Source organism: Sinohyriopsis cumingii, unplaced genomic scaffold, assembly GCF_028554795.1.
Source record: "Sinohyriopsis cumingii isolate HCF-2022 unplaced genomic scaffold, ASM2855479v2 utg000160l, whole genome shotgun sequence".
In the NCBI taxonomy this organism is placed as follows: Eukaryota; Metazoa; Mollusca; class Bivalvia; order Unionida; family Unionidae; genus Sinohyriopsis; species Sinohyriopsis cumingii.
This window is the reverse complement of record NW_028315873.1, coordinates 848,862-1,057,500: the sequence shown is the minus strand read 5'-3', so window position 1 is coordinate 1,057,500 and position 208,639 is coordinate 848,862. Positions and strand designations below refer to the sequence as shown.

General features: G+C 34.4%; 2 protein-coding genes across 2 annotated transcripts in view; both read left to right on the top strand.

The window, feature by feature from the left end:
* The window catches only part of LOC149774623 (chymotrypsinogen A-like), a 19,402-nt gene extending 1,976 nt beyond the window's left edge, over positions 1 to 17,426 (top strand). The window contains exons 2-6 of the mRNA XM_089944951.1: positions 1,434 to 1,674; positions 7,392 to 7,507; positions 10,627 to 10,791; positions 15,207 to 15,383; positions 17,305 to 17,426. Of these exons, the coding sequence (XP_089801077.1) occupies positions 1,434 to 1,674; positions 7,392 to 7,507; positions 10,627 to 10,791; positions 15,207 to 15,383; positions 17,305 to 17,426 (821 nt within the window). The remainder of the gene's footprint in view (positions 1 to 1,433; positions 1,675 to 7,391; positions 7,508 to 10,626; positions 10,792 to 15,206; positions 15,384 to 17,304) is intronic.
* Positions 17,427 to 66,117: 48,691 nt separating this feature from the next.
* Positions 66,118 to 184,415, top strand: LOC149774622 (transmembrane protease serine 9-like). The gene is made up of 11 exons (XM_089944950.1): positions 66,118 to 66,229; positions 69,565 to 69,805; positions 75,522 to 75,637; positions 78,757 to 78,921; positions 83,372 to 83,548; positions 127,387 to 127,479; positions 152,738 to 152,978; positions 159,482 to 159,597; positions 162,719 to 162,883; positions 182,110 to 182,286; positions 184,294 to 184,415. Exons 1-11 carry the CDS (start codon positions 66,118 to 66,120, stop codon positions 184,413 to 184,415), a joined length of 1,725 nt encoding a protein of 574 aa, XP_089801076.1.
* The last annotated feature ends 24,224 nt before the right edge of the window (positions 184,416 to 208,639 follow it).

Sequence of the window (208,639 nt, the reverse complement as noted above, 5' to 3'; positions counted from 1 at the left end):
TGACGATATCAAATGAGGGACAGACATTTCATCTGCAATAATTCACATGCTATATTCGTAACTGTCGTAAACAATAGTAGAAAGAAATATGATAGGAACATCGCCTAATGGTAGCATTGTTGCTACAATACATTAAGCACACGGACAGCATTTAAAATGCATTTTTGATACAATACATTCAGCTCAGGTATATCACCTAAAATGCAAAGTAGCTACAGGACAGTTAGCACAGAGATAACAGCTAAAATTCATTGCTGCTACAACACATGAAGCACACGGATTGCTCATAAAATGCAGTGTTGCTACAACACGTTAAGCACAGGTATAGCACCTAAAATGCATTGTAGGGACAACACATAATGCACAGAGATATGCACCTCAGCTACATTGTAGGTACAACACTTTAAGCACAGGTATATGCACCTAAAATGCATTTTTGTTGCAACACATTAAGCACACGGATAGCTAATAAAATGCATAGTTGCTACAACACAGTGAGCACAGGTATAGCACCTTAAATACATTACAGGGACAAAACATAAAGCACCGAGATATGCACCTAAGCTACATTGTAGATACAACACTTTAAGCACAGGTATATGCACATAACATGCATAGTTGCTACAACACATTAGGAGTAGCTATTAAAATGTATTGTAGATTGAAAACAGTGAGCACAGCCATAGGACCTGAAAGGAATTTTTGCTACAACATATTAAGCACACGGATAGCACCCAATATGCATTGTAGCTACGACAAATTAGGCACAGGAATAACAGGTAAACTGAAATGTAGATACATCACAGTGAAAACAGGGATAGCACATACAAATGCAGTGTAGAAACATCACCTTACCTCAGGGATATGCACCTTAAAAGTATTGTACACAGTATTGGTAGGCCAGTCAGTATATACCGACACACACACAGTGACATATATATATATATATATATATATATATATATATATATATATATATATATATATATGGGGGGTGTGGATAAAATAACCAGTTTTAACATAGACAACTGGGGTAGCCAAAGCAATGTAAGCGGATATAACAGACTCATTGTTTGACCAGGAGAAGACGATCTTGTTAGTAGCACCTAAAATACTATTATGAGATTCATCTGACCCATCTGTCAACATTTATGTTGGGATAAGGGTCAGTCTCAATCGCCTTTCAAACAGTTTGAATTTTTCACAAACACAAACGTCTAGACATACTACATGCCTTATGTTGATCTGATATACGAATGGATATAGGTGGTTATTTATTGTCGAAATGCTTTGTATTTTGAATTATTAGTATGAATCACATTCACTTACTGTGTTAAGAGACACATTTTTCTCCAGTCATCACTTAATACAAGCGCACGAATTTCTATTTAGGCAGGGATGTCACCAATTGTAATATAATCCATCTCCTTCAGGACCTGTAACCTGTGGGAAAAGGCCATTGATGGAGCGCGGCAAGCGGGATGTGACTGAGGAGAAGCAAGTAGCTCCAAGACCAAAACTTGAGAAGATAATTGGAGGAAAGAATGCAGTCCAAGGAGCAAACCCATGGCAGGTTGGGATCAGACGTCTTGTAGGCACCATGTATGATAGCCACTTCTGTGGTGGTACTATTCTCAGCGAATACTGGATCCTGAGTGCTGCTCATTGCTTTCAGTGAGTAATGGTCTGTCTGTTGTTTTCCTTACATAAGTGTATAGTTTGGCATAAGTATATGTTATATATTTGCAACATTGCTTCAATTTTCCGTATTGCCAACATACGATATTTATGAATTGTTATCAGAGTGACATCTTCATTGGAAAACATTCTATCACAAAATATAGGCATTTAGGTAAAAGATCATTTCAATACATCACATCACTGCTGTTTATGATATAGATGTAATCTGTTGAATCGGATTTTCACTCTCCAGATTTGAGGCCGTTGATTTCATTTAACACTTTCTCGTGTCTTAAGCATTTCAATTATGAATACGATGACTTCAATAAGTCGGATATATAATAGTCATATTGGTGAAAGCTACACTGATTTTTTTAATGTATCAAATTCGGACGACTTAGTGATACCGAGGTAGAAGTTGAGAAAGCTCAGCCACGGTTGGTGTCATAAATTGATCGACTTGATTGTGAATTAGTTATTTCAAGATTTTAAAACATATAACATTTTTTTTTTTTAATTTGAAATAACGTCTCTAGATTTTTTCATCTTACCTCCAAATTTATACTCGGTTTTTCTCTTAGGAAAGAGAGGATTTCCTTAGCATCAGTAGATTTATGTGATACAATTACCAGAATTTATTAAAAATTGCACTAAACTGTGTCCATTCTTCCTCTCTAGTCTGTATATATGGACATGAGACTAACATATGTCGTACATGAAGATTGGGTCACTGTACCCCACTGTCCAGAATTTGATAAAAATTACCTGAAAATTGTACCAACGATGTCAATACTAACACCTTACCACTGTGATCAAACTTATAATGTGAGTGCAACTGCAGATGGGCAGGATTTAAAGCAAAGATTGGTCCTTGTCACCTACTTCTCAGATTGTATTCTAGATTGCAAAAAGCAATAATTACGTGCATCGTCGATGTATTAAGACGAAATGTACACATTTGTATTTCATGGGTTGAAAATGTGTCACGCATCAACATTATGACCTACCTTTTAGTATTTAAGATAAAGTGGAGACTATTAGCGTTGGCTCTAATTTCAAAACACCAACAGTTGCTATATAAAATGTGATTAAGAATGAAAAGTTTTCACACCTACAGATGGATCACTTGCACTTATTTAACGGTGTATTCTGCAAATAGTTGGCAAGGCTTTACGACACTGATCCATTGCACATATTAATTTGGTAACAGCTCAAATTTTCTAGATTAAAACATATAGATAACCAGCTAATGCGCAAGCCGGTTCAATTTCTCCTCTACAATTTAAATAAATTTAATTTATAAAAGGTGGAAAAAACATTGGAACAATATAGAAGATTCTATCACATTTCAAATCCAATCTGAGTAATCGATGATCCAGATTTTCTGCATCTTTTGATCCAGGTTTCACCATGTATGTAAATTGTAAGAACGCTTTAATATATCGAGAAAATGAAAAAAAAAAAATGAACAATATTCAGTCATTTGATGCATTTAAAAATTGAAGAAACATTAAAAATCGTTATGTCTATCGATATTCATTTTAATAGTCCTTGTTTACAAACGTAGGTTACATTTTCCTCTCATTTTGCAAGCATATTCTAAAGCCAAATAAATTGATGGGAAACATAACACATTGATGAAAAAGATAACCTATTGATGGGATGCAAATCACATTGATGGGAAGCATAACACATTGATGGGAAACAATAGAAATTGATGGAAAGCAGATTACTGCAATGGGAAGCATAACAGATTGAGGTGAAGCAGTTGCCTTGTTCACTTTATGTGCTCAGTTAGTCATTTACCAGAGGAGTTATTCAATGCCATTTAGTCAAACGTCCATCTGTCATTCATCATGAGCCTGTCTGGGATTCAAATATATTAGCAAAAATATAGTATCACCTTTAAACTAATGGGACGATTGCCATTACACTGTACACTATTCTTCTTGAAGGTCGTGCAATGAAACGGTGCCCTTCATGCATCCAATATAGTGAATGTCTTGGTATCAGTACCATCCCAAATAGATGGTAATATCAAGATGTACGTTTCATGAAAAAACTCAAATAGAAACATATTTGGTCCTAAATGACGTTGGAGTTGATGTGAGAACTAATGAATCCTCTTTAGCGACCATTGGAACATCTGATCACTATTGTACTGAACAGATGGTGATATCAATATATGATTTTCACTGAGAGTCTTATAATGATGTTGATTGGGTTCTACAATAAAACGGTAACACTTGTATATCCAATATGAAAACCACAGTGGCGATTTTGGAAAGTAGTATTGTTTCTAATCTTTCTGAATTGATTGTCATAAAATTAACAGAATGGGATTTTCTATAAGAGACTATGTATAATGTTTAGTTGGTTCTAAATGAAAACAGGACTGATCTGACACACATTATGTCTATCACAATGGAAAAGTTGAACGTTTTTCATCACAACTCTTTCTGAGCAGATGGTCTTGTTGATATCTTCTCCTTCAAATACGTTACCCATTTCCACTAACGCTAGCTGCATAAGTCCTACTATCTAACAAAATCCAGCCCTCTCAAAGGCAATAGCTTTGTATATAGACAAAGGGCAATATATCCCGCCTAGTACTGCTAGTTTTAAGGTCCCACTAGTGAAGTGAAATTAGTATTCACTTTGACTTTCAAAATCCATGCCCATCTATTGAAATATTTTGTTACTTTTCAGATTTATTATGGAATTTTCAGCATATTGTATGCATTGTTTTCTGTATAGGTTATGTGTTATTTGATTGCATACCTACACAAGGCCACATATTAATAGAACATGTTTAGTTTCATGATCATACAGGCAATATTTTTCTTTATCATCCTGAATTTAGCGGAGATATTTTTGGCATTTTTTTAATGTAGTTAACTCTATGAAAATCCTTTGTTTCTAATTTCTTACCGTGTCATTTTAATAACAAGGTATGCTGAATGCAAACATTCAAAGCTAGCAAGTAATATCATGTCTCATATATCGCATATATGAAGAGTACTATATCCATCAGCTCTAACTCATCTCAAATGATCAAAATATGGATTTCTTATATATCGTAATCACTTACGTATTCACAATCATCTGAATTGTCATTCTCAAGTAATCCATTTCCTACATATAGTGGATCATAACGAGGGAGTTTCTCCTCAGACTGTATAATGCTGCAGCAGATCTTATCCTACTGGATCACCTCTACATGTGACCTTTGCAGATGGCCTTGCTATCTCAACGATGCAAATCGTCCTACTGTATCACTTAAACGTGTGCCATTTGCAGCTCACACGTGTACTCACATTCCATGCCACTCGATTACAATATCAGCATAACGAGCAAAATAGTATCATTCCTGGATGAATGGTGCAACCAAGTTTTGCGAACAACATAAATATCATTAAATCTGCCACTAAAAAGGATGTGACTGTGTATAGAAATGCAAGTTTCATTGTATGCAAAGCCCATCTGTTACCAAACTTCGACACTGTCAGTAACCAGTACTACACAGGCCTTCATGTCAGTATCTTGGGGATGAACGTTATCATGAACGTCTTCATTTTTAGAGCAACTGTTTTCAGAACAAGTTTGTTATTATGGCTGTGTAGTAAATTAAGCAACTGAAAAAGAGAAGTCAAACATTTATGTAAAATTCAGCGAATAATTTATTTGCTTAAGACACCATATGGAAATTTAAAAGTAACTTAGATTAGTCTTCTCTAAATCCCAAAGAATCCTAAAAGTTATATCAGAAGTCAAAAGGTATAGAGCATACAGAATGGATTCCAGTGGTATTCTGAATGAATTACAAATCTTGAATATGCTGATGTATCAAAAGCCTTTAATGAGCCCCTCTTACATTGTTTCCATGGACTGGTTACGAGTAAAAATAACACAATTTCCATTTGAGTGCGTCTGTCACATTGGTAGCCGTCATTTATTCTTATAATTCTATGACAAAATGTTGGCTAACATTCTATCATGTTGGAACATCCTTCGATCATTGTGGCTATGATGATCTTGGTCATAGCAAAGACCTCTCTGACTTTTCATTCTTTGGCCTTCGTATACCTTAATCATTCACACTGTTTTCCAAAGTGGAAAATATCATTTGTTATGTTAAGCCTGAATTTCAAAACTTCAAGCTTTCAACACTGACTTTGCTGAAGCGGAAACTTCTTTAAAACAAAACCTTTCTCCTGATCACATCTACCTTGGCATGCAATTAATTCCATGGACTCTCTATTGAGCCAGTCAGCCTTCCGTTTCGATGAAATGGATCAGCAATCCTTATGATGCAATCCAGTTTCGTCATCAAGAATCGTTTGCCATCATTGTGCAATAGAAAAGGAGACCTATGACTTCACTCTTGTATTAACACAATCCAGAAGGCCTTCAAAGAGGAACTATTATGTAAGATCAAGTGCTATCTAAATTAGACTGGGCATATTGTGGAACTCAAACATGCCTCTTTCTTGCATATATACCTGAGAAATAGCACATAACTCCTCAGGACTTATCATTGTGATTAGCACGCACATTCAAGCACAGCTCCAAAGCAGCAAGCCCTGGATCTGGTAGGTCCAGTCTCATTTGCACAAGCAACAATCAGACAAGGATGAGATCAGCACAACCTCCATATGAACACACTGTACATCTTGAAATGGATTCACCCATAATTTGTATGCGATAAGATGATTTCCTTTGTTTTTTCTTCCCACACATAAACCCTGTCAACTCTAGTTGTGCAGCTTGAACTCAAAAATCAGTAGAGAGGGTTTACCTTCAATATGTTGCACTCAGAAATTACCAAAGAAATACGTTGGGACATTCCGTCTACCTATTACCTATTCTCCAAATGAAATGTGATATGGGAACGTATTTGAAGCTGACACCCAGTGTTTTGCAGTATGTTTTGTTTCTGCCAGGATGCTTCAAGAATGTTCACCAGTCGTATTACTTTAATACACACCAATCCTCCCCAAAATGCAAGCAACGATTCACACGATTAGCGGGACATGTAGGTGGAATGGAGCGGTAATGTGCAGAGTTGTTGCCCTTGTCTACATAACATGGACATAAAAGCAGCCAAATTTCCATAATTGAGCGGGCAGTTATGAGGAGATAGTAGGCATATATATTTGATTTTAATGTAATCAGGTACGTATTCTAGGAGAAAAATATTTTATTGGAAACTGTACTTGCAATAAAGGACCTATGATATTTAGTTTGTCATAAGTAGTGCAGATTGTACATTCACTATGGCTTGAAAATGTTCTTGGATTACTTCTTATAATGTCCAGTTAGAGTTATTATTAATTGTTCTAATCTCACAATCAATATGGCTAACATAATGGCCATCGTGACAGCCTTGTTAATGCCTCTTCCCTTAAATTGACTGTCATACTGACATGGTGTTTTCAAAATAAGACTTTTATATGATGTCTGACTGTACCACTTATTGGTCATCAAGAAATGCATGCTACGCCAGACATACGGGTTGGTATTTTGAATTTTTTCAAACATATTAGTGAGTTTTTAAGAAGAACAGAAAAGTAAAATACGCTGACTTCTCTTGGATTGCTTCAACTGTTTTGGACATTAATTTTAGGTTTCCCATTCCCATTCTTTCTGTCATGAAGACGATGTCTACTTGTATAAATAGCATGTGCAATTTTATGTTTCTGTTTCCATAGAGGTCTCAGGAGTGATGAAATCGTTGTGAGAACAGGTGACCACGATAACACGGGTTATGATAGCCATGAGAAGGAGTTTAGGATTGCTTCTTTCTTCACCCATGAGCGATATAATGGTAACCGCGGATGTCTATCTCACACTTCGCTGTATCGCATTATAATATAGATTGGATGCTGTACCTGCTTTGGGATAAACATGTTATAGCACGTAACCAGACATATTACAAGAATATTTCCTACATTGATTCAAAAGGATTAAAATATTCATTATAGTTTAAATATACTGGTATATACGTTTGATAGTTTTCTATCAGTTACATAGATAATAGTTTTTGTAAGACCATTTCTAATCATGATCCATATTAGAGACATATGCAGTTAGCTGGCTATACAAAGCTTAAAAAAGGCATATATTATGGAAGTTGACGAGGAATACGTCGCTAAAGGCATATTCTATAATATAAAAGACCAATTCAAAATTGATAATATAAAAACATGTCTTATGAAAGAATAGAACAATTCAATATGAATAACGTAAAAGCATGTCATATGATTGAAAAGAGCAACTCAAAATGAATAATATGAAAACAGTTCCAATGATGGAAAAGATCAATTCAAAATTAAAGATAAAAATCATGTGTGAATAGAAATCAAGGCAACACTTGCAATATGATTTTCATTTTGTTGTATTTAATGTCATCACAATCATCTGTAACATGAAATGTAAATTAAAAGAATGAGTTCTACAGTTTGCTGTATTACGATTTATAAGGGGAATATTATCATGGTCATTTTATGTCTAGACTTAAAAAAAATGATTTAATTTAATGGACGTTTCATGTCTTCATCAAGTTTATTCATCATTCATCAGAGATACAGATATTCAAAAAACATTACTAGGTCATTTATTTAGAGTTGTGTGTAAGAGGGGTATTTTTCTGAACAAATGCACTCATACTCTGCTCAGAAATCTTCAGTGAAAATAACATCACATAACTAGTATGACCAAAAATGATCATATTTCTACAGCTATGTGTACATCTGTGTTTTTAATTTGATGGAATGAATTTAACTGAGTAAAAGGTAAAGACTGCATAGGGATTTAGGAGATGAATGAACTAATCTTGAAGCAGGAATAAATACATATAACAATTAATCTTTGTGAAATTATAATGCTTCTTTTCAATTAATTCTTATGACAAAACCATTGCCAATTAATTAGTATAACTGAGTGATATGTTCTCCCTCATTAAATATACGTTTACCAGTATTTATTTTACATTATTTGCAGATGTTCTCATTTTTCATGATGTATGATTATCGAAAACATGTGTGTGCATGTTTTGCACATTCCTGTGTGTGCATGATTATTCCATGTGTGTGTGTATGATTAGTGCATTAATGTGTGTGCATGATTATTGCATTTATGTATGTGCATAACTAGAACATGCATGCGTTTCCATGATTAGTTCATGTATGTGTTTGCAGTATTAGTGCATTCATGGGTGCGTACGATTAGTACATGCATGTGTTTGCATGAATAATGCGTGCATGTGTGTCCATAAATAGATAACTAGAGGGCCCCGTGTGACCGAGATGTATAAAGCTCTCTCCGTTACGGATCTCTACCATCTCTGCATGATTAGTGAATGCATGTGTGTCAACGATTAGTACATACATGTGTGTGGATGATTGGTATGAGCATGTGCGTGCATGATTAGTGTTTTCTTGGGTGTACATCATTAAGCACATTTCCATGATTAGCACATACATATGTGTGACCTGATTAGTGCATATATGTGTATGCACGATTAGTGCATTCATGGGTGCGCACGACTAGTACATGCATATGTTTGAATTATTAGTACATGCATATGTGTGCATATCTAGAAGAAAAATGCTTTTCCATGATTAGTGTATGCATGTTTGTACATAACTAATGCACTCATGTGTGTGCATGATTATTGGATGCATGTCTATGCACGAATATTAAATGCATGTGTGTGCATGATTGGTGCATGTATCTTTGTGCATGATTATTACAAGCATATGTGTGCATGCTTATTGAATGTATGTAAGGCATATCTAGAACAAGCATGCTTTTCCATGATTAGTGAATGCATGTGTGTGCATGATAAGTTCATGTATTTGTGTGCATGATTAGTGCATTCATGGGTGCGTACGATTAGTACATTCATGTGTTTGCATGATCAATGCGTGAATGGGTGTCCATAACTAGATAACTAGAGAGCCCCGTGTGGCCCAGTGGTCTAAAGCGCTCTCAGTTAGGATCATTGATATCTCACCTGTGTCTGCGTAGGATCGAGTCTAGGATTCGGCCAATGTGGGTATGTGAGAAAGCTTGCCAGTAGCTTCTCGTGGGTCGGTGGTTCTTCCTGGGTTTTTCCCGGGTTCGTTCTTCAACATTAATACTGGCCGCGTTAAACCCATCAACAACAACAACAACCATAACTAGAAAAAGCATCAGCTTTCATTATTAGTGCATGAATGTGTTAGTATGAAGTACATACATTGGAACAGTATAATTATTATGATAGAAACATGGCAAGTTAAGCAAGTAAAATATTTTATTTTTGAAACGCATTTATGTTTCATTTCGTTGATTATGATGGGCAAAATAGGTTGATTTGTTATACATTTTGGACATTATGGCAGTTGTTAAGTCTTTTATAGTATTACCTTTTAATGATCTTTCTGAATTGTATTATTTTACCCTGCCATTATTCGGATTGAATTTTAAAAATATTTCCTTGGATATGCTGAAGCACATGACACCATAAGTCCAATGATTAAGTCTTTTAATTGCAAAAAATACCGTCTTTGAGGCTGGAAGCAATGTAGATCAAATGTGTCAAAGTGCCATATATTTACTAATGTTACTGTCAGCTACCAAATGTATTTGTTTGAATGTTTATTTCCTCTTTCATATATGACTCTTGGAAGAGATGCATTATAATCAAACTATATATTGCAACGGGACTGATTTTAGTGTGATGCATCAGTAGTATATTATTAGTGTATCAAACAGCTCTCTGCGGTGCTGCACATTGGACCTATATTTGCAGTAAATTTTAGTTGAAAAACACTTCCACATTCTATTTAAGATGGTCAGTACAAAAGATATGAAGTATTTTCAATTGATAAGAAATGTACAACGGGTTTCATCCTGTGTTTGAGTCCAGAATGTATTGATACTAATTTTCATTAATTATAGATGTAAATCATGATTATGACCTGGCACTTCTTAAGATTCGACCCAAGGATGGGCGAGGCATTGTGTTCAATGACTATGTACAGCCAGCATGCCTCCCACAAAGTAACACTGAGTACACAGCGGGAATGCAGTGCCACATTACAGGATGGGGGAAAACGTCTATGAGTAAGTAAAAGCTTGCTGGTGCTCAAAACATTTGCTGCTTACATTTCTGTTGAAATGTAGGTACGATATATTGATAGTTCTAACATAGTTACCTCGAATTCTCAAATCCATAAGGCATTGTCCCGATTATTTTTGTGTGTTTCATCCCCACGCAATCGACATTTACGGGATAAGGTGTATTGTGGTTTTTTTTTTTTGCTAATTCTTGCGTTTGTTTTTTCGTTATGCCCGTTGTATATTGGAACCTTTTCTACCTACACATATGACATTTGTATTGATGTATCTCATCAAGAGTAACTAATAAAGAACTTAGTGTGACCTGATTTCTGAACCTGCCGTTAGGTAACATGTAAGTTGTCATCCATTGTTTCAATACACTCTTAATACCCTTTATTCTATTACACTTGTGCTCATAAATAATTGGTATGTGGATACATATTAACATAAAAAACGTAACTATATACAATTATAGCCCTCTATACAATCAACCTTTCATTTGTTAGACCGTCAACAATTACACATATAAAATAAGAATCAACCGTTTTTTGTAGTCTTAGTTTTTTATGTAAATCTTCTTTACTGGACAATTACGCAGTGTTACATTAACACCTGAGCAGAATCACGTTTTTGTAATATTGTTGTGCAGAATGATGATTTGAGCAAATTTATTTCATTCAAATGATTCTGTATTGGAAATAAAAAGTGCTTTAAATTAATATCCCTGGACTTAGAGGTTTGGATTTATAATGAAGTTCAAATAAGGATATATGTTTTGATTATACTTTTTTGTGATTCCGTAAAAGACTACTCGCACATTGTCACAACACAAACTTTTTTAGATTTTTAGAATTTTAGAATACCGTTAAAGTTTATTTAGACTGTTTTCATTAGGACTTGTGTTAAAAATTCTAGAATAGTCACAGTAAGTCATTTTTTTATTGTCACATTTTATTCTAGGAAAATAAATTATTTGTTGAATGATACAAAGCTTGTTGCTTTTGAATATTTTTAGTACTTATTATAATGCCTTAGGTTTGTAATAAGCAGTCGCCTATATACAATGACCCGTTTGACTTTTCCCCATTGGTGGCTGATATCACATGTTTGACTGTGTTGTGTAAAACCTGGATGAAGTAGGCATTTACCCAGTGGCGAGACATACACAAATGTTAAGTGCTACCCACTAATCTGAGACTTAGTCATTTACCATGACACACAACCATTGGATTAAATCCTATCCAAGCCAATCGGAAATAACGGTCTCGGCTTTACCTTTAGAACATTCTTAACTCCATTGCATGGCATCAAGGTTTCCATCAGCAGGTGCACTGTCAGGTACTCCAAATGAGCTTTAGCCGTGTAGGGATCCATGTTTACACGTAAACACATAGCCGTATTTTAATTAAATATATGCATCACTGAAATTGATCATATCCATCATTACAATTAATCATATCCATCAGTTGAAGCTTTTACATTAATTTAGATATTGTGATAATGTATGCTATTATTATATCATGAGAAAGGATGAACGACAATACAGGTTTCAGATGCTGCATCCCTAGGTTAAACAGGAGGTCAAAGTTTACAATTTCATATGTAATAAGGACGCTTCCCTGTAACCTGAAATCCAGATGCAATAACTGAGGGATAGTGATCATAGTTAATGCTATGTTTCACAAATAGAATATATAGCAACATGGATTTGAAACATATTTGCCAACACGGGGGTTCGTGATGATGTGAGTTGACGTTGACACTTCAGAAACAAGTTTTCAATATTTGTAATAGGCTGTATCTGTATTGTTCTGCTTCTCCTAAAATGTTACTAATATTTCATTTGTATTATTTGTTGACCTTTTTAATGTTGTTTTGTAATATATATAAACATATATATATATATATATATATATATATATATATATATATATATATATATATATATATATATATATATATATATACATAATGCTTAATTGACCTTAGGCTAAAGTCAAGTTCAATAATAATATATAGTTAACATGTTTTGTGCAATTGCGGACTAAATATCCCAATCATGATCAATGTAACCATGTTTGACATAATTTGAGTTAAAATATTCAGTTTTGACTCTGACGCTAGACACTTCTAGAATGGAAGTTTCCATAAATGCCAGAGTATCTCCAGAAAATGGTGATTATGACGTAGGGCAAGAAGAGGGGTATATAATTTTGTTCATCTGAACATGATTCATTCTTTTCTTAACATCTTGAAGAAGAATTGGTTATATTGTTATATCGGGTTATTCATTTTTGTGGAATAATGTATTTAAATTACTATTTATAGGAAATGCAAATTGCTCGTCAATAATATTCTTGGACCGGAGTATTTGGAATTATCTTGAATTGAGACAAGGACATTTTGGATTTAGTATTGTGACAAATTCAAAGACTTAGCATATCAGGAAAATGTAAGTCATTGGAACACCACCATGTTCAAGAATTCAGGAACATGAACACATTCAACAATGGAATTTGTTCGGAATATCACTATAATTCAGTTAGATCTTTAACATGTGGATGTGTGATACAAAATAATTAATTAGTGTTATTTAATTTAGAATGATGTAAGTTCATTGTTTCATTTTGAATTATAATCTAGGAAACAATTCATTTGCTAAATTTTACAAATCTTATTGGTTTTCGCTATTAGTGTTCAAGAGTCACAACAAAACCACTAACTATATGACTTGATAAAACATCTTTGTAGTAGCCACTCAGCAACCACTGGCCATATGACTAAAAGACAGAGAAAGCTTTTATATAACATCTTTGAAATAGTCACCCAGCCATCACTTGGCTACCTGACTAATACAAGATAAATTCTTTATATAACATCTTTGTAACGGCAACTTTGCAGAACCTTATCATATTTTTAGACTAGTTTTCTTGCATCATTAAAGACGTTACATTGATATTAGATATAATAAACAGAGGTGGTCATGAGGCCAGAGGTCAAAGATTTAAAGTAGTAAAATCTTTCAAATGTATTGTATATCAATTATGCCAATCTGCCAACAAATATGGCTTCCATTACCATGAATAGTACATTATTGGAATGACTTGTCTGCTTGACTTAACCTGAAGAAATCATACATGTATCAACCCAGTGTCGGTATCTATCAGGTTTGTACCATGACGTTGATTTTCCAACTGCAGTGGCTACCAATAATTAAAATAGATAATTCTTGAAACTAATTATCGAAACTTACTTGAAAGAATTTTACCAGGTGTGGCTCATACATGTATATATTGATATTGGTATAGATATTGATATAATGAATACACTTTACCATCGATATATAGGTGTGGATATTGATGTACTGTATACATTTGCATATATATATATATATATATATATATATATATATATATATATATATATATATATATAGGTATAGTGACTGAATACAGTTTGCCATGAATATATATGCTAGAAAGATGCGATAAATTAAAATACCATGAATAAACTTTTATGGGTGTTGTATATATAATTGTATTTTTGAGTTACAAAGTCTTAAGATAATTTGACCTGTTTCAGTAGTTCACAAATTAATGAACCTTTTAGTGGCATCTAATCAGGAAATCCAAATAAGTTAATACTAAAAATGTTGTAGGTTATGATAATGATAGCAGAAAGCAAAAAATACCAAGAAAGGTATATTAGAGGTTTTTGTACCTTATTAAAGCTTGACTCCTATACCAGCATGTTTTCTGAAAATGTAAACTCAGAACTCTAGGAGAGTGACATATGACTATGATAGTCTATTACGTTTGGAAGAACATCCTCTTTGCAGTAAAATATGGGGATATGGGATTGCTAGAATATGAATGAATTTGCAAGACAATAGTCAAAATACCCAAATTAGATTCAATCTATCGAGTCTATACACTTATCTCAAAGCTGGGTGGATCATTATACTGAGAATATGATACTAGGTAATTTAGATTTAAAAACTGAATGATAATTAGATCTTATAGTTTTCATGGTGACAAAAGCTTTCCAAATAAACACAATGTGATATATATTTCACAGTGTGGACCAAATTAGCTGTTATTCTGAGCTTTAGATGTTCAACTGAAATAGGTTGCTTCCTTGGTCGGGATAATTCTTTAGTAATTTCTCATACTCAGAGCATAACTATCTTGAGAATTTAACAACGAAGTTCATCACGAAACAGGGATATGAGGACTGAATTACCACCTATCGACACAAGTCTCATTGTATAACGTGACCATTATATGATAAAAACATTGTTATTACCGATAAGTGCGAATTCTTAAGATAATTATGCTCTGAGTAATTGAATGTCTAATCATTCATGTAGTTGAGCAGTTTATAGGAAAATATATTATTAGGCTTTTATACTTTTCCAGGATCGCTTCCAGACATACTACAAGCTGCCGTAGTTCCCATCATCAGTGATAGTGAATGTAAGCGTGTATACAAAGATCGCATAACTCCACGGATGTTTTGTGCTGGTTACTTGTATACTGGAGGTGTGGATAGCTGTAGTGGAGACAGTGGGGGACCTTTTGTGTGTAACATAAACGGTAATAATGTATTGCTAATATATTCCGTTTTCATGTGGGAGTCTGCATTGGGGTCATCTACAGTTAGAGTAGTCAGTTCTTTGAGTGGCAGATCTGCTACCCGTTAGGATTTTCCTATAACAATTACAGAAGCAACCCTTAGGTGACAATCTTACAGAACAAAAGCGAGAAATACAAAAAGATATAATCAATGATTTAAAGTCCACATTTTGCCTTGCAAAGTTTTGTCTGGATCTTGGTTTTTATATTCGAGTCAGTGTAATAACACAAGTTTCGAGATGGCTCCTGTGATATACGAGCTGTATATATTTCATCCAGGATCAACAAGACAGCTAGCAAAGACTGCATTTGAAATCCTATAAAAATCTGACTCTTCATTTCGAAAGAGTTCAAATGTAAGGATTTCAATATGACTGTTGCTGTGGTTATGTTTCACATCAGATTGGCACTATTTTCATTTAAAACCAATTAAATAGAATATGCTGTCTTATGGTGTCAACCCTATGCATTTGTAATGCCAGTAGCTGGTAAAGGAAAGTAACATTTCCATTGGTCAGAATGTTACCTCGTGATCAAAATGAATTGCGTTTATTTCTATTCGAACTGAAAGGATTACTATATTTTTAAGAATACCACTTCTATAAATAGTCAATAGTACAGCATAAGACATACACTGTCAGTGAAGGCAGATACGAAGCATGTGTTAAAAGAAAATATCATTCTAACAATATTTTTAAAAAAATAAAGGAATACATTTGGCTTTCATTGGTTGAAGGACTGGTATTATGATGACCTTATTACGATAAATCAGGACAACCCAAAGTGCTATAAATAGCTACGTAACATTGAAATTAGTCTGTATAGTTGACTGCCATGGTGGCCAAATTGGATGTCAGAATGGTATCATATTTCTATTTTCATTTAGGATTGATTAGATAATAGAAGCCTTACATTTGAAAATTCCATGCTAACACAAATACACACGAAAAAGGTTTGAGCATAATCGTATAACATGATCATAAATCTATAGACGTTTACACTGTCCAGCATTAAAGGAAAAGAAACAGTAGTTATTAAAACATTAATTACTTTAAATTGCAATGGTTGCTACTGTGATGTAGCCACAATAACATTCTCAGTGAGGTACATCACAATAACATTCCCAATGAGGTACAGCACATAACATTCTCAATGAGGTACAGCACAAGTTTAAACTGAAAACAAAATCATATGGCTTACAGGCAAGTGGTGACAAGGGAGGGGGGGTAGGATTAATTAAGAAAATCCAGAGGCGGAGGAAGCATGTTCTGAAGGATATATATATCTATATATGTATATGTATATATATATATATATATATATATATATATATATATATATATATATATATATATATGCTTTTATGGACATAAGCAAATTCTTGACATATTTAGCATGGATAATTCAACTACTAAACGTACTCATGCATGCAGTTGCACGCAGTTAGTCAAGCATTTTATCAATGATCCCGTTCAGTCTGTTCCTACTAATGATTTGCTCCTCATGATGCAATTGTGAATTACCTTTCTTAATCAGGTGTGGATGTAATGGAGAACACCCATAACAATCACCTTTTTATGGCAGGCTTACAAAATTAATTTACGAGTTCAAGAATAGAACACCTATATGTCACAGAAAATCATTTTCTAAATTTGTGATCATTATCTTAGGAAAATGTAATATAGAGATGTCACATTCATTGCATTCCTGAGGTAGTATATTTAATAGACCAATTCCCAAAGTACCTTGAATAACTCATTGTATTACGATGTAATCTGCTTCATACATCATCTCCTGAGAGCTCAAAAATATCATTTAGTTCTTTATAGTTTTCAAAACAGACATTATATTGTTATTTTACAGTTGAAACTATTGTTTTCAGGTAAATACACAGTTATAGGAGCCACATCATGGGGGGATGGATGTGCCTTGGCTAATAAGCCCGGAGTCTATGCAAAGGTCACAAAGTTCCTGACATGGATACAAGCAAAAATGAAGCTATAATAAAATAAATGATGTCGGGTCTTACTTAAGCATGAAACAAATTGTTTGTACCGTTACTCATATCTGTATGAGATATACATAATTCTCAAAGGGATGTGGCCACATCGTCTTGAGGAACATCTATTGTAGATTTGTTATAAGATGAGAATAATGTAAGATAATAAAAACTATATTTCACTAATCTGAACTTTTTATAACTTCAGTCTGCATAATTGTTTTATCATAATGAATAAGTGTAATCAATAAATATCTCTACTTTGCAATATATTTGCTACATAATGGATACTAGTAATTCACAAATAAAGACAATTCAATTGCAATACAATTCAGATTTATTCCTTGAATGACTTCACTGCATTTCCCAAAACTTTTAGATTATCTAAAATGATTTGAGAAGCAGATTGTCAAGGGGCCTCGAATGGCATAGTGGTCGAAAGCTCTCAAAGTTAAAGATTACTGCATTTTCACCTCTGTCTGTGTGGGTTCGATTTTCAGCTGCGGCCAATGTTGATAGGAGATAAATCTTGCCAGTAGATTATAGTGGATCAGTGTTCTTTCCGGGATTTTCTCCGGGTTCCTCATATATTGTACTAAACATGGAGATAAACCCTATAACACCATCAGATAGTCCAGGAAAAAAACCGAGGTACAGTAATCAGTTAGAGATCGCTTCTTTTGTTGGAGGTGACGGCGACGAGCAGGACGTATTTCCATCAATTTACATCCGACATCCAAACGTATTTTCTGATACAGACCGAGCATTCTTCAGGACGAAGAATAGTGGGTAAAAATCATATTCAAGTTCACAAATGAATTGTAAACTTCGTTGGTCAGAAAAAGAAAAGAGTTCATTGTGTAACAGGATAGACATAAATGGATCCCTGGTTCGAATGACAACACAGCACAATGTAACGAAACATGATAATTTATATAAAATGAACTAATCTATATATATATATATATATATATATATATGTGTGTGTGTGTGTGTGTGTGTGTATGTGTGTGTGTGTGTTAGTGTGTGAGTGTGTATAAAAGTTGTAAAATTAGTTCACTGCCAAACCCCACAGCTCTCCAGAATTATTGGGTTGGCCCTCACTTGTGTAGACAGTACACACACTTCATGTATAGACCATGCACACAAGTTTACAAGCTAGCGGTTTCGTCTTCGTATGGTCTTGCATCATCTTCCATATCGACAAACAGACTGCCAGACAGATATATTGAGATACCCGCACGCATATGCACCGACAGCACAAACTTTTCCTATTATAGGTTGGCCAACTTTTGTTGGCTACACCCTCAGTTATTGGATCCACCATTCGCACAGACTCACGGATAGACATACGTGCAGAGCTATATACAGCCCTATGCATCTATTGACAGCTTCAGACAGCCCATAACAGCTACGATAAAACCAAACTGGTCATAAAACCTGTTCCGGAATTAATATCTTTATATGTATGCTACAAAATGAAACTAATAGCAACATGCAATTCAGAAGTTCACAACGATTCAAACCTCCCTGGTAATAAAAGCATCTTTTCACGATACGACATTAAAAAAAACGAATAGGCTTCACATTTCAAATACAATACAAATTGAACACGTACCCCTATGGCTGGAGAACACAAATGGATAGCGTCCACACAATTGACAAGCTCCATAGACCAGAGTGTCAGTTAGAAACGGAACATGCCATAAATCCACATGAAAATGAGTATTAGTTAGGTTAAAATAAACGTGCTTTCTGTGGTTTTAGTGAATCTTTCCGCAATCGTATCTACGACGAGATACATGTTAGTTCAGTTGGTTACCTATAAAACAAGTATTGACCCTAAGTAACGTTGTACGCATGTACGACGAAAATGTACATATTATTAGATTAAGTTGTTGGTTTTGTTGTCTCTCAAAGCATCTGAAGGAACATATTTGCATTTTGTGATCGTTTGTACGCTGTTGAATCTGAATTGTTTTAAGTACACTACTAATAAATATATTATCATATGTGCGAACCTGATGCATTTGCCAGCAGTTTAAAACATGTATGCATTGCTCCATGTACGGTATAAATATATGTATATTTTGTCGTTGAACAATGCTTGGTGGCTTCCGTACACTGATTTGTCAGCTGGACACCCTCGCGGAAGAAAGGCAGATCTCATGGGAGATGAAACTCTCATTAATCATTGTAATCGCTTTTTTAGGACAATATCGAAAATTCCTTGAGTTCATTACGGGAAAATCAAACGTATAGTTTGTAAATCTCTCTGTCTTCTGTGTATCTCTCTCTCCCTCTCTCAACATGAAGTCGTAAAAAAGCAAATCCATTCATTGACTAAGTTTGCAAATTATTCCATAGTAACTACATCGTATTCGAAACAAATGATATTTAGTTGCCAATCTCCATTTGTACCCTTATAACTTTAGGTAGGTTTGGAAGTATGATAATGTTGATTCCTGTTGAAAACAAAGACACAGTGGATAATGATATGCAAGTATCTAACGATCATATGCTATTCTAAACCCCCTTTCATACACCGCGATCTGTAAATCGTCAGAACTGCTATGTTTTGCATTGACTTGCCCTGTTCGTAGCTTAGGTGACCATATATAATACTTTGTTCTATCTTAATTGTTTTGAACGATACATGTTTGCATCCTGCATGAGTCACAACTTAAGAAGCTTATCACTTATGTGGAATATGGGGAGGTCGTTCAATACCATTCTACCCCCATTGCGTGCTAACGAATTTGCAGCATATCGTTTTACCTTTATATCACTGAAACTACATTATTACCGGTTTCAATCAGTATAATTGGGCTTCGCTTTGGAACTGTTTTATGTAAAGTTTCTTCATATTTAAAGATGCTCTGTGTGCATGTGATAAAATGATGTGTGGGATTACGGTATTTATCTTACGAAGCGATCTTCTTGTCCTGCTTGCCAGAATTGTGTATATATTTGTCGTACATTGACGTTTTTGTATGTGTTGTTATTTAATATGTCGCCTTCGTGGATGTCTTCTGAACGAACAACACTATTGGCCTCTAGAATTATTATGCTCAGTTCTAATCTGAATATAAAAATATAACAAATCTTCAACAAATTAGTTTTGATTGCTCTCAACAACTACAATTATAAGTCGAATACAACTGCAACCGACACGGCTTCAGATCTGCCGTCGGAAATGTGTTGGCAAGAATGGGTCTCTGCAGATATTTGGAGTAATGAGAAAAAGAATTAATGTTGAATATGCATTATACTACGGCACACCAGGATCTTTGTTGTTTGCAGTTTGAGACGATCATTAAGCGAGAATATCCGCATTACGGTGAGATATGTTCCCTATTTATGGTACTTTGGTTCTTATTATCTAGGAGATTACCAACCTTGGTGGTATTACCCTGATCGAGTAAATAATAAAATAAGATATGAAATAATGGATTAAATAACACGGATATGTTCTAGAACAGCACGAGCCCCCGTATACAAAATATAACAATTTAATAAATTGCATAAACAAAATAAAATTGAACATGACAAATATATGATAATTCTTCTTTTGGAAATAGAACTAAAAAAATCATACGAAATTGAATTAGCATTTCTGCTTTTCTAAAAAAAATACCAATTTCATCACATACTAAAGTGAATTAACAAACTCTTTAGCTCAGCATGCATGAATAACCTGGTTGCTTCCGGTTCTCACCAATTCAAAATTGATCACAAGTCAGAGTCGCCGTAGTGTTTTTCTTGTTTTCTCTTTATATGCTCATCCTCTTCGGGTCACCAACCGTGCTTTGACTGTATATCTTCTTTTCCCACCGTGTGATACACATATGGGGCTACTTTTATCTTCAAATAAATGAAATTTATCCTAAGTATTTGTCATTATTTTATTTTTGGCGTCGAACTTTATTTCCATTCCCGTTATGTCAGATGCCGTCTTATCGTAATTCATCAGAGTAAGGCCAATGCGATCCGTTCTCAGCCTATCAACTGATATACACATCATCTCCTCATTACCAAACATGGAATGTCTGTGGCAACTGCTAGAAACGTCTAGTTACACTATGACATCACTATTTTAGCAAACAAGATCGATATCATTTAAGACATATATTCAAGCAATCTCGGCATGAAACTTACTAAGAACGCATTCATATCAATATAATAGTGAATGACATTTTATAATACATGAGTTATATAACATTAAAGACGAATGAATACCATCTTACCATGGGAGCTCAATGAAAATTAAAGTATGAATTTTTAAACTAATGAATGCATCACATAATTACAGTCATTTTGATTAACGTTATCCTAGAGATTCCTAAGTAAAAAATAATAAATGCCATCAAACAGTGAGTGATTAAGCATTGCAATCTTCCGATATATTGCGAGCATAGCCCTTATGTCAATCTGTATTGTTACCTGTCAAGCTAACCACCACAAATCTGCTGCGATATAACATTTACAAATAGTTTACATCAAGACAATACGGTATCTAATAATTCGTTCAATTACTCAAGTGGGATTTTTATATTCTCGACAACAGTTTTTATTCCAGTATATTCACAAGTTTAAACTGAATATAGATATCGACAGAACTTTACCAATCAGTACTGTATCTCTCAAATGCACGTGCAATGTAACGTCATCTGAGTACTCATGACCGTAAAATGCGTGAACTGTCACTGGGAGTATGAAAATATATATTCAAAGGACAATCACGTATGCATATACACATATGTTTCACACAGGGGTAACCTTCGTACGACATTACATTAAGAAGTTTCGTTTATACATCATTAATACAGCTGGAGATATGCCAGTACGACTAAACGTTTACACTGTGTTAACCTGTAAATAATACAATAGTTGGAGTTAGAAGAGTTGGTCGATGTGTCATGAAGGGAATTTTCTCATTACTATTTATGAAATTATATTTTCTCATATACGTATTATGTTTCAAAACATTATTATCGGATGATGATTTATGGACATGTACTCTTCATCGTGACCAGACTTTGGTGGCGGACACAATCAGATCGATAGAAAGGTGACAATTTTACTCCTTTACGGTATTGTCACTCTATCGATGATATGATTTCACACCGCTGATGATACAGAGAGAGAGAGAGAGACAGAGAGAGAGAAGTTCGTGTGCGTATTGAAAAGAAAACGGTAACTATCATCATGAAGCCCAACGGAAAACTGTTTTATTGAAAATAAATAATGTTTGCAATAGAGAGTCACAGTCCGAGTATTGAAATGCATGTACATAATGTGTTACATTTTAGATTTTAAAAATATATATCATATCACAATTTTCCTTCAAGTGTACTAATTTCATGAAATTCACTAACGTATCTGATAGAATATAATATAACTGATACAATATTGAAAATATTAAGGATTTAGCATGATTGGATATTCAATATTTCTTGCCAAAACCACGATAATGTCTTTAGGGAAGCAGTTTACTTAATACTTGACCTGAAATACCAAAATACTATGTCATGGAACTTTTAAAAAAAGTTTATTTCAAAATTAGTTATTGCTAAGCATGCAGTTGTAAGGAATACAATCATCACTAAGCCCATCCACCAGGTTGGCGCACGACTTTAGTCGCTGCTTAAATATAATTCTTGAAATTGGAGAACATCACTCGCATCCAAAAAGGCCATCACATCGAGTGGTGAACTTAACATAAGCTTCATTGTTAAGTACAATTATGGGACACAATTAGTTTAATGTGAACTGCATGAAGAAACTTTACGAGGACGTACCACTCGATACAGCCATAAACGTTTAAAGTACATGCTGAAGGATGCGAGGAATTTTAGTCACGTTATAATGATATACATGTGTTACCTAATACGTTATTGTATACATATTGTACAGATATCTGATATGTTTACATTTTATGTATTATTGTTTTTGTAATTAAACTTTACATTTGTTTAGAATGATTTGTCTTCCATTATTGTGCAACTCATTTTATCATTTTCAAAACTTAAATTTTAGTTTGCACTATGTAGACTCTTTTGTGCTGAGGTGATGCAAACTAATACTACTACTACTACTTCTACTACACACACACACACACACAAACACACACAGACACACACACACACACACACACACACACACACACACACACACGCACGCCCACTGACAACGGGAGGCACCCGCTCGTATAGTTTTGAGAAGATCTTGGCATGAAACAGCCTGGGTTCGAACCCACGACCGTCAGAGTCCGCTGAAGGTGCTCTAACCACCAGGACACCAGATTGGTCTCATAGGGATATATAATGTATTATGACTGTATAGGGGCAAGGGGAATTTAAGATAGGGATAATGAATGGCAATGGAATATGACTGTCTAGCTACGAATGTAATTTAAGATGAGGAACAAAGGACCTTCACGTTGGGGACAATGTGTCATTAACATGGGAATATTGGGCCTGAATAGGACGAAAAATTATGTCGTGATAATTTTTGAAAGCAGAAATAAGATAGTATCTCTCTCTCTCTCTCTCTCTCTCTCTCTCTCTCTCTCTCTTTCACACACACACACACATACACACACACAAATTATCAGTCTTAATCTCTCTCTACGTCGTAATAAGTTCGATTAAAATGATAATGGTACTTGTTCCGTTTGAAAATGCCTATCTAAAAATGTGATCATAAGTTTCCAGAATTATGTGATCTTTTCTGTTTGTTTTGTATTTGCTTTAAAAAAAAAAAAAAAAACTTACACCCTTGCATACTACAAATCAATATGTCGTTGGCTAAAACAAATCTTGAGTTGACGAGCTTGTCCAATTCAGATATACTAGCTTTATCCTTTTTTCCCGCCCTTAGATTTTTGAAAACTATGCAAGATCATTTGCAGCGTGTGCTGCGAGAAACGTGACATCTCTCAAATCTGGCATACATTTACGCAAATTTAAGCAGTCAGTCTACAATAAATATCACACTACCATTGTATGAAATTGATGACTGAATGAAACCAATGCACATATTTCACATATAATGTATGTTTCTCCTAATTATATTTGTCCTGTAATATGGCAAAAAATAGCAGAACCAAAAATGGTCTGCATTGTTTCTGTGTTGCTTCTTTAACATTTTATCTTTGTATCTGATATGCATTGCCAAGTTTGTCTGCCAATCTCACAAAACACAAGACTCCAAAACTTACTGTAACTTAATACAGTAAGACTAGTGGGCCTTCAGACCTACGTAGTTATGCAACACAATATAAATCCATAGTAATTATTGTATATCTACAACATAAATATTGTTACTTTTTCAGCGACACAAAAGCAAGAGCCAGTCAAACATCATACAGCGCTACCAAATTATATCAGATCACTTATCATAGCCACATCTGGGCCTGGTAAGACGCAAGTATTACCTCATATGATATAGATGTCTACGATGGTATTAGTTCTATTTAGTGACACCATCCCTAGATGATCAACGATGTCACGATGTGCTTAAAGATTTACATAAATGCATAATGGTTGCACAAGGATGCTAATAATACTATTGATTTTAAGATCGATATTGATGAAGTCCCATCTGTAAATAATCTGAATGGATTTATTTATAATCTCGCAGCATGCGATAACGTGATGCTCGACAAGCAATACAGCTTGGATATTTTCTCCAAGCAGACACACAAACATTGATGTTATATACCTTACACAGCGAATTACACAAAAACACTAAACTAATTATAGATAACTGTCATATCATATTTGTGTTTAATGGAGGCGATACACATGCTCTACTACGAAACATTGATTATAATTGGTTATCCGGGAATATGGATATAATCAAGTTGAAAAGCTTCTTTTCACGTGCAATAGCAACCCCACATGGATTTATGACGATACATGTACCTGAATGTCGCTCCCAATATCGGTTAGGTATTGATACAAGTTTCAGTTGAGAGACAGCAGCAGGAAAGGTGAGTACAAATATTGGGTTAGCCGGTGTGTAAACAAAAACGAAAACACAAACTCCAAAAATGATCTAACGCAGTTAAAACATTCTCGGTAGGTTAGAGGCTTCGTTTTGGCGTAATTGAACATGCAATTTCATTTTCGTAGGAAGTTTTATTTTCGCGGATGGACCACCGACTCTTTGTAGGGTCCACCATTCCTGATGCCTCTTCAAATATAATAGCTCCATGTTAAAAAGAAAGCTTTATTATATTAATGTTTACTTTTGTTTATGGGGGATTGTTATGCATATGTAATATAATTTATATTTGATTTGATTTAATTGTTTGTACATTTTAAATTGTTTTTATTCTATTACATGATATTGTAATGTAACTTTATTTACTGGATTTGTCATTATCTAGATATTCAGTTCGATCTGACTGCATTTTCTTACAACAAGTAAAAAATGAAACTTTGTTTATAATGCTGACCTAGTTCCTGACTTTGATTCAGAACCAGCGATAGTTGTAGAAAACAACTTTTATTTTCGTCCTCGAGGTAACAGTCATAAAGTGAAATCGAGGCCATAATTGGAGTATGTGACAAATAACAATGCATCAATCAGGTATATGCAAAGGATTGACAAACATCCGTGCATCTGTTTTGCGATGTAACAATATTTGTTATTGGTGTTTTGTGAAAGAAGAGTCAGTAGTGTCATGGCACTTGTGAAGATAAAGAGTTGTATGTTGCAACCAGTTTTTGGACTCATTATTGTATCTTTCTTCAAATTATTCGAATTCCGAGAGAATCATTTTTTGTGGTCTCAACTGATTCTTGAAAAAGGACAGTTATCAAAATTTATATATAATTCAAAAGAAAGAATGCTATTTTATATGATTCAACAAGAGACTGTGCAGCACTTCACCGACGATTAATGACGTCATCGTCTTGCATTTTGGATTTCGTCAGGACTTCAACACATGCAATTTGATTAAAAGACATTTTTTTTTTTTTTTTATAACTCCGGGGCTATTTTTCGATTTGATCTTAAAACCGTATGTTCTTTTTATTTCGATTTTCTCTTCATATCATAGGGTAATAATTTTTTTCTTAAATTTTACAAAGCTTTTTGTTTTCACTTTCCGTATTAATCAGAATTGACTTCGAGAGTCTAATTTTATTTTGTAAAATGTTCCAGATTAATAACAATATTAGCCTTCAAATGAATTATATCGAAACAGTATCTCACTATAATTACGTTTTCAATGTTTAGATGTTGGCGTTTCGCAAGAAAAGCAATTTGGTTTGGTCTCTTGTTTAACGTATTTCCGATCTTTATGTTTTTATACTAAATGAAATTTTCTCCCGTCCTAAGGTTTACATTGATACAATTTGAGACGAGATTTCACATGCAATGAATTATATGGCCTGTCTAAGCCAGTCAGAACACCAATTGTTTCTACCAGTGTATTATTATTCGTCAAAAGGACGTTACGGGTATATTGGGTTCCGATTTCACCAACTAGTACGATCAAGAATGCATAGTTATATAGATAACCAATGGCATGGGATATCTCTAAACCACAGCAATTTGTATCAAGTTATATCAGTTAATATTTGTTAAATTCGATGATAATTAAACCATATCTAATAATAATAGCTTGTGTCATTAGGATGCAATGAGTCCTGGAGAGGATTGCATAAGTCATTCACAGAAAATTATTTCGCTACAGCTGAAATTTAAAATTGTCATCACTTCATCAATGTTTAAAATATAGACAAGCCTCACTTCATCGTGATGTCTTAAAGTATTAATATTGAAGCAATCACCCAGGAGATCTTACAAAAGAATCATCAAAAGCTATAGGATAATATTTTGATTATATGATGGTACTGAGTGTTTGCATAAACTAATGCTTCACTATATTATTGTGATTAAAAAGGCAAATAAATTAAGCGCTGCTATTATTATTATTATTTTCAGTAGTAGTAGGAATAGTAGTGGCATTATTTTACATGATGATTACGCTAGAAACGTTGAACGTCCGATACATGAAGAAAAATACCACAAACAAATTTCTAAACTCTAATTCAATCTTATTCAGGATCAGACTAGTCGACAGTGCATCTAAGAGTACATGCGGCTCTTCGCATAATCAAATAGCATATTTTGAACTATGCCATAAGGACCTCATCTAATAGCGTATTTTTAACTTTGCCATAAGGACATCGTCTAACAGTATCTTTACAACTATGCAGGATATCGTCATATAAGTAACAGTGTTCAAGAGTTGACTATATTGTATCCAGAAATAGCACTTTTTTCGAATTATTTCTTTCAACAATTTTAAAGGGTATGAATGTTTTTTTATCGTCTATTTACATTAAAATATATTGGTAAAAATCAGATTAAAATATTCATACTAATGTTCATTGCATAGGAATTTTGAATTTCCTTTCTTAAGTTATGAATGTCACTATTTATGCGCAAAAAAGGATTGAATCTGACCTTCGCTGCTTACGAAATGACCACATGGCAAATGTTGTCGAATAGACATTCTAAAACCTTGATTGATCACGTTGCGTCATAATGAGGTATTGAATTATCATTATAGATTTTACGTCGACGCAAGTCATCCTTATCAACAAGCAATACACTCGCAATCCTTCCAGTATATAAATGCAGCCATGTGGAACGCGTGCAACGTTACAAACTTACCAAATTAATACAAATCACGAAAATGAAGGAAAAAAATCATTTTTCGTAATAAAACTAAATTCAGAATCTAATTGGGATTCAGGAGTTGAATTCAGCATATCACAGGTACTATGCAGCCTTATCGACTCACGATGGAGTATATTCATTATTTGTTCATAATAACAACATTGTATTTTCATTATATGTTCAAAGGTCTTATCGTGGGCCATTTGCGAATGTTCTCCTGTGTTTTGTGAATATTGTCATTATAATATTATTATAAAGCATGTGCTATCTAATTATCATTCCTAAATCAAAGAAAATAGCATAGTAAGCAATATAAAATAATACTCACCTTGATGGAGGCATCCATAAATACTTTAATAGTTAAATTTGTAAGATGTATATTGATGGCCATATCAAAATAATATATAGTCGTATACTAAGGTGATGTACCAAGGTTGTTTTTTCCTTTAAAAATAAGGCAAATAATGCAGTAGAAAAAAACAAATTAATCATATCGAAATTTCCAGTTTTTTTTACACACACACACACACACACACACACACACACTTTTATCTCTCTCTACCTGCTATATTTTTTACAACAATCTGTATAATATGTGTATGCTTGAAACATCTTAATCTGTAAGTTTGCGCTTATATCCCTTTATTTGTTGGTTCCTGTCACTATAAACTGTATAGTACATGTTTGCTTACACTATCTTATATATGCATTTAATTTTTATTTCCCTTTTCAATATGTATTTTATTACTATAAACTTTATAATACATGTTTGTTTAAAACGTGTTAATCGAGATGATTTAAATTATCTCTTCTTTCCTGCTGTATTATATTACCATAATCGTTATAAGATGTGATTTCTTAGACATAATAATCTGGAAGATTACATTTATCTCCTTTTCCTGCTTTATTAAATGCTATGATGTGTTTTCTACCTTTTTGCTTAGAACATCTTAATCTAGAAATGTAATGTATCTCCCTTTTCTTACGTTAGCTTATTTCTATAAATTGTATAGAACGGGTTTTAATTGAACATCTTAATCATTAAGAATACATTTATATCCCATTTCCTGCTATAACTTATTACTAAAAACTGTACAATATTTGTTTCCTTAGAACATCTTAATCGAGAAGGTTAATTTGATTTTCCGATCCCTGCTCTATTTTCTTCCTATAAACCGTAATGTAAGTGTTTGCTTAAGACATCTTAATATGTAAGTCTACATGTATTTCCCTTTTCCTCTTGTATTTTCTAAATATAAACAGAAAAGTACGTCTTCGCTTAGAACATACGCTTAAATTAATAACTTTTTTATAGCTGTAATTTATTGCTATAAAATATATTTTTAAGTATTTTTTTTTTCTGCTGTATTGTATACGTATATAATGTATAGTAAATGTATGCTTAGGATAACTTAACCATTAATATTTAGGTTAACTCCATATTCCAACTGAAGTTTATAAGTATAATCTGTATATTACTTGTTTGTTTAGAAAATCTTAATCTATAATATTTACCGTATCTCCAAATTTCTCGAGTATCGTATTGTTATAGACTGTATAGTATGTATTTTCTTAGATCATCTTATGCGACATGTTAAATTGTTTCTCCCTTTCGCTCCGTATGTTATTGATATAAACTGTATATTACGTCTTTGCATAGAACGACTTGATATATATATATAAGATTCAGTTCCTTTCCTTTTCCATGATGTATGTTATTGATATAAAGTGTATAGTAAGTGTTTCCTTAGAACATTTTGACAAACACCATTACATATCTCTCCCATTTCCTGCTGTAACTTACTTCTATAGTCTGAATTGTACTTGTTTCCTTCGAACATATTAATCTATAATTTTAATTTAATTTCAATTTCCCTGCTGTATTCTATCGCTTTAAACTGAATAGCACGTGTTTGCTTCGACCATCGTATTATATGCGATTACACTTGTATCCATTTACTATAAACTGTATAGTACGTGTTTGTATAGAACATCTTACTCTATATAATTAAGTTTATGTCCCTTGTACTGATGTAGTTAGTTAATTAAGTGTATATTGTATGTGTTTGAGTAGAACACCTTAATCTATATCTTACATTTTTCTCCCTTTTACTGCATTAGATTAATGCTCAAAACTGTATAGTACGTTTTTATATTGAATATATGAACCGATAAAATTTCATTTATCTCCCTTTTCCTACTGTGTCATATTACATAAAAATATGTGTTAATTTAGAACATCGTGTTCAAGATGACTATGTAGGTTTCATTGTATGTGCCTTTCCCTGCTGTAGTTTATTCATAAAAATTGTATAGTACGTGATTCCTAAGATTCCTATTGTATTGCTATAAACTGAATGTGAAGTGTTTGCATAGAATATCCTAATATGCAAGGTTAATTTTTTCACCATTTTCCTGCTGTATGTTAGCACCGTGACCTGAATATTACGCCTTTGCTTAGAACATCTTCATATATACGATTAAGTTTGTCTCCTTTCCCAAGCTGTAGTTTGTTACAATAAACTGTAAAATACGTGTTTCTAAGAAATTTAATGTATGAGTTTAATGAATCTCCCTTTTCCTGCTATATTTTAGAAATATAAACTCTATAGTACCTGTTTCCATATAACATCTTAATCTATCGGTGTTTTTATCTATTTCACTGCTACATTGTATTGTTAGAATATGCAATTTATCTCCCATTTCCTGCCGTGACTTATTAGTATAGACTGTATAGCACGTGCTTTTATAGAACATGTTAATCTCAAAGATTATCTTTATCTCCCTTTTGCTGATGTATCTTATTACTATATAGTGTTTAGTTACGTGCTAATTTATAACAGCACAATCTTTATGTTAAAATTTATCTCCCTTTACATATTTTAAAAATAAATATATAAATTGTATAGTGCTTGTTTTATAAAACATCTTAATATATAAGATTTAGTTTGGCTTCCTTTTCCAAATGTAGCTTATAATTGTAAAATGTAAAGTACGTGTTTGATTAGAAAATCTTAATCTATAATATTAAATGTATATTTCATGCTGTAACTTATTGCAATAAACTCTATAGTCCGTGAGTCATTAGAACAACTTAATATATAAGTTTAATATTATCTCCCTTTCCCTGCCGTAGTTTATGGCTTGTATCTGTATCGTACCTGTTTGTTTAGAACGTTTTAATATATACGAATAAATTTATCTTCCTTCCCAGGCTATAATGTATTGATTTAAATTGAATAGTAAGTGTTTTCATAAAACATCATAATTAGTTAGTTTAATTCTATCTCCCATTTCATGCTGTATTTTATGACCATAAACTGTATATTACATGTTTCCCTAGAACGTATTAATCTATATTTATAATGTTGTCTTCTTTTTCTTCAGTCAGCTTTTTACTGTACAATGTGTAATACGTGTTTTACATAAAATCCCAATCAATAAGATATAATGTATGTGCGTTTTCCTACTTATTTTGTTTGTATGATCTATATAGTACGTGCTTGCATAAAACATTTTACCTATAATATCGAGTGTCTCTCCCATTTTCTGCTGCATCGTATTAAAAGAGTCTGTATGATTCGTGTTTTCTTCGACCATTTTAATCTACACTTTAATTTTTCTCTCCCTTTCCCTGTTGTATTTTTTGCTCTAAACTGTATATCACGTATTTGCATAGAACGACTTGATATATACGATTCATTTTATGTCCCTTCAAATTCGTTTCTGAATGAACTAAAACAGAATTTTCATGGACTGGCACATAACAGCTGCTTTGACACATTCCGCGTTGATACAATGTTTCGGATTTAGGCTAGCTACAGTATATAACAGACGCAAAATAAGGTCCTTACAAATAGCATACAAGTGACAAGTCATATAGTCTCTTCTTTATCTGGAGATAAGAATGCCAAAATAAAATATAATTACAGCTTTGCATCCTGAATTTCCTGAGAAAAAAAAAGTATTTTCTTAATTCTTAATATATAGGATTCAATTTATCTGCCTTTCATAACAGTAATGTACTGAAACAAATTATGTAGTAAGTATTTACTTAGAAAATCTTAATCTATGATATCATATTTTCTCCCTTTTCCTGCTTTATCTTATTAACATAGACTGTACAGTTCGTATCGTGGCTTTAATACCTTGTTGAAGAAGATGGATCTGGCTTGGAAAGGAAATATCGGAATTTTCAGTAAATATTTGCTGTAAAATTTGTAAGTTAGCTTGCGGAAGAGCATTTGCTGTGGATAAATATGATTTCTTTCTCGTCACTCATAGTTTTGATAAAGACAATACTCTTATCTTACTGACTGAGATTACGGAAACGTTGTCGTAATTAATATCAGTGACATTATGAGTTTATGATTTTAATATGGATCGGGGAGATAGCAACATGAGAGGCGGTGTTGATGGTGGTAAATCATAACGAATGCGACATCATTACACACTAGAAATGTTGGCAGAAATAATATGAATGCGCTGAAAGAAATTTCATTAAACTGCCGTGAAACCATTGAGCACCATTTACATAATGGCGACCAATACTCTTCCTCTATATTTATTACACACCTTCAAGATATTTAATGAACATAGCTTACTCTTCCGAGATATGGTGCTTCTTTTATACTCGTCCGGGATATACATACTATACGGAATACTCTTCCGATGTATCGGTACATCTATAATACTCTTCCTAGTTACCCAATATATATTGACTTCTCTTCTGAGATATACCGTATATCTGAAATGCTCTTACAAGAACATCGGTAATACTATTCCGAGTCATACGATACACATGGAAAAATATAGAGTACAAAAATGGAAATGATATATGCCCATAGTGCGTAACACATTTACAAAAACTATAAGGCACGTCGTATAATGGTGTTACATGGGTTATATAAATGCCCAGTATCCAAAATATGATGATGATTATTGTTGTTATTATTATTATTATTATTATTATTATTATTATTATTATTTTTATTGTTATCAATCCAATATGTGTATACGAAAAAAGGGTTGAATACGGACTCTTACCAAATGACTACACTTCATGTAGATTGATAAAGTATTAGATGGTTTATTCTTTGTCGGGTTCACATGTTATGTATCCAAGTATTAACAAGTAATTTGAACAGAAAATTTCCAATTATATGACACTAGTTTTATGAATCAAACATTGTAAGAAGAAAGGAAACGCTATGTTTGTTTAAAGCTACTCTAAAACCTTTCTTCGCTCAAAATAAAGGAATCCGAATTTATTGTAGATAATTAGGAACCATTCATATCGATATGTGTTTTGTCAACTGCTTATGATTCAGCCTAGAAAATCATTATCAAATTATATTAAAATAATACTAAACACATGAGTGTGCTACAGGTTGGTGTTTTTCTAGTATCAGTTGCTTTGCCATGTTCTGAGAAGTTTCTTCCAATAAAAGTACTTTTATTGAGAGAATAGAATGTGGCTTTATTAATATTCCTATCCATTGTGATAATTTGAAACCAGACTTAGTCGTTGTGTTTGCAGAAGAGGTGACTTCAAAGCCCAATAAGAATATTAATTTATGACTAGGTAAATATGAAGCAGGGGGCCTGTCTGTATCAAACAGTTGATCCAATTTAAGTTGAAATCACTGGTTCATGAACAGCTTGTGCAGTGACTAGGGCTGTAGCACAGACAGTTGGAGATAATGTTGTTAATCAGGAATGTTTTCATTTCGCTGACGCATTTATCGGTCCGACTCTTGATCATGTTTAGGGTATAAATCTAAGTCATCCTCTTTTTAGTACAATTTTAATAAGGTGATAAAAGATCGCTCACTGTGGAAGCAAAAGGATATCCTGAGATATCCTGAGATTTCATATTTGCTTCGCATGGATATTAACGACAAGTGTGAAATCATTTACATGGATCGAAAATGAAAGACAGCGTTTCTGCGCATTTGCATCTTAACACACATGTGAATGGTCTGGATAACCCATTTAAAAGATACCTAAAGCTATATGCAACCAATTACAACATTTGATAACCATTTATGAAAATGTGGTTAGACCGTATCGGTTCATTGCCTGTAACCAAAATCAGATGACAAGTACACGTTGTATATAATATGTTGTTCCGAAAGATTTCCATAGGCTATACATTTGTATGAATATTAAAACTGCAAATATTGTACATATTTATTTTTTTAAGTTGTTTTTAACAAATTTCTCTCTTTCTAAGCAGTATGATCATAGGTCTATTTCATATCCGGATATTCTTTGCAAGTTATGGATGATTTAGATAACCAACCGTTTAATTCTTCTTCCTATCAACCTCATTTTCAAGGGGGTTAGGTAACTGTACTTCAAATTTTGAAAATATATCTTAAGTATAAGATATTGTCTTGATGCCGGGAAGAAGTGGAACGAGGTTGTTTCTTGCTGTTTCATGTTAGTGAATCAGTTCCAAGATCTTAAGATTTTACTCAATTTCAACAAGTAATTTGACTTACTGTCCTTGACGTTTTTGAAGTTATTTAAATAGAAACGTGTTTCTGACTAAGTTTCAGAATCTAATATTATTGACTTTGTTGGAAATGAGGGATTTATATATGAATACAAAGAAAATGAGTTTTCTGCTGAGTGATATAATTTTGGCTCTCGTGTTCATACATTGGGTTAATCTTCATATTAAGTAGTATGGCCCTTATAAAGTTAAACATTTAACACTAATTCAGGCGAAACTAACACATCTTTTACATACAAATATGTTAATGGAGTATGAAGATAAAGGTAACACTTTTAATCCATCAATACATTTTGTGTACATATGCCACACGTAAAGATTTAGCGGTTGCGTGAAATCAGACCGTACTGATTATGGTCTAACCAATGCTCGGAACTCAGAAATATTAAACAATCTAGACCAGGATCTGTGGCAATCGAGACCACAAGAGGAGAGAGATCTAATTATTAAGTGAAAATGATCTATTGTTTCCAGATGTTACAACACAAGCAAGTGGCATATATAATAATAATAATAATATTTCAGATTCTTCACTTGTGAAACAAAAGTATTTAGACGATCCATGACGTCATCGTTAAACATATCAGATGGAACGATCATTGGGAACCATTCAGAAATTCTAAGACCGACTCAGTGATGAAATATAACAATCAAATTAGCATGAATTTAATTCTGCAGTGTTGTGTCACATTGTTGGACATCTGTTTTAATACGCTCGCCTCAACTATAAGGGAGTTAAGGTCAAGGCTGAATAAAGTTGCATCTTAGGGTATTTTATAAGTGGGGTTTACCTGAGTAATAGTTATTGATTTATTCATTATTAGTTCTAGCTGACTCACTTAATTGCGTTCTGTTTATTTATGGAAGTATTTTACCTGTTTACAGTTATAAGTTTTTCATAAATTAGAGGATTAAGAAACGTTTTTCTGTGAATTCATTTAATGGCATATTTTCCAAAGGTAACATACCTGATTTTGAAACAAATCTATGAGCTATTGCATGTATAGCAGTATACGGGGAATGGTTGGATGGATGAATCCATCTTTTGTTGTTTCTTTAAAATGATAATTTTCACCGTTGATTCTTTTCCAAAGCATAATCAATCGGTGTACACATATTTATATTATCATCTAACTGAATACAATGGTCAATTTAAAAAGAAGTTATTTAGCTTTTCTTTTGAACTTAAAGTTTGAAATTTGACAATGTCGAATCTGGGGACAGACCCAGTTCACGGTATCACATGAGCTGTCTCATATTTCCACTGAACAATACGGTGCAATTTACAGTAGTTCTTGTACGATTTGCTAATTGCATTAAGTAGTAAAAATGTACGAGAATCATTACATAAGTGTAGAAATTAAGAACTTTGCTTCACCCTGCACAAAACCCTTAATTCTTATTTAGTAGATTTTCATGGACATTTTAATCAATATCCTCATTAATTCGGATACGAGCTGAGATAGACACTAGGATGACCAGATGTAATTCTAACAAATGAAATTTGTTTTACCAGAAAAATATGACATTATTGGCGATGTTTAAAATACAATTAATGCATCGTTAGCTGTGATAATGTATAACGTGTTAACAAATAGTCATACTTTAGTTCTATATAGCTGAGACAAATTAATACAAGCAGATGTTATACGAAATTTGCAAAAATACTTGAAATATTTAGAGTTAATTAAAAGTTTTTCTATAAGTATTTGTTTTTCTATATTGTACAAACGTGCAATAGTATTATATTTGTAAACAAAACGCATTGGATATGCATGCAGACCATACAAATGATTAATTAGACTTAAGACTTTGCTTTACAAAATGAAAAAAATATATATATTCGTCAATCTCCGTAAACAATCAGTAGTTTCCGTGTAACAAAACCGGATATGACGTACATTTATCCCTTCTATTAAACCTAGCAATTCAAAAGCTTAATTTGCCCACGTGAATGTCTATGTGATATAGCGTACGATCGAGCTTTTGAGCAGCACATATGGTGCACAATTGTGTACGGATGTAACCAAAAGATTGATGATGGAAAAAATCGTTCTTTTTTTTCTCGAAAAAACATCTTTGCCGCAACAATTGTATATAATATTTGGGATCGAACAGGGGAGGGATGGAAAAATTGTATTATTTATGCCGGATTATAGTGAATATGGCCTAAAGACTATTCGGCCCAACTCGAAATACAATTCGGCTAAACTTAACAATTGTTTGTACGTTCTTCTTCTTCAACACAAAGGTAGATGCTATGTAAGAGAGGTTTTAGGGAGAAAAAACTAACTTTAAATCAACATTTTGATATTCGTAGAAAGAAAATGATCATAGTTCGTAATATAAATATTTATGAGAGAAGACAACAACTGACATATCGTGCTTGTTCTAATTATAATATGTATATACATTGTTTTGCTAACAAATATATGCATCTACACAACGACAATCACAAGTCTTCCGGTCAAATTATCAATAATCATTTATAAAATAAAAATCCGTGACAGATAACATTCTACATAATACGTATACATTTTTCCAATGGTAGTGTAGATTAGATATTTTAACAAATATACTTAATTTTAGGCTTCACGTTTTGACACAGCTGCACACAATACATACTAAATTACACATGAGAGATAGAGAGAGAATAGTGTTGAGCATTTTGTCAGTATTTAATTGCTGCAATATGAAGCTCTTACCAGTCAATTGTATTGTTTGTTTTTATTTTTCAAGTTGTGTCAGTGCTTGCGCTCGTAAATTCAAAGCTTGTCATTACTGGTCAATATCGTCAATACTATTTGCTCCATTATTCCGTACAAATTAGAAAGGAAATACTTTTGCGTTTAATTTGTGCCCGTCCCCCCCCACACAAGCAAACATACTCACTGTACAAAATACATTGTCCTCAATGAAAGTAAACTGAAAGAAATAACCTTGCATTGTTTTCATATATTCCTTCTTTTTTCATCATGCGCAAATTATTTTAAAAGAATATATATCCAAGAAATCCGTAACTGTAGTGGATGCCAGCTTTCGTATTCATCCTGGAGTGCGAATCGCTTATGTCAAATAACAAAATCGCAATTGATAGGAAATTATCACCCGATTGCTTGAAGGCACGTGCCATTTACGCATGATACGTTATGTATTGCACCCTGACCCAGATCGTATTGTATCAAGGTTAACTAGAAGTCGGTATCTCGAAAATAAAAAAATAAAGAATCATTATTTTAAAATACATTCCATGCGAGTGCACATGTTAATCGTTTTGCTAGCATGGGTTACAAAAGTATTATTAAAGCAAATTATTATTGTGGATATCATTTGCCCTTCAACCATCAATTATGAATGCATTTGGCAAACATATAGAAGCCTGGGTGATAAACACAACGGCATGAAACAATAAACTCAATTTTTAAACTTAGAGGCAGGATATCAAGTAGATAGATTATTTCATTACAATGCAATCCAGCCGCGAAAAATGTTGACTTTGACATCTTTTTAGAGTGCCGATTTTGTATCCTGAAGTCGGCAGACAAAATGGAAGTCAAGTTTGCTTCCTTTGGATTCTTTAAGTGTGACGATTTCTTTCATCTTTTTTTAATAAAGTCTGCCTACACAGGAAAGCCAGCATTGAGTTTTTTACCTGTGTTAACGGGAATTTTCAAAATAAATTGACATTGATATAGATTCCTTGAAGATGAAAATATTTTTTTGCAAACGAGTCTGATATTGAAGATTGTTCTTTGGTGTTCCTTCTTGTTCAGAAACTTTCCTGCTCTTCAGCAATAATCTTCTCTGCTTTAAGCTTTTGTGTGTTGGGAATTATTTTCAGCATGCGATTGATCAAACGGATGATTCTGTAATTTTGGCAAAGCTGTAGGGTTCTTTGTTTTGGTGAGCACTATGAATAAGGATTGAGTCCTTGTCTTGGACCATTCTCCTGTCAGCGAAATATTGTTGCAGATTGCTGTTTGGAATGTGACTATCTCATTTCCTCATGCTTCAAACTAGTTCTGCTAGTATGTTTTCAATGCCGGTTGACATTCCTTCTTTAGTGACCTAAATGCAACTTAAAATTTTTCACGAAGAATGGGGTTGACATCAATTCATTCTGTCTGAGGGCAATTTACTACTGCGGGATCTCCTTTGGTCTTATGATTGCACAGTTCTGAACAGTATTATGTCCATCGAATCAAGTTCTATATGTGGGCCATTTTTTCCGACTTGTCTTGGATGTTGGTAGTTTACCCTTATTAATGGGTTGTGAGATATTTTAATAGTTGATATGCCATTTTGTCTTCACGTCTACTCAGATTTCAATTCTGCAGCATTGCCTATATATGCCGGATTCCCTTGCCATGTTGATGCTTGTCCTGATCATGTTGTTTATCTCTCTGTACTTTATAGCTCTTTACTGATCTCTGTTTCCTTTTAGTTCAATCATTTTCTTTTGTCGCATAGTTCAAAGACATATGATGTGTCCCAATCTTTCTTTCTTCGACGATATTTGCCCATGATCTTGCTAGCTGTGCCAGTCACAACTATGTTGAATGTGGTTGTTAAGGACTCTCAGTCGGTATCTTGGCTGCCAAGAGTTATCATAGTTGCAAATTTACATCCTAACTTAGCTTGGAAGGCTACAACGAATTTTGGATCTTTCAGTCGTTCAAGTAAAAATCGGATTGTTTGTTGGTTAAGAATGTTGACCGTATTCAGGTGGAGGCGAAATGTTGTCATTAATACGTCAAGGTCACTTCCAATATTTGCTCATGGAAAGTGTCGTGTTAAGGCGAGAAACAGCCAACTGTAGAATTGTTTTATCTCCAAAATGTAATCAATCTGATTGTGACGTTTTCTCAGCGAACTTCGCCGAGATCAATAATGTTCCAGTTGTTCCTCTCCAATTAATGTCTAAGTTATTTCAACTTTCTCACAGCCTTCAGTGTTATAACGTTTCATGTACCCATGATAATGTTGTCTCTATCACGGATCTTGGTAGTGGATACACCAGTAACATACTTGTCACCTCCGTCATGGTGTGCAGTGGAAGGCGCGGTCACTATTGACCCGAGCTGCGACCGATCCGGTATGGAAGAAACGTTAATTGTCTTCATGTGGTATGTCAAGGGCACGACACAACCTGGGAGATGAACAAAAATGTGATCCACTGATATAAAGAGGAACGCCCTGGCCCTGATCACACGATCGTTTAGCTCATCTTGAATCCATTTGTCTGGAAGTTGACTTCATTGACTAAGTCAAAGTGCAGATGAGGAAACGCCTAATCACTACGAGGCACAAGCCAAAGTGGAGCAGGCTGTCACAAAGGGGGCGCCATATGAAACAACGTTGTTTGGGAGACTGCGTGGTGAGGACGTTTCCCCTACTTGTAAATAAATAAACAGCACCAGGAACACCCTCCCGGCGAACACTGTCTCGCAAAAAATGGTGGACAAACCATGAAATTCTAGATTTAATATAGCTGGCCATGTTAGTTGTGATGCTTTTATATTACGCCAAATGCTAAAACTAAGGCTGTGACCCACACAAAGAGAAACATGACGAAAGAAAAAAAATTAAATATCTTGCGATCACTTAAATAAGACACAGAAGTATCACCCTTGAACAGTGTCTCAGAAAATGATAAACGTCTCACATATATTGCGCTTGTACTGAAATCTATATTTATTGAAAATAGACCATGATGTTACGTTGTCCTGCTGCTTTCGTATTATGTTCATACAAAACACTTAGGCACGCTTACTAAAACATAATAATTCACGATGTTTATGCAAAAAGAAAGCTTTTTTTATATTTGCTTGTTTCACTGTACAATATGTGGTTGTAACTACTTATAATATGAGTGTGTAAAGTAATAGGTGTGTACATTTCATTTGTGTTATCATTGTTTCGTATAATCTACATCTAGAAACCTAGTAAACCTCTTACAAACACATTAAAGGAAATTATATATATATATATATATATATATATATATATATATATATATATATATATATATATATATATATATATATTGTGTGTGTGTATGTGTGTCCAGCATGAATGTGCTAAAGCAATACTATTAATTTATATACACTTTGTTTCCCATTCAGTTAGATTTTGTGTAAAATTTGTATAATTTTAAAGGAGATAGTCCTCATTAAGTACACAAGCTTTTACGCTACTTTCTCCATAATACATGCATTAAAGTATACTTCACGCCAAACTATTAACTATATATATATGTTATGATATATATCCATAATACATGCAATAAATTAAACTTCACGCCAAACTATTAACTGTATATATGTTTTGATATATTTCCATTATACATGCATTAAATTATACTTCACGCCAAACTATTGATTATATATATATATGTTGTGATATATTTCCATAATACATGCATTAAATTATACTTCACGCAAACTATTAACTATATATATATGTTTTGATACATTTCCATCATACATGCATTAAATTACACTTCACGCCAAACTATTAACTATATATATGTTGTGATATATTATCATAATACATGCATTAAATTATACTTCAAAGCCAAACTATTAACAATATATATCTTGTGATATATTTCCATAATACATGCATTAAATTATACTTCACGCCAAACTATTAACTATATAATGTTGTGATATATTTCCATAATACATGCATTAAATTAAACTTCACGCCAAACTATTAACTGTATATGTGTTTTGATATATTTCCATTATACATGCATTAAATTATACTTCACGCCAAACTATTGACTATATATATATATATATATATATATATATATATATATATATATATATATATATGTTGTGATATGTTTCCATAATACATGCATTAAATTATACTTCACGCAAAATATTAACTATATATATGTTTTGATATATTTCCATAATACATGCATTCAATTATACTTCACGCCAAACTATTAACTATATAATGTTGTGATATATTTCCATAATACATGCATTAAATTATACTTCACAGCTAAAATATTTGCAATATATATTTTGTGATATATTTCCATAATACGTGCATTAAATTATACTTCACGCCAAACTATTAACTATATAATGTTGTGATATATTTCCATGATACATGCATTAAATTATACTTCATGCCAAACTGTTAACTATAGATATGTTGTGATATATATTCCATAATAAATGCATTAAATTATACTTCACGCCAAACTATTAGCTATATATATGTTGGGATATATTTCCATAATACATGCATTAACTTATACTTCACGCCAAACTATTAACTATATATATATATGTTGTTATATATTTCCATAATACATGCATTGAATTATCCTTCACGCCAAACTATTAACTATATATATGTTGTGATTAAGGGACTGTATTATCCATGTAGTATAACTATATTAAACCAGAGCTGCTCTTTTCAACGCCATAACTCAAAAGAACATAATTCATTATTATATAAACTAAATTGTCATTCAAAATTACGCGTTACCTATAAATAAGAGACTGAAATGAACATATCAATTTTCTCTCTTGTCTTACCTCTGTTACCGGTAAACACATTAGGATCAGACGATCGTAAAAACATCACTCATACTAAATAAAAGTATGACAACAAAGATAATAAACAAGCAGAAGATTGATACATTGTTAAATATATGTAATATGTATGCAACATTTCTAGCTTCTACATGCATGACATCACATCAACAAATAGTCACTTCCCTAGACTGTGTTATTTTGCGCTATTCAGAATGTAACAAATATTAACTTTCCTATATATATTCCTCTATATTTGTATGTTAAAATATTATCAAATATAAGAATGCTGCATCGACTTTATTTAATTTGGGATGAGGCAGTTCCATTAGAAGTTTCATTAAAAAAAATCAGGGTATATTGGCAAGGAAAGTCAAGCAAGTTGTTTATTATTCTGTTCTAGAAACATTAATTATATTGTTTATATAGTCAGCAGGCTTAGCCAACAAAGTAACTAAATATTAGAGTACACATCAATATTCAGATGAACGAATCTAGCGGGTGGTACAGGGTATTCAGTGACAAAGTAAAACTAAATAAATCGCCGAAAGCCATTAGGTTGGGTCGTAATGTAAGAATCCTTATTTTCAGTAACTGGTTTATCACCATGACTGATTTTTCTTAGACTCAAATTATACACACCCCATAACACACATCTAAAACAGTGGAAATTAAATTTAGTTTCGCAGTATCAACCGTTTCTCATCAAAATGAGGTTTCATATTATAAGGAAACCCCGAATCAATAAAATATTAATTTGTCAACGATTCTCAAATTATCTGAAACATACGTGACATCTACTATCATACCCTAATGCAAGTCTATTTTTTTACTGTTTCATAAAGACTCTGTGATATATTATTAAAAACATAGGCATAACATTTGAAATCATTTGACCCTAAGATTAAATACAAAATACCTAGTAAATATATTTAAAAAATCCATTTTAGAATTCGAAATTGATGTTTATCATTATGATTATTATTAATATATTTATAAATATTTTTAAGTTCAAATGGCGTGTGTGGCTATATATGTGATAAACTGTAAATTTAAAATCAAAGCATTATTTTCAAAATAAGTAGGTTTCAGTGATCTATGCTGACACGATTTTTTTCAAGGAAGTCAAGTGATGGAAGATATTTTGAAAAAGAGAAAAGTATGTTTGTCTTGGCAAGCTTTCGTTACGAACGTGAAATAAAATATGATGTTTATGACAATGATTAATGAGATATTGCTGATCTAAACAAGAGGCGAAAGTGGTTTCAAGTCTTCAAGTTTTGTAACCTTTAACCAACCAATACATCGGTTATATTTTAGGACGGGAGGGTTAGCGACTATACATTCTTGCTTGCAATTTAGCAAGGGATTTATATTAGCAATATAAAGCTGCATTTTGTGAAGAAATGTTTAGTACCGTAGGCTTTTTGTCGGGTAGGGTTAGGTTTACTCCAGAACCTGTCTTTTGTTCTGTAATTATTGTGAACATAATGTAATCTGTATAACTTACCGTATAAAAGGTCATAACGTTTTATCGTATATGCTCGTGTCATGCATATTACATAGTGATATATGTATTTTCAGTTGACCAGAGTGACCCGAGTGACCGGAGCGATGCCAAATGTTGGAGTGATCGGAGTCGTTTTGGTATCTGCTGTAAGCCTATTAATTGACAGTAGCAGCTGTGAAGCTGGACCATAGCAGCCGTGGAGGTGAGGAAGATTTTGCTGGTCGAGGAGCAGGTGATCGCGAGTTGCTGGCCGAGATTGGTGGGCGCTGACTACTTGATTGACTATCAGTAATACTGACGGCTTGATTGGCCACTGTGACTGGTACCCGGGTGTGTTGGTGACGGAGTGTGTAACACCATGTATGTCAATTTTTAGCTGTGGGACAATTTGGGGCTTTCTAAAACCCGGTGTGTGTTTTGGGACTGTTAAGATAATTTGCATATCTGTCCCATTTGTATACACTAATTCACTATTTGACTAAATACATTTTACTATATGAGTAAAATATAGCATTTGGTTTACTATTTGAGTACAACACATCAATCGTTACGTAGTGATATCGCTGTGAATCATGCACCTCTTGTAGCTGTACTGTGCAATGTCATTTATTTGTATTTTCTTTATTAAGTCCGTGCGTTTTATGTTTACTTATCAAATATGTGGATCATATTCACCCAGATATCAATCGTACTTGATTGATCATTCAAGTCTTTCGTTGTAAACATTAGAATTGTATGACCATCAACATTGTTATGTTGTAAGTCCGATATCCAACCCGGTTATCATGTTACAACAACTACAAAACAGTTCATAGTAATAAGATAGAGAGAGATACCGTTAAACTTTAAGATTAAGATGTTCTCTGCAAACACCTGCTATAGAGTTTATAAGTATAAGATACAGTACGAAAAGGGAGATAAATGTAATATTATATATTAAGATGTTTATACAGGTTATGGTAATAGGATACATTAGGATATGGGAGTTAATTTTAAACTGATAGATTCATAAGTTCTAATCAAACACTATACATTTTATAGAAATAAAATATACTAGGATAAGGGAGTTAATATTTAAGTTATACTAATAAGGTACAGCAAGAAAATCGAGACATATTTATTATTAGTTTGATATATTATAATGAAGCAAGTACACTACAATTTGTAGTAATACAATACAGAATGAATAGGAAAATACATTTCGTATTATAGTTCAAGATGTTCTAAGCAAGCACATACTATCCACTATAGCAGGGAAAGGGAGATATAATTAGTCTTATATATTTAGATGTTCATAGCAAACAGGTAATATACAGTTTATAATAATCCGACAGAAATGGAAAAGGGTGCTAAATTGAACCGTATATATCAAGATATTTTAAACAAACACGTAACATACACTTTTTATTTTATTTTTTAAACTAGAGCAGGAGAAGGGATATACATTTAATTTAATAGAAAGTGATGTTCTAAATGAACACGTACTATGCAATTTATAGCAATAAGATACAAAGGAAAAGCGAGATAACAATATTATTATTGATTAGTATGTTTTAAACGAACATTTACTGTACAGCTTATAGAAGTACAATGCAGCGGGGAAAGGGAGATACATTTACGAGTACTGTATATATTAAGAAGTTCCAACCACACATGTTCAATACAGTTTATAGCAATAAATTACAGCAGCCAAAGCAAGATAACATTAAATATCTATTAAGATGTTCTACGGAAATACGTGCTATATAATTTTTAGTAATACAATACAGTAGGAAATGGGATATATATGTAATATGATGCAGATAATCTACAAAAGCTTGTACTATTTACTTTATAATGATAAGCTAATGCAGTAAAAGGCAGATAACTTTAACAATATCGAGTACAATGTTCGAAGCAAACAAGATGAATATAATTTATTTTAATAAGATGAAGCAGGACAATGGTATACAATACAATAGACATATACAGATGTTCTAATACATACGTTTCATTTTATCTTCCTGTTGATGTTCTAATATTTTGATCTAAACTGTACTGTGCGTGTTTGCTTAAAATATCTTAATTTATAATATTATATTTATCTCCCTTATCTTGCTCTATCTTATTACAATAATCTGATAGTATACATTAAGAAGTTACATGCAATCAAGTGCCATACAGTTTACATTAATATAATACAGCAGGAAATGTGAGATTAAATGAATCTGATTGATTACAGAAGTATATAAAAGCACGTACTCTACAGTGTATAGCAATAGGCAAACCAAGGGCAACAGAGATGCAATTAAAGAAACATTAAAGCATGTTCTAATCAAACACGTATAATTCAGTCTATTTTATCAAAATACAGCAGGAAAATGGATATAAAATTAACCTTAAGAATTAGGATGCTCTCAGCAAACACTAAATATATACTTCATAGGAACAGAATACAGCAGGGAATGGGAGATAAATCTAGTCGTACATATTAAAAAGCTATAACCAATCGCGTACATAACCGTTTATAGTAATAAGAAATAGCAGATATAGAGAGATAAGTGTAAATGTACAGATTAAGATGTTATAAGCAAACACGTGCTATAGGGTTTATGGAAATAAGATACAGCAGGGAAATGGAGATAAATTTAAATTAAAGCAAACACTTTCGTTATAGATTTTAGAAATAAGATACGAAAAGAAAAGGGAGATAAATTTAATAGTATAGATTTTTAAATTTCATGCATTTCCGTATTATCCAGGTTATGATACTTAGATAGCAGGAAGAGGGAGATGAATTAAACGTATAGAATAATGCGTTCTAAACAAATGCGTACTATATAGCTTATAGTTATTTTTTTGAGCATACACGAGAAACACAATGACCACGCACAATCAGTAAGAAAAAAACTTGATCAATGATCACCCAAACAAAACTTGGCAACAGCAGTGTATTACAATGCCAAGTCTAAACGTTCAACCATTATGCAACCGGGAGATGCAAGCAAATTTCTTCAGACGACAGGGACTTAATTTTCAATAACTAAATATTTTAATCTTATACAAATGTAACCGTCATAAAATATGTATGCAATGAAAATTACTAAAAGAACACTATGAGAAATTGAAGGGCCACACTAATGGTTTCCTTAACTAAGGAAATGGATATTACGATCAAAATATGTCCAAAATAAACTCTAAATAAAGTACAGAAGCAGCTTAAACATAACATTACGGTATAAACTACTGTCTTCTTTTATTACCTCTTGATCCGGACTATGCAATGTTGCTCTACCAACAAAACTAATCTAGGTTTGTGATGCTCCGTAGTTTCCGCGAGTGTACACCAGTTCGCTGGCTTCATTCATAAGGTTTAAATTCGTTACAGTTGGAGGTTAGCTAGACAATTGTGTTTCATATTGGAGAATTTTGAAAATTGTTGGAAACGCACGAGTGGGCTGGAGATTAGAAACATGTGTACACATGACACTTATTTAAAACCAAGCACTTATATTTTATAAAATTAACTTCAACGGAAAATAGGATATTGAACATTAATCCAAATTCTATTGATAAACCACATTTTGGTAAGTTACATCTCCTCCACATGGGTGAATTGTACTGGACCTATAATGCAATTGCTTAGTGAGCTATACACCGCACTGGGAATCATATCACAATTAGTATTTCCTGTTCAATATCCACAAATGTATTACCAGTCTATCGTTAGGACATTTATTCTACCACTGTTTCCTTGTGCTACAAGTGTTAGATTTTGGCATTATTGGTGTGGATTTAAAGGTAATTGTTTATTCGTTAGATTGTGAGCATTGTGTTTGGTTGTCTGTGTCTATTTCACCGACAAATCACTGTACGTAAGGAGACATTGATGACGGGTAGCGAAATATGTCACCCAATGTACGGTGCTTTGTTTTAAGTCCATCATAACGAAACGTACTGATAACCTGTGACAAGAACTTCACGGAGTGTATCGCTGACGGTACGTTATAATAATGAAAACATGATTTCGAATGATTTGGAGACAATACAAACTCCGATACTGAGAAATACATGTATAATACATAGTAAGAGTAATTGCGATAGGATTCCAGCAAACTACGAAGGACACAGACAGTCGTGTTTTAATTGAATCCCGCTGTGTTGTTGAAGAGCCGGTAACATCTCTTAAACATTATCTTCGGTAACCAAAACAGTATCTCTGCAATCTCCTCTGATCTATCCAGTAACTTCGCTTGATCATGACACACCTGCAAATGTGTCCCTGCAAATAGTAGGTCACATGTACTTGTACATGTCTCGTGTGCAACCTTCTCCTGCTATAGTTCATACGACTATATATTATTTTCAGAAAAATATTCATCCTACACAAAATCAAGTTTGTATTGTGGTCATTATGCTCTACTTTAATGTCGTAGATTTTAGTATTTTTCTAGCAACATGCAATTTCCGTATACACTACAAATATCCCGCTTATTTTTAGAAACAAGTTGCATATGTGTTCTTCATATTTAAGAATCACATATGGCTGTAAACTTAGCCAGTAATATTATTTGTTTGCAAACAAAACAATTAGATCTTATAGTAGATATTGACGACATGTATGCAATGTAAGACACAACTGTCATTTCATATAAATAACTTCAATATTGATCTGTTTTGCTTGAATTATGGAGTTGTAACCTTTTTATTAACGTGTTTTCAAAAGCAATATAGTTCATGTATTCTTATTTAAAATTTGGGTTTCTCCTCCTTCCGTTCATTTTTATTCGTTTTGTTAAGTCTTTCGAAGCAAAGATCTACATCCGACTCTGTTTGCTTCTTTTTAATGTTTTTAATATATTGCCCTGTTATGTTTTAACTCTTTCCTCTATGACCAATGTCTTAGCAGAATTTTCGTGATATCTGATAAAAATCGAAAGGTTTAATAATACTAGTAATAATAATAATAATGATAATAATGATAATACTAATACAAATAATAATAATAATAATAAGGAGGACTTTGTTTTGGTCCTAATATGTAAAATCTCTAAGCACTTTACAACATTAGAAAACATTTATAACATAAAACCAAATATAATCATATGATTAGAAAAAACAAGCACCGTGAAATTAAAAAACATAAAAACATACTGATAATATTTAAGGTAGGAAACATTATCAGGTATTTAAGTTAAGTTAAGTTATGTTTATAAAGGTAGTAATTCTGCGAGCCTTAATTTTACTTTCTGTTTCCTATTTGGAAAAAACTTGATGTTGCAACCTAATGTCATAAATTTGAATTATTCAGCTTTATTCTCAAGTGCTAGTTTGCGTAATTTATTTTGTATTGGGCACACTGACGTTTATTTCGTGACACATATAATGTTTTCGACATTGTTTATTAAAAATCAGACAAATAATCAAACCAATTAATGTCTGAGCCATCTGTTAAAATAAGATTATGTTTTAAGAACATCGCGACGGTCAACAAACAGTGTGTCCAAACAACAAGTCCAAGTGATCTAACTCCTAGGGATTCTTGCACTGTTTCCCAAACGTGAAAACAACAGTAATGGAATACATTGGAACCATTCGTTTCTGGTATCAAAGCAATATGACTATAATATTCTTTAAGGTCTGGTGACATCTTCCCAACGTCCCTAGCTTTCAGGGGTATTATGAAAGGACTTACAGTCCTGTTTACCTAATTCATACACAACTTATCGTAAGAACACTAACATGAAATTAGGATCTAGATCAGATTGGATCTGGGCAGGCCAGCAGGATAAAGAACTTCATAAAAGCTAGGACTATATATTTAATCTTAATATTACGTAAATTAATTGCTTCTGGAGACCTTGTCGACGAACACATTGCGTTTGACAAGCATTGGTTGCTTAACTTTTTATTACGTAAGGGACCCATAAAATCCACCATTATGCTGCTAAATGATTGTGAAACTCAGGAATAGGTAGTTAATGAACCAAATGTATAGTTTGGTTTGGGTTTCATACAATGAGACAAATGTGACAGGATATACTGTATTTTTGGACATAACATTCTAGTATCGGCCGATGAAAATGGTGAAATTCATGTAATAGGTTGTATTGACTCCTAAATGAGCAAGGGAGTTTCATGGCCTAAACTATGAAATGTTTGTCTATACGACATTGGAACCACAATGAGGTAGCTCAATCAATAGTCGCTGTCAAGAGGTACATCGGTGGTTATCACTTCAGTAAACATTCATAAATAAAAAGTACAAAACGTTAGACAACATCAACGACAAGGAATGACAAAAATGTAGAAATACATAACATATTGTAAAACCAAAAGAAAACGTAATCATATCCTTGACAAGTGAGACGAGCAGGGCATCTAAAAGATACATATTTGTCTCTAACACAAAAGTCATTAAAGGAACCTCGCTGTGCCGTAAACATGTAAGGTGTGTGCATATTCTTTGTGATAGATATTATGAAAATCAAACTATGAAATGTTTCTTTTTTTTGTTCCCAATCATATGATACAGTCTTCATTATGTGTGATTTTGGGACGGCTTGCATAATATGATTCGCTGCACCGTTTTCTTCGTACGCATTGTCCTCAGTGTCTCTGAAAATACAACATTAGAAGCACCTATTTAGAGAATGCGTACGTAACACGGTTGTCTCTCTGCCTTCTGTACAACACACACACTGAAACAAAAAGCTTTAGTGTACACTTATGCATGTCAAACGCTAGTATACTTACCATTATATTTGCTGATTTCTGCCTTTTTGTACTTTAGATATAGCACATATGTTCTGATCTTCGATGCATTTAGTTACTTGTTTTCACACGCGTGAATCTCGGTGTACTTGATTACGTTACGATTGCAAAATAACTTTATAACTTTGTCCATACATATAAATTGGAAACGAAAGAATAACGCAAAACACATATTTAGCTTATACCTATTGTGATGTTTAGCGTTTCCGAAATGTGGGGTTTTCTTGACCAAACGGAATAAATGTATCCGCTTCCATTACGAAGATGATTAGAATACGTAACAGGGTACTCACTTTTTACATGTATGAATTGATATGAGATTCTAACGATATACCAACAAAATTCGAAATAAAGAATAATGGATCAGAATGCCAATGAATGTGAAATGTTGAAATGTATATACATGCAGTCTGAGTATCAATTGGGTTGTTCGTTTTACAGATATCATCAATCTGCAGACATACATACACATACACACACACACACACACACGCATAATATTGATATGTGCTATGAGTAACACATTAGGACGTATATGTTTAATCTTATAAACATTAGGAAAAGCAATTTCAGTTGGAGTAAGTAAGTACTCACACGAATAATAACGCACTTGATAGGAAGTTCTCAAAACTTTAGTGAAACTCGTGATACCCAAACTTAAAATAAAGAACGTCAAGAAGATAAAGCTTTCCTGTATGTTATCTTTATGTAAAGTTAGACAACTATGTCAAACGAGACATCAATGCCCTTTTCTTAGAACGATAAAAGCATTGTCTTCTTTACAGAGAAACGTTGCTGATAAAAGACTAAAATTGACATTTTTAATGTATACGCTACATATACGGACAAACACACCCCCACACAGCCACGCAAGCATAAACAGATGCAGCCTTACTCTGTATATTGAAAAGGCCTGATGTTGTATTGCAGCATACCACATCGATTATACATATCAAAAAAGATAGACACCGAATAAATAGGTTTTGTCAATAAAACACCTAATATCGATCAAATTAATTTTCTTAAATTCGAGTGTGTGTTATTGTCAAAATGAGATAGACAGAAAATGTATTATTCCAAGACATTATTTTAAATATTTGCTGCAAAATTTGTAACTTAGTTTGCTGAAGAGCATTTGTTTTGGCTAAAGATGACATCTTTATCGTCACTCATAGTTTTGATAAAGACAATACTCTTACCTTACTGACTAAGATTACGGAAACGTTGTCGTAATTACTATCAGCGACATCATTGGTTATGAGGTTAATATGGATTGGGGAGATAGCAACATGAGAGGCGGTGTTGATGATGGTGAATCTAAACGAATGCAATATCATTACACACTAGAAATGTTGGCAGAAATAATCGGAATGCGCTGAACGAATTTTCATTAAAGTGCCATGAAACCATTGAGCACCATTTACACAATGGTGAGCAATATTCTTCCTCGATATGTATTACAATCTTTCAAGATATTGGATGAACATAGCTTACTCTTCCGACATACACAGTTGGAAATAATATTGTTAATCAGGAATGTATTACTCTCGCTCACGCATTTATCGGTCCGACACTTGATCATATATATGGTATAAATCTAAGTGATCCTCTTTTTAGTACAATTCTAATCAGGGTGATAAAAGCTCGCTCACTGTGGAAGCAATAGGATATCCTGAGATATCATGATATCTCATATTTGCTACACATGTATATTAGCGACAATGAATTCACAAAATTACCAGTTTGCCATTTTGTGAAAAATGACATTATTATGAGCAAATGTAGACCATATGAGATAACCGCTGTTGACGAATGGTCAATTATATATTAAAATGTTTACAAATGTCATAGCGACATGAAACATTTATTTTACGCACAGGACACACCTTTAGCTGGTCATTCATGTGTCAATAAAGATGTAGCACAAGGTGTGAAATCATTGACACGGATCAAAAACGAATAACAATGTTACTGCGTATTTACCTTTTGCCACATATGTGAAAGGACAGGAAACCCCATTTAAAAGATACCTAAGGCTATATGCAACCTATTTCATCATTTGATATCCATTTCTTAACATGTGGTTAGACTGTATCGGTCCATTGCCTGAAACCAAAAATCAGATAGCTAATACACGTTGACTATAATCTGTTGGTCAGAAAGATTTCCAGAGGTAATTCCTTTGTGAGAATATTACAACTAAAACTATGGTAAATGATTTGAAAAAGTTTGGTTTAAAACATTTTCTCTCTTTCAAAATCTGACTAGTCTGATCTTATGTCAATTTCATTTCAGGACATTTTTAGCATGCAATGCATGATTTAGTCATATAACAGTTTAAATCCTCTTCATATGACCCTCATGGCTCACTGGTATGGCTATGTTTACTTCAAATGTTGGAAAATATGGTATATGTCGTGCTGCATTAATGCAGGGAAATAATGTAACGAGGGTCTTTCTTGTTGTTTGCTGTTACTGAATCATTTCCCGAATCTTTAGGATTTACTACATTTAAACTCGTGGATTGACTGAATGTCCATTGACATTTTTGAAGTTCTTAAAATATAAACTTGTTTCAGTCCAAGATTCAGAAATTAATCGTCTTGACAATGTTGTAAATGAAGGAATGATATATATACAAAAGAAATGAGTATTCTGCTCAGTGATATAGTTCTGTGTCTATACCTCCGGTTCCTCGTCAGACCAAGTAGTGTGTACCTTATCAAGCTAGACAAATGTCAGTGGCTTAAATTACACAATTAACCCTCTGTCAGGATAAACTGACACAACTATAAATCATTTTCTGTACGTATCCCACAAGTAAAGATTTAAGTGGTGGCGTGAAATCAGACCTCACTAACATTGCTCTAAACAATGATCAGAACTCAGAAATATTGAACTATCTAGACCAAAAAACAACCAATTAAAAATCAGTTGATAGCTTCTTTGAGGTATGTTCATATAGTAAATTACAAATATCCTTAACTCATTCTTTACAGAGAATTTCGCCTACAAGGAATCACTGAACTCTGAATTCCCAAAACCTACTAACATCAGGAACCTCTATCATAAATTAGTATTTAAAAAAAATGTTAAAGAGATAGAGTTTTGATTGGGAAAGTATCTGCACTACCAGTCTTATTTTCGATGTAAAAAATGCTGACTGGTTTTAGCAAACCGTTGCGTTTGTCACTTATTAACCATATAAAATCAAATATTCTCCATATATCTATCTATCTATCTATCTATCTATTAATGAGATGACTTATATTTACAGGAACCGTTTCTAAACCCATTTGATCTAATAGTAATATTAAATGGTATATGTTAGGTTTGAAAAATGAAGAAAAAATAAAACTAACCATATGGTTCAATTATTTTTACAAAAATGTATGATTGGTGAATCGAAAAAAGGAACCGTAGCCAAACATGCTACATCGGCTGTCCTTACGAAGATGTCCTAATTAGCACATTATGTTACCATATACCATACTATCTCAAATTAATATGTCGATACAAAAACTGTTATCAGGTTGTCGAAATTATATGTTAATATTGGACTTACTTTATTATGAATTAACTAAATCTGGATGGCGCCTGACAAATTCGTATCTTGACCGCACAATGAAATGTGTCGTTGTATGTGTGCGTTTGTGTGTATCTGTGTTTTAAATAAGTGGATTACTTTTTCGTTGATATTTTACATATGATCGTATTGTATTTATGGTTTCTTCACACGCTAAAATAACAAAAAAATCAAAGACATATGTATGTGTCTGTGATCATGATAAATACGTTAATTTTAAAATATAGCATTTCCTAGTTTAAGTTATTCCACATGCGTATGAATACAATAAGATTTGTAATAATATATCGTCGTCACATTAAAAGAACTAAAATTATCTCTATTCACGAGTATGCGGATATGTAAGTGACATGGCGTAAAATAGCGGAAGCTCTATAAAATGTCTGCAAACGAAATTGCGTTACAAAAATGGCACAAAAATCCATTTTCATCTACCTAGATGCAGCGGTGAAATATCATTCACACTACCTATATTCACACAGGTGGTATCAGTATACACTGTTGATACAGATAGAAACAGCATACTAACCATTTGCACAAATGGTAATAATTTATTAAAAATTATTAATACTTAAAATGCAATTAATGACAATATGCTAAACATCTACCCAGTCAGTAGATAACAGTTTACACAAAAATATTCACGCAAATGCTAACGTTATAGGTTATCATTAATGTAAAAGTTTATCAATGATATTTAGTCTGCATCACAAACACTTACACTGAAAATTACATAGTTACCATAGTTACCATATACGCTTTTGAAACAAATATATGAGGTAATGCATTTCTAGCTAATTGCGGGGATGGATGGATGGCTGAATCGATTTTCTTGTTGTTTCTTCACTAGCTCATTTTCGCCGTTGCTTCTTTTCCAAAGAATCATCGATCGGTCTAAATATATCTCATATTTACTTCTAAGTGATTACAATTGTCATTCAAAAAGACGTAATTTAACTTTTCTTGTGAGATTAAAGTTTTCAATTTGACGATGACGAATATGTGGACATTTCCAGTTCACGGTGACACATTAGATATGTGATATTTCCAATGAACTATACGGTGTAGTTTACAATAGTTTTTGTACGATTTACTAATTGCATTAAAGAGTAAAACTATACGAGAATCAGTAGCTTAGTGTAGAAAATAATCACTTCCGTTCACCCTGCACATAGCCCTAAAATCTTATTTAGTACATTTTCATGGACAAATGTATCAATATTATCAATATTACTGATAAGGGTTGAAATAGACATTCTTGCGTCACGTGACAAAATGAAAGTGGAATTCTAACAAATGCAGTTTATGCCAGAACAAAAAATATTCTGTACGATCTTTAAAACAAAGTGTATGCATGGTCCCGCCTAATAATGTATAATGTGCTAACATATAGTCATACATTTGTTCTTTGTACCTGAGAGAAATTAATTCAACCAGATGTCATCAGAAATGTACACAAAAAACTCGAAATATTTTTAGTTAATTACTTGTTTTTGTCTATTGTTGCTAGGGTATGATTCTACGTGATCCGATATTTACTACTTATTCTCGAGATTTTAATCAGAGCTATAAACCACGATCACTCAATGCGCAAGCAAAATGAGATCCTGAGAGCACCTATTTGCTTCATATGGATATTAGCGACACTGAATTCACACAATGACTATCTTGACATTTTGTGAAAAATGGGATCCTTCTGAGCAAATGGAGGACATAATAGATACTCTCTAATGATGAATGGTCAATGAGCCATGATCATGTTTACCTAAGTCACAGCGACATTACATTTGTATTATATGCACAGGAAACGCCCTTGGCTGGTCATTCAGGCGTCAATAAAGATTTAGCACAAGGTGTGAAATCATTTACACGAATCAAAACTGAAAAAGAATGGTTCCGCGCATTTACGTCTTAACACACTTGTGAAAGGACAGGAAAACCCATTTAAAGGATACCTAAGGCTATATGCAACCGATTACAGCATTTGATAACCATTTATTAAAATGTGGTTAGACCGCATCGGTCCTTTGCCTGAAACCAAAATCAGATAACAAATACACGTTGTCTATAATATGTTGGTCCGAAAGGTTTCCAGAGGCTATACCTTTGTGAACATATTAAAACTAAAAATATTGTAAATATTTTGAAAAAGTTTGTTTATTACACTTTTCTCTCTTTCTAATCAGTCTGATCATAGGTCAATTTTATATCCGGAAAGTGTTCGCAAGTTATGGACGGTTTAGACATCCAACAGTTTGAATCTTATTCCTATCACCCTCATGGCAAAGGGGTTTGGTAACTGTTTTTGAAATGTTTGGTACTCAGAAATGTTGAACTATCTAGACCAGGAGCTGTGTCAACCGCTAACACAAGAGGACAGTAATCTAGTTTTCAAGTGAAAATGATATAGTGTTTCCAGATGTTACAACACAAGCAAATAGCATATATAATAATATACATAGTTCAGAGTCTACATTTGTGAAAAACACAATATTTGGAGTATCCGTCACGTAATCGTTAAACTTGACACGTGGAAATATCACTTGGGAGCCATTCAGAAATTATAAGATCTACTCAGCGATACAAAATTAGCAATTACTTTAGCTTAATTTGAATTTTGCTGCGCTTATGTTACATTGTTGGACATGTGTTTTAATACGCTCGCCTCAACTAAATGGAAGTTAAGGTCAAGGCCGTATAAAGTTACATCTTAGGGTATTTTTTATTGATTTTTTTAGTATTATTTCTAGCTGAGCCACTTAGTTGCGTTCTGTTTATTTATGGAAGTATTAAAAATGTTTACAATTACAAGTGTTTCATAAATGAGATAATTCAGAAAGGTTTTTCCAATTACTGTGAATTCATTTAATGGCATCATTTCCATAGTTACCATGCCTGATCTTGTAACAAATATATGAGCTAATGCATGTATAGCTATATACGGGTGATGGTAGGATGGATGAATCCGATAATTTGTTGTTTCTTCCAAAGCGCAATCAATCGGTCTACAAATGTTAATATTATTATCTAACGGGATACAACGGTCAATTTAAAAAGAAGTTATTTAACTTTTCTTGTGAAATTAAAGTTTGAAATTTGACAATGTCGAATCTGTGGACTGATCCAGTTCACTGTATCACATGAGATGTCTTATATTTCCACTGAACAATACGGTGCAGTTTACAGTAGTTCTTGAATCTTTTACTAATTGCATTAAAGAATATATATATATATATATATATATATATATATATATATATATATATATATATATATATATATATACGAGACTCATTAACCTAGAGCAGAAATTAATAGCTTCCCTTCACCATGCACACAGCCCTTAAATCTTATTTAGTATATTTTCATGGACATATTTATCAATAGAATCATACATTCAGATAAGTGTTGAAATAGACGCTCGCATGACTAGATGGAATTCTAAGAAATGAAGTTTTTGCCAGAAAACAAATGACATTCTGGGCGATGTTTGAAACAAAATTAATGCATGGTCAACTGTGATAATGTAAAACGTGCTAACCAATAGTCATATATTAGTTCTATATAGCTGAGACAAATTAATTCATCCCGATGTGATACGAATTTGAAGAAACAATTTGAACTGTGTAGAGTTACTTAATTGTTTTTCGATATGTATTTGTTGTTGTTAAAGGTCACCGGCCGCCCTATATTGTACAAAGGTGAGATATTATCATAGTTGTAAACGAAACGCATTCGTTATGCATGCAGACCATACAAATGTTTAATTAGACTTAAAACTCTGCTTTATAAAATAAAAAAAAGATATTTGGCAATCTCCGTAAATAATAGGATGTTTTTGCCTGCACATACCAGATATGACGTTCATTTATTCAATTTAGCCATTCGAATTATTAATTTCACTACGTAAAAGTCTATGTGATAAAGCGTAATATCGTGCCTTTGGAAAGCAAATATGGTGCACTGTGTTGCATACGGATGTAACTAAAAGGATGATGATGAGAAAAAGCGTTCTTTCTTTTTCCGAAAAGACATGTTTACCAGAATAAAAGTGTTTTTAATATGTCTGATCAAACAGGGGAGGGATGGAAAAGTTATGTTATTTATGCAGGATCATAGTGAATTTTCCCAAATACAAATTCTGCCAAACCTAACAATAGTTTTTACGTTTATATTCTTCAACAAAAAAGTGAATAGTATGTCAAATATTTTTTAAGGGAAAAAAACTGAATTTTAATAAACAATTTTGATTTTCTTTAAAAGAAAATAATCGTGCTTCGTAACGTACATATTTATGAGAGAAAACACAAATTGTCATATCCTGCTTGTTTTAATTAAAATAGTTATATACATTTGTTATGCTAACACATATATACATCTGCACAACGACATTCTCAAGTCCTACTGTCAAATTATAAATAAGCATTTATAAAACAAAACTAAATAACAGTTAATATTTTAAATAATAAGTAAACATTCTGCTAAGGGTAGCGTGCATGAGATTGTATACAAATTATACTTAATGTTAGGCTTTACGTTGTAGCATAACTGCATGAAATACATACTAGATTACACATGAGAGAGAGATAATAATGTTGATCATTTTGTCAGTATTTAGTTGCTGAAATCCGAGGCTCCCAACAGTGAATTGTATTGTTTGTTTTTATTTTTCAAGTTGTTTTAGTGTTTGAGCGCGTAAATTGAAAGCTTGTAATTGCTGGTCAATATCGCACTCATATTTGTTCCATTATTCCGTACAAATTAGAAATGAAATAATTTTGTGTTTCATTTGTGCCCCACACATAAACTTACCCACACGCAGTCTGTACAAAATAAATTGATAAACATGCACTTCTTTGAGAATAAAATGAAAAAAAACAAATAATCTTGCATTGTTATCATCTATTATTTCTTTCATCATTCGAAAGTATTTTTAAACTTGCAACTGATTCATTTGGCGAACACTTTGTTGACTGATATAGTCTAAGAATTTGTTTTCTAATATTATTATATTTTTATATTTTTAATTTTGTTTTTATATACTTATATATTGATTATGTTTATAAGAGTTAATCTTATATCATGTGATGTTCCATGGAAGGAAATAAAGATGATGATGACGATGATGCATGGCAATTTGCTTATTGCAAACTGACCAAGATTATACGATATCCAGGTTAACTATAAGTCGGTATCTTGCAAATAAAAATAAATATAGGTGGGAAATTGTAACTAAAGCGAAGTAAGAGTGTTGATTACTTATATATGCATCAATTAAATTATTTCTTCTTTACACTTGATACAAACATGTGCGAGTATAACAATTCTTAATCATGTAATGCAAATCTAATATAAATAGGACAAAATTGGAGTATGGCAGGTGATCTTTAAATAAATAAGAACAAGAATATATAAACATTGTGATTTCCCTGATTCAGTTTCATACTGGAAATGATAAAATTCTCATTGCAATCGTTCCGATAAACTTTGTCCACGGTCCCAAAGTACACGTTTGGAGTTATTTTCATAATATATTTCATTTGTTTTAAAATGAAGATAAGTTATAAAGATCTTTATATATATATATATATATATATATATATATATATATATATATATATATATATATATATATATATATATATATATATATATATATATATATATATATATATATATATATATATATATATATATATATATATATATATATATATATATATATATATATATCTATATATATATATATATATATATATATATATATATATATATATATATATATATATATATATATATATATATATATATATATATATATATATATATATATATATATATGCAATAACCTGGCAATGAACAATGCAAAACTGGTAGCTGACTAATCTGAGAGTTTGGACATGGATTAAAGTTTTAAATTTATCTTGTTTCAACTAGTTATCACAACTTATTCGGGATGCTGGAAAATATTTGTATTGACCTAGAAACCAATGACCAATAACGACAGATGTTGTTATATGTATTTTATTGTCAGTATCATTCTTATTATGATTGTTATTACATATATATATATATATATATATATATATATATATATATATATGTGTGTGTGTGTGTGTGTGTGTGTGTGTGTGTGTGTGTGTACTGTGCAGAGTAAAACATAGAGGAGTAAATTGTTGTTGTTGTCTTGTTTAACGCCATTGTTTTCAGCACGTGATAGGCTATACATGTCGGAGGAAGAACCCGGGAAATCCCTAGAAAGAACCACCTACCATCGAAAAGATACTGGGAAGCTTTCTCACATACCCACATTAGCCGAACCCGACACTCGACCCCACGCAGACTGAGGGGATATGGCAGTAATTTGTAACGGAGAGCGCTTTAGACCACTGGGTCTTTCGGGGCACACAGAAGGGGGGAAGAATGTAGTTTGTGAAAGTAACATGTATATCATTGGAACATTTATTATTACAAACCTAAAAAAATAAGTATAATACGAGAAGTCCCACCAAGCTTCACCAATCCATACCTAGCTTCCATTTCTTTGGTACACAAACAAACACATATAACAAGAGCAACATTGTTCTACTTTGTTCACGTACTAGATCAAACACAAGCATTTATATTACACAACATATGACTTCGTTTTGTTTCTGCCTAGCTGAATTCTTATTATAGAAGATACTGATAACGACAAATGTGTCTATCATGATAGTGTTCGCTTTGAAACTATAAAATAGACGGGTTGTCTTCGTTGATGCTGGAAACTAAATAAGGCAGATAGGCAAGAAGATTGGACAACGAAAACGACAAGGAATGAAGAAGTAAAACGGATAGCTTATCAGTGATAAAGGTGCTTATTTTGCACAAATACTACATTGGTAATCTATTCTAATTATATTACGGACATTTAATAGAGAAGGTAATTAATATTTGTTCATCCTTATCAGTGTATCCCTATTCCGAACAACCGCTCATGTATCCTAGTGGTTAGAACTTCCGCATCGTATGCGGGAGGACGTGGGTTAGATCCCCGGCCGAGTCGTATCAATGACTTACATAAATGGAACTGACAGCTACCACGCTTGGCGCTCAGCATTAAGAGGTTAGTTTTACGACTGGTCGCCCTGGTGTCAGGATAATAATACTGGGTGAGACATAATCATGAATTATGCCGCATGATGCCCCAGTGCTTGACACCACTGTAAACAGCACCAATGCAGAAATCGTAGTGATATGACTGAAACATTATTAAAACAACATTGAAACTCCAAATACACCACAGGCACACTTGTTCCGAAACAAACTATATGGCTAAGAATCGGTTGCACCCACACATCGTACCATTGTATCAGTTTACTTCGATGCATCGCTTAGACCATATCCGGTATATTTTTCAAAATAGGCTGATAGATAACAAAAGTAACATCGCAAACGCCGATTTCCAAATACAGGCTAGGTTATTGACACGAGTTGTAAATAAATACTAATCAAAATGAGGGACCATCAAGATTCATTTTAAACTTTAAATATATTTACAGTTCATCTAAATGATTATTCATATTTAACTGACATTGCTACCGAATATATAGTTATTTACATTATATATTTATTACTTTCTCCTTTCAGTTACTTCGTGCGACTACAGTGTTCCACCAATCATAACTTCAGAGAGAGAGAGAGAGAGAGAGAGAGAGCGAAATAAACAAATATACACATTTATACAGAAGAGAGACATACAGACAACATACAAGGAGTCTTGTTAGTGGGGTTACAACACTTGTTGACTCTCCGTCCGGTCCTATCGATTATCAGGTCGTTTAGTCTGCTGCCTGACCAACATGCACCCAATAATGTTTGATAGAGGATAGAGCGACCTCCGAACATTTTAATATTAAATAATTTGTGTGTGTACCAATATTAATAGGTTTTATAAAGCATGAATACAATATATCAATAAAAACCATTAAATAAATTATAGTAATCTTATGTATATTCCTCCAAAGAAACGACAGTAATTCATAATCCCGACAAGCTAGTGCAACTTTAAATCGCGCGCACACACACACACAGACACACAGACAAACACACACACACACACACACACACATATATATATATATATATATATATATATATATATATATATATATATATATATATGTATATATATATATGTATATGTATATATATATATATATATATATATATATATATATATATATATATATATATATATATATATATATATATATATATATATATATATATATATAATATTAGTTTTGACCGAAGAGATAAATATTAATGGCAATATCAGTGACCTAGTTCATAAATGTACTGCTATGTTAAAGTGTCTGATTGTCATGTATTTATAATCACACAACATGTACCAAATCTTGTGGCATTTTATATATTTGTTGCCAAAATGCTTTGTTAAATATTATTTATATATGTGTATTGAATTAGGCGCATACGCGGGTTTGCTTTCTCACTAAAATAAACACATATCTAGAAAACAAGATTGATGAAATCAATGAACATAACATGCTACTGTTGTGAATATAGTCGAACCAGAGATTTGAATGGGGTTATGTCCAAGAACCAGCGTCCAAAATGACCTGTGTATTTATATTTCGTCAAAAACTGTATGTGCCTGATATGCCCACAAATTCGAAGTTATAAAGAGCTTAGTACGCATCTATTCGGTAATTCCAAAGATGATTACATCAAAATTATATCAGATCTCTTATATTCATTTAATACTAAAGAACAGACTGAACGAAGTAAAATTTAAAGGTAGCAGTTTTTATTTGTTATACAACCAATACAGGTGTGATCGAAACGGATTCATTCAAGCATGTGGTATTTATAATGGTTCGTGTTGAAAATCTCAATGGACGTGTCCCCGATTAAGATCTTTACTGGTCAACTGCCTGAAGACTCTACCATAGATAATACTGATGAACATGTGCCTGAAGGATTAACATAGACAGTTCAGCTGGTCAGCTTTGATTGGGAAGAGACACTTGTACTCGTCATTGACGCAGATTTCAGAGATCGGCTTTTCTGAAGGCGAACGCGGATCTAAACAGCCTCATATCCCCCCCGCCCGAAAAAAAGAGAATACTTTAGCCTAGCTGTACAGCTTTCACTAAGTGGATTTACCATATCTCACTTGCAACTTGATCATGGTCGACGCCAGGAACACTGCAAAAATGTTTTGTTTCAAAACAAAATCAGAAATATACGAAGGGCTGTACCAAATGTTAGGTAACAAAATGGTGTGTGCTTCTATCATCTGATGTGTTATTGTGCTAGATTTAAAAGAGCATTTGCATCATTCTAAATGGCACAAGTAGCTACTTCGCTTGGTTTTCAGCATTTAGAGTTCAGTGCTAGGACTGTTTGCAATGGGATCCAAATAATGATTTTGGGTGTGATTGTTTTATGTCAACGGCATGATATCCTAGTGTTAGACATCACCCTAAACTTCGACACTTCAAACATCATAGAAATAAGAAACATATTGTTAATGCCTAGTAAAAACATCACAAATGCACATACATCATTTAACATGGTTTATAATTGTCTGGAAATATCCATATTTCTAAGACCAATTATTCACTCAAATATTTAATCCATTCTCATTGTGGTTTCAACGCTCACGAAACATAATTACAATAGTGCCTCAAAATTGGAATGATTCATAAGTTGTGTAATCTATAATAGATAAGGAGTATTTCACATTGTATTTCTACTTTATACTTATTCTGAATTTGTACGTTGAGCATTGTTTGTTTCCTCAGTGAGGCGTGTCATTGCGCCAATTGTTTTCGTAACACAAACAGATGTATCAATCTAGTTATCCGTTCCTTACTGCAAAATATGACTTCACAAACGAAATATAGTCAACAAGGGTTGTTCTTTTACTCCAAATCAGGTTTTTACTTTGTTAAACTAATGTTTGTTGTTTTGCATGTGGACGAACTCTCTGTAATAACATGTCCGTAATTTCAACAGCAGTTCAATGCTTCTCATACTTTACATTTTTTAAGAACTGTATAAATCTACAATATTTATATAGTCATTTATAAAGTGTTGTAAACATTCAGCCAATCATGTGCAACATCGCGTCAAACGTGAGCTGTACTTAGTCGTCCATGCCGTTAAGATGACAGAAAAATAGTTAACGTCTACGGTCCCTTGTTTCTAATACTTCCAACCATTCTCTCCGGATTCAGGATTTTTCAGTTTCCGTTAACTTTCGTAAGGGTTTCGGCTCCTAAGTATTAACTTTGGATTCGAATATGTAATCTCGAAACCCCAGTTGTGTAAGTCACACGGTAGACGTAATTACGTTTAAACCATACGTCCAATAACGTACTCACACCTACCTACACACTAAACCCCCATCACCACCGCACACCCACTAATACACCTCAAAACACACACACTGTCTCTCGCTATCTCTCTCTCTATATATATAGGATATATTTGATGTTTGATTGTGGCAAAGGATGTTCTTGATGTATGATTGCATAATATTGAGCACCAACCAAGGTGTGTATAAGCCTTTGGCCACTCTAAGCAGTTACGCCAACGGATTGGTCGTGACAAAGGTAATGTGTGTTGTATGATATACATCATCAAGTTAATGTTTGAGATATGATACTAAATGCGAAAGGTAGTGTTTGAATTAAGAATGGCAGTGACAAATTTAATGATTGGTGTATCACATATATCTCCATATGAATGTATGTGTGTTGTATGATAGAAAGCAGCAAAGTAATCTTTCGTGTATGATAATCAGTGAGAAAGGTATTGTTTGAAATTGTATACCGGCAACTTTAGTGCTTGATATATAAAATATATAAACAAATGTCATGCTTGCTGTATGATAGAAAATGACAAACATAATATTAAGATGTAAGATAGAGATTGACAATTGTAATATTTAGGATAGTACTTGTGTATATTCTACTTAAGGTAGCCATATTTTCAAATTGCATCTATCAAACTGGAGAAAAACGATCAACGTGACTAAGTTACTTAGATTATTAAAAATGCAAATCACGTTATTGCATCATGGAGACAAGTTTGGTAAATATGGTTTGCAAAAAGCCATTATTTGTATTGCATGAACGAAAAGAAAATGTACCTTGATCTCTTGGTCTTCAAAATAGTTTCTAAATAGATCGTTCAAAGTGTATACCCAAATTTCGACTAGAAATAATGTGTTTATATCAACTGTTGATGATAAACATTATAGACGTAGTTTGGTTATAAAATGTGCACTACGACTGGACTCTGTGACCAGCCTACTATCGTGGCGTAAGCGTGCTCGAGATAGTTAACATCCTCTCTCTCTCCCTTCTTCACACGCGCACATGCACACATACACTCAAGGGTTAACTGATGACGTTCGTGTGTAATCTAATTGAGAACGTTCAATGATCACAGTGAAATAGGCCATATTAAGGCAATTTAACAGATTTAGACAAGGTAGACGAATATGTATCCTATGTTTAATTATAAACTTTACATTTGAGATCTTGCATCTAATATCTGAATGGATCTAATTATTTGACCAGTTTTCAATTTTATGATTCTGAAAAACATCTGTTCAAGGATGTTTCTCATGAGGTTAAAGAAAGGTTATGATGATACCCATTATAGTCACTGACAAAAAGTTATTTCGGTCCAAATTCTGGTTCCAGGCAAAGCACAAGCTCCTCCTTCCCTTCTAATTCATTGGCTGGTCCGTTTATGGCACGTCACAGAACGTCAATATAACCTGAGGTTTCTTCATATCCAAGCATGTAAAACATATGTGCGGTATTAGAGAAACTCATGTAGACGAAAGAGATAATTTTATATTAAGAGTTTGTATTATTACGAATTAGGTAAAATAAAATACATCAATATGCATGCCGTGAGATCTCAAACATGGATAATTCTCGCATGTTTGGCATTCATGTCGCACTGGTGCAAATGCATTTGCTGTGAATCGGTAGTTCACAAAACTGGCAATGGGTTGGAAGAGACAATTGTTGGAAATAAAATGTCACATGAAAGGCATGGATTGGAGGGGAATAGATTTCACCTTGCACTTAACATTCCCTCCCACCGTGACATCAGCGAGAATAAACACACCATGAGAGCCGTCACTCTAGGTAAGTAACATTACAGCTACTATGTTTGAGCGTGTATTGGCCTCACGTCAAAATTAAGAAACAAGTCAAGCAATATCAGATGATTCCAGGATTGTTGAACTATCTTCTGACGATATGCCGTTATGTTGCATCGTATGTTATTCTTTAAAAATTTAAATTATCATACATCTGTAATGAATAATCATGTTTGAGTGAACTATTCTGCTTTTAATCTTTCATAAAAACAACTTTATTATAAAACAGTCTCATGTCAAGTATATTGAAAAATCGAGTAATTTGATAGGGTTGATTACGTTCTGTAATTTTGTAATATGTAAATTGGCAGTGGCAAAGGTTATGTTATCCTTGAATATCATGTTTGTGTATACACATGGGATGATGAAATACGATATCTTCAGAAAATAAGTAGATATATATTTTTAGTTAAAGTAAAGAGTTGACATTCAAATGTCTGTATTGTATCAATCATTCATATGCTGTAATGTGGTTTAAAATAGCTGTTACAACTGTATATATATATATATATATATATATATATATATATATATATATATATGTATGTATGTATGTATATATATATATATATATATATATATATATATATATATATATATATAAATATATATATATATATATATATATATATATATATATATATATATATATATATATATATATATATATATATATATATATATAGGCTGAAAATGTATATTTAATCTCCGATTGTTCGAACTATTTGAAATTGGACAAATGCTTGCCCACATTGTTTGCCTGTGAGAACATATAAATGTAGTTTGGATTATGATATGAATATTAAGAATGAGATAATTTAAACAACCTGATAATTGTGAATTATATCTGGAGAGAATTTCACGTTTCTCTTTCTCTCACACACACGTACACACATTCATGCATACATGCGTTCGTATACAATCAAACTTGTATACTACTATTAACGTTTTGGTGTTCCATATCCGACAATAACTTGAGCATTATGTAATCAACCTTATTTCATGAAATTTCTTTTAAAAAATCCACCTATGCACAATTCGACAAGGTTCATTTGTTGGTGTTCAATGTTAACCTGTCCATTTTGTATTTAGAACCTAGCGTTTCATGTTCAAGTTAAGTGAAATCGTGATCAAGATATTGAATCATGGTGAATATGTTTATTGACATAAAGAGCTTTTGTTCAATAGTCCGGGTAAAAGGGAAGTCAGAGCAGACCCCCCCCCCTTACTGTATTGGGTAATCTCTTAAGACATATTTCACAGCTTAAATATAAAAGGAAGTTTCTTCACATTCTGGCACTTGAAATGTATATGAAGTATTAAAGAAAACCTCACGTTGTTGAAAAGATAATGTTATAATAAAAGTTCTCTCATGAAACACATCAGGACGCATGCATTCGAATCTCTGAAGTAGATAATTTGTTTAAGTCTTATATTCATGTCGCACTTGTACTGGGGGTATGTTGTGGACCGAAAGTTCACAATACAGATAATAGGTTGAGACAGAATATTGGTGAAAACTAAAAGCTACGGGTGACAAAAAAGTATATGGAGGGAGGAATATTGATCAGTCTGGAGCTACACCAAAGACCGAACCCATTAGGAACAACTCAATGTTAAATCAGCCGTGTTTTTTTTAAGAAAATTATAGTTGTTTTAGAAAATTATAACTATCTACGAAACGACGTTGAATATAAACCACATAGGATGGAAAAAAAGACGTTTCTTTTCACTTAACATCAACCTCCCACGTGCAATCCACGAAATAAAGACGAATAGTCTCACCATCAATTTAGTTTATCGCTGCAATCAGAATGGTAGAATTCGTTTGTATTTTAACCGATTGTTGGACTTAGCTACATATTGTGATAATAGTCAAGAAGACTAATGACGATATCAAATGAGGGACAGACATTTCATCTGCAATAATTCACATGCTATATTCGTAACTGTCGTAAACAATAGTAGAAAGAAATATGATAGGAACATCGCCTAATGGTAGCATTGTTGCTACAATACATTAAGCACACGGACAGCATTTAAAATGCATTTTTGATACAATACATTCAGCTCAGGTATATCACCTAAAATGCAAAGTAGCTACAGGACAGTTAGCACAGAGATAACAGCTAAAATTCATTGCTGCTACAACACATGAAGCACACGGATTGCTCATAAAATGCAGTGTTGCTACAACACGTTAAGCACAGGTATAGCACCTAAAATGCATTGTAGGGACAAAACATAATGCACAGAGATATGCACCTCAGCTACATTGTAGGTACAACACTTTAAGCACAGGTATATGCACCTAAAATGCATTTTTGTTGCAACACATTAAGCACACGGATAGCTAATAAAATGCATAGTTGCTACAACACAGTGAGCACAGGTATAGCACCTTAAATACATTACAGGGACAAAACATAAAGCACCGAGATATGCACCTAAGCTACATTGTAGATACAACACTTTAAGCACAGGTATATGCACATAACATGCATAGTTGCTACAACACATTAGGAGTAGCTATTAAAATGTATTGTAGATTGAAAACAGTGAGCACAGCCATAGGACCTGAAAGGAATTTTTGCTACAACATATTAAGCACACGGATAGCACCCAATATGCATTGTAGCTACGACAAATTAGGCACAGGAATAACAGGTAAACTGAAATGTAGATACATCACAGTGAAAACAGGGATAGCACATACAAATGCAGTGTAGAAACATCACCTTACCTCAGGGATATGCACCTTAAAAGTATTGTACACAGTATTGGTAGCCCAGTCAGTATATACCGACACACACGCAGTGACATATATATATATATATATATATATATATATATATATATATATATATATATATATATGGGGGGTGTGGATAAAATAACCAGTTTTAACATAGACAACTGGGGTAGCCAAAGCAATGTAAGCGGATATAACAGACTCATTGTTTGACCAGGAGAAGACGATCTTGTTAGTAGCACCTAAAATACTATTATGAGATTCATCTGACCCATCTGTCAACATTTATGTTGGGATAAGGGTCAGTCTCAATCGCCTTTCAAACAGTTTGAATTTTTCACAAACACAAACGTCTAGACATACTACATGCCTTATGTTGATCTGATATACGAATGGATATAGGTGGTTATTTACTGTCGAAATGCTTTGTATTTTGAATTATTAGTATGAATCACATTCACTTACTGTGTTAAGAGACACATTTTTCTCCAGTCATCACTTAATACAAGCACACGAATTTCTATTTAGGCAGGGATGTCACCAATTGTAATATAATCCATCTCCTTCAGGACCTGTAACCTGTGGGAAAAGGCCATTGATGGAGCGCGGCAAGCGGGATGTGACTGAGGAGAAGCAAGTAGCTCCAAGACCAAAACTTGAGAAGATAATTGGAGGAAAGAATGCAGTCCAAGGAGCAAACCCATGGCAGGTTGGGATCAGACGTCTTGTAGGCACCATGTATGATAGCCACTTCTGTGGTGGTACTATTCTCAGCGAATACTGGATCCTGAGTGCTGCTCATTGCTTTCAGTGAGTAATGGTCTGTCTGTTGTTTTCCTTACATAAGTGTATAGTTTGGCATAAGTATATGTTATATATTTGCAACATTGCTTCAATTTTCCGTATTGCCAACATACGATATTTATGAATTGTTATCAGAGTGACATCTTCATTGGAAAACATTCTATCACAAAATATAGGCATTTAGGTAAAAGATCATTTCAATACATCACATCACTGCTGTTTATGATATAGATGTAATCTGTTGAATCGGATTTTCACTCTCCAGATTTGAGGCCGTTGATTTCATTTAACACTTTCTCGTGTCTTAATCATTTCAATTATGAATACGATGACTTCAATAAGTCGGATATATAAGAGTCATATTGATGAAAGCTACACTGATTTTTTTTAATGTATCAAATTCGGACGACTTAGTGATACCGAGGTAGAAGTTGAGAAAGCTCAGCCACGGTTGGTGTCATAAATTGATCGACTTGATTGTGAATTAGTTATTTCAAGATTTTAAATCATATAACATTTTTTTTTTTTTAATTTGAAATAACGTCTCTAGATTTTTTCATCTTACCTCCAAATTTATACTCGGTTTTTCTCTTAGGAAAGAGAGGATTTCCTTAGCATCAGTAGATTTATGTGATACAATTACCAGAATTTATTAAAAATTGCACTAAACTGTGTCCATTCTTCCTCTCTAGTCTGTATATATGGACATGAGACTAACATATGTCGTACATGAAGATTGGGTCACTGTACCCCACTGTCCAGAATTTGATAAAAATTACCTGAAAATTGTACCAACGATGTCAATACTAACACCTTACCACTGTGATCAAACTTATAATGTGAGTGCAACTGCAGATGGGCAGGATTTAAAGCAAAGATTGGTCCTTGTCACCTACTTCTCAGATTGTATTCTAGATTGCAAAAAGCAATAATTACGTGCATCGTCGATGTATTAAGACGAAATGTACACATTTGTATTTCATGGGTTGAAAATGTGTCACGCATCAACATTATGACCTACCTTTTAGTATTTAAGATAAAGTGGAGACTATTAGCGTTGGCTCTAATTTCAAAACACCAACAGTTGCTATATAAAATGTGATTAAGAATGAAAAGTTTTCACACCTACAGATGGATCACTTGCACTTATTTAACGGTGTATTCTGCAAATAGTTGGCAAGGCTTTAAGACACTGATCCATTGCACATATTAATTTGGTAACAGCTCAAATTTTCTAGATTAAAACATATAGATAACCAGCTAATGCGCAAGCCGGTTCAATTTCTCCTCTACAATTTAAATAAATTTAATTTATAAAAGGTGGAAAAAACATTGGAACAATATAGAAGATTCTATCACATTTCAAATCCAATCTGAGTAATCGATGATCCAGATTTTCTGCATCTTTTGATCCAGGTTTCACCATGTATGTAAATTGTAAGAACGCTTTAATATATCGAGAAAATGAAAAAAAAATGAACAATATTCAGTCATTTGATGCATTTAAAAATTGAAGAAACATTAAAAATCGTTATGTCTATCGATATTCATTTTAATAGTCCTTGTTTACAAACGTAGGTTACATTTTCCTCTCATTTTGCAAGCATATTCTAAAGCCAAATAAATTGATGGGAAACATAACACATTGATGAAAAAGATAACCTATTGATGGGATGCAAATCACATTGATGGGAAGCATAACACATTGATGGGAAACAATAGAAATTGATGGAAAGCAGATTACTGTAATGGGAAGCATAACAGATTGAGGTGAAGCAGTTGCCTTGTTCACTTTATGTGCTCAGTTAGTCATTTACCAGAGGAGTTATTCAATGCCATTTAGTCAAACGTCCATCTGTCATTCATCATGAGCCTGTCTGGGATTCAAATATATTAGCAAAAATATATTATCACCTTTAAACTAATGGGACGATTGCCATTACACTGTACACTATTCTTCTTGAAGGTCGTGCAATGAAACGGTGCCCTTCATGCATCCAATATAGTGAATGTCTTGGTATCAGTACCATCCCAAATAGATGGTAATATCAAGATGTACGTTTCATGAAAAAACTCAAATAGAAACATATTTGGTCCTAAATGACGTTGGAGTTGATGTGAGAACTAATGAATCCTCTTTAGCGACCATTGGAACATCTGATCACTATTGTACTGAACAGATGGTGATATCAATATATGATTTTCACTGAGAGTCTTATAATGATGTTGATTGGGTTCTACAATAAAACGGTAACACTTGTATATCCAATATGAAAACCACAGTGGCGATTTTGGAAAGTAGTATTGTTTCTAATCTTTCTGAATTGATTGTCATAAAATTAACAGAATGGGATTTTCTATAAGAGACTATGTATAATGTTTAGTTGGTTCTAAATGAAAACAGGACTGATCTGACACACATTATGTCTATCACAATGGAAAAGTTGAACGTTTTTCATCACAACTCTTTCTGAGCAGATGGTCTTGTTGATATCTTCTCCTTCAAATACGTTACCCATTTCCACTAAAGCTAGCTGCATAAGTCCTACTATCTAACAAAATCCAGCCCTCTCAAAGGCAATAGCTTTGTATATAGACAAAGGGCAATATATCCCGCCTAGTACTGCTAGTTTTAAGGTCCCACTAGTGAAGTGAAATTAGTATTCACTTTGACTTTCAAAATCCATGCCCATCTATTGAAAAATTGTGTTACTTTTCAGATTTATTATGGAATTTTCAGCATATTGTATGCATTGTTTTCTGTATAGGTTATGTGTTATTTGATTGCATACCTACACAAGGCCACATATTAATAGAACATGTTCAGTTTCATGATCATACAGGCAATATTTTTCTTTATCACCCTGAATTTAGCGGAGATATTTTTGGCATTTTTTTAATGTAGTTAACTCTATGAAAATCCTTTGTTTCTAATGTCTTACCGTGTCATTTTAATAACAAGGTATGCTGAATGCAAACATTCAAAGCTAGCAAGTAATATCATGTCTCATATATCGCATATATGAAGAGTACTATATCCATCAGCTCTAATTCACCTTAAATGATCAAAATATGGATTTCTTATACATCGTAATCACTTACGTATTCACAATCATCTGAATTGTCATTCTCAAGTAATCCATTTCCTACATATAGTGGATCATAACGAGGGAGTTTCTCCTCAGACTGTATAATGCTGCAGCAGATCTTATCCTACTGGATCACCTCTACATGTGACCTTTGCAGATGGCCTTGCTATCTCAACGATGCAAATCGTCCTACTGTATCACTTAAACGTGTGCCATTTGCAGCTCACACGTGTACTCACATTCCATGCCACTCGATTACAATATCAGCATAACGAGCAAAATAGTATCATTCCTGGATGAATGGTGCAACCAAGTTTTGCGAACAACATAAATATCATTAAATCTGCCACTAAAAAGGATGTGACTGTGTATAGAAATGCAAGTTTCATTGTATGCAAAGCCCATCTGTTACCAAACGTCGACACTGTCAGTAACCAGTACTACACAGGCCTTCATGTCAGTATCTTGGGGATGAACGTTATCATGAACGTCTTCATTTTTAGAGCAACTGTTTTCAGAACAAGTTTGTTATCATGGCTGTGTAGTAAATTAAGCAACTGAAAAAGAGAAATCAAACATTTATGTAAAATTCAGCGAATAATTTATTTGCTTAAGACACCATATGGAAATTTAAAAGTAACTTAGATTAGTCTTCTCTAAATCCCAAAGAATCCTAAAAGTTATATCAGAAGTCAAAAGGTATAGAGCATACAGAATGGATTCCAGTGGTATTCTGAATGAATTACAAATCTTGAATATGCTGATGTATCAAAAGCCTTTAATGAGCCCCTCTTACATTGTTTCCATGGACTGGTTACGAGTAAAAATAACACAATTTCCATTTGAGTGCGTCTGTCACATTGGTAGCCGTCATTTATTCTTATAATTCTATGACAAAATGTTGGCTAACATTCTATCATGTTGGAACATCCTTCGATCATTGTGGCTATGATGATCTTGGTCATAGCAAAGACCTCTCTGACTTTTCATTCTTTGGCCTTCGTATACCTTAATCATTCACACTGTTTTCCAAAGTGGAAAATATCATTTGTTATGTTAAGCCTGAATTTCAAAACTTCAAGCTTTCAACACTGACTTTGCTAAAGCGGAAACTTCTTTAAAACAAAACCTTTCTCCTGATCACATCTACCTTGGCATGCAATTAATTCCATGGACTCTCTATTGAGCCAGTCAGCCTTCCGTTTCGATGAAATGGATCAGCAATCCTTATGATGCAATCCAGTTTCGTCATCAAGAATCGTTTGTCATCATTGTGCAATAGAAAAGGAGACCTATGACTTCACTCTTGTATTAACACAATCCAGAAGGCCTTCAAAGAGGAACTATTATGTAAGATCAAGTGCTATCTAAATTAGACTGGGCATATTGTGGAACTCAAACATGCCTCTTTCTTGCATATATACCTGAGAAATAGCACATAACTCCTCAGGACTTATCATTGTGATTAGCACGCACATTCAAGCACAGCTCCAAAGCAGCAAGCCCTGGATCTGGTAGGTCCAGTCTCATTTGCACAAGCAACAATCAGACAAGGATGAGATCAGCACAACCTCCATATGAACACACTGTACATCTTGAAATGGATTCACCCATAATTTGTATGCGATAAGATGATTTCCTTTCTTTTTTCTTCCCACACATAAACCCTGTCAACTCTAGTTGTGCAGCTTGAACTCAAAAATCAGTAGAGAGGGTTTACCTTCAATATGTTGCACTCAGAAATTACCAAAGAAATACGTTGGGACATTCCGTCTACCTATTACCTATTCTCCAAATGAAATGTGATATGGGAACGTATTTGAAGGTGACACCCAATGTTTTGCATTATGTTTTGTTTCTGCCAGGATGCTTCAAGAATGTTCACCAGTCGTATTACTTTAATACACACCAATCCTCCCCACAATGCAAGCAACGATTCACACGATTAGCGGGACCTGTAGGTGGAATGGAGCGGTAATGTGCAGAGTTGTTGCCCTTGTCTACATAACATGGACATAAAAGCAGCCAAATTTCCATAATTGAGCGGGCAGTTATGAGGAGATAGTAGGCATATATATTTGATTTTAATGTAATCAGGTACGTATTCTAGGAGAAAAATATTTTATTGGAAACTGTACTTGCAATAAAGGACCTATGATATTTAGTTTGTCATAAGTAGTGCAGATTGTACATTCACTATGGCTTGAAAATGTTCTTGGATTACTTCTTATAATGTCCAGTTAGAGTTATTATTAATTGTTCTAATCTCACAATCAATATGGCTAACATAATGGCCATCGTGACAGCCTTGTTAATGTCTCTTCCCTTAAATTGACTGTCATACTGACATGGTGTTTTCAAAATAAGACTTTTATATGATGTCTGACTGTACCACTTATTGGTCATCAAGAAATGCATGCTACGCCAGACATACGGGTTGGTATTTTGAATTTTTTCAAACATATTAGTGAGTTTTTAAGAAGAACAGAAAAGTAAAATACGCTGACTTCTCTTGGATTGCTTCAACTGTTTTGGACATTAATTTTAGGTTTCCCATTCCCATTCTTTCTGTCATGAAGACGATGTCTACTTGTATAAATAGCATGTGCAATTTTATGTTTCTGTTTCCATAGAGGTCTCAGGAGTGATGAAATCGTTGTGAGAACAGGTGACCACGATAACACGGGTTATGATAGCCATGAGAAGGAGTTTAGGATTGCTTCTTTCTTCACCCATGAGCGATATAATGGTAACCGCGGATGTCTATCTCACACTTCGCTGTATCGCATTATAATATAGATTGGATGCTGTACCTGCTTTGGGATAAACATGTTATAGCCCGTAACCAGACATATTACAAGAATATTTCCTACATTGATTCAAAAGGATTAAAATATTCATTATAGTTTAAATATACTGGTATATACGTTTGATAGTTTTCTATCAGTTACATAGATAATAGTTTTTGTAAGACCATTTCTAATCATGATCCATATTAGAGACATATGCAGTTAGCTGGCTATACAAAGCTTAAAAAAGGCATATATTATGGAAGTTGACGAGGAATACGTCGCTAAAGGCATATTCTATAATATAAAAGACCAATTCAAAATTGATAATATAAAAACATGTCTTATGAAAGAATATAACAATTCAATATGAATAACGTAAAAGCATGTCATATGATTGAAAAGAGCAACTCAAAATGAATAATATGAAAGCATTTCCAATGATGGAAAAGATCAATTCAAAATTAAAGATAAAAATCATGTGTGAATAGAAATCAAGGCAACACTTGCAATATGATTTTCATTTTGTTGTATTTAATGTCATCACAATCATCTGTAACATGAAATGTAAATTAAAAGAATGAGTTCTACAGTTTGCTGTATTACGATTTATAAGGGGAATATTATCATGGTTATTTTATGTCTAGACTTAAAAAAAATGATTTAATTTAATGGACGTTTCATGTCTTCATCAAGTTTATTCATCATTCATCAGAGATACAGATATTCAAAAAACATTACTAGGTCATTTATTTAGAGTTGTGTGTAAGAGGGGTATTTTTCTGAACAAATGCACTCATACTCTGCTCAGAAATCTTCAGTGAAAATAACATCACATAACTAGTATGACCAAAAATGATCATATTTCTACAGCTATGTGTACATCTGTGTTTTTAATTTGATGGAATGAATTTAACTGAGTAAAAGGTAAAGACTGCATAGGGATTTAGGAGATGAATGAACTAATCTTGAAGCAGGAATAAATACATATAACAATTAATCTTTGTGAAATTATAATGCTTCTTTTCAATTAATTCTTATGACAAAACCATTGCCAATTAATTAGTATAACTGAGTGATATGTTCTCCCTCATTAAATATACGTTTACCAGTATTTATTTTACATTATTTGCAGATGTTCTCATTTTTCATGATGTATGATTATCGAAAACATGTGTGTGCATGTTTTGCACATTCCTGTGTGTGCATGATTATTCCATGTGTGTGTGTATGATTAGTGCATTAATGTGTGTGCATGATTATTGCATTTATGTCTGTGCATAACTAGAACATGCATGCGTTTCCATGATTAGTTCATGTATGTGTTTGCAGTATTAGTGCATTCATGGGTGCGTACGATTAGTACATGCATGTGTTTGCATGAATAATGCGTGCATGTGTGTCCATAAATAGATAACTAGAGGGCCCCGTGTGACCGAGATGTATAAAGCTCTCTCCGTTACGGATCTCTACCATCTCTGCATGATTAGTGAATGCATGTGTGTCAACGATTAGTACATACATGTGTGTGGATGATTGGTATGAGCATGTGCGTGCATGATTAGTGTTTTCTTGGGTGTACATCATTAAGCACATTTCCATGATTAGCACATACATATGTGTGACCTGATTAGTGCATATATGTGTATGCACGATTAGTGCATTCATGGGTGCGCACGACTAGTACATGCATATGTTTGAATTATTAGTACATGCATATGTGTGCATATCTAGAAGAAAAATGCTTTTCCATGATTAGTGTATGCATGTTTGTACATAACTAATGCACTCATGTGTGTGCATGATTATTGGATGCATGTCTATGCACGAATATTAAATGCATGTGTGTGCATGATTGGTGCATGTATCTTTGTGCATGATTATTACAAGCATATGTGTGCATGCTTATTGAATGTATGTTTGGCATATCTAGAACAAGCATGCTTTTCCATGATTAGTGAATGCATGTGTGTGCATGATAAGTTCATGTATTTGTGTGCATGATTAGTGCATTCGTGGGTGCGTACGATTAGTACATTCATGTGTTTGCATGATCAATGCGTGAATGGGTGTCCATAACTAGATAACTAGAGAGCCCCGTGTGGCCCAGTGGTCTAAAGCGCTCTCAGTTAGGATCATTGATATCTCACCTGTGTCTGCGTAGGATCGAGTCTAGGATTCGGCCAATGTGGGTATGTGAGAAAGCTTGCCAGTAGCTTCTCGTGGGTCGGTGGTTCTTCCTGGGTTTTTCCCGGGTTCGTTCTTCAACATTAATACTTGCCGCGTTAAACCCATCAACAACAACAACAACCATAACTAGAAAAAGCATCAGCTTTCACTATTAGTGCATGAATGTGTTAGTATGAAGTACATACATTGGAACAGTATAATTATTATGATAGAAACATGGCAAGTTAAGCAAGTAAAATATTTTATTTTTGAAACGCATTTATGTTTCATTTCATTGATTATGATGGGCAAAATAGGTTGATCTGTTATACATTTTGGTCATTATGGCAGTTGTTAAGTCTTTTATAGTATTACCTTTTAATGATCTTTCTGAATTTTATTATTTTACCCTGCCATTATTCGGATTGAATTTTAAAAATATTTCCTTGGATATGCTGAAGCACATGACACCATAAGTCCAATGATTAAGTCTTTTAATTGCAAAAAATACCGTCTTTGAGGCTGGAAGCAATGTAGATCAAATGTGTCAAAGTGCCATATATTTATTAATGTTACTGTCAGCTACCAAATTTATTTGTTTGAATGTTTATTTCCTCTTTCATATATGACTCTTGGAAGAGATGCATTATAATCAAACTATATATTGCAACGGGACTGATTTTAGTGTGATGCATCAGTAGTATATTATTAGTGTATCAAACAGCTCTCTGCGGTGCTGCACATTGGACCTATATTTGCAGTAAATTTTAGTTGAAAAACACTTCCACATTCTATTTAAGATGGTCAGTACAAAAGATATGAAGTATTTTCAATTGATAAGAAATGTACAACGGGTTTCATCCTGTGTTTGAGTCCAGAATGTATTGATACTAATTTTCATTAATTATAGATGTAAATCATGATTATGACCTGGCACTTCTTAAGATTCGACCCAAGGATGGGCGAGGCATTGTGTTCAATGACTATGTACAGCCAGCATGCCTCCCACAAAGTAACACTGAGTACACAGCGGGAATGCAGTGCCACATTACAGGATGGGGGAAAACGTCTATGAGTAAGTAAAAGCTTGCTGGTGCTCAAAACATTTGCTGCTTACATTTCTGTTGAAATGTAGGTACGATATATTGATAGTTCTAACATAGTTACATGGAATTCTCAAATCCATAAGTATTGTCCCGATTATTTTTGTGTGTTTCATCCCCACGCAATCGACATTTACGGGATAAGGTGTATTGTGGTTTTTTTTTTTTGCTAATTCTTGCGTTTGTTTTTTCGTTATGCCCGTTGTATATTGAAACCTTTTCTACCTACACATATGACATTTGTATTTGATGTATCTCGTCAGGAGTAACTAATAAAGAACTTAGTGTGACCTGATTTCTGAACCTGCCGTTAGGTAACATGTAAGTTGTCATCAATTGTTTCAATACACTCTTAATACCCTTTATTCTATTACACTTGTGCTCATAAATAATTGGTATGTGGATACATATTAACATAAAAAACGTAACTATATACAATTATAGCCCTCTATACAATCAACCTTTCATTTGTTAGACCGTCAACAATTACACATATAAAATAAGAATCAACCGTTTTTTGTAGTCTTAGTTTTTATGTAAATCTTCTTTACTGGACAATTACGCAGTGTTACATTAACACCTGAGCAGAATCACGTTTTTGTAATATTGTTGTGCAGAATGATGATTTGAGCAAATTTATTTTATTCAAATGATTCTGTATTGGAAATAAAAAGTGCTTTAAATTCATATCCCTGGACTTAGAGGTTTGGATTTATAATGAAGTTCAAATAAGGATATATGTTTTGATTATACTTTTTTGTGATTCCGTAAAAGACTACTCGCACATTGTCACAACACAAACTTTTTTAGATTTTTAGAATTTTAGAATACCGCTAAAGTTTATTTAGACTGTTTTCATTAGGACTTGTGTTAAAAATTCTAGAATAGTCACAGTAAGTCATTTTTTTATTGTCACATTTTATTCTAGGAAAATAAATTATTTGTTGAATGATACAAAGCTTGTTGCTTTTGAATATTTTTAGTACTTATTATAATGCCTTAGGTTTGTAATAAGCAGTCGCCTATATACAATGACCCGTTTGACTTTTCCCCATTGGTGGCTGATATCACATGTTTGACTGTGTTGTGTAAAACCTGGATGAAGTAGGCATTTACCCAGTGGCGAGACATACACAAATGTTAAGTGCTACCCACTAATCTGAGACTTAGTCATTTACCTAGACACACAACCATTGGATTAAATCCTATCCAAGCCAATCGGAAATAACGGTCTCGGCTTTACCTTTAGAACATTCTTAACTCCATTGCATGGCATCAAGGTTTCCATCAGCAGGTGCACTGTCAGGTACTCCAAATGAGCTTTAGCCGTGTAGGGATCCATGTTTACACGTAAACACATAGCCGTATTTTAATTAAATATATGCATCACTGAAATTGATCATATCCATCATTACAATTAATCATATCCATCAGTTGAAGCTTTTACATTAATTTAGATATTGTGATAATGTATGCTATTATTATATCATGAGAAAGGATGAACGACAATACAGGTTTCAGATGCTGCATCCCTAGGTTAAACAGGAGGTCAAAGTTTACAATTTCATATGTAATAAGGACGCTTCCCTGTAACCTGAAATCCAGATGCAATAACTGAGGGATAGTGATCATAGTTAATGCTATGTTTCACAAATAGAATATATAGCAACATGGATTTGAAACATATTTGCCAACACGGGGGTTCGTGATGATGTGAGTTGACGTTGACACTTCAGAAACAAGTTTTCAATATTTGTAATAGGCTGTATCTGTATTGTTCTGCTTCTCCTAAAATGTTACTAATATTTCATTTGTATTATTTGTTGACCTTTTTAATGTTGTTTTGTAATATATATAAACATATATATATATATATATATATATATATATATATATATATATATATATATATATATATATATATATATATATATATATATATATATAATATATACATAATGCTTAATTGACCTTAGGCTAAAGTCAAGTTCAATAATAATATATAGTTAACATGTTTTGTGCAATTGCGGACTAAATATCCCAATCATGATCAATGTAACCATGTTTGACATAATTTGAGTTAAAATATTCAGTTTTGGCTCTGACACTAGACACTTCTAGAATGGAAGTTTCCATAAATGCCAGAGTATCTCCAGAAAATGGTGATTATGACGTAGGGCAAGAAGAGGGGTATATAATTTTGTTCATCTGAACATGATTCATTCTTTTCTTAACATCTTGAAGAAGAATTGGTTATATTGTTATATCGGGTTATTCATTTTTGTGGAATAATGTATTTAAATTACTATTTATAGGAAATGCAAATTGCTCGTCAATAATATTCTGGGACCGGAGTATTTGGAATTATCTTGAATTGAGACAAGGACATTTTGGATTATAGTATTGTGACAAATTCAAAGACTTAGCATATCAGGAAAATGTAAGTCATTGGAACACCACCATGTTCAAGAATTCAGGAACATGAACACATTCAACAATGGAATTTGTTCGGAATATCACTATAATTCAGTTAGATCTTTAACATTTGGATGTGTGATACAAAATAATTAATTAGTGTTATTTAATTTAGAATGATGTAAGTTCATTGTTTCATTTTGAATTATAATCTAGGAAACAATTCATTTGCTAAATTTTACAAATCTTATTGGTTTTCGCTACTAGTGTTCAAGAGTCACAACAAAACCACTAACTATATGACTTGATAAAACATCTTTGTAGTAGCCACTCAGCAACCACTGGCCATATGACTAAAAGACAGAGAAAGCTTTTATATAACATCTTTGAAATAGTCACCCAGCCACCACTTGGCGACCTGACTAATACAAGATAAATTCTTTATATAACATCTTTGTAACGGCAACTTTGCAGAACCTTATCATATTTTTAGACTAGTTTTCTTGCATCATTAAAGACGTTACATTGATATTAGATATAATAAACAGAGGTGGTCATGAGGCCAGAGGTCAAAGATTTAAAGTAGTAAAATCTTTCAAATGTATTGTATATCAATTATGCCAATCTGCCAACAAATATGGCTTCCATTACCATGAATAGTACATTATTGGAATGACTTGTCTGCTTGACTTAACCTGAAGAAATCATACATGTATCAACCCAGTGTCGGTATCTATCAGGTTTGTACCATGACGTTGATTTTCCAACTGCAGTGGCTACCGATAATTAAAATAGATAATTCTTGAAACTAATTATCGAAACTTACTTGAAAGAATTTTACCAGGTGTGGCTCATACATGTATATATTGATATTGGTATAGATATTGATATAATGAATACACTTTACCATCGATATGTAGGTGTGGATATTGATTTACTGTATACATTTGCATATATATATATATATATATATATATATATATATATATATATATATATATATATATATATATATATATCTATAGGTATAGTGACTGAATACAGTTTGCCATGAATATATATGCTAGAAAGATGCGATAAATTAAAATACGATGAATAAACTTGTATGGGTGTTGTATATATAATTGTATTTTTGAGTTACAACGTTTTCACATAATTTGACCTGTTTCAGTAGTTCACAAATAAATGAACCTTTTAGTGGCATCTAATCAGGAAATCCAAATAAGTTAATACTAAAAATGTTGTAGGTTATGATAATGATAGCAGAAAGCAAAAAATACCAAGAAAGGTATATTAGAGGTTTTTGTACCTTATTAAAGCTTGACTCCTATACCAACATGTTTTCTGAAAATGTAAACTCAGAACTCTAGGAGAGTGACATATGACTATGATAGTCTATTACGTTTGGAAGAACATCCTCTTTGCAGTAAAATATGGGGATATGGGATTGCTAGAATATGAATGAATTTGCAAGACAATAGTCAAAATACCCAAATTAGATTCAATCTATCGAGTCTATACACTTATCTCAAAGCTGGGTGGATCATTATACTGAGAATATGATACTAGGTAATTTAGATTTAAAAACTGAATGATAATTAGATCTTATAGTTTTCATGGTGACAAAAGCTTTCCAAATAAACACAATGTGATATATATTTCACAGTGTGGACCAAATTAGCTGTTATTCTGAGCTTTAGATGTTCAACTGAAATAGATTGCTTCCTTGGTCGGGATAATTCTTTAGTAATTTCTCATACTCAGAGCATAACTATCTTGAGAATTTAACAACGAAGTTCATCACGAAACAGGGATATGGGGACTGAATTACCACCTATCGACACAAGTCTCATTGTATAACGTGACCATTATATGATAAAAACATTGTTATTACCGATAAGTTCGAATTCTTAAGTTAATTATGCTCTGAGTAATTGAATGTCTAATCATTCATGTAGTTGAGCAGTTTATAGGAAAATATATTATTAGGCTTTTATACTTTTCCAGGATCGCTTCCAGACATACTACAAGCTGCCGTAGTTCCAATCATCAGTGATAGTGAATGTAAGCGTGTATACAAAGATCGCATAACTCCACGGATGTTTTGTGCTGGTTACTTGTATACTGGAGGTGTGGATAGCTGTAGTGGAGACAGTGGGGGACCTTTTGTGTGTAACATAAACGGTAATAATGTATTGCTAATATATTCCGTTTTCATGTGGGAGTCTGCATTGGGGTCATCTACAGTTAGAGTAGTCAGTTCTTTGAGTGGCAGATCTGCTACCCGTTAGGATTTTCCTATAACAATTACAGAAGCAACCCTTCGGTGACAATCTTACAGAACAAAAGCGAGAAATACAAAAAGATATAATCAATGATTTAAAGTCCACATTTTGCCTTGCAAAGTTTTGTCTGGATCTTGGTTTTTATATTCGAGTCAGTGTAATAACACAAGTTTCGAGATGGCTCCTGTGATATACGAGCTGTATATATTTCATCCAGGATCAACAAGACAGCTAGCAAAGACTACATTTGAAATCCTATAAAAATCTGACTCTTCATTTCGAAAGAGTTCAAATGTAAGGATTTCAATATGACTGTTGCTGTGGTTATGTTTGACATCAGATTGGCACTATTTTCATTTAAAACAAATTAAATAGAATATGCTGTCTTATGGTGTCAACCCTATGCATTTGTAATGCCAGTAGCTGGTAAAGGAAAGTAACATTTCCATTGGTCAGAATGTTACCTCGTGATCAAAATGAATTGCGTTTATTTCTATTCGAACTGAAAGGATTACTATATTTTTAAGAATACCACTTCTATAAAAAATCACTAGTACAGCATAAGACATACACTGTCAGTGAAGGCAGATACGAAGTATGTGTTAAAAGAAAACATCATTCTAACAATATTTTAAAAAAAATAAAGGAATACATTTGGCTTTCATTGGTTGAAGGACTGGTATTATGATGACCTTATTACGATAAATCAGGATAACCCGAAGTGCTATAAATAGCTACGTAACATTGAAATTAGTCTGTATAGTTGACTGCCATGGTGGCCAAATTGGATGTCAGAATGGTATCATATTTCTATTTTCATTTAGGATTGATTAGATAATAGAAGCCTTACATTTGAAAATTCCATGCTAACACAAATACACACGAAAAAGGTTTGAGCATAATCGTATAACATGATCATAAATGTATAGACGTTTACACTGTCCAGCATTAAAGGAAAAGAAACAGTAGTTATTAAAACATTAATTACTTTAAATTGCAATGGTTTCTACTGTGTTGTAGCCACAATAACATTCTCAGTGAGGTACATCACAATAACATTCCCAATGAGGTACAGCACATAACATTCTCAATGAGGTACAGCACAAGTTTAAACTGAAAACAAAATCATATGGCTTACAGGCAAGTGGTGACAAGGGAGGGGGGGTATGATTAATTAAGAAAATCCAGAGGCGGAGGAAGCATGTTCTGAAGGATATATATATATATATATATATATATATATATATATATATATATATATATATATATATATATATATATATATATATGCTTTTATGGACATAAGCAAATTCTTGACATATTTAGCATGGATAATTCAACTACTAAACGTACTCATGCATGCAGTTGCACGCAGTTAGTCAAGCATTTTATCAATGATCCCGTTCAGTCTGTTCCTACTAATGATTTGCTCCTCATGATGCAATTGTGAATTACCTTTCTTAATCATGTGTGGATGTAATGGAGAACACCCATAACAATCACCTTTTTATGGCAGGCTTATAAAATTAATTTACGAGTTCAAGAATGGAACACCTATATGTCACAGAAAATCATTTTCTAAATTTGTGATCATTATCTTAGGAAAATGTAATATAGAGATGTCACATTCATTGCATTCCTGAGGTAGTATATCTAATAGACCAATTCCCAAAGTACCTTGAAGAACTCATTGTATTACGATGTAATCTGCTTCATACATCATCTCCTGAGAGCTAAAAAATATCATTTAGTTCTTTATAGTTTTCAAAACAGACATTATATTGTTATTTTACAGTTGAAACTATTGTTTTCAGGTAAATACACAGTTATAGGAGCCACATCATGGGGGGATGGATGTGCCTTGGCTAATAAGCCCGGAGTCTATGCAAAGGTCACAGAGTTCCTGACATGGATACAAGCAAAAATGAAGCTATAATAAAATAAATGATGTCGGGTCTTACTTAAGCATGAAACAAATTGTTTGTACCGTTACTCATATCTGTATGAGCTATACATAATTCTCAAAGGGATGTGGCCACATCGTCTTGAGGAACATCTATTGTAGATTTGTTATAAGATGAGAATAATGTAAGATAATAAAAACTATATTTCACTAATCTGAACTTTTTATAACTTCAGTCTGCATAATTGTTTTATCATAATGAATAAGTGTAATCAATAAATATCTCTACTTTGCAATATATTTGCTACATAATGGATACTAGTAATTCACAAATAAAGACAATTCAATTGCAATACAATTCAGATTTATTCCTTGAATGACTTCACTGCATTTCCCAAAACTTTTAGATTATCTAAAATGATTTGAGAAGCAGATTGTCAAGGGGCCTCGAATGGCATAGTGGTCGAAAGCTCTCAAAGTTAAAGATTACTGCATTTTCACCTCTGTCTGTGTGGGTTCGATTTTCAGCTGCGGCCAATGTTGATAGGAGATAAATCTTGCCAGTAGATTATAGTGGATCAGTGTTCTTTCCGGGATTTTCTCCGGGTTCCTCATATATTGTACTAAACATGGAGATAAACCCTATAACACCATCAGATAGTCCAGGAAAAAAACCGAGGTACAGTAATCAGTTAGAGATCGCTTCTTTTGTTGGAGGTGACGGCGACGAGCAGGACGTATTTCCATCAATTTACATCCGACATCCAAACGTATTTTCTGATACAGACCGAGCATTCTTCAGGACGAAGAATAGTGGGTAAAAATCATATTCAAGTTCACAAATGAATTGTAAACTTCGTTGGTCAGAAAAAGAAAAGAGTTCATTGTGTAACAGGATAGACATAAATGGATCCCTGGTTCGAATGACAACACAGCACAATGTAACGAAACATGATAATTTATATAAAATGAACTAATCTATATATATATATATATATATATATGTGTGTGTGTGTGTATGTGTGTGTGTGTGTTAGTGTGTGAGTGTGTATAAAAGTTGTAAAATTAGTTCACTGCCAAACCCCACAGCTCTCCAGAATTATTGGGTTGGCCCTCACTTGTGTAGACAGTACACACACTTCATGTATAGACCATGCACACAAGTTTACAAGCTAGCGGTTTCGTCTTCGTATGGTCTTGCATCATCTTCCATATCGACAAACAGACTGCCAGACAGATATATTGAGATACCCGCACGCATATGCACCGACAGCACAAACTTTTCCTATTATAGGTTGGCCAACTTTTGTTGGCTACACCCTCAGTTATTGGATCCACCATTCGCACAGACTCACGGATAGACATACGTGCAGAGCTATATACAGCCCTATGCATCTATTGACAGCTTCAGACAGCCCATAACAGCTACGATAAAACCAAACTGGTCATAAAACCTGTTCCGGAATTAATATCTTTATATGTATGCTACAAAATGAAACTAATAGCAACATGCAATTCAGAAGTTCACAACGATTCAAACCTCCCTGGTAATAAAAGCATCTTTTCACGATACGACATTAAAAAAACGAATAGGCTTCACATTTCAAATACATTACAAATTGAACACGTACCCCTATGGCTGGAGAACACAAATGGATAGCGTCCACACAATTAACAAGCTCCATAGACCAGAGTGTCAGTTAGAAACGGAACATGCCATAAATCCACATGAAAATGAGTATTAGTTAGGTTAAAATAAACGTGCTTTCTGTGGTTTTAGTGAATCTTTCCGCAATCGTATCTACGACGAGATACATGTTAGTTCAGTTGGTTACCTATAAAACAAGTATTGACCCTAAGTAACGTTGTACGCATGTACGACGAAAATGTACATATTATTAGATTAAGTTGTTGGTTTTGTTGTCTCTCAAAGCATCTGAAGGAACATATTTGCATTTTGTGATCGTTTGTACGCTGTTGAATCTGAATTGTTTTAAGTACACTACTAATAAATATATTATCATATGTGCGAACCTGATGCATTTGCCAGCAGTTTAAAACATGTATGCATTGCTCCATGTACGGTATAAATGTATGTATATTTTGTCGTTGAACAATGCTTGGTGGCTTCCGTACACTGATTTGTCAGCTGGACACCCTCGCGGAAGAAAGGCAGATCTCATGGGAGATGAAACTCTCATTAATCATTGTAATCGCTTTTTTAGGACAATATCGAAAATTCCTTGAGTTCATTACGGGAAAATCAAACGCATAGTTTGTAAATCTCTCTGTCTTCTGTGTATCTCTCTCTCCCTCTCTCAACATGAAGTCGTAAAAAAGCAAATCCATTCATTGACTAAGTTTGCAAATTATTCCATAGTAACTACATCGTATTCGAAACAAATGATATTTAGTTGCCAATCTCCATTTGTACCCTTATAACTTTAGGTAGGTTTGGAAGTATGATAATGTTGATTCCTGTTGAAAACAAAGACACAGTGGATAATGATATGCAAGTATCTAACGATCATATGCTATTCTAAACCCCCTTTCATACACCGCGATCTGTAAATCGTCAGAACTGCTATGTTTTGCATTGACTTGCCCTGTTCGTAGCTTAGGTGACCATATATAATATTTTGTTCTATCTTAATTGTTTTGAACGATACATGTTTGCATCCTGCATGAGTCACAACTTAAGAAGCTTATCACTTATGTGGAATATGGGGAGGTCGTTCAATACCATTCTACCCCCATTGCGTGCTAACGAATTTGCAGCATATCGTTTTACCTTTATATCACTGAAACTACATTATTACCGGTTTCAATCAGTATAATTGGGCTTCGCTTTGGAACTGTTTTATGTAAAGTTTCTTCATATTTAAAGATGCTCTGTGTGCATGTGATAAAATGATGTGTGGGATTACGGTATTTAACTTACGAAGCGATCTTCTTGTCCTGCTTGCCAGAATTGTGTATATATTTGTCGTACATTGACGTTTTTGTATGTGTTGTTATTTAATATGTCGCCTTCGTGGATGTCTTCTGAACGAACAACACTATTGGCCTCTAGAATTATTATGCTCAGTTCTAATCTGAATATAAAAATATAACAAATCTTCAACAAATTAGTTTTGATTGCTCTCAACAACTACAATTATAAGTCGAATACAACTGCAACCGACACGGCTTCAGATCTGCCGTCGGAAATGTGTTGGCAGGAATGGGTCTCTGCAGATATTTGGAGTAATGAGAAAAAGAATTATTGTTGAATATGCATTATACTACGGCACACCAGGATCTTTGTTGTTTGCAGTTTGAGACGATCATTAAGCGAGAATATCCGCATTACGGTGAGATATGTTCCCTATTTATGGTACTTTGGTTGTTATTATCTAGGAGATTACCAACCTTGGTGGTATTACCCTGATCGAGTAAATAATAAAATAAGATATGAAATAATGGATTAAATAACACGGATATGTTCTAGAACAGCACGAGCCTCCGTATACAAAATATAACAATTTAATAAATTGCATAAACAAAATAAAATTGAACATGACAAATATATGATAATTCTTCTTTTGGAAATAGAACTAAAAAAATCATACGAAATTGAATTAGCATTTCTGCTTTTCTAAAAAAAAATACCAATTTCATCACATACTAAAGTGAATTAACAAACTCTTTAGCTCAGCATGCATGAATAACCTGGTTGCTTCCGGTTCTCACCAATTCAAAATTGATGACAAGTCAGAGTCGCCGTAGTGTTTTTCTTGTTTTCTCTTTATATGCTCATCCTCTTCGGGTCACCAACCGTACTTTGACTGTATGTCTTCTTTTCCCACCGTGTGATACACATATGGGGCTACTTTTATCTTAAAATAAATGAAATTTATCCTAAGTATTTGTCATTATTTTATTTTTGGCGTCGAACTTTATTTCCATTCCCGTTATGTCAGATGCCGTCTTATCGTAATTCATCAGAGTAAGGCCAATGCGATCCGTTCTCAGCCTATCAACTGATACACACATCATCTCCTCATTACCAAAAAAGGAATGTCTGTGGCAACTGCTAGAAACGTCTAGTTACACTATGACATCACTATTTTAGCATACAAGATCGATATCATTTAAGACATATATTCAAGCAATCTCGGCATGAAACTTACTAAGAACGCATTCATATCAATATAATAGTGAATGACATTTTATAATACATGAGTTATATAACATTAAAGACGAATGAATACCATCTTACCATGGGAGCTCAATGAAAATTAAAGTATGAATTTTTAAACTAATGAATGCATCACATAATTACAGTCATTTTGATTAACGTTATCCTAGAGATTCCTAAGTAAAAAATAATAAATGCCATCAAACAGTGAGTGATTAAGCATTGCAATCTTCCGATATATTGCGAGCATAGCCCTTATGTCAATCTGTATTGTTACCTGTCAAGCTAACCACCAAAAATCTGCTGCGATATAACATTTACAAATAGTTTACATCAAGACAATACGGTATCTAATAATTCGTTCGATTACTCAAGTGGGATTTTTATATTCTCGACAACAATTTTTATTCCATTATATTCACAAGTTTAAACTGAATATAGATATCGACAGAACTTTACCAATCAGTACTGTATCTCTCAAATGCACGTGCAATGTAATGTCATCTGAATACTCATGACCGTAAAATGCGTGAACTGTCACTGGGATTATGACAATATATATTCAAAGGACAATCACGTATGCATATACACATATGTTTCACACAGGGGTAACCTTCGTACGACATTACATTAAGAAGTTTCGTTTATACATCATTAATACAGCTGGAGATATGCCAGTACGACTAAACGTTTACACTGTGTTAACCTGTAAATAACACAATAGTTGGAGTTAGAAGAGTTGGTAGATGTGTCATGAAGGGAATTTTCTCATTACTATTTATGAAATTATATTTTCTCATATACGTATTATGTTTCAAAACATTATTATCGGATGATGATTTATGGACATGTACTCTTCATCGTGACCAGACTTTGGTGGCGGACACAATCAGATCGATAGAAAGGTGACAATTTTACTCCTTTACGGTATTGTCACTCTACCGATGATATGATTTCACACCGCTGATGATACAGAGAGAGAGAGAGACAGAGAGAGAGAAGTTCGTGTGCATATTGAAAAGAAAACGGTAACTAACATCATGAAGCCCAACGGAAAACTGTTTTATTGAAAATAAATAATGTTTGCAATAGAGAGTCACAGTCCGAGTATTGAAATGCATGTACATAATGTGTTACATTTTAGATTTTAAAAATATATATCATATCACAATTTTCCTTCAAGTGTAGTAATTTCATGAAATTCACTAACGTATCTGATAGAATATAATATAACTGATACAATATTGAAAATATTAAGGATTTAGCATGATTGGATATTCAATATTTCTTACCAAAACCACGATAATGTCTTTAGGGAAGCAGTTTACTTAATACTTGACCTGAAATACCAAAATACTATGTTATGGAACTTTTAAAAAAAGTTTATTTCAAAATTAGTTATTGCTAAGCATGCAGTTGTAAGGAATACAATCATCACTAAGCCCATCCACCAGGTTGGCGCACGACTTTAGTCGCTGCTTAAATATAATTCTTGAAATTGGAGAACATCACTCGCATCCAAAAAGGCCATCACATCGAGTGGTGAACTTAACATAAGCTTCACTGTTAAGTACAATTATGGGACACAATTAGTTTAATGTGAACTGCATGAAGAAACTTTACGAGGACGTACCACTCGATACAGCCATAAACGTTTAAAGTACATGCTGAAGGATGCGAGGAATTTTAGTCACGTTATAATGATATACATGTGTTACCTAATACGTTATTGTATACATATTGTACAGACATCTGATATGTTTACATTTTATGTATTATTGTTTTTGTAATTAAACTTTACATTTGTTTAGAATGATTTGTCTTCCATTATTGTGCAACTCATTTTATCATTTTCAAAACTTAAATTTTAGTTTGCACTATGTAGACTATTTTGTGCTGAGGTGATGCAAACTAATAATACTACTACTATTACTACTACACACACACACACAAACACACACACACACACACACGCACGCACACTGACAACGGGAGGCACCTGCTCGTATAGTTTTGAGAAGATCTTGGCATGAAACAGCCTGGGTTCGAACCCACGACCGTCAGAGTCCGCTTAAGGTGCTCTAACCACCAGGACACCAGATTGGTCTCATAGGGATATATAATGTATTATGACTGTATAGGGGCAAGGGGAATTTAAGATAGGGATAATGAATGGCAATGGAATATGACTGTCTAGCTACGGATGTAATTTAAGATGAGGAACAAAGGACCTTCACGTTGGGGACAATGTGTCATTAACATGGGAATATTGGGCCTGAATAGGACGAAAAATTATGTCGTGATAATTTTTGAAAGCAGAAATAAGATAGTATCTCTCTCTCTCTCTCTCTCTCTCTCTCTCTCTCTCTCTCTCTCTCTCTCTCTCTCTTTCACACACACACACACACATACACACACACAAATTATCAGTCTTAATCTCTCTCTACGTCGTAATAAGTTCGATTAAAATGATAATGGTACTTGTTCCGTTTGAAAATGCCTATCCAAAAATGTGATCATAAGTTTCCAGAATTATGTGATCTTTTCTGTTTGTTTTGTATTTGCTTTAAAAAAAAAAAAAACTTACACCCTTGCATACTACAAATCAATATGTCGTTGGCTAAAACAAATCTTGAGTTGACGAGCTTGTACAGTTCAGATATACTAGCTTTATCCTTTTTTCCCGCCCTTAGATTTTTGAAAACTATGCAAGATCATTTGTAGCGTGTGCTGCGAGAAACGTGACATCTCTCAAATCTGGCATACATTTACGCAAATTTAAGCAGTCAGTCGACAATAAATATCACACTACCATTTTATGAAATTGATGACTGAATGAAACCAATGCACATATTTCACATATAATGTATGTTTCTCCTAATTATATTTGTCCTGTAATATGGCAAAAAATAGCAGAACCAAAAATGGTCTGCATTGTTTCTGTGTTGCTTCTTTAACATTTTATCTTTGTATCTGATATGCATTGCCAAGTTTGTCTGCCAATCTCACAAAACACAAGACTCCAAACTTACTGTAACTTAATACAGTAAGACTAGTGGGCCTTCAGACCTACGTAGTTATGCAACACAATATAAATCCATAGTAATTATTGTATATCTACAACATAAATATTGTTACTTTTACAGCGACACAAAAGCAAGAGCCAGTCAAACATCATACAGCGCTACCAAATTATATCAGATCACTTATCATAGCCACATCTGGGCCTGGTAAGACGCAAGTATTACCTCATATGATATAGATGTCTACGATGGTATTAGTTCTATTTAGTGACACCATCCCTAGATGATCAACGATGTCACGATGTGCTTAAAGATTTACATGGAAATGCATAATGGTTGCACAAGGATGCTAATAATACTATTGATTTTAAGATCGATATTGATGAAGTCCCATCTGTAAATAATCTGAATGGATTTATTTATAATCTCGCAGCATGCGATAACGTGATGCTCGACAAGCAATACAGCTTGGATATTTTCTCCAAGCAGACACACAAACATTGATGTTATATACGTTACACAGCGAATTACACAAAAACACTAAACTAATTATAGATAACTGTCATATCATATTTGTGTTTAATGGAGGCGATACAGCAGCGGGGGTTGGGGGGGGGGCGAATCCGACATTTTGTCCAAACGTCATTTGGCTTAATTAGTACTTTCTGCACTCAGCGGATCCGGTGTCGTCAGCGCCTGGTAAAAAAAAAAAAACGACGTCGTCGTCGTTGTCATCGTCGAGGGGCCAAATCGACAATTGTCCGGACGTCATTTGGTTTAATTAATACATTCTGCGCGTCGATGCCAGCGTCGTCAGCGTCCGGTAAGCACATCGACGACCGCGTCGATGTCATCGCCCCCCTGCTGCTTACAATTTAACCGAATATTTGGTCAAGTCCGATACGATATCGTGTCCGAGGATCATGTAAATTTATCGTTACAAATCCATGTGGGGTCGACTGAGCATGACTAAAAAAGTTTCGAAAAACATTAAAGTCCATGTCACCGCCACACCATGTCTGCCAAATATTTCGTAGCGTGTGTGTATCAACGCCGTTGAATACAGCAAGAATATTACAGTTGTCTCTGATTACTTTTGGAATCTGAGTATACCGTTGAGTGATATATATCACGTCAGTGTTTTTATGCCTGCCTCTGGAAAATATCCTAGCTGGGTTTTTTTGATTGTCTAACATAACATCATCGTACACGACTAGATTGTTAACGTCGCCATCAATATCATCGATACCTGGTGCATCATTGATATCTGTAATAAACTCGATGACATTTTTTTTAGCGATCGCTGATGCATTCTCGTTGAAATCTTTCAACACCTCGTAGCATCGTTGATCATCTACGCTGGGAGCAACCAAATACAACTTATCCCACTTCATCCATCTCATTATTAAATTAAGTAACAATTGCGTCTTGCCGGATCCAGATGGTCCGATGATAATCATCCGGATCGAGTTTGGTAACGCTGCAACATGCTTAACTGGTTCTCTTGTTTTAGTCGCTGAAAAGTCAATTATATTCATGTCTCTATACATAAATTATGGATCTATATTGTGTGAAGTGTAGAGTGCGTACTGGCACAAATGATATGACAACTGTTACAACAAGAAATAACAGATCGGCGCTTACTGGTAAGTGTGTACAATGCGGTACAAAGAAATTTAGATTTATTTCTATTAAACCCGGGGATGTTTTAAAAAAAAGCGAGGAGGTGATATTGCAGCCAAGTTATCAAAACTCCCCGGACCCCCGTGGGCAAAGTATCCAGGAGAAAAACACCTCCCAGGATATAGCTACTGTGGCCCCGGAACACGATTAGATATCAGACTCGATGATCAAAATCAGCCCAAACCCGGTGAGTATCCAATAAATGCTATTGATAAGGCGTGTCATGTTCATGATGTTGCTTACAAAAGTAGCGATCTGCAACAGCGTCATATCGCGGACGTAAAATTAATTCACGCGTTAAATGCTATTCCTGATAAATCCGTCAAAGAAAAATTGGCCTCATGGTTGGTAAAATCGGCTATGAAAGGTAAATTAATGATGGGCGCCGGTAATTAATAACAACATGGAATCCATCTATTATTCTCCGAGAGGATACTGGAAGGGGAAGGCCGCAATTGGTAAGCTTGCAAGCGCTGCAAAGGTAACAAAAGCCACTGCGGTTAATTGGTTATCCAAACAGGCTATATGGCAAATTTATCTACCACCGCCTAAACAAATCAGCTTCTCGCGCTTTGATGTCAGCGTACCTAATGAAGTTCATCAGGCTGATATACTATTTTTGCCGCATGACAACGGTTACAAATACGCGCTAACCGTAGTTGATGTTGCGAGTCGATACAAACAAGCGGAGCCTTTAAAAACAAAGTCAGCAACTGAAGTAGCCGATGCGTTTGAAAGAATTTATCGAAGAGGTCCTCTGCGCTGGCCAAATCTATTACAAGTTGATCCCGGTAGTGAATTTCGCGGCGCTGTTCTATCAACGCTGAAACATCATAGCGTCGCGATACGACGAGGTCATACTGCGCTACATCGTGATCAGGCAATTGTTGAACGATTCAATCGGACTGTTGCTGAACGGTTATTTGGATATCAATACGCGAAGGAATTCATCCAAGAAAAACGATCTCGTGAATGGGTCAAAAGGTTGCCAGGCGTAATTGCCGCGTTAAATAACGAGATTACCCGAGCAATCAACATGAAGCCCAGCGACGCGATTAAAGAAAAGTATATACCCGGAAGATCAAAAATAGATAGCGTTTCCAAGCCGATTCTCGGCGATGTCACTGTTAGATATCTGTATGAACCAGGAGAGCTTGAAGGCGGTAAAAAAAGAGCTACTGATCCTATCTGGAGTGTTACCACACATAACATATCAACGATAACACGATCAACTGGTAGACCACCGATCTATAGACTGGATTCAACTGCTCCTCAGCGCGGATTTACACGCGAGCAACTACAAGTGATACCTGACGATACTCAATTACCCCCGCGTGGTCTTAACTAGCGCCGTTGCGTCTATTGCACTCAAGACATGTCAATCTCACATTGTTTTTGACATGACCGAGACTGTTATCGATCCTGTCCACGGTAAATTGGCGAGCGTCTTTATCCGAATAGCGCCAACTCATTATACAATTGCAACTCGCGCAGTGATTATTCTGTTGTTGTCGTAACGCAATTATTAAGTCGGCATCAATATCAAAACGCCGCTGTTTTTTTTTATCCTGTTGGCGGTAACCCGAGAGTTTTCTATCAATGACGCTTGCATCGATGGTGACTCCGTCACTGACTCCGTCACTGACTCCGTCACTGACTCCGTCAATAACAATTCTTCGAAGCTGATTTATCCTTCGTACTCTGGACACTGCAAGATAGACTAGATTCGACCATTCGATGCGATTATCAACCATCCAAACAATTGTATCCGTGATAGTCAGTCCCTGCGAGGAATGTATTGTCGTTGCGTATCCTAGCGTCCACGGGGATTTATCAGCACGTAGCGCGTCCTCGACGACGCTGATATCAACGAGCACGATATCATTCATCACGAGAATTTGTTTTTCTGTCCGGCCTGGAATTTCAACTTCAATGTTCTGCCGCCGTGTGTCCGCGGGTCTATATCATAACGGCACTGGGCGCGTTGGAAACCTTTCCTTATGCAACGTAAACAACTTCCGCTGAAGTGTGTCTCTGACTATCTTTCTACTCGCTACAATTAAATCGTTTGGTCTCCATGTTTCCCAGAATTCATTTAACGGCGTTTCCGGAATCACCTCGCGGATTATTTCACATTGAATTCTATCCGGCTGTAATCTGATTAATTTTTTAACCTCGCGCAGTTGTTCATCAAGTGCTCGGTAATCAGTATCGGTTTCTTCATAATAGTCCACAAAACCCTTTAACCAATCATGTGGGCCCTCGCCGACAAATGGCGGTGGTTGGCCATGGTCGCCACACATGATCACCGCTGTATTCGCGAGCAGCAACCAATCAAGAAACATTTGTAAAACATCTAACGAAACAGTACATATTTCATCCCAGATGATAACCTCAGGAATAAATTTTTCACCCATTCGATCAGGAGTCCACTCACCGCCGCTGTATCGAAAAAAGCTGTGATAAGTAACGGCGTCAACATTTCGTTGTTTTATCTCTCGCGCTAGTCTATGGGTCGGTGTAAGCACGATTATACTTGCCCGCGTTCGAAATAATTCAATTGCCCGAGTCGTCTTTCCTGACCCGCCACAGCCGTTTAAATAAACCGTCTTGTGTCTACAAATTGGATCAGAACACGGTGGTGCATTAGACCATTCTGACAATTTATCACCGCGTAAGTAGTTGTTCTCAACGGTGACATCTGCTGACGGGGAATAATCGCGTCGTATTTCATTTTTAATTCTCCATGTACCCCAACTCTCGTCCGGACTAGTAAACTCGGCTACGTTTTCCTTATACGCTACGTCAACATAAAACGAATCAACGGCTACTCTAACGGCGGTGTCGGGAAATCTATTTATCATCGAGAATAAATTGATAGCGGCGTAACCCAGCATAGACGCCCTCAAATGCGGGTATGCCGGGCTGTCTCCGTCGCTGTAGGTAACAACTGTACCCAACCTTGTTCCATTGGACAAGAAAGCTGTTTCGCAGTTCACGTATCTATTTTTCGCCACTGCGTCCTTGATTACGAAATCATATTCTGCGTCATCTATAATCAGCCGTGAGCAATATCGTTTGTAGTCGTGTTTTTTTCCACCTTGTGTGAACTTACCAATTATTCTTCTACCGAGATCTTTTGCCTCGCGGTTTCGTTGGTTGAATATCCTCCTGGACCATTCGATGATATATTCCTCGTCGGCATCGATGTGTTTTCTGGATTCGTCAATTATGCTATCTAGACGCTCCGGTTCTGGTAACCAGACTTCAGTCTGCGCCCGGTATGATATAATCGCGTCACCGACAATCAACGATACAAGCATGCTACAATCAATCATGTACCGTAGCAACGCTATTGGCAGCCACTTCTTTTCAGCCATGTGTCTACCGATCCAAATATAGCAACAGCGATGAAGTCCTGCCGCGAACTCAAATGATACTATGCGAGCGAATCCGGTTAAATCAAAATCAGGCAGTGGTCCATTAATAGCAACACGAGTCATTTCATGTCTGGGGTGTCCAAATCGTTTGAAATACTCAGCGGCGGATCCATACCCGAGAAAACTCGCTGGATAACAGGCAACCATATCAACGGAAATCATAGCGTCGCGGTTGTATTCAGTGTTCCATAGTCCACCGTGATAGTATTCCAAACAACTGGATTGTACATCCGGTAGAAATTCCTTGCGCGTTGGACCCCACGCATTTTTCCTCGCTGCAACATGAGCCGCAACCGATGGAATCGTAAAACAATTTGTTAGCAGTTGTTCATCATGCTCTTCAAATTCCATGGCGGTTTTTTTCATCCTGTTGTGAAATGCTTCAGTGCGATATAATTCACCGTTTGGTCTTACAAACTGATCAAAGGTATCAGCGCTGCGAAGTAACCACACTGATACAGGGTCGTTTTTACACAAACAAGCAATAGCATCAAATAGTTTCCTCTCCGCGAGAAAACCATCTTGTATAAATTCCCCCGGGATATACTTTACCGTTCTATCCCGTGGAAACACTGTGATCGCGGGCGTCCATGCGTGTTCGTTATGATCAATAATTTTGATTGGGGCCCCATTTGATTTGTACTTTGATTCGTATAATACTTCACCGGTTATCGTTGTAACGGTTATTGGAAATCTCAACGACGTTTCTAATCTCGCTATGTCGCTGATGGTTGCTCCACGCTCTTTTACGGTTAGTTCCCACTGGTTGATTTTGCTACGTCGTAAATCAGTCAATTTGTTTCCTCGACACGCATTTGTAAAATGCTCTATTACTCGTTCTGCTACACAATTTATCCCCGTTGACTGTTTCATCGGCGCTAGTTTTCCGATATCAGGTTTCTTATTTAACGGGTATATTCCATAAACAACTGCTGTTTCAGGATACGCTCGTTCATAGTATGGTCTGTCAGTTCCGGTTAACAACCCCGGCTTGGAGTCGCGGCTAACAATGACTGTTTTCTTGTCGCTGAGAACTGGTTCAAATTTATCACGTATGATCCAATCACCTGATTCCACCCGGACAATGAATTTTACTCTGAAGAAATACTTTTTACCGTCAAGTTGTGATATTATCGTTGCTGCGCGGTTGTCGTTCATGGTAGCATCAACAACGCCATCAATTCGAAATGTTGACCAACTATGAGATGCACCATCACGCTTGAATTCATCGATACAATCGCGTATTTTACTCAACAGGGTTCTATCGTTTATTAACGCTTTTGGTGCGTCCTTGAGGACTCTATCAAGATTGAATTTAATATTTTTCCAGGGCTTAATTACTGCTAATCTCTCGAACTCATCCATATAATTAAAACAAGTATTTAAATAAAAGAATATAGTATAATGAATAAATGCAAATGGTTGATGATTGGGTCGATAACCCCGTGCAATAAATCATGTAGAGGTGAATTCTGCGGGTATCATTTACAAAGCGTTCGTAATGGTTCTCTTGGCCCCCTACCGTGCTTGGTTTGTCACGTTGGTGTAAGAGGAAAATCGCAGTTGTGTATTAATTGTGGCGGAAAGCGATACAGGGAACTAAAACGCTATTATGACAAACGAATTAAAAACGCCGTCATTGACCCCACCGCTGATTCCGTCATCAAAACCCCCCAAGACTATGTTGAAAGATTTATAATTAAACCAAATAATAAATTAGACAAGTAGTATTATTATATAAATGGACCAAGAATTTCAGCCGCATCCCCTGCTCGTCAATTACGAGGCATCTTGCGACGGCATTGTTAGAAACCGCAGACTAAAAAAAAACGGTTGGATGGAAAAACAATCACGGGTATTTAATGTTTACTGCTGGAGGGAAAAAATATCTCTGTCACAGAATCATCTATGAATGTTTCCACGAATTGATCAAAGATAGTCTCGTTATTGATCACATTGATTCTAATTATCAAAATAACAGACTGTGTAATCTGCAAGCTATCTCTTAGAGTGAAAATATTAAAAAAGGCCAGACTGGTAAGTACTCAAAAGCAGCAAGGGGCGTCAAATCATTTGATACATCAACGCACGAGGAAAAAATATTTCAGTCAATGAATGAGGCAGGAAAATATTTTGACATTTGTAGCGCCTCAGTACGATTTGTTGCAGAACGAGTATATCAAACAGCTTTCTCAAGTAAAAACGGACATATAATTCGATTTTCATATCTGAAGGGGGATAACTCGTGAGGGTATGACGAAGTCGCCATGATAGAGTTATGCTGTCACGTGATTGCAAATAGTCGTCTGTTTCAATGTAAATGAGTTACCTATGCGCGTTCACCTGGAACGCACTACGTGCTTATATTTTTTAAAAACTCGTTATTTGTTAGGTGCGTCCGTAGTCCGATGCAAACATGTTTGACTATGAAACTCGAGTCAACAATTTACGGGTTCGCGCCTCGCAGCGGGCAATTGCCTGGCGGGAAACGGTTAGATGTTTTTTTTTCTATATAATTGGGGGGGGAGGGGATAAAGCCCCCTTCGTTGAAGTTCAAAACGAACCAAAACGCAGCCCACACACTATCATTCATAGTGTGCGCGGTTGGTTTTTTCCAACTACGCAACCATGATTGATTTTTATGGGTTGCGTTTTGGTTCGGTTGAGTGCAAACCACGCCCCCGTCATTGTTTGTACTGTCCATAATTAAGTATATGTATGCCTGTAATCTGCCACAAACACTTCTGCAACATCGAGTGGAGATTTACGGCATTGTACTGTCCATAATTAAGTATATGTATGCCTGTAATCTGCCACAAACACTTCTGCAACATCGAGTGGAGATTTACGGCATTGTACTGTCCATACAAGAAACGGGGTCAAAAATGACCCCCCAATAATTTTATTACAATTTTTGATATTAGAAATAAGATGTTTATAAGAATATGGATCCCCAAGACATCAATAATATATTAACTGAGATTTCAAAATTAAAAAATCAAGGAATTGTATTATCTGATAGGCTCAACAGCGAGGAAATATTATCCGATTATGAGGTTATAAACGAGCAATCGAAGCGGGGGCGTTTTACGCTAGCCCGCGAGTATTCTTTTATAAAACGATTACAACATACAATTAATGAGAACCTGTATGGCAATGACGTAAGCGTATCCATTGGGTTATTCACTGCCGTTGAAACAATACGAAAAAAACTCGGGCAGCTTTATGAAAAACGCCGCGAGATCTCTAGTAAGATTAAAAACATTAGGAGGATTATAGACGAAACCCCTGTGGGGAGCCTCAGCTTGAAGTTACCTGTGCCCACGTCGCGTGACGAAGTCGGCATACCAATGTAACATTATATACATGTGATGTGAAAAAGTAATGGTTTATTTTTTTTTCGATAAAGTCGTACTATAACGTTTTTAATTACCTATCCATATACACACAATGACACAACTTTCGCTTCGATATATTTCTGCCACCATGGAAAGACTCGGCGGAAAATTAGAAAATTTTATTAGAAATTGTGGATCAATTTACAATAATGGTAGGTGAATCACTTACTACTCGGCTAGCCAGAGAGCGGCTAGCAGCGCTTAAAAAGTTTATACCGTTACGAGACAGAGTGAGAGAAAAACTTCAAACGCGGCAACAAATGCAAACTGATTTTGCTGTTGGAAGTGAACAGTTATTTGCCCCGGTAACTAAAGCGACTAAGGATGTTACAGCGGCAACAGAACGAGCAATATATGGAGATATTCCTAAGGAGGGCGAGCGACGAGAAGTGCCTCTTCTTCCTGTACTTGAAAAGATAGCAGCAGAGACCGAACAAACAAAAAAGTCTCTGGAAACACTTCCCGTGGATATAACAACTACTGGACAGCAACAACGACAAAAAGAACGAGTACTAGAAGAACTACGACGACAAGGTGATACTAAAGAAGAGGAAGGAGACGCTACTATAGAAAAAATGTATTCACCACAAAGTATATTTACACACGATGTATACAATAAAATTAAAAGTTTAGATGTCACTGAATTAGCTAGATTCACCGCGCTGAATTTTTCACCTGATCTAAGAGAAAACGCTGTAAACAAAATGTATAAAGAGTACATAAAAAATGACAAGAATTGGATAAAAAAAGTATACCTGGCAAAACGCGGCAAATTTAAAATCACAAAAAATATTCGCAATGATTTCGAGGATTTTAAAAAGATGGTATTGAGTAGAGTGGATAAAGAAAAGTCAACTGGATTTCTTGGTAAATGGGACACAACTGGAAATGGATATTTAGGCAGCGGCTTAGTTGGAAACGCTAGTGTTACTTGTCCTGGTAATGTTCTCAGTGATATATCACGGTTAGAAGTACTTATCGGAGGGAAACGAGCCGGAAATAATTCCAGAGAAATTATTAATGAAGCCGCTGATATTTGCAGGCGGCTATTTGCCGGCGGTGTAATGGGTATTAATATATATCGAATGCTCATAAACGAACTCGTGGATGGTTTTGATGACCACGGTCATCACAGCGATTGATCAATCACTGGTGATCACAATTACTAATTGGAAAACATTAACATAATAATAAGATGATCATACATTACAACCATGATAAACCAGTACTCGTCTACGTGGTAAACTCGCGATTGCCTGTTTACCGCGCGTACTATGGAGATGGTCTCGGTAGCACCATTGCGGGTTTATTTACAAGAATGGCTCCAAAAGTAGCGCCGTTAGCCAAACAATTAGGAATGAAGGCTATTGATGTTATTCGTGATAAGGGTAGTAGTGCTATTGGAGATGTTGCCGGAAAGGCGCTTTCTGCAGCAAAGGACAAACTAATGTCGTTGGTGAAATCCAGGGGATTTTCAAGAAAAAAACAGAAACCAGCGGTGATGCCATCAACGACAGTGATGCCTGCAAATGTCAGTAAAGTAATAAATAACGCCGTGGAAGAAAAACTAGAGTCGTTGGCGGCTCAGTCGTCCACCAACGCGCCCATAAACGCAATAGCGGGAGAGTGGTCTTAAACAGAATTCAAAGAAAATCGCAATTGAAAACATTAACATGATAAATAATAAAATGTTTGCGCGAACCGCTGATCCCGCGTTTGATATGGATGCCCCAGTGCGCAGGGATGATTCTGTCCGTGATTATCAATATTATTCGTATTATGCAGCACAACCCGACCTACGATCGCGAATTGAACTTCAAGTCCAAGATACCAGTAGATACTTTCTGCCATGTGAAGCGTTTATCGAAATTGAGGGAGAACTCGTGACAAATGCCGCCGATAATGCACCATACGCAGATGACAATCGTGTTCGAGTTGGCTTTGTCAACAACGGTATCATGGCGTTATTTGAGAGCGCCAGATATCTTATTGACGGGCGAGAAATTGAATCAGTAGAACGCGAGGTTGATGTTGCAACGACGATAATTGGGTTAGCGAGATACTCGGATGATTATACAAGATCGGCGGGCCCATCTATGATGTTCGCAAAGGACTCCGCCGATAACGCTGATCATCTTCAGTACGTCAACGTGCTGGTGGAAAGAGATACCGCATTTGCTAATCAAGCTGAAGCAGCCAATCCAGACCGCAGAGCAAGACCGGGCGCTGAGTTCAATATTATGAAAAGTCTTAACGATAATTACAATATGGGATTCGCAGCACGAGTAACAATGTTGCAAAGACCACGCCGAACGTTTTCATGCGCGATTCCACTCCATCACATATTTGGGTTTTGCAGAAATGTCAGAAAAGTTATCTATGGGGCTAAGCATACAATCGCGCTAACGCGAATGGGGCGATGATAACAATGCAATATGGCGTGCTGCTGGTGTCGCTGACGGTAAAGTCGTTTTAACTAAAATAGCATTGTGGATGCCGGTGTTGACTCCATCAGTTACCACGGAAGCACGATTGTTAGCATTTATGGAACAGGGAGGAAAATCGTTGTTGAGTTGGCTAGCGGTAACAACTGATGCTAAAGAGGATAACGTCGCCGATACGTTTACATGGCACTTGGCATCAAAACAGGGTGTTTCAGCCCCGCGTCATATATTCATAGCGCTACAGAATAGGGGACGATTGGGCAGTCAAGAACGCAGCCATATGATATTTGATCAATTAGGAGTCAGGGATGTTTCGCTGAGAATAAACGGACAACAGGAACCATCCGAGGATATACAGCTTAATTACGGCGACAACCATATCGCACGTGTGTACCATCGATTGCTGTCATATATGGGTCGTGATCAAAACGTCGACACTGGTTTGCAAATATCACAATTTGATTTTAAAAAACTGTATCCGATTTATTATTTTTCGCTGGAACATCTTGATTTAACGAGACAATCCGTCGTTGATATACACTTCCGAGCTCGTATAGCCCCGGGTGGTGCCAATTATAGAGCGGTTGCTGTCATTCTCAGCGATAAATCAATGCTGTTGGAAGGTGTTGGTGGACGAATGAGAATCGTTGATGCGCCAGTGGAAAACATGTAATTGAAAGCACAAAACGCGTTTACAATGAAATGTCGTATAGTGTCGTCAGTGTAGAGTTGACTGATGGTCAAGTCAAGAAATTACGATCAAAGTCGGCTAAACAATGCGGGACCACAATAACGCTGAAGCCGTCGCAGATGGCGGGTGGTAATCATAAGATATCGTTGACGGCGCGTCAAATAAAACATTTCAATGATGCGATGAAGAATAAAAAGGGTGTTCAAATAGATTTTTCAGCCGCAGCGATTAAAAACATGGAAAAGACCGGTGGGATATTTCCGCTGTTAGCTGCGATTTCAGCGTTGATTGCCGCGGCGGCCCCAGCAGTGGCGAAGGCGGCGGCGTTAGGAGCCGTTGGTACCGCGGCGGGGATGGCATTGAAAAAGGCAACCGGGAAAGGCTATAAAAAAAAACGATCCGTGGCCGGAAAGGGTCTAAGACTACCGGGAACCCCGTATTCATGGTATTCGGGAAAGGGTCTAAGACTACCGGGAACCGTTTAATGACTCCTATGTCTAACTTTGATTTAATAGACGCCGCAAACGCGCTAGCGATAAAAAACTTTAGAGGTGTTTTTATGAGGGATCAATTACCGGCGGCACCAAGGAATATTGAAACCGGCATAATTAACCTCGATGGGTCCTCCGGAGCGGGAACTCATTGGGTTGCGTACGCGATTGATCCGCGCGCGATCGTCTATTTTGATTCATACGGGTTAGCCCCGCCAAACGAGTTCATGCGGTATATCCGGGCGTGTTCAGCCCCGGCTTTTTATTCCACGCTGCCAACGCAGCAATTAAGTGACCCACCGATATGTGGCCGTGAGGTATTGAACGTACTCGCGGCGATTTCATCATCGCGGAAACCACCTCATGTGGTTGTAAACGAATACACTAGTGGGGTCGTAGAGGCCCGGCGGGTTAATTAGAAACACCGCTTTTTTTTACAATAACGATGATTGATATTTGGGGACGACCGGTTTCGGCGCTGAAAAAGCCCACGGAAACGCCCGCCGGCGACATAAAAAAAACTAATCGAGGATGAAATCGCTGATACGTTGAATCTAACAAGTGTTGACCCGGGCGAAATAGTTGTATTTCAAGACCGCCAGGGTAAATTGAAATCCGGTAATGTGTCGCTGAATGACGTTTTAATACGACAGCGTGATGCCGCCGAGGACGCTATCGCGTTGTATACCGGCGACGGACGACTCAAACCGGGTGAACATCTATCGACGATAACATTAATCCGAGACGGTTTGACAAGGTTGGATAGATCGGTGACCGAACTTGACGCGCAGGTGAAAAAATCTATCACCGATATACAACTCACTACCGCTAGTTTTTTTGGGACCCCGACGGTAACCGAACCGAATCTTGCGGGGATAAAAACTACTATTTCGGAGTTTACAGTGCTGTCGGGCCAATTTTACACGTTACGAAAAAATGTTAACAGGATCGATAACAACTTTGATAAATTCTTTGGTAAAAAAAATGTCAAGCTGGATGAGATTACAACAATTATAAATGATATCACTGCGTATGGACAGGAAATAAAAACAATCAAAGATGATGTTGCAGCGAACAAAGGGAGTGTAGACGTGCATGAACGGGAAATAGAAATAATCGGCGCTAATGTTGCAGCGATCATAAATAATGTAGACTCGCATGGACGGAAAATAGAAACAATCAAAACTGATGTTACAACGATCATAAATAATGTAGACGCGCATACACAGGAAATAAGAACGATCAAAACTGATATTACAGTGAACAAGATTAATATAGCCGGGTATGCACAGAACATAAGAACGATCAGAACTGATGTTGAAGCGATTAAAGACGAACTACCGAGAGTAGCAGAGCAATTCGAAAAAATAAAAACCCCTCATAAGAACATCATCAACATAGTATACACAATTCGGCATGGATCATTCGATTGGACTCCTACACAGAATACAGTAGATATTACCGCAACTGTTAAGGGCATTTATCGATTGACATTGATTTCGGCGATGCAGTTTAGTATATCATCGTCGAGTTCATCTGGGTTTAACAATACAATATCAACAATCATTAACAAGAATACAATTGAACGGTTTATAATTAAGGCCGTTGATAGCAATCTATTTAGGACAAACATCACATGGTATGTGGAATTTGTAGCGGATCTAAGCAATTAAAAACACTAGCTCTTTTAAAATAAAAATGACCACCAGGGTAATTGAATCAGAGGTATCACCGACGTCACATCAATATCGATTCGATACCGCAAAAGAGTTCTCCACGAATTTGAAAACGCTTTCCGAACAATACCGCGTAAAAATAAAAAAATACCGCAGAAAAATAACCACCATCGACGCGGTTGTGTACTCGGTGTCGGGTATAGTAGCCGGTACCGGTGTTATTTTATCCACGGTGACCACGATAGCCCCGATCGCTGTTCCAATCGCTATCTCCGCGATGACAACAATTGCTGGAGTCGCCAACGCAATCACTAAAAAGATATCATCGTGTTTTCAGAAAAAACTCGACGAGTATACAGTAAAACATCAAATAGTATCCGACGCGTACTCGAAATTATCCGGGTTGATCTCGTTATCGATTGATAATTTGTTCATATCCGATGTTGAATTCTCCACGATGGTCCAGTTGTACAGCTCCGCGATGTCAAAAATCGAGGATTTTCAACTGGAAGCCGGAACCACCTGGTTGTTGAAATTAGACACTAAAAACAACGAATAATAATAATGTCGCTGAACCCCGAAGGGTTTCAATTACTTCAGCGGATCGCGGAGAACACCACTCCGGTACAAACAAGTATGATATCAGTGACATCAACGAAACCCGAATTCAGTGTGAACTTTCCATCACCGGTTCCAGTGAAGGAAATAGCGCTGGCAAAATTGCGAATATATCACAGTTGGCCTAATATCCGAGCGGACGCATTTAACGGACAACAACCTAATAACTCGCTGGTTTTTGCATGGACAAATAAGCCCGATGGGACCCCAGACTGGAATGAGGTTACAATACCAACTGGGTCATACCAAATAGAACAAATCAATGGAGAATTTCAGCGCAGGATAAAATCGATCACAGAAAGGAATCAAAAATCGCTATTACGGTTCATGAACCGACGTTATCGTCGACGATTGAAATAAGCACACCGGGGTATATGGTTGATATTTATAACAGTTCAATAAGAACCATACTAGGATGGCCTAAGAATCCACCCGAGGACTTGCACACGAATGAGAAATCGTATCATGAGATTACCCCCCGGTATCTGGATAATTTATCTACTATAAAAAGCACGTTATCACCCAGTTGGTTTTTATTTCAAGACAGGAATATCATGCAGTGGTATTTTCAGCATAAGGAAACTACTGAATCGGTCGCCATATTAACATTTATTTTAAGTAATATCGCTGATATGTTTGCCGAGATTGATTATTATTACCAATTACAACTAGAACAGCTGCGGGAAACAAAAGAACGAAAACACGTTGAGGTGTTAAATCAACTTATATCAGACATGGAATATATCAATGAACGATTAGTTAAAATGATATCCGATAACAGCGATGGTAGTAAACAAAAATTCCTAACCGAGTATAATATCACAGAAGCCGATTTACCCGATTTCAAGTTTCCAGGATACAACGCGCCAGAACTAAGAAAGTCTCTTAATGATTTTCTCGGTCAATCAACTTATATCCTCAAACACGATAACGGAGATGGTGGTAGGCATATTGCCCCGTACAACGTAAATATCGCATCAGTGATAGCGATCAATCTAGTGTGTGATGTTATCGAAGGGAGTTACCAGGTGGATACCAAGCAATCAAATCAAGCTCAACAGGGATATATCCTTTATTCATTTTCACCAACAGCCCCTCCGGGATTTTTGATCGTTGAGAGTCCGATTAATCCGGTCTATATGCGATGCCATAATCGGCTTTTAACGAGAATTAATTTCAGACTTACCGATCAGTCAAATAACCTAATTGACCTACAAGAGGAGGAGTTAGTGATCACTCTGTTTGTAAGATCATAGCAGCAGGGGGGGCGATGACATCGACGCGGTCGTCGATGTGCTTACCGGACGCTGACGACGCTGGGATCGACGCGCAGAAGGTATTAATTAAACCAAATGACGTCCGGACAATTGTCGATTTGGCCCCTCGACGATGACAACGACGACGACGTCGTTTTTTTTTTTACCAGGCGCTGACGACACCGGATCCGCTGAGTGCAGAAAGTACTAATTAAGCCAAATGACGTTTGGACAAAATGTCGGATTCGCCCCCCCCCCCCCCGCTGCTGATACACATGCTCTACTACGAAACATTAATTATAATTGGTTATCCGGGAATATGGATATAATCAAGTTGAAAAGCTTCTTTCCACGTGCAATAGCAACCCCACATGGATTTATGACGATACATGTACCTGAATGTCGCTCCCAATATCGGTTAGGTATTGATACAAGTTTCAGTTGAGAGACAGCAGCAGGAAAGGTGAGTACAAATATTGGGTTAGCCGGTGTGTAAACAAAAACGAAAACACAAACTCCAAAAATGATCTAACGCAGTTAAAACATTCTCGGTAGGTTAGAGGCTTCGTTTTGGCGTAATTGAACATGCAATTTCATTTTCGTAGGAAGATTTATTTTCGCGGATGGACCACCGACTCTTTGTAGGGTTCACCATTCCTGATGCCTCTTCAAATATAATAGCTCCATGTTAAAAAGAAAGCTTTATTATATTAATGTTTACTTTTGTTTATGGGGGATTGTTATGCATATGTAATATAATTTATATTTGATTTGATTTAATTGTTTGTACATTTTAAATTGTTTTTATTCTATTACATGATATTGTAATGTAACTTTATTTACTGGATTTGTCATTATCTAGAAATTCAGTCCGATCTGACTGCATTTTCTTACAACAAGTAATAAATGAAACTTTGTTTATAATGCTGACCTAGTTCCTGACTTTGATTCAGAACCAGCGATAGTTGTAGAAAACAACTTTTATTTTCGTCCTCGAGGTAACAGTCATAAAGTGAAATCGAGGCCATAATTGGAGTATGTGACAAATAGCAATGCATCAATCAGGTATATGCAAAGGATTGACAAACATCCGTGCATCTGTTTTGCGATGTAACAATATTTGTTATTGGTGTTTTGTGAAAGAAGAGTCAGTAGTGTCATGGCACTTGTGAAGATAAAGAGTTGTATGTTGCAACCAGTTTTTGGACTCATTATTGTATCTTTCTTCAAATTATTCGAATTCCGAGAGAATCATTTTTTGTGGTCTCAACTGATTCTTGAAAAAGGACAGTTATCAAAATTTATATATAATTCAAAAGAAAGAATGCTATTTTATATGATTCAACAAGAGACTGTGCAGCACTTCACCGACGATTAATGACGTCATCGTCTTGCATTTTGGATTTCGTCAGGACTTCAACACATGCAATTTGATTAAAAGACATTTTTTTTTTTTTTTTAACTCCGGGGCTATTTTTCGATTTGATCTTAAAACCGTATGTTCTTTTTATTTCGATTTTCTCTTCATATCATAGGGTAATAATTTTTTTCTTAAATTTTACAAAGCTTTTTGTTTTCACTTTCCGTATTAATCAGAATTGACTTCGAGAGTCTAATTTTATTTTGTAAAATGTTCCAGATTAATAACAATATTAGCCTTCAAATGAATTATATCGAAACAGTATCTCACTATAATTACGTTTTCAATGTTTAGATGTTGGCGTTTCGCAAGAAAAGCAATTTGGTTTGGTCTCTTGTTTAACGTATTTCCGATCTTTATGTTTTTATACTAAATGAAATTTTCTCCCGTCCTAAGGTTTACATTGATAAAATTTGAGACGAGATTTCACATGCAATGAATTATATGGCCTGTCTAAGCCAGTCAGAACACCAATTGTTTCTACCAGTGTATTATTATTCGTCAAAAGGACGTTACGGGTATATTGGGTTCCGATTTCACCAACTAGTACGATCAAGAATGCATAGTTATATAGATAACCAATGGCATGGGATATCTCTAAACCACAGCAATTTGTATCAAGTTATATCAGTTAATATTTGTTAAATTCGATGATAATTAAACCATATCTAATAATAATAGCTTATGTCATTAGGATGCAATGAGTCCTGGAGAGGATTGCATAAGTCATTCACAGAAAATTATTTCGCTACAGCTGACATTTAAAATTGTCATCACTTCATCAATTTTTAAAATATAGACAAGCCTCACTTCATCGTGATGTCTTAAAGTTTTAATATTGAAGCAATCACCCAGGAGATCTTACAAAAGAATCATCAAAAGCTATAGGATAATATTTTGATTATATGATGGTACTGAGTCTTTGCATAAACTAATGCTTCACTATATGATTGTGATTAAAAAGGCAAATAAATTAAGCGCTGCTATTATTATTATTATTTTCAGTAGTAGTAGGAATAGTAGTGGCATTATTTTACATGATGATTACGCTAGAAACGTTGAACGTCCGATACATGAAGAAAAATACCACAAACAAATTTATAAACTCTAATTCAATCTTATTCAGGATCAGACTAGTCGACAGTGCATCTAAGAGTACATGCGGCTCCTCGCATAATCAAATAGCATATTTTGAACTATGCCATAAGGACCTCATCTAATAGCGTATTTTTAACTTTGCCATAAGGACATCGTCTAACAGTATCTTTACAACTATGCAGGATATCGTCATACAAGTAACAGTGTTCAAGAGTTGACTATATTGTATCCAGAAATAGCACTTTTTTCGAATTATTTCTTTCAACAATTTTAAAGGGTATGAATGGTTTTTTATCGTCTATTTACATTAAAATATATTGGTAAAAATCAGATTAAAATATTCATACTAATGTTCATTGCATAGGAATTTTGAATTTCCTTTCTTAAGTTAGGAATGTCACTATTTATGCGCAAAAAAAGATTGAATCTGACCTTCGCTGCTCACGAAATGACCACATGGCAAATGTTGTCGAATAGACATTCTAAAACCTTGATTGATCACGTTGCGTCATAATGAGGTATTGAATTATCATTATAGATTTTACGTCGACGCAAGTCATCCTTATCAACAAGCAATACACTCACAATCCTTCCAGTATATAAATGCAGCCATGTGGAATGCGTGCAACGTTACAAACTTACCAAATTAATACAAATCACGAAAATGAAGGAAAAAAAATCATTTTTCGTAATAAAACTAAATTCAGAAACTAATTGGGATTCAGGAGTTGAATTCAGCATATCACAGGTACTATGCAGCCTTATCGACTCACGATGGAGTATATTCATTATTTGTTCATAATAACAACATTGTATTTTCATTATATGTTCAAAGGTCTTATCGTGGGCCATTTGCGAATGTTCTCCTGTGTTTTGTGAATATTGTCATTATAATATTATTATAAAGCATGTTCTATCTAATTATCATTCCTAAATCAAAGAAAATAGCATAGTAAGCAATGTAAAATAATACTCACCTTGATGGAGGCATCCATAAATACTTTAATAGTTAAATTTGTAAGATGTATATTGATGGCCATATCAAAATAATATATAGTCGTATACTAAGGTGATGTACCAAGGTTGTTTTTTTCTTTAAAAATAAGGCAAATAATGCAGTAGAAAAAAACAAATTAATCATATCGAAATTTCCAGTTTTGTTTACACACACACACACACACACACACACTTTTATCTCTCTCTACCTGCTATATTTTTACAATAATCTGTATAATATGTGTATGCTTGAAACATCTTAATCTGTAAGTTTGCGCTTATATCCCTTTATTTGTTGGTTCCTGTCACTATAAACTGTATAGTACATGTTTGCTTACACTATCTTATATATGCATTTAATTTTTATTTCCCTGTTCAATATGTATTTTATTACTATAAACTTTATAATGCATGTTTGTTTAAAACGTGTTAATCGAGATGATTTAAATTATCTCTTCTTTCCTGCTGTATTATATTACCATAATCGTTATAAGATGTGATTTCTTAGACACAATAATCTGGAAGATTACATTTATCTCCTTTTCCTGCTTTATTAAATGCTATGATGTGTTTTCTACCTTTTTGCTTAGAACATCTTAATCTAGAAATGTAATGTATCTCCCTTTTCTTACGTTAGCTTATTTCTATAAATTGTATAGAACGGGTTTTAATTGAACATCTTAATCATTAAGAATACATTTATATCCCATTTCCTGCTATAACTTATTACTAAAAACTGTACAATATTTGTTTCCTTAGAACATCTTAATCGAGAAGGTTAATTTGATTTTCCGATCCCTGCTCTATTTTCTTCCTATAAACCGTAATGTAAGTGTTTGCTTAAGACATCTTAATATGTAAGTCTACATGTATTTCCCTTTTCCTCTTGTATTTTCTAAATATAAACAGAAAAGTACGTCTTCGCTTAGAACATACGCTTAAATTAATCACTTTTTTATAGCTGTAATTTATTGCTATAAAATATATTTTTAAGTATTTGTTTTTTCTGCTGTATTGTATACGTATATAATGTATAGTAAATGTATGCTTAGGATAACTTAACCATTAATGTTTAGATTGACTCCATATTCCAACTGAAGTTTATAAGTATAATCTGTATATTACTTGTTTGTTTAGAAAATCTTAATCTATAATATTTACCGTATCTCCAAATTTCTCGAGTATCGTATTGTTATAGACTGTATAGTATGTATTTTCTTAGATCATCTTATGCGACATGTTAAATTGTTTCTCCCTTTCGCTCCGTATGTTATTGATATAAACTGTATATTACGTCTTTGCATAGAACGACTTGATATATATATATAAGATTCAGTTCCTTTCCTTTTCCATGATGTATGTTATTGATATAAAGTGTATAGTAAGTGTTTCCTTAGAACATTTTGACAAACACCATTACATATCTCTCCCATTTCCTGCTGTAACTTACTTCTATAGTCTGAATTGTACTTGTTTCCTTCGAACATATTAATCTATAATTTTAATTTAATTTCAATTTCCCTGCTGTATTCTATCGCTTTAAACTGAATAGCACGTGTTTGCTTCGACCATCGTATTATATGCGATTACACTTGTATCCATTTACTATAAACTGTATAGTACGTGTTTGTATAGAACATCTTACTCTATATAATTAAGTTTATGTCCCTTGTACTGATGTAGTTAGTTAATTAAGTGTATATTGTATGTGTTTGAGTAGAACACCTTAATCTATATCTTACATTTTTCTCCCTTTTACTGCATTAGATTAATGCTCAAAACTGTATAGTACGTTTTTATATTGAATATATGAACCGATAACATTTCATTTATCTCCCTTTTCCTACTGTGTCATATTACATAAAAATATGTGTTAATTTAGAACATCGTGTACAAGATGACTATGTAGGTTTCATTGTATGTGCCTTTCCCTGCTGTAGTTTATTCATAAAAATTGTATAGTACGTGATTCCTAAGATTCCTATTGTATTGCTATAAACTGAATGTGAAGTGTTTGCATAGAATATCCTAATATGCAAGTTTAATTTTTTCACCATTTTCCTGCTGTATGTTAGCACCGTGACCTGAATATTACGCCTTTGCTTAGAACATCTTCATATATACGATTAAGTTTATCTCCTTTCCCAAGCTGTAGTTTGTTACAATAAACTGTAAAATACGTGTTTCCAAGAAATTTAATGTATGAGTTTAATGAATCTCCCTTTTCCTGCTATATTTTAGAAATATAAACTGTATAGTACGTGTTTCCATATAACATCTTAATCTATCGGTGTTTTTATCTATTTCACTGCTACATTGTATTGTTAGAATATGCAATTTATCTCCCATTTCCTGCCGTGACTTATTAGTATAGACTGTATAGAACGTGCTTTTATAGAACATGTTAATCTCAAAGATTATCTTTATCTCCCTTTTGCTGATGTATCTTATTACTATATAGTGTTTAGTTACGTGCTAATTTATAACAGCACAATCTTTATGTTCAAATTTATCTCCCTTTTCATATTTTAAAAATAAATATATAAATTGTATAGTGCTTGTTTTATAAAACATCTTAATATATAAGATTTAGTTTGGCTTCCTTTTCCAAATGGAGCTTATAATTGTAAAATGTAAAGTACGTGTTTGATTAGAAAATCTTAATCTATAATATTAAATGTATATTTCATGCTGTAACTTATTGCAATAAACTCTATAGTCCGTGAGTCATTAGAACAACTTAATATATAAGTTTAATATTATCTCCCTTTCCCTGCCGTAGTTTATGGCTTGTATCTGTATCGTATCTGTTTGTTTAGAACGTTTTAATATATACAAATAAATTTATCTTCCTTCCCAGGCTATAATGTGTTGATTTAAATTGAATAGTAAGTGTTTTCATAAAACATCATAATTAGTTAGTTTAATTCTATCTCCCATTTCATGCTGTATTTTATGACCATAAACTGTATATTACATGTTTCCCTAGAACGTATTAATCTATATTTATAATGTTGTCTTCTTTTTCTTCAGTCAGCTTTTTACTGTACAATGTGTAATACGTGTTTTACATAAAATCCCAATCAATAAGATATAATGTATGTGCGTTTTCCTACTTATTTTGTTTGTATGATCTATATAGTACGTGCTTGCATAAAACATTTTACCTATAATATCGAGTGTCTCTCCCATTTTCTGCTGCATCGTATTAAAAGAGTCTGTATGATTCGTGTTTTCTTCGACCATTTTAATCTACACTTTAATTTTTCTCTCCCTTTCCCTGTTGTATTTTTTGCTCTAAACTGTATATCACGTATTTGCATAGAACGACTTGACATATACGATTCATTTTATGTCCCTTCAAATTCGTTTCTGAATGAACTAAAACAGAATTTTCATGGACTGGCACATAACAGCTGCTTTGACACATTCCGCGTTGATACAATGTTTCGGATTTAGGCTAGCTACAGTATATAACAGACGCAAAATAAGGTCCTTACAAATAACATACAAGTGACAAGTCATATAGTCTCTTCTTTATCTGGAGATAAGAATGCCAAAATAAAATATAATTACAGCTTTGCATCCTGAATTTCCTGAGAAAAAAAAAGTATTTTCTTAATTCTTAATATATAGGATTCAATTTATCTGCCTTTCATAACAGTAATGTACTGAAACAAATTATATAGTAAGTATTTACTTAGAAAATCTTAATCTATGATATCATATTTTCTCCCTTTTCCTGCTTTATCTTATTAACATAAACTGTACAGTTCGTATCGTGGCTTTAATACCTTGTTGAAGAAGATGGATCTGGCTTGGAAAGGAAATATCGGAATTTTCAGTAAATATTTGCTGTAAAATTTGTAAGTTAGCTTGCGGAAGAGCATTTGCTGTGGATAAATATGATTTCTTTCTCGTCACTCATAGTTTTGATAAAGACAATACTCTTATCTTACTGACTGAGATTACGGAAACGTTGTCGTAATTAATATCAGTGACATTATGAGTTTATGATTTTAATATGGATCGGGGAGATAGCAACATGAGAGGCGGTGTTGATGGTGGTAAATCATAACGAATGCGACATCATTACACACTAGAAATATTGGCAGAAATAATATGAATGCGCTGAAAGAAATTTCATTAAACTGCCGTGAAACCATTGAGCACCATTTACATAATGGCGACCAATACTCTTCCTCTGTATTTATTACACACCTTCAAGATATTTAATGAACATAGCTTACTCTTCCGAGATATGGTGCTTCTTTTATACTCGTCCGGGATATACATACTATACGGAATACTCTTCCGATGTATCGGTACATCTATAATACTCTTCCTAGTTACCCAATATATATTGACTTCTCTTCTGAGATATACCGTATATCTGAAATGCTCTTACCAGAACATCGGTAATACTATTCCGAGTCATACAATACACATGGAAAAATATAGAGTACAAAAATGGAAATGATATATGCCCATAGTGCGTAACACATTTACAAAAACTAAAAGCACGTCGTATAATGGTGTTACATGGGTTATATAAATGCCCAGTATCCAAAATATGATGATGATTATTGTTGTTATTATTATTATTATTATTATTATTTGTATTGTTATCAATCCAATGTGTGTATATGAATAAAGGGTTGAATACGGACTCTTACCAAATGACTACACTTCATGTAGATTGATAAAGTATTAGATGGTTCATTCTTTGTCGGGTTCACATGTTATGTATCCAAGTATTAACAAGTAATTTGAACAGAAAATTTCCAATTATATGACACTAGTTTTATGAACCAAACATTGTAAGAAGAAAGGAAACGCTATGTTTGTTTAAAGCTACTCTAAAACCTTTCTTCGCTCAAAATAAAGGAATCCAAATTTATTGTAGATAATTAGGAACCATTCATATCGATATGTGTTTTGTCAACTGCTTATGATTCAGCCTAGAAAATCATTATCAAATTATATTAAAATAATACTAAACACATGAGTGTGCTACAGGTTGGTGTTTTTCTAGTATTAGTTGCTTTGCCATTTTCTGAGAAGTTTCTTCCAATAAAAGTACTTTTATTGAGAGAATAGAATGTGGCTTTATTAATATTCCTATCCATTGTGATAATTTGAAACCAGACTTAGTCGTTGTGTTTGCAGAAGAGGTGACTTCAAAGCCCAATAAGAATATTAATTTATGACTAGGTAAATATGAAGCAGGGGGCCTGTCTGTATCAAACAGTTGATCCAATTTAAGTTGAAATCACTGGTTCATGAACAGCTTGTGCAGTGACTAGGGCTGTAGCACAGACAGTTGGAGATAATGTTGTTAATCAGGAATGTTTTCATTTCGCTGACGCATTTATCGGTCCGACACTTGATCATGTTTAGGGTATAAATCTAAGTCATCCTCTTTTTAGTACAAGTTTAATAAGGTGATAGAAGATCGCTCACTGTGGAAGCAAAAGGATATCCTGAGATATCCTGAGATTTCATATTTGCTTCACATGGATATTAACGACAAGTGTGAAATCATTTACATGGATCAAAAATGAAAGACAGCGTTTCTGCGCATTTGCATCTTAACACACATGTGAATGGTCTGGATAACCCATTTAAAAGATACCTAAAGCTATATGCAACCAATTACAACATTTGATAACCATTTATGAAAATGTGGTTAGACCGTATCGGTTCATTGCCTGTAACCAAAATCAGATGACAAGTACACGTTGTATATAATATGTTGTTCCGAAAGATTTCCATAGGCTATACATGTGTATGAATATTAAAACTGCAAATATTGTACATATTTATTTTTTTAAGTTGTTTTTAACAAATTTCTCTCTTTCTAAGCAGTATGATCATAGGTCTATTTCATATCCGGATATTCTTTGCAAGTTATGGATGATTTAGACAACCAACCGTTTAATTCTTCTTCCTATCAGCCTCATTTTCAAGGGGGTTAGGTAACTGTACTTCAAATTTTGAAAATATATCTTAAGTATAAGATATTGTCTTGATGCCGGGAAGAAGTGGAACGAGGTTGTTTCTTGCTGTTTCATGTTAGTGAATCAGTTCCAAGATCTTAAGATTTTACTCAATTTCAACAAGTAATTTGACTTACTGTCCTTGACGTTTTTGAAGTTATTTAAATAGAAACGTGTTTCTAAGTTTCAGAATTTAATATTATTGACTTTGTTGGAAATGAGGGATTTATGTATGAATACAAAGAAAATGAGTTTTCTGCTGAGTGATATAATTTTGGCTCTCGTGTTCATACATCGGGTTAATCTTCATATTAAGTAGTATGGCCCTTATAAAGTTAAACATTTAACACTCCTTCAGGCGAAACTAACACATCTTTTATATACAAATATGTTAATGGAGTATGAAGATAAAGGTAACACTTTTAATCCATCAATACATTTTGTGTACATATGCCACACGTAAAGATTTAGCGGTTGCGTGAAATCAGACCGTACTGATTATGGTCTAACCAATGCTCGGAACTCAGAAATATTAAACAATCTAGACCAGGATCTGTGGCTATCGAGACCACAAGAGGAGAGAGATCTAGTTATTAAGTGAAAATGATCTATTGTTTCCAGATGTTACAACACAAGCAAGTAGCATATATAATAATAATAATATTTCAGATTCTTCACTTGTGAAACAAAAGTATTTAGACGATCCATGACGTCATCGTTAAACATATCAGATGGAACGATCATTGGGAACCATTCAGAAATTATAAGACCGACTCAGTGATGAAATATAACAATCAAATTAGCATGAATTTAATTCTGCAGTGTTGTGTCACATTGTTGGACATCTGTTTTAATACGCTCGCCTCAACTATAAGGGAGTTAAGGTCAAGGCTGAATAAAGTTGCATCTTAGGGTATTTTATAAGTGGGGTTTACCTGAGTAATAGTTATTGATTTATTCATTATTAGTTCTAGCTGACTCACTTAATTGCGTTCTGTTTATTTATGGAAGTATTTTACCTGTTTACAGTTATAAGTTTTTCATAAATTAGAGGATTAAGAAACGCTTTTCTGTGAATTCATTTAATGGCATATTTTCCAAAGGTAACATACCTGATTTTGAAACAAATCAATGAGCTATTGCATGTATAGCAGTATACGGGGAATGGTTGGATGGATGAATCCATCTTTTGTTGTTTCTTTAAAATGATAATTTTCACCGTTGATTCTTTTCCATAGCATAATCAATCGGTGTACACATATTTATATTATCATCTAACTGAATACAATGGTCAATTTAAAAAGAAGTTATTTAGCTTTTCTTTTGAACTTAAAGTTTGAAATTTGACAATGTCGAATCTGGGGACAGACCCAGTTCACGGTATCACATGAGCTGTCTCATATTTCCACTGAACAATACGGTGCAATTTACAGTAGTTCTTGTACGATTTGCTAATTGCATTAAGTAGTAAAAATGTACGAGAATCATTACATAAGTGTAGAAATTAATAACTTTGCTTCACCCTGCACAAAACCCTTAATTCTTATTTAGTAGATTTTCATGGACATTTTAATCAATATCATCATTAATTCGGATACGAGCTGAGATAGACACTAGGATGACCAGATGTAATTCTAACAAATGAAATTTGTTTTACCAGAAAAATATGACATTATTGGCGATGTTTAAAATACAATTAATGCATCGTTAGCTGTGATAATGTATAACGTGTTAACAAATAGTCATACTTTAGTTCTATATAGCTGAGACAAATTAATACAAGCAGATGTTATAAGACATTTGCAAAAATACTTGAAATATTTAGAGTTAATTAAAAGTTTTTCTATAAGTATTTGTTTTTCTATATTGTACAAACGTGCAATAGTATTATATTTGTAAACAAAACGCATTGGATATGCATGCAGACCATACAAATGATTAATTAGACTTAAGACTTTGCTTTACAAAATGAAAAAAATATATATATTCGTCAATCTCCGTAAACAGTCAGTAGTTTCCGTGTAACAAAACCGGATATGACGTACATTTATCCCTTCTATTAAACCTAGCAATTCAAAAGCTTAATTTGCCCACGTGAATGTCTATGTGATATAGCGTACGATCGAGCTTTTGAGCAGCACATATGGTGCACAATTGTGTACGGATGTAACCAAAAGATTGATGATGGAAAAAATCGTTCTTTTTTTTCTCGAAAAAACATCTTTGCCGCAACAATTGTATATAATATTTGGGATCGAACAGGGGAGGGATGGAAAAACTGTATTATTTATGCCGGATTATAGTGAATATGGCCTAAAGACTATTCGGCCCAACTCGAAATACAATTCGGCTAAACTTAACAATTGTTTGTACGTTCTTCTTCTTCAACACAAAGTTAGATGCTATGTAAGAGAGGTTTTAGGGAGAAAAAACTAAATTTAAATCAACTTTTTGATATTCGTAGAAAGAAAATGATCATAGTTCGTAATATAAATATTTATGAGAGAAGACAACAACTGACATATCGTGCTTGTTCTAATTATAATATGTATATACATTGTTTTGCTAACAAATATATGCATCTACACAACGACAATCACAAGTCTTCCGGTCAAATTATCAATAATCATTTATAAAATAAAAATCCGTGACAGATAACATTCTACATAATACGTATACATTTTTCCAATGGTAGTGTAGATTAGATATTTTAACAAATATACTTAATTTTAGGCTTCACGTTTTGACACAGCTGCACACAATACATACTAAATTACACATGAGAGATAGAGAGAGAATAGTGTTGAGCATTTTGTCAGTATTTAATTGCTGCAATATGAAGCTCTTACCAGTCAATTGTATTGTTTGTTTTTATTTTTCAAGTTGTGTCAGTGCTTGCGCTCGTAAATTCAAAGCTTGTCATTACTGGTCAATATCGTCAATACTATTTGCTCCATTATTCCGTACAAATTAGAAAGGAAATACTTTTGCGTTTAATTTGTGCCCGTCCCCCCCCCCCCACACAAGCAAACATACTCACTGTACAAAATACATTGTCCTCAATGAAAGTAAACTGAAAGAAATAACCTTGCATTGTTTTCATATATTCCTTCTTTTTTCATCATGCGCAAATTATTTTAAAAGAATATATATCCAAGAAATCCGTAACTGTAGTGGATGCCAGCTTTCGTATTCATCCTGGAGTGCGAATCGCTTATGTCAAATAACAAAATCGCAATTGATAGGAAATTATCACCCGATTGCTTGAAGGCACGTGCCATTTACGCATGATAAGTTATGTATTGCACCCTGACCCAGATCGTATTGTATCAAGGTTAACTAGAAGTCGGTATCTCGAAAATAAAAAAATAAAGAATCATTATTTTAAAATACATTCCATGCGAGTGCACATGTTAATCGTTTTGCTAGCATGGGTTACAAAAGTATTATTAAAGCAAATTATTATTGTGGATATCATTTGCCCTTCAACCATCAATTATGAATGCATTTGGCAAACATATAGAAGCCTGGGTGATAAACACAAACAGCATGAAACAATAAACTCAATTTTTAAACTTAGAGGCAGGATATCAAGTAGATAGATTATTTCATTACAATGCAATCCAGCCGCGAAAAATGTTGACTTTGACATCTTTTTAGAGTGCCGATTTTGTATCCTGAAGTCGGCAGACAAAATGGAAGTCAAGTTTGCTTCCTTTGGATTCTTTAAGTGTGACGATTTCATTCATCTTTTTTTAATAAAGTCTGCCTACACAGGAAAGCCAGCATTGAGTTTTTTACCTGTGTGAACGGGAATTTTCAAAATAAATTGACATTGATATAGATTCCTTGAAGATGAAGATATTTTTTTGCAAACGAGTCTGATATTGAAGATTGTTCTTTGGTGTTCCTTCTTGTTCAGAAACTTTCCTGCTCTTCAGCAATAATCTTCTCTGCTTAAAGCTTTTGTGTGTTGGGAATTATTTTCAGCATGCGATTGATCAAACGGATGATTCTGTAATTTTGGCAAAGCTGTAGGGTTCTTTGTTTTGGTGAGCACTATGAATAAGGATTGAGTCCTTGTCTTGGACCATTCTCCTGTCAGCCAAATATTGTTGCAGATTGCTGTTTGGAATGTGACTATCTCATTTCCTCATGCTTCAAACTAGTTCTGCTAGTATGTTTTCAATGCCGGTTGACATTCCTTCTTTAGTGACCTAAATGCAACTTAAAATTTTTCACGAAGAATGGGGTTGACATCAATTCATTCTGTCTGAGGGCAATTTACTACTGCGGGATCTCCTTTGGTCTTATGATTGCACAGTTCTGAACAGTATTATGTCCATCGAATCAAGTTCTATATGTGGGCCATTTTTTCCGACTTGTCTTGGATGTTGGTAGTTTACCCTTATTAATGGGTTGTGAGATATTTTAATAGTTGATATGCCATTTTGTCTTCACGTCTACTCAGATTTCAATTCTGCAGCATTGCCTATATATGCCGGATTCCCTTGCCATGTTGATGCTTGTCCTGATCATGTTGTTTATCTCTCTGTACTTTATAGCTCTTTACTGATCTCTGTTTCCTTTTAGTTCAATCATTTTCTTTTGTCGCATAGTTCAAAGACATATGATGTGTCCCAATCTTTCTTTCTTCGACGATATTTGCCCATGATCTTGCTAGCTGTGCCAGTCACAACTATGTTGAATGTGGTTGTTAAGGACTCTCAGTCGGTATCTTGGCTGCCAAGAGTTATCATAGTTGCAAATTTACATCCTAACTTAGCTTGGAAGGCTACAACGAATTTTGGATCTTTCAGTCGTTCAAGTAAAAATCGGATTGTTTGTTGGTTAAGAATGTTGACCGTATTCAGGTGGAGGCGAAATGTTGTCATTAATACGTCAAGGTCACTTCCAATATTTGCTCATGGAAAGTGTCGTGTTAAGGCGAGAAACAGCCAACTGTAGAATTGTTTTATCTCCAAAATGTAATCAATCTGATTGTGACGTTTTCTCAGCGAACTTCGCAGAGATCAATAATGTTCCAGTTGTTCCTCTCCAATTAATGTCTAAGTTATTTCAACTTTCTCACAGCCTTCAGTGTTATAACGTTTCATGTACCCATGATAATGTTGTCTCTATCACGGATCTTGGTAGTGGATACACCAGTAACATACTTGTCACCTCCGTCATGGTGTGCAGTGGAAGGCGCGGTCACTATTGACCCGAGCTGCGACCGATCCGGTATGGAAGAAACGTTAATTGTCTTCATGTGGTATGTCAAGGGCACGACACAACCTGGGAGATGAACAAAAATGTGATCCACTGATATAAAGAGGAACGCCCTGGCCCTGATCACACGATCGTTTAGCTCATCTTGAATCCATTTGTCTGGAAGTTGACTTCATTGACTAAGTCAAAGTGCAGATGAGGAAACGCCTAATCACTACGAGGCACAAGCCAAAGTGGAGCAGGCTGTCACAAAGGGGGCGCCATATGAAACAACGTTGTTTGGGAGACTGCGTGGTGAGGACGTTTCCCCTACTTGTAAATAAATAAACAGCACCAGGAACACCCTCCCGGCGAACACTGTCTCGCAAAAAATGGTGGACAAACCATGAAATTCTAGATTTAATATAGCTGGCCATGTTAGTTGTGATGCTTTTATATTACGCCAAATGCTAAAACTAAGGCTGTGACCCACACAAAGAGAAACATGACGAAAGAAAAAAAATTAAATATCTTGCGATCACTTAAATAAGACACAGAAGTATCACCCTTGAACAGTGTCTCAGAAAATGATAAACGTCTCACATATATTGCGCTTGTACTGAAATCTATATTTATTGAAAATAGACCATGATGTTACGTTGTTCTGCTGCTTTCGTATTATGTTCATACAAAACACTTAGGCACGCTTACTAAAACATAATAATTCACGATGTTTATGCAAAAAGAAAGATTTTTTATATTTGCTTGTTTCACTGTACAATATTTGGTTGTAACTACTTATAATATGAGTGTGTAAAGTAATAGGTGTGTACATTTCATTTGTGTTATCATTGTTTCGTATAATCTACATCTAGAAACCTAGTAAACCTCTTACAAACACATTAAAGGAAATTATATATATATATATATATATATATATATATATATATATATATATATATATATATATATATATATATATATATATATATATATATATATATTGTGTGTGTGTGTATGTGTGTCCAGCATGAATGTGCTAAAGCAATACTATTAATTTATATACACTTTGTTTCACATTCAGTTAGATTTTGTGTAAAATTTGTATAATTTTAAAGGAGATAGTCCTCATTAAGTACATAAGCTTTTACGCTACTTTCTCCATAATACATGCATTAAAGTATACTTCACGCCAAACTATTAACTATATATATATGTTATGATATATATCCATAATACATGCAATAAATTAAACTTCACGCCAAACTATTAACTGTATATATGTTTTGATATATTTCCATTATACATGCATTAAATTATAGTTCACGCCAAACTATTGATTATATATATATATGTTGTGATATATTTCCATAATACATGCATTAAATTATACTTCACGCAAACTATTAACTATATATATGTTTTGATACATTTCCATCATACATGCATTAAATTATACTTCACGCCAAACTATTAATTATATATATGTTGTGATATATTTCCATAATACATGCATTAAATTATACTTCAAAGCCAAACTATTAACAACATATATCTTGTGATATATTTCCATAATACATGCATTAAATTATACTTCACGCCAAACTATTAACTATATAATGTTGTGATATATTTCCATAATACATGCATTAAATTAAACTTCACGCCAAACTATTAACTGTATATGTGTTTTGATATATTTCCATTATAGATGCATTCAATTATACTTCACGCCAAACTATTGACTATATATATATATATATATATATATATATATATATATATATATATATATATATATATATATATATATATGTTGTGATATATTTCCATAATACATGCATTCAATTATACTTCACGCAAAATATTAACTATATATATGTTTTGATATATTTCCATAATACATTCATTCAATTATACTTCACGCCAAACTATTAACTATATATATGTTGTGATATATTTCCATAATACATGCATTAAATTATACTTCACAGCTAAAATATTTGCAATATATATTTTGTGATATATTTCCATAATACGTGCATTAAATTATACTTCACGCCAAACTATTAACTATATAATGTTGTGATATATTTCCATGATACATGCATTAAATTATACTTCATGCCAAACTATTAACTATAGATATGTTGTGATATATATTCCATAATAAATGCATTAAATTATACTTCACGCCAAACTATTAGCTATATATATGTTGGGATATATTTCCATAATACATGCATTAACTTATACTTCACGCCAAACTATTAACTATATATATATGTTGTTATATATTTCCATAATACATGCATTGAATTATCCTTCACGCCAAACTATTAACTATATATATGTTGTGATTAAGGGACTGTATTATCCATGTAGTATAACTATATTAAACCAGAGCTGCTCTTTTCAACGCCATAACTCAAAAGAACATAATTCATTATTATATAAACTAAATTGTCATTCAAAATTACGCGTTACCTATAAATAAGAGATTGAAATGAACATATCAATTTTCTCTCTTGTCTTACCTCTGTTACCGGTAAACACATTAGGATCAGACGATCGTAAAAACATCACTCATACTAAATAAAAGTATGACAACAAAGATAATAAACAAGCAGAAGATTGATACATTGTTAAATATATGTAATATGTATGCAACATTTCTAGCTTCTACATGCATGACATCACATCAACAAATAGTCACTTCCCTAGACTGTATTATTTTGCGCTATTCAGAATGTAACAAATATTAACTTTCCTATATATATTCCTCTATATTTGTATGTTAAAATATTATCAAATATAAGAATACTGCATCGACTATATTTAATTTGGGATGAGGCAGTTCCATTAGAAGTTTCATTAAAAAAAATCAGGGTATATTGGCAAGGAAAGTCAAGCAAGTTGTTTATTATTCTGTTCTAGAAACATTAATTATATTGTTTATATAGTCAGCAGGCTTAGCCAACAAAGTAACTAAATATTAGAGTACACATCAATATTCAGATGAACGAATCTAGCGGGTGGTACAGGGTATTCAGTGACAAAGTAAAACTAAATAAATCGCCGAAAGCCATTAGGTTGGGTCGTAATGTAAGAATCCTTATTTTCAGTAACTGGTTTATCACCATGACTGATTTTTCTTAGACTCAAATTATACACACCACATAACACACATCTAAAACAGTGGAAATTAAATTTAGTTTCGCAGTATCAACCGTTTCTCATCAAAATGAGGTTTCATATTATAAGGAAACCCCGAATCAATAAACTATTAATTTTTCAACGATTCTCAAATTATCTGAAACATACGTGACATCTACTATCATACCCTAATGCAAGTCTATTTTTTTACTGTTTCATAAAGACTCTGTGATATATTATTAAAAACATAGGCATAACATTTGAAATCATTTGACCCTAAGATTAAATACAAAATACCTAGTAAATATATTTAAAAAATCCATTTCAGAATTCGAAATTGATGTTTATCATTATGATTATTATTAATATATTTATAAATAGTTTTAAGTTCAAATGGCGTGTGTGGCTATATATGTGATAAACTGTAAATTTAAAATCAAAGCATTATTTTCAAAATAAGTAGGTTTCAGTGATCTATGCTGACACGATTTTTTTCAAGGAAGTCAAGTGATGGATGATATTTTGAAAAAGAGAAAAGTATGTTTGTCTTGGCAAGCTTTCGTTACGAACGTGAAATAAAATATGATGTTTATGACAATGATTAATGAGATATTGCTGATCTAAACAAGAGGCGAAAGTGGTTTCAAGTCTTCAAGTTTTGTAACCTTTAACCAACCTATACATCGGTTATATTTTAGGACGGGAGGGTTAGCGACTGTACATTCTTGCTTGCAATTTATCAAGGGATTTATATTAGCAATATAAAGCTGCATTTTGTGAAGAAATGTTTAGTACCGTAGGCTTTTTGTCGGGTAGGGTTAGGTTTACTCCAGAACCTGTCTTTTGTTCTGTAATTATTGTGAACATAATGTAATCTGTATAACTTACCGTATAAAAGGTCATAACGTTTTATCGTATATGCTCGTGTCATGCATATTACATAGTGATATATGTATTTTCAGTTGACCAGAGTGACCCGAGTGACCGGAGCGATGCCAAATGTTGGAGTGATCGGAGTCGTTTTGGTATCTGCTGTAAGCCTATTAATTGACAGTAGCAGCTGTGAAGCTGGACCATAGCAGCCGTGGAGGTGAGGAAGATTTTGCTGGTCGAGGAGCAGGTGATCGCGAGTTGCTGGCCGAGATTGGTGGGCGCTGACTACTTGATTGACTATCAGTAATACTGACGGCTTGATTGGCCACTGTGACTGGTACCCGGGTGTGTTGGTGACGGAGTGTGTAACACCATGTATGTCAATTTTTAGCTGTGGGACAATTTTGGGGCTTTCTAAAACCCGGTGTGTGTTTTGGGACTGTTAAGATAATTTGCATATCTGTCCCATTTGTATACACTAATTCACTATTTGACTGAATACATTTTACTATATGAGTAAAATATAGCATTTGGTTTACTATTTGAGTACAACACATCAATCGTTACGTAGTGATATCGCTGTGAATCATGCACCTCTTGTAGCTGTACTGTGCAATGTCATTTATTTGTATTTTCTTTATTAAGTCCGTGCGTTTTATGTTTACTTATCAAATATGTGGATCATATTCACCCAGATATTAATCGTACTTGATTGATCATTCAAGTCTTTCGTTATAAACATTAGAATTGTATGACCATCAACATTGTTATGTTGTAAGTCCGATATCCAACCCGGTTATCATGTTACAACAACTACAAAACAGTTTATAGTAATAAGATAGAGAGAGATACCGTTAAACTTTAAGATTAAGATGTTCTCTGCAAACACCTGCTATAGAGTTTATAAGTATAAGATACAGTACGAAAAGGGAGATAAATGTAATATTATATATTAAGATGTTTATACAGGTTATGGTAATAGGATACATTAGGATATGGGAGTTAATTTTAAACTGATAGATTCATAAGTTCTAATCAAACACTATACATTTTATAGAAATAAAATATACTAGGATAAGGGAGTTAATATTTAAGTTATACTAATAAGGTACAGCAAGAAAATCGAGACATATTTATTATTAGTTTGATATATTATAATGAAGCAAGTACACTACAATTTGTAGTAATACAATACAGAATGAATAGGAAAATACATTTCGTATTATAGTTCAAGATGTTCTAAGCAAGCACATACTATCCACTATAGCAGGGAAAGGGAGATATAATTAGTCTTATATATTTAGATGTTCATAGCAAACAGGTAATATACAGTTTATAATAATCCGACAGAAATGGAAAAGGGTGCTAAATTGAACCGTATATATCAAGATATTTTAAACAAACACGTAACATACACTTTTTATTTTATTTTTTAAACTAGAGCAGGAGAAGGGATATACATTTAATTTAATAGAAAGTGATGTTCTAAATGAACACGTACTATGCAATTTATAGCAATAAGATACAAAGGAAAAGCGAGATAACAATATTATTATTGATTAGTATGTTTTAAACGAACATTTACTGTACAGCTTATAGAAGTACAATGCAGCGGGGAAAGGGAGATACATTTACGAGTATGTATATATTAAGAAGTTCCAACCACACATGTTCAATACAGTTTATAGCAATAAATTACAGCAGCCAAAGCAAGATAACATTAAATATCTATTAAGATGTTCTACGGAAATACGTGCTATATAATTTTTAGTAATACAATACAGTAGGAAATGGGATATATATGTAATATGATGCAGATAATCTACAAAAGCTTGTACTATTTACTTTATAATGATAAGCTAATGCAGTAAAAGGCAGATAACTTTAACAATATCGAGTACAATGTTCGAAGCAAACAAGATGAATATAATTTATTTTAATAAGATGAAGCAGGACAATGGTATACAATACAATAGACATATACGGATGTTCTAATACATACGTTTCATTTTATCTTCCTGTTGATGTTCTAATATTTTGATCTAAACTGTACTGTGCGTGTTTGCTTAAAATATCTTAATTTATAATATTATATTTATCTCCCTTATCTTGCTCTATCTTATTACAATAATCTGATAGTATACATTAAGAAGTTACATGCAATCAAGTGCCATACAGTTTACATTAATATAATACAGCAGGAAATGTGAGATTAAATGAATCTGATTGATTACAGAAGTATATAAAAGCACGTACTCTACAGTGTATAGCAATAAGCAAACCAAGGCAACAGAGATGCAATTAAAGAAACATTAAAGCATGTTCTAATCAAACACGTATAATTCAGTCTATTTTATCAAAATACAGCAGGAAAATGGATATAAAATTAACCTTAAGAATTAGGATGCTCTCAGCAAACACTAAATATATACTTCATAGGAACAGAATACAGCAGGGAAGGGGAGATAAATCTAGTCGTACATATTAAAAAGCTATAACCAATCGCGTACATAACCGTTTATAGTAATAAGAAATAGCAGATATAGAGAGATAAGTGTAAATGTACAGATTAAGATGTTATAAGCAAACACGTGCTATACAGTTTATGGAAATAAGATACAGCAGGGAAATGGAGATAAATTTAAATTAAAGCAAACACTTTCGTTATAGATTTTAGAAATAAGATACGAAAAGAAAAGGGAGATCAATTTAATAGTATAGATTTTTAAATTTCATGCATTTCCGTATTATCCAGGTTATGATACTTAGATAGCAAGAAGAGGGAGATGAATTAAACGTATAGAATTATGCGTTCTAAACAAATGCGTACTATATAGCTTATAGTTATTTTTTTGAGCATACACGAGAAACACAATGACCACGCACAATCAGTAAGAAAAAAACTTGATCAATGATCACCCAAACAAAACTTGGCAACAGCAGTGTATTACAATGCCAAGTCTAAACGTTCAACCATTATGCAACCGGGAGATGCAAGCACATTTCTTCAGACGACAGGGACTTAATTTTCAATAACTAAATATTTTAATCTTATACAAATGTAACCGTCATAAAATATGTATGCAATGAAAATTACTAAAAGAACACTATGAGAAATTGAAGGGCCACACTAATGGTTTCCTTAACTAAGGAAATGGATATTACGATCAAAATATGTCCAAAATAAACTCTAAATAAAGTACAGAAGCAGCTTAAACATAACATTACGGTATAAAGTACTGTCTTCTTTTATTACCTCTTGATCCGGACTAAGCAATGTTGCTCTACCAACAAAACTAATCTAGGTTTGTGATGCTCCGTAGTTTCCGCGAGTGTACACCAGTTCGCTGGCTTCATTCATAAGGTTTAAATTCGTTACAGTTGGAGGTTAGCTAGACAATTGTGTTTCATATTGGAGAATTTTGAAAATTGTTGGAAACGCACGAGTGGGCTGGAGATTAGAAACATGTGTACACATGACAATTATTTAAAACCAAGCACTTATATTTTATAAAATTAACTTCAACGGAAAATAGGATATTGAACATTAATCCAAATTCTATTGATAAACCACATTTTGGTAAGTTACATCTCCTCCACATGGCTGAATTGCACTGGACCTATAATGCCATTGCTTAGTGAGCTATACACCGCACTGGGAATCATATCACAATTAGTATTTCCTGTTCAATATCCACAAATGTATTACCAGTCTATCGTTAGGACATGTATTCTACCACTGTTTCCTTGTGCTACAAGTGTTAGATTTTGGCATTATTGGTGTGGATTTAAAGGTAATTGTTTATTCGTTAGATTGTGAGCATTGTGTTTGGTTGTCTGTGTCTATTTCACCGACAAATCACTGTACGTAAGGACACATTGATGACGGGTAGCGAAATATGTCACCCAATGTACGGTGCTTTGTTTTAAGTCCATCATAACGAAACATACTGATAACCTGTGACAAGAACTTCACGGAGTGTATCGCTGACGGTACGTTATAATAATAAAAACATGATTTCGAATGATTTGGAGACAATACAAACTCCGATACTGAGAAATACATGTATAATACATAGTAAGAGTAATTGCGATAGGATTCCAGCAAACTACGAAGGACACAGACAGTCGTGTTTTAATTGAATCCCGCTGTGTTGTTGAAGAGCCGGTAACATCTCTTAAACATTATCTTCGGTAACCAAAACAGTATCTCCGCAATCTCCTCTGATCTATCCAGTAACTTCGCTTGATCATGACACACCTGCAAATGTGTCCCTGCAAATAGTAGGTCACATGTACTTGTACATGTCTCGTGTGCAACCTTCTCCTGCTATAGTTCATACGACTATATATTATTTTCAGAAAAATATTCATCCTACACAAAATCAAGTTTGTATTGTGGTCATTATGCTCTACTTTAATGTCGTAGATTTTAGTATTTTTCTAGCAACATGCAATTTCCGTATACACTACAAATATCCCGCTTATTTTTAGAAACAAGTTGCATATGTGTTCTTCATATTTAAGAATCACATATGGCTGTAAACCTAGCCAGTAATATTATTTGTTTGCAAACAAAACAATTAGATCTTATAGTAGATATTGACGACATGTATGCAATGTAAGACACAACTGTCATTTCATATAAATAACTTCAATATTGATCTGTTTAGCTTGAATTATGGAGTTGTAACCTTTTTATTAACGTGTTTTCAAAAGCAATATAGTTCATGTATTCTTATTTAAAATTTGGGTTTCTCCTCCTTCCGTTCATTTTTATTCGTTTTGTTAAGTCTTTCGAAGCAAAGATCTACATCCGACTCTGTTTGCTTCTTTTTAATGTTTTTAATATATTGCCCTGTTATGTTTTAACTCTTTCCTCTATGACCAATGTCTTAGCAGAATTTTCGTGATATCTGATAAAAATCGAAAGGTTTAATAATACTAGTAATAATAATAATAATGATAATAATGATAATAATAATGATAATACTAATACAAATAATAATAATAATAAGGAGGACTTTGTTTTGGTCCTAATATGTAAAATCTCTAAGCACTTTACAACATTAGAAAACATTTATAACATAAAACCAAATATAATCATATGATTACAAAAAACAAGCACCGTGAAATTAAAAAACATAAAAACATACTGATAATATTTAAGGTAGGAAACATTATCAGGTCTTTAAGTTAAGTTAAGTTATGTTTATAAAGGTAGTAATTCTGCGAGCCTTAATTTTACTTTCTGTTTCCTATTTGGAAAAAACTTGATGTTGCAACCTAATGTCATAAATTTGAATTATTCAGCTTTATTCTCAAGTGCTATTTTGCGTAATTTATTTTGTATTGGGCACACTGACGTTTATTTCGTGACACATATAAGGTTTTCGACATTGTTTATTAAAAATCAGACAAATAATCAAACCAATTAATGTCTGAGCCATCTGTTAAAATAAGATTATGTTTTAAGAACATCGCGACGGTCAACAAACAGTGTGTCCAAACAACAAGTCCAAGTGATCTAACTCCTAGGGATTCTTGTACTGTTTCCCAAACGTGAAAACAACAGTAATGGAATACATTGGAACCATTCGTTTCTGGTATCAAAGCAATATGACTATAATATTCTTTAAGGTCTGGTGACATCTTCCCAACGTCCCTAGCTTTCAGGGGTATTATGAAAGGATTTACAGTCCTGTTTACCTAATTCATACACAACTTATCGTAAGAACACTAACATGAAATTAGGATCTAGATCAGATTGGATCTGGGCAGGCCAGCAGGATAAAGAACTTCATAAAAACTAGGACTATATATTTAATCTTAATATTACGTAAATTAATTGCTTCTGGAGACCTTGTCGACGAACACATTGCGTTTGACAAGCATTGGTTGCTTAACTTTTTATTACGTAAGGGACCCATAAAATCCACCATTATGCTGCTAAATGATTGTGAAACTCAGGAATAGGTAGTTAATGAACCAAATGTATAGTTTGGTTTGGGTTTCATACAATGAGACAAATGTGACAGGATATACTGTATTTTTGGACATAACATTCTAGTATCGGCCGATGAAAATGGTGAAATTCATGTAATAGGTTGTATTGACTCCTAAATGAGCAAGGGAGTTTCATGGCCTAAACTATGAAATGTTTGTCTATACGACATTGGAACCACAATGAGGTAGCTCAATCAATAGTCGCTGTCAAGAGGTACATCGGTGGTTATCACTTCAGTAAACATTCATAAATATAAAGTACATATCGTTAGACAACATCAACGACAAGGAATGACAAAAATGTAGAAATACATAACATATTGTAAAACCAAAAGAAAACGTAATCATATCCTTGACAAGTGAGACGAGCAGGGCATCTAAAAGATACATATTTGTCTCTAACACAAAAGTCATTAAAGGAACCTCGCTGTGCCGTAAACATGTAAGGTGTGTGCATATTCTTTGTGATAGATATTATGAAAATCAAACTATGAAATGTTTCTTTTTTTTGTTCCCAATCATATGATACAGTCTTCATTATGTGTGATTTTGGGACGGTTTGCATAATATGATTCGCTGCACCGTTTTCTTCGTACGCATTGTCCTCAGTGTCTCTGAAAATACAACATTAGAAGCACCTATTTAGAGAATGCGTACGTAACACGGTTGTCTCTCTGCCTTCTGTACAACACACACACTGAAACAAAAAGCTTTAGTGTACACTTATGCATGTCAAACGCTAGTATACTTACCATTATATTTGCTGATTTCTGCCTTTTTGTACTTTAGATATAGCACATATGTTCTGATCTTCGATGCATTTAGTTACATGTTTTCACACGCGTGAATCTCGGTGTACTTGTACGTTACGATAGCAAAATAACTTTATAACTTTGTCCATACATAGAAATTGGAAACGAAAGCATAACGCAAAACACATATTTAGCTTATACCTATTGTGATGTTTAGCGTTTCCGAAATGTGGGGTTTTCTTGACCAAACGGAATAAATGTATCCGCTTCCATTACGAAGATGATTAGAATACGTAACAGGGTACTCACTTTTTACATGTATGAATTGATATGAGATTCTAACGATATACCAACAAAATTAGAAATAAAGAATAATGGATCAGAATGCCAATGAATGTGAAATGTTGAAATGTATATACATGCAGTCTGAGTATCAATTGGGTTGTTCGTTTTACAGATATCATCAATCTGCAGACATACATACACATACACACACACACACACACACGCATAATATTGATATGTGCTATGAGTAACACATTAGGACGTATATGTTTAATCTTATAAACATTAGGAAAAGCAATTTCAGTTGGAGTAAGTAAGTACTCACACGAATAATAACGCACTTGATAGGAAGATCTCAAAACTTTAGTGAAACTCGTGATACCCAAACTTAAAATAAAGAACGTCAAGAAGATAAAGCTTTCCTGTATGTTATCTTTATGTAAAGTTAGACAACTATGTCAAACGAGACATCAATGCCCTTTTCTTAGAACGATAAAAGCATTGTCTTCTTTACAGAGAAACGTTGCTGATAAAAGACTAAAATTGACATTTTTAATCTATACGCTACATATACGGACAAACACACACCCACACAGCCACGCAAGCATAAACAGATGCAGTCCTACTCTGTATATTGAAAAGGCCTGATGTTGTATTGCAGCATACCACACCGATTATACATATCAAAAAAGATAGACACCGAATAAATAGGTTTTGTCAATAAAACACCTAATATCGATCAAATTAATTTTCTTAAATTCGAGTGTGTGTTATTGTCAAAATGAGATAGACAGAAAATGCATTATTCCAAGACATTATTTTAAATATTTGCTGCAACATTTGTAACTTAGTTTGCTGAAGAGCATTTGTTTTGGCTAAAGAAGACATCTTTATCGTCACTCATAGTTTTGATAAAGACAATACTCTTACCTTACTGACTGAGATTACGGAAACGTTGTCGTAATTACTATCAGCGACATCATTGGTTATGAGGTTAATATGGATTGGGGAGATAGCAACATGAGAGGCGGTGTTGATGATGGTGAATCTAAACGAATGCAATATCATTACACACTAGAAATGTTGGCAGAAATAATCGGAATGCGCTGAACGAATTTTCATTAAAGTGCCATGAAACCATTGAGCACCATTTACACAATGGTGAGCAATACTCTTCCTCGATATGTATTACAATCTTTCAAGATATTGGATGAACATAGCTTACTCTTCCGACATACACAGTTGGAAATAATATTGTTAATCAGGAATGTATTACTCTCGCTCACGCATTTATCGGTCCGACACTTGATCATATATATGGTATAAATCTAAGTGATCCTCTTTTTAGTACAATTCTAATCAGGGTGATAAAAGCTCGCTCACTGTGGAAGCAATAGGATATCCTGAGATATCATGATATCTCATATTTGCTACACATGTATATTAGCGACAATGAATTCACAAAATTACCAGCTTGCCATTTTGTGAAAAATGACATTATTATGAGCAAATGTAGACCATATGAGATAACCGCTGTTGACGAATGGTCAATTATATATTAAAATGTTTACAAATGTCATAGCGACATGAAACATTTATTTTACGCACAGGACACACCTTTAGCTGGTCATTCATGTGTCAATAAAGATGTAGCACAAGGTGTGAAATCATTGACACGGATCAAAAACGAATAACAATGTTACTGCGTATTTACCTTTTGCCACATATGTGAAAGGACAGGAAACCCCATTTAAAAGATACCTAAGGCTATATGCAACCTATTTCATCATTTGATAACCATTTCTTAACATGTGGTTAGACTGTATCGGTCCATTGCCTGAAACCAAAAATCAGATAGCTAATACACGTTGACTATAATCTGTTGGTCAGAAAGATTTCCAGAGGTAATTCCTTTGTGAGAATATTACAACTAAAACTATGGTAAATGATTTGAAAAAGTTTGGTTTAAAACATTTTCTCTCTTTCAAAATCTGACTAGTCTCATCTTATGTCAATTTCATTTCAGGACATTTTTAGCATGCAATGCATGATTTAGTCATATAACAGTTTAAATCCTCTTCATATGACCCTCATGGCTCACTGGTATGGCTATGTTTACTTCAAATGTTGGAAAATATGGTATATGTCGTGCTGCATTAATGCAGGGAAATAATGGAACGAGGGTCTTTCTTGCTGTTTGCTGTTACTGAATCATTTCCCGAATCTTTAGGATTTACTACATTTAAACTCGTGGATTGACTGAATGTCCATTGACATTTTTGAAGTTCTTAAAATATAAACTTGTTTCAGTCCAAGATTCAGAAATTAATCGTCTTGACAATGTTGTAAATGAAGGAATGATATATATACAAAAGAAATGAGTATTCTGCTCAGTGATATAGTTCTGTGTCTATACCTCCGGTTCCTCGTCAGACCAAGTAGTGTGTACCTTATCAAGCTAGACAAATGTCAGTGGCTTAAATTACACAATTAACCCTCTGTCAGGATAAACTGACACAACTATAAATCATTTTCTGTACGTATCCCACAAGTAAAGATTTAAGTGGTGGCGTGAAATCAGACCTCACTAACATTGCTCTAAACAATGATCAGAACTCAGAAATATTGAACTATCTAGACCAAAAAACAACCAATTAAAAATCAGTTGATAGCTTCTTTGAGGTATGTTCATATAGTAAATTACAAATATCCTTAACTCATTCTTTACAGAGAATTTCGCCTACAAGGAATCACTGAACTCTGAATTCCCAAAACCTACTAACATCAGGAACCTCTATCATAAATTAGTATTTAAAAAAAATGTTAAAGAGATAGAGTTTTGATTGGGAAAGTATCTGCACTACCAGTCTTATTTTCGATGTAAAAAATGCTGACTGGTTTTAGCAAACCGTTGCGTTTGTCACTTATTAACCATATAAAATCAAATATTCTCCATATATCTATCTATCTATCTATCTATTAATGAGATGACTTATATTTACAGGAACCGTTTCTAAACCCATTTGATGTAATAGTAATATTAAATGGTATATGTTAGGTTTGAAAAATGAAGAAAAAAAAAAATTAACCATATGGTTCAATTATATTTACAAAAATGTTTGATTGGTGAATCGAAAAAAGGAACCGTAGCCAAACATGCTACATCGGCTGACCTTACGAAGATGTCCTAATTAGCACATTATGTTACCATATACCATACTATCTCAAATTAATATGTCGATACAAAAACTGTTATCAGGTTGTCGAAATTATATGTTAATATTGGACTTACTTTATTATGAATTAACTAAATCTGGATGGCGCCTGACAAATTCGTATCTTGACCGCACAATGAAATGTGTCGTTGTATGTGTGTGTTTGTGTGTATCTGTGTTTTAAATAAGTGGATTATTTTTTCGTTGATATTTTACATATGATCGTATTGTATTTATGGTTTCTTCACACGCTAAAATAACAAAAAAATCAAAGACATATGTATGTGTCTGTGATCTTGATAAATACGTTAATTTTAAAATATAGCATTTCCTAGTTTAAGTTATTCCACATACGTATGAATACAATAAGATTTGTAATAATATATCGTCGTCACATTAAAAGAACTAAAAGTATCTCTATTCACGAGTATGCGGATATGTAAGTGACATGGCGTAAGATAGCGGAAGCTATATAAAATGTCTGCAAACGAAATTGCGTTACAAAAATGGCACAAAATCTATTTTCATCTACCTAGATGCAGCGGTGAAATATCATTCACACTACCTATATTCACACAGGTGGTATCAGTATACACTGTTGATACAGATAGAAACAGCATACTAACCATTTGCACAAATGGTAATAATTTATTAAAAATTATTAATACTTAAAATGCAATTAATGACAATATGCTAAACATCTACCCAGTCAGTAGATAACAGTTTACACAAAAATATTCACGCAAATGCTAACGTTATAGGTTATCATTAATGTAAAAGTTTATCAATGATATTTAGTCTGCATCACAAAATCTTACACTGAAAATTACATAGTTACCATAGTTACCATATACGCTTTTGAAACAAATATATGAGGTAATGCATTTCTAGCTAATTGCGGGGATGGATGGATGGCTGAATCGATTTTCTTGTTGTTTCTTCACTAGCTCATTTTCGCCGTTGCTTCTTTTCCAAAGAATCATCGATCGGTCTAAATATATCTCATATTTACTTCTAAGTGATTACAATTGTCATTCAAAAAGACGTAATTTAACTTTTCTTGTGAGATTAAAGTTTTCAATTTGACGATGACGAATATGTGGACATTTCCAGTTCACGGTGACACATTAGATATGTGATATTTCCAATGAACTATACGCTGTAGTTTACAATAGTTTTTGTACGATTTACTAATTGCATTAAAGAGTAAAACTATACGAGAATCAGTAGCTTAGTGTAGAAAATAATCACTTCCGTTCACCCTGCACATAGCCCTAAAATCTTATTTAGTACATTTTCATGGACAAATGTATCAATATTATCAATATTACTGATAAGGGTTGAAATAGACATTCTTGCGTCACGTGACAAAATGAAAGTGGAATTCTAACAAATGCAGTTTATGCCAGAACAAAAAATATTCTGTACGATCTTTAAAACAAAGTGTATGCATGGTCCCGCCTAATAATGTATAATGTGCTAACATATAGTCATACATTTGTTCTTTGTACCTGAGAGAAATTAACTCAACCCGATGTCATCAGAAATGTATACAAAAAACTCGAAATATTTTTAGTTAATTACTTGTTTTTGTCTATTGTTGCTAGGGTATGATTCTACGTGATCCGATATTTACTACTTATTCTCGAGATTTTAATCAGAGCTATAAACCACGCTCACTCAATGCGCAAGCAAAATGAGATCCTGAGAGCACCTATTTGCTTCATATGGATATTAGCGACACTGAATTCACACAACGACTATTTTGACATTTTGTGAAAAATGGGATCCTTCTGAGCAAATGGAGGACATAATAGATACTCTCTAATGATGAATGGTCAATGAGCCATGATCATGTTTACCTAAGTCACAGCGACATTACATTTGTATTATATGCACAGGAAACGCCCTTGGCTGGTCATTCAGGCGTCAATAAAGATTTAGCACAAGGTGTGAAATCATTTACACGAATCAAAACTGAAAAAGAATGGTTCCGCGCATTTACGTCTTAACACACTTGTGAAAGGACAGGAAAACCCATTTAAAGGATACCTAAGGCTATATGCAACCGATTACAGCATTTGATAACCATTTATTAAAATGTGGTTAGACCGTATCGGTCCTTTGCCTGAAACCAAAATCAGATAACAAATACACGTTGTCTATAATATGTTGGTCCGAAAGGTTTCCAGAGGCTATACCTTTGTGAACATATTAAAACTAAAAATATTGTAAATATTTTGAAAAAGTTTGTTTATAACACTTTTCTCTCTTTCTAATCAGTCTGATCATAGGTCAATTTTATATCCGGAAAGTGTTCGCAAGTTATGGACGGTTTAGACATCCAACAGTTTGAATCTTATTCCTATCACCCTCATGGCAAAGGGGTTTGGTAACTGTTTTTGAAATGTTTGGTACTCAGAAATGTTGAACTATCTAGACCAGGAGCTGTGTCAACCGCTAACACAAGAGGACAGTAATCTAGTTTTCAAGTGAAAATGATATATTGTTTCCAGATGTTACAACACAAGCAAATAGCATATATAATAATATACATAGTTCAGAGTCTACATTTGTGAAAAAAACAATATTTGGAGTATCCGTCACGTAATCGTTAAACTTGACACGTGGAAATATCACTTGGGAGCCATTCAGAAATTATAAGATCTACTCAGCGATACAAAATTAGCAATTACTTTACCTTAATTTGAATTTTGCTGCGCTTATGTTACATTGTTGGACATGTGTTTTAATACGCTCGCCTCAACTAAATGGAAGTTAAGGTCAAGGCCGTATAAAGTTACATCTTAGGGTATTTTTTATTGATTTTTTTAGTATTATTTCTAGCTGAGCCACTTAGTTGCGTTCTGTTTATTTATGGAAGTATTAAAAATGTTTACAATTACAAGTGTTTCATAAATGAGATAATTCAGAAAGGTTTTTCCAATTACTGTGAATTCATTTAATGGCATCATTTCCATAGTTACCATGCCTGATCTTGTAACAAATATATGAGCTAATGCATGTATAGCTATATACGGGTGATGGTAGGATGGATGAATCCGATAATTTGTTGTTTCTTCCAAAGCGCAATCAATCGGTCTACAAATGTTACTATTATTATCTAACGGGATACAACGGTCAATTTAAAAAGAAGTTATTTAACTTTTCTTGTGAAATTAAAGTTTGAAATTTGACAATGTCGAATCTGTGGACTGATCCAGTTCACTGTATCACATGAGATGTCTTATATTTCCACTGAACAATACGGTGCAGTTTACAGTAGTTCTTGAATCTTTTACTAATTGCATTAAAGAATATATATATATATATATATATATATATATATATATATATATATATATATATATATATACGAGACTCATTAACCTAGTGCAGAAATTAATAGCTTCCCTTCACCATGCACACAGCCCTTAAATCTTATTTAGTATATTTTCATGGACATATTTATCAATAGAATCATACATTCAGATAAGTGTTGAAATAGACGCTCGCATGACTAGATGGAATTCTAAGAAATGAAGTTTTTGCCAGAAAACAAATGACATTCTGGGCGATGTTTGAAACAAAATTAATGCATGGTCAACTGTGATAATGTAAAACGTGCTAACCAATAGTCATATATTAGTTCTATATAGCTGAGACAAATTAATTCATCCCGATGTGATACGAATTTGAAGAAACAATTTGAACTGTGTAGAGTTACTTAATTGTTTTTCGATATGTATTTGTTGTTGTTAAAGGTCACCGGCCGCCCTATATTGTACAAAGGTGAGATATTATCATAGTTGTAAACGAAACGCATTCGTTATGCATGCAGACCATACAAATGTTTAATTAGACTTAAAACTCTGCTTTATAAAATAAAAAAAAAGATATTTGGCAATCTCCGTAAATAATAGGATGTTTTTGCCTGCACATACCAGATATGACGTTCATTTATTCAATTTAGCCATTCGAATTATTAATTTCACTACGTAAAAGTCTATGTGATAAAGCGTAATATCGTGCCTTTGTAAAGCAAATATGGTGCACTGTGTTGCATACGGATGTAACTAAAATGATGATGATGAGAAAAAGCGTTCTTTCTTTTTCCGAAAAGACATGTTTACCAGAATAAAAGTGTTTTTAATATGTCTGATCAAACAGGGGAGGGATGGAAAAGTTGTGTTATTTATGCAGGATCATAGTGAATTTTCCCAAATACAAATTCTGCCAAACCTAACAATAGTTTTTACGTTTATATTCTTCAACAAAAAAGTGAATAGTATGTCAAATATTTTTTAAGGGAAAAAAACTGAATTTTAATAAACAATTTTGTTTTTCTTTAAAAGAAAATAATCGTGCTTCGTAACGTACATATTTATGAGAGAAAACACAAATTGTCATATCCTGCTTGTTTTAATTAAAATAGTTATATACATTTGTTATGCTAACACATATATACATCTGCACAACGACATTCTCAAGTCCTACGGTCAAATTATAAATAAGCATTTATAAAACAAAAATAAATAACAGTTACTATTTTAAATAATAAGTAAACATTTTGCTAAGGGTAGTGTGCATGAGATTGTATACAAATTATACTTAATGTTAGGCTTTACGTTGTAGCATAACTGCATGAAATACATACTAGATTACACATGAGAGAGAGATAATAATGTTGATCATTTTGTCAGTATTTAGTTGCTGAAATCCGAAGCTCCCAACAGTGAATTGTATTGTTTGTTTTTATTTTTCAAGTTGTTTTAGTGTTTGAGCGCGTAAATTGAAAGCTTGTAATTGCTGGTCAATATCGGACTCATATTTGTTCCATTATTCCGTACAAATTAGAAATGAAATAATTTTGTGTTTCATTTGTGCCCGACACATAAACTTACCCACACGCAGTCTGTACAAAATAAATTGATAAACATGCACTTCTTTGAGAATAAAATGAAAAAAAAACAAATAATCTTGCATTGTTATCATCTATTATTTCTTTCATCATTCGAAAGTATTTTTAAACTTGCAACTGATTCATTTGGCGAACACTTTGTTGACTGATATAGTCTAAGAATTTGTTTTCTAATATTATTATATTTTTATATTTTTAATTTAGTTTTTATATACTTATATATTGATTATGTTTATAAGAGTTAATCTTATATCATGTGATGTTCCATGGAAGGAAATAAAGATGATGACGACGATGATGCATGGCAATTTGCTTATTGCAAACTGACCAAGATTATACGATATCCATGTTAACTATACGTCGGTATCTTGCAAATAAAAATAAATATAGGTGGGAAATTGTAACTAAAGCGAAGTAAGAGCGTTGATTACTTATATATGCATCAATTAAATTATTTCTTCTTTACACTTGATACAAACATGTGCGAGTATAACAATTCTTAATCATGTAAGGCAAATCTAATATAAATAGGACAAAATTGGAGTATGGCAGGTGATCTTTAAATAAATAAGAACAAGAATATATAAACATTGTGATTTCCCTGATTCAGTTTCATACTGGAAATGATAAAATTCCCATTGCAATCGTTCCGATAAACTTTGTCCACGGTCCCAAAGTACACGTTTGGAGTTATTTTCATAATATATTTCATTTGTTTTAAAATGAAGATAAGTTATAAAGATCTTTATATATATATATATATATATATATATATATATATATATATATATATATGCAATAACCTGGCAATGAACAATGCAAAACTGGTAGCTGACTAATCTGAGAGTTTGGACATGGATTAAAGTTTTAAATTTATCTTGTTTCAACTAGTTATCACAACTTATTCGGGATGCTGGAAAATATGTGTATTGACCTAGAAACCAATGACCAATAACGACAGATGTTGTTATATGTATTTTATTGTTAGTATCATTCTTATTATGATTGTTATTACATATATATATATATATATATATATATATATATATATATATATATATATATATATGTGTGTGTGTGTGTGTGTGTGTGTGTGTGTACTGTGCAGAGTAAAACATAGAGAGTAAATTGTTGTTGTTGTCTTGTTTAACGCCATTGTTTTCAGCACGTGATAGGCTATACATGTCGGAGGAAGAACCCGGGAAATCCCTAGAAAGAACCACCTACCATCGAAAAGATACTGGGAAGCCTTCTCACATACCCACATTAGCCGAACCCGACACTCGACCCCACGCAGACAGAGGGGATATGGCAGTAATTTGTAACGGAGAGCGCTTTAGACCACTGGGTCTTTCGGGGCACACAGAAGGGGGGAAGAATGTAGTTTGTGAAAGTAACATGTATATCATTGGAACATTTATTATTACAAACCTAAAAAAATAAGTATAATACGAGAAGTCCCACCAAGCTTCACCAATCCATACCTAGCTTCCATTTCTTTGGTACACAAACAAATACATATAACAAGAGCAACATTGTTCTACTTTGTTCACGTACTAGATCAAACACAAGCATTTATATTACACAACATATGACTTCGTTTTGTTTCTGCCTAGCTGAATTCTTATTATAGAAGATACTGATAACGACAAATGTGTTTATCATGATAGTGTTCGCTTTGAAACTATAAAATAGACGGGTTGTCTTCGTTGATGCTGGAAACTAAAAAAGGCAGATAGGCAAGAAGATTGGACAACGAAAACGACAAGGAATGAAGAAGTAAAACGGATAGCTTATCAGTGATAAAGGTGCTTATTTTGCACAAATACTACATTGGTAATCTATTCTAATTATATTACTAACATTTAATAGAGAAGGTAATTAACATGTGTTCATCCTTATCAGTGTATCCCTATTCCGAACAACCGCTCATGTATCCTAGTGGTTAGAACTTCCGCCTCGTATGCGGGAGGACGTGGGTTAGATCCCCGGCCGAGTCGTATCAATGACTTACATAAATGGAACTGACAGCTACCACGCTTGGCGCTCAGCATTAAGAAGTTAGTTTTAAGACTGGTCGCCCTGGTGTCAGGATAATAATACTGGGTGAGACATAATCATAAATTATGCCGCATGATGCCCCAGTGCTTGACACCACTGTAAACAGCACCAATGCAGAAATCGTAGTGATATGACTGAAACATTATTAAAACAACATTTAAACTCCAAATACACCACAGGCACACCTGTTCCGAAACAAACTATATGGCTAAGAATCGGTTGCACCCACACATCGTACCATTGTATCAGTTTACTTCGATGCATCGCTTAGACCATATACGGTATATTTTTCAAAATAGGCTGATAGATAACAAAAGGAACATCGCAAACGCCGATTTTCAAATACAGGCTAGGTTATTGACACGAGTTGTAAATAAATACTAATCAAAATGAGGGACCATCAAGATTCATTTTAAACTTTAAATATATTTACAGTTCATCTAAATGAGTATTCATATTTAACTGACATTGCTACCGAATATATAGTTATTTACATTATATATTTATTACTTTCTCCTTTCAGTTACTTCGTGCGACTACAGTGTTCCACCAATCATAACTTCAGAGAGAGAGAGAGAGAGAGAGAGAGAGAGAGAGAGAGAGAGCGAAATAGACAAATATACACATTTATACAGAAGAGAGACATACAGACAACATACAAGGAGTCTTGGTAGTGGGGTTACAACACTTGTTGACTCTCCGTCCGGTCCTATCGATTATCAGGTCGTTTAGTCTGCTGCCTGACCAACATACACCCAATAATGTTTGATAGAGGATAGAGCGACCTCCGAACATTTTAATATTAAATAATTTGTGTGTGTACCAATATTGATAGGTTTTATAAAGCATGAATACAATATATCAATAAAAACCATTAAATAAATTATAGTAATCTTATGTATATTCCTCCAAAGAAACGACAGTAATTCATAATCCCGACAAGCTAGTGCAACTTTAAATCGCGCGCACACACACACACAGACACACAGACAAACACACACACACACACACACACACATATATATATATATATATATCTATCTATATATATATATATATATATATATATATATATATATATATATATATATATATATATATATATATATATATAATATTAGTTTTGACCGAAGAGATAAATATTAATGGCAATATCAGTGACCTAGTTCATAAATGTACTGCTATGTTAAAGTGTCTGATTGTCATGTATTTATAATCACACAACATGTACCAAATCTTGTGGCATTTTATATATTTGTTGCCAAAATGCTTTGTTAAATATTATTTATATATGTGTATTGAATTAGGCGCATACGCGGGTTTGCTTTCTCACTAAAATAAACACATATCTAGAAAACAAGATTGATGAAATCAATGAACATAACATGCTACTGTTGTGAATATAGTCGAACCAGAGATTTGAATGGGGTTATATCCAAGAACCAGCGTCCAAAATGACCTGTGTATTTATATTTCGTCAAATCTGTATGTGCCTGATATGCCCACAAATTCGAAGTTATAAAGAGCTTAGTACGCATCTATTCGGTAATTCCAAAGATGATTACATCAAAATTATATCAGATCTCTTATATTCATTTAATACTAAAGAACAGACTGAACGAAGTAAAATTTAAAGGTAGCAGTTTTTATTTGTTATACAACCAATACAGGTGTGATCGAAACGGATTCATTCAAGCATGTGGTATTTATAATGGTTCGTGTTGAAAATCTCAATGGACGTGTCCCGGATTAAGATCTTTACTGGTCAACTGCCTGAAGACTCTACCATAGATAATACTGATGAACATGTGCCTGAAGGATTAACATAGACAGTTCAGCTGGTCAGCTTTGATTGGGAAGAGACACTTGTACTCGTCATTGACGCAGATTTCAGAGATCGGCTTTTCTGAAGGCGAACGCGGATCTAAACAGCCTCATATCCCCCCCGCCCGAAAAATACTTTAGCCTAGCTGTACAGCTTTCACTAAGTGGATTTACCATATCTCACTTGCAACTTGATCATGGTCGACGCCAGCAACACTGCAAAAATGTTTTGTTTCAAAACAAAATCAGAAATATACGAAGGGCTGTACCAAATGTTAGGTAACAAAATGGTGTGTGCTTCTATCATCTGATGTGTTATTGTGCTAGATTTAAAAGAGCATTTGCATCATTCTAAATGGCACAAGTAGCTACTTCGCTTGGTTTTCAGCATTTAGAGTTCAGTGCTAGGACTGTTTGCAATGGGATCCAAATAATGATTTTGGGTGTGATTGTTTTATGTCAACGGCATGATATCCTAGTGTTAGACATCACCCTAAACTTCGATACTTCAAACATCCTAGAAATAAGAAACATATTGTTAATGCTTAGTAAAAACATCACAAATGCACATACATCATTTAACATGGTTTATAATTGTCTGGAAATATCCATATTTCTAAGACCAATTATTCACTCAAATATTTAATCCATTCTCATTGTGGTTTCAACGCTCACGAAACATAATTACAATAGTGCCTCAAAATTGGAATGATTCATAAGTTGTGTAATCTATAATAGATAAGGAGTATTTCACATTGTATTTCTACTTTATACTTATTCTGAATTTGTACGTTGAGCATTGTTTGTTTCCTCAGTGAGGCGTGTCATTGCGCCAATTGTTTTCGTAACACAAACAGATGTATCAATCTAGTTATCCGTTCCTTACTGCCAAATATGACTTCACAAACGAAATATAGTCAACAACGGTTGTTCTTTTACTCCAAATCAGGTTTTTACTTTGTTAAACTAATGTTTGTTGTTTTGCATGTGGACGAACTCTCTGTAATAACATGTCCGTAATTTCAACAGCAGTTCAATGCTTCTCATACTTTACATTTTTTAAGAACTGTATAAATCTACAATATTTATATAGTTATTTATAAAGTGTTGTAAACATTCAGCCAATCATGTGCAACATCGCGTCAAACGTGAGCTGTACTTAGTCGTCCATGCCGTTAAGATGACAGAAAAATAGTTAACGTCTACGGTCCCTTGTTTCTAATACTTCCAACCATTCTCTCCGGATTCAGGATTTTTCAGTTTCCGTTAACTTTCGTAAGGGTTTCGGCTCCTAAGTATTAACTTTGGATTCGAATATGTAATCTCGAAACCCCAGTTGTGTAAGTCACACGGTAGACGTAATTACGTTTAAACCATACGTCCAATAACGTACTCACACCTACCTACACACTAAACCCCCATCACCACCGCACACCCACTAATACACCTCAAAACACACACACTGTCTCTCGCTATCTCTCTATCTGTCATTATATATATATATATATATATATATATATATATATATATATATATATATATATATATATATATATATATAAAGGATATATTTGATGTTTGATTGTGGCAAAGGATGTTCTTGATGTATGATTGCATAATATTGAGCACCAACCAAGGTGTGTATAAGCCTTTGGCCACTCTAAGCAGTTACGCCAACGGATTGGTCGTGACAAAGGTAATGTGTGTTGTATGATATACATCATCAAGTTAATGTTTGAGATATGATACTAAATGCGAAAGGTAGTGTTTGAATTAAGAATGGCAGTGACAAATTTAATGATTGGTGTATCACATATATCTCCATATGAATGTATGTGTGTTGTATGATAGAAAGCAGCAAAGTAATCTTTCGTGTATGATAATCAGTGAGAAAGGTATTGTTTGAAATTGTATACCGGTAACTTTAGTGCTTGATATATAAAATATATAAACAAATGTCATGCTTGCTGTATGATAGAAAATGACAAACATAATATTAAGATGTAAGATAGAGATTGACAATTGTAATATTTAGGATAGTACTTGTGTATATTCTACTTAAGGTAGCCATATTTTCAAATTGCATCTATCAAACTGGAGAAAAACGATCAACGTGACTAAGTTACTTAGATTATTAAAAATGCAAATCACGTTATTGCATCATGGAGACAAGTTTGGTAAATATGGTTTGCAAAAAGCCATTATTTGTATTGCATGAACGAAAAGAAAATGTACCTTGATCTCTTGGTCTTCAAAATAGTTTCTAAATAGATCGTTCAAAGTGTATACCCAAATTTCGACTAGAAATAATGTGTTTATATCAACTGTTGATGATAAACATTATAGACGTAGTTTGGTTATAAAATGTGCACTACGACTGGACTCTGTGACCAGCCTACTATCGTGGCGTAAGCGTGCTCGAGATAGTTAACATCCTCTCTCTCTCCCTTCTTCACAAGCGTACATACACACATAAACTCAAGGGTTAACTGATGACGTTCGTGTGTAATCTAATTGAGAACGTTCAATGATCACAGTGAAATAGGCCATATTAAGGCAATTTAAGAGATTTAGACAAGGTAGACGAATATGTATCCTATGTTTACCTATAAACTTTACATTTGAGATGTTGCATCTAATATCTGAAGGGATGTAATTATTTGACCAGTTTTCAATTTTATGATTCTGAAAAACAATTGTTCAAGGATGTTTCTCGTGAGGTTAAAGAAAGGTTATGATGATACCCATTATAGTCACTGACAAAAAGTTATTTCGGTCCAAATTCTGGTTCCAGGCAAAACTCAAGCTCCTCCTTCCCTTCTAATTCATTGGCTGGTAAGTTTATGACAGGTCACACAACGTCAATATAACCTGAGGTTTCTTCATATCCAAGCACTTGAAACATATGTGCGGTATTAGAGAAACACATGTAGACGAAAGAGATAATTTTATATTAATAGGTTGTATTATTACGAATTAGGTAAAATAAAATACATCAAGATGCATGCCGTGAGATCTCAAACATGGATAATTCTCGCATGTTTGGCATTCATGTCGCACTGGTGCAAATGCATTTGCTGTGAATCGGTAGTTCACAAAACTGGCAATGGGTTGGAAGAGACAATTGTTGGAAATAAAATGTCACATGAAAGGCATGGATTGGAGGGGAATAGATTTCACCTTGCACTTAACATTCCCTCCCACCGTGTCATCAGCGAGAATAAACACACCATGAGAGCCGTCACTCTAGGTAAGTAACATTACAGCTACTATGTTTGAGCGTGTATTGGCCTCACGTCAAAATTAAGAAACAAGTCAAGCAATATCAGATGATTCCAGGATTGTTGAACTATCTTCTGACGATATGCCGTTATGTTGCATCGTATGTTATTCTTTAAAAATTTAAATAATCATACATCTGTAATGAATAATCATGTTTGAGTGAACTATTCTGCTTTTAATCTTTCATAAAAACAACTTTATTATAAAACAGTCTCATGTCAAGTATATTGAAAAATCGAGTAATTTGATAGGGTTGATTACGTTCTGTAATTTTGTAACATGTAAATTGGCAGTGGCAAAGGTTATGTTATCCTTGAATATCATGTTTGTGTATACACATGGGATGATGAAATACGATATCTTCAGAAAATAAGTAGATATATATTTTTAGTTAAAGTAAAGAGTTGAAATTCAAATGTCTGTATTGTATCAATCATTCATATGCTGTAATGTGGTTTAAAATAGCTGTTACAACTATATATATATATATATATATATATATATATATATATATATATATATATAGGCTGAAAATGTATATTTAATCTCCGATTGTTCGAACTATTTGAAATTGGACAAATGCTTGCCCACATTGTTTGCCTGTGAGGACATATAAATGTAGTTTGGATTATGATATGAATATTAAGAATGAGATAATTTAAACAACCTGATAATTGTGAATTATATCTGGAGAGAATTTCACGTTTCTCTTTCTCTCACACACACGTACACACATTCATGCGTACATGCGTTCGTATACAATCAAACTTGTATACTACTATTGACGTTTTGGTGTTCCATATCCGACAATAACTTGAGCATTATGTAATCAACCTTATTTCATGAAATTTCTTTTAAAAAATCCACCTATGCACAATTCGACAAGGTTCATTTGTTGGTGTTCAATGTTAACCTGTCCATTTTGTATTTAGAACCTAGCGTTTCATGTTCAAGTGAAGTGAAATCGTGATCAAGATATTGAATCACGGTGAATATGTTTATTGACATAAAGAGCTTTTGTTCAATAGTCCGGGTCAAAGGGAAGTCAGAGCAGACCCCCCCCCCCCCCTTACTGTATTGGGTAATCTCTTAAGACATATTTCACAGCTTAAATATAAAAGGAAGTTTCTTCACATTCTGGCACTTGAAATGTATATGAAGTATTAAAGAAAACCTCACGTTGTTGAAAAGATAATGTTATAATAAAAGTTCTCTCATGAAGTACATCAAAACTCATGCATTCGAATCTCTGAAGTAGATGATTTGTATAAGTCTTATATTCATGTCGCACTTGTACTGGGGGTATGTTGTGGATCGAAAGTTCACAATACAGATAATAGGTTGAGACAGAATATTGGTGGAAACTAAAAGCTACGGGTGACAAAAAAGTATATGGAGGGGGGAATATTGATCAGTCTGGAGCTACACCAAAGACCGAACCCATTAGGAACAACTCAATGTTAAATCAGCAGTGTTTTTTTAAGAAAATTATAGTTGTTTTAGAAAATTATAACTATCTACGAAACGACGTTGAATATAAACCACATAGGATGGAAAAAAAAGACGTTTCTTTTCACTTAACATCAACCTCCCACGTGCAATCCACGAAATAAAGATGAATAGTTTCACCATCAATTTAGTTTATCGCTGCAATCAGAATGGTAGAATTCGTTTGTATTTTAACCGATTGTTGGACTTAGCTACATATTGTGATAATAGTCAAGAAGACTAATGACGATATCAAATGAGGGACAGACATTTCATCTGCAATAATTCACATGCTATATTCGTAACTGTCGTAAACAATAGTAGAAAGAAATATGATAGGAACATCGCCTAATGGTAGCATTGTTGCTACAATACATTAAGCACACGGACAGCATTTAAAATGCATTTTTGATACAATACATTCAGCTCAGGTATATCACCTAAAATGCAAAGTAGCTACAGGACAGTTAGCACAGAGATAACAGCTAAAATTCATTGCTGCTACAACACATGAAGCACACGGATTGCTCCTAAAATGCATTGTTGCTACAACACGTTAAGCACAGGTATAGCACCTAAAATGCATTGTAGGGACAAAACATAATGCACAGAGATATGCACCTCAGCTACATTGTAGGTACAACACTTTAAGCACAGGTATATGCACCTAAAATGCATTTTTGTTGCAACACATTAAGCACACGGATAGCTAATAAAATGCATAGTTGCTACAACACAGTGAGCGCAGGTATAGCACCTTAAATACATTACAGGGACAAAACATAAAGCACCGAGATATGCACCTAAGCTACATTGTAGATACAACACTTTAAGCACAGGTATATGCACATAACATGCATAGTTGCTACAACACATTAGGAGTAGCTATTAAAATGTATTGTAGATTGAAAACAGTGAGCACAGCCATAGGACCTGAAAGGAATTTTTGCTACAACATATTAAGCACACGGATAGCACCCAATATGCATTGTAGCTACGACAAATTAGGCACAGGAATAACAGGTAAACTGAAATGTAGATACATCACAGTGAAAACAGGGATAGCACATACAAATGCAGTGTAGAAACATCACCTTACCTCAGGGATATGCACCTTAAAAGTATTGTACACAGTATTGGTAGGCCAGTCAGTATATACCGACACACACACAGTGACATATATATATATATATATATATATATATATATATATATATATATATATATATATATATATATATATATATATATATATGGGGGTGTGGATAAAATGACCAGTTTTAACATAGACAACTGGGGTAGCCAAAGCAATGTAAGCGGATATAACAGACTCATTGTGTGACCAGGAGAAGACGATCTTGTTAGTAGCACCTAAAATACTATTATGAGATTCATCTGACCCATCTGTCAACATTTATGTTGGGATAAGGGTCAGTCTCAATCGCCTTTCAAACAGTTTGAATTTTTCACAAACACAAACGTCTAGACATACTACATGCGTTATTTTGATCTGATATACGAATGGATATAGGTGGTTACTTACTGTCAAAATGCTTTGTATTTTGAATTATTAGTATGAATCACATTCACTTACTATGTTAAGAGACACATTTTTCTCCAGTCATCACTTAATACAAGCACACGAATTTATATTTAGGCAGGGATGTCACCAATTGTAATATAATCCATCTCCTTCAGGACCTGTAACCTGTGGGAAAAGGCCATTGATGGAGCGCGGCAAGCGGGATGTGACTGAGGAGAAGCAAGTAGCTCCAAGACCAAAACTTGAGAAGATAATTGGAGGAAAGAATGCAGTCCAAGGAGCAAACCCATGGCAGGTTGGGATCAGACGTCTTGTAGGCACCATGTATGATAGCCACTTCTGTGGTGGTACTATTCTCAGCGAATACTGGATCCTGAGTGCTGCTCATTGCTTTCAGTGAGTAATGGTCTGTCTGTTGTTTTGCTTACATAAGTGTATAGTTTGGCATAAGTATATGTTATATATTTGCAACATTGCTTCAATTTTCCGTATTGCCAACATACGATATTTATGAATTGTTATCAGAGTGACATCTTCATTGGAAAACATTCTATCACAAAATATAGGCATTTAGGTAAAAGATCATTTCAATACATCACATCACTGCTGTTTATGATATAGATGTAATCTGTTGAATCGGATTTTCACTCTCCAGATTTGAGGCCGTTGATTTCATTTAACACTTTCTCGTGTCTTAAGCATTTCAATTATGAATACGATGACTTCAATAAGTCGGATATATAAGAGTCATATTGATGAAAGCTACACTGATTTTTTTTAATGTATCAAATTCGGACGACTTAGTGATACCGAGGTAGAAGTTGAGAAAGCTCAGCCACGGTTGGTGTCATAAATTGATCGACTTGATTGTGAATTAGTTATTTCAAGATTTTAAATCATATAACATTTTTTTTTTTCAATTTGAAATAACGTCTCTAGATTTTTTCATCTTACCTCCAAATTTATACTCGGTTTTTCTCTTAGGAAAGAGAGGATTTCCTTAGCATCAGTAGATTTATGTGATACAATTACCATAATTTATTAAAAATTGCATTAAACTGTGTCCATTCTTCCTGTTTAGTCTGTATATATGGACATGAGACTAACATATGTCGTACATGAAGATTGGGTCACTGTACCCCACTGTCCAGAATTTGATAAAAATTACCTGAAAATTGTACCAACGATGTCAATACTAACACCTTACCACTGTGATCAAACTTATAATGTGAGTGCAACTGCAGATGGGCAGGATTTAAAGCAAAGATTGGTCCTTGTCACCTACTTCTCAGATTGTATTCTAGATTGCAAAAAGCAATAATTACGTGCATCGTCGATGTATTAAGACGAAATGTACACATTTGTATTTCATGGGTTGAAAATGTGTCACGCATCAACATTATGACCTACCTTTTAGTATTTAAGATAAAGTGGAGACTATTAGCGTTGGCTCTAATTTCAAAACACCAACAGTTGCTATATAAAATGTGATTAAGAATGAAAAGTTTTCACACCTACAGATGGATCACTTGCACTTATTTAACGGTGTATTCGGCAAATAGTTGGCAAGGCTTTAAGACACTGATCCATTGCACATATTAATTTGGTAACAGCTCAAGTTTTCTAGATTAAAACATAAAGATAACCAGCTAATGCGCAAGCCGGTTCAATTTCTCCTCTACAATTTAAATAAATTTAATTTATAAAAGGTGGAAAAAACATTGGAACAATATAGAAGATTCTATCACATTTCAAATCCAATCTGAGTAATCGATGATCCAGATTTTCTGCATCTTTTGATCCAGGTTTCACCATGTATGTAAATTGTAAGAACGCTTTAATATATCGAGAAAATGGAAAAAAAATGAACAATATTCAGTCATTTGATGCATTTAAAAATTGAAGAAACATTAAAAATCGTTATAGTCAATATGTTATGTATTTTCTGGTCAGCAAATAGAGTTTCGTTTATTTTGAAAACGTTCTCCTTCAATGGATATCATACTATATATGTATTTATTTAAGACCTAATACACACAAACAAATGTTTTCATTGTTAGACCGCATTCATAATAAACGAAATTTGAATCTGATTGTTTGCTGTTTAGCACAATATTTCACTGCTAATATTAGCAAAGAAAATTCAAAATATTAATGTATAGCCATTACTTTAGTTATCAAATAAATAGTCCCAACGCATGGCCATTAATTGATTTTTAGTTGAGAGAGAGAGAGACAGTACATGTTTAGTGTAAACGGAAATTTGTACTTGGTAATGATTTGAGGTGACTCTACGAATCCATTACACAACAAAACGATTCATTTTCTATGTTGCTCTAAAATAACAGATCAAAACAGATTGGCTGCTAGGAGAATATATTACGGTGAATTAAAACTATCACTTCCCGTTGACAACATAAGTAAATTGTTTTCATGTGTAACATAAATTAATTTGAAAACTACGTGCATGTTAATGGAGTATATAAACCTCTGTAATTACGATTACATTAAAAAGACACATGCATTTTGAATAGCGTACTTTTTATCACTGATTTAATCTTAAAAAGGTGTTGTTAATTGTTTAAATGTAAAGACATGTTAGGGTAGTGTCTTCATTATTTCAGTGTGATTCATCGCCATTTTATTGTTTGGTACAGTATCGTCCCTTGTGACACCATACCAAAGAATTACATAGTGATGCAACTTGATAGGTCTATCGATATTCATTTTAATAGTCCTTGTTTACAAACGAAGGTTACATTTTCCTCTCATTTTGCAAGCATATTCTAAAGCCAAATAAATTGATGGGAAACATAACACATTGATGAAAAAGATAACCTATTGATGGGATGCAAATCACATTGATGGGAAGCATAACACATTGATGGGAAACAATAGAAATTGATGGAAAGCAGATTACTGTAATGGGAAGCATAACAGATTGAGGTGAAGCAGTTGCCTTGTTCACTTTATGTGCTCAGTTAGTCATTTACCAGAGGAGTTATTCAATGCCATTTAGTCAAACGTCCATCTGTCATTCATCATGAGCCTGTCTGGGATTCAAATATATTAGCAAAAATATATTATCACCTTTAAACTAATGGGACGATTGCCATTACACTGTACACTATTCTTCTTGAAGGTCGTGCAATGAAACGGTGCCCTTCATGCATCCAATATAGTGAATGTCTTGGTATCAGTACCATCCCAAATAGATGGTAATATCAAGATGTACGTTTCATGAAAAAACTCAAATAGAAACATATTTGGTCCTAAATGACGTTGGAGTTGATGTGAGAACTAATGAATCCTCTTTAGCGACCATTGGAACATCTGATCACTATTGTACTGAACAGATGGTGATATCAATATATGATTTTCACTGAGAGTCTTATAATGATGTTGATTGGGTTCTACAATAAAACGGTAACACTTGTATATCCAATATGAAAACCACAGTGGCGATTTTGGAAAGTAGTATTGTTTCTAATCTTTCTGAATTGATTGTCATAAAATTAACAGAATGGGATTTTCTATAAGAGACTATGTATAATGTTTAGTTGGTTCTAAATGAAAACAGGACTGATCTGACACACATTATGTCTATCACAATGGAAAAGTTGAACGTTTTTCATCACAACTCTTTCTGAGCAGATGGTCTTGTTGATATCTTCTCCTTCAAATACGTTACCCATTTCCACTAACGCTAGCTGCATAAGTCCTACTATCTAACAAAATCCAGCCCTCTCAAAGGCAATAGCTTTGTATATAGACAAAGGGCAATATATCCCGCCTAGTACTGCTAGTTTTAAGGTCCCACTAGTGAAGTGAAATTAGTATTCACTTTAACTTTCAAAATCCATGCCCATCTATTGAAAGATTTTGTTACTTTTCAGATTTATTATGGAATTTTCAGCATATTGTATGCATTGTTTTCTGTATAGGTTATGTGTTATTTGATTGCATACCTACACAAGGCTACATATTAATAGAACATGTTTAGTTTCATGATCATACAGGCAATATTTTTCTTTATCACCCTTAATTTAGCGGAGATATTTTTGGCATTCTTTTAATGTAGTTAACTCTATGAAAATCCTTTGTTTCTAATTTCTTACCGTGTCATTTTAATAACAAGGTATGCTGAATGCAAAAATTCAAAGCTAGCAAGTAATATCATGTCTCATATATCGCATATATGAAGAGTACTATATCCATCAGCTCTAATTCATCTTAAATGATCAAAATATGGATTTCTTATATATCGTAATCCCTTACGTATTCACATTCATCTGAATTGTCATTCTCAAGTAATCCATTTCCTACATATAGTGGATCATAACGAGGGAGTTTCTCCTCAGACTGTGTAATGCTGCAGCAGATCTTATCCTACTGGATCATGTCTACATGTGACCTTTGCAGATGGCCTTGCTATCTCAACGATGCAAATCGTCCTACTGTATCACTTAAACGTGTGCCATTTGCAGCTCACACGTGTACTCACATTCCATGCCACTCGATTACAATATCAGCATAACGAGCAAAATAGTATCATTCCTGGATGAATGGTGCAACCAAGTTTTGCGAACAACATAAATATCATTAAATCTGCCACTAAAAAGGATGTGACTGTGTATATACATGCAAGTTTCATTGGATGCAAAGCCCATCTGTTACCAAATTTCGACACTGTCAGTAACCAGTACTACACAGGCCTTCATGTCAGTATCTTGGGGATGAACGTTATCATGAACGTCTTCATTTTTAGAGCAACTGTTTTCAGAACAAGTTTGTTATTATGGCTGTGTAGTAAAGTAAGCAACTGAAAAAGAGAAATCAAACATTTATGTAAAATTCAGCGAATAATTTATTTGCTTAAGACACCATATAGAAATTTAAAAGTAACTTAGATTAGTCTTCTCTAAATCCCAAAGAATCCTAAAAGTTATATCAGAAGTCAAAAGGTATAGAGCATACAGAATGGATTCCAGTGGTATTCTGAATGAATTACAAATCTTGAATATGCTGATGTATCAAAAGCCTTTAATGAGCCCCTCTTACATTGTTTCCATGGACTGTTTACGAGTAAAAATAACACAATTTCCATTTGAGTGCGTCTGTCACATTGGTAGCCGTCATTTATTCTTATAATTCTATGACAAAATGTTGGCTAACATTCTATCATGTTGGAACATCCTTCGATCATTGTGGCTATGATGATCTTGGTCATAGCAAAGACCTCTCTGACTTTTCATTCTTTGGCCTTCGTATACCTTAATCATTCACACTGTTTTCCAAAGTGGAAAATATAATTTGTTATGTTAAGCCTGAATTTCAAAACTTCAAGCTTTCAACACTGACTTTGCTGAAGCGGAAACTTCTTTAAAACAAAACCTTTCTCCTGATCACATCTACCTTGGCATGCAATTAATTCCATGGACTCTCTATTGAGCCAGTCAGCCTTCCGTTTCGATGAAATGGATCAGTAATCCTTATGATGCAATCCAGTTTCGTCATCAAGAATCGTTTGCCATCATTGTGCAATAGAAAAGGAGACCTATGACTTCACTCTTGTATTAACACAATCCAGAAGGCCTTCAAAGAGGAACTATTATGTAAGATCAAGTGCTATCTAAATTAGACTGGGCATATTGTGGAACTCAAACATGCCTCTTTCTTGCATATATACCTGAGAAATAGCACATAACTCCTCAGGACTTATCATTGTGATTAGCACGCACATTCAAGGATAGCTCCAAAGCAGCAAGCCCTGGATCTGGTAGGTCCAGTCTCATTTGCACAAGCAACAATCAGACAAGGGTGAGATCAGCACAACCTCCATATGAACACACTGTACATCTTGAAATGGATTCACCCATAATTTGTATGCGATAAGATGATTTCCTTTGTTTTTTCTTCCCACACATAAACCCTGTCAACTCTAGTTGTGCAGCTTGAACTCAAAAATCAGTAGAGAGGGTTTACCTTCAATATGTTGCACTCAGAAATTACCAAAGAAATACGTTGGGACATTCCGTCTACCTATTACCTATTCTCCAAATGAAATGTGATATGGGAACGTATTTGAAGGTGACACCCAATGTTTTGCAGTATGTTTTGTTTCTGCCAGGATGCTTCAAGAATGCTCACCCAGTCGTATTACTTTAATACACACCAATCCTCCCCACAATGCAAGCAACGATTCACACGATTAGCGTGACCTGTAGGTGGAATGGAGCGGTAATGTGCAGAGTTGTTGCCCTTGTCTACATAACATGGACATAAAAGCAGCCAAATTTCCATAACTGAGCGGGCAGTTATGAGGAGATAGTAGGCATATATATTTGATTTTAATGTAATCAGGTACGTATTCTAGGAGAAAAATATTTTATTGGAAACTGTACTTGCAATAAAGGAAGTATGATATTTAGTTTGTCATAAGTGGTGCAGATTGTACATTCACTATGGCTTGAAAATGTTATTGGATTACTTCTTATAATGTCCAGTTAGAGTTATTGTTAATTGCTCTAATCTCACAATCAATGTGGCTAACATAATGGCCATCGTGACAGCCTTGTTAATGCCTCTTCCCTTAAATTGACTGTCATACTGACATGGTGTTTTCAAAATAAGACTTTTATATGATGTCTGACCGTACCACTTATTGGTCATCAAGAAATGCATGCTAGGCCAGACATACGGGTTGGTATTTTGAATTTGTTCAAACATATTAGTGAGTTTTTAAGAAGAACAGAAAAGTAAAATACGCTGACTTCTCTTGGATTGCTTCAACTGTTTTGGACATTAATTTTAGGTTTCCCATTCCCATTCTTTATGTCATGAAGACGATGTCTACTTGTATAAATAGCATGTGCAATTTTATGTTTCTGTTTCCATAGAGGTCTCAGGAGTGATGAAATCGTTGTGAGAACAGGTGACCACGATAACACGGGTTATGATAGCCATGAGAAGGAGTTTAGGATTGCTTCTTTCTTCACCCATGAGCGATATAATGGTAACCGCGGATGTCTATCTCACACTTCGCTGTATCGCATTATAATATATATTGGATGCTGTACCTGCTTTGGGATAAACATGTTATAGCCCGTAACCAGACATATTACAAGAATATTTCCTACATTGATTCAAAAGGATTAAAATATTCATTATAGTTTAAATATACTGGTATATACGTTTGATAGTTTTCTATCAATTACATAGATAATAGTTTTTGTAAGACCATTTCTAATCATGATCCATATTAGAGACATATGCAGTTAGCTGGCTATACAAAGCTTAAAAAAGGCATATATTATGGAAGTTGACGAGGAATACGTCGCTAAAGGCATATTCTATAATATAAAAGACCAATTCAAAATTGATAATAAAAAAACATGTCTTATGAAAGAAAAGAACAATTCAATATGAATAACGTAAAAGCATGTCATATGATTCAAAAGAGCAACTCAAAATGAATAATATGAAAGCATTTCCAATGATGGAAAAGATCAATTCAAAATTAAAGATAAAAATCATGTGTGAATATAAATCAAGGCAACACTTGCAATATGATTTTCATTTTGTTGTATTTAATGTCATCACAATCATCTGTAACATGAAATGTAAATTAAAAGAATGAGTTCTACAGTTTGCTGTATTACGATTTATAAGGGGAATATTATCATGGTCATTTTATGTCTAGACTTAAAAAAAAATGATTTAATTTAATGGACGTTTCATGTCTTCATCAAGTTTATTCATCATTCGTCAGAGATGCAGATATTCAAAAAACATTACTAGGTCATTTATTTAGAGTTGTGTTTAAGAGGGGTATTTTTCTGAACAAATGCACTCATACTCTGCTCAGAAATCTTCAGTGAAAATAACATCACATAACTAGTTTAACCAAAAATGATCATATTTCTACAGCTATGTGCACATCTGTGTTTTTAATTTGATGGAATGAATTTAACTGAGTAAAAGGTAAAGACTGCATAGGGATTTAGGAGATGAATGAACTAATCTTGAAGCAGGAATAAATACATTTAACAATTAATCTTTGTGAAATTATAATGCTTCTTTTCAATTAATTCTTATGACAAAACCATTGCCAATTAATTAGTATAACTGAGTGATATGTTCTCCCTCATTAAATATACGTTTGCCAGTATTTATTTTACATTATTTGCAGATGTTCTCATTTTTCATGATGTATGATTATCGAAAACATGTGTGTGCATGTTTTGCACATTCCTGTGTGTGCATGATTATTCCATGTGTGTGTGTATGATTAGTGCATTAATGTGTGTGCATGATTATTGCATTTATGTATGTGCATTAACTAGAACATGCATGTGTTTCCATGATTAGTTCATGTATGTGTTTGCAGTATTAGTGCATTCATGGGTGCGTACCATTAGTAGATGCATGTGTTTGCATGAATAATGCGTGCATGTGTGTCCATAAATAGATAACTAGAGGGCCCCGTGTGACCGAGATGTATAAAGCTCTCTCCGTTACGCATATCTACCATCTCTGCATGATTAGTGAATGCATGTGTGTCAACGATTAGTACATACATGTGTGTGGATGATTGGTATGAGCATGTGTGTGCATGATTAGTGTTTTCTTGGGTGTACATCATTAAGCACATTTCCATGATTAGCACATACATATGTGTGACCTGATTAGTGCATATATGTGTATGCACGATTAGTGCATTCATGGGTGCGCACGACTAGTACATGCATATGTTTGAATTATTAGTACATGCATATGTGTGCATATCTAGAAGAAAAATGCTTTTCCATGATTAGTGTATGCATGTTTGTACATAACTAATGCACTCATGTGTGTGCATGATTATTGGATGCATGTCTATGCACGAATATTAAATGCATGTGTGTGCATGATTGGTGCATGTATCTTTGTGCATGATTATTACAAGCATATGTGTGCATGCTTATTGAATGTATGTTTGGCATATCTAGAACAAGCATGCTTTTCCATGATTAGTGAATGCATGTGTGTGCATGATAAGTTCATGTATTTGTGTGCATGATTAGTGGATTCATGGGTGCGTACGATTAGTACATTCATGTGTTTGCATGATCAATGCGTGAATGGGTGTCCATAACTAGATAACTAGTGAGCCCCGTGTGGCCGAGTGGTCTAAAGCGCTCTCAGTTAGGATCATTGATATCTCACCTGTGTCTGCGTAGGATCGAGTCTAGAATTCGGCCAATGTGGGTATGTGAGAAAGCTTGCCAGTAGCTTCTCGTGGGTCGGTGGTTCTTCCTGGGTTTTTCCCGGGTTCGTTCTTCAACATTAATACTTGCCGCGTTAAACCCATCAACAACAACAACAACCATAACTAGAAAAAGCATCAGCTTTCACTATTAGTGCATGAATGTGTTAGTATGAAGTACATACATTGGAACAGTATAATTATTATGATAGAAACATGGCAAGTTAAGCAAGTAAAATATTTTATTTTTGAAACGCATTTATGTTTCATTTCATTGATTATGATGGGCAAAATAGGTTGATTTGTTATACATTTTGGTCATTATGGCAGTTGTTAAGTCTTTTATAGTATTACCTTTTAATGATCTTTCTGAATTTTATTATTTTACCCTGCCATTATTCGGATTGAATTTTAAAAATATTTCCTTGGATATGCTGAAGCACATGACACCATAAGTCCAATGATTAAGTCTTTTAATTGCAAAAAATACCGTCTTTGAGGCTGGAAGCAATGTGGATCAAATGTGTCAAAGTGCCATATATTTACTAATGTTACTGTCAGCTACCAAATGTATTTGTTTGAATGTTTATTTCCTCTTTCATATATGACTCTTGGAAGAGATGCATTATAATCAAACTATATATTGCAACGGGACTGATTTTAGTGTGATGCATCAGTAGTATATTATTAGTGTATCAAACAGCTCTCTGCGGTGCTGCACATTGGACCTATATTTGCAGTAAATTTTAGTTGAAAAACACTTCCACATTCTATTTAAGATGGTCAGTACAAAAGATATGAAGTATTTTCAATTGATAAGAAATGTACAACGGGTTTCATCCTGTGTTTGAGTCCAGAATGTATTGATACTAATTTTCATTAATTATAGATGTAAATCATGATTATGACCTGGCACTTCTTAAGATTCGACCCAAGGATGGGCGAGGCATTGTGTTCAATGACTATGTACAGCCAGCATGCCTCCCACAAAGTAACACTGAGTACACAGCGGGAATGCAGTGCCACATTACAGGATGGGGGAAAACGTCTATGAGTAAGTAAAAGCTTGCTGGTGCTCAAAACATTTGCCGCTTACATTTCTGTTGAAATGTAGGTACGATATATTGATAGTTCTAACATAGTTACCTGGAATTCTCAAGTCCATAAGGTATTGTCCCGATTATTTTTGTGTGTTTCATCCCCACGCAATCGACATTTACGGGATAAGGTGTATGGTGTTTTTTTTTTTTTTGCTAATTCTTGCGTTTGTTTTTTCGTTATGCCCGTTGTATATTGGAACCTTTTCTACCTACACATATGACATTTGTATTTGATGTATCTCGTCAGGAGTAACTAATAAAGAACTTAGTGTGACCTGATTTCTGAACCTGCCGTTAGGTAACATGTAAGTTGTCATCAATTGTTTCAATACACTCTTAATACCCTTTATTCTATTACACTTGTGCTCATAAATAATTGGTATGTGGATACATATTAACATAAAAAACGTAACTATATACAATTATAGCCCTCTATACAATCAACCTTTCATTTGTTAGACCGTCAACACTTACACATATAAAATAAGAATCAACCGTTTTTTGTAGTCTTAGTTTTTTATGTAAATCTTCTTTACTGGACAATTACGCAGTGTTACATTAACACCTGAGCAGAATCACGTTTTTGTAATATTGTTGTGCAGAATGATGATTTGAGCAAATTTATTTTATTCAAACGATTCTGTATTGGAAATAAAAAAGTGCTTTAAATTAATATCCCTGGACTTAGAGGTTTGGATTTATAATGAAGTTCAAATAAGGATATATTTTTTGATTATATTTTTGTGATTCCGTAAAAGACTATTCGCACATTGTCACAACACAAACTTTTATAGATTTTTAGATTTTTAGAATACCGCTAAAGTTTATTTAGACTGTTTTCATTAGGACTTGTGTTAAAAATTCTAGAATAGTCACAGTAAGTAATTTTTTTATTGTCACTTTTTATTCTAGGAAAATAAATTATTTGTTGAATTATACAAAGCTTGTTGCTTTTGAGTATTTTTAGTACTTATTATAATGCCTTAGGTTTGTAATAAGCAGTCGCCTATATACAATGACCCGTTTGACTTTTCCCAATTGGTGGCTGATATCACATGTCTGACTGTGTTGTGGAAAACCTGGATGAAGTAGGCATTTACCCAGTGGCGAGACATACACAAATATTAAGTGGTACCCACTAATCTGAGACTTAGTCATTTACCTAGACACACAACCATTGGCTTAAATCCTATCCAAGCCAATCGGAAATAACGGTCACGGCTCTACCCTTAGAACATTCTTAACTCCATTGCATGGCATCACGGTTTCCATAAGCAGGTGCACTGTCAGGTACTCCAAATGAGCTTTAGCCGTGTAGGGATCCATGTTTACACGTAAACACATAGCCGTATTTTAATTAATCATATGCATCACTGAAATTAATCATATCCATCATTACAATTAATCATATCCATCAGTTGAAGCTTTTACATTAATTTAGATATTGTGATAATGTATGCTATTATTATATCATGAAAAAGGATGAACGACAATACAGGTTTCAGATGCTGCATCCCTAGGTTAAACAGGAGGTCAAAATTTACAATTTCATATGTAATAAGGACGCTTCCCTGTAATCTGAACTCCAGCAGCAGGGGGGGGGCGAATCCGACATTTTGTCCAAACGTTATTTGGCTTAATTAGTACTTTCTGCACTCAGCGGATCCAGTGTCGTCAGCGCCTGGTAAAAAAAAAAACGACGTCGTCGTCGTTGTCATCGTCGAGGGGCCAAATCGACAATTGTCCGGAACGTCATTTGGTTTAATTAATACCTACTGCGCGCCGATCCCAGCGTCGTCAGCGTCCGGTAAGCACATCGACGACCGCGTCGATGTCATCGCCCCCCCCTGCTGCTATGATTTAACCGAATATTTGGTCAAGTCCGATACGATATCGTGTCCGAGGATCATGTAAATTTATCGTTACAAATCCATGTGGGGTCGACTGAGCATGACTAAAAAAGTTTCGAAAACCATTAAAGTCCATGTCACCGCCGCACCATGTCTGCCAAATATTTCGTAGCGTGTGTGTATCAACGCCGTTGAATACAGCAAGAATATTACAGTTGTCTCTGATTACTTTTGGAATCTGAGTGTATCGTTGAGTGACATATATCACGTCAGTATTTTTATGCCTGCCTCTGGAAATATCCTAGCTGGGTTTTTTTGATTGTCTAACATAACATCATCGTACACGACTAGATTGTTAACGTCGCCATCAATATCATCAATACCTGGTGCATCATTGATATCTGTAATAAACTCAATAACATTTTTTTCAGCGATCGCTGATGCATTCTCGTTAAAATCTTTTAACACCTCGTAGCATCGTTGATCATCTACGCTAGGAGCAACCAAATACAACTTATCCCACTTCATCCATCTCATTATTAAATTAAGTAACAATTGCGTCTTGCCGGATCCAGATGGTCCGATGATAATCATCCGGATCGAGTTTGGTAACGCTGCAACATGCTTAACTGGTTCTCTTGTTTTAGTCGCTGAAAAGTCAATTATATTCATATCTCTATACATAAATTATGGATCTATATTGTGTGAAGTGTAGAGTACGTACTGGCACAAATGATATGACAACCGCTACAACAAGAAATAACAGATCGGCCCTTACTGGCAAGTGTGTACAATGCGGTATAAAGAAATTTAGATTTATTTCTATTAGACCCGGAGATGTTTTAAAAAAAAGCGAGGAGGTGATATTGCAGCCAAGTTATCAAAACTCCCCGGAACCCCGTGGGCAAAGTATCCAGGAGAAAAACACCTCCCAGGATATAGCTACTGTGGCCCCGGAACACGATTAGATATCAGACTCGATGATCAAAATCAGCCCAAACCCGGTGAGTATCCAATAAACGCTATCGATAAGGCGTGTCATGCTCATGATGTTGCTTACAAAAGTAGCGATCTGCAACAGCGTCATATCGCGGACGTAAAATTAATTCACGCGCTAAATGCTATTCCTGATAAATCCTTCAAAGAAAAATTGGCCTCATGGTTGGTAAAATCGGCTATGAAAGGTAAATTAATGATTGGAAGCGGAGCTTCTCGCGCTGGTAATTGAAAACGCTAGCGTTTATAATAACAACATGGAATCCATCTATTATTCTCCGAGAGGATACTGGAAGGGGAAGGCCGCAATTGGTAAGCTTGCAAGCGCTGCAAAAGTAACGAGGGCCACTGCGGCTAATTGGTTATCCAGACATGCTATATGGCAAATCTATCTACCACCGCCTAAACAAATCAACTTATCGCGCTTTGATGTCAGCGTACCTAATGAAGTTCATCAGGCTGATATACTATTTCTGCCGCATGACAACGGTTACAAATACGCGCCAGCCGTAGTTGATGTTGCGAGTCGATACAAACAAGCGGAGCCGTTAAAAACAAAGTCAGCAACTGAAGTAGCCGCTGCGTTTGAAAGAATTTATCGAAGAGGTCCTCTGCGCTGGCCAAATCTACTACAAGTTGATCCTGGTAGTGAATTTCGCGGCGCTGTTTTATCAACGCTGAAACATCATAGCGTCGCGATACGACGAGGTCATACTGCGCTACATCGTGATCAGGCAATTGTTGAGCGATTCAATCGGACTCTTGCTGAACGGTTATTTGGATATCAGTACGCGAAGGAATTCATCCAAGAAAAACGATCTCGTGAATAGGTCAAAAGGTTGCCAGGCGTAATTGCCGCGTTAAATAACGAGATTACCCGAGCAATCAACATGAAGCCGAGCGACGCGATTAAATACGAGTATATACCCGGAAGATCAAAAATAAATAGCGTTTCCAAGCCGATTCTCGGCGATGTCACTGTTAGATATCTGTATGAACCTAAAGAGCGTGAAGGCGGTAAAAAAAGAGCTACTGATCCTATTTGGAGTGTTACCACACATAACATATCAACGATAACACGATCAACTGGTAGACCACCGATCTATAGACTGAATTCAACTGCCCCACAGCGGGGGTTTACACGCGAGCAACTACAAGTGATACCTGACGATACTCAATTACCCCCGCGTGGTCTTAACTAGCGCCGTTGCGTCTATTGCACTCAAGACAGGTCAATCTCACATTGTTTTTGACATGACCGAGACTGTTATCGATCCTGTCCACGGTAAATTGGCGAGCGTCTTTATCCGAAAAGCGCCAGCGCATTACACAATTACAACTCGCGCAGTGATTATTCTGTTGTTGTCGTAACGCAATTATTAATTCGGCATCAATATCAAAACGCCGCTGTTTTTTTTTTTATCCTGTTGGCGGTAACCCGATTGGTTTCTATCAATGACGCTTGCATCGATGATGTCGTTGTCGTTGGTGACTCCGTCACTGACTCCGTCAATAACAATTCTTCAAAGCTGATTTATCCTCCGTACTCGGGACACTGCAAGATAGACTAGATTCGACCATTCGATGCGATTATCAACCATCCAAACAATTGTGTCCGTGATAGTCAGTCCCTGCGAGGAATGTATTGTTGTTGCGTATCCTAGCGTCCACGGGGATTTATCAGCACGTAGCGCGTCCTCAACGACGCTGATATCAACGAGCACAATATCATTCAGCACGAGAATTTGTTTTTCTGTCCGGCCTGGAATTTCAACTTCAATGTTCTGCCGCCGTGTATCCGCGGGTCTATAACATAACGGCACTGGACGCGTTGGAAACTTTTCCTTATGCAACGTAAACAACTTCCGCTGAAGTGTGTCCCTGACTATCTTTCTACTCGCTACAATCAAATCGTTTGGTCTCCATGTTTCCCAGAATTCATTTAACGGCGTTTCCGGAATCACCTCGCGGATTATTTCACACTGAATTCTATCCGGCTGTAATCTGATTAATTTCTTAACCCCGCGCAGTTGTTCATCAAGTGCCCGGTAATCAGTATCGGTTTCTTCATAATAGTCCACAAAACCCTTTAACCAATCATGTGGACCCTCGCCGACAAATGGTGGTGGTTGGCCATGATCCCCACACATGATTACCGCTGTATTCGCGAGCAGCAACCAATCAAGAAACATTCGTAAAGTATCTAACGAAACAGTACATATCTCATCCCAAATGATAACCCCAGGAATAAATTTTTCACCCATTCGATCAGGAGTCCACTCGCCGCCGCTGTATCGAAAAAAGCTGTGATAAGTAACGGCGTCAACATTTCGTTGTTTTATCTCTCGCGCTAGTCTATGGGTCGGTGTAAGCACGATTATACTTGCCCGCGTTCGAAATAATTCAATTGCCCGAGTCGTCTTTCCTGACCCGCCACAGCCGCTTAAATAAACCGTCTTGTGTCTACAAATTGGATCAGAACACGGTGGTGCATTAGACCATTCTGATAATTTATCACCGCGTAAGTAATTGTTTTCAACGGTGACATCTGCTGACTGGGAATAATCACGTCGTATTTCATTTTTAATTCTCCATGTACCCCAACTCTCGTCCGGACTAGTAAACCCAGCAACGTTTTCCTTATACGCTACGTCAACATAAAACGAATCAACGGCTACTCTAACCGCGGTGTCGGGGAATCTATTTATCATCGATAATAAATTGATAGCGGCGTAACCCAGCATAGACGCCCTCAAATGCGGGTATGCTGGGCTGTCTCCATCGCTGTAGGTAACAACTGTACCCAACCTTGTTCCATTGGACAAGAAAGCTGTTTCGCAGTTCACGTATCTATTTTTCGCCACTGCGTCCTTGATTACGAAATCATATTCTGCGTCATCTATAATCAGCCGTGAGCAATATCGTTTGTAGTCGCAGTTTTTTCCACCTTGTGTGAACTTACCAATTATTCTTCTACCGAGATCTTTTGCCTCGCGGTTTCGTTGGTTGAATATCCTCCTGGACCATTCGACGATATATTCCTCGTCGGCATCGATGTGTTTTCTGGATTCGTCAATTATGCTATCTAGACGCTCCGGTTCTGGTAACCAGACTTCAGTCTGCGCCCGGCATGATATAATCGCGTCACTGACAATCAACGATACAAGCATGCTACAATCAATCATGTACCGTAGCAGCGCTATTGGCAGCCACTTCTTTTCAGCCATGTGTCTACCGATCCAAATATAGCAACAGCGATGAAGCCCTGCCGCGAACTCAAATGATAATATGCGAGCGAATCCGGTTAAATCAAAATCAGGCAGTGGTCCATTAATAGCAACACGAGTCATTTCATGTCTGGGGTGTCCAAATCGTTTGAAATACTCAGCGGCGGATCCATACCCGAGAAAACTCGCTGGATAACAGGCAACCATATCAACGGAAATCATAGCGTCGCGGTTGTATTTAGTGTTCCATAGTCCACCGTGATAGTATTCCAAACAACTGGATTGTACATCCGGTAGAAATTCCTTGCGCGTTGGACTCCACGCATTTTTCCTCGCTGCAACATGAGCTACAACCGATGGAATCGTAAAACAATTTGTTAGCAGTTGTTCATCATGCTCCTCAAATTCTATGGCGGTTTTTTTCATCCTGTTGTGAAATGCTTCAGTGCGATATAATTCACCGTTTGGTCTTACAAACTGATCAAAGGTATCAGCGCTGCGAAGTAACCACACTGATACAGGGTCGTTTTTACACAAACAAGCAATAGCATCAAATAGTTTCCTCTCCGCGAGAAAACCATCTTGTATAAATTCCCCCCGGGATATACTTTACCGTTCTATCCCGTGGAAACACTGTGATCGCGGGCGTCCATGCGTGTTCGTTATGATCAATAATTTTGATTGGGGCCCCATTTGATTTATACTTCGATTCGTATAATACTTCACCGGTTATCGTTGTAACGGTTATTGGAAATCTCAACGTCGTTTCTAATCTCGCTATGTCGCTGATGGTCGCTCCACGCTCTTTTACGGTTAGTTCCCACTGGTTGATTTTGCTACGTCGTAAATCAGTCAATTTGTTTCCTCGACACGCATTTGTAAAATGCTCTATTACTCGTTCTGCTACACAATTTATCCCCGTTGACTGTTTCATTGGTTTCAGTTTTCGGATATCGGGTTTCTTATTTAACGGGTATATTCCATAAACAACTGCTGTTTCAGGATACGCTCGTTCATAGTATGGTCTGTCAATTCCGGTTAACAACCCCGGCTTGGAGTCGCGGCTAACAATGACTGTTTTCTTGTCGCTGAGAACTGGTTCAAATTTATCACGTATGATCCAATCACCTGATTCCACCCGGACAATAAATTTTACTCTGAAGAAATACCTTTTACCGTCAAGTTGTGATATTATCGTTGCTGCGCGGTTGTCGTTCATGGTAGCATCAACAACGCCATCAATTCGAAATGTTGACCAACTATGAGATGCGCCATCACGCTTGAATTCATTGATACAATCGCGTATTTTACTCAACATGGTTCTATCGTTTATTAACGCTTTTGGTGCGTCCTTGAGGACTCTATCGAGATTGAACTTAATATTTTTCCAGGGCTTAATTGCTGCTAATCTCTCGAACTCATCCATATAATTAAAACAAGTATTTAAATGAAAGAATATAGTATAATGAATCACTGCAAATGGTTGATGATTGGGTCGACAACCCCGTGCAATAAATCATGTAGAGGTGAATTCTGCGGGTACCATTTACAAAGCGTTCGTAATGGTTCTCTTGGCCCCCTCCCGTGCTTGGTTTGCCACGTCGGTGTAAGAGGAAAATCGCAGTTGTGTATTAATTGTGGCGGAAAGCGATACAGGGAACTAAAACGCTATTATGACAAGCGAATTAAAAACGCCGTCATTGACCCCACCGCTGACTTCGTCATCAAAACCCCCCAGGACTACGTTGAAAGATTCATAATTAAACCAAATAATAAATTAGACAAATAGTATTATTATATAAATGGACCAAGAATTTCAGCCGCATCCTGTGCTCGTCAATTACGAGGCATCTCGCGACGGCATTGTTAGAAACCGCAAACTGAAGAAGCCGGTTGGTACCGTAAGTAATCAGGGGTATCTGGTGTTTGGTGCCGGAAAGAAGAAGTACCATGTTCATAGGGCGGTATTTGAGGTATTCAACGGATTAATCGAAAATGGACTTGTGATTGATCATATTAATAATAATAAGACTGATAATTATCTTATAAACTTGCAAGCTGTCTCGCAGAGTCAAAATACCAAAAAAGGCCAAACCGGTAAATACCCAAAGAAAGCAAAACCCGTAAAGTCATTTGATACAACAACTCACGAGGAAAAAATATTTCAGTCGATGAATGAAGCCAGTAGATACTTTGGCATTTGTATCGCCTCAATACGAAAAATAGCAGAACGAGTATATCAAACAGCAATCTCAAAAAAGACCGGGCATAGAATTCGATTTTCATATATAAATATCAGCGAGTGACGAAGTCACCGGCGCCTATGGCGCTGATCAAGTCGCCATGACAATAAATTGTCCATTCCGGAAGAAAACAAAGTATTCAGTATTGTTGAACACCTCGGGATTGATACACGGGGTTTCATTTTTTTTTTTATTTAAAAACAAGATGTTTTATAGGAATAATGAATATCGAAGACATCAATAATATATTAGCCGAGATTTCAAAATTAAAAAATCAAGGAATTGAATTATCTGATGGTCTCGACAGTGAACAAATATTATCCGATTATGAGATTATTAACGAACAATCGAAACGGGGGCGTTTTACCCTGGCCAGCGAGTACTTTTTTATAAAGCGATTACAACATACGATCAATGAAAACTTGTACCACAATGACGCAAATGCATTCATTGGACTATTCACTGCCGTTGAAATAATACGAAAAAAACTCGGACGTGTTTATGAACGACGCCGGGAGATTTCTAGTAAGATCAAAAACATTAGAAGGATTATAGACGAAAACTCCGGCGAGAAATTAGAAATTGCTTCGCAATTGCAATAATGGTAGGCGAATCACTTACTACTCGGCTAGCCAGAGAGCGGCTAGCGGCGCTTAGAAAGTTCATACCGTTACGAGACAGGGTCCGAGAGCAACTTCAAACGCGGCAGCAACTACAAACCGATTTTACTGTTGGAAGCGAACAACTCTTTGCCCCGGTAACTAAAGCGACCAAAGATGTTACGGCGGCAACTGTACCCGTCCTCGATGCGCTTGAAAAGATAGCGGCGGAGACAAAACAAACAAAAAGGTCTTTAGAAACACTAGCGGCTGCCACAACACGGAGGCCACCACCACTCGCTATAATGGACCCACAAGAACCTTATGTTACAATGGCCGACGAAGAAGAACTAGGTGCTACCGCAAGAGAACCAGAAGAAGAAATACCGGAAGAAACATCGGAAGAAACATCGGAAGAAAAAGAGAGAGAGAAGAATATACCCAGTAATATACTCAAGAAGGGCACAATAGATCAAATCAGGGCCTTCAGCGATGAAGAATTAATTGATTTTGCCGCCAACAATTTTGCTAAGAATTTACGAGATAGGCATATCAATAGCGGCTACGAGAAAAATATAAAGTCGTTAAGGGATTGGACAAGAATGGTGTATTTAGCGAGTAAACACAAGAATGCATTACTACGTGGTGATGGCCCCGATTACGACGCATTCCACAATAAAGTAAAAAGTAGAATACCAAAAAAAGGAAAAGGATACTCTGTTGGTAAAGAATCCTACGGCGTTACCTGTCCTAACAGTGTTCTCAGTGATATATCACGGCTAGAGGTACTAATCGGAGGAAAACGAGCCGGAAATAACTCTCCGGAAATAATCAATGAGGCCGCTGATATTTGCAAGCGGTTATTTACGGGCGGTATCATGGACGTTAGTGCGTATCGAACGCTCATAGACGAACTCGTGGATGATTAAAAAAATTATCGTTCTGTTAATTTTGACCGTTTTTGGTCGTTTTTTGGTCGTTTTTGGTCGTTTTTTGGTCGTTTTTTAACCGTTTTTTGCCATTTTTTGAGGGCAAAAACCCCAGGAAATCATTTAGAGAAAATCGATGTTTTTGCTGAAAAATCGAAAAAAAAACGACTATAGGCAACAAAAAACGACCAAAAGTGACTAGAAATCAGGAAAAAACCGGAAAAAAAAACGGATTTTTATCGAGGGCAAAAACCCCAGGAAATTTTGATAAAATTTATTCCGGTTTTCCACACGGCGGTGGGGAGGGGTGATGATCACAATCACTAATTGAAAAACCGGTGTTTTTATAATAAAGATGATCATACACTACAACCACGATAAACCAGTACTCGTCTACGTGGTAAACTCGCGATTGCCTGTTTACCGCGCGTACTATGGAGATGGTCTCGGTAGCACCATTGCGGGGTTATTTACAAGAATGGCTCCAAAAGTAGCGCCGTTAGCCAAACAATTAGGAATGAAGGCTATTGATGTTATTCGTGATAAGGATATTAGTGCTATTGGAGATGTTGCCGGAAAGGCGCTTTCAGCCGCGCGGGACAAACTAATGTCGTTGGTGAGGAGAAAAAAGCAAAAACCACCGGTGATGCCATCAACGACAGTGATGCCTGCAAATGTCAGTAAAGTAATAAATAACGCCGTGGAAGAAAAACTAGAGTCGTTGGTAAACAGTAATCAAGATGACGCCGCAAACATAATAGCGGGGAGTGGTTTAAAACGACGACGATGATTTAGATGCATCAGCGTATTATTAAATAAAATGTTTAAACGAACAGCTGACCCGGCGTTTGATATGGACGCACCAGTGCACAAGGATGATTCTGTCCGTAATTATCAATTTTATTCCTATTATGCAGTACAACCCGACATACGATCGCGAATTGAACTTCAAGTCCATGATACCAGTAAATACTTTTTACCGTGTGAAGCGTTTATTGAAATCGAAGGAGAACTTGTAACAGAGGCCGATACTCCTGCTGTACCAGCACCGTATCCAGATGGTACCAAAGTTGGCTTAGTCAATAACGGCGTAATGGCGCTGTTTGAGAGCGCAAAATATCTCATTGACGGGCGAGAGATCGAGTCTATAGAACGCGATGTTGATGTTGCTACAACAATAATCGGGCTAGCAAGATATTCCGACGATTACACAAGATCAGCGGGTCCATCTATGATGTTTGCAAAGGATACTAGAAACACTGCCGGAAACTCGCAATTTGTGGTAAGACGACCAAAAAAAAAATACTGGTGACGCTGATGCTGATGTTGAGAATATGATTATAAACAGCGATCCTAATTTCAACATCGGAGCCGTAACACGCATATCAATGTTAACAGGACCGCGTAGATCTTTCTCATGCGCGATTCCACTGCATCATATATTTGGATTTTGTAGGAACGTGCGAAAAGTTATCTACGGAGCAAAGCATACCGTGGTACTTGTGCGAAAAGGTGATGATAGAAATGCAATTTGGAGAATTCCAGCGGATACTGCAAATCCAAATAATGACCCTGGTAAAGTCGTTTTAACTAAAATGTCATTGTGGATGCCGGTGTTGACTCCATCCATTACCACAGAGGCACGATTGCTATCCTTCATGGAGCAGGGAGGAAAATCATTACTAAGTTGGCTAACAACAACAACAGATACTAAGCAATCAAATACCAATGGTATATTCACATGGAACCTGGCATCACAACAAGGTATTTCGGCTCCGCGTCATATATTTGTTGCGTTGCAGGATATGACGAGAGTTGATAATCAATTATCCAGCCATATGATATTTGATCAATTAGGCGTTACTGACGTCTCGCTAAGAATAAACGGCCAGCAGGAACCATCTGAGGATATACAACTTAATTACGGTCAAAACCATATCGCACGTGTGTATCATCGATTGCTGTCGTACATGGGTCGTGATCAAAACGTCGACACTGGTTTGCAAATATCACAACTTGATTTCAGAGAACTATATCCGATCTATTACTTTTCGCTGGAACATCTTGATTTAACAAGACAATCCGTCGTTGATATACACTTCCGAGCTAATGTAACTCGCGGCACTATTGCTAATTATAGAGCTATTGCTGTCATTCTCAGCGATAAATCATTGCTGTTGGAAGGCGTTGGTGGACGAATGAGAATCGTTGATGCGCCAGTGGAAAACACGTAATTGAAAGCACAAACACGTTTACAATAAAATGTCGTATAGTGTCGTCAGTGTAGAGTTGACTGATGGTCAAGTCAAGAAATTACGATCAAAGTCGGCTAAACAATGCGGGACCACAATAACGCTGAAGCCGTCACAGATGGCAGGTGGTAATCATAAGATATCGTTGACGGCGCGTCAAATAAAACATTTCAATAATGCGATGAAGAACAGAAAGGGTGTTCAGGTAGATTTCTCGGCCGCAGCGATCAAAGACATGGAAAAGACCGGTGGGATATTTCCGCTGTTAGCCGCGATTCCAGCGTTGATTGCCGCGGCGGCCCCAGCAGTGGCTAAGGCGGCTGCGTTAGGGGCCGTTGGTGCCGCGGCGGGAATGGCACTGAAAAAGGCAACCGGGAAAGGCTATAAAAAAAAAACGACCCGTAGCCGGAAAGGGTCTAAGACTACCGGGAACCCCGTATTCATGGTACTCGGGAAAGGGTCTAAGACTACCGGGAACCGTTTATTGACCCGGGGGTCAATGACTCCTATGTCTAATTTTGATTTAATAGACGCCGCAAACGCGTTAGCGATAAAAAAACTTCAGAGGTGTTTTTATGAGGGATCAATTACCGGCGGCACCAAGAAATATTGAAACCGGCATAATTAACCTCGATGGGTCCTCCGGAGCGGGAACTCATTGGGTTGCGTACGCGATTGATCCGCGTGCAATCGTCTATTTTGATTCATACGGGTTAGCCCCACCAAACGAATTCATGCGGTATATCCGGGCGTGTTCAGCCCGGGTTTTTTATTCCACGTTGCCAACACAGCAGTTAAGCGACCCGCCGATATGCGGCCGTGAAGTATTGAACGTACTCGCGGCGATTTCATCATCGTGGAAACCACCTCATGTGGTTGTAAACGAATACACTAGTGGGGTCGTAGAGGCCCGGCGGGTTAATTAGAAACGCCGTTTTTTTTTTACAATAACGATGATTGATATTTGGGGACGACCGGTTTCGGCGCTGAAAACACCCGCCACCGATGACATAAAAAAACTAATCGAGGATGAAATCGCTGATACGTTGAATTTAACCAGTGTTGACCCAGGTGAAATAGTTGTATTTCAAGACCGCCAGGGTAAATTGAAATCCAGTAATGTGTCGCTGGATGACGTTTTAACACGACAGGGTGACGCCGCCGAAGACACTATCGCGTTGTATACCGGCGACGGACGACTCAAACCGGGTGAACATATATCGGCGGTAACATTAGTCAAAGACGGTTTTATAAGGTTGGATAAATCGGTGACCGAACTTGACGCGCAGGTGAAAAAATCTATCACCGATATACAACTCACTACCGCTAGTTTTTTTGGGACCCCGACGGTAACCGAACCAAATCTTGCAACAATAAAAAATACTATTTTGGAGTTTACAACGCTGTCGGGTCAATTTTACACGTTGCGAAAAAATTTTAACAGGGTCGATAACAACTTTGATAAATTCTTTGGTAAAAAAAATACCAAGCTGGATGAGATTACAACAACTATAAATGATATCACTGCGTATGGACAGGAAATAAAAACAATCAAAACCGAGGTTGAAGCGAACAAAGGGAATATAGACGAGCATGCACAGGAAATAATAACGCTCAAAATCGAGGTTGAAGCGAACACAGTGAGTATAGACGCGCGTGCAGGGGAAATAGTAACGCTCAGAACCGAGGTTGAAGCGAACAGAGGGAATATAGACAGGTGGGTAAGGAAAATAAATACACTCGCTGTTAATACTGAAGTGAACAAAAAAAATATCGACGAGCATACACAGGAAATAGAAACGATCAAAACTAATGTTGCAGCGAACAAAAAAAGTATAGACGGGCATACACAGGAAATAGGAACAATCAGAACTGATGTTGAAGCGATTAAAGACGGACTACCGAGAGTAGCAGAGCGATTCGAAAAAATAAAAATCCCTCATGAGAACATCATCAACATAGTATACACAATTCGGCATGGATCATTCGATTGGACTCCTACACAGAATACAGTAAATATCACCGCAACTGTTAAGGGCATTTATCGATTGACATTGATTTCGGCGATGCAGTTTAGTATATCATCGTCGAGTTCATCCGGGTTTAACAATACAGTGTCAACAATCATTGACAAGGATACAATTGAACGGTTTGTAATTAAGGCCGTTGATAGCAGTCTATTTAGGACAAACATCACATGGTATGTGGAATTTGTAGCGGATCTAAGTAATTAAAAACACTAGCTCTTTTAAAATAAAAATGACCACCAGGGTAATTGAATCAGAGGTATCACCGACGTCACACCAATATCGATTCGATACCGCAAAAGAATTCTCCGCGAATTTGAAAACGCTTTCCGAACAATACCGCGTAAAAATAAAAAAATACCGCAGAAAAATAACCACCATCGACGCGGTCGTGTACTCGGTATCGGGTATAGTAGCCGGTACCGGTGTTATTTTATCCACGGTAACCACGATAGCCCCGATCGCTGTTCCAATCGCTATCTCCGCGATGACAACAATTGCTGGAGTCGCCAACGCAATCACTAAAAAGATATCATCGTGTTTTCAGAAAAAACTCGACGAGTATACAGTAAAACATCAAATAGTATCCGACGCGTACTCGAAATTATCCGGGTTGATCTCGTTATCGATTGATAATTTGTTCATATCCGATGTTGAATTCTCCACGATGGTCCAGTTGTATAGCTCCGCGATGTCAAAAATCGAGGATTTTTAACTGGAAGTCGGAACCACCTGGTTGCTGAAATTAGACACTAAAAACAACGAATAATAATAATGTCGCTGAACCCCGAAGGGTCTCAATTACTTCAGCGGATCGCGGAGAACACCACTCCGGTACAAACAAGTATGATATCGATAACGTCAACGAAGCCAGAATTCAGTGTGAACTTCCCGTCGCCGGTTCCAGTGAAGGAAATAGCGCTGGCAAAATTGCGAGTATATCACAGTTGGCCTAATATTCGAGCGGACGCATTTAACGGACAACAACCTAATAACTCGCTGGTTTTTGCATGGACAAATAAGCCCGATGGGACCCCAGACTGGAATGAGGTTACAATACCAACTGGGTCATACCAAATAGAACAAATCAATGGAGAATTTCAGCGCAGGATAAAATCGATCACAGGAAAAGAATCAAAAATCGCTATTACGGTTCATGAACCGACGTTATCGTCGACGATTGAAATAAGCACACCGGGGTATATGGTTGATATTTATAACAGTTCAATAAGAACCATACTAGGATGGCCTAAGAATCCACCCGAGGACTTGCACACGAATGCGAAATCGTATCATGAAATTACCCCCCGGTATCTAGATAAATTATCTACTATAAAAAGCACGTTATCACCCAGGTGGTTTTTATTTCAAGACAGGAATATCATGCAGTGGTATTTTCAGCATAAGGAAACTACTGAATCGGTCGCCATATTAACATTTATTTTAAGTGATATCACTGATATGTTTGCCGAGATTGATTATTATTACCAATTACAAATAGAACAGCTACGGGAAACAAAAGAACGAAAACACGTTGAGGTGTTAAATCAACTTATATCAGACATGGAATATATCAATGAACGAGTCGTTAAAATGATATCCGATAACAGCGATGGTAGTAAACAAAAATTCCTAACCGAGTATAATATCACAGAAGCCGATTTACCCGATTTCAAGTTTCCAGGATACAACGCGCCAGAACTAAGAAAGTCTCTTAATGATTTTCTCGGTCCATCAACTTATATCCTCAAACACGATAACGGAGATGGTGGTAGGCATATTGCCCCGTACAACGTAAATATCGCATCAGTGATAGCGATCAATCTAGTGTGTGATGTTATCGAAGGGAGTTACCAGGTGGATACCAAGCAATCAAATCAAGCTCAACAGGGATATATCCTTTATTCATTTTCACCAACAGCCCCTCCGGGATTTTTAATCGTTGAGAGTCCGATTAATCCGGTCTATATGCGATGCCATAATCGATTTTTAACGAGAATTAATTTCAGACTTACCGATCAGTCAAATAACCTAATTGATCTACAAGAGGAGGAGTTAGTGATCACTCTGTTTGTAAGATCATAGCAGCAGGGGGGCGATGACATCGACGCGGTCGTCGATGTGTTTACCGGACGCTGACGACGCTGGGGATCGGCGCGCAGAAGGTGTTAATTAAACCAAATGACGTCCGGACGATCCCCTCGACGACGACGTCGTTTTTTTTTTTACCAGGCGCTGACGACACCGGATCCGCTGAGTGCAGAAAGTGCTAATTAAGCCAAATGACGTTTGGACAAAATGTCGGATTCGCCCCCCCTGCTGCTACTCCAGATGCAATAGCTGAGGGATAGTGATCATAGTTAATACTATGTTTCACAAATAGAATATATAGCAACATGGATTTGAAACATATTTGCCAACACGGGGGTGGGTGATGATGTGAGTTGACGTTGACACTTCAGAAACAAGTTTTCAATATTTGTAATAGGCTGTATCTGTATTGTTCTGCTTCTCCTAAAATGTTACTAATATTTCATTTGTATTATTTGTTGACATTTTTAATGTTGTTTTGTAATCTATATAAACATATATATATATATATATATATATATAAATTGACCTGAGGCTAAAGTCAAGTTTAATAATAATATACACTTAACATGTTCTGTGCAATTGCGGACTAAATATCCCAATCATGATCAATGTAACCATGTTTGACATAATTTGAGTTAAAATATTCAATTTTGACTCTGACACTAGACACTTCTAGAATGGAAGTTTCCATAAATGCCAGAGTATCTCCAGAAAATGGTAATTATGACGTAGGGCAAGAAGAGGGGTATATCATTTTGTTGATCTGAACATGATTCATTCTTTTCTTAACATCTTGAGGTAGAATTGGTTATACTGTTATATCGGGTTATTCATTTTTGTGGAATAATGTATTTAAATTACTATTTAAAGGAAATGCAAATTGCTCGTCAATAATATTCTTGGACCGGAGTATTTGGAATTATCTTGAATTGACACAAGGACATTTTGGATTATAGTATTGTGACAAATTCAAAGACTTAGCATATCAGGAAAATGTAAGTCATTGGAAGACCACCATGTTCAAGAATTCAGGAACATGAACACATTCAACAATGGAATTTGTTCGGAATATCACTATAATTCAGTTAGATCTTTAACATTTGGATGTGTGACACAAAATAATTAATTAGTGTTATTTAATTTAGAATGATGTAAGTTCATTGTTTCATTTTGAATTATAATCTAGGAAACAATTCATTTGCTAAATTTTACAAATCTTATTGGTTTTCGCTATTAGTGTTCAAGAGTCACAACAAAACCACTAACTATATGACTTGATAAAACATCTTTGTAGTAGCCACTCAGCAACCACTGGCCATATGACTAAAAGCCAGAGAAATCTTGTATATAACATCTCTGTAATAGTCACCCAGCCATCACTTGGCTACATGACTAATACAAGATAAATTCTTTATATAACATCTTTGTAACAGCACCTTTACAGAATCTTATCATATTTTTAGACTAGTATTCTTACATCATTGAAGAAGTTACATTGATATTAAATAAATTAAACAGAGGTGGTCATGAGGCCAGAGGTCAAAGATTTAAAGTAGTAAAATCTTTGAAATTTAAATCTTTCAAATGTATTGTATATCAATTATGCCAATCTGCCAACAAATATGGCTTCCATTACCATGAATAGTACATTATTGGAATGACTTGTCTGCGTGACTGAACCTGAAGAAATCATACATGTATCAACCCAGTGTCGGTATCTATCAGGTTTGTACCATGACGTTGATTTTCCAACTGCAGTGGCTACCAATAATTAAAATAGATAATTCTTGAATTGGTATAGATATTGATATAATGAATACAGATTACCATCGATATATAGGTGTGGGTATTGATGTACTGTATACATTTGCATATATATATATATATATATATATATATATATATATATATATATATATATATATATATATATATATATATATATATATATATATATATATATACATATATATATATATAGGTATAGTGCCTGAATACAGTTTGCCATAAATATATATGCTAGAAAGATGCGATAAATTAAAATACCATGAATAAACTTTAATGGGTGTTGTATAAATAATTGTATTTTTGAGTTACAACGTTTTCACATAATTTGACCTGTTTCAGTAGTTCACAAATAAATGAACCTTTTAGTGGCATCTAATAAGGAAATCCAAATAAGTTAATACTAAAAATGTTGTAGGTTATGATAATGATAGCAGAAAGCAAAAAATACCAAGAAAGGTATATAAGAGGTTGTTGTTCCTTATTAAATCTTGACTCCTATACCAACATGTTTTCTGAAAATGTAAACTCAGAACTCTAGGAGAGTGACAGATGACAATGATAGCCTATTACGTTTGGAAGAACATCCTGTTTGCAGTAAAATATGGGGATATGGGATTGCTAGAATATGAATGAATTTGCAAGACAATAGTCAAAATACCCAAATTAGAATCAATCTATCGAGTCTATACACTTATCTCAAAGCTGGGTGGATCATTATACTGAGAATATGATACTAGGTAATTTAGATTTAAAAACTGAATGATAATTAGATCTTATAGTTTTCATGGTGACAAAAGCTTTCCAAATAAACACAATGTGATATATATTTCACAGTGTGGACCAAATTAGCTGTTATTCTGAGCTTTAGATGTTCAACTGAAATAGGTTGCTTCCTTGGTCGGGATAATTCATTAGTAATTTTTCATACTCAGAGCATAACTATCTTCAGAATTTAACAACGAAGTTCATCACCAAACAGGGATATGAGGACTCAATTACCACCTATCGACACTAGTCTCATTGTATAACGTGACCATTATATGATAAAAAAATTGTTATTACCGATAAGTTCGAATACTAAAGATAATTATGCTCTGAGTAATTTAATGTCTAGTCATTCATGTAGTTGAGCAGTTTATAGCAAAATATATGATATGGCTTTTATACTTTTCCAGGATCGCTTCCAGACATACTACAAGCTGCCGTAGTTCCCATCATCAGTGATAGTGAATGTAAGCGTGTATACAAAGATCGCATAACTCCACGGATGTTTTGTGCTGGTTACTTGTATACTGGAGGTGTGGATAGCTGTAGTGGAGACAGTGGGGGACCTTTTGTGTGTAACATAAACGGTAATAATGTATTGCTAATATATTCCGTTTTCATGTGGGAGTCTGCATTGGGGTCATCTACAGTTAGAGTAGTCAGTTCTTTGAGTGGCAGATCTGCTACCCGTTAGGATTTTACTATAACAATTACAGAAGCAACCCTTCGGTGACAATCTTACAGAACAAAAGCGAGAAATACAAAACGATATAATCAATGATTTAAAGTCCACATATTGCCTTGCAAAGTTTTGTCTGGATCTTGGTTTTTATATTCGAGTCAGTGTAATAACACAAGTTTCGAGATGGCTCCTGTGATACACGAGCTGTATATATTTCATCCAGGATCAACAAGACAGCTAGCAAAGACTACATTTGGAATCCTATAAAAATCTGACTCTTCATTTCGAAAGAGTTCAAATGTAAGGATTTCAATATGACTGTTGCTGTGGTTATGTTTCACATCAGATTGGCACTATTTTCTTTTAAAACCAATTAAATAGAATATGATGTCTTATGGTGTCAACCCTATGCATTTGCAATGCCAGTAGCTGGTAAAGGAAAGTAACATTTCCATTGGTCAGAATGTTACCTCGTGATCAAAATGAATTGCGTTTATTTCTATTCGAACTGAAAGGTTAACTATATTTTTAAGAATACCACTTCTATAAATAGTCACTAGTACAGCATAAGACATACACTGTCAGTGAAGGCAGATACGAAGTATGTGTTAAAAGAAAACATCATTCTAACAATATTTTAAAAAAATAAAGGAATAAATTTGGCTTTCATTGGTTGAAGGACTGGTATTATGATGACCTTATTACGATAAATCAGGACAACCCAAAGTGCTATAAATAGCTACGTAACATTGAAATTAGTCTGTATAGTTGACTGCCATGGTGGCCAAATTGGATGTCAGAATGGTATCATATTTCTATTTTCATTTAGGATTGATTAGATAATAGAAGCCTTACATTTGAAAATTCCATGCTAACACAAATACACACGAAAAAGGTTTGAGCATAATCGTATAACATGATCATAAATGTATAGACGTTTACACTGTTCAGCATTAAAATAAAAGAAACAGTAGTTATTAAAACATTAATTACTTTAAATTGCAATGGTTGCTACTGTGATGTAGCCACAATAACATTCTCAGTGAGGTACATCACAATAACATTCCCAATGAGGTGCAGCACATAACATTCTCAATGAGGTACAGCACAAGTTTAAACTGAAAAAAAAAATCATATGGCTTACAGGCAAGTGGTGACAAGGGGGGGGGGGTAGGATTAATTCAGAAAATCCAGAGGAGGAGGAAGTATGTTCTGAAGGATATATATATATATATATATATATATATATATATATATATATATATATATATATATACTATATATATATATATATATATATATATATATATATATATATATATATATATATATATATATATATATATATATATATATATATATATATATATATATATATATATGTATGATTTTATGGACATAAGCAAAGTTCTTGACATATTTAGCATGGATAATTCAACTACTAAACGTACTCATGCATGCAGTTGCACGCAGTTAGTCAAGCATTTTATCAATGATCCCGTTCAGTCTGTTCCTACTAATGATTTGCTCCTTATGATGCAATTGTGAATTACCTTTCTTAATCATGTGTGGATGCAATGGAGAACACCCATAACAATCACCTTTTTATGGCAGGCTTCTAAAATTAATTTACGAGTTCAAGAATGGAACACCTATATGTCACAGAAAATCATTTTCTAAATTTGTGATCATTATCTTAGGAAAATGTAATATAGAGATGTCACATTCATTGCATTCCTGAGGCAGTATATCTAATAGACCAATTCCCAAAGTACCTTGAAGAACTCATTGTATTACGATGTAATCTGCTTCATACATCATCTCCTGAGAGCTCAAAAATATCATTTAGTTCCTTATAGTTTTCAAAACAGACATTATATTGTTATTTTACAGTTTTAACTATTGTTTTCAGGTAAATACACAGTTATAGGAGCCACATCATGGGGGGATGGATGTGCCTTGGCTAATAAGCCCGGAGTGTATGCAAAGGTCACAGAGTTCCTGACATGGATACAAGCGAAAATGAAGCTATAATAAAATAAATGATGTCGAGTCTTACTTAAGCATGAAACAAATTGTTTGTACCGTTACTCATATCTGTATGAGATATACATAATTCTCAAAGGGATGTGGCCACATCGTCTTGAGGAACATCTATTGTAGATTTGTTATAAGATGAGAATAATGTAAGATAATAAAAACTATATTTCACTAATCTGAACTTTTTATAACTTCAGTCTGCATAATTGTTTTATCATAATGGATAAGTGTAATCAATAAATATCTCTGCTTTGCAATATATTTGCTACATAATGGATACTAGTAATTCACAAATAAAACCAATTCAATTGCAATACAATTCAGATTTATTCCTTGAATGACTTCACTGCATTTCCCAAAACTTTTAGATTATCTAAAATGATTTGAGAAGCAGATTGTCAAGGGGCCTCGAATGGCATAGTGGTCGAAATCTCTCAAAGTTAAAGATCACTGCCGTTTCACCTCTGTCTGTGTGGGTTCGATTTTCAGCTGCGGCCAATGTTGATAGGAGATAAATCTTGCCAGTAGATTATAGTGGATCATTGTTCTTTCCGGGATTTTCTCCGGGTTCCTCATATATTGTACTAAACATGGAGTTAAACCCTATAACACCATCAGATAGTCCAGGAAAAAAACCGAGGTACAGTAATCAGTTAGAGATCGCTTCTTTTGTTGGAGGTGACGGTGACGAGCAGGACGTATTTCCATCAATTTACATCCGACATCCAAACGTATTTTCTGATACAGACCGAGCATTCTTCAGGACGAAGAATAGTGGGTAAAAATCATATTCAAGTTCACAAATGAATTGGAAACCTCGTTGGTCAAAAAAAGAAAAGAGTTCATTGTGTAACAGGATAGACATAAATGGATCCCTGGATCGAATGACAACACAGCACAATGTAATGAAACATGATAATTTATATAAAATGAACTAATCTATATATATATATATATATATGTGTGTGTGTGTGTGTGTGTGTGTGTGTGTGTGTTAGTGTGTGTGTGTATAAAAGTTGTAAAATTAGTTCACTGCCAAACCCCACAGCTCTCCAGAATTATTGGGTTGGACCTCACTTGTGTAGACAGTACACACCCTTCATGTATAGACCATGCGCACAAGTTTACAAGCTAGCGGTTTCGTCTTCGTATGGTCTTGCATCATCTTCCATATCGACAAACAGACTGCCAGACAGATATATTGAGATACTCGCACGCATATGCACCGACAGCACAAAGTTTTCCTATTATAGGTTGGCCAACTTGTGTTGGCTACACCCTCAGTTATTGGATCCACCATTCGCACAGACTCACGGATAGACATACGTGCAGAGCTATATACAGCCCTATGCATCTATTGACAGCTTCAGATAGCCCATAACAGCTACGATAAAACCAAACTGGTCATAAAACCTGTTCCGGAATTAATATCTGTATATGTATGCTACAAAATGAAACTAATAGCAACATGCAATTCAGAAGTTCACAACGATTCAAACCTCCCTGGTAATAAAAGCATCTTTTCACGATACGACATTAAAAAAACGAATAGGATTCACATTTCAAATACAATACAAATTGAACACGTACCCCTATGGCTGGAGAACACAAATGGATAGCGTCCACACAATTGACAAGCTCCATAGACCAGAGTGTCAGTTAGAAACGGAACATGCCATAAATCCACATGAAAATGAGTATTAGTTAGGTTAAAGTAAACGTGCTTTCTGTCGTTTTAGTGAATCTTTCCGCAATCGTATCTACGACGAGATACATGTTAGTGCAGTTGGTTACCTATAAAACAAGTATTGACCCTAAGTAACGTTGTACGCATGTACGACGAAAATGTACATATTATTAGATCAAGTTGTTGGTTTTGTTGTCTCTGAAAGCATCTGAAGGAACATATTTGCTTTTTGTGATCGTTTGTACGCTGTTGAATGTAAATTGTTTTAAGTACACTACTAATAAATATATTATCATATGTGCGAACCTGATGCATTAGCCAGCAGTTTAAAACATGCATACATTGCTCCATGTACGGTACAAATGTCTGTATATTGTGTCCTTGAACAATGTTGGTGGCTTCCGTACACTGATTTGTCAGCTGGACACCCTCGCGGAAGAAAGGCAGATCTCATGGGAGATGACTCTCTTATTAATCACTGTAATCGCTTTTTTAGGACAATATCGAAAATTCCTTGAGTTCATTACGGGGAAATCAAACGTATAGTTTGTAAACCTCTCTGTCTTCTGTGTATCTCTCTCTCCCTCTCTCAACATGTAGTCGTAAAAAAGCAAATGGATTCATTGACTAAGTTTGCAAATTATTCCATAGTAACTACATCGTATTCGAAACAAATGATATTTAGTTGCCAATCTCCATTTTTACCCTTATAACTTTAGGTAGGTTTGGAAGTATGATAATGTTGATTCCTGTTGAAAACAAAGACACAGTGGATAATGATATGCAAGTATCTAACGATCATATGCTATTCTAAACCCCCTTTCATACACCGCGATCTGTAAATCGTCAGAACTACTATGTTTTGCATTGACTTGCCCTGTTCGTAGCTTAGGTGACCATATATAATACTTTGTTCTATCCTAATTGTTTTGAACGATACATGTTTGCATCCTGCATGAGTCACAACTTAAGAAGCTTATCACTTATGTGGAATATGGGGACGTCGTTCAATTCCATTCTACCCCAATTGCGTGCTACCGAATTTGCAGCATATCGTTTTACCTTTATATCACTGAAACTACATTATTACCGGTTTCAATCAGTATAATTGGGCTTCGCTTTGGAACTGTTTTATGTAAAGTTTCTTCATATTTAAAGATGCTCTGTGTGCATGTGATAAAATGATGTGTGGGATTACGGTATTTAACTTATGAAGCGATCTTCTTGTCCTGCTTGCCAGAATTGTGTATATATTTGTCGTACATTGACGTTTTTGTATGTGTTGTTATTTAATATGTCGCCTTCGTGGATGTCTTCTGAACGAACAACACTATTGGCCTCTAGAATTATTATGCTCAGTTCTAATCTGAATATAAAAATATAAACAATCTTCAACAAATTAGTTTTGATTGCTCTCAACAACTACAATTATAAGTCGAATACAACTGCAACCGACACAGCTTCAGATCTGCCGTCGTAAATGTGTTGGCAGGTATGGGTCTCTGCAGATATTTGGAGTAATCAGAAAAAGAATTATTGTTGAATATGCATTATACTACGGCACACCAGGATCTTTGTTGTTTGCAGCTTTAGACGATCATTAAGCGAGAATATCCGCATTACGGGGAGATATGTTCCTTATTTATGTTGCTTTGGTTGTTATTATCTAGGAGATTACCAACCTTGGTGTTATTACCCTGATCGAGTAAATAATAAAATAAGATATGAAATAATGGATTGAATAACACGGATATGTTCTAGAACAACACGAGCCTCCGTATACAAAATATAACAATTTAATAAATTGCATAAACAAAATAAAATTGAACATGACAAATATATGATAATTTTTCTTTTGGAAATAGAACTAAAAAAATCATACGAAATTGAATTAGCATTTCTGCTTTTCTAAAAAAAATACCAATTTCATCACATACTAAAGTAAATTAACAAACTCTTTAGCTCAGCATGCATGAATAACCTGGTTGCTTCCGGTTCTCACCAATTCAAAATTGATGACAAGTCAGAGTCGCCGTAGTGTTTTTCTTGTTTTCTCTTTATATGCTCATCCTCTTCGGGTCATCAACCGTACTTTGACTGTATGTCTTCTTTTCCCATCGTGTGATACACATATGGGGCTACTTGTATCTTCAAATAAATGACATTTATCCTAAGTATTTGTCATTATTTTATTTTTGGCGTCGAACTTTATTTCCATTCCCGTTATGTCAGAAGCCGTCTTATCGTAATTCATCAGAGTAAGGCCAATGCGATCCGTTCTCAGCCTATCAACTGATATACACATTATCTCCTCATTACCAAAAAAGGAATATCTGTGGCAACTGCTAGAAACGTCTAGTTACACTATTACATCACTATTTTAGCATACAAGATCGATATCATTTAAGACATATATTCAAGCAATCTCGGCATGAAACTTACTCCGAACGCAATCATATCAATATGATAGTGAATGACATTTTATAATACATGAGTTATATAACATTAAAGACGAATGAATACCATCTTGCCATGAGAACTCAATGAAAATTAAAGTATGAATTTTTAAACTGATAAATGCGTCACATAATTACAGTCATTTTGATTAACGTTATCCTAGAGACTCCTAAGTAAAAAATAAAAAATGCCATCAAACAGTGAGTGATTAAGCATTGCAATCTTCCGATATATTGCGAGCATAGCCTTTATGTCAATCTGTATTGTTACCTGTCAAGCTAACCACCACAAATCTGCTGCGATATAACATTTACAAATAGTTTACATCAAGACAATACGGTATCTAATAATTCGTTCAATTACTCAAGTGGGATTTTTATATTCTCGACAACAGTTTTTATTCCATTATATTCACATGTTTAAACTGAATATAGATATCGATAGAACTTTACCAATCAGTACTGTAACTCTCAATTGCACGTGCAATATAATGTCATCGGAATACTCATGACCGTAAAATGCGTGAACTGTCACTGGGAGCATGATAATATATATTCAAAGGACAAACACGTATGCATATGCACAGATGTTTCACACAGGGGTAACCTTCGTACGACATTACATTAAGATGTCTCGTTTATATATCATTAATACAGCTGGAGATATGCCAGTACGACAAAACGTTTACACTGTGTTAACCTGTAAATAATGCAAAAGTTGGAGTTAGAAGAGTTGGTAGATGTATCATGAAGGGAATTTTCTCATTACTTTTTATGAAATTATATTTTCTCATATACGTATTATGTTTCAAAACATTATTATCGGTTGATGATTGATGGATATGTACTCTTCATCGTGACCAGACTCTGGTGGCGGACACAATCAGATCGATAGAAAGGTGACAATTTTACTCCTTTACGGAATTGTCACTCTACCGATGATATGATTTCACACCGCTGATGATACAGAGAGAGAGACAGAGAGAGAGAAGTTCGTGTGCGAATTGAAAGGAAAACGGTAACTATCATCATGAGGCCCAACGGAAAACTGTTATTGAAAATAAATAATGTTTGCAATAGAGAGTCACAGTCCGAGTATTGAAATGCATGTACATAATGTGTTACATTTTAGATTTAAAAAATATATATCATATCACAATTGTCCTTCAGGTGTACTAATTTCATGAAATTCACTAACGTATCTGATAGAATATAATATAACTGATACAATATTGAAAATATTAAGGATTTAGCATGATTAGATATTCAATATGTCTTACCAATACCACGATAATGTCTTTAGGGAAGCAGTTTACTTAATACTTGACCTGAAATACCAAAATACTATGTTATGGAACTTTTAAAAAAAGTTTATTTCAAAATTAGTTATTGCTAAACATGCAGTTGTAAGCAATATAATAATCACTAAGCCCATATACCAGGTTGGCGCACGAATTTAGTCGCTGCTTAAATATAATTCTTGAAATTGGAGAACATCGCTCGCATCCAAACAGGCCATCACCTCGAGTGGTGAACTTAACATAAGCTTCACCGTTAAGTACAATTATGGGACACAATTAGTTTAATGTGAACTGCATGAAGAAACTTTACGAGGACGTACCACTTGATACAGCCTTAAACGTTTAAAGTACATGCTGAAGGATGCGAGGAATTTTAGTCACGTTATAATGACATACATGTGTTACCTAATACGTTATTTTATACATATTGTACAGACATATGATATGTTTACATTTTATGTATTATTGTTTTTGTAATTAAACTTTACATTTGTTTAGAATGATTTGTCTTCCATTATTGTGCAACTCATTTTAACATTTTCAAAACTTAAATTTTAGTTTGCACTATGTAGACTCTTTTGTGCTGAGGTGATGCAAACTAATGCTACTACTAATATATACACACACACACACACACACAATCACACACACACACACACACGCGCGCACACTGACAACGGGAGGCACCTGCTCGTATAGTTTTGAGAAGATCTTGGCATGAAACAGCCGGGGTTCGAACCCACGACCGTCAGAGTCCGCGGAAGGTGCTAAAACCACCAGGACACCAGATTGGTCTCATAGGGATATATAATGTATTATGACTGTATTGAGGCAAGGGGAATTTAAGATAGGGATAATGAATGGCAGTGGAATATGACTGTCTAGCTACGAATGTAATTTAAGATGAGGAACAAAGGACCGGCACATTGGGGACAATGTGTCATTAACATGGGAATATTGGGCCTGAATAGGACGAAAAATCATGTCGTGATAATTTTTGAAAGCAGAAACAAGATACTCTCTCTCTCTCTCTCTCTCTCTCTCTCTCACACACACACACACACACACACACGCGCGCACATACACACACACAAATTATCAGTCTTAATCTCTCTCTGCGTCGTAATAAGTTCGATTAAAATGATAATGGTACTTGTTCCGTTTGAAAATGCCTATCCAAAATGTGATCATAAGTTTCCAGAATTATGTGATATTTTATGTTTATTATGTATTTGCTTTAAAAAAAAAAAAAAAAAAAAAAAAAAACTTACACCCTTGCATACTGCAAATGAATATGTCGTTGGCTGAAACAAATCTTGAGTTGACGAGCTTGTACAATTCAAATATACTAGCTTTATCCTTTTTTCCCGCCCTTAGATTTTTGAAAACTATGCAAGATCATTTGTAGCGTGTGCTGCGAGAAACGTAACATCTCTCAAATCTGGCATATATTTACGCAAATTTAAGCAGTCAGTCGACAATAAATATCACACTACCATTTTATGAAACTGATGACTGAATGAAACCAATGCACATATTTCACATATAATGTATGTTTCTCCTAATTAAATTTGTCCTGTAATATGGCAAAATATAGCAGAACCAAAAATGGTCTGCATTGTTTCTGTGTTGCTTCTTTAACATTCTATCTTTGTATCTGATATGCATTGCCAAGTTTGTCTGCCAATCTCACAAAACACAAGACTCCAAACTTACTGTAACTTAATACAGTAAGACTAGTGTGCATTCAGGCCTACCAAGTTGTGCAACACAATGTAAATCCATAGTATTTATTGTATATCTACAACATAAATATTGTTAATTTTTCAGCGACACGAAAGCAAGAGCCAGTCAAACATTATCCAGCGCTACCAAATTATATCAGATCACTTATCATAGTCACATCTGGGCCTGGTAAGACGCAAGTATTACCTCATATGATATAGATGTCTACGATGGTATTAGTTATAATTATTGACACCATCCCTAGATGATCAACGATGTCACGATGTGCTTAAAGATTTACATGGAAATGCATGATGGTTGCACAAGGATGCTAATAATACTATTGATTTTAAGATCGATATTGATGAAGTCCCATGTGTAAATAATCTGAATTGATTTGTGTATAATCTCGCAGCATGCGATAACGTGATGCTTGACAAGCAATACAGCTTGGATATTTTCTCCAAGCAGACACAAAAACAGTGATGCTATATACGTTACACAGTGAATTACACAAAAACACTAAACTAATTATAGATAACTGTCATATCATATTTGCGTTTAATGGAGGCGATACACATGCTCTACTACGAAACATTAATTATAATTGGTTATCCGGGAATATGGATATAAACAAGTTGAAAAGCTTCTTTTCACGTGCAATAGCAACCCCACATGGATTTATGACGATGCATGTACCTGAATGTCGCTCCCAATATCGGTTAGGCATTGATACAAGTTTCAGTTGAGAGACAGCAGCAGGAAAGGTGAGTACAAATATTGGGTTAGCCGGGGTGTAAACAAAAACGAAAACACAAACTCCAAAAATGATCTAACGCAGTTAAAACATTCTCGGTAGGATAGAGGCTTCGTTTTGGCGTAATTGAATATGCAATTTCATTTTCGTAGGAAGTTTTATTTTCGCGGATGGACCACCGACTCTTTGTAGGGTCCACCATTCATGATGCCTCTTCAAATATAATAGTTCCATGTTAAAAAGAAAGCTTTATTACATTAATGTTTACTTTTGTTAATGGAGGATTGTTATGCATATTTAATTTAATTTATATTTGATTTGATTTAATTGTTTGTACGTTTCAAATTGTTTTTATTCTATTACATGACATTGTAATGTAACTTTATTTACTGGATTTGTCATTGTCTAGAAATTCAGTTCGATCTGACTGCATTTTCTTTAAACAAGTAAAAAATGAAACTTTGTTTATAATCCTGACCTAGTTCCTGACTTTGATTCAGAACCAGTGTTAGTTGTAGTAAACAGCTTTTATTTTCGTCCTCGAAGTTACATTCATAAAGTGAAATCGAGGCCATACTTGGAGTACGTGACAAATAACAATGCATCAATCAGGTATATGCAAAGGATTGACAAACATCCGTGCATCTGTTTTGCGATGTAACAATATTTGTTATTGGTGTTTTGTGAAAGAAGAGTCAGTAGTGTCATGGCACTTGAGAAGATAAAGAGTTGTATTTTGCAACCAGTTTTTGGACTCATTATTGTATCTTTCTTCAAATTATTCGACTTCCGAGTGAATCATTTTTTGTGGTCTCAACTGATTCTTGAAAAGGGACAGTTATCAAAATTTATATATAATTCAAAAGAAAGAATGCTATTTTATATGATTCATCAAGAGACTGTGCAGCACTTCACCGACGATTAATGACGTCATCGTCTTGCATTTTGGATTTCATCAGGATTTCAACAGATGCAATATGATTAAAAGACATTTTTATTTTTTTTTGTTAACTCCGGGGCTATTTTTGGATTTGATCGTAAAACCGTAAGTTCTTTTTATTTCGATTTTCTCTTCATATTATAAGGAAATAATTTTTTTTTCTTAAATTTTACAAAGCTTTTTGTTTTCACTTACCGTATTAATCAGAATTGACTTCCAGAGTGTAATTTTATTTTGTAAAATGTTCCAGATTAATAACCTTCAAATGAATTATATCGAAACAGTATCTCACCATAATCACATTTTCAAAGTTTAGATGTTGGCGTTTCGCAAGAAAAGCAATTTGGTTTGGTCTTTTGTTTAACGTATTTCCGATCATTATGTTTTTATACTAAATTAAATTTTCTCCCGTCCTATCGACTCACGATGGAGTATATTCATTATTTGTTCATAGTAACAACATTGTATTTTCATTATATGTTCAAAGGTCTTATCGTGGGCCATTTGCGAATGTTCTCCTGTGGTCTGTGATTATTGTCATTATAATATTATTATAAAACATGTGTTATCTAATTATCATTCCTAAATCAAAGAAAATAGCATAGTAAGCAATATAAAATAATACTCACCTTGATGGAGGCATCCATAAGTACTTTAATAGTTAAACTTGTAACATGTATATTGACGGCCATATCAAAATAATATATAGTTGTCAACTAAGGTGATGTACCAAGGTTGTTTTTTTCTTAAAAAATAAGGTAAATAATGCAGTAGAAAAAAACAAATTAATCATATCGAAATTTCCAAGACGCAGCATTATTAACATTCATTAGAACTGGAGACAATTAACCACACACAATCATACGCACACATACGCATGTAAATAAATAAATAAATAAATAAATTAATATATATATATATATATATATATATATATATATATATATATATATATATATATATATATATGTGTGTGTGTGTGTGTGTGTGTGTGTGTGTGTGTGTGTGTGTGTGTAATGAACTGACAACCAACAGTGCAAAGGTAGTATCTAGCTAGCCGAGCGTCTTAATGAGTCTTTGCCGAAGGCAAATAAAAAATACAGGCAAGACAAACAAATAATACAATATTGTACCGTCCTTGTTTTTTTATACAGGAAGCCATTTAGAGGGTAGAGCACTTCTGGTTCCATAGGGACCAAGTCTTCAAGATTTGGAGACGGAATTGCGACTCTTGCAGAGACAGTCGAAGTCGACAGATGTATAGTCGCAGCAGAGAAAGTGGAGTAGGAGGAAGAGTCTAGGGAAAAGTCGAGGAGAAGGATGAGAATAAATAAGGAGAAGGGTCGGGGAGGACGTGGGTAAGGAATTGGAACAAAATATGGTAGATTTAGGATGCAACAGTTGTATAGAAATACAAGGTCAAGTGGAATACATCTCACACTGCCAATCAAGTGACGCAATAGTCGTATTAAGGAGTCGAGTGGAAGAAGTCTAATTGGACATTTGAGTTATTTGACTATTAAGTTGTTGTTAAACCGTTATTCATTGAGTGTCAAACTTTTTAGTATATTTAACCATCTAACCGTCGTCATTGCTGACTACAGGCCCGGAACTTTACATATATCGTTCACTAAATTTAACTTCCAACGAAGTAGAACCTGGGTTGGACTTATATAATAGCTTAAATACAATATTGCAAGCACACCAACCCATCCATATAGTTTGTAAGAGGTTTATATGAAAATTGAACAGGTCAACATATAACACAAAGAAATGTGCTCAGGTGGCTTTTACAAATGCCATGACGTAAGGCAGATTCCTTTTACGTTCATACAATCATCGGATATGACGCACCAGAACGCCAGGAGTTCCCGGAATAGACGAATGGTTTACAAAGCTCACCGTTACGGATCAACGACATCTCACCTCTTTGTGAATCGAGTTTCTCGCTCGGCCATTGTCGGTTTGTGAGAAAGTCTCTCAGTATCCTCTCGTGGGTTAGTCGATCTTTCCTGGACTTTCCCGGTTTCTTCCCCCACCATTTATACTGGCGACCATGTATAGCACATCCAGGGCTGCATATGGCGTTAAACCCTACAACAATAGCAACAACAACAAACAGAACGTAATATAGTAGTACACACTTGTGTTTGTTTGCGTGTGTATGTATGTATGTATGAAAGTGTGTGATTGTGTGCGCTTGTGTGTGTGTTTGTGAGAGAGAGAGAGAGAGAGAGAGAGAGAGAGAGAGAGAGAGAGAGAGAGAGAAATAGACTTGAGACTCTCTCCTTCCAAATGTCACGTTGTTATAATAATCACATTCAAAATATTCCTCTCAAAACACAATCTAAATTTATGTTTTATTATAGGCTATGCAAATAGATATAACCTTTTATAGGCAACCGATGTGAAAAAAAAGAAGCATTTGTTCCATTTAAAATATTATGAAGAATCAGAGCCGAAAATGTTCAATCTGTATATAAAGTTTTACACGCTTTCTTTAAACCGTATCGCAACATCTGCATGGAAGATGCAAGATTTATATTTGACTTTTCAAATCCGTAAGCAAATTAAAAACAGATTTCAGATTTAATTTTTCCGTGTTGATACAGTCAATGCTAACTTAAATGTAGTGTATAAGAAATCTGTACACAAAACTAATCTGTGTCTGTGTCTATTATACAACAACCTTTATCATTGTCACTGTGTAATATACGTCAAAACATTCCTTTTGTCACTGCATATATGAAACATAACCTATGTCGCAATCACACATCATAAATCACAACAAAGCATTTACGGGGACCTGAGCGGCCGAGTAGTCTAAAGCGCTCATCGCTACGGATTACTGCCGTCTCTCCTCTGTCTTTCTGGGTTCGAGTCTCATACTTGACCAATCTTGGTACGTGATAAAGCTTGCCAGTAGTTTCTCGTGGATCGATGATTCTTTCCAGTGTTTTCCTGGGTTATTCCTCCATCATTTATACCGACCGTCTTGTATAGCCTATCTTTTGTTGAAAATGGAGTTAAACAAAAACAACAAGCATTTACCGTCGTTATGGTCTACAATTACAACAAGTAATGTCAAAGGACTGGATTCCACTATACAATTGACATGAACAATCCTAGGATGTGTTTACTCAGAACATTTCAATGGATAGTAATAATACATTTATCTAACTTTTAGCAAAACAAACTATATTTTTCCTTAGAACATCTGTATCTATACGTGTGCTTTTATCTCCCTCTACCTGCTATATTTTTTACAATAATCTGTATAATATGTGTATGCTTGAAACATCTTAATCTATAAATTTGCGCTTATATCACTTTATTTGTTGGTTTCTGTCACTATAAACTGTATAGTACGTGTTTGCTTACAATATTTTATATATGCATTTAATTTTTAATTCCCTTTTCAATATATATTTTATTACTATAAACTTTATAATACATGTTTGTTTAAAACATGTTAATCGATATGATTTACATTATATCTTCTTTCCTGCTGTATTATATTACCATAATCGTTATAAGATGTGATTTCTTAGACATAATAATCTGGAAGATTACATTTATCTCCTTTTCCTGCTTTATTAAATGCTATGATGTGTTTTCTACCTCTTTGCTTAGAACATCTTAATCTAGAAATGTAATGTATCTCCCTTTTCTTACGTTAGCTTATTTCTATAAATTGTATAGAACGGGTTTTAATTGAACATCTTAATCAGTAAGAATACATTTATATCCCATTTCCTGCTATAACTTATTACTAAAAACTATTTGTTTCCTTAGAACATCTTAATCGAGAAGGTTAATTTGATTTTCCGATCCTTGCTCTATTTTCTTCCTATAAACCGTAATGTAAGTGTTTGCTTAAGACATCTTGATATGTAAGTCTACATGTATTTCCCTTTTCCTCTTGTATTTTCTAAATATAAACAGAAAAGTACGTCTTCGCTTAGAACATACGCTTAAATTAATCACTTTTTTATAGCTGTAATTTATTGCTATAAAATATATTTTTAAGTATTTGTTTTTTTCTGCTGTATTGTATACGTATATAATGTATAGTAAATGTATGCTTAGGATAACTTAACCATTAATATTTAGGTTAACTCCATATTCCAACTGAAGTTTATAAGTATAATCTGTATATTACTTGTTTGTTTAGAAAATCTTAATCTATAATATTTACCGTATCTCCAAATTTCTCGAGTATCGTATTGTTATAGACTGTATAGTATGTATTTTCTTAGATCATCTTATGCGACATGTTAAATTGTTTCTCCCTTTCGCTCCGTATGTTATTGATATAAACTGTATATTACGTCTTTGCATAGAACGACTTGATATATATATATATATATAAGATTCAGTTCCTTTCCCTTTCCATGATGTATGTTATTGATATAAAGTGTATAGTAAGTGTTTCCTTAGAACATTTTGACAAACACCATTACATATCTCTCCCATTTCCTGCTGTAACTTACTTCTATAGTCTGAATTGTTTTTGTTTCCTTCGAACATATTAATCTATAATTTTAATTCAATTTCAATTTCCCTGCTGTATTCTATCGCTTTAAACTGAATAGCACGTGTTTGCTTCGACCATCGTATTATATGCGATTACACTTGTATCCATTTACTATAAACTGTATAGTACGTGTTTGTATAGAACATCTTACTCTATATAATTAAGTTTATGTCCCTTGTACTGATGTAGTTAGTTAATTAAGTGTATATTGTATGTGTTTGATTAGAACACCTTAATATATATCTTACATTTTTCTCCCTTTTACTGCATTAGATTAATGCTCAAAACTGTATAGTACGTTTTTATATTGAATATATGAACCGATAAGATTTCATTTATCTCCCTTTTCTTACTGTGTCATATTGCATAAAAATATGTGTTAATTTAGAACATCGTGTTCAAGATGATTATGTAGGTTTCATTGTATGTGCCTTTCCCTGCTGTAGTTTATTCATAAAAAACTGTATAGTACGTGATTCCTAAGATTCCTATTGTGTTGTTATAAACTGAATGTGAAGTGTTTGCATAGAATATCCTAATACGCAAGTTTAATTTTTTCACCATTTTCCTGCTGTATGTTAGCACCGTGACCCGAATATTACGCCTTTGCTTAGAACATCTTCATATATACGATTAAGTTTATCTCCTTTCCCATGCTGTAGTTTGTTACAATAAACTGTAAAATACGTGTTTCTAAGAAATTTAATGTATGAGTTTAATGAATCTCCCTTTTCCTGCTTTATTTTAGAAATATAAACTCTATAGTACTTGTTTCCATATAACATCTTAATCTATCGGTGTTTTTATCTATTTCACTGCTACCTTGTATTGTTAGAATATGCAATTTATCTCCCATTTCCTGCCGTGACTTATTAGTATAGACTGTATAGCATGTGTTTTTATAGAACATGTTAATCTCAAAGATTATCTTTATCTCCCTTTTGCTGATGTATCTTATTACTATATATTGTTTAGTTACGTGCTAATTTATAACAGCACAATCTTTATGTTCAAAATTATCTCCCTTTTCATATTTTAAAAATAAATATATAAATTGTATAGTGCTTGTTTTATAAAACATCTTAATATATAAGATTTAGTTTGGCTTCCTTTTCCAAATGTAGCTTATAATTGTAAAATGTAAAGTACGTGTTTGATTAGAAAATCTTAATCTATAATATTAAATGTATATTTCATGCTGTAACTTATTGCAATAAACTGTATAGTCAGTGAGTCATTAGAACAACTAAATATATAAGTTTAATATTATCTCCCTTTCCCTGCCGTATTTTATGGATTGTATCTGTATCGTACCTGTTTGTTTAGAACGTTTTAATATATACGAATAAATTTATCTTCCTTCCCAGGCTATAATGTATTGATTTAAATTGAATAGTAAGTGTTTTCATAGAACATCATAATTAGTTAGTTTAATTCTATCTCCCATTTCATGCTGTATGTTATGACCATAAACTGTCTATTACATGTTTCCCTAGAACGTATTAATCTATATTTATAATTTTGTCTTCTTTTTCTTCAGTCAGCTTTTTACTGTACAATGAGTAATACGTGTTTTGCAAAAAATCCTAATCAATAAGATATAATGTATGTGCGTTTTCCTACTTATTTTGTTTGTATGATCTATATAGTACGTGCTTGCATAAAACATTTTACATATAATATCGAGTGTATCTCCCATTTTCTGCTGCATCGTATTAAAAGAGTCTGTATGATTCGTGTTTTCTTCGACTATTTTAATCTTCACTTTAATTTTTCTCAACCCTTTCCCTGTTGTATTTTTTGCTCTAAACTGTATATCACGTATTTGCATAGAACGACTTGATATATACGATTCATTTTATGTCCCTTCAAATTCGTTTCTGAATGAACTAAAACAGAATTTTCATGGACTGCCACATACCAGCTGCTTTGACACATTCCGCGTTGATACAATGTTTCGGATTTAGGCTAGCTACAGTATATAACAGACGCAAAATAAGGTCCTTACAAATAACATACAAGTGACAAGTCATATACTCTCTTCTTTAGCAGGAGATAAGAATTCCAAAATAAAATATAATTACAGCTTTGCATCCTGAATTTCCTTAGAAAAAAAAAGCATTTTATTAATTCTGGAAATCCGAATTATACGAGCCATTCATAGGTTCTCAATCTGGATTACACATTTCGATGCAAAAACTCGTTCATATTTTCCCATACAAATGCAGTAACCTATAAATAAGTGTGTAAGTTTAATTGTATCTCCCTTTTCCTGCTGTATTTAATTGCCATAAACAGTATAGTACGTGTTTGCATAGAACGTCTTAATATATAGGATTCAATTTATCTGCCTTTCATAACAATAATGTACTGAAATAAAATATATAGTAAGTATTTACTTAGACAATCTTAATCTATAATATCATATTTTCTCCCTTTTCCTGCTTTATCTTATTAACATAAATTGTACAGTTCGTATCGTGGCTTTAATACCTTGTTGAAGAAGATGGATCTGGCTTGGAAAGGAAATATCGGAATTTTCAGTAAATATTTGCTGTAAAATTTGTAAGCTAGCTTGCGGAAGAGCATTTGCTGTGGATAAATATGATTTCTTTCTCGTCACTCATAGTTTTGATAAAGACAATACTCTTATCTTACTTACTGAGATTACGGAAACGTTGTCGTAATTAATATCAGTGACATTATGAGTTTATGATCTTAATATGGATTGGGGAGATAGCAACATGAGAGGCGGTGTTGATGGTGGTGAATCATAACGAATGCGACATCATTACACACTAGAAATGTTGGCAGAAATAATATGAATGCGCTGAACGAAATTTCATTAAACTGCCGTGAAACCATTGAGCACCATTTACATAATGGCGACCAATGCTCTTCCTCTATATTTATTACACACTTTCAAGATATTTAATGAACATATCTTACTCTTCCGAGATATGGTGCTTCTGTTATACTCGTCCGGGATATACATACTATACGGAATACTCTTCCGATGTATCGGTACATCTATAATACTCTTCCTAGTTACCCAATATATATTGACTTCTCTTCTGAGATATACCGTATATCTGGAATGCTCTTACCAGAACATCGGTAATACTATTCCGAGTCATACAATACACATGGAAAAATATAGAGTACAAAAATGGAAATGATATATGCCCAAAGTGCGTAACACATTTACAAAAACTATAAGGCCCGTCGTATAATGGTGTTACCTGGGTTATATAAATGCCCAGTATCCAAAATATGATGATGATTATTGTTGTTATTATCATTATTATTATTATTATTATTATCAAGCCAATGTGTGTATATGAATAAAGGGTTGAATACGGACTCTTACCTAATGACTACACTTCATGTAGATGGATAAAGTATTGGATGGTTCATTCTTTGTCGGGTTCACATGTTATGTATCCAAGTATTAACAAGTAATTTGAACAGAAAATTTCCAATTATATGACACTAGTTTTATGAATCAAACATTGTAAGAAGAAAGGAAACGCTATGTTTGTTTAAAGCTACTCTAAAACCTTTCTTCGCTCAAAATAAAGGAATCCGAATTTATTTTAGATACTTAGGAACCATTCATATCGATATGTGTTTTATCAACTGCTTATGATTCAGCCTAGAAAATCATTATCAAATTATATTAAAATAATACTAAACACATGAGTGTGCTAGAGGTTGGTCTTTTTCTAGTATCAGTTGATTTGCCATGTTCTGAGAAGTTTCTTCCAATAAAAGTACTTTTATTGAGAGAATAGAATGTGGCTTTATTAATATTCCTATTCATTGTGATAATTTGAAACCAGACTTAGTCGTTGTGTTTGTAGAAGCGGTGACTTCATAGCCCAATAAGAATATTAATTTATGACTAGGTAAATATGAAGCAGGGGGCCTGTCTGTGTCAAACAGTTGATCCAATTTAAGTTGTAATCACTGGTTCATGCACAGCTTGTGCAGTGACTAGGGCTGTAGCACAGACAGTTGGAGATAATGTTGTTAATCAGGAATGATTTCATTTCGCTGACGCATTTATCGGTCCGACTCTTGATCATGTTCAGGGTATAAATCTAAGTCATCCTCTTTTTAGTACAATTTTAATAAGGTGATAAAAGATCGCTCACTGTGGAAGCAAAAGGATATCCTGAGATATCCTGAGATTTCATATTTGCTTCACATGGATATTAACGACACTGAATACTCAAAATTACCAGCTTGCCATTTTCTGAATAATGGGATTATTTTGAGCAAATATAGGATATATGAGGTAACAGCTTGTTACGAATGGTCAATTAGACATCAACATGTTTACAAATGTCATAGCAACAAGAAATTTGTATTTTACGCACACAAAACACCCTTAGCTGCTCAATAGTATGTCATTAAATATTTGCACAAGGTGTGAAATCATTTACACGATCAAAAACGGAAAACAATGTTACTGCGTATTTGTCTCATTGGAACATATATGAAAGGACAGGACACCCCATTTGAAAGATATCTAAGGCTATATGCAACCTATTCCAGCATTTGATAACCATTTGTTAAAATGTGGTTTGACTGCATCGGTCCTTTGCCCGAAACCAAAATAATATAAATAATACACGTTGACTATAATCTATTGGTCCGAAAGATTTCCAGAGGTTATTCCTTTGTGAGAATATTAAAATTAAATTATTGTCAATGATTTAAAAAAGTTTGGTTATAACAATTTTCTCTCTTTCAAAATCTTACCAGTCTTGTCAATTTCATTTCCTGAGATATTTAGCAAGCTATGCATGATTTAGTCATCCAACAGTTTAAATCCTCTTCCTATCATCCTCATGGCCAACCGGGTTGGGTAAGTTTACTTCAAATATTGGAAAATATGATGCATTTCATATTGCATTGATGCAGGGAAATCATTTCCCGAATCTTTAGGATTTACTACATTTGAACCCGTGGATTGACTGAATGTTCGTTGACATTTTTGAAGTTCTTAAAATAGAAACTTGTTTCAGCCCAAGATTCACAAATCAGTCGTCTTGACTATGTCGTAAATGAAGAAATGAAATGAATACAAAGGAAGTGAATAATCTGCTCAGTGATATAGTTCTGTGTATATACCTCAGGTTCCTCGTCGGACCAAGTAGTATGGCCATTGTCAAGTTATAAAAATGTCAGTGGCTTAAATTACACAATTAACGCTCTGTCAGGATAAAATGACACAACTATGACAGATAAATATGTTAATGGAGTATATAGATATAGTATATCCTGTACATCATTTGGTGAACCTATCCCACAATTAAAGATTTAAGAGGTGCCGTAAAATCAGACCGTACCAACTTTGGTCTGACCAATGATCAGAACTCATAAGTATTGAACTATCAAGTCCAAAAACAAAACAAAGTAAAACGCAGTTGATAGTTACTTTGAGGTATGTTCATTTAGTGACTACTACATATATTTAACTCATTCTTAAACATTTACAAGGAATCACTCAACTAAGAATTTCCATAATCTACCAACATCAGGAATCACTATCATAAATCAGTACTGAAAACATGTTAAAGAGGCACAATCTTTATTAGGAAAGTAACTGTGCACTACAAATCTTATTTTCGATGTAAAACAACGCTAACTGATATGTGCAATCCGTTACGTTAGTCAAGTATTAACCATATAAAAGCAAATATTTTCTATATATATTTCTCTCTCTCTCTCTCTCTCTCTCTCTCTCTATATATATATATACATATATATATATATATATTTATATATATTTAAATATCTATATATGTATATATATATGTATATATCTATATATCTATCTATCTATATATGTATATATCTATCCATCTATCTATCTGTACATCTATCTATCTATCTATCTCTCTATCTATCTATCTATTTATATATCTATATATGTACATATCTATTTATTTATCTATATATCTATCTATCTATGTATATATGTATCTATCTTTATAACTATATTTGTATTTATCTATATATCTATGTATGAATCTATACATCTATCCATCTATCTATCTATCTATCTATCTATATATATATATATATATATATATATATATATATATATATATATATATATATATATATATATATATATATATATATATATATGTACCTATCTATATATCTATCTATAAATCTATCTATCTATTTATATTTATCTATATATGTATCTATATATATATATATATATATATATATATATATATATATACATCTTTTATCTATCTATCAATCCATATATCCATCTATATATATATATATATATATATATATATATATATATATATATATATATATCCATCCATCTATCTATCTTTCTATCTATCTACATATCTATATATCTCTCTATCTATCTATCTATCTATACATATATCTATCTTTCTATCCATCAATCTATCTATCTATCTATCTTTATATATATATATATATATATATATATATATATATATATATATATATATATATATATATATGTCAATTTTATATTTCGTTTATTTTGAATTAACTAAATCTGGTTGGCGTCTGATATTTCCGTATCTTTACCTGAAAATGAAATGCGTCGTTGTATGTGTGCGTTTGTGTGTATCTGCGTTTTAAGTAAGTGGTTTAGTTTTTAGGTGATATTGTACTTATGATCGTATTATATTTATGACTTCTTCACGCTAAAATTTAAAAAAATCAAAGACATATGCATGTGTGTGATCGTGTTAAGTACGTCAATTTTAAAATATAACATTTCATAGTTTATGTTTTTCAACATACGTAATAATATATATATATATATATTCAATTTAAATGTAAAGCGTAATCTATACGTGTATAAAACTGACAAGTAGGAAAAAGGTACAAATTCATCCTGTTTCATCTACTAAACAAATAAATGCATATGAATGTTTTTAATCATATGGTTGATAACAAATCCCAAAGCGCATCTTATATAATCACTACAAACTTCCCTGTGGCAACAGATTGATGGAAATGAAGATGGGTGACCGTTGGAACGATATTTAATAAGCTGTATCATACTAACAGCAAATGATTGACTAAAACAAAATAATGACACCATGACATGGCGCAAAATCCATTATCATCCACCTAGATGGAGCGGTGAAATATCATTTGCACTACATATTTTCACACATGTTGTATCAATATACTAAAAAATGTTCATCCAGATTGAAACAGTATACTGACAAACTATTTGCACATATGGTAATAAGTTATTAAAATATAGTAATACTTATAATAATATTAATGACAATATGCTAAAAATCAACTCAATCAGTCTATAACAGTTTACACAAAAAATATTCACGCAAATAGTAACGTTATATTATATGATTAATGTACAAGTTTATAAATTATGCTTAGTCTGCATCACAAACACTTACACTGAGAATTACATAGTTACCATAGTTACCATATACGCTTTTGAAACAGATATATGAGTTAATGCATTTATTTCTAAGTACGGGGTATGGATGGATGAATCGATCTTCTTGTTGTTTCTTCACTAGATTATTTTCGCCGTTCCTTCTTTTACAACGCATCATCGATCGGTCTAAAAATACCCCATATTTTCATCTAACGGAATACAATTGTCAATTAAAAAAACGTAATTTAACTTTTCTTGTGAAATTAAAGTTTTTAATTTGACAATGACAAATATGTGGACAGATTCAGTTCTCGGTGTCACATGAGATCTATCATATTTCCACTGAACTATATGGTGTAGTTTACAATAGTTATTGTACGATTTACTAATTGCATTGAAGATAAAACTTATACGAGAATCAGTAGCTTAGTGTAGAAATAATGCCTTCCGTTCACCCTGCACATATCTCTAAATTCTTATTTAGTACATTTTAATGGAAAAATGTATCAATAACATCAATATTACTGATAGGAGTTGAAACATACATTAGTATGACTAGATTGATACGTCACGTCACAAAAAGAAAGTGGAATTCTTACAAATGCGGTTTATGCCAGAGAAAAGCCTAACATTCTGGGCGATGTTTAAAACAAAGTGCATGCATGCTCCCCCGGAATAATGTATAACGTGCTAACAAATAATCATACATTAGTTCTTTGCAAATGAGACAAATTATTTCAACCCGATGGCATCAGAAATTTACGCAAAAAACTCGAAATGTTCTGAGTTAATTACTTGCTTTTATCTATTTGTGTTAGGGTATAATCTCATTGATCCTCTTTTTACTGCTTATTCTAGCGATTGTAATCAGAGCTATAGAACACGATTACTCATTGTGGAAGCAAAAGGAGATCCTGAGAGAACCTATTTGCTTCATATGGATATTAGCGACAATGAATTCACACAATTACTATCTTGTCATTTTGTGAAAAATGCGATTCTTCTGAGCAAATGGGAGACATAAGAGATACCTTTTGATGATGAATGGTCAATGAGCCATCAACATGTGTACCTAAGTCAAAGCGACATTAAATTTGTATTATATGCAAACAAAACCACCTTGGCTGGTCATTCAGGCATCAATGCAGATTTAGCACAAAATGTGAAATCATTTACATGGATCAAAAATGAAAGACACTGTTTCTGCGCATTTGCATCTTAACACACATGTGAATGGTCTAGATAACCCATTTAAAAGATACCTAAAGCTATATGCAACCAATTACAACATTTGATAACCATTTATGAAAATGTGGTTAGACCGTATCGGTTCATTTCCTGTAACCAAAATCAGATAACAAGTACACGTTGTATATAATCTGTTGTTCCGAAAGATGTCCAGAGGCAATACATTTGTGAGAATATTAAAACTGCAAATATTGTACATATTTATTTTTTTAAGTTGTTTTTAACAAATTTCTCTCTTTCTAAGCAGTCTGATCATAGGTCTGTTTCATATCCGGATACTCTTTGCAAGTTATGGATGATTTAGACAACCAACCGTTTAATTCTTCTTCCTATCAACCTCATTTTCAAGGGGGTTAGGTAACTGTACTTCAAATTTTGAAAATATATCTTAAGTATAAGATATTGTCTTGATGCCGGGAAGAAGTGGAACGAGGTTCTTTCTTGCTGTTTCATGTTAGTGAATCAGTTCCAGGATCTTAAGATTTTACTCAATTTCAACAAGTAGTTTGACTTAGTGTCCTTGACCTTTTTGAAGTTATTTAAATAGAAACGTGTTTCTGACTAAGTTTCAGAATTTAATATTATTGACTTTGTTGGAAATGAGGGATTTATATATGAATACAAAGAAAATGAGTTTTCGGCTGAGTGATATAATTTTGGCTCTCGTGTTCATACATCGGGTTAATCTTCATATTAAGTAGTATGGTCCTTATAAAGTTAAACATTTAACACTCCTTCAGGCGAAACTAACCCATCTTTTACATACAACTATGTTAATGGAGTATGAAGATAAAGGTAACACTTTTAATCCATCAATACATTTTGTGTACATATGCCACACGTAAAGATTTAGCGGTTGCGTGAAATCAGACCGTACTGATTATGGTCTAACCAATGCTCGGAACTCAGAAATATTGAACAATCTAGACCATGATAATTTTCACCGTTGATTCTTTTCCAAAGCATAATCAATCGGTGTACAAATATTTATATTATCATCTAACTGAATACAATGGTCAATTTAAAAAGAAGTTATTTAGCTTTTCTTTTGAACTTAAAGTTTGAAATTTGGGGACAGACCCAGTTCACGGTATCACATGAGCTGTCTCATATTTCCACTGAACAATACGGTGCAATTTACAATAGTTCTTGCACGATTTGCTAATTGCCTTAAGTAGTAAAAATGTACGAGAATCATTACATAAGTGTAGAAATTAATAACGTTGCTTCACCCTGCACAAAACCCTTAATTCTTATTTAGTAGATTTTCATGGACATTTTAATCAATATCATCATTAATTCGGATACGAGCTGAAATAGACACTAGGATGATAAGATGTAATTCTAACAAATTAAATTTGTTTTACCAGAAAAATATGACATTATTGGCGATGTTTAAAATAAAATTAATGCATCGTTAGCTGTGATAATGTATAACGTGTTAACAAATAGTCATACTTTAGTTCTATATAGCTGAGACAAATTAATACAAGCAGATGTTATAAGAAATTTGCAAAAATATTTGAAATATTTAGAGTTAATTAAAAGTTTTTCTATAAGTATTTGTTTTTCTTAAAGGTTACCGGCCACCTATATTGTACAAACGTGTAATAGTATTATATTTGTAAACAAAACGCATTGGATATGCATGCAGACCATACAAATGATTAATTAGACTTAAGACTTTGCTTTACAAAATGAAAAAAATATATATATATTCGTCAATCTCCGTAAACAGTCAGTAGTTTCCGAGTACCAAAACCGGATATGGCGTACATTTATCCCTTCTATTAAACCTAGCAATTCAAATGCTTAATTTGCCCACGTGAATGTCTATGTGATATAGCGTACGATCGAGCTTTTGAACAGCAAATATGGTGCACAATTGTGTACGGATGTAACCAAAAGATTGATGATGGAAAAAATCGTTCTTTTTTTCTCGGAAAACCATGTTTGCCGCAACAATTGTATATAATATTTGGGATCGAATAGGGGAGGGATGGAAAAATTGTATTATTTATGCCGGATTATAGTGAATATGGCCTAAAGACTATTCGGCCCAACTCGAAATACAATTCGGCTAAACTTAACAATTGTTTGTACGTTCTTCTTCTTCAACACAAAGGTAGATGCTATGT

Excerpts from the sequence above, each read along its gene's own strand:
- LOC149774622 (XM_089944950.1), top strand. The coding sequence starts at position 66,118 with ATGTCACATGAAAGGCATGGATTGGAGGGGAATAGATTTCACCTTGCA. Across the intron at positions 75,638-78,756 it reads CACCCATGAGCGATATAATG|ATGTAAATCATGATTATGAC; the intron begins GTAACCGCGGAT and ends CATTAATTATAG. Across the intron at positions 159,598-162,718 it reads CACCCATGAGCGATATAATG|ATGTAAATCATGATTATGAC; the intron begins GTAACCGCGGAT and ends CATTAATTATAG.